The sequence below is a fragment of the Gopherus evgoodei genome, chromosome 17 (assembly GCF_007399415.2).
Source record: "Gopherus evgoodei ecotype Sinaloan lineage chromosome 17, rGopEvg1_v1.p, whole genome shotgun sequence".
NCBI lineage: Eukaryota > Metazoa > Chordata > Testudines > Testudinidae > Gopherus > Gopherus evgoodei.
In genome coordinates, this window is record NC_044338.1 from 22,865,042 (window position 1) to 23,141,784 (window position 276,743).

The 276,743-nt window shown below is 47.6% G+C and overlaps 3 protein-coding genes and 1 long non-coding RNA gene across 7 annotated transcripts; 1 reads left to right on the forward strand and 3 right to left on the reverse strand.

Moving 5' to 3' along the window:
* Positions 1–11,862: 11,862 nt before the first annotated feature.
* On the reverse strand, positions 11,863–20,054 carry SUPT4H1 (SPT4 homolog, DSIF elongation factor subunit). 2 transcript variants are annotated; one of them, XM_030536406.1, is made up of 5 exons: positions 19,897–20,033; positions 19,494–19,600; positions 14,607–14,662; positions 14,190–14,243; positions 11,863–12,381 (listed from the first exon to the last, which is right to left on the reverse strand). In XM_030536406.1, exons 1-5 carry the CDS (start codon positions 19,963–19,965, stop codon positions 12,314–12,316), a joined length of 354 nt encoding a protein of 117 aa, XP_030392266.1. In that variant the 5' UTR covers positions 19,966–20,033; the 3' UTR covers positions 11,863–12,313. The 2 variants fall into 2 exon arrangements, with proteins under 2 accessions (XP_030392266.1, XP_030392267.1); XM_030536407.1 differs by lacking the exons at positions 11,863–12,381; positions 14,190–14,243; positions 14,607–14,662 and adding an exon at positions 17,162–17,905 and having other exon boundaries at positions 19,897–20,054.
* A 230-nt stretch (positions 20,055–20,284) lies between these two features.
* On the forward strand, positions 20,285–37,025 carry LOC115636390. The gene is made up of 3 exons (XR_003996908.1): positions 20,285–21,475; positions 28,742–28,882; positions 36,812–37,025. It is a non-coding gene; the product is annotated as an uncharacterized LOC115636390 (long non-coding RNA).
* RNF43 (ring finger protein 43) lies at positions 25,944–156,974 on the reverse strand. 3 transcript variants are annotated; one of them, XM_030536405.1, is made up of 9 exons: positions 156,785–156,974; positions 88,271–88,393; positions 65,540–65,614; positions 63,498–63,629; positions 62,890–62,991; positions 57,879–58,034; positions 56,557–56,659; positions 53,947–55,437; positions 25,944–28,323 (listed from the first exon to the last, which is right to left on the reverse strand). In XM_030536405.1, the coding sequence occupies exons 1-9, from the start codon at positions 156,785–156,787 to the stop codon at positions 28,280–28,282; spliced, it is 2,229 nt and encodes a 742-aa protein (XP_030392265.1). In that variant the 5' UTR covers positions 156,788–156,974; the 3' UTR covers positions 25,944–28,279. The 3 variants fall into 3 exon arrangements, with proteins under 3 accessions (XP_030392265.1, XP_030392262.1, XP_030392264.1); XM_030536402.1 differs by lacking the exon at positions 156,785–156,974 and adding an exon at positions 152,023–154,148; XM_030536404.1 differs by lacking the exons at positions 65,540–65,614; positions 156,785–156,974 and adding an exon at positions 152,023–154,148.
* Positions 156,975–157,525: 551 nt separating this feature from the next.
* HSF5 (heat shock transcription factor 5) lies at positions 157,526–230,769 on the reverse strand. Its single transcript, XM_030536628.1, has 6 exons — positions 230,193–230,769; positions 225,460–225,825; positions 222,991–223,088; positions 209,414–209,941; positions 204,877–205,054; positions 157,526–157,593 (listed from the first exon to the last, which is right to left on the reverse strand). Exons 1-6 carry the CDS (start codon positions 230,767–230,769, stop codon positions 157,526–157,528), a joined length of 1,815 nt encoding a protein of 604 aa, XP_030392488.1.
* Between the last annotated feature and the right edge of the window lie 45,974 nt (positions 230,770–276,743).

A 276,743-nucleotide genomic window follows, 5' to 3' on the forward strand; every position in this document is an offset into this window, starting at 1 on the left:
TCCATTTCACCTGCTGTAAACAGGCTGAGCCGGGCATCTGGAGGGGAGACAGGGCAGAGGTGGCTTGAGAGGGCAGCAGAGAGGAGGCAGGGCCAGGGAGGGCTCTTTTCTCTGCAAGGGTAGTTCAAAACAGACCTTTCTCCTGTTAGCAGGGACTGGCTCCTACACAGTTAAGGGCCAATCCTGACTGCTTCCACAGCACCATCACCTGTGCCCACCATTCCATAGGCACAACTAGCTTTCCTAGGACTGCGCTGTTTCTCCCTTGGGCTGAGCTGAGCTGCGCTCCCCCTCCCCCCTGCAGTTCCCATGGCACCTCAATGCTGCCCTGGAGCCAGCATCTCTTCCTGGGGCAGTTGGTGCTGCAGGTTTCCCCCGTGCTGCTACAGGTGAGCTCATATTCTGGAACTGAGTTCCCATGTTGTCCTAGCCTGGGGCACAGCACCAATCTGATGAGGGAAGAGAAGAGCACATCCTACAGCTCTGCTGAGCCCTGGCTGGAGGAGGGTAGGACTCTGATCCCTGCTGCTCAGGAGAAGCCACAGGAAGGATCTCAGCCTTTCCACTGATCTCAGGGAAGAGTCAAGAGACAGTGTCCCAGACCGCGGTTGCTGAAAGCTGTAGGGTGTTGTGGAAACCTGGAGCACAGCTGGGGAACTACTGAAAGACTTGCCAGAAACAGACAGGACTAGAGGAACTTCATCACTGCCCTAAATGCCAGAGGTGCAATGGGAACATGATGATGATGATGATGAATATAAACAAATAACACAAGTATGTAGGGACAAAATTAGAAAGGCCAAGGCACAAAATGAGATCAAACTAGCTAGACATAAACGGCAACAAGAAAACATTCTACAAATACATCAGAAGTAAGAGGAAGACATAGGACAGGATAGGCCTGTTACTCAATGAGTAGGGGGTGGGGGAGGAGGGAAATAACAGAAAATGTGGAAATGGCAGAGGTGCTTTATGACTTCTTTGTTTCGGTTTTCACCAAGAAGGTTGGTGGTGATTGGACATCTAACATAGCGAATACCAGTGAAAACGAAGTAGGATCTGAGGCTAAAATAGGAAAAGAACAAGTCAAAAATTACTTAGACAAATTAGATGTCTTCAGGTCACCAGGCCTGATGAAATACGTCCTAGAATACTCAAGGAGCTGACTGAGGAGATATCTGACCCATTAGCAATTATCTTTGAAAAGTCATGGAAGACAGGAGAGATTCCAGAAGACTGGAAAAGGGCAAATAGCGTGCCCATCTATAAAAAGGGAATTAAGGACAACGTGGGGAATTACAGACCAGTCAGCTTAACTTCTGTACCCGGATAGATAATGGTGCAAATAATTAAGCAATCGGTTTGCAAACACCTAGAAGATAATAAGGTGATAAGTAACAGCCTGGATTTGTCAAGAACAAATCATGTCACACCAACCTGATATCTTTCTTTGACAGGGTAATAAGCCTTGTGGATGTGGGGAAGCGGTAGACGTGGTATATCTTGACTTTAGTAAAGCTTTTGATACTGTCTCTCATGACCTTCTCATACACAAACCAGGGAAATGCAACCTAGATGGAGCTACTATAAGGTGGGTGAAAAACTGGTTGGAAAATCGTTCCCAGAGAGTAGTTATCAGTGCTTCACAGTCATGCTGGAAGGGCATAACAAGTGGGGTTCCGCATGGGATCAGTTCTGGGTCCAGTTCTGTTCAATATCTTCATCAGTGATTTAGATAACGGCATGGAGGGTACACTTATAGAGTTGGTGGACGATACCAAGCTGGGAGGGGTTGCAAGGGCTTTGGAGGATAGGATTAAAATTTAAAATGATCTGGACAAACTGGAGAAATGGTCTGAAGTAACTAGGATGAAATTCAATAAGGACAAATGCAAAGTACTCCACTTAGGAAGGAACAATCAGTTGCACACATACAGAATGGGAAATGATTGCCTAGGAAGGGGCACTCTGGAAAGGGATCTGGGGGTCATAGTGGATCACAAACTAAATACGAATCAATAGTGTAAAACTGTTACAAAAAACAAGAAAAAAGAAAGAAAGAAAGTGAACATCATTTGGGGATGTATTAGCAGGAGTGTTGTAAGCAAGACTTGAGAAGCAAGTATTCTGCTCTACTCTGTGCTGATTAGGCCTCAACTGGAGTATTGTGTCCAGTTCTGGCTGGCACATTTCAGGAAAAATGTGGACAAATTGGAGAGAGTCTAGACAAGAGCAAAAAAAAAAAATGATTAAAAGGTCTAGAAAACATGACCTATGAGGGAAGATAGAAAAAACTGGGTTTCTTTAGTCTGGAGAAGAGACGACTGAGAGGGGACATAATAACAGTTTTCAAGTACATAAAAGATTGTTACAAGCAGGAGGGAAAAGAATTGTTCTTCTTAACCTCTGAGGATAAGAAGCAATGGGCTTAAATTGCAGCAAGGGAGGTTTAGGTTGGATATTAGGGAAAACTTCCTAATTGTCAGAGTGGTTAAGCACTGGAATAAACTGCCCAGGGAGGTTGTAGAATCTCCATCATTGGGGATTTTTTAGAGCAGGTTGGCCAAACACCTTTCAGGGATGTTCTAGATAATACTTAGTCCTGCCATGAGTGCTGGGGACTGGGCTAGATGACCTCTCAAGGTCCCTTCCAGTCATATGATTCTATAATGAGGAGAATTGTTACTGTAAGACAGAGGTTTTCAGCCTGGAGCACCGCAGAGTATGTCTAAGATTTCCAAAGGGGTCCACACCTCCATTTGAAAACTTTTAAGAGGTCCACAAATGAAAAAAAAAGGTTGAAAACCACTGCTCTAGTGCAGGGGTTCTCAAACTGTGGATCAGGACCCCATTTTAATGGGGTTGCCAGGGCTGGGATTAGACTTGCTGGGGTCTGGGGCTGGAACCCAATCTTTGGCTTTGGCCTCCCTGCTTGGGCCGGGGGGCTTGGGTGGGCTCAGGCTTCTCTATAACCTTCCTGGGGTCACGTAGTAATTTTTGTTGTTAGAAGAGGGTTGCAGTGTAATGAAGTTTGAGAACCCCTGCTCTAGTATATTTGTTTCAAGGAAGTGCACCCCATAGGGGCCCCTCGGAGAACTGCACCAGTTCATGGTCCATTCTCCATACAGTACTGCCCCTGTGGCATGCCAGCAGCTGTTGGATGTAGGTATCCACTATTGTAAAGTTTTCACAGAAGAACATGGACAGAGCCAACCCTAGGATTGGTAGGGACTTCTGCAAAAGAAGAGAGCAGGACCCCTTCTCTCCCCCTCTGCACATCTTAACCACCAAGGCACCCGAGCCCCCTTAGACTTCACTTCTGAACCATGCTAAGCATAAGCAGCTCTCTTGCACTGGCTGTGAAAAGTTGTGAGTACCCAGCATCCGGGAAAATCAGGCCCTTCTAAGGTGTCTCAGCTTCAGCACCCAGAAGCAAAGACACCGAGAATCAATGGCCTATGCTGGAAATTTTGACCTAGAAGTACAGCCAGGACGTACAAGGTGGAGGATGGAGCTGCCAACAGAGCAGAGGCATTTCAGCCTTGTGTATGATTTTACCTCTGAAAGGTGCGAGTCCCCTCGCCCTGGTTCTCCTCCAGCCTCTAACATCAGCATCTCGCCCCCTGGATCCTCCTCCACCACCACCCCCCTGTTAAGTGGGGGATGCATCATATGCTCACCCTGAAACCAATAGCTGGCTGATCTTACTTGAAAGTGTGGCTTCAGCCATCGTCACTGGTGACTCATGAAGACAGCTACTCCCAGGTTCTGGGGCCTGCAATGTGCAGGAGGTCAGACTAGACGATCGTGATGATCCCTTCTGGCCTTGGTGTCTAAACTGTTCAGTTTATTCACCAAAAAAATGCAGATTTGGTCAACCTGAAACTATTTGCAAATTTGAGCTGCTCATGTCAACCAAGGGAGTGTGTTTCAGAGCCAGCAGAGTGGGTTTGTCTATTTGTCCCCTTTATCACTCTTAGCTCAGTGGTTAGGCCACTTGCCTAGAAGGTGGGAGATCTAGGTTTGAATCCCCAGTCTGGGGAAAAGGACTTGGGGATGGGTCTCCCCCCACCCATGTGAACAGCCCAGGCTGTAAGCTGTTCTGCTGTCACTGCTCCGGTAAAGCTGTTCCACTTTGTATAAATATGTAACCATGTGTTGGGCCAGAGAGACCAAGGAGGACACTGGAGCTTGGTGATTAAGGCACACGCATGGGAGATATGGAGTCAAACCCCCCCTCTGATTCAGGCAGAGAGAAAACTGGAATCCACAGCTCTACCTCCCCCGCGAGTGCCTTAACCATCAGGCTACACAGTTGTCCTTGCGCTCTTTGGCCCCAAAAAGAGAGTTAAATGTTTATACTAAGCGGCAGAGTTTGAACAGAAGAGTGTGAGCCATCCACCCTAGAATAGCCTGCTGGTTAAGGTGCTCACAGAGGGGAGCTAAGTTTCAGTTCCTGAGCATCCCAGGCACATACCTAACACATGGGCAAACACAGACCCAAGCGGTTTGCTGCCTGAAATGGCCTTTCCCCAGGTGTCAGCAAATTCCAAACATTTTCAGAACCAAGCCGAACATTTTTCCTGAGTTTTTGGTTTGCTTACTGAACTAAAAAGTCATTGATTTGCCCAGCTCCACTCCCAGAGCCACCTCTTTACTCAGGACCTGCCCCCTTCCATCCAAATTGAATTCTCTCCTTCCCCCCGCACCATCATCTTACGCACCGCCAGCCAGCAAACAACATTATGTGCAAGTGGAGCTCCGAAAGTCCCCCACATGCACCCATCTCTGTTACATTGGTGAGTCCCTCCTGCCTCCCTGCAGCTCAGGACCATCACCTTTGGCTCAGCACATGCAGGCTCTGTCGAAATCTTGCAGCTTCTTCCTACACATTTCAAAGGCCCGACCTGTCTTGTCTGCCCCCCCTCAAAAAAACCCTTGTCCAGACATTTGTCATCTCATATCTTGACTACTGCAACTGTCTCCTCTTGGCCTCACAAAGGGCAAAATCCCTTCACTACCACGCCCACATGAACACTGCTGCTAAGATCAGCTTCTTTGCCTCTCCCCCCCAGTCCCTCTTCCCCACCACATTAAACATGCTACTTTCAGGCCATTTAGGACCTGTCACCTCTGACATGGCCAAGCCCGAGCCCCCTGCCCTCTGCCAGCAATGCCAGCCTTCATGGCCCATTCGGCCAATTCCCCAGCAAGCACCTTTGTGCTTTCTCCTATGCTGCACCTTCTGCCTGGGCAAAGCTTCCCGTTATGATCTAACACTTCTGCGTTGTCCTCCTTATACTCACCTTGCCCCAATGCCTATGCAGCACCCTTCCTTGGCTAGGCCGTGGCAGGCTGGGACAGCTGTTTGTAAAGCTGATCAATGCCCCAGGCCCCCAGCGGTTTTACCCACCTGTTGTCATCCACAAGACTGTAAATTCCTGCTGCTTTGGTACATGTGCATCCAGCACCCAGCACAATAGGGCCCTGATTCCTGGCTGGGGCACGAGGTGCTAGCGAATGCTAATAAGCTTGTGTCTTACTGCTCAGCACCTGGTCACTCGGCTGGGACAAGGGGGAACTTCTTACCCCTCAACAACCCACAGGTGACGAAGGGAGAAAGCCGCAGCACATGCGAGCTGGGTGGTGAGAGGAGAAGCAAACAAGGAAGATGAGAGCAAAGCAGGAGAAGAACGTGTGATGACTGGTTACATCGACTGGATGTGAGCACTTAGCCGTAGGATCCTCACAGCCAGGAAAACATTTGCAAGGGCTACATCTAGGAGGAAGATGTCAGAGTGTGGAGAGCACAAGGCCATGCTCAGCCCTGTTCTCCTGTTCAGTTCACTGAGTGCAGGCACTTCCACACATGGATCCTCCCCTCCTAAACCACAGCCAGAGGGGACTGTGAGAGCGCAGAGGACTCCCAATGGCCTGCAGACCAACCCAAGATATGAATCTCTCCTTACAGGACTCTGTGCGTGCAGCTACAGCCCTGATGCTGCACAGAGCTGGAACTTGTGAGGAGCAAAAGCACGTGGGCGGCCAAATAAGGCACAGGCTGTGTGAAAGTGGGCGAAAGGCGGCCCCTTGCTCTATAGCAAGTGCAGCTGGTGGCTGCTTGGCTGGGCGTTCCCCAGAGCCGCAGGCAGCTGCTTTTGGAAGAGACATTCTGCACTTTGTAGTTTTGGAAACTCACTTTTCATGACCTGAGGCAGAGCTGGGTATCAGTTCTTGAAACCTGCGCACCAAAATCAACTCACTCACACTTCCTGCCTCAGCACGTCCTAGCTGCAGCCAGCCCCCAGCCCAGTCCCTGGGTCAGCACTCTCACGCCACACAGGCTCAGGCTACCCAGAGAACAACCCGGCTGCTTAGAGCCAGTTCAGACAAGGCTGACACACACATACCCCCAGGCTTGGCTGAAATAATCCAGCAGCACACCACGCAAGAGCAGAGCAGGAGCTTCTGTCCGCTGACTGCAAGCTTTGGAGTCCCCCCAAAACAACTTGGATCCCTCTTTCCTGTCTCCTGGCCCTGGCTGGGATATGTTACAGGCTCTCCCCACTGCCTGTGGGATGGGAAACCTCCATCCACTGCCACCCTAATCCCCTCTGCAGACCAGCTCTGGGTATGTCTCTAACCCCCAAGCAGAAGACAATTCCCCTGCCCTTAGCTGTACAGGCAGAGCAGGTTTGGAGGGAGGCTGCTGGGAAGAGAGAGGATTAGTCTTGGCTTTGCAATCCGGTGGCCATTTGAATAGCTGTGCAGGGGCCCCCCACTTCCCTAGAACTACCCAGAGGCTAGCGAGTCAGTAGGCCGCCAGTGCTACCCCAGCACGGGCTAGGTTGCTGAGCTGAGCTGCAGGCAGTGGGGCGAGCACGTTGGGAGATGCCACACTCGGTCAGTATCACCTAATGCCCAGCATAGCAGTAGAGGGCACGCTACTGCTGGAAACCCCATGATCTGCACCAGACAGAAAAAGCCAGTGCCAGCCACTTTGAGATCCCCTTGGTACTCAAGACATTTGCCTGAGCCTCTTAGCCAAATGCCAACACTGGCTGTCAAACTTCACTTTCCTCCATTCCCCTTGCTGTCTCATCTAGATACAGGTTGCTTCTTCGTGTCCTGACACGCTGCATTGCTGTGCCATTAAACAGCTGCCAGATATCACTCCAGAGGTGGCTGCACTGCACTGGTGGGAGGAGGAGAGATTCCTGTGCTGGGTTTGCAAAGTTCCCCACTTCCATATACTGTATGCCCCATTGCTGGGCTACAGCCCACACAACCAACAATGGAGAAAAGGCTCTTCCTACCTCTCCTCCACTTGCCAGCCAGATCCTTCCCTTGCCCATTCCACCCTGAACACACCAGACTGCCCCTATGCCCAGCACTTGCCAGTCTACTCTATACACCGATTCACCAGGGCCCCAGCCAGCTTCACTCTGCTCCATGTTCCCAGCAGCAGGGCAGGACAGACAGACCTGAGGAGGGCGGCAAGCCCCCTGGCCTGGCCCTACTCCCGGGCAGCCAACGATCTTCCCTCTCATGGGACAACAGCCCGGGCCAGCCACCCCAGCCCCTTGGAAGGAGGGAGTCTCCCTGTCAGTAAGCAGCACCCAAAGGGCTCAGCTGTTGAGCACCTGGGGAGGGCTGGGTGTCAGGGGAGCCTCCAGCACAGAGCCAGAAAGCTGGGAAGGGTGAAGTGTAATTGGCAAGTAAGAGGGAAGCTGAGACCATGTAGTCTGCCTGCCCCCTCCCGCCCGCCAGGGCTCAGCAAGGCCCACAACAAGGCTGTGGCACCCCCATGTGGCAGCTAAAAAGGGTCAGCAGTGAGGCCCTCAGCCAGCAGGGCTAGGACCAAGGCAACATGGGAACAGCCCCCTAACCACAAGCACAGAGCCCACCTCCTCACCTGAAAACCAACTTGCCAGAATCCCCTCCCCCCACTCAGACAACTCAAGTCCTCTACAAACCACCTGCATGTACACTATAAACCTTGAACACTCTCCTCACACAAGCTTCCCCACAAGATGATACAAACGCTGGTAAGCCCCAAATCCTACCCCAGACACGACTGACTCTGGCTAGCCTGAACCCTCCCACACAAGTCCCCTCAGCTCAGACTAAACCACAACTGAGTGTAGAGGGTTACCTAACTTATTCTGCCCAACTGCCCAGAAACCATCACTAGCTCTCCCCAAGCTCCAAGGTTTAACCAGGACCAGGTGTCCCGGGATCAGCCTTTTTTACAAAGCAGCTCAGCCCAGCAGTCACTGATGCAAAATATTCTCCACAGATGCTTTTCACATCACAGTTGCAATTAAACTGAATTTCTCACAATTTCACTATTCACTGAGAGTTGTCCCTTGTGCAGGAATTGCCAGGCTGGATCAGACCTGAGGTCCAGCATCCCGACTCCAATGACGGCCAGAACCAGACGCTCCAGAGAACAATGCAAGAACCCCATAGTAGGTTGTTTTAGGGTAATTGGGCCCCAGGAAGGTTTTTCCTAATCACCATCAGTTAGTTAAGCATTTCCCAGCGTGTGGCCAGACTAGTCTTGGGCAGACGCAAACATTAAAATGAAGAGGCTTTTAACCTCACACATTAGGATTGAAGGGTGCTCAACACATTTCGTTTTCCTGTGGGGGATGCCTTAGGAGACATTTAATCCCCAAAGCACCAGGGTCATATCACAATTCAGAACCCAACTTTCATCCGAGTTTTGTGATGGGATGTGAAATCACCAGCAAAACCCCAGAAACAAATGGCACTGGGCATGACAGAAAGGAGCCTTTTTAAATCTCCTGGGCAGGAATATACACAGAACAATATGACAACCTCAGAACACACAAGGATTGATATTCACAGAGTTACAGTAGAGACTTAGAACTGAAATGTGAATGCAGCCGTCATTAGGCAGAGGTTGAGTTGAGATTGGAACCTTGGTCCTCTAAAAGCATATAGGCCCTGGCCTCAAATGAAAACATCCATCTGCCACACATCCAAGTTCTTTCTAAGCTGCAATCAGCCAGTAGAGGCCACATGCTCCCACACAGGTCGGTGTAAATCAGTTAAACTAAAGGTATAACAAGTGGGGTTCCGCAGGTTTGGGAAATCATAGGAGACGGGGGAGATTCCAGAAGACTGGAAGGGGGCAAATATAGTGCCCATCTATAAAAAGGGAAATAAAAACAACCCAGGAAACTACAGACCAGTTAGTTTAACTTCTGTGCCAGGGAAGATAATGGAGCAGGTAATCAAAGAAATCATCTGCAAACACTTGGAAGGTGGTAAGGTGATAGGGAATAGCCAGCATGGATTTGTAAAGAACAAATCGTGTCAAACTAATCTGATTGCATTCTTTGATAGGATAACGAGCCTTGTGGATAAGGGAGAAGCGGTGGATGTGATATACCTAGATTTTAGTAAGGCATTTGATACGGTCTCACATGATATTCTTATAGATAAGCTAGAAAAGTACAATTTAGATGGGGCTACTATAAGGTGGGTGCATAACTGGCTGGATAACCGTACTCAGAGAGTAGTTGTTAATGGCTCCCAATCCTGCTGGAAAGGTATAACAAGTGGGTTTCTGCAGAGGTCTGTTTTGGGACCGGTTCTGTTCAATATCTTCATCAACAATTCAGATGTTGGCATAGAAAGTACGCTTATTAAATTTGCGGACGATACCAAACTGGGAGGGATTGCAACTGCTTTGGAGGACAGGGTCAAAATTTAAAATGATCTGGACAAATTGGAGAAATGGTCTGAGGTAAACAGGATGAAGTTCAATAAAGATAAATGCAAAGTGCTCCACCTAGGAAGGAACAATCAGTTTCACACATACAGAATGGGAAGAGACAGTCTAGGAAGGAGTATGTCAGAAAGAGATCTAGGGGTCATAGTAGACCACAAGCTTAATATGAATCAACAGTGTGATACTGTTGCAAAAAAAGCAAACACGATTCTGGGATGCATTAACAGGTGTGTTGTAAACAAGACACGAGAAGTCATTCTTCCGCTTTACTCTGCGCTGGTTAGGCCTCAACTGGAGTATTGCGTCCAGTTCTGGGCACCGCATTTCAAGAAAGATGTGGAGAAATTGGAAAGGGTCCAGAGAAGAGCAACAAGAATGATTAAAGGTCTTGAGAACATGACCAATGAAGGAAGGCTGAAGGAATTGGGTTTGTTTAGTCTGGAAAAGAGAAGACTGAGAGGGGACATGATAGCAGTTTTCAGGTATCTAAAAGGGTGTCATCAGGAGGAGGGAGAAAACTTGTTCACCTTAGCCTCCAATGATAGAACAAGAAGCAATGGGCTTAAACTGCAGCAAGGGAGATTTAGGTTGGACATTAGGAAAAAGTTCCTGTCAGGGTAGTTAAACACTGGAATAGATTGCCTAGGGAAGTTGTGGAATTCTCCATCTCTGGAGATATTTAAGAGTAGGCTAGATAAATGTCTATTAGGGATGGTCTAGACAATATTTGGTCCTGTCATGAGGGCAGGGGACTGGACTTGATGACCTCTCGAGGTCCCTTCCAGTCCTAGAGTCTATGAGTCTATGAGTGTACATACACAGGCACACACTGCCCTACCCTGGAGCCAAAGAGAAAACACCTCCCATCCTGCCACCTTTGCTTCGTATAAGGCCCTCCCTATTCACAGATACTGTTAACAACTTTGCCTTGTGATAGCCTCTCTTCAAATGAAGTCAACATGTTCATTTTCAAGGAGTTTGAACTCACAAGAAGTCTGGAGGGAGACTAAGAAGCCATCACCGAACTGCCGAGACAAACACCAAGAGGCAAAGTTTCAAATCAGGGAAATGTGAAGGATCTCTCTGAGCAATGAGCTAAATGCCTTAATGACTCAGCACTAGAAATACCCCTGAAGTCACAAGGCCATGTACACCTAAATCACTCTGGAAAAACCTCACCCTCAGACATACATTTTTCTTCACACTTACAAAAATATTCTCCTCAGTTTAAATGCAGCAACTTTCGGGCAAAGCAAGTTTTCCATGTTCAACTGATAGGATGCAAAAATAGAGCATTACAACGGACATTGATTGCAAGGTTAGTTCCAGAGGTGAAGGAAAATATGATTCACATGGCTAATTTTTATGAGCTTTGTCAGCTTTAATGTTTATAAGTTAGAGACCAGCCCAACCCCAATGGTTGGTCAGCAGCTCTTGCTGGACAAGTATAGAAGAGGAGCAAATACAGAAGTAACATGAGCAGCATTTTCACAGGAGACGAATAGGGAAGGTCCATCTGCCTAGAGGGCAGGGCACCAGTGAGAGCACAGGGGACTCTGGAGTCCAAGCTGCATGGAGTGTGGGGTGTAAGGTGTCCACACCTCTCACCTCTTCCCCAAGCCAACGGGAGTCCCTGTACCCCTCCACACAGCCCCATCTACGGGCCTCTCTCTTGCTCGACATGCCACAGAATCCTCAGCTTCACCTCCTGCCTCCAGGTTGTGCTAGGTGCTACACAAGCACACAGAGAAAGCCTGCTTGGGACCCTTACTGAGCACTGGATAGTGCAAGCAGCTCTTAACATCCTCCTCCTCTCCGGCTCTCTCTTTCCTTCAGCACCTGGCACTGGAGCTTCAGCTGTCAGACTCTGCTCAGTAGTACAGAAACGAGGCCCCATCCCGGCGAGCGCAAGGATTCCCATCTGGCCCAAGGTGCAGAGAAAGGGGTGGCAGTTGCAGAGTCCAAGCCCAATTCCAGCATGCAAAGGGCAGCAACCAACCAGACCAACTCCCATAGTGAGTCCCTGCATGGGGCCCCAGCCCTCCTCAGACAGGCTGCTAGGAGGCTGGTGCAATCGGTGACTCGGAAAAGAAAACAGATGCCTGTGACCATATTTTTATTGGAAATAGTTACACAAAACAACCCTCCTCCCATGACCCATCCCCCCCACAATGTCTGGTTGACCTGCTGCTTCTGAGAAACTTGGGGTTGGGGAGTCTGTATAATGCTCTTAGAGAAACCCTTCATCATACACAGATGTGTTCCTGCCAGCCCACTGCTTCCCCCATCCTGGCCTCAAAGATTCTCCATTTGCTTGGTGAAAAGAGGCACCATAAGAATCCAGATAATGCTTGAGCAGCTGGGTCTGATCCAAGCTCCCCACTACCACCACCATCAAATTAGAAGTTCCTGCTCACCTTCCCACCCCTCCCCCCCCGGGCTGAAAAGCACCAGAGCTGCTTCCTAGAGCAGTCTCGGTACCCCAGCCACTCTGCAGAAAAGGAACACTGGCCACGTGCTGGAGACTCCTCCATGTGGTGCAATGACGGCTCAGGTTTTAATGGCTGTGTCTCGGGATTTGTAGGCCACACCTCGGCTCTTCAGCTCCCGCACAATCCCTGCAACAAGACAAACAAGAACTTCAGTGTCATTGGGAAAAGGGAGACTTGGGAAATCTGGTGGCTATGCCAGCATTATGGGAGGTGTAGGCCCTTGCCCAGGTGTAGGCCCTCACCCTGTCCCCGTTCCCATAATGCCCAAAGCCTCACTAATTACTCTGTTCACACTCCTTGTGAGGTGGGCAAGTCTCAGCCCCATTTTAGAGAAGGGCAGCTCAAAGGGCCCATTAGATCATCCAGTCTGACTGCCTGTATAACACAGACCATTACATGTCACCCAGTTATCCCTGGATTGGACCCAGTAACTTGTCTTTGACTAAAGCACCTTGCAGAAAGGCATCCAGTCTGGATTTGAGAACACTGAGATGAAGAATTCACCGATCCCTTTGGCAGGTTGTTTCAGTGGCTCAGTGCCATCACCGCTAAATATTTGTGTCTATTTCTACTTTGCATTTGTGTGGCTTTAACATCCAGCCGCTGGGTCCTGCTCAGCCATTCTGCACTAGGTTAGATTACAGAGCCCTTTGGCACCCAGTATTTTCTCCCCATGCAATTAATTCCCCTGAACCTTCTCCTTGACCAGTCAAACAGTTGAGCTCTTGAAGTCTCTCGCTGCAAGACATTTTCATCAGCCCTCACATCATTTCTCTGGATTTCTCTGCACCCTTTCCAACATCTTTTAAAAAGTGTTGATTCAACAACTGCACAGTCTTCCAGTATTGTCTCATCAATGCTGTATACGGAGGTGAACATAGCCTTTCTAGTCACTACTCCTGTTTCTGTACCACAGCTCACATTAGCTCTATCTGCCCCGGCATCACACTGGGAAGTCAGGATGATTTGCTTGTCCACTTTGACCCTTAAATCCTTTAAAGGCTCACTGCTCCCATTCGGTAGGTACAGCCTGCACCACTTCTTCCTAGATATGTAACACTGCATCGCATTGTCTCCTCCTTTTTTCCAAATGCCAACACTGGGTAGGGCCAAGGTTTGAGCAGATGCCAACCATGTCAGTTCTGTGCTGCCATCTGAGTCTGTTGGCGGGTTGCCTGGATGGCTTCACCTCCTATCTCCTTAACCATCCCCAGTTTCTCTCCATGCACTTTTCCATAGAGCAAAATTTTAGGCAGTCGGCAGGGGGTTACTCTAGCAGCACAGCCAAACACTGAAGCTTACAGAGCTGTGTGTAAGCTCAACAATTTGTCTCACTCACCCACAGAAGGTGGGCCAATAAAAAGATATTACCTCACCCATCCTGTCTCGCTAATAGCCTGGGACCCACATGGCTAAAACACTGTCTGCCCAGTCTTCGTCATTTACCAAGCTTCCTCTGTCTCACCCACAAAATTGATCAGCAATGATTTTATGTTTACATCCAGATCACTGATGGAAATGTTGCAGCATTGGGCCTATCACCTACCATTTTGGTGGAACCCCACCAGTTAACACCTGCATTTGATGATGATGCCCCATCAACAACTACTTTTTGAGATGGTCAATTAGCCAGTTTGTACTCAGCTTAACACATGCTCTGATATTGTACAGTTCTCTTTTTAAAACCAGAGAGATCAGAATGGTGTGTAGTGACTAAATCAAATGCCTTATAAGGTAAATTATAGCTCTGCACTTTTATTAAGCAAACATGTAATCTCAAAATGAAATCAGGCAGAGAGCACATGGCAGAGCTGAGAATAGAATTCTGATCCTTCCTCCACCATGTGCGCATTCAGGTGAGTCCCCCTACACGGGGAGACACCATCCCACTACGCTTTTAAAAATCAAGAGAAAAAAAAAATCAGCCAGATTACCTTGGGGCAGACGACCAGTTACAGACACTGCATACACACCAGGCTTGAAATTACCTGCAAGAGAGACAGACAGACAGCACACATACTGGGTTATTCTGCACATCACCATCCAGGCAAAAGAACTCAGCCCTTGGTAATCTGGTGTGTTGAATTCCCTCCACCTCCGCTCCCAATTCAATGGTAATAAGGGAGGAATACACTAGAAGGGAGTGAGAAAGCACTTTTCCCATGAAGAGTAAATCACCCTCTTTAAAGGACACCTGCTCAACAACAGAGCATCAGCCAGGACTCCACAGCCCCACCTGAAACTTATCCAACCTCCCTGACCCTGCGGGGGTGGTGAGGAAAGCTATTGCTGCCACCTGAACATTCATCAGAGGAAAATAAGCTAAAGTATAAGAGGAGAGAGACACTCACTGACTCGCTGCCACTTGGAGACCCAGCTGTCCTCAGGGCTCATCATAGCAATAATCCTGCAGAAGAGAAGCGGATTAGTGCACAAGGCATGTTTCTGACTGCAAGTCCCATCACCCAGACTAACCAGAGGTTGGATGGAGAGCAAGTTAAGACCCCCTCCTCCCACATTCCCCAGCACCTGGCAGCAGCAGGGTCATGGATACTAGCAGGAAAAATTAAGCCCTCTTCTATGGTGTCACCATGGCAGAGCCCCCTCTGGCAAAAGATAAAAGGGAGGAGGGGGAAGTGTGGAAACAGGAGACTCCCATTAACCCATTGGAAGGTACCAGCTCCTGCAAGTTGACAGAGACATGTCTGCCTTGACCAGTCAGATCAGACACTTGAGACTCCACTATCTATACACATGGTTGGCACTGCTGCCTACAAGTCAATGACGGGTTACCGTATACTCTAGAGGGCATTCTGCACCAAATATCAATAGTTCTGTGCACAGTATTTTAAATAAATAAATAAATAAAAAAATGCAGCGGCTCCAGCATGGCAATGGGCAGCATAGGCGCTGGCTGCATGAAGGTGGGAGATCACCCTGCAATCCCTCTCCCTGGGATACGGACTCAGCAGTGATGCTGCACCCAACCCTGACAGCACAAGGCCTGGGGGTCTGGGTGTGGAGGTTGCACCAGGGAGGTCTGGGTACTGGGGAAGTGAGGGCTCAGGGTGCGGCATCAGATGGGTGTTTGAGTGCAGGGAGCGCAGTGGAGGTGCATGAGTGGGGGTCTGGAGGCAGAGGACTGGGTGCAAGGTGGCTCCAGAAGCAGGGTCTGAGTTTCAATGGGGTGAGGTATATGGAGGGTTTTGGCCTTCCTGATTACACCCCTGCATGCTCAAGCAATATTTTTATACTCCTCCCTAGTCATCTGTCCACATTTCCACTTCTTGTAAGATTCCTTTTTGAGTTTAAGCTCACTGAAGATTTCTCTGTTAAGCCAAGCTGGTCACCTGCCATATTTGCTATTCTTTCTGCACATTGGGATGGTTTATTCCTGCGCCCTCAACAAGGCTTCTTTAAAATACAGCCAGCTCCCCTGGACTCCTTGTCCCCTCATATTAGCCTCCTAACAACAGTAAAGACCTCTTTCCCTTCAGCTACAAGAGCAAATGGAGGGGAGGATGGAGAGAAAGGGAGAGAAAAAACAAACACACACAGGACAGATGGAGAACGTTATTCTCTATATGGTCTGGCCCATAGAGGGACAACGCACTTTCCCAGTGGAGCAGCAGTGGAACACTGGAAAGCAGGATTCTGGATTTCTATCCCTGGCCCGGAGAGCAGAGTGTGGGCTAGTGTTACAGACAGCATGGCCTGACATAACAGCACCCGTGTCTGACCAGCAAGGGAACTGAACCGTGGACCTCTGGATGTAGTAGCAGCAGCAAGAGACTTCACCACATTGTGTAAGCAGGGGCTACACAAGCACATGGAGGTGTTAGTGCTACAGGGCACTGCTGTGCTGCAGAGTTGTTAATGCTGCTGTTCTTGGAGCTCTGGGGTTAGCGGCACTAGCAGAGAGGGCAGCTTGCCGAGTCAGCAGAAAATGCCGTTCATAAAGAAAGGCCACAGGCTCGGCTCTGTGGTGAAGGTGCTTGGCCAGGTTTATTGTCAGCAAAGCACAGTACAAGCGCCTGGCCAATGGGTCACAGGGACATTGACACACATATGACAAGGTAATGCCTCAGTCAGCATAAAAGGATGCTGTCCCCTCAGCCATTACAAAGTGGCCCCTTTTATAGTTTCTTCTTTTATACACTGATACAAACAAGTTACGTCTGACACTCCAGGTGTTGTTAGTTACTGCCCTTCTTCTTGTACCTTCTACTTCCAACAAAATACCCGCATCCATTATCCTGTCATCCCCTCCTGATCTTATGAGGGGTCGGTGAGATCCTGTACCACCTCTCGAAAATTTGTTTACAAAGTTATTTGAAACCTGTGTGTGTTCTTGTACCATCCTCTCCGGTCAGAAATGGGCTTACTTGGTTAGCCAATATCAGGTGTGTCACTGTACTGCCAAGGCTTACTCTGGTTCATACTGTTTGTTATGTCTTGGGTCCCAACAAGGCGTACACATGGTTCCGGTTGTTCCTACTGAAGGCTGTATGGCAAAATTTTACAGACTTGGCTCTACTATACTAGAGACATGGATTCTGTTACCAGTTTTGCCCGAAGTGAATCTGTGCAAGCGTTAGCTCATCTGTGACAGGCGCCTACGATAGTTACCTCTCCCAAGGTAACAGTCAGAGACTTTGGTTAAAGGAACAGAAATATTAGCAGCTGTCAGTGGAAGAGACTAGAACTCATGGCCCCTCACTCACCTCTCAATGCATCCTCCCCTAAACTACAATGCACAGTGTGGGGCTCTTCCCCCACCCGCCAGCCATATGAAGGCAAGAACTTGTTGCATTTTCACAAAAGTTCCTGCAGCAGGGGGATTGATGATAATTAATTACGTTGCTGATAAATTAATTTAAGAGAACCGACAACACTTAGAATTCTAGTACAACTAGCTGATATTAATTATTTCAACCAGTTTAACAGATGCAAAGAGCCTGTTTGCGATATTCCAGATCATTCCCAGTGTATTTTTTAACCACGAGTACATTTGCTATCCTCCAATACAGCATGAGAATCCAAGGGACTGCATATTAACACGGCATACACTAAACTGATTACCAACTGGCTAACTAATAGATCTCAAAATGTAACTGTAAACAGGGAATTGTCATCCTATTGGGCATGTTTCCAGCAGGGTCACACAGATTCTTGGCCCTATGCTAATTAACATTTTTCCAAGTGACCTGAAAGGAAATATGAAATCATCACTGATAAAGTTCACAGATGACAGAAAAATAAGGGAAGTGATAAATAATGAAACAGGTTACAGATTCAGAGTGATCTGGATCTCATGGTAAACTGAGCACAAACAAACAATGTGTGTTCTACTGCAGTTAAATGAAAATGCATACAACTAGGAACAAAGAACGTAGGCCATATTTACACAATGGGGGACTCCATCCTGGAAAGCAGTGACCCTGAAAAAGATTTGTGGGATGAGGTGGATAATCAGCTGAATACGAGCTGCCATGGGAAGCTGTAGCAAAAAGTGATAATGCGATCCTGGGATGCATAAACAGAAGATTCTTGAGTGGGGGGTAGAAAGGTTATTTTACATCTGTATTCGGCCCTGGTGCAACCACTGTTGAATACTGCGTCCAGTTCTGGTGCCCACAATTCAAGAAGGCTGTTGATAAATTGGAAAGGGTTCAGAGAAAAGCTATGAGAAGGATTCAAAGATTAGAAAGCCTGCCCTATAGTGATAGACTCAAAGAGCTAAATCTATTTAGCTAACCAAAGAGAAGGTTAAAGTGTGACTTGATTAGTCTAAGTATCTACAGGGGGAACCAATATTTAATAATGAGCTCTTCAATCTAGCAGAGAAAGCTATGACACAATCCAATGGCTGGAAGTAGATGCTAGACAAATTCAGATGGGAAATAAGGCGTAATTTCTGAACAATGAGCGTAATTAACCATTAGAACAATTTACCAAGGATTTTGGTGGATTCTCCATCACTAACAATTTTTAAATCAAGATTGCATGTTTTTCTGAAAGTTCTGCTTCAGAAATCACTTTAATGAAGTGTTCTGGCTTGTGTTCTATGGGTCAGACTACTACATGGTCACAATTCCTTCCGGCCTTAGAGTTCATGAATCTGTATTATACGGTGGGGTGGTCAAACTGTGGCTCGCAAGCCAGATGTGGCTCTTTTACAGTTAGAGTGCAGCCCTCCCATTCTCCACCCACCAGGCTGGACGGGGGGAGCTCAGGACTTCTGACCTGCACCAGGATGGCTGGGCTCGGGGCATCTGCCCAGAGGAGAGAGAGGTCGAGGAGCTTCAGCCCTGCGGGAGGTGTATGCTGGGGTTTGGTGGCTTCAGCCCCATTCTTGGTGAACCTTCAAGCCCCAGCAGGTGCCTCCTGCAGGGCTGGAGCCCATAGCCACTCCACCCTGCCGCAGGGCAGAAGCCACAAGCCCTGGCAGGTGCACCTGGCTCTCAAATTTCTGAAGACCATCACACATGGCTCACATGGTCAGTAAGTTTGACCATCTCTGTTATACAGTCTCCTGTCTTTGTCCATGCTCAGCCTTGGAAGCATCCTTAAGATGACCAGAGGCAACCCCATCCTCAGTTCTTTTCTCAGGTCCTTAAAGTTATCCTTGGTTTGTTTAACCTCCCTCACAGCTGTGATACTTGTCCATGTGGGGGCTCCCCAGCTGGAGGATGCTGTTCTCCTTCTGTAAGCAACAGAGGGATACGGTCATGCTCCTCATTACAGAGCCCCAATACAACATCTCTGGCTTCCACGCCCACTGGCAGGCACTGTAGCCTATGGCGAGACCACTAGGAAGCCTCAAGGTACATCCACACTGCGATAAAAAACTTGCATCACCAAGGCTCTTAGCCTGGGTCAGCTGACTCAGTCTGCGGGGCTAAAAACTGCAGGGTAGAGATTCAGGGTCAGGCTGGAGTCCAGGCTTCACCATCACAGGATCTCAGAACCTAGGCTCCAGCTCAAGCATCTACACTGCAATTTTACACCCTTGCAGCTTGAGCGCCACAAGGCCAAGTCAGCTGACCCAGGCCAGTCATGACTGTGCCTAGACCATACCCTCAGCCTCACATCAGTCTTGTGACATGCTAGGCCAAGCCCAAGGGGGAGCCCCTGGGGGAGCAGCCGGGCCAGGAAGTGCTAGAGCTGGTGTCTCGTAGCACCCAAGTTCCCAGAAAGTCACCGTGGCCCCCAAGCTGCCTCGCCCTGGGGCTCACCCATCAAAGGAGGAGCTGGTGCAGTCATAGACCATCTCACGGTTGCCCTTCATCTGCAGGTAGGCGTCGCAGTTATCGCACCCGTCATACTCGAACTGGTCGATCGTCTGTGTGGCAGGAGAAGAGGGATCAGAGCCTGGTATCCCCACGCGTGTCCACCCCGCCCCACGCGCTCGACCCCCGATGAGTGTCCACTCTCCTCTCACGCGCTCGACCCCCCCGCGTGTCCACTCTCGTCTCCCACGCGCTCGCCCCCCCCGCGTGTCCACTCTCCTCTCACGCGCTCGACCCCCGATGAGTGTCCACTCTCCTCTCACGCGCCCGACCCCCCCGCGTGTCCCCTCTCCGCCCACGCGCCTGTAACCGCGACCCGCGCGCGTCCCCCTCCCCCCCGTCCCGGCACCTTGACCAAGGAGCAGAGCAGACAGGCCCGCAGATGCCGCAGATCCTTGGGCACCGTCTCCAGCGCCATCGCTCGCCCCACCCCCACCGGAAGAAGAGAATCCCCCGCGGCCCATAGAGACACACCACCGAACGGCTCCGTCACTTCCTGTGCCGGACAGGCGGACTTCCGGTCCCGCGCCACTCCCGGCGCCAGGCGCAAGCGCAGAAGGCGTCGTTCCCGGGTGGGCGAGGCGGGAGCGGGGCTTGGCAACGGGCCTGACGTCACTTAGCAACCGGCTTAGCGCTGACTCCGCGGGGGCCCGGCCCGGCCCGGCTTCTCCTGCCGGCAGCGCCGCGGGGTGGGGGGGCCTGAGCCGTGGCGGCCCCGCTGGCCGCGTGACGCGGGGTCCAGCTGCTCCCAGGCGCTGCTCGGCCAGGCCCTGAACAGGCGGGTCCGGGACACGTGCCCCGCTGCGGGCTTCGCGGCGTTACATCCGGGTCCGGGCTGCGCGAGGGGTGTGCGGCCAGAGCCTTCCCGCGGGAGCGGCGCTGGGCCGAGCCCTGGAGCGCTGCGCTCCCCCTCCAGCGGGGCTGTTAGTCTGCACGGCCCCACGGGACTCGGCCCCACGGGACTCTGCCCCCGGATCTGTAGCTGCTTTGGGAAGCCTCTTGCCGGCTGAGCTGCAGGAGAGACCGCGGACACTAGTGCAGACCGGCCACTGGAGCAGGATTTGACCTGCATTTCCCCAGCCAGTTACCCGACTGTTCATTAGCCAATAGGAGATTATTGGGCCCAGATCCTCCATGGAAGTTAGGGCCCTAAATACCTTTGAGGATCTGGGCTTTAGTGACCAGGAGTTTTGGACTCTGTTACTGGCTCTGGAAACTGTGTGTGGCTTGAGAAGAGAAAACAGGTCTCCAGTTCATTCTTCTGGCAGCAAGACAGAAATACCCTTGCCTGAAGGAAGGGGAACAGTGCACAAGTGGCTGGTTTCCGCTGAAATGGGTCTGGCTTCTTTCCTCTGGCTCTTTTGGAGTATGCCTGCCCTGCAATTGGAGGTGTGACTGCAGCATGTGTAGACATACCTGAGCTAGTTTTAATCTAGCTAGTTCAGGTACCAATAGTAATTAAACTGTGGCAGCGCAGACTAGCTGCTCAAGCACAAACCCACTAGAGAGCCTGGGTATGAACCATGAGCCTCTTTGGCCTGTGCTATGTTAGCACATGGGTTGTAGCTGGTTCATAATCCTCTGTGTAGTCCAGCCACAGGAAGATACAGACCCACTCTGTGTTTGTGTGGGTTATGCACAATAAAAAGTAAATTGCCATACCGCTCAAAGCTGCAGTCCATCCAATGCTCTCCTTTTTCTATCTTCCTGCCTCTTTTCCTTTACTTTTCAGTTTTTGATTTGATTCACTTTCCTTTCCTTTTTCTCTGTTTAACTCTCCCATCCTCCCACACATTCATCTAATGCCCTATCTTCACCTCCTCACTTTAGAGTATCAGGAGGGGAGAGATGAGGAAGCCATTTTGTTGCCCCAGGAATATGACTTGTCCTGTCTTTTCTCCCAGGAAGGGGATGGGAAGCCACCAAAGGTACAGTAACGCCTCACTTAAAGTTGTCCCAGTTAACATTGTTTCATTGTTATGTTGCTGATCAATGAGGGAACATGCTCGTTTAAAGTTGTGCAACGCTCCCTTTTAACATCATTTGGCAGCCACCTGCTTGCAGGAAGAGCAGCCCGTTGCAGCTAGCTGGTGGGGGCTTGGAACCAGGGTGGACCGGAAGCCCCCCTATCAGCTCCCCACTCCCCTAAGTTCCCTGTGCAGCAGCTGCCCCTCCCCCCACTGCCATGTGCTGCTCCTGCCCTCCACCTTGGAGCTGCTCCCCAAGACTCCTGCTTTCTGTGAGGGGGAGAGGGAAGGAAAAGGGGGGCTAATGTCAGGGTTTCCCCCTTCTCCCCCCTTACCCCATCTTCCGTAGTGCAGGGGGGGCACACCAGAGCCCAGGACGGAGTGAGCTTGGAGCAGCTGCAGTCTCAGCAAGCTGATCTAACTAACAAGGTGGTGTACTTCAAGGGGAAATGTGCATCTCTCCCTCCATTCCTGCTGCCTTGTCAAGTGAGAGAGTTAACCCTTGAGGGCTCAGCCAGTTGCTAGTTCATCATTTAGCAGTAAGGCAAATATCCCACCCTCTGACTCCTCCACCTCAACCAAGCTTCACAATCATCATCACTGTGTACCAGTATTAAATTGTTTGTTTAAAACATGTACTGTGTGTGTGTGTGTGTGTGTGTGTGTGTGTGTGTGTGTGTGTGTGTGTGTGTGTGTAAAATATAGTCTTTTGTCTGCTGAAAAAAATTTTCCCTGGAACCTAATCCCTTCATTTACATTTATTCTTATGGGAAAATTGGATTTGCTTAACCACGTTCTGCTTAAAGTTGCATTTTTAAGGAACAGAACTACAACGTTAAGGGAGGAGTTACTGTACCTGAAGAGGGATGTCTCTGTTGTGTCTGATTCCAACTCCTACTCATTGCAAGGAATGAGGGGCTTGTGACGTTAATGTTTGTGCAGTGCTTTTCTCAGGCTACTGGAATTCCTGAAATCAGCAGATTGCACAGGCAGCTAACACAGAACTACAGCTTGGGCTTGTCAGGAGGCAGAAGCAGTCCTGTCTACTGTGCTATCTTCACAATGCTGGCTGCCCGAGGGGTGGGGAGAGGGTAAGTACAATAGTTACTCATGGACAGAGACAGCTGGGCCAGGCTCCCAATGACCATCCTCCAAACCTGGCACACAGCTCCAGTGGCCCATTCCCCCCTTGAGACACTACATATGGGAGTAGATCCCCACATCCTGGTTGTGGGGGAGAAGGGAGAGAAAGTGAGCCAGGGTGGTTTTCACCTCATCCACACCCATACCTTCACAGTCAGCAGTCCCTCTCCCCGATGGGCTAACTAAGTTCTTCTCTTACCAGATAAGGTGCTAGCAGGCAGTACTACAGGTTCAGTTCCTACTGCTGATGTGTGTTGGGTTGTTACATTTGTACACAATAGCATTTGTTTTTATTTTTTTTAAAACAACTAGATTACCTAGAAGAAAACTACATTGAAAGAACATTATTTAAGTTGAGCATCAGAGGGGTAGCTGAGTTAGTCTGGATCTGTAAAAAGCAACAAAGAATCCTGTGGCACCTTATAGACTAACAGACATATTGAAGCATAAGCTTCCATGGGTGACTAGTCACTTCGTCAGACGCATGTCATCTGATGAAGTGGGTATTCACCCACAAAAGCTCATGCTCCAATATGTCTGTTAGTCTATGAGGTGCCACAGGACTCTTTGTTGCTTATTTAAGTTGCAAAGTCTAGCACTTGAAAGTTAAGAAATGCCTACTTTAGGGTTGCCCATGCAACCTTAATTTTCCTTCTTTGTGCGTGTGTATTGCGATAGAGTTTTTAATTACTTGGTCACATATTATTTTTCCTATAAGTCCTCTGCCTCATTCAGTGCACAAGTTGGGTGCACAAGAGGGCAGAATTAAAGTTGCAGAGGCAACCAACTTTCAAGTACTTGACTGTACACACGCACTGGACTGCACCTCCTGCTCCCACCTACAGCTAGGAGCTTGGGAGTGTCCTTCTCATCAACATCAGAGGCTAACAGGAGATATTTGAAATAATTTATTTCTGTGGAATTGGAAGGAGGCACCTTCTTAGAACACAAGCCTCTGATGACTGTATACAGAACAAAAACACAAGAACAGACCTGATACGTGGATAAATATATTAGTAAATAAATATATTTCTGAGCACATCACCATATTCAAACATCTTTGTTTCCATCTCAGACATAAATATACAGATTTGCATATATAAAAAAACCTATTCTTCCTTTTTGGTTTGTAATTTACCCAAAACACCCAAGAGCCTTGCAGAACAGACTCAGCAAAAACTAAAAACCATGTTCACATTTCAAAAGGATCTGAGCTTTACAAGACGAAGGAACAGAGGGCTGTTTGCGTGAATGAAGGAGGCTATAGACACAGCTACGGGAGCTGTGCCTGCTTCGGGCTCCTCTCGTTGACGCGGGCTGTCCTAGGAAGAGGCTGTAACTCAGCTGCCGGGGGCTCCGGGGAAGTGCTGGTAATCCTCATTTGAGCAGCTCTGGCTTTCACTTCTATTCCCAGCGGGGGCCTCTGCTCTATAGGGCAAGGATGAGAGCTTAACCCTGAACCCCTGCCTTGGACAAACACTGCTGACATGCAGTGCCTGATCCTGAGTACTGCTGAGCTCCTGGGAGTCTCCTTGAAGTTACATGCCATTTGGAGGTGCAAGTGTTCAGCACGTCAGGATTATTTGTCATTGATTCTTACATCACCTCCCCTCTTAGATAGCTAAGGAGTCTATTCCTCCTTTTATTGAATAGTGCCTTGGATTAACTCTTCCAGACAGAGCTCTTCCCATCTGATAACCCATATGGACAGAACGGCAAACCCTCCCCCATCTAAACTACTTCCTAGATCTGCTCTCCATGCCCAGAGGGATCCTGAGGCCTTGATAGGTTGGTTTTGTGAAAGAAAAGTAGCAGCATAAGGCCAGGAAATAAAAACACTTTAAAGTGGGAGCTGCCCAATGCAGCCCACCTAATACTGCAGTACAGAGCAGCAGGGGTCCTTTACTATGGAGCACACATTCCACTGAGCTTGGGACCTATGCCAGCCAGAGTCCTCCTAAGGCAGGGCTTCTCAGATTGGGGGTTGGGAGCCCTCGGGGTCACAAGGTCCTTACGTGGGGGGCCACGAGCTGTCAGCCTCCACCCCAAACCCCGCTTTGCCTCCAGCATTTATAATGGTGTTAAATATGTAAAGAAGTGTTTTTAATGTATACGGGGGGGTCGCACTCAGAGGCTTGCTGTGTGAAAGGGGGCAGCCATACAAACATTTGAGAACCACTGTCCTAAGGGAAAGAGATGAATACTGTTAAACTGCGAATGAGAGGCCTAGTCTTTCAAGGTGCCGAGTGGGCCCATCAGTGGGGGTTTAGCTCGGGGGTGGAAGGCCGCACTGTGCAGGATCCTGCCCTTGGTCTGAAAGCAGCTTGGAGTTCAATTGTCTTAACAAAGACAATTGAACAGCATTTGGCTGGGGCATGTGATGACCTGCATAAGAAGAGCCATAGGCCAGCATGCACTGTCCGTAAGCAGAATCTGGGGAATCTAGGCCAGCTCCTGCTTTCACTTCTACTTTAAAGGTGACCTGCTTGGGGGAAAAGGGGGACTGGGCTTATGTCCTTTTCTTTCTTCTTTCTGATGGAGAAAGAAAGCCTGCAAAGTTTAAGATACAAATCTGTCTTTGACCTTAGAAATCCAGCCCCTCTCCATGCTGAAAGACTGCAGTTGGCTGGAGAACTAGTGAAATGGTGATATCACAGGAGCCAACAGAACGAGAGCAGACCAACTGGGAGAAGAGCTTTTGGTTAGACTATTTACAGCAGTGGTGTTGGTTAGCTGCTATTACACCTGGCTAATTTCAATGGCAGTGGACACTTGGGAGACAGAAAGCCATTGTTACTGATTAAGGGGTTCAGAATTCACAGTAAACTTCCCTGGGACCCCTCCCCCAAAGCTCCCATATCAAAGCCAGGACAGAACACAAGTGTTAGACCAAGATCCATCCATGCCAAGGCCCTGTCTCTGAGAGGGGCCAGCCCCAGGTGCCTCGGAGAAAGGTGCAAATGGGCCGCAAGCTTTATGGGTCCATGGGGCCTGTGCTCCAGGAATATTCAGGGCCCAGGGTCCCGACTCTCCCAACGTTCAGGGCCAGGTCTCTCCCCTGGCCCCGCCTGCCACCCCCTTGTGCCTCCCCCGGAGCATCTTCTGGCCCCGCCTGCTGCCCCCAGGTGATTTAAAAAAGGCAGCTTCCTGCCCACCTTCACTCTGTGCCACTCTTGGAAGCGACTGGCATGTCCCTGCAGCCCCGGGAGTCGGGGGGGGGGTCTCCCTGGGCTGCCCCGCCCTGAGCACTGACTCCACAGCTCCCATTGGTCGGGAACTGCAGCCAATGGGAGATGCAGGAGCAGTGCCTGTGGGCACTGGCACACGAAGACTCCCAGTCCCCCTGCCTCGGTGCCGCTGTCAGACGGGTGTGCAGGTTGCTTTGGGGAGCCGCTCGAGATACGCGCTGCACCTCTCACCCTCTCATGACTTGGACTCATTCTGGGCACCACCAGAAATTATACAAACCTATTGCCCCTGAGCGCAACCACCTCATTGTAGCAGCTGTGGGAAAATCTGTCTCCACATTAGGTCTCAGTCTGGTCTCTCCTACAGGCAGGGCGAGTGCAAGGATGTTTCGCACCCTAGGCGAAACTTCCACCCTTGCGCCTCCACCCCCCCGAGCCCTGTAGCAACCCTCTGCCCTAAGGCGCACCCCCCTCCCCATGGCAGCTCCCTTCTTGAGACCGTTCATTAGTCTGATCTGTCTCCTCTCTAAGGTAACAATCCCAATCTTTCCACATGAGTTTTTCCAGTCCCTGATCATTCTCATCACCCTCGCCCTCTGAAACCCTTCATGTCCACACTATCCTTCCTGAGAGGGCTGATTAGAGCTGCGCCATTCCAGGGGAGGCTGCACCACCAATTTCTATAATGGCATTATAATAGCTTCCCTATTATTCTCAGTGCCAGTCTGCATGCATCTTCTTTGCTTTTTTGACCACAGCTGCACACTGAACTGAGGTCAAATTTAATATGCATCTCTTTCTAACAGATCTGCTCTAGCTCAGTTCTAGAGCAGTGTGATTCTGGAACAGCCTTCCAAGGGGGGTAGTGGGGCCAAACAACATCACTGGTTTTAACATGCAGATTGATACAGTTATGAATGAGATTATCTGACAGGGTTGGCTGCGACAGCGGGGGACTGGAGTCAAAGGCCTAGGAGGTCCTTTCCAGTCCATATGTTCTTATGTTGCAATAAGAAATCATGGATGTGATGCAGGACTCACTGAGTGATGTTCTCTGGCTTGTGTTATTACAGGAGCTCAGATTAGATGATCATAATGCTCCCTTCTGGCCTTAACACTTGTGAATCCATGAATTCCTGGATTTCTAAAGTAAATACAAGCAACGACAAAAACCCCTCCCTAATTTTTCCAGCCTTCTGTCTCCATCAGAAAGAAGCTAAAAAAGGACACAGCTGATTTTGAAGAATTCTTTTGCAGGTCACTGAAAAGAGCTTAAGATTCCAGAAATGCTAGTTGGGATGGGGAGCTACTGAGCATTTACTGTCCCAGATGCTTTCCCAGGGACTTGAGTGTGCGTCTTACTGTGTCATGTGATGATGATGGCAATGATCACGATGAGGAAGGCAGAGAAGGAGGACCCATGCTGGCTCATGGATTAAGAGCGTAGTCTCTCATTTCTCCATGATTCCCAAGCTTTCCAGAAAAGAGAGGCTTTGAAACATGCACTGCAAGTGAGCTACTCAGCACTATTACAGACCTGGCCTTTATAACTACTTTGATAATTAAGCAAAGACTTATGTGATGAATGAGGAATCCAATAACACTTCCAGGTAATGTAATGGATTCTGAGAAGATTCTCAGCCCCAGCTCTTTCCTGGAAATGCTAGCAGAATCCTGAATGTCCTCACTGCTCCTCCAGCTGGATCCTAGTATGGGCAAAAAGACAAGTTGTCCCCACCCTGGCCTCAGCTGAAGGACAGTCAATTGCCAAGTGGCAGGGACCCTCAATTCCCACTGCAGTCAATGGAAGCATCTTGCGGACTCAGGACCTCAGAGAGCTCCTGCAGTGTAGAAGTGGAAGAGAGCATCTTGTGCTTAAGTTAGAGAAATAAGAGGATTCAGGGTTAGTGAAGTAGGCTGGCCTGACTTTGACCTAAGTGACAACATGAAAAAGGCAGGAGCTATTTGGCTTTATAATGTCATCTCTGCAGTTTTTAGTCTCACAGGTCTGCCCATTTCCAAAACATTTCCAAAAGCCTCCAAACTCCCCCAGGTTTGTGACCATGCCAAAATACCGGTTTATGACTACCCAGCAGGCTCTCCAGATAACGAACACTGGACACAGGGTTGGAATGAGTAAGTCCATGCCCCCAGAGTGTCTTCTGATCAGTGTGTGCTGTCCGTGCCTTAAAAAGAGAGAGGAGCGGTGGATTTGTGTGACCACAATACAGTAAAGTGGGCAGGGAGCAGGCAGAAGGGGGCATCATGGAGGTTACCAGCACATTTTGTTTCTCAGTGTGGGGCAGACTAGGACTGTTACTACACTACCTGCTCAGAGAAACAGGAAATAAGTCACTGATTCCAGTTCTTGTTCATTTCCTGAATGTTTTGTCCACTCTGGCTCTCTGTAGTATGCAGGTGAGTTCATCTTTCATTAAACAGAATGTTCGTACACATCTTGGATCGCCTCCTTGGATCCTGCATTCAAAAAAAAATATGGAAGTTACAGGTTTCCCAGCCCCCAAAGCCCAACTCCAACGGAGCCTTGATCCAGCAATAATATAGAGAACAACATGCCCCTAGCTTCCTGCCAGCATGTCCTGGGGGAACCTTCCTGTCCCCACATGCATAGTCAGTCTAACCTTCCCAGGTAAGGAACAGTCCAAGCTACAGCTAAGGATAAAACTAAACTGCTCTTGTAAGTACCTGGTTTGCTCAGAACTTTCTGAAACCACTTACCATGGATGTGACACTTTCCAGGCTTTGCGCCAGCACCCAAGGGGTTTCGGTTGTTGGTGTTTTAGGGAGGCTGAGTTTGTTTTAATTTGGAGTAAAATACATTGAGCCGTTTTTTAATTATTAATGATTGAAAATAACAATTATTTGTATACCCAAGGTGCCCCTGACCACACCCTCCATGCCTTGGGCCGTACAGCAGAGTAAACTCGACTGCAATACGAGGAGAACACAAGTTCTTTGGGTGTGGATGCACACGGGTGTTTTGTGTGTCAAGAATGTACTGGGGGAAAGCTACATGGTAAGTTGTGTAATTGTTTCTGAGTTGACAATGAAGTCAAGCCCCAGCAGAGGCAGAGTTTGAGCATGAACTCCAGGCTTGGGTGCTCTGCTGAGGTAGTGGTAGGGCCTGACAAGTGTCCATTTATCTCTGAATTATCCAGGTACTGCATGGTTTACATAGACATGTTTCAGCTTATGGTCTGCTCACAGACTATTTGCCAGGACTATTGCTTCAAATATTCACTTCTCTGCTGTGTGACTAGGCACATAAATCACATGGGACGTTTCTCCCCCGTCACTGAGTCACTCACAAATCATAGAATCATAGATTAGGGTTGGAAGAGACCTCAGGAAGTCATCTAGTCCAACCCCCTGCTCAAAGCAAGACCAACCCCAACTAAATCATTCCAGCCAGGGCTTTGTCAAGCCAGGCCAGGTCAACCTCTCAGGATGGAGATTCCACCACCTCCCTAGGGAACCCATTCCAGTGCTTCACCACCCTCCTAGTGAAAAAGTTTTTCCTATTATCCAGCCTAGACCATCCCACAAGGTGCTCTCACAATGGATACACAAGTGTGTCCAGAACAAGTGCACAACTGTCCGAGTCTTTACAACATTCTCCTTGCCCCACATTTATTGAGAATGAAAGGAAACACTTGCTTGTCTGAATGTTTGTGGAACATAAATACAAAAGGTTGTGAAACCTGTCACAGCAAATTCAGTGTCTGCAGATACTTCACTGCTTTGGAAATCGGACCAGACAGATTAGAAATACAGGCAGAAAATAAGCAAATAAATTTAGCTTGAAAAAAGCAGCGACTAGATTCGGGAAAATTAATCACAAACAGCTGCTATGCAAAAGAAGTGCTCTGTCTCTGCATATATGTACATAAATAGATAATAGATGAGGTGCCAGTAGGTAGTACTCAAGCATATGCAGCAGTGTTCCTGGGTTTTGCAGGACCAATAAAACCTGTTGCTAAACACTGCAGATTGTTTCTCATATGCAATATTTAAATGCAGTTCGTAACGTGGAGTCAGAGATTTTACTTATCAAATTCTACTTTGTGGCTGAGCAGAGGCCCTGAGTCACTTTGGCATTCCACACCCATCTGCAATGCCAGTGCATGGGTCTGTCTGTGAAGCAAGCATTCTACGGCCTCGTGGACAAACGCTGAAGCAGCTGCAAGGCTAACATTCTCCCGGGTTGCCCCAGGACAGTGAAATGTCCACACACAGTCCAGCTTCACAAACCAGACCAGGAAATAACTGAGACACTGTAAGTGCTTATGCTTTGGTCAGAATCAAGTGACAAGCTGTGGCTTTTGGAAGTGACGGACGATGTAATGATCTACAAGGTATCAGACAGTTCCAGCCTGTCACAAAGGAGCAAATAATCAATATGGGGATTTTTGTAAAGGTCTTGGATTCCTTCCTGGAGAACATCACTTGGAAATCAACCCTAAAATGGAACTGCTACATGCACCACACAGAGCAGCAGTTCCTATGAAGGAAGAACTTAAAAACCAGCATGACAACTTCATGGAGAGAGGAGTCTAGAAGAAAGTTAAAAGATTGACAGACTGGACAGCAGTCCAGTAGCTATTAAAACACTAGACGAACTCTGGTATTCACTCCATACACCTCAGTGAAGCTCCAGAGCACTCCCAGTGAACTTTCTGAGCCACTGGAGGGATTCTGCCCAGCTTCACAATGGAGCTGTTCTAGTCAGACACCACAGATGGCTTCTGGCAGGTGAAACGTGTGACAAACATCTGGACTCCTTTAGGCAAATCTAGATGGCTAGGAAGGCCATTTGGCATTTCTCTGTCTCCAGAAGAGCACCAGGAATGTCACCACGAAGTGCTAGAGGGACTCAGGGAGTTGATGTAATTGCAAATGGCGTATAAGGGCTTGTCTACACAGCCCCACAGTGTGGATATGGGGGTCTGAACTGCAATGCACACTAAAATGTTGTGCTGTAACTACCCCATGTAGACCCTGCTAGCATGAACTAAAACATACCTTGTTTGCATTACCGTCATCCTGTTTCAAGCAGGACTATTTTGGCTGTAGAGGATTGATTGTGGAGACACCCTTGCAGAGGCTAATGCTGAGCACAATGGTGTCCTGATTGCGCTATTCAGCAGAGAATTTCTAGTGAGCTTGAAACTGACTAATAAAAAGTGAGTCTGTGCCTGCCAGCTGTGCCACATCCAGACACCTTTGAACAGCAGAGAGCTAAAAACCAGACCGGAGACACCTCAGGCAGTTTGGGAAATGACCATCCAGACTGTCCGGATCAGAAGGAAGACGTGGTGCTGTTTAATATTTGGGAATATTGGAGATACATAGAAGAGAAGGTTACTCACCTTGCACTAACTGAAGTTCTTCAAGATGTGTGTCCCTGTGGGTGCTCCACTCTAGGTGTCGGTGTGTCCCGGCACTGTCGATCGGAGATTTTCGGTAGCAATGCCTGGTTGGGACGCAGGCGCTTAGATGGTATCTCCTGTCTCGTTGGAATCTTCCTGAGCACCTGTGTCCCGCACCCCCCTCAGTTCCTTCTCTACTGTGGAGCGATTTTACTAGTACTCCAAAGTAGAGGGGAGGAGGGCAGGGAGTGGAGCACCCACAGGGACACACATCCCGAAGAACTTCAGTTCCTGCAAGGTGAGTAACCTTCTTCAAGTGCTGTCCCTATGGGTGCTACACTCTAGGTGAATGTGTAACAGTACCCACTGTGGTTGGTGGGACTTTAGAGATGCGGCAGTGAGTACTGTAGATAGTACTGTATGGCCTACTATAGTGTCTACCGTGGTGTCTTGCGTGAGAGCATAGTGTTTTGCAAACGTGCTTTCAGATGACCATGTAGCCGCTTTGCAGATGTCAGGCATGGGAACATTGTGTAGGAAGGCAACGGATATTGACATAGCTCAAGTGGAATGAGTTCTAATGCCTTCGGGTGGTTGAAGATTTTGCATGTGGTAACAGGATCTGATGCAGTCAGAGATCCACCTGGACAGACGTTGTTTAGAGATAGCCATACCCTTTGATCTTTCGGTAATGGAAACAGAGTCGTGGGGACTTACGAAATGGTTTAGTCCTGTCTAAATAAAAGGCGATTGCTCGCCTGACGTCGAGAGTATGCAGGGTTGTCTCTTGCAGAGTCTTGTGAGGTTTGAGATAGAAAGTAGGTAAGTATATAGGTTGGTTGAGGTGGAAGGTAGATACCACCTTAGGAAGAAATTAGGGTGTGGTCTCAAAGTGACTTTGTCTTTGGAGAAGATTGTGTAGGAAGGGTCGGCCATCAGGGCACTCATTTCACCTACTCTCCTTGCCGATGTTATGGCAACTAAGAAAGCCACTTTCATGGACATATGGAGATGAGAGGAGGTAGACAAGGACTCGAATGGAGGTTTCATGAGAGCATGTAGAACGAGGTTAAGATTCCATTAAGCAGCCGTTGGGTAAATTTCAGGGTAGAGATTTTGCAGGCTCATGAGAAATTTTTTTATGGCGGGATGGGTAAAGAGTGAATAACCTTCTAAGAGGTCATGGAAAGTGGTAAGCACCACTAGGAGCACTTTGATGGAGCTGAGCGAAAGTCCGTCTTGTTTTAGTTTCAGGAGGTAGTCTGGAATGTTAGGGAGGGTCACCGTATTGGGCACTAAGTGATTACGTGAGCACCAGAGAGCAAAACGCTTCCACTTCTGCAGGTGGGTTTTACGAGTGGAGTCTTTCGTACTGTGCAGGAGGACATATCGGACTTGCTCGGAACAGGCTAGTTCATGGATTTGGAACGATGAAGGAACCACGCTGTGAGGTGGAGCTTTTGGAGCTGGGGGTGAAGAACCTATCTGTTGTTCTGGAAAAGGAGAGCTGGCCTGTTGGGGAGAGCCCGTGGGTGACGGGAGGACATGCAGCGTAGGTAGAGATACCACGTCTGTCTCAGCCAAGCCAGGACAATAGCATGACCCGGGCCTTGTCATCTACAATCTTCCGAGGAACCCTGTGTAGCAGAGTGATTGGTGGGAAGGCGTACAGGAAAGAGTTGTTCCATGGGATGAGGAATGCATCTCCTAGAGATGCAGTTCCAAGTCCTGCTCTGGAGCAAAACCGGGGACATTTTCGATTCTGGGTTGTGGCAAAGAGATCTATTGACGGGGTGCCCCAGAGGGAGAAGAGCTATTGAAGTATTGTGGGGTGCAGCTCCCATTCGTGTTCTGTCAAGAAGTGCATGCTGAGTGCGTCGTCAGTAGTGTTGTGGCAGCCTGGTAGGTAGGAAGCAGTGATTTGTATTTGATGTTGTATACACCAGTTCCATAGTTGGATGGCTTCCATGCAAAGGGAATGTGATCGGGCTCCCTTTTGTCTGTTGCTATGTTGTCTGTTAAGACCTGAATAGATTTGTTCCTTTTGAGGGGAAGAAAGTGAAGGCACGCTCATCTCACTGCTCTGAGCTCGAAGAGATTTATGTGTAGGTGTCTCTCTGATGTGGACCGCCGCCCTTGTGTCCTGTGTCCCCCTAGATGCACTCCCCAAGCGATTAGGGAAGCGTCCGTGGTTAGCATGAGCATTGGGGATCGTTGCTGGAAGGAAACCCCAGGGCAGAAGTTCTCTGGTCTTGTCCACCACTGTAGGGAAGCTAGAACGTTGAGAGGAGTAGTTAACAGCATCCCTACGCTGTGTCTGCTGGGTTTGAAATTGGAATTGAGCCAGTCCTGAAGACATCTCATGTGCAGCCTGGCGTACTGGACCATGAAGGTGGTGGCTGCCATATGACCAAGGAGCTGTAGGCAGAGTCTTGCCTGTGTCCTTGGACGAATAGAGAGCGTGCGTTTGAGCTGCGTGATAGCGAGGAATCTGTGACATGGGAGCGAGGCTCTGCTCTGGATTGAGTCGAGATGAGCTCCGATGAACTCGATCTGTTGTGTCGGTGTCAGGGTGGATTTGGAAGCCTAGACTGTGAAAGAGGGAGATGGCAAAATGGGTAATCGTCCAGGTACAGGAAAAGCGTGATCCCATGTTGGTGGACGTAAGTCACGACCACAGCTAGAGTTTTGGAAAAGACTCTCAGCACTGTGGAGAGGCCGAAAGGAAGAACTCTATATTGAAAATGGTCGTGACCAATTGTGAAGCGTAGAAAGAGTCTGTGAACTGGATGAATTGATATGTGAAAATAGGTGTCTTGTAGGTCAAGGGCTGTAAACCAGTCCCCTTGATCCAGTGCAGGAATTATTGTGCTCAGTGTGAACATTTTGAATTTTTGTATCCTCACAAATTTGTTCAGTCGGCGTAAGTCTAGTATAGACCTCCATCTCCCAGTCTTTTTCTGAGTCAGGAAGTAATGGGAGTAGAAACCTTTCCCTTGATGTTGCATCAGCACAGGCTCCCCTGCACCTAGCTATAGAAGATGAGTCACTTCTGCGCTAAATAGGTGCTCGTGAGAGGGGTCCCTGAAGAAGGACAGGGAAGGGTAGGATGATAGGATATGAATGGGATAGAGTAACCGGACTGAACTATTTCGAGGACCCAGCGATCCTGTGTAATTTGCTGCCAGGCATGTTGGAAACTCTGGAGGCGGTGGCCAAATGGGCAAGTAGGCTGTGGAATCAAGGGGTGGTCGCACATACCCTCGACCAACATTTCAAAATTGTTGTTTATTCCCAGATGGAGGGGAAGTGGTTGCTTGAGCTTGATTTTGTCTGTGCTTAGGGAGTCTAGCGCGATTCCTATTTATGTTGTATGGTTGAGGCCGATAATATTGTTGTGTACATGGCCTTTGGTAGGGTTGGTATTGTTGTCTCCTGGGAAGAGATGGGTGAATGCCCAGAGTGCGCAGTGTCGCTCTAGAATCTTTCATTGTGTGAAGTAGTTCATCAGTTTTTTTGGAAAACAGTTTCTCTTTATCAAAGGGGAGGTCCTCCACTTTGTTCTGCAGATCTTTAGGGATGCCAGATGCAGAAAGCCATGAAGATCTGTGCATAACCACAGCCATTGCAGTCGTACGGGCTGCTGTGTCCACCGTGTCTAAAGAGGCTTGTAGGGCCATTCTGGAAATCAATTGGCCCTTGCTCAGAATTGATTTAAAGTCTGCTCTCCTATCCTCTGGAATGTAAGAGGCAAATTCAAAAAGTTTATTGTAGTTATCAAAGTCATAGCTGGCAAGGAGTGCAGAGTAGTTTGCAATCCTGAACTGTAGAGTGGAGGATGTGTAAACCTTGTGATCCAAAACGTCAAGGCATTTAAGGTCCTTGTCTTGCAGGGTGGGCCGATATTGTGGCTGTTTCGTTCTTTGTGCGACTGCATTGATGATGAGTGAGTTCGGTTGTGGATGAGAAAATAGGAAGTCAGTATCCTTAGCAGGAACATAGTATTTACGTTCAGCCTTTCTGCAGGTTGGTAATAAAGAAGCTGGAGTTTGCCAGAGAGCATCAGCTGGTTCCAGGGGTGCCTCATTTATAGGGAGCGCGATCTCTGAGGGCGCAGAGGGTTGAAGGATTCTGAGGAGTTTATGTTGTGTCTCCTGAACCTGTTCTAGGGGGATGTCCTGACTGAGTACCACCCTCTTGAAAAGTTCTTGAAATTGTTTACAGTCGTCCACATTCTGCGGGGGCGGGGGAGAGAGGGCTCCGTCTGGAGCAGATGGAGAGTTAGGGTTCAGTGAGTGTGGATATGGTTCATAACTCACGTTCTCAGGAGGGGGTTCAAGAACTCTAGAAGTTCACAGAGCTGGAGATCCAGGCACAGAAGCAGGTAGTGGTTTCCTGGAAGAGGTCTGATGATGAGTGGTAGGAGGATGTGGCCAAGGGTACCACTGAGGCCAAGGCATAGGGTGAAGTAGGGAAACTGAGGCTGGTGGCTGCGGACCATAGCCTGAGGTGGAAAAGGCTCCAGTGGGGGAGGAGAGGGAGGTGCGGAGAACTCTGCTTGCTGTTGTAGATCAGGTTCGCTCTCAGTGAAAGTAGCCAGTTCAGGTGGTGAGAGCGGCTGTTTGAAGAGTAAGCCCTGTGTATCTAGGAGCGGTCGCTGTGAGTGAAGAAGTGCTGCTCCTGCTCCCTGGGCTGTGCTGAGCCTGGACTGTGCTCTCGTGTGTTAAGTGAAAGTGTGAGCGGTGCCATGGGTCGGTTGGAGGTGCCCTGTAGGGGGTCCGCTGCTGGTGCGGGGGCGGGAGGCAGGCTCAGTGCCGACGTTCTTCCTGGCACCGGAGCTGAGCGCGCGGTCGGCACCGTGGCTATTTTTAGCCCTGAGGCATGCGGTGCCAACGTCTTTGTCGGCACCGGGGCAGAGCGCGCAGCTGGCTTCGAGGTTATTTTTAGCATTGAGTCGCTCGGTGCCGCAGAATCTTTCTGTGTCCGGGAGGTTGAATTTCTGCCTCTACTGTCTGTGGGAGCCGTAGTTGAGGCGTGAGCTGGGCTGAGGTGCCTGCCTTTGGTGCTGTAAGGACAGAGGGTAGGGATCTCGCAGGAGCCCCTTACCCTTGTTAAAGTCTCTCCTATGAGACTGCTCTGCTCCAGAGAGGGTGAAGCAATGCTCCCCCCCGGTTCCGATCTGCTGCGGGTTTAACTTTCCCCGTCTCCAAAAGCGGCTGCAGGGATTTTTCCATAAGAAGCATTTTAAGCCGCAGGTCCCTGTCGCGCCGAGCCCTTGACTTGAGGCTTACACAGTGGAGGCACTTTGCGGGGATGTGGGCTTCCCTGAGGCACTTCACACAATGTGAGTGCCCATCCGACCTTGGCATAGAGTCCTGACAGGAAACACACCTTTTGAATCCTGAAGCCCCTGGCATTGAGAATTAGAAATGGCAGGGGAGAGTGTCTCAGCGAGAGACAAGCCTGAGGGATTTTTTTTTAAAAACTAAGTCACTGTGTAACTACACTAAAGGAAAGGAAACAACTGGGATGTAACTAATAACTATTTCTATATTCTTGTTACTTTGTTCCTACAGAGACCAGGGAAGAGGATCAGCACTGCCCCGAGTCCTGTCTTCAGCCGGGGACGGTTGAGAAGAAACTGAGGGGCGTGCGGGATGCAGGCACTCAGGAAGATTCCAACGAGATGGGAGATACCATCTGAGCACCTGCATCTCAGCCAGGCACTGCTACCGAAAATCTCCGATCAATGGCACCGGGACACACCGACACCTAGAGTGGAGCACCCACAGGGACAGCACTCGAAGAAGAAGAAAGAGAATCGACTTGCTGTGCAGTAACTGGAGTTCTTCGAGCTGTGTTGTTCACATATGTATTCCCCTCAAGATGTGTATGCATCCATGTGCTCGCGATTGGAGATTTTTGCTAGTTGTGTCCGTTGGTCCATGCAGGTGCCCTGAACACTCACATGCCCCATACCGAGAGCATAAGGGGTGGAGCTGGACCAACCGCCATTTCAGTCCCCTCTCTACTGCAGACCCACAAGGTGTAATAGGACGTTGAAGCGGAAGGAAAGGAGAGAGGGTCATGGAATAGACATATGAACAACACAACCCGAATAACTCCAGTTACTGTACAGGTAAGTAATTTCCCTTTCTTCTCAAGTGTTTGTCCCTATGTATATTCCACTCAAGGTGACTCCCAAGCAATGACCTAAATAAGAAGGTCAGAGATTGGAGTCTTAACCAAACAGAGACCTTTACTGAAAGAAGCATCCAGTCTAGATGCCTCTGTCACAGCACAATGTCTAGCAAACGTATGTGTGGATCCCTGGGTGGTAGCTTTACAGATGTCTGCAATGGGGACATTTTATAAGGAAACATCTAAAGCTACCAGAACTCTCATGGAATGGGCCCTATTATTTGGTCATTATAATTTGACTACCTTGTAGCAATTGATACATTACAAAGCTCATTTTATCAGCCTCTCTGTTGATATGGGAGTTTCCCTTCCTCCTTTCAGCACAGAAAACAAACAGTCTTGGAGAAGACCAAAAGGGTCTGGTTCTCTAAACATAAAATGATAAGGGCCTTTTAATATCTTAAGTGTGTAACTTGGCTTCACCATGGTTAGTATGGAGGTCTGAAAAAAGTATGGGCACATGGATGACCTGATTTGGATGCAACTTAGACACGGTTTTTGGAATGAACTTTGGATATGGTCTCTGTGATACCTGATCTGGACAAAAAATGCACACTGGAGGTCCGCCATCTGAGCACCTAGTTCACCTGCCTCATTGCAGATATTATTGCGATGAGGAAGGAAGTTTTCATGGATAAGTGCTGTAAATAGCATGTAGTCAAATGTTCAAGACAGGGACCCATAAGGCCTGATAAGACTACTTTTAAACCCCAGGGGTTCCTGCGTGGGGGAAATACTCACTTTGAAAAATCTGGTAGTGGTAGGATGGGAAAACAGAATGTATTCCTCTACAGCTGGTTGGGGGGACTAACAGCAGCTTGGTACTCCTTGCAAGAACTGATTGAGACACCTCTGTTCTTCAGAAACAGTATATACTCCAAGATCAAAGGAATTTTGGCATCTAAATGCATTAGGTGATGTTCACACCAAATGACAAATATTCTCCACTTTGAATTACTAAGTCTTTTTAGTGAAGACTTTCCTGCTATTGATTAGTATGTTGTGTAGTTCAGAAGAACATTCACTTTTTCTACTGACATCTATCCAAAGCCCATACAGTTTCGTGGAGGGTGTGTAGGTTGGGATGTTGGATTAGACTGTTGTTCTAAGATACTAGGTCTGGTTTTAATGGTAGAAGTATTGGTGGCAACTCGAATGCCATGCGTTGTGGGAAGTAATACTGTCTTGGCCATACTGGAACTGCTGCATCCTGCCTGACTTTCCGGAGCACCCTTGGACTCAAAGGAACTGGTGGGAATATATGTATCTGAGCATCTGAACATGAAATGAGCAATGCATCCCCTAGGGACCCCACACTGTATCTCCATATAGACTAGAAAGTTGGACATTTCTTGCCATTGTGCATTGCAAACAAGTCAATTGAAGATGAACTGAATCATTGAATACTTTCAAGTATCAGAGGGGTCGCCGTGTTAGTCTGGATCTGTAAAAGCAGCAAAGAATCCTGTGGCACCTTATAGACTAACAGACGTTTTGGAGCATGAGCTTTCGTGGGTGAATACCCACTTCGTCAGATGCACGTAGTGGAAATTTCCAGGGGCAGGTATATCTATATATATATAATCAGGGAGGATGAGGCCCTGTTCTAGCAGTTGAGGTGTGAAAACCAAGGGAGGAGAAACTGGTTTTGTAATTGGCAAGACTGTGAATGGCTTGCCAATTACAAAACCAGTTTCTCCTCCCTTGGTTTTCACACCTCAACTGCTAGAACAGGGCCTCATCCTCCCTGATTGAACTACCTCATTATCTCTAGCTTGCCTGCATATATATATATATATATATATATATACCTGCCCCTGGAAATTTCCACTATGTGCATCTGACGAAGTGGGTATTCACCCACGAAAGCTCATGCTCCAAAATGTCTGTTAGACTATAAGAGGCCACAGGATTCTTTGCTGCTTTTATTGAATACTTTATTTCCCGTTCATGGTCTGTCAAGGAATTCTTGCTCAGATCTCTCTGCCAGTGTGTTCTGTAATCCTGGTAAATGGATAGCTGCGACTGTAATGTGATGCTGAATGCAAAGGTTCCAGTGTTGCTCTGCTTGTCTGCATAGGGTTGACGACAAATCCCCTCCCTGCCTGTTTACACACAGGATGGAAGTTGTATTGCCTGTCATGATCTGAATGGAACCACCTATGACTGGCAGGAACTCCTTGAAGGTGTTCTGGATTGTTCTGAGCTCCACAGTATTCCTGTGGCATTGGGGAGGGGAGGGAGAGCTCAGTGCTTGAGCATTGGCCTGCTAAACAAGGGTTGTGAGCTCAGTCCTTGAGGGGGCAGAAACACAACAACAAACTGTCAGGGACAGTACTTGGTCCTGCTAGTGAAGGCAGGGGAATGGACTGGACTGGACTCAATGACCTTTCAAGGTCCCTTCCAGTTTTATGAGACAGGTATATCTCCATATAAGAAGATTCTTCAATCATTTGCCTGCACTAAATTATGTTCCAGGTGGGCTCCCTAACCCAAAGAGCAACATCTATAACTATCATCTCCAGTGAAAGGAGCAGGAAGCAAGGGACTCTTGTACCTAGGCTGAGGGGGGTCTTTCTGTCAACTGAGTCAGAGTAGAATCTTCTGTGGAATTGTTAGGAACATAGCCAATTTATGTTGGTTTGGAACGTAGATTGACTTCAACCAGTTTTGCATACACTTTAGGTGAAGTCTGGCATGCAATGCTACAAAAATGCTAGAAGCCATGTGTCCTAACAAAGTGAAACAAATGCTTGATGTTATCTGAGACACCTTCTGCAACTGTGCAATCAGACATGTCATCATCTGGAAACTGGGCTGAACTAAATAGTCCATCAGGGCTCTGCTAAATTCTGTCCATTGGGATGATACTAAGGGCAGCCTTTTCTGCATTTACCTTTAGGCTCAGAGTACTGAAGAGATTAAGAATAGTCTGGATGTAATTCTGCATATCCTGATGAGACTTCTTGATGAGCCTGTGATCCAAATAGGGGTGTACTGATATCCCCATCCTTCTCAGGCAAGCTACTACTACAGATAGCAACATTATGAAAAGTCTTGGAGTTGGGGATAGGCCTGTACTGGTTGTGGTTTCAACCTACCACAAACCTGTGGTACTTTCTGTATGCAAGATGGATGGCACCATGAAAGTAGGCCTTGTGAAGGATGAGAGGCACAAACCAGTCTTCTGGATCTAGCATTGGAATTATCACTGCTACGGTCACCATCCAACCCTTATGCACTGAATGAAGGTGTTGGATAGCCAGAGGTCTGGAATGGGTCTCCAAACTCTTTCCTTCTTAGGTGTGAGGAAATATTTTGAAGAGAAACCTTTCTCTCTGTAACATGCATAAACCTCTTCTATACTTCCAAGAGTGAGTAGAGTATTGACATCTTGGATGAGTAACCTCTTGTGAGAAGGGTCCCTGAGAATGGATGAGAAAGGTAGGTGGAGTGTAAAACTGGATCACATAACCAAACTTTAGGATTTCTCTGACCCATTCCTCTGATATTATGAGGTTCCCAGAATGAGGATATGTAAAGAGAAGGTTTCCAATGGGTGTTAGAGCAAAAGATTAATGGGTTCCTGTCACGGAGTCACCGGGCGATGCTCTGGAACTTCTCCCCACCAAGCCAGTCAGGACTTTGGGGAACCTCCTCTCCCTCGGAGCAGACTTGTTCAGGGCAAGAAGGTCACATGTCTTCACCTCCTGGGTCTCTCCTTGGAGCATTCAGCGTCCTCTGCCCCTCCGTGTGCTTCCCACAGCAAGCCCGCCCCAGCGGGGTCCTGGGGAAGCCACAGGGTCCTGCACCCCACTTTGCAGTCAGATGTGACTCTCAGCCAGCCAGTAAAACAGAGTTTTATTCGATGACAGGAACAGGGTCTAAAACAGAGTTTGTAGATACAGTGAACTGGACCCCTCGGTCGGGTCCATTCTGGGGGTCAGTGAGCCAGACCCCCATGTCTGCACTTCACTCCTTGTCCCCAGCCAGCTCCAGACTAACAACCCCCTCCAGCCCCTCCTTCTCTGCTCATTTCCTTTCCAGGGCCAGGAGGACACCTGATCTCTTTGTCTCCAACACCTTCAGCTGACACCTTTGCAGGGCAGGGGCCCAGGCCATCAGTTCCTAGGAAACAGAGTGCCAGGCATTTAGGTGCACTGGCCCCTTCCTCTGCAGCAATCACACACCCTTATTCCACCACCTAGATATTAAGAACTGCATAGGGGACACTGAGGCACCAACACAGTATTCAGAGCAAACATTAAGAACATTCTCAGTTTGTCACAGTTCCAAGGCCAGAAGGGACCATTGTGATCATCTAGTCTGACTTTCTGTATGGCACGGGCCAGAGAATTTACCCAAAATGATTCCTAGAGCAGATCTTTGAGAAAATCATCTAATCCTAATTTAAAAATGGTCAGTGATGGAGAATCTCCCAGGACACTTGGTAAATTGTTCCAGTGGTTACTTACCTTAACGGTAAAGAATTTATATCTTATGTCCAGTCTGAATTTGTTTAGCTTCAACTTCCAGCCATTGGATTATATTATACCTTTCTCTTCTAGATTGAAAGCCTGTTATTAAATATTTATTCCCCATGTAGATACTTATAGATTGTAATCAAGTCAACCCTTAACCTTCCTTTGTTAAGCTAAGTAGATTGAGCGTTTTGAGTTTATTGATATAGGGCATATTGTCAATTCCTTTAATCTTCTTGTGGCTCTTCTCTGAACCCTCTCGAATTTATCAACATCCTTCTTGAATTGTGGGCACCAGAAGGGGATACAGGATTCAAGCAGTGGTTGCACCAGTGCCAAATACAGATGTAAAATAACCTCTCTCCTCCTACTCGGGATTCCCATCTATGCATCCCAGAGTCACATTAGCTCTTTTAGCCACAGCATCCCACTGTAAACTCATGTTCAGCTGACTATCACAACCCCAAACTGTTTCCCAGGATAAAGCCCCCCCCCCATCATGTAAGTGGCCTACGTTCTTTGTTCCTAGATATCTACATTTATATTTAGTCATATTAAAACTCATATTGTTTGCTTGTGCCCAGGTTATCAAGCTTTCCAGATCACTCTGTATTAGTGACTTGTCCTCTGCATCATTTACAATGTCCCCAATTTTTGTGTTATTGGCAAACTTTATCAATAAGTCATCAGCAAACTTTATCAATTTTTGTTTTCTTCCAGGTCATTGATTAAAATGTTAAATAGTGTGGGGTCAAGAACCGATCCCTGCAGGACCCCTCCCTGAAGCACGCTGCTTGCTGGTGGTTCACTGTTCACTGTTATTTTGACTTTTCAGTTAGCCAGTTTTTAATCCATTTAATGTTTGCCAATTATCTGGACCTACTGATTTTAAAGAATCTAATTTTGGTAGCTTCTGTGTAACATCAGCTAGAGATACTGGTGGAATGGAGAGTGTTATCAGCATCATATGATGCGACTATATCATCTGCTTTTTCTCCAAATACAAAACAGAAATATTTATTAAACATTTCAGACTCTTCTGCATTATTATTGACAATCCTACCATTTCCCTCTAGTAATGGACCAATACCATTGTTAGAATTCTTTTTGTTCCTAATATATTTTAAAAACTCTTTTTTACTCTGTTGCTCATAGAGTGATTTCTTCTTTTACTTCCCTTAATTTTCTACACTTCCCAACTTCTGATTTATATTCATTACTATCAACATCCCCTTTCTTCCGTGTGTGTGCGTGTTTGTGTGTGCGTATGCGTGTGCGTTCCTCCCCCCCCACCACCACAAACCAAATTGGGTTTTATAACCAGCACAGCCTTCTTCCTCAGTTGTGGAATTGTGGCTTTGTGAGCATCTAAGAAGGTGTTCTTAAATAATTCCCAATTATCATTCACAGTTTTCTGATTAAATTCTTTCTCCCAGCTGAGTTGGCTCATAATTATTTTCAGCTTTGTGAAATTAGGCCTATTCAAGCACCAAGTATCTATACTTAATGGTCTGGACTTCATTTTGTTTGCACATTATAAATGTGATCAAGTCACGATCACGTGTACCTAAGCTACCATTAATTTTAAGTTCTGTGATCAGTTCCTCTTTATTTATTATGACAAGGTCTAATAAAGAATTCCCCCATGTTGTCTGCAACCCTTTTTGAGTAAAGAAATTGTCATCTGTAATGTTTAGAAATTCCAACAATTTTGCTATTACTTTTTGAGTCTTTGACTAACTGTTCTTCAAATTCGTTTTTGGCCTTTCTAATTATATTTTTACACTTCATTTGCCAGAGTTTATGCTCTTTTCCTCGCTGCGATTTAACTTCCACTTTTTAAAGGATGCCTTTTTGCCTCTCACTGCTTCTTTTACTTTGTTGTTTAGCCTTGGTGGCACTTTTTTTGGTTCTTTTACGATGTTTTTTTAATTTGGGGTACACATTTAAGTTGAGTTTCTGTTATTGTGTTTTTAAAAAGTTTCCATGCAGCTTGCAGGGATTTTACTTTTTGCGCTGTACCTTTTAATTTGTTAACTAAATTCTTCATTTTTGTGTAGTCCCCCTTTCTGAAATTAAATGCTACAGTGTTGGGCCACTGTGGTAGTTTCCCTGCCACAGGATTGTTAAATTTAATTATATTATGGTCACTATTCCCAAGCGATCCAGCTATATTCAGCTCTTGGACCAGATCCTGTGCTGCACTTAGGACTAAATCAAGAATTGCCTCTCCTCTTGTGGGTTCCAGGCCTAGCTCCAAGAAGCAGTCATTTAAGGTGTCAAGAAATCATGGTATCATGAAATTTAAGATATTGTGGATCTCAATGTGTCAGATGGGTATTTGCACAACTTACCGCAAAATGTGACTATACCACATCCTCCACATCACAGCATACATGGTAGAAGGACAAGGACGAATCAATGTCACTGTATGTCTACTGCATGCTGCTGGTAGATGCAGTGCTGCGGCACTGAACAGCAGCATCCTCTCCCCTCCCCTCCCTAGTGGCAGACGGTACAGTAGAAAATGACTGATAGCCGTCATCATCATCCTGTGAGTGCTCCTGGCCTCGGTGAGGTTGGCCGGGGGCACCTGGGTAAAAATAGGAATGACTCCCGGTCATTCCCAGCAGATGGTACAGAACGGCTGGTAACTGTCTTCATCACAGCAACTGGGGGCTGAGCTCCATCAGCCTCCCCCCCTTTCATGTCTAAAGAAAAGATTCTGTACTGCCTGGACTATCATAGCAGCAGAAGGCTGAGCTCCTCTCCCCCGCCACCGTTTAATGTCCTTCCTGGACTAGCATAGCAGCTGTAGGCGCCTCCCCCTCATTTTATCTCATTAAAAAGTCAGTGTTTCTTATTCCTGCATTCTTTATTACCTCATCACACAAATGGGGGGACACTGCAATGGTAGCCCAGGAGGGTTGGGGGAGGAGGGAAGCAATGGGTGAGGTTGTTGCAGGGGCACCCCCTAGAATGGCATGCAGCTCATCATTTCTGTGGGATCTGACATGGAGTGGCTGTGCTCTCTGGTTCTCTAGTACACTTGCCCCATATTCTAGGCAGGACTGACTCTATTTTTAGATAAAACAAAGGGAGGGAATGACCTGGGGAGTCATTCCTATTTTTGTCTTTGTGCCCCCAGCTGACCTCAGCAAAGGCCAGCTAGGAGCACCCATGACAACAGCAGGTGATACAGAACAACTGATATACCTATCTCATAGAACTGGAAGGGACCCTGAAAGGTCATTGAGTCCAGCCCCCTGCCTTCACCAGCAGGACCAAGTACTGATTTTTTTTGCCCTAGATCCCTAAGTGGACCTCTCAAGGATTGAACTCATAACCCTAGGTATAGCAGACCAGTGCTCAAACCACTGAGCTATCCCTCCCCCATCATCTCATTGCCAGTATACAATGGCATGGTAGACAGTACAATAGGGATGATAATCATCTCTGCTACCTTACAAAGGCAAATGAATGCTGCTATGTAGCACTGCAGTACCGCCTCTGTCAGCAGCATCCAGTACACATACGGTGACAGTGACAAAAGGCAAACGGGCTCCATGGTTGCCATGCTATGGCGTCTGCCAGGGCATTCCAGGGAAAAAGGGTGCAAAATGATTGTCTGCCGTTGCTTTCACGGAGGAAGGAATGAGTGACGACATTTACCCAGAATCACCCGCGACACTGTTTTTGCACCATCATGCACTGGGATCTCAACCCAGAATTCCAATGGGCGAGGGAGACTGCGGGAACTATGGGATAGCTACGGGATAGCTACCCACAGTGCAACGCTCCAGAAATCGACGCTAGCCTCGGAACATGGACGCACACCGCCGAATGATTGTGCTTTGTGTGGCTGCGTGCACTCGACTTTATACAATCTGTTTTACAAAACCGGTTTATGTAAAATCGGAATAATTTTGTAGTGTAGACGTACCCATAGCTATGCCAAGGTGAGGTTTCGGTGTAGACCAGCCCTAAGGGAGCAAGGCTCCAAACTCATTGACAGTTGGGCAACCTAACTCTTTTAGGCTCATTTGGAAATCCTAGTCTACGGCCTGATCTATACTACAAAGTTAGAGCGACCTGTGTCAACTTCTTTCACAATTGGATCTACATTTGTCTCCCCAAAATGTAAGCACCCTGTTTCCTTCACGCACTATCACCACCTCCTCAAACAATGCAGAGCCCACCAGTGCAAGCACCCCATTTCACTGATGTGATACCATCACCTCCCCAAAGGACGCAGAGCCAAAGTCTACCTACTTCCATTGACAACATGCTAGTGTAGACACTGCACTACCTGTGTTGCTCCTAACAGTGCTCCGGTAGCTGTCCCACAATGCTCCTGGCCCCACAAGATTGGTCACTATAGTCACAATTTTGCACTTGACTGCCCAGGGACCACAAATACCAGAGCCCCACCTTCCCCCTTTGAAAACCTCAGCACGTTTTGAAATGCCTTTTTCTGGTTGCCTGCCTTGGAAAGCACACCTACTAGCCCACGTTTGCAAGCATCTCACCATGCCAGCTCAGCACAGACAGAGCTATACATAGACATGCTCCTGCCTACAAGTCCTGGATCTCCTTGGCCTGTGGGGAGAAGAGGCTGGGTAAGCCATTTAAGGAATAGCCAAATGAATATAGATATCTGTATACACATTGCACAGGGGATGCCAGACTTGGCACAAAAGGAATGAGCAGCAGTGCCTGGTGAAACCCAAGAAACTTCAGCAGGCATATCAGAAAGCAAGGAAGGGCAACAACAAATCTGGGGCCACTCTGCAGACTTGCTGCTTCTACAATGAACAGTATGCCGTACTTGGCGAGGACCCTACCAGCACCCTGAATGTGATTATGGATGCATTGTTATAACTGGGCACAGAAAAACCTTCAATGCCCAGTGAGGAGGAGGTGGGGGGGGGCACAGAAGGGATGCAAACCATGCTGCAAGCAAGGAGCTATTCAAAACTCTGCTGAAATCAAGCCAATCCCACCATGTAAGAATGGGTGAGGAAGGGAAAGGGAACTCAGCTGAGTGTATGAAGTGCGCAACCCTGCATATCGATGGCAGTAGAAGGGACTCAGTCCAGGTGATGTTGTTTCATATCCAGGGTGCACTCATGCTGTTCCTCAAGGATGGGAAAGCATACCAACATCTTGGCACACCCATGGGCTTCTGTGTCCAGCTGACACCTGAGGATACAATTGTGGAGATCCTACAAGATGTGGCCAGGATCAACTCCTCCCTACTGCACCATGGCAGAAGATCAATGCCTTGAACACCTTCCTGATCCCTGTATCTTATTTGTCCAGAGGGATCAGCTGGGCTGAAGGTACCTCTGAACAATGCAGACAACACCATCAGGCAGCTAGTGAAGAAGTGGATGTTTCTTCCCCAGAGAGCCAGCAATAAACTGGTGTACATCTTGCACAGGCAGGGTGGTGCCAGTGTCCCTCAAATGGGTGATCTGTGTGATAGTGCAGTGATCACTTATGCCTTCTGATTTGCCCAGATATCATGGTGAGGTACATTGCAGAAAGTGCCATGCAGGATGTCATCAAGAAGCAAATTGCCAGGACCCCCTCATAGAATATCAGAGTTGGAAGGAATCTCAGGAGGTATCTAGTCGAACTCCCTGCTCAAAGCAGGACCAATCCCCACACAGATTTTTGCCCCAGATCCCTAAATGGCTCCCTTAAGGATTAGAACTCACAACCCTAGGTTTAGCAGGCCAATGCTTAAACCACTAAGCTATCCCTCTCCCCACCAACCAAGCTGTTGCCATCTACATTAGCAGCTCCCTGGAAGGCAAATTTGGAAGAGACAGGGAGATTTTGCTTTGCTCTAGACTTGTGCCCACAACGCTACACAACGACTGGAGAAGCATATCGGCTGCCACTGGACATGGTGTGAGGAATGCCAGGAGTTGGGAGTCCTGGTGCCACAGATGAAGAACACGGACCACACAATCATCACTCCCAGAGCCAGAGTCATGCCAGAGAGGACCCTGAAGGATGCCATCCGCTGCCAGTATGTGGAAAAACTGAAGTGGAATCCGGACCAGGGCAAGGTGTTCGAGATGATGTGCAAGTGGAACGCCAACAACCACTTCCTCCCTGGGGGCAGCTTCACCCGATTGGCTGACTAGGGGTTCATCCACAAGGCCTAGCTCAACTGCAGTCCACTGAACGGAGCCGTCCACCATGGGAATCAGGACAAGCGATGCAGGAAGTACGGCTACGCCATTGAGACACTACCCCACATCCTGTGTAGCTGCAAGCCCCATTCCAGAGCCTGGCAGCTGCAACACAATGCCATCCACAATCACCTGGCCAGAGCCATCTCGCCACCCATGGGGAAAGGTTGCTGTGAACTCCACCATTCCCAGAACAGTCAGCCAACTGCAACCAGATATTGTCATCACCAATGAGGACCGGAAGAAGATCATCATGGTGGATGTCACCATGCCCTTTGAGAACAGGACCCCGGCCTTCCATGATGCCCAAGCTTGAAAGGTGGAGAAATACGCCCTTCTGGCAGACACCTTGAGATCTAGGGGTTACCAGGTTCAGAGACACATGCTGATTGTCAGAGGCTTGGGCACATGGGACCCCAGTAATGAGCAAGTGTTGAAAGAATGCAAAATCAGTCAAAGCAATGCTTGGCTGATGCGGCAACTCATGGTGTCAGACAGCATCAGGTGGTCGAGGGACATCTACATAGAACACATCACCAGACATTGGCAATACCAGGAGGGATGAGCTGGAGTGCCAATGAGAAGCACAGGCAGGAAAGTAACTGAAATATTTCCTTGATCGATTGTATTTTCTAAATGGACAACCTACCCTAAATTCTCAATTACTGAGGGAAAATCTTCACTCATTGATATATTTTGCTTCCCACAACCACAACGCTGTACAACTTTTCATGAGTGATGGACTCGAATACTTGGATGCTAATATCTAAACTGTATTCTTAAATTTATTCACCTAAATCTGGGTTATTGCTGATTATGTACTATATGTATCTTATGACTTTTAAAAACAAACTTTGTTTTTGTGGATAATCTAAGCTTTATACCCAGATGTACAGACTCTCTTTTCTCAGCCTGTGTATTATATAATTTTAACATTAGTGTTAATAAAAATTTAAAATCTATTCCCTATTCATTGTCCAAAACCTCCCTCCCTTCTTCCCTGTTTTAAAGTGGTGCCCACCCCATCCACATGTTTAGAGAGCAAAGAGACACTTTGAATTCCTCACTTTACTTTTAAAACCAGCACTGGGAATCCAATTCAAGTTAATGCTTTGGAATCAATATCTAGTTCATAGAATCATCAACTTGCCACTTTAATCAACTACTGCATGTTAGGCAATAAATTCAAATGGATTCGTGCGGCAGATCAAATTCCACATTCCACACAGATCAGGGTCCTGTGCTCGGTTAGTGGTAGAAGAAAGGAAGAGGTGGTGTTCACTTTGACTGTCTGAGCTAGCAGGGGGACACAGTTCTCCTCAGCTCAGTACTTTGTCCCTTTAATCCACTTGAACAACCTCAGTGAAACTCTCATGGAGATACTCTGCAATCCTCTCTGGAAGGTTTCTAGGGATGGCACCCTTGGCCTTGGGATGCCAGTAGCCGCTGTGTTCTCTAGGACTTTGTCCTCCTCAGGAGCAAGAGATGTCAACTCCAACCACTTTGCACGTTCTGTATTCCAATATCCCAGGGACATGCAGCATCTAAACCTCCCAAGCAACAGTCTGTCCAAAGACCCGCTCCAACCCATGGAAACTCCATGGCATTGCTCTGTATATCCCCGAGCATAACGGGTGGCAGCACAGAGTGAATCCATACCCCCAGCACTCTATGCAAGGCAGAACTAGGAGATCCATGACTATACCGATGCTGACCTGTGACAACTGCAGGATCGGCCAACAAGAACAGTGCAGTACGTGTGTTTACCATGAATGAAACATTTTAAAATGTTCTAACATGTAAATATGTATTAATAAGCTTTTATAAATATGGGTCACCTTCTTACAGTACTGCTTCAATGTTTCTAACTTGTTTATTTGCACGTTAGCTTTGTTTTCTGTGTATTTGCATACAAAGTTTTATTCTCTGAAACTCAGAGTCCAGTTTACATCAAGCAGACGTGCCACATTACAGAATTCACAACGGGAGTCAAGATCCCACCCATATTTAAGGTCTATACACATGAAGACACAACATTTCCCAAAAGCATCACACAACATTTCTATGTCTGACTGTTATAAAGTTCTTTTAAGGCCTCCCTCAACCTTATGGCTCCATAGTTGGCTTTTCTACTAGCCCTTGTGTCTGGCTGTTCAAATTCAGCAGACAGCTGGTGCACCTCACGCCGCCCTGCCAGTAGCCTTTCCCCCTTTACCTCATGATAGTATTATATAATGCACAGCATGCTGCAACGATAATAGGAATGTTTGCCTTGCTGAGATCCAACCTAGGCATTAAACATCACCAGTGAGTTTGGAGTCTCCCAAATGCATATCCAGTGGTCATCCTGGACCTGCTCAGCCAGGAGTCGAATCTTTCCTTAGTTCTGTTGAGGTGGCAAGTGTATAGTTTCATGAGTCAGGGGAAGCAAGGGATATGCTTGGGCTTCCAGAATCACTATGGGTATTTCAACATTGCTAATGTGAATGAATCAGTTGAGGAAAAATGTCCCTGCTAGCAAGTTTCTCAACAGTCTTACGTTCTTCAAGTGTCAGGCACCTTCCCTGACTAGCCCACATGGACATCAATGAAGCATTCTCGGTGATCCACTAACACTTGTGTAATCATGCAAAAGTAGTCTTTTCTGTTTACATAGTCCCTGGCCAGGTGGGGTGGTACCTGAATATGGATCTGTGTGCTGCCTGTCATCCCACCACCGTTCAGAAACACCATTGCTGCAAATCCATCTGCTTCCTATTCCCTGCACATTGTCGAGAGTCACAGGTCTGCACAGCAGGAGACAGTTAATGACCTTGCACCTTTGGATGACAAAGCCTCCTATGGAGTTTCCAAATCGGATCTGATTGCCCTCTGCAGCATAGTAATCTGGCATTGTAAGCGTCCCGAGCAGCACCACCACTTATCAGTGAAGCTCTTATTGTGGAGTCCCAGTGCCAGAGAGCTGGCACAAGCTAAGCGCATAGACCCAGCAATGTGGCCTTTCATATCTCAAGGTCCTGCCACCACTGCTCATCATCCCAAACCTACGTGACAGTGCCACCCCACCAGTCAGGACTTGGTTCTCTGACCCAGAAGTGCCTATCTACTATGTAGAGTTGCTCCATGAACCGCAGCCACAACCTGACATTCTGATTTACTGTATCCGTCCTCCTGCCATTGGCCTCGAGCATCTCATTTTCCTCACAATGCCACCAGTTGTAGCAGTAACTGCTGAGATTCTGCAGATAGAGCAGAATGCGTCCTGTATTAGCAATGCTCGTGAAAATTGCACTGAGCTGTGCGCGTGCTTCTGCCAGAGAGATGTCAGAGACTAAAACGTGGTGTGCAGAACTGCAGGAATTTTTAAAATAGCATGAAAGTTATGGGATGGAATAAGCATTCTGTATTGGAGAGTGTGGGATTGTGGGAACTTGATCCTTAGTTCCCAGAAATCCCTGGAGGAATAGCTGGTATCCCACAAACCACTGTGAAAATGTCCCACAAGGCATTGCGTCGGATGGCAGCGTGGGGCATGCTGTGATACCTACCTAGTGATGCAACCACATCTGGTGAGGACATGCAGCACTGACGCAAGCAGCCAAGTGTGCACATGTCCGAGTGCAATACAAAAGTCGGTGGCTCTAAGCCAATATATTTTATATTGACCAAACTTTGTAGTGTAGACACAACCTAAGAGTGTATTTACAAATTCTCAAGTACATTCACAATTGACACACATCAATCAGGCTACATGTGAGCCTTTTATTAATAATCTGAATGTGTTGCCAGAGACACTCCACGAAGCAGCCTCTGCACAATCTAGGTAAGGAGCAATGTAATTTATAGACTCACAGAGTTTAAGGCCAGGACCATTACATCATCTGCATAACTCAGGCCAAAGAATTTCACACCATTACCCCTAGCTTGAGCCCAACAACTTGTGTTTGTCGGAAGCATCTCTTCCAGAAAGGCATCCAGTCCTGATTTGAAGACACACAAAAAGATAGAGAATCCACCAACAAGGCAGTTTTTTTCCAATGATTAATCACCCTCACTGTTAAATATTATGCCCTATTTCAATTTGACTTTGTCTACATTCAGCTTCTAAAAGCTCAGATGCTGTCAGCTGATTTATAAGACAGGCAAAGGATTTATTAATTATATATGCTATTAATTAGAGCTTTAATATTGTAATGCCATTGGCCATTATCTTTGAAAATTCGTGGCGATCAGGGGAGGTCTCAGATGATTGGAAAAAAGCAAATATGGTGCCCATCTTTAAAAAAGGGAAGAAGGAGAATCTGGGGAACTACAGACCTCACCCTAGTCCCTGGCAAAATCATGGAACATGTCCTCAAGGAATCCATTTTGAAGCACTTGGAGGAGAGGAAGGTGATCAGGAACAGTTAGCATGGATTCACCAAGGGCAAGTCATGCCTGACCAACCTGACTGCCTTCTATGATGAGATAACTGGCTCTGTGGATATGGGGAAAGCAGTGGATGTGATATACCTTGACTTCAGCAAAGCTTTTGGTATGGTCTCCTACAGTATTCTTGCCAGGAAGTTAAAGAAGTACGGATTGGATGAATGGACTATAAGGTGGATAGAAAGCTGGCTAGATTGTCGGGCTCAGCAGGTAGTGATCAACAGTTCGATGTCTAGCTGGCAGCCGATATCAAGCGGAGTGCCCCAAGGGTCAGTCCCGGGGCCGGTTTTGTTTAACATCTTCATTAATGATCCGGATGATGGGATGGATTGCACTCTCAGCAAGTTTGCGGATGACATTAAGTTGCGGTAGAGAGGTAGATACACTGGAGGGTAGGGATAGGGGCCCGAGTGACCTGGACAAATTAGGGAATTGGGCCAAAAGAAATCTGATGAGGTTTAACAAGAATAAGTGCAGAGTCCTTCATTTAGGATGGAAGAATCCCATGCACTGCTATAGGCTGGGGACCGACTGGCTAAGCAGCAGTTCTGCAGAAAAGGACCTGGGGATTACAGTGGACGAGAAGCTGGATATGAGTCAACAGTGTGCCCTAATTGCCAAGAAACCTAACGGCATATTGGGCTGCAATAGTAGGGGCATTACCAGCAGATTGAGGGAACAGATTATTCACCTCTAATCGGCACTGGTGAGGCCACATTTGGAGTATTGCGTCCAGTTTTGGTCCCCCAATACAGAGGGGATGTGGACAAATTGGAGAGAATCCAACGGGGACGACAAAATGATTAGGGTGCTGGGGCACATGACTTCTGAGGAGAGGCTGAGAGAACTGGGCTCATTTAGTCTGGAGAAGAGTGAGGAGGGATTTGATAGCAGCCTTCAACTACCTGAAGGGCGGTTCCACAGAGGATGGAGCTCGGCTGTTCTCCGTGATGGCAGATGACAGAACAAGGAGCAATGGTCTCAAGTTGCAGTGGGGAAGGTCTAGGTTGGATATTAGGAAACACTAGTTCACTAGGAGGGTGGTGAAGCACTGGGATGGGTTACCTAGGGAGGTGGTGGAATCTCCATCCTTAGAGATTTTTAAGGTCTGGCTTGACAAAGCCCTGACCGGGATGATTTAGTTGGGGTTGGTTCTGCTTTGAGCAGGGGGTTGGACTAGATGACCTCCTGAGGTCTCTTCCAACCCTAATCTTCTATTATTCTAATGTCTGAACTCTGAAAACATCCATTCTCAGTTGTTATCAGTAGCTTGGGGCAATGTGTGGTGTTTATATGCGCGCGCGCGCACACACACACACCTATATATATGAACCCTGAATTGTACAATCCACTGTTCAGAAGTTTGCTAAAAGCAGAGGTGACTAACAAACTTACCCTGATTGTGTTGCAGAGTTTGGCAGGGGAGGTAAAGACTTGTGTTGTCTTCTGCAGTGCCTGTCCCTGAGAATTCACCTGGATATGTGGCTTTCCCCTCCCGTTCTGATAGGTCCTTGTCCTGCTGCTGGGACTCCAAGTTGGAGGGCGGGACTTGGCACTTCCAAACCACCTGAGAGCCTGAGCAATAGGGCATAGGGGCCGTTGGCAACAGTGACTGAACTTCTGGGGAGCAGCAGTAGCCAGGGGAGTGGCCATAGTGAATGTGAACATTGCAGTCTTTGTGCACGTCTGAGTCCTCTGAAAGGTGAGCCAGGACAGGCTCCGGGCGGCACTTCCGTTTCCTTCTGTGGTGACGACTTTGTAAGCCATGTTTCTGTGACAGCGGGCAAGGCAATGGACCAGCTGCTCCAGCTTGCCTACTGAAGTCAGACCTGTCTGCAGAAGAGGAAAGGTGCTTTGAGAGGTCAGGTCCCTGATGCACACAGGAGGGCTGTCCTGACAGAGATGCATCCTGGGACCCTGGGCTGCTTTCGAGAGGCTGTTTGCAGTGATGAGTTTTCTCAGTCCTCTTTTGTGTCCGGGCACTGGGCACAGCCCCAGAAAACTGGGGCCTATGCTGGCTGGGTTCCTGGCCTGATCTCCCAGATGGACACTCTAGGTCTTTCCTGTAGTGATGATGCCTGTGGTGGTGATAATGGACATGACTCAGTATCCGACTCTTGGCTAATGCAGTGCTGCCAGTCTCCTTCAAGTCCAAAGACCTCGGCCTTGGCTCCCCGGGAGGCTGCAGCTGCTCCTGGCCATTGTCAGTGGAGCTACAGTACACCCAGGGGTCGTAGTCACTGCTCAGGGAGCTGCGGAAGGTGGAGCAGCTGCCATGGATGCCCTGGAGGCTGACGTCTGTGCAATTCAACATAGAATCACTGGAGGAGCCATGACAGGGTCCGGAGCTGGAGTCACTGCCTGGACTGTCAGCCAGGTACCCACTGTGCTCTGTGAGATAGCTCTCCCCTGAGCCACTGCTGATGTGCTGCCTTCCATGACTGGTTCCCCAATGAAGAGGGGCAGCATGGTGCTGTCTCGGTACTGCCGCAGTCCTGAATCCCAGGCAATGGGCCTGGTGCTGAAGTGGGCAGGTCCTGTGAGAAGATGGCATCTGTCCACATGCTGGAGATTTTTGGTGCTGCTCATTCCCTAGGCCTTGGGCTAGAGAGGGTTGATGGCTGCATGTGGCCATGGAGCCCACTGGCCTGTATGGCAAATAGTGCATGGTGCTGAAATCCAGTTGGGAGAGCTCTGGGGAATGGAAGAAGGGGTTGCCATGGGGGAGCTGCGAAGCAAAGTTCCTGAGCCGCCGCTGGGGGTGGGCCTCTGGGAGGTGATACAGGGCGTATCCTGGGTGTTGCCGGAAGAGGTGAAGCCGCTGCCCAGGTTCCAGATCCTGGGAATTCTGCCTCAGATGTGCAGGCTGGGCAAAGGCAGCCCCCTCTAGAGAGACAGAAAAGGCATATCCACTATGTGTCTGCATCCCATCCCACGGTAACCTGGCAACCTCTGCCCAGAACTCTGCCCACACACCCAATGCCTGGCAATTAATCTCCAGTGCCTGCCCCCACTCACCCCACGCCTGGGCAACCCCTCCCCAGTGCCCTGCCCTCCTCACTCAGTGCCTGGCTACTCCTCCCCAGTGCCCCTCCCCGCTCACCCAGTGCCTGGTGACCCCTCCCCAGTGCCCCCCCCCCATTCAGTCCCTGGCAACCCCTCCCCACTCGCCCACCTGTCCTGACCCATCTCTCTTCTGTGCCTGATACTCAAACATTCCTTGTCCCCACCAGCACATGGGGACCCTTTTACTGCTTCCCATACAGTCTGATGAGCCTTCCCCAAAACCAGTGCCTCTGGAGACCTTCAGAGAGCTGCACATGAAGGTGTGGGTGCAAGAAAGCTTCCTCAGTGTTGGTTCACAGCCACACAAGTTCCCTCGTATGCACACCACAACCCTCCTTCTCCCACACGCCACAAACACTCTCCCCCCCAGACACACAACACCACCCACCCCCACACTCCCAACATCCACCCCTACATCCACACCACACCTTCCTCCCAGACCACACACCCCCCACATAACACCACCCCAACACACCACAACCCCCTCTCCCCATGCATCACAACCCCCTCCACCATACCCAAACAGCCACTCACACACCACACCTCCCCCCACACTACACTCCCCCCTTACATAACACTACAACTCCCTTCACATAACACCACACACACACACTCCACAACCCCCCTCTCCCCATGCACCACAACCCCATCAGACACAGACACACCACACCTCCCCAACACATCACACTCCCCCCACAGAACACTACAACCTCCCCACATAACATCCACACACACACCACAAACCCCCTTCCCCCATGCACATAACATCCTACCCCTGAACGCACACCACATTCTCCCTCTCCCACCCCCACCCCCCTACAAATACCCACATACATACCACACCTTCCTCCCACACACCACAACTCCCCTCCCCCACCCACCCACATTCTTGCTGGGAGGTGCTTTTCGTGGGCGATTTGGTCCCTGCTGGAACCCTACCGATGATATTGAACATGCAGAGCGGGCAGGTGTGGTGCTGCTGCAGCCAGGGGTCGACACACTCTCTGTGGAACTCATGGGAACAGGAAATAATCCGCAGCTCCTAGACAGAGACAGAGAGGAGGTTTGGGTGGGCAAAGCAAGATCCCTGGATGGAGCTGGATATGGGTGAGGAGGCGTCTCCCTGCTCCACGGATTAGCCCTGATCCCGCACTCTGGGCGCTTCCCAACGTATAAAACAAGACCACCGAAGCATCTGGCTCCGAGCATACCAGCCCATGCCTTTGCAGTTCTGGGGTCTGAGTGGGGCACACATTGCAAAGCCCTCTGGAGGAATGTCCTGTCAGCAGCCAAAGTCCCCAGTGCTGAGTACATCTGGTGCAGCACCCCTTGGGGAGAGGCATTGCTCAGGGAACCAGGCCCCAACCCTTTAGAAGCTTTCCCCACACCCACAGCTTTCCCTGCAAATGTCCTGGCAGCCAGGCCAGGCCATGGAGCTCCGGAGTCACCTGGTCCTGGAGAGAGAGAACTGATCCATAGATTCCAAGGCCAGAAGGGACCACCGTGATCATCTAGGCTAATACCTCCACAAGACAGGCCAGAGAACTTCCTCGCAATAATTCCTAGAGCAGATCTTAGAGAAAAACCTCCCATCTTGATATAAAAATCATCAGTGATGGAGAATCCACCACAACTGGGTAAGTTGTTCCAATGGTTCATTGCTCTCGCTGTTAAAAACACACGCCTTATTTCCAATCTAGCTTCAGCACCCAGCCATTGGATGGTGTCACTTTTCTCTGTTAGTATGAAGAGCCCCAGATCAAATATTTGTTCCCTGTGATCGTCACCCCTTCGTCTTCGCTGTGTTAACTGATTGCCAGCAGGGGAGCCATGCTCTGGGCCAGCGTCATGTCTGAAGGCTCCCAGTGGCAGCGTGTTGCAGTAATCTGCTCTGGAAGTGACAAAGGCCAGGATACCTGGAGAGCAGCCAGGTTCACACACCCAGCAAGACGGTGCTCTTGGCATTAGGCATCACCTGGAGCAGCCTAGGACAGACCCGCAAAGGACGCAAGCCCATATTCTCAAAGAGATTTAGGCACCTAATTCCAGATTTCAATGGGAGCTGGGTTCCTAAATCTCTGTGAGGCTCTGGGTTTAAAGCCCTCCCAGGCCCCCTCTCCCATGCTGGTACATTTGCCATTTACACAGAGTCCGTCCAGCTGTGCAGCCCCCGTCCCAACGGCACCTCTGCCCAGAGAGTTCAGAGCCATGATTGGCCAGACTCACTATCTGGCTTCCACTCCAGCGTGAGCTCGTCCTACCTGGCCCTCGCTGAACTCCTCCAGACAGATAGCACAGATGGGGGCTGAGCTGCAGCTGCTGGCCGAATCCCTTGGGGCGGCCTGTCGGCACCGGGCCTGGAACTTCCGGATGGCCAGCCGGCTGATGGCCTGCATGGTCTGCTGCTGCAAGGAGTCCTGGGAAAGAAAGGAAAAGAGAACTAGACTGAAGAAGTGGCAGAGTGAAGAGAGGACTGGCCCCTCCTGCACAGCTAGGACGAAGATACACATGTTCCACCGAATTACCAGATGTGAAAAGCTAGGGCTCTCCTTTCACCAGCCACGCTACAACCTGCAGCACCAGGCTGGCAATAGAGGCAGCTGCGACAGACAGAGACCTGGCAGCTGGTCAAGGCAAACCGTGAGGCAGCATGACCTAGTTGTCAGAGCAGGTCACTAGCCTTCAGGAGACCTGGCTTCTATTCCTGATTCAGGTTGTAATCTGGGCCCAATCCTCCAAACATGCCCACTAATTCTGAGTGCCTGATGCCACTCACCCAGTCCTCTGATTTGTCTGTGTCCCTCTCTATCCTGTCCCTACCCTCCAGCGTATCTACCACTCCTCCCAGTTTAGTGTCATCTGAAAACTTGCTGAGGGTGCAGTCCATGCCATCCCAAGGATCGATCCTGGGGCCGGTTTTGTTCAGTATCTTCATTAATGATCTGGAAGATGGCGTGGACTGCACCCTCAGCAAGTTTTCAGATGACACTTAACTGGGAGGAGTGTTAGATACGCTGGAGGGTAGGGATAGGATACAGAGGGACCTAGACAAATTAGAGGCCTGGGCCAAAAGAAACCTGATGAGGTTCAACAATGACAAGTGCTGAGTCCTGCACTTAGGACGGAAGAATCCCATTCACTATTACAGACTAGGGACCGAATGGCAGCAGTTCTGCAGAAAAGGACCTAGGGGTTACAGTGGACGAGAAGCTGGATATGAGTCGACAGTGTGCCCTTGTTGCCAAGAAGGGTAACAGCATTTTGGGCTGTATAAGTAGGGGTTCTGCCAGCAGATTGAGGGACGTGATCATTCCCCTCTATTTGGCATTGGTGAGGCCTCATCTGGAGTACTGGGTCCAGTTTTGGGCCCCACACTACAAGAAGGATGTGGAAAAATTGGAAGGAGTCCAGCGGAGGGCAACAAAAATGATTAGGGGGCTGGAGCACATGACTTATGAGGAGAGGCTGAGGGAACTGGAATTGTTTAGTCTGCAGAAGAGAAGAATGAGGGGGGACTTGATAGCTGCTTTCAACTACCTGAAAGGGGGTTCCAAAGAGGATGGATCTAGACTGTTCTCAGTGATGACAGATGACAGAACAAGGAGTAATGGTCTCAAGTTGCAGTGGGGGAGGTTTAGGTTGGATATTAGGAAAAACTTTTTCACTCAAAGAGTGGTGAAGCACTGGAATGGGTTACCTAGGGAGGTGGTGGAATCTCCTTCCTTAGAGGTTTTTAAGGTCAGGCTTGACAAAGCTCTGGCTGGGATGATTCAGTTGGGGATTGGTCCTGCTTTGAGCAGGGGTTGGACTAGATGACCTCCTGAGGTCTCTGCCAACCCTGATATTCCATGATTCTGTGATCCTCCAGATCATTAATGAAGATACTGAACAAAACCGGCCCCAGGATCGACCCTTGGGGCAATCCGCTTTATACCAACTGCCAACTAGACATGGAGCCATTGATCACTACCCGTTGAGCCTGACGATCTATCCAGCTTTCTATCCAGCTTATAGTCCATTCATTCAATCCGTACTTCTTTAACTTGCTGGCAAGAATACTGTGGGAGACCGTATCAAAAGCTTTGCTGAAGTCAAGGAATCACATCCACTGCTTTCCCCTCATCCAGAGAGCCAGTTATCTCCTCATAGAAGGCAATTAGGTTAGTCAGGCATGACTTGCCCTTGGTGAATCCATGCTGACTGTTCCTGGTCACTTTCCTCTCCTCTAAGTGCTTCAGAATTGATTCCTTGAGGACCTGCTCCATGATTTTTCCAGGGACTGAGGTGAGGCTGACTGGCCTGTAGTTCCCTGGATCCTCCTCCTTGCCTTTTTTAAAGATGGGCACTACCTTATCCTTTTCCAGTCATCTGGGACCTCCCCCATTCGCCATGAGTTTTTAAAGATAATGGCCAATGGCTCTGCAATCACATCCACCAACTCCTTTAGCACCCTCAGATGCAGTGCATCCAGCCTCATGGACTTGTGCTCGTCCAGCTTTTCTAAATAGTCCTGAACCACTTCTTTCTCCACAGAGGGCTGCTCACCTCCTCCCCATACTGTGCTGCCCAGTGCAGCAGTCTGGGAGCTGACCTTGTTCGTGAAGACAGAGGCAAAAAAGGCATTGAGTACATTAGCTTTTTCCAGGTTCTCTGTCACTAGGTTACCTCCCTCATTCAGTAAGGGACCCCTACTTTTCTTGACCTTCTTGTTGCTAACATACCTGAAGAAACCCTTCTTGTTACTCTTAAAATCTCTTGCTAGCTGCAACTCCAAGTGTGATTTGGCCTTCCTGATTTCACTCCTGCATGCCTGAGCAGTATTTTTATACTCCTCCCTGGTCATTTGTCCAATCTTCCACTTCTTGTAAGCTTCTTTTTTGTGTTTAAGATCAGCAAGGATTTCACTGTTAAGTCAAGCTGGTCGCCTGCCATATTTACTATTCTTTCTACACATCGGGATGGTTTGTCCCTGCAACCTCAATAAGGATTGTTTAAAATACAGCCAGCTCTCCTGGACTCCTTTCCCCCTCATCTTATTCTCCCAGGGGATCCTGCCCATCAGTTCCCTGAGGGAGTCAAACTCTGCTTTTCTGAAGTGCAGGGTCGTATTCTGAAGAAAACTGTTGATGCCCGCGACCCAATGGAGCTGGGAATGAGGGGTTTGGGGTGTGGGAGGGGCTCAGGGCTGAGGCAGAGGGTTGGGGTGTGGGAATGGAGCCAGAAATGAGGGGTTCACGGTGTAGGAGGGGGCTATAGCTGGGGCAGGGGGTTGGGGTGCAGGAGGAGGTGAGGGCTCTGAGCTGAGGGTGCAGGTTCTGGGATGGGTCTGGGGATGAGGGGCTTGGGGTGCAGGAGGGAGCTCTGGGTGGCGGGGCTCAGGGTTGGGGCAGGGGATTGGGGCGCAGGGTTGGGGCACAGGCTTACATGGCTCCCAGTCAGTGGTGTAGTGGGGGTGCAGAGGGAGGCTTCCTGCCTGTCCTGGCACTGTGGACTGTGCTGCACCCCAGAAGCAGCCAGCAGCAGATCCTAGGCAGAAGGGTGCAAGCAGCTCTGCACAGCTCTCACCCACAGGCATCACACACCTCCCAGCTCCCACTGTCCAGGAACTGGCCAATGGGAGTGCGAAGCCGGTGCTCAGAGCAGGGGCAGTACACGGAGTCCCATGGCCCCCTGCCTAGGAGCCGAACCTGCTGCTGGCTGCTTCCAGGGCGCAGCGCGGTGTCAGAACAGACAGGGACTAGCTTGCCTTAGACAGGCAGCACCGCCGACGGGACTTATAACGGCCTGGTCGGCGGTGCTGACCAGAGCCACCATGACCCAGTGCCTGACATTCCGTGACCTGGTTCTGGGTCGCGACCCGCAGTTTGAAAACCACTGTCGTAGGGTAGGGGTACAGAAAGGCTATAAGTGCAAAGAATTAATGGCACTAGAATTAGTAATGCCAGTTGCTGGAAGAAAAGAGACTAGAACTCATAGGATCTTGGCTGCCTATATCTTCCCTATGCAAGAAGAAGGAGGAGAATCTGGTTTGCCCAAGCCCCACCTGGAGCACTAGCTTCGGCCCTGGCACGTGTTAGAGGAGGCTGAGTGGGGCACAGGCTCAGTGCTGGTAGAACATTCCGAATATGGATGCAAAAGTTTTGACACTGAGAAAAGCTCCTGGCTCTTTTATGGAAAACAACTGCCCTGTTTCCGTTCTAACGTTCAAAAATGTCCTACCTGAGGGAGAGCCCAGACATGAGGAATTTCTGCCTGAGGTGAGTGTTGTGCTACCTCAGCTCTAGGCGTTGCTGCTGCTCCACCTGCAATAATCATATAATACCCCAAATCTCAACTCCTCTGGGATTTACCTTCCTGGGTACTGAGCTTTCCATTCTTCTGTTTATGAAGACATGCCAGCTTATCTTTCTATTGAGTCTGAAAAAACTGGTTCTGTCAGAAATGGGGAAGTGCTGAATCTCAGGGCAAGGGCGGGCGGTGTTCTTTGTTCTTTCCATTTTCTAGTGGATTACACTAAAATGTAGATATTTTTATCTGAGTTGTGGTCCTGGCCAAGAAAGTGACTCAGGACTTTTGGTGCCCAATCTCAGATGCCTTAAACAGGCCTGGGGCACAGAGGTAGCTGCTTAGCCCACACTGAAATCCAGGCCCATTTCAGGTGTCTCTAGTCACATGTCACTTCCGGATCGCTTGGCCAACAAGGTATTCAGGAAATGGGCTGTCAGGAGTGACTGTGTTATCCTGTAGAAAAAGGAGGGTTTCCAAATTTGGAAATATTTCCGTATTTGGAAAGTCTTCTATGTAATGTATTGGGTTTCATCCCAAACACTAAAATATTTTAATCTCTCTAATGTTAGAACAGGCCAGTGACTTCCACTGGCACAGAGGACAGGGTTAGTTAGTGAGCTGGAGGACTTTGCCAACATTTGTGTGTAAATGGCACCTGCTCCGGAGAGCTGGCTGGGAAGGTGCTGCAATGCACAGGTACAGCAATGTCTGGGATGAGTGCAAACCACATATGATGTGACTGGTCCCCAAAACCCAGGACTGGAGTTTGGCTGCACTGAATCACTACAGGAACCCAAACTGCTCACATTGTTTGAGCTGCAACGGGACGCTCGGCTTCTGTAGACAGGTCTCCTCTTTCTCAAACACACAGACACTTTCCCCATCACGCCCTTCCTTAGACTAGCTGTGTGCAGAAGGAGCCCCCACTGCTCCCCTTTTGCTGGCAGAACAACCAGGTTCTGAGCTGTCTCCACACGGTCTTACCTGAGTCCTGTTCCAGTGACACTTGGTGCGAGCAACAAAAATCAGAACGATCACGATGACAGTGCTCAGCACTGTGAGAAGAATCCACACATCATAGTCTGGCTGTTGGAGAGAGACAGAGGATCCATTAGCCTGGTGTCTGTGCCTGATAGGAATGAGAGCAGGCCAGGCTCCTGATCTCTTCATGATCGTTACCCTTCAGACATATGAGGGGTGCCCGGCCAGACTCACCCTCCCCTATCTTCACAGGGAAAAGAAAACTGGTCTGAGGTCCTCTCTGCAAATCTCAGCCAGCCCCTCTTGGTGCATCAGCTCGCTAGGCTTTGCTCTGCAGAGCAAAGGGCTGGGCCTGGTACCAGATAAAGAGACAAGAAATTTCCTTAGATGACATGGGAAGTTTCAGAGTGAAATTGCCAATGAGCCGAAGGGGCTTTACAACCTTCACTAGCCGTGGGCAGCCTGAGCCACAGAGGGGGAAGAAGGGCCCCGTCTGGCTCTTGCAGAGGGCCAGGGTGTCACTCCCATGGAAGGGAGGCACAGCGTTGCTCCAGTGCTGGCAAGATTGACCTGGAGTGGAAAGGAGAAGGGGGGTACGACATGTTCCTTACCCACGCTGGCTGCTCTTTAACCTCAATCTTCACATGCGCTTCTCGATTCTTGTTCACGACGCCCATCAGAAGCTCAGCATCATGGCCCCAGATCAGAACCACAGGCTGACTCAGGCCCCTGGGTTTCCTCAGCTGCAAAGAAACAAGCTTGTTCATGAGCTGGCGCAGAGCACAGCCTGAGACATGGGTGTGATGGAGATTTATCAACACCCACGATCAAATGAGGTGTGGGGGAATGAGCACTGCTGCCCAGGACAAGTGCTACAGTCGCTGCCCAGAACCCATGACATGGTATATTTATTATTGACCTTCTGCTCCTCCGTCTGCACCAGGGGGAAGCGGCTCATCCCCCCACACCCTGGCTCCTGCCTACCTCTCTGCTCTTGCTTCTGCTGCTCCCCTGCCTGCCCCTTCCCTGTCCTTGTCCCTGCCTCCTCTACAGGCACCGCTTGACCACATCTCTTGCTTTCCTCTGTCAACCCCTTCCCCAAAGCCGACAGGCTTCGCCTCAGAGCGGGGGCGATGTTTTGTAACCCTGGCAAAAAAATAATAAACACTCTGGTGTGGTTCATTGCCTTTACCCCCGGCCCTGCCTCCTGTCTCCTGCACCGTACGTTGTCTGTCTCATTCGTAAGCTGTTGGTACGGGGCCCTTTTCTTTATACTGTTCCTGCTAGTAAAGGGCCTAGCACAATGCTGGGCCTAAGGAATGAGTGAACAAATCAACCATGAAAAGTGATGGGGCCAGTGCCAACGATCGGTGCCACATTCCTCCTTGGTACACTGATATTGCAGCACTGATCTGGGCACAGTCTCTCTAGCCCACATCTGAGCTTTCTTTGCTCACTCACCTACATTTGATTAGTACTATATTCTGGTCAGTCATTATTCGACATGACTAACGCTGCCTGCCTCATGCCCATTTCAGCAAAAGCCAGGTCTGCTTCCTCCCATGGAACTAGTTGAGGCTGGTCTTAGAACGCAATGTACTTGAATTTGTTATGCCCTGACAAGGGTCTAGTGTTCTTCTCACTAGAGTAAAATGTTCTTGTAGATAACAGCCACTTTATTTTATACTCACTTCCTGTGAATCTAGCACCACAGGAACTGGAGTCTATTTGTACCTATAGGCTGCAGGTCTCATTCCGCTTAGCCTGGTGACAAAACACTTGCAAGCAGCATTGACCACCCACTTACACAACAATAACAGCTACTCCACACTGGCCTGAGACTTGCTCCATTCCATTATTGTGTCACATGGGGTGGGAGGAAGCAGCCCCCTTTGTGTGAGACCAACACAGTTTATCACTGGCAGAGAAAAGAGCCAGCGAACCCTGAGCTCTTTGCACACAGCTGGAGTTCGGAAGTCTACTTGGATTACTTCTGAAGAGCAGCAATCTTTCCTGAGACTGGATTGTCCCACACTCTCCCACTCCCACCATACTTCACCACGAACTCTCTCCAGATCTCTCCCTACCAACCATACTTGCTCTCTAAACACCCAACGTATCTCCTTGTGCCCTGACTCTCTGTAGGGACCAAATGTCCCCCCTCATTTCTCCTTAGAGAACAGATGCTCCTCAGTGATCCTGTGTAACGTCAGTGTTGTAGATGTTTTACCAGTTGTGATAGTCTATATGGCTCCCTCATGGGTAAAGGTTCGGCTGCTAGCATTAGGACTCTGGAGGGACTGCACTTGGCAAACTCGATGCCTGAATAGTTTGGCTGCACAAAGCAGGGATTATGTGCATAAATGCCTGCTTGAACATCTAGTTGTTCGATGTAGCTAACCCATCAGGGAAAGGCTTTGGGCGAAGTGGGCTCTCCGTGTTCGGGATGAGCTGGGGAAAGGTCTCTGTTCTATGGTACTGAATGGAGGAGCCAACCTGCACCATCACCCCTGGCCTCAACCCCAGCTCTGTCCCTTCATTTCTGCAGGTCCTGGCTACTATGGAGAAGGGGGAGCCTGGACTGGAGCTATGTGTATTTCAGGACAGGATGGTACCACTGAAATTTTTCTGAAGGTATCAATAGCGTTTGTACCTGGTCAGCGGCGCTTTCATCATCTGTGATGTCGAAGAGGATGGCACGAGCCCCCCGCTCCCCTGCTAGCTTCGCCTGTCCAAAAAAACAGACCAAGAACTTGAGTGGATACTTCATGCTGCACTTCTGTGTTTTGCAAAGCTTGAAGTCTAGCAGCCAACGCACAACAAGATCCAGAGGTTAGAAGCTGAAGTCAGCGAAGTCCAACTAGAAACAAGACATGATATTTTAACCATGAAGCAATGACCCGTTGGAGTAGCCTCCCAGGCGTGGAGGATTTTCCACCCTTGGAGCCTTGATGTTGAGATTGGCTATCTTTAAAAGATCCACTCCAGCTGGCCCACAAGTGAGGGCCCAATGCAGGGCTTGCTGGGGGACGGTCTCTGGCCTGTGCCATGCAGGAGGTCTCAATGGACAATCAGTGGCCTTCACATCTATGATGGTTACTGCAGGAGACTTTGTACAGAGTGTGGCTACAGCACGATCTCTCAGCACGTTTGTCTACATTGCAGCTGGGCTGGGGCTTCTCAGCCCGGGGAGATGGACACATGCTAGCTTTGCTTGAGGTAATGCGCTAAAACAGCAGTGTAGCTGGGCTTGCATGGATGGTAGCTTGGTCTAGCTGGCCGGGGGGCCAGGCAGGTTTGTCCCCCGGCAGCTAGCCTGAGCTGTCACTTACGCCACCCTCGGCTACACTGATATTTCTAGCGTGCTGGTGCCAGCAGAGCTAGCATGTATCTGTCTACCTGCACTGGGAAGCACCCGCCCAGCTGCAGTGTAGACATACCCTGGGTTACATATACCCGTTAGTTCCTAGGTCTCCTTCGTGCCCAGTCCCACGTTTGCATCAACACAAAATGTGCCATTACACTACAGTACACAGTGTCCAATACACATGCAATTATACACACACAAAACATGCTCACTTAGGCATCATCACAGCATGTGTGCAAACACACGTGAAACACACATGTACATGTACCCAGACATTGACATGTTTACGTATCCATGCACACATTCATTCGTTAATACTTAGACCCGTGCTCACAGGACACCCACTCACTTAAACACACAGAGCCATGTCTGTGTCTGTACACATGTGCATGTACACACACATACTTACACATACACACACACATCTGCAGGCATGTACACACACAAAGACATGCCCATGTCTGTACACATGCACACACACATACATGTATATACCTACACTTACACACACATCTGCATGCACAGACACACGTTTCCTTGCACACTGAGGCTCATCACACACACACACACACACACACACTCTTTCAGTCCAGCACATCCCCACCCCCCTCAGTGCTGAGCTGGGTTTGCATCCTGCAGGCTTACATGGTGCAAATATAGCGATAGGATGTGAATTTACTTGCTTTCCCCTCTTCTATATAGAAAGCCTCATTTATCCCACAAAACAAAGGGGAACTGGATTAGGGTTATTGCAAACGAAAAGATCAATGGGGCGTTTCAGCTTCCAAAGAGCCGACAGATGGGAGACAGGATGGTGCAGTGGTTAGGACACTAGCCCAGGACCTGGGGTCAAGCTCTGACTCTTCCATAGAGGCCGTGTGTGACCTTGAGCAAGTCACTAGCTGCTCTGTGCCTTAGCGGCTAGCTGTGCAGCAGGTACTAGCCTTGCCCTGCTCCCAGGGGCTGGCTGGATACACTCACTAAAGCCGGTGAAGCGCTTGTGTACTGTGGTGATGGGGGCCATACCCTAGACAGGAGAAAGAGAAGAAAAGAGATTGTCAGACACCTCCATCTCCTGCCCGCTGTGCTTGAGAGGGGAACAGGTGAGCTGGAGGAATAGGGAACTAACTTACCCACAAGCGAGCAGGAAGGAAAGCACCAGCGGGGGCTCCATCTAGAAGCGCACGGGGAGAGTGTGGTAAGGAACACGAGGAAGGAGAGCAGCAAGACACCATCATAGAGCAGTGTCCATATAGCAGAATGAAGGCTGCTTTGGAGTAGCCAGCAGGATCTGGTACAGAGGCACAGGTCACTGAGAGCTCTTCAGGGTCCCCTCCCTGCATTTCCTGGCAGCTCCGAGGTGGCTGCGCTCTTTGAATGGGAATGTTACCTAACAACAGTACCTCAACATGCTCAGTCAGTCTGGCTGTTTGTAGCTGGGTCTAACGTCTCACTCAGCCTACACGGAGAGCTCGTTCCCATGCACACTCTCCAGCAAATCTCCAAGAGGCTGCAGGGCCAAGCTAGAGAGTGGGGAGATGGAGAAAGGCACTGAGGTTCAGTGACTCCCTCTTATGTATCCAGGCACTGCCAAACAGAAACCCCTGGAATGGAAGGACGACGCCCCTGCCTTGGGAGCCCAGTACATGCCTCACAGTCACAAAGCACCGAGTGTCATCTCCTGGGACACAGCTGGTGTGCGAGGGATAATGGGAAGGATTAAGCTGTGTAAATCAGTGCTGGATTGAGGGGGAAGGGGCAGGAGCAAAGTGCAGACAGTTGCTGGTTGTGGAGGATCATAGTGTGGGAGGCTGTTGGTTTGGGGGGATTCCAGTGCAGAGGTTTCTGATTGGAGGGACGGCAGTCAGGCAGTTGCTGTTTTGGGGGGATCACAGGGCAGGAGGATGCTGCTACCGGAAGAGATCGCAGTGCAGAGTTTGCTGATTGGGAGGGATCACAGTGCAAACGTTGCTGTTTGGGGGAGACTGGGAGGGGAATTGCAGTAAGAGGTTTCCAGAGGGGGGGTTGGGGTGGGGTAGGGGGAGGATTGCAATGCAGAAGTTGCTGGTTTGTGGAGGATTGTGGTGCAGGATATTGCTGTTTTGGGGGAGATAACAGAACAGGAAGTGCCTGGTTTGAGGTGGATCACAGTGCAGGAGGTGGGGGGGGGGGGTCGCAGTGCAGAGGTTGCTGGTTTGAGGGGGATTGCAAATGAAGTGATTGCTGGTTTCTGGGGGTTGCAGACCAGAGATTGCTGGTTCAGAGGGGGATTGTAGTGCAGAGGTTGGTGGCTTGGAGAAGGATCGCAGTGCAGTGGTTGCTGGTTCAGAGGGGGATCGCAGTGAAGTGGCTGCTGGTTTGGGGGGTATTGAAGTGCAGATGTTGCTGATTCAGACGGGGGTCATAGTGCAGCAGATACTGGTTTGGAGGGATTGCAGCACAGAGATTACTGTTCAGGGGAGATCACAGTGCAGAGGTTGCTGGTTCGGAAGGGGATTGTGTTGCAGAGGTTGATGATTTGGAGGGATTGCAGTGCAGAGATTATTGGTTCTGGGGGGATCGTAGTGCAGAGGTTGCTGGTTCAGGGGAGTGTCGCAGTGCAAAAGTTGCTGGTTTAGGGAGGATTGCAGTGCAGAGGTTGCTGGTTTAAGGAGTGTTGCAGCACAGAGGTTGCTGGTTCGGGGGAGTGTCGCAGTGCAAAAGTTGCTGGTTTAGGGGGGATTGCAGTGCAGAGGTTGCTGGTTCGGAGGAGTGTTGCAGCACAGAGGTTGCTGGTTCGGGGGAGTGTCGCAGTGCAAAAGTTGCTGGTTTAGGGGGGATTGCAGCACAGAGGTTGCTGGTTCGGGGGAGTGTTGCAGCACAGAGGTTGCTGATTTGGGGGATCGCAGTGCAGTTGCTGCTGGTTTAGGGGGATCACAGTGCAGTGGTTGCTGCTTCGGAGGAGTGTTGCAGCACAGAGGTTGGTGATTTGGGGGGATCACAGTGCAGAGGTTGGTAGTTGGGGGGGAATGCAGTGCAGAGGTTGCTGGTTCGGAGGAGTGTCGCAGTGCAGTGGTTGCTGGTTCGGAGGAGTGTCGCAGTGCAGAGGTTGCTGGTTCGGAGGAGTGTTGCAGCTCAGAGATTGGTGATTTGGGGGGATCGCAGTGCAGAGGTTGCTGGTTTGGAAGAGTGTCGCAGTGCAGAGGTTGCTGGTTCGGAGGAGTGTTGCAGCGCAGAGGCTGGTGATTTGGGGTGATCGCAGTGCAGAGGTTGCTGGTTGGGGGGGATGCAGTGCAGAGATTGCTGGTTTGGAGGAGTGTCACAGTGCAGAGGTTGCTGGTTTGGGGGGTTGCAGTGCAGAGGTTGCTGGTTCAGAGGAGTGTTGCAGTGCGCAGGTTGCTGGTTTCGAGACGGGGGAGATCGCAGAAGGGACTAGATATCGCCTCTGGTTTCTCACTGAGCTCCTTCCCCAACACTTGGCTCCAGACTCCTCCTCAGCAGCAGGCAGGAGGCATCTGTCTCAGTGCACACAGGCCTAAGGCAATGTGATAACTGGTCATTCCCTGCCCCTCAGAACTGCTCTCCCCTACATTCAGAGAAGCACCACTGACACTGGCCTGCGAAGGGCATTGTGGCCTTGACTCTGCCCAATGCAGTGTTACAGAGTCCCCCATAACTTACCCTCGCAGTGTGTGACACGATTGCCCACCCACACCCGTTGTCACAGAGGCACCGGACCAATGCTCTGGAACTGCTCTGAATGAAGCCAGTCAGGACTGTGGGGTAGCATGCCTCCTCTCTCTGAGCTGTCGCCAGGACAAGAAGTCTTGGGTCTTCCTGCGTCTGACCCTGGAGCATTCAGCTGCCCCCTTCTCACTGCGCGCTTCCCGCAGCGAGTCGGCCTGGACAGGACTATGGGGAAGCCAAAGGGGCCTGCACCTCAACTTCGCAGTCAGATGTGACTCTCAGCCAGTGTGTAAAACAGAAAGTTTATTAGTTGACAGGAAGACAGCACAGAACAGGGTTTGTTAGCACAGAAAGCAGGAGCATTCAGTGAAGTCCATGTTTGGGGGAGGGGAGCCCAGAGCCAGTGCTCGGGCCTTCCCCCTGGGCCTGAAGCCAGTCCAGAGCGACTTACTTCCGGCTGTCCAGCCCCCGACACACCCGTTGCCTCTCCTCCAGTCTTTTGTCTCACTTCCTGGGCAAAGTGTCACCTGGTTGCACCCCCCTCCTGGTTCTCAGGTTACGAAGGGCATCTGCCATCGCAGCTGCAGCCACCTCACCTGCCCCCCAAGGGTCTCAACAAAAGTCACACCCCTATTCCCACCACCTAAGCACTGGTGTAACCCACAGGGAAACTGAGGCACACACCATATCCATGCAAAACAGTAAGACTCTCATAAGCTCACATACAACATAATAAGGAGGAGAACCCCACTTTGTCATACCTCTCCCCCCTTTGAGACCAAACAGAGTGAGGTTACTTTAGCCAGTGACCTGGCACCTGAAAAAATACTATCCTGCTAATGATCCCCTCATACCTACTGGTAGGTCCAATCTCACTCTCTCCCGCCTCTTGTTCCACCACCTTGTGCTGTCGTCAGCCACCGCTCACTAACCTTTCTCCCACCCAGATAGCTGAGTGTCTCTGTGTCACGGAGTGTGGGGGAGCCCGGCCCTGCACCCCTCTTCCTGGGACCCACAGTGACTCTCAGCCAGCCAGTAAAACAGAAGGTTTATTGGACAACAGGAACACAGGTTACAGCTGGGCTTGCAGGCACAGTCAGGCCCCCTCCACCGAGTCCTTCTGGGCTTTCAGGGTGCTTGGATCCTAGCTAGGATACCCTGAATTCCGCCCACACAGCCCCAAGCCCAAACTCAAACTGCTTCCCTCCTGCCACTCCCTTCCTTTGTTCCCCTTCCCAGGCAAAGGTGTTGACCTTTCCCCTCCCTTACCTAGCTCAGGTTACAGCCCTGGCATCGTCCATCCCCTAAAGTCCTCCCCTGCTCTCCCACTCCCCACACAGACAGTCCCTACTGCATCACATCTCTCCCCCCTTCGAGACTGAACTGAGCAGGGTCACTCTGCCCAGTGACCTGGGGAAGTTCAGGGCCCCCTCTCCGGGACAACGCGTCCGCTGTCAGGTTGGCACTTCCCTTCACATGGACCACGTCCATGTCATAGTCCTGCAGGAGCAGGCTCCACCTCAGGAGCTTGGCACTGGCTCCTTTCATCTGGTGCAGCCAGGTCAGGGGAGAGTGGTCGGTGTACACGGTGAAGTGTCGCCCAAAGAGATATGGCTCTAGTTTCTTAAGGGCCCACACCATGGCCAGGCATTCCTTCTCGATGGCCGCGTAGCTTTGTTCCCGGGGTAGCAGCTTCTTACTCAGGTACACGATGGGGTGTCTCTCCCCCTTTTCATCCTCCTGCATTAACACTGCCCCCAGTCCCGTGTCTGAGGCATCAGTGAACACCATAAAGGGTTTGTCAAAATCTGGATTTGCCAGAACTGGGCCACTAACCAGAGCCTCCTTCAGCGCCCGGAAAGCCTCCTGGCACTGCTCAGTCCAGATCACCTTGTCTGGCTTCCCCTTCTTGCACAGTTCAGTGATGGGGCCGGCTATGGCACTAAAGTGGGGCACGAACCTTCGATAGTACCCCGCCATCCCAATAAAGGCCTGGACCTGCTTTTTGGTTTGGGGAGCAGGCCAGTCTCTGATCACCTCCACCTTGGCTGGTTCCGGCTTCAGGCAGCCGCTCCCCACCCGATGGCCCAGGTAAGATACTTCAGCCATCCCCACCTTGCACTTCTCAGCCTTTACTGTTAACCCAGCCTTTCGGAGTCGGTCTAGGACTTGTTTAACCTGGGACATGTGGTCCTCCCAGGTCTGGCTGAAGACGCAGATGTCATCAATATACGCCACGGCAAAACTCTCCATCCCCCTCAGTAGCTGATCCACCAGGCGCTGGAAGGTGGCCGGCGCTCCCTTGAGGCCGAAGGGCAGGGTCAGAAACTCATAGAGCCCCAGAGGGGTGATAAAGGCCGATTTCAGCCTGGCATCTGCGTCCAGCGGCACTTGCCAGTAGCCTTTGGTAAGATCCATAGTGGTAAGGTACCGAGCACCTCCCAGCTTGTCTAGGAGCTCGTCAGGCCTGGGCATAGGGTAGGCATCAGATACGGTGATGGCATTGAGCTTTCGATAGTCCACACAGAACCGGATTGACCCATCCTTCTTGGGGACTAGCACCACTGGTGAGGCCCAAGGGCTGGAAGACGGCTGGATCACCCCCAAAGCCAGCATGTCCCTGACCTCTCTTTCAAGATCCTGGGCAGTTTTCCCAGTGACCCGAAAAGGGGAGCATCTTATAGGGGGATGTGACCCGGTCTCCACCCGGTGGACAGTCAAATTAGTGCGTCCAGGCTGGTTGGAAAACAGCTGTCGGTACAGATGCAGCACCCCTCTGATCTCAGCGTGCTGGCCCAAGGTCAGTTGATCAGAGAGGGGAATCGCCTCCAGGGGGGAACCAGCTTTTGTCCCAGGGAATAGATCTACTAAGGGGTCATCTCCCTGCCCCTCCCAATGTCCACACACGGCCAACACCACATTCCCCCTGTCATAGTATGGTTTCATCATGTTCACATGGTACACCCGACGGTGATGTGCCCGGTTTGACAGCTCCACCACACAGTTTACCTCATTCAGTTGCTTGATCACCTTGAAGGGCCCTTCCCAGGCGGCCTGGAGTTTGTTTCTCCTCACGGGGATGAGAACCATCACCTGATCCCCGGTGGCGAAGGCACGGGCTCGTGCTGTGCGGTCATACCAGACCTTCTGCCTCCTCTGGGCTCGGGCCAGATTCTCCCTGGCCAGGCCCATGAGCTCGGCCAGTCTTTCCCGGAAGGTCAGGACATACTCCACCACTGACTCTCCCTCGGGAGCGGCCTTCCCCTCCCATTCGTCCCTCATCAGGTCTAGGGGCCCCCTCACCCGCCTTCCATACAACAGTTCGAAAGGTGAAAACCCGGTAGATTCCTGGGGTACCTCCCTGTACGCAAACAGCAGGTGAGGTAAGTACTTGTCCCAATCTTGCGGGTGCTGGTTCATAAATGTTTTTAGCATCATCTTCAGCGTCCCATTGAACCTTTCTACCAGCCCGTTGGACTGGTGGTGATACGCTGAGGCCCAGTTGTGCTGGACCCCACATTTCTGCCATAAGGACCGGAGCAGGGCCGACATGAAGTTGGACCCCTGGTCCGTTAAGACCTCCTTGGGGAACCCCACCCGGCTGAAAATTGTCAGCAGCGCATCTGCCACTGTGTCTGCTTCAATAGAGGACAAGGCCACCGCCTCGGGGTAGCGAGTGGCAAAATCCACCACCACCAGGATGTATTTCTTCCCTGACCGGGTCGTCTTGCTGAGGGGTCCCACTATGTCCATGGCCACCTTCTGGAAAGGTTCTTCTATGATGGGTAAAGGCCTCAAAGCTGCTTTCCCCTTGTCCCGGGCCTTCCCCACCCTCTGGCAGGGGTCACAGGATTGGCAGTACTGTCGGACATGGGTAAAGACCCCAGGCCAGTAAAAGTTCTGTAGCAGCCTCTGCCTGGTGCGCCGGATTCCCTGGTGCCCTGCGAGAGGGATGTCATGAGCCAGGTACAGCAGCTTGTGACGAAACTTCTGGGGAACCACCAGCTGCCTCCTGATCCCCCATGACTCTACTTCCCCTGGGGGAGCCCATTCTCGGTACAGGAACCCTTTCTCCCACAGGAACCTCTCCTTGCAACCTCTCCTCGTGGTCTGTACCGCACTAAGGTCAGCCCGGTCCCTGTGCTTCCGCAAGGAGGGATCTTTCTGCAACTCGGCCTGGAACTCAGCAGCTGGGACAGGGATGGGGACCGGCTCTCTCTTGCTGGCTGGGTCTGAGGCCGCAGCCTCTCTGCACCGTGCCCCTGGGCGTTCCCCGCTCCCTGGGTTAGGGTCCTGCACCTCGGGTCGAGTACCTTCCCCGTTGTTGGGGAGCAGTGCCCTTTGCCGACTCTGACTACGAGTCACGACCAGGGCACTCTGGGTGTTACTAGGCCAGTCCTCAAGGTCCCCTCCCATTAACACGTCAGTGGGCAAATATTGGTGTACCCCCACATCCTTGGGCCCTCCTTGGCCCCCCATTTCAGGTGTACCCTTGCCACGGGTACCTTGAATGGGGTCCCACCCACGCCCATCAGGGTCAGGTAGGTGTCGGGCACCATCCGATCTGAGGCCACCACCTCGGGCCAGGCCAGCGTCACCTCTGCGCCCGTGTCCCAGTACCCAGTGACCTTCCTCCCATCCACTTCCAGGGAAACAATGCACTCTTTCCGGAGGGGCAGCCCCGCGCCCACCCGGTAAACCAAAAACCCGGAACCTGGAGCATCCGCCGGTGGTATGTTGCCAACCCCCCTTTCCTGGGAATGTAGCCCCTCCTCCGATTGGGTTTTTACCCAGTCCACCCTCTGCGGGTTGGGTCTGCTTGGTCTGTCCCTGAGCTTGGGGCACTGGGCCCGTATGTGACCTCGTTGGCCACAGCGATAGCAGCCCATATCTCGTGGGTCCCCTTGAGTGGGTCGGAGGGACCTGCCACTGGATTTTCCCCTTTTGGGGGGGTTCTCTATAGGCCCCCTTTGGGAGGTCCCATGATGACTCTCTCTCTGCGTTGAGGCAGGCCTGCTCCTTCGAGACTTCTCCCTGCCATCCCCTGCCCGACTGTCCACAAATTGGTCGGCCAGCTGGCCTGCATGCTGCGGGTTCTCCGGCTTCTGGTCCATCAACCACAGCCTCAGGTCGGACGGGCACTGCTCGTACAGGTGCTCCAGTATGAATAGGTCAAGCAGGTCCTCTTTAGTTTGGGCCCCAGCCGTCCACTTGCGGGCATACCCCTGCGCCCGGTTGACCAGTTGTAGGTATGTGACCTCACGGGTTTTACGCTGGCTCCGGAACTTTTTCCGGTACATCTCAGGAGTCAGCCCAAACTCGCGGAGCAGGGCCTGTTTGAACAGTTCGTAGTCCCCTGCCTCCGCCCCTTTCAGCCGGCTGTACACCTCCACGGCTGTGGAGTCCAGTAAGGGGGTGAGAACTGCGATCCTGTCTGCAGGGTCAACCCTGTGCAGCTCGCAGGCATTCTCAAAGGCCGTCAGGAAGGTATCTATGTCCTCCCCCTCCTTACGCCGGGGGCAGCAAGTGCTTATCAAAGCTCTTTGTAGGCTTGGGTCCCCCCTCACTCACCGCAGCCGGGGCCTCACTGCTCCTCAGCTGGGCCAGGTCCAGCTCATGTTTACGCTGTTTCTCCTTCTCCTCCCGCTCATGTTCACGCTGTTTCACCTTCTCCTCCAGCTCTCGCCTCTTTAACTCAAGCTCCTCCCGTCTCAGCTCCCTTTCATATTCCAGCCGCCTCCGCTCCACGGATGCTGAGCGTCGCCGGGAGGATCCCCTACTGGGGGGTGAGCTTCGCCGTGAGGCTCCCCTGCTGGCCGGGGGTGTCACGGTGCCCTCGGTATACACTGGGCTCCCCCCCGCCCTTCCCCTATGCCTAGGAGCGGGGGGGTCTGCATCTGCTCGGCTGCTTCCCTCAGAGACAGGGCTCCGTTCATTCGTGCGGTCTCCCTGCTCCAGCTGGGCAATCAGCTGGTCCTTGGTGCGTCTCCCTGGGCGCAACCCCCTCTGCTTGCACAGCTCCAGCAGGTCACACTTGCGCCGCTTGGCATACATCTTCCTGCTGGCCACTCACAGGCCGGGGTGCTCACCGCTCCCCACGGTTTCCAGGGGGACCCCTAGTGCACCAGCCCTTCGTGAGGTCACCACCTCTCTGCCAGGGTCGAGCTGCCGACTCCTCCGCCCCTGGGACCGCTCGCTGCAATCCCCCGGGGGACCCTGTTACTGCAAAGTCCTTCTCACTGGGCACACACTCCCAGGGGTTAATCACCCCTTCGTTTTACTGCTCCCCAGTCACTTACTGCAGGAAGCGCCGTCCACGGGGTGCAGTATCTCCCGCCGCTGCCACCAGTTGTCACGGAGTGTGGGGGAGCCCGGCCCTGCACCCCTCTTCCTGGGACCCACAGTGACTCTCAGCCAGCCAGTAAAACAGAAGGTTTATTGGACAACAGGAACACAGGCTACAGCAGAGCTTGCAGGCACAGTCAGGACCCCTCCACCGAGTCCTTCTGGGCTTTCAGGGTGCTTGGATCCTAGCTAGGATCCCCTGAATTCCACCCACACAGCCCCAAGCCCAAACTCAAACTGCTTCCCTCCTGCCACTCCCTTCCTTTGTTCCCCTTCCCGGGCAAAGGTGTTGACCTTTCCCCTCCCTTACCTAGCTCAGGTTACAGGCCCTGCATCGTCCATCCCCTAAAGTCCTCCCCTGCTCTCCCACTCCCCACACAGACAGTCCCTACTGCATCACACTCTGGCTCCTGCATTACCCGACACTAGGCTTCTCCATGCTGTATTTCGAAGCACAGAATGAGATCTCCAGCCTCCTGGGAACTGAACCCTGGCTGAGTGCAACGTGGGTCTCTGGCTCTGAGCACCTGAGCAAACCAAGTGGGATCCCTGGCAAAAGGTGTTGTTGTTGGAGTCTCTGATATATGCCATCATGTGCCAGCAATGCCCCTCTGGCTTGTACATTGGCCAAACCGGACAGTCTCTACGCAAAAGAATAAATGGACACAAATCTGACATCAGGAATCATAACATTCAAAAACCTGGAGAACACTTCAGTCTCTCTGGTCACTCAATAACAGACTTAAAAGTGGCCATTCTTCAACAAAATAGCTTCAAAAACAGACTCCAAGGAGAAACTGCAGAACTGGAATTAATTTGCAAACTGGACAGCATCAAATTAGGCCTGAATAAAGACTGGGAGTGGATGGGTCACTACAAGAACTAATTTCCCCCTGCTGATACACCTTCTTGACAACTGTTTGAAATGAGCTACCTTGATTACATTGGCCTCATTAGCACTACAAAAGTGATTCCCCCCTTTGATATTCACCTCTTCTTGTCAACTGTTGAGAATAGCCCACTTCTGCCTTAATTGTATTGCCTCATTAGCACTGACCCCCCACTTGGTAAGGCAACTCCCATCTTTTCATGTGCTGTGTATTTATACCTGCCTCTGTATTTTCCACTCCATGCATCTGATGAAGTGGGTTTTAGCTCACAAAAGCTGATGCCCAAATAAATGTATGAATCTCTAAGCTGCCACAAGGACTCCTCGTTATATGAGAGTCAGTTTGTTTCAATGGTTCTTCCTGTGCAAATGTAAAATAATGAGGAATCCAAGATGTGTCCACACGCAGGGCAGACATGGTCATATGTTTTTGCCACAGCCTGCTTTCTTCACTGACGCTTCTCTTTGGCTCTTTCTGGTCTGCTGTTCTCGATGGCTTTAACCACAGACCAAGAGGTCTGCCGCCGCTCTGATCTGTCAGCAGCAGCAGCTTCCCATGTATTCGGGTCAACTTAACCAGCTTTAAGAGAGTCCATACATCATTTTTGTTGGCCTCCCAGCACGTGCTCCCTTTCACAACTGTCCATAAGATCTGGCTTTGGAGAGTTGTGTATAGTCCATACATATGAGGTGACCAGCCCAGCAAAGTTGTGTCTGTATGATTAGGGATTCAACGCTAGTGACACAGCACTGGTCCAGGACTTTGATGCATGGTATCCTGTCCAAACACTTCATGTTACAGATGAGATGCAAACAGTGCATATGAAAACTCTCTAGTTGTTCCTGCTTTAGAGTGTCCACATTTCACAGCCATAGAGAAGAGAGCTTAACACAACTGCACAATAGACACTCATCTTGATGTGAAGTTGAATGCCTCTCACATGCCACACGTGGAGACTAAGTCGACCATAGGCAGAATTGGCTTTAGAAATGTACTGCATCATTTCATCACTGATCATAGCAGTATCAGATAAAGTGCTGCCAAGATAGCAAAACTTTTCTACAGCATTAAGCAGTGTGTCATCCATTGTGATTTTGGGAGCAGAATACATTTTTGCTAGCACAAGCTGGTAAAACACTTCAGTTTTTTTGAGACTGATAGAGTCCAAATTGCTTTGCCAGTCTAGATTCCCGGAAAATACCCCAGCAATATGTCACTAGTCAGGGGCTAAAGGACACCCTCTGCTCCAGCCCTTACAAATGGAGCATGCACACGTGGGGGGATGCAACACACACAACTTGGAGGGGGCAGGGAGAATTCAGACAGGCGTGAAGGTGGGGGAAGGTCTCACACACACATACATTAACCCTGTTGGGTGGTCCTAGCACTGATTTCCGTAGGGTTCTATTGGCATGACACTGTGTCACCAAAGAGTAACAGAGACAGACTTTGCTAGGCTCTGCTGCAGTGGGTAGGCTCTGCCTAGACCAAGGCTTCACCCTGAACTTGAGATATGGTTCCCTGCCTCCACTGCCTGGAGCATGCATTGCTGACCAAATGGGACATTGCCTCATAATGTGATGTCATCTCTGCTGTCGCTTTACCCCCTAGGGTTAGCCTAGACCATCTAGCATATTTTCAAACCAGACCATCCTTATCCGTGCTAAGGGCAAAATCATATCTCACAACGTGCTGGCTCCACTGTGACCGTCTACATGGTTCTGACACTGCTTTGTGTCTCCCAGTTTCCATATCTAGTTTGTGGTCACCTGGTGAGAGTTGGCTTTAACTTCTCATATGTCACGCTGGTGAGGGCTCTATTATCACAATAGTTCTGTGCAGGGAGCCATACCAGATCAGCTTGTGGGGGGTTGGGATGTGGAATTCCCCAGGTATTGTAGGTTTATAGGTTTTGCTCTGATGTCTTGAACATTTCTGGGCTTTCGGTGGGTGGTTTGTCCACTGGCCAGGAGGGTGGAGTTGTAAAACTGGAAGGTGATGCTACAGGAGGGACAGGGCTCTCATTGGGATGCAAGTTTTGGCCCTCTGCTGCTTTGTGGTGAGTGCTTGCTACACAAACTGCACAGCGGGGCTTAAAGTGTGTGCGGGGGAAGGAGACACTGGGATTCCAGATCTGGCAAAAATATCATTTAAAACTCAAGTCAGGTCAGTAAGGGGCATGCTCTCGGCACGGTCTTACAAAGCAGCTGCTCCCAGAGTATGCTAGACCTGCCACCTGTCCCAAAACACTTTGAGCACTGCTGCACTAGCCTCTCTGCTCACTGCACGCAGGCTGCACTTCCCCCCAGGACTGACAGAGCCAGGCCACCAGGGTCAGGAATTAGAGGCCATTGTCCCAGGGACTTTGTTCCCTGCCAGCCTCGGAGTGGTCTTTGGCATAGAAATAGTTAATGGCTGCCTCTTCTGGAAGGAAGGAAGGAAGGAAGGAAGGAGGAAGGAAGGAAGGTGAACAAAGTGCAGAGCAGGGATGATCTTACTCACGCGGGGTGCTTTGATCTGAGCGTCCTTGGGAGAGCATGTGCAAGCATGTATCTGCCAGAATTGCCACAACAGGCTTCACAATTACAGTGTGTGCCTCTAGCTAAGGGGTCAGAGGTGAGAGCCAGAGCTTCCCAGCTGTAAGATCAAAGGCAGCACTCCTGCACCGTGGCTGCCCTGAGGTAAGAGGCATTCCCCAACCCAAAAGAGGATGTTACACAGAGAGTTCAGCTCCTTCTTCCTCCTGCCAGGCACACACGTCCCTCTTCCCTTCTCTCCTGCTTGGGCTGCAGGGGCTCTGGAGAGCAGGGCTAGGAGAAAGTTTGGGAACTAAGATGGCAAATCCAAGGCCAGGGGATTAGGATTGAGGGCTGAGGATCAGAGAAGGGATTGGGAGCTCTAGAGTTTGGTAGAACCAGATTGGGAAACTGGGTGGTGGAATAAGAGGCTCAGAGCAGGCTCTGGATCAGGGAGCGGAGTCATCAAAGGATGCTCAAAGTTTGCCAGGCCCTGAGGACAAACAGGACTTTCAAGTAGTGAATGCCACCCAGTGGGAACCAGTCAGCATGCGCTGGACAGCAATCGCTTTTAGAAGGATTTTCTCCGGTTAAAGACAGAGGAGACGGAAGAAGCAAGCAACAGGAGCTGGGCAAATGATTCTTGACAAATAGCTTCTCTGCAAAGGTGATTGTTGGGAATTCATTTGTTATTCAAAATCGTTTGACAAATCTTTGCTGCAAACTCTTAGGTCAATGGGCTCCTCACAAATCATTGGCTGCAGCTTGCTGTTGGAGTGCTGGCAGTTTGTTAGCCGGGCCATGTAACTGGTCCCTTCAGCCACATTCCATTGCTGGTTTCCATGACGGAATGGCCTGATTTCTAGTCACTTTGGATGCAAATCCATACTGGCAGGAATAGTCCTGAACTTCTGGCTTTCTGTAGCCATCCTTGGAACAAAAACTCACCCACCATCACAGAAAAGAAACACACAAGACTGGCTGCAAACACACGTGCATCAGAGGGGCAGGTGAATAATTCCTCACAGTATCTGCCCAACTCTTCAATTAACTCTCCCTGTGCATCTTAATCACCTGGCTATTGATTTTCAGGTTTGGATGCCTCATTACTGGAAGGAGTTCAGAGAAGAGCAGCGGGAGGGATCAGGTGGCTGGAAGGTGTGACTCACAGGGCAAGACTGAAAGGGCTGATTGTGTATTGCTTGGCTGGGTGACAGCGAGGGTGGAGGTTATGATAACATTTTACAAAGGCCTATTCTTATCATCATTTATATAGTGCTGCAATTATATCTGCAATGCGCCACCACAGGAAACAAAAGCGAGATCCCCTTCCTCAGACAGCAGGAGCTGGTACCCCAGCACCGACTCCATGCTTCCCGCTTCCCAGCACAGGGAGTCCCGCGGAGCGAGAGGAGGTGTGTTGAATACAGAGCAGGAGGCTGCTCCACCAGCGGCATGCAGGGAGTCTACATCTGGGATGAAGGGGAAGAGAGCGATGAAGACTGAAGCTTGGGAGGACTGTAGAGCAGGGAGATGTGTGGGCAGCGCTGTGGGGTGGAGTTGGGCAGAGCCTGCTGGCTGAGTGCTCGGCCCTGACGTGGAAGCCAGCGAAGGGCCTGAGGGAGCTGCGGAGGCACAGCCTGAGTGGTGCACAGAGACGTGACCTCTGCCAGCAGAGCGAAAGGAGTGAGGAACTAAAACCTCATTTACTGGACACATCTGCCCATACGACAGGGCTGAGCTACGCTTGTCGTCGGGCTTCTTTGGTTCAGGGCCCCACGTTGTGGGAGCCCTGGTCATTGACAAGTGCCAGGAGTGAGGTTTCAGACCTGCACAGGGAGAGTGGGATGACGTTTGTCACAGTCATGTTAACTGGTCAACAGACAAAGTCCAGCCCTAGTCAAACCCAGTTCTGAAAGCAAAATGTAGCCCCCAAATGGGGTGGTGCCCCACGAGAAGAGTCATTCCCAGCACGGCTGACGTCCCCTGGCAGCAGGCGGGAAGGGGAGGGGGCTATGACCCCCCCAGTCACCCTGGCAGCCCCCCCCAACCAGTGGGAGAAGGGGAGACCACAGCAATCCCCAGCAGACAATGAGGGGGCAGAAGCCAGCCAGGCAGACAGCTGCCGGGAAAGCCAAAGGAGGCGCAAATGGCTCAGTGTTACAGGGGGGTCTCCCAGCTGCGGGCCAGCACAGCGCTCCAGGCCCCGCACCTGGCCTGTCTGCAACGCCGGCTTGCAGACCGGCCTCAGGCGGGACAATCCACTTCTCCTGCCACAGCCTACCAGCCCCAGGACACAGCCCAGCTCTCCAGCCACCGCCTGCAGCCACAGCGGCTCGGGATTTGGATCCAGAGACCAGATCTGCCCTGCCCGCAACTGAGCCCGCGAGTTCCAAGTTTTACAGACTGTCAGCACCGTTCAGGGAGGGAGCGGGTGGCTAGTCCCTCTCCAGCAATCCCCGGGGAGGGCCTTCTGGCCTGCACCGCTCTCCTGACCGCTCAGCCAGAAAAGGCACCTGCGTAAGTCCCCTGGAGTACAGTTAGATGGGTCGTTAGGGCTTAATCTTGCACCCGGAAAGTACCTGGCATCTGCAATAGGTCAAGTCCTGCACTGCCAGGTCCCTGGATGATCAAGTGTGTTTGCAATGCAGGGTCGGTGCAAGGCAGTTTTGTACCCTGGGTGAAACTTTGCACAACCTCCCGCCTGAGCTAACCCCCTCCACCCCCTTGTAGCAGCTAACCCTGCCCACCTGCCCCACCCACCCAAGGAGTCCCCCAATCCCCTATGGCAGCTAACCCCCACCACCACCCAGGGAGCCCCCCTCCATGGCAGCTAACCCGGCCCGGGAGCCCGCCCCAGCTCTCCTCCGCTGAGCATGCCGGCGCCGCTCTAATTCTTCTCCCCTCCTAGGCTTGAGCAGACTTAGAACGGGGGCTGTGTGCTCAGCGGAGGAGGCAGAGTGGACGTGATCTGGGGCGGGGAGCGGTTCCCCTGTGCCCCTGCCCCGTTACTGCGGGTGGCCCTCCCCGCACTCTCCCCCCCAGCTCACCTCCACTTCACCTCCTTGCCTGAGCGGGCTTTTGGGTGCCCTCAATGGCTGCCTAGTTTGCCTAAGTGGTTGCACCAGCCCTGTTCTAATGGCATCTCCTCCCAGGCCTGCAGCGTGTCCCCATGTGCACCCCCAGATACCTGGGACATGGGAGTCAGACAGAGCAGAAGGGGAAACACTGGTGGGCAGGAACACTGGGGTGTGTGTGGTCACATGACCTGGTGCCCTTCAGTAATTAACAAGCATTATTGAGACAGCTCATCAGTTAAATCCATTAATATTGTACTGACTGTATATTTCTCTGTAGTCAGAGCCTGATATATCGTTCCTAGTTATTGTCTTTAACCCGTTTGCTTGTGTGAGTTTGAATTATTTGTGACTCAAGTGTGATAGTCACGGCCTTACTGTGGGTAGCCCCTCGTCTCACTGTAGACCCAGCTAAGTAGCTTTATTCTTAGCACCCCAGGAGGAGGAGTCTGGCACCTCCTAGCAGCACCATGAGATGAGCCCAAGCGACAGAAATGACTGGAGGCCCCTACTCCTGTTTTCCCATCTGACAGGTACTAAGCCAGCACCAGAAGGAGACTTACAAAAACAACCAATGCGAGTGACTATACGCTGGGCACTGCACTTACCCCGAGACCTAGTCATGGTAAAGAAAGCAGAGTTGCATTTGCTTCAGGAATGTTATCACCGTGACACAGACAGAAAGGATCAGGAACGGGACAGGAAGAATGAGCACGTTACTGGGCAGTGCCACATTGCTGAACTTGCCTGTGCAGTCATTCCCCACCTGATCGCTGTGCGCCACAACTAGTGTTCCCGTCCAAAGGCTCAGCAAAAGCCAGTGCTATGGCCACAGCCCTTACCTAGGGGAACTGATTTCAACTTCCAAAGGAAGTGTTGACTTGATGTGAGAGACTGTACTGCAGCTTTCATTCTCTGTGCCTTGCAAACATTGCCAAGTTCAGCCTCCCACCGCCGGGGAGGTAAGGCACTGCTGTGACCCCCTTACACAGCTGGGAACTAAGGCACAGAGAATTACGGCCAGAATGGTCAGAACTGCTCAGCACCCACACCAGGGACAGATATTCACAAAGGATCAGCACATCGTTCTCTTAAGGCAAAATTTTCACAGGTGTCACAATGGGAGCTGCTGGGTGTTGAACACTTTTAAAAATCCTTTTATTTAGGTGCCTAAATGGGAGCGGGGCACTTGACATTCCAGATCCAGCCGTGGGTGCTGACCACTTCAGTCTGGCTCTAAATGCATTTAAAATGCAGCCCCATGCAACTTCCCCAAAGTCCCACAGAAAGGCTATGCCAGAGCCAGCAACAGAACGCTGATCTGTTGCTAAGGCTGTCAAGCGATTGAAAAAATTAATCGCGATTAATCGCACTGTTAAACAATAATAGAATTCCATTTATTTAAATAGTTTTGGATGTTTTCTACATTTTCAAGTATATTGATTTCAGTTACAACACAGAATACAAAAGGTACAGTGCTCACTTTATTTTTTTTATTACAACTATTTGCACTGTAAAAAACAAAAGAAATAGTATTTTTCAATTCACCTAAGACAAGTACAGTCGTGCAATCTCTTTATCATGAAAGTTGAACTTACAAATGTAGAATTAAGTACAGAAAAAAACGCACTCAAAAATAAAACAATGTAAAAATGTAGAGCGTACAAGTCCACTCAGTTCTACTTCTTGTTCAGCCAATCGCTCAGACAAACAAGTTTGTTTACATTTACAGAGATAAAGCTGCCCACTTCTTGTTTACAAGGTCACCTGAAAGTGAGAACAGGTGTACTCATGGCACTGCTGTAGCCAGCATTGCCAGATATTTACATACCAGATGTGCTAAAGATTCGTGTCCTTTCATGCTTCAACCACCATTCTAGGGGACAGGTGTCCATGCCGATGACAGGTTCGGCTCAATAACAATCCAAAGCAGTGCAGACCAACACATGTTCATTTTCATCTTCTGAGTCTGATGCCACCAGAAAAAGGTTGTTTTTCTTTTTTGGTGGTTTGGGTTCTGTATTCCCGCATTGGACTGTTGCTCTTTTAAGACTTCTGAAAGCATGCTCCACACCTCGTCCCTCTCAGATTTTGGAAGGCACTTCAGATTCTTAATCCTTGGGTTGAGTGCTGTAGCTATCTTTAGAAATCTCACATTGGTACTTCCTTTGCGTTTTGTCAAATCTGCGGTGAAAGTTCTTAAAATGAACAACATGCTGAGTCATCATCTGACTGCTATAACATGAAATATATGGCAGAATGCAGGTAAAACAGAGCAGGGTACATACAATTTTCCCCCAAGGGGTTAAGTCACAAATTTAATTAACGTTTTTTGTTTTTTTTTTAAACAAGCATCACCAGCATGGAAGCATGTCTTCTGGAATGGTGTCCAAAGCATGAAGGGGCATACAAATGTTTAGCATATCTCGCACGTAAATACCTTGCAATGCTGGCTACAAAAGTGCCATGCGAACACCTGTTCTCACTTTCTGGTGACACTGTAAGTAAGAAGAGGGCAGCAGCACCTACTGTAAATGTAAACAAACTTGTTTGAGCAATTCGCTGAACAAGAAGTAGGACTGAGTGGACTTGTAGATTTTTTTGTTACATAACTGCACTCAAAAACAAAACAATTTAAAACTTCAGAGCCTACATTTGCAAGTTGCACTTTCACGATAAAGAGATTGCACTACAATACTTGTGTGAGGTGAATTAAAAATACTATTTCTTTTGTTTATCATTTGTACAGTGCAAATATGTATAATAAAAAATACACCGACTTCAGTTATGCCACAGAATACAATATACATGAAAATGTAGACAAACATCCAGCCCAGAGCCCCATGCCCTGAGAGGGCCTGAAGCCCGGAGTCCCATCCCCCCTGGGGGTCACAGTTTTTCTAGGCAGGGAGGTAACAATTTTTTTTTATGTCCAAAGTGCGTTGGCAGCACAAAAAGGTTGAGAAACCCTGATTTAAAGTATAAGTCACAAGCTAGAACAGAGGAAAGATGAGCCCAGTGCTCTAGAGCAGCGGTTCTCAAACTTTTCCAACCCAAGGACCCCCATTTTGATTTAAAAAAGTTTATGGGAACCCCCCCAAAACCTCCCCGCTCAGCCCCTGCCCCATCCCTTCTCCAAAGCCCTACCCCTGCTCACTCTATCCCCCCTCCCTCCATTGCTCGGTCTCCCCCAATCCTCACTCACTTTCACCAGGCTGGGGCAGGGGGTTGGGATGCAGGAGGGAGTGTGGGCTCCAGGAGGAAGTTTGGGGTGCAGGCTCTGGGAGGGAGCTTGGGCATGGGGTTCAGGCTCTGGTTTGGGGCAGAGGATTGGGGTGCAGGAGGGAGTGAGGGGTGCAGGCTCTGGCTAGGCGGTGCTTACCCTGGGCAGCTCCCGAAAGCAACTGATTTCTAGGTGGGGGGGTGAGGGGGGCTCCGTGTGCTGCCCCGGCCCACAGGCACCACCTCCATAGCTCCCATTGGCCGCAGTTCCTGGCCAATGGGAGCTGCAGAGTCAGCACTCGGGCTGAGGACAGCACGCGGAGACCCCCTGCTTTCCCCCCCAGGGGCCACAGGGAGGGATGTGCTGGCCACTTCTGGAAGTGGCGCAGGGCCAGGGCAGGCAGGGAGCTTGCTTTAGCCTCACTGGAGTTTTAGTGTGCAGGAGGTGTTGGGAGGGAGGGGAAGGAGATGGGGAGGACAGGGGAGGAGTTGATCAGCAGGGCCTGCGGACCCCACTTTGAGAAGCGCTGCTCTAGAGCCTTTCAGGCACATTGGTCACTAGCAGAAGAGGGATCCAGGATGATGGACATTTGCCCTGGGTAAACTGGGGGCAGAAAAAAATCTGTTACATTCTCCTCTGTTGCAAAGATCCATCACATTAGTTACAGTAACTGGACATAGGACGTGGCTGCCACAACTTGCATCACTTACCAGTGTGGGGCTTCCTTCTATCCTAGATAGCTTTGGTCGTGGAACCTCTGAGCCCTGCCTGGACAGACTCAGCAAGCAGGAAGCATTGGGCCTTACCCCTCCGAGCGCTGAGATGCCTGCTCAGTCTCACTGAAGCCAAGCGGTGTTCTCTGCACGGCTACAAGATACTCAGTGCCTAGTGGCAAAGGACCCACTGAAAGGTGCCAAGCAGGAAAGAAAAGGGGCAGCACCCAACTCCTCAGCTGAGCATGTGAGGAGCAGAAACGTGTAATTCCCTCTCTCACAGCGGAGATCATAACAGACACTAATCATTGAGGACAGTAAAAAAAAACAGGCTATAAACAGAGGCCCAGTGCTGCTGACAGTACCTTACTCCAGTGAAATCAGAGGGACGCCTCGGTGACTACGGTACAGCCTCATGGTGGGGGACAGGACTGGGCCCATAATGGCTGAGAAATAAGTTGCTAAGCAGAGCCCCTCCCAAAATGGAAACAGTCCATTCTGAGGTTGCAAAAAACACTTGTCAAAATAGGGTATCTCTACATTGCAAGCTTCTGTGCCAGCCCTTCCTTTCACTCCCCTTGGAAAGCTCGCCTGCGATGCCGCGCACAAGTGTGAAATTAGAATAAATTCCAGATAAAAAACGAAGTGAGGAGACTGTCAAGGTTCCAGGCAGAACCACTGACAACGCTGCCATAAAGCTCTGTGTTCTGCCTTAACGCTGCCCTCTCGTGCGCACGCTGGATTCAGAGTTTAAAGCCGGAGGGGACCACTAGTGCATGTGGTCTGACCTCCTGTCTAGCACAGGCCATCACATTTCACCTCCTTGCGCATGGATAGGGCCCAATCATTTGTGTTTGGCTGAAGCATTTTCCAGAAAGGCGCCCAGTTTGGATTTGAAGACACCAACAAACAGAATCCACCACTTCCTTCCCAAGCTGGTTCCACCAGTTAGTCCCCCTCGTTATTAAGTATTTGTGCCTTATTTCCAACTTGGATTTGTCTGGCTTTAACTTCCAGCCCGAGTCTTGCTCTGCCTTTCTCTGCTAAAGAATCCCAATACCAGCTTTCATTACAGGACCACAGATTATGTTTTCCGGGGGAAATTGCCTCATTCAGTGCACAGGATAAATGGTGCAAAATATAACCCTTGCGCTGCCAAGTGCGGTCCTAGTGGCTGTGGCTGACGTCTGTTGGGCACATAACTGACTGGAGCGGGCAGGAGAGCACACAGCATGTGTGGAAGGGCAGCAGTGGGTGGGGAGTGGGTAAGCTGTGGATAGGAGCAGGGTTTTCTTCTGATGCTGGCTAAGGGTCACCTGTCCCGAAGAACCAAGGCTCAGATTATAAAAACGTTACGCTGTTTACACGGCTGTTAGATTCCAAGTGCTATGAAGTTTGGATACCAGGGCCAGCCAGGCTCCCACGTGCAGGAACACACTGGCTCAGAGCCCCTCCAATGGGAGCAGAAACTAGGTCAGTCCTCCTGCCAAGGGAACAGAGACCCCTCCTGCATTCCTCTTTATTTCTGCCTGTCCCTTTAGTCCCCATGGCCCAGGCCATTTCCGTTCAGCGCGTTCATGCACATACCTTGTTGGCCAATGACAGACAGGGATGCAGATCTCGATCGGGCCGCTCGAGTTTGACAATCGTGACAAAGCCGGAGCCGGTGTGCTCGTCCTCACTGGTGTTACACAGAGACAGCGGGTGGAACTGCGGGCACAAAGGAGGAGGGAACTCAGATCTCATGGAGCACAATGGGTGTGTCAGTTTTTATTATAACCAGTGTCCATCCTGCTAGTGTCTAAGTACGTGCGGGATCCCTGAACCGACATGCAAGGAGCTGAGCAGGGTCAGCTATTGGTCCAGTGACCGGGTGGGATTTACACCACTGGCCAGCAGGCTCCGGCAGATCTGCCCCAAGAATGCCGTACCCACAACCAGTGTCTCAGCCATCGAGACACCTTATGGGGAGAGAATCTCCATCAGCCAGGAGCCAAGCCCAGGGCAGGTGCAGGTGCCTTAGAAACTCCATCACAAAGCAGCAAACTCTAGTGCATTTCCCAGTACAGCAGGAGCTGGGCTAATGAAGCCGGAGGCAGGGCAGGGGCCTGATGCTCTTTAAGCTTTGCACTCACTAACCAGCCTTTGCTGTTTGGCCGGAGTTGCAGGCAACGCTTCTTAAGGGGGGTGAGTGCCCAAGAGCACAGTGGGGGTGGGGGATTAGTAGAAAAGCACAGGTTACCATGCCCTGGTGAGTTAGCTCAAGGGGTCCCAGCAGGAACTGGAACATCCGGCTCAATCCCCTACAGGCAGCACATGCTCCGATCGGAACCGTTCATCCAAAGGTCCCAACATTCTTTGCCACTCTCAGTTCTTCCAGCCACCCAGGTCGCTATCATCACCCCCATGTTACTGAGGCAGGTAGGGGCTTGTCAAAAGTCAGAGTCACTGGCAGAGCCAAGGGTAGATCCCAGGAGTCCTGATGGCTGGTTCCCCCTGTTTTGACAACTAGACCACTCTGCCTCCATGCGATTTTAGTCACATGCGCCAGGATAGTTAAAAGCAGTTAGTCTAAGAGGAGATCTCCCTCCCTCCCCAGGTTTCTGGGCCCAAAGCCACACAGAGCACGTGTATAAAGCCAAACTGCCTTTGAGCTTGCAACCGTGTCAGACACTGAGGCAAAACCACTAGAGACCCACTAGGACCAACTGCATCCCTGATATGTAAACTGCAGCTACAGACAACTCCCCGGTGCAGCACTGGTGCCGCTGTGGCTTGTGGGCTCCCACCTGCATAGTGGCCACAGAAACCCAGTGTTTGTTATCCAGCCGAGGAGGAACAGGGACACAAAGGGGGTGTAAGGAACAGAAGGAACTTCTGGGGCAGGCACAGCTGCACGTGTTCTGGGGCCAATGCACAACAGCCTATTGTCCAAGATTCACATCCTGCCTCTTGCCTGGCCAGAGTTATACGCGACAGGGGCCTGTTTCCCACCTCAAAGTTGCTGTACCACCCTCTGTGCGTCTGGTATCCAGCCAGGCCACCCAGGGCTCTCATGTTTGTGTCTGGCCACCTGTGACTCAAGCCATTTTTTCCTCATAATGACATCCCAGGAGGGGTCTTCTCAGGTCACTGTGTTGCCGAGTGTAGAAAGGAAGGATGGTCTTGTGGTAAAGAAATTGGCTAAATTCAATCCTTGGCTTTACTGCAGCCTTCTCGTGACCGTGGGTGAGTAATCCTATCTCTCTGCACCTCAGCTCCCTGTCTGTGCATCCTGCCCCACCCCCGGATGTTGTGTGGGTAAATTATTGTGTGAGAGGTGCTTAGATGTTATGAAATAAGAAAAGTGTCTAAATACGTAGGACACTGGAGAATAAAAGCTTTTTTAGCACACTAAGGCATCGGAGTACGGGAAATAAGTGGGAGAGTTCATTGAATGAACCACAAAGAATGAGGATATTATGAATTTGGGCAAGATTCTCATACCTGAGGGAGGGTTGCCAACCCTCCAGGATTGTCCTGGAATGTCCAGGAATTAAAAAGATTCATCTTTAATTAAAGATTATGTCATGTGATAAAACCTCCAGGAATACATCCAACCAAAATTGGCAATCCTACCTGGAGTGTCAATATAGCTGCATGCAAAGGCGGCTTGTGTGATCCACAGCAAATTCTGCTGCAAGGGCCTTGCCTTCTGTGGCATTCAGTGCTGCAGATTCTGCAAACTTAAAAGGAGGAGGATGAATCCTGGCCCTGTACCCTGCTGCCACCAGCCAGCTGGGAGAGGGTGCCCAGCACAGACACTGCCTCTCCCCCATGCAAGATAGAAGCCCTCATGCAGGGGGCATATTGGGGGTGGAGCTAGAGGCAAAAGTGGGTGGTGGCATAGACAGTACATGCTCTACTCTGGCCAGAGAAGTTGCCATAACTTGCAACCTGCCTGATGGCCACTGATTTCTGAGCCTTTAGGTCAGTGGTTTTCAAACTTTTTTTCTGGGGACCCAGTTGAAGAAAGTTGTTGATGCCCATGACGCAATGTAGCTGGGGGTGAGGGGTTCAGAGTGTGGGAGGAGGCTCTGGCTAGGGGTTCAGGCTCTGGGGTCGGGCCAGGGATGAAGGGTTTGGGGTACAGGAAGGGGTTCTGGGTTGGAGGGCTCAAGGCTGGGGCAGGGGATTGGGGTGCAGATTTAACTCCAGTGGCTCCTGGACAGCGGCACAACCAGGGTACAGATGCAGGCTTCCTGCCTGTCCTGGCACCGCGGACTATGCTGCACCCCAGAAGTGGCTAGCAGCAGGTCCGGCTCCTAGGTGGAGTCATGCAAGCGGCTTTACACGACTCTCACCGACAGGCACAGCCCCCCACCCCAGTTCCCCAGAGCTGGTGCTCGATTCGGGGGCAGAGTGGGGATCCCTGTGGCCCCCCTGCCTAGAAGCTGGACCCGCTGCTGGCCACTTCCGGGGTACAGCGCGGTGTCGAAACAGGTAGGCACTAGCCTGCCTTAGCTGGGCAGCACCACCGACGGGACGTCTAACATCCTGGTCAGCGGTGCTGACCAGAGCAACCCAGTGCCTGACATACTGCACCTCAGTATGGGGTCACGACCTAAAGTTTGAAAAAACACTGCTTTAGGTTACACCCAGATCATTTTCAAGCTTTTCTCGGCAACCAGGAGGGCTGCTAGAAATGTACTTTTTAACCAAAGCTGAGATTCCCACATAATTAACCAGCTTTAGATCTTGGGCCTTTAAGAAGAATACCAAATACTGTGAAACTCACAAAACAAAAAAAAAGTCACCGGAGTTGGCAACACTGGGGACATAATAAAAAGGTGTAATAATTAGTGGTGTAGAGATGATAGATTAAGAGCACATAACGAGAACAAGGGGGACATTCGATAATATTGAAAGGCAGCAAATTCAAAACTGAGAAAAGGAAATACTTTTTCACACAATATATAGTTAAACTGTGGAACTCACTGCCACTGGAAGTTATTGAAGCCAAGAATTTAGCAAGATTCAAAGGACTAGACATGTATCTGTATTACAAGAGCATCCAGAGTCAAAATAGTTAATGCTAAAAGAAGCGTTTTGGAAGAAGGAGAACCCCAGGAGATAAACCCTTCTGGTTCAGGGCTGATGCCGATCTCTGACTTTGAGGGATCAGGATGATACATTCATGGGTACAGAGTATTCCACAGCTGATACTGTGGGGTTTCTGCGGCTTCCTCTGAAGCACAGTGCTGGCCATTCTCAGCCAAAGGCACTGGATTAGATGGACCTCAGTTGTGAGGCAGGCTTGGAATTCCTATGTTCCTACAAAATGGGAGAGAGACTTTGCCAGCGGAGAAAATTCCTAGAGTAAGGAAACAAGGGATGAAAGATAAGAGAAACTGTGAGCATCTACTGCAGCCCAGGAAACTGGCGGAGAAAGAACAAAGCCGACCTGCACCAGCTCGCCCAGTGCAGCAATCTCTGCTGTGCTAATGGATCACAACAGAATGAAACCAGCATCCCTGCCACTCCAAACTCTGGAAGGACATGATGGAAGCCAACCAGATAATGAAAAGGAAATAAACGACCCCTAACTTACACTTCTCCCAATGGAGATCTCTCAATCCCCTCCCTGCCCGCACCTCCCAGAGACCTCCTATCCCAACCAGGGCTTGTTCACTCCCCCAGGGCTTTGCCTTCCTCTCCCACCCATGCTAAGGATACAAACAAACCAAACAACTACATTTTTGATTGACAATTTAATTATTTGCTCCTAGGAAACTAGCCAATGCATTCGATTGGTTCCACGTGCTGCCACCTGACTCCTCATCCCTCCTCTCCAGGTCATCCTCCTCCTGGCATCCTCCACCACAGGGCTCTTTGGCCTCCACTCAACGCCCTGCAGAACACCGCCCCATTGACTTACTGGCATTGCTCTCTTTTCACCTGCCCTTCTGCCAGCCTGGAATGCCCACTTGTCATGTTTCCTTATGCCAGGCCCTGAGCTCGTCAGAGGGGCTGTGTCTGTACTGCACCCAGTATGACGGTCCCACTCTGACAGCTTCCCTTAGTCAATCATCATCATCATCTGGGCTGCCCAGAGAATTACCTAAAGCTGCACACAGCCAGTACCCCTGGGTGTGATGCTACAGCACTCAGACAGGTAAAGGGCTGGAATGTGGGGTGGCCCTCCGACAGGCTCAGGAGGAGGGGAGTTTCATAGGGCTCAGTATTGAGACAAGCCCATTGTACAATTTTTATTAATGATTTAAACAAGCTACCTTCATTTCTGGGTGACTTTGAGACTGGTGGGGGGTAGGGTGCCAAGGGCACTGTGGGTGATGGGGTACGTGAACCAGCTATGAAAGGTAAAATACCTGCAGCAGAGGTTTTCAAACTGTGGGGCATGTCCCCTTACGAGGCCGTGGAGGAACATTCAGGGGGGCGAGTGGCGATGCCAGGTCGCTCGTGCCAGGATCACACGGTGGAATTGAGGCCAGCTCCCATGGGGGGCAGGGAGGGGGTGACACCTCCACCCCCAACTCACCTCAGCATTCAGGACAGGGCCTTGGGCCTCCCAGATCCTAAACCTGCTGGGCTGCCAGGACTGATTCAGGAAGCCCAGAGGCCTGCCTGTTTGTGTCCCAACCTGCCTTGGCCTGGATGGGCCCAGCCCCAGGGGAGGAACAGCACAGGCTTAGTAAGAGCCAGGCCAAACTGTCTCTTGCCCTTGACAGAGGTGGCTGTGGGGGGGCTCCCTGAGCAGGAGCATTGCCAGGGGAGGTCTACAGTCCCTTTGCACTTGGCTACTGTGCAGTGAGGGTTTCCCCACTTGGTGTTGAGCTCTGTAAGCTCCACATGGCACTAATCACCCCCGCCCCAGACTAGATGGGGCTGGGCCTTTCCCCAGAACGCTGGCCCAGCAGCGCTGGCCCTCACTCTCTTTCTTGTGGGAGGTAGGGAGCACAAGCCCTTCAGGTCTCTGTGATACCCTTATTCAGGCCAGGAGGGGCCCAGCCCCACTGCTGCACTGGGCCTGGTGATGCTGGCAAGGGCCAGGAAACCAACTATGACCCTAGGAAATGCAGAGATTGTCCCCAGGGCTGGTGGGGCCTTGGGAACAGAATGCTGGGGGGAGAGGCCTGGAGTTCCTCTCTTCCCTGAGGGCAAGCAGCCATCCCCTTGACTAACTCAGCCTCTCAGGGACAGCAGTGATCTGGCTACCAGGGCAAGGGAGGGGTAGGGGGCTGCTGGAGCCCAGCACTCTGCTGTGTGGGTCAGCGACTGTCACTGCAGTGCTTATATGGCCCGTTGTTATGGGAGGCCCCTGGGGCCTTGCACCATGTAGCTTTGACTGGGGCAGGAGGGGATTGCGCTTTCACCCCCAGAGCCCTTCCAATAGTGTTCCCTGTCCCCACCAGGTCTGATCTGTTCTTCCAGCCCCTAGCTCCTGGGTGCTGTAGCATGCAGGTGTTTCCATAACCCACCTGGGCCAAGAGCCACATGGCTGCTTTGTTACCAGTGCAGCAAAAAACACTGGGCAGTTCCACCACAGGGTGGACCTATTAGCAGGATCCCAGCTATCCTGGACATGCTCAGATCTGATCACTGAAACCATTGCACTTATCTGGCCCATTCTCTGGAACCTAGTGGAACACGAGGGGCCCTGAAAATTGAGCCGTCATGTCCATCCCTGGGCCTGGGGGCTGACGCAGTTTATGTGCAAGCTAGAGAGAACTCCAGGGGAGGTTCACTTCCTGCACAAGTGCTTCTTTGCTCTGTGTGGCGTGCGTAAGTGTGTACAAGACTCTGGGATGAGAACAAGATGGAAGCGAGATCAGAAGGAATGCGGCAGCATCTGGCTCTGGGTTAAACGAGCCTATCCACTCCTGTATTATCGCTCCCTGCTCAGAGCTGCCACACTTGGAACGTAACACGGTAAGGTTCCCTGCTGAAGCTCAAAGACTCCCTTATCATTCCTCTAAACCTTTGAGAATAAGGGCAACATTCTGGTCTGTCATCCAAGTGTGAATCTAGTGCCCCCCACTGGGGTCACCAAAGTGGGAGCTTGTCCCTTTGATCATACTGTTATAGTCATAAATAAAACAGTGAATGAATTTCTATACACTAAGCTACGAGAGACTCTCCTTGAGAGTCAGTGTACTTTAGGTGAAGGAGTTGGGGGAGCTGAGAAAATTAACAAGTGGTTATTGTTCTTAGTCTAGCCTTGTTGGTAAGAATGATAAAATCTTTTCCCCTTTATTTTGGGATGCCAGCCCCCCAGTCTTGGAAGAGGCCTCCGGTGGCAATTTTTTACACCTTGCTTTGCTGTACCCATAAAGCCTGTTGCAATGAAAATTGCGATAGAAAACTTGTACTAATTTGTATGAATAAGAGTATGGCCAACCTCAAGAATTCAAAAATCATGAGTTAGGTCCCCCAAAAATCATGAGATTGCCTTAAATATCAAGAGGATAAGTGTGGGGTAATTTAAGTGTAGAGTAACTATATTAATTCATTCTCCATCATCCTTAGCACCCTGCAAATACATCATGTGAGTGCACAAACCATCACTGCTGTCCCTGGAGCCTGCCCTCATAGTGAGAGGTGCATTTTCTGATTGCACGTAACATTCCTGCAATCCAACAGTGCCTTAAGACTGCTCCTGGTGAATTGGTTCGCCTTGCATCTCGCACACATTGTGCAGTGCACAGCAGAGCACAATAATGCAGCTGGCATTCACAACACTGCCATCCAAATGGTTCTGAAGGCAGCAGCATCTTGATTCCTGCCTTCCAAATGCACATTCCACGACCATCATACAGCTACTGGGTACGTAACTGAACCTTCTTTGCCAGGCCTCTGAAGTCAGTAAATGGTTTCACAAACCATGTGTAACAATCCTCACTTGAGGGGTAGCCGATAGGGGAGCATCACCTAGTGGTCAGGGCTTAGACCCAGGACTTGCTGGGGGGGTTGTTGGTAGGGAGTGTGAGCTCTCCCGCTCCACCAGACTTTGACCTAGGGCCCTTTGAGGGCTGTCAGATCACAGGGTTGCTTGAGGCCACCCTCCCTGGACAATTTCCTATCACTCTCCCCATCCTGCAATTGTCCCAACAACACCATCAGGGTCTAGGCAGCATGAAGGGTGTCTGCTCACCACAAAGCACCTTCTGGATGCTGCCTGTACCAGGGTAGTGCTCTCTCTCTCCCACCCCCATGGCATGGCCCCCCTCTTGGGCCAGCTCAATCCTAGGGCTTTCCCCTGCTTCCCTCTCAGGCTGTCCCTGTAGCAGGCCCTCCCTTTCCTCAGGAAAGGAGCTTTGGGCAGTGTGACAATGCTCTGTCCTTGTCTCCATAGGGCCCATGTTTCCTGGCAGATTTTGCTAGCCTCAGAGGCTCACTGTGCCCCTCCACATAGCCCTTGTCTCTCTAGAGGCAGGGGTCAGAGCCTGAGCCACTTTCATCGTAAGCCAGCAAGGGAGGTGAGGAGAAGCTATCCTCCCTCACACAGTGTCTGTTGTCCCTCAGTCACAATGATTAATCAGGGGGATAAACAAAGGAGCCCAGGCCCACCCTCTACTCCAGGCACCAGCCCAGGGACCCTAATAGTATCAGCTATGGTACCTGATCTTTTAGAAACAGGACAAGTACAATTCCCTAGGCTACTTCCCCACAGCAGCCCCCACTTCCCCCTTACTTCAGGGCCTTCTTCCTTGTGCCTGATATGGTGTATACAGCTCAGTCTCTCCAACAGCTTCCTCCCACAACTCCTAACATGTGCACCCACCTGACTAACTGGGAGGCTTTTAACTAGTTTCAGCCAGCCCCGATTGGCTTCAGGTGTCCCAATCAACGTAGCTGTCTCCACTGCTTTCCGGAAGGCAATTAAGATATTGGCCCCAGGTGTCTTGATTAACCTGGAGCAACTGCCATTTGGTTACCATGGTACCAGGGATTTGTTTAACATGGGGCTAACATACCTGTTCCTCGCTACTTTACTATAGCCATCTGGCCTTGCTCCATCACAGCGGTTATCTAAGGGATGGATTCTGTTCTCCCTCAGCTCTGCCGGAGCTGCAGGTTGCAGGTCTGCTCTCTTCACTGGTCTGCCCCAAGTGAGCTGCTCCCCTGCCTTTTAACTCCTCTTCCGTTGGTGCATTTCCTACAGTGTGGCAGGTTGGGGCTGGCTGGGCCCAGAGCAGTTCCTTTATCCCTTGTTACCCAGTGTGGGGTTGTACACCCCATCACACCATGACAGAAGGTGATACATGAGGTCCCCTAGAACAGTGGTTCTCAACCAGGGATATGCGTAACCCAGGGGTACTCAGAGGTCTTCTAGCATCAACTCATCTAGATATTTGCCTAGTTTTACAACAGGCTACAGAAAAAGCACTCGTCAAGTCAGTACAAACTAAAATTCCATACAATGACATGTTTATGCTGCTCTATAAAATGTAAGTACAATATTTATATTCCAAGTGATTTATTTATTAATGATATGGTAAAAATGAGAAGTCAGCATTTTTTCAGGAACAGTGTGCTGTGACCCTTTTTGTATTTTTATGTCTGATTTTGTAAGTAAGTAGTTTTTAAATGAGGTGAAACTTGGGGGTACGCAAGACAAATCAGACTCCTGAAGCCGTACAATAGTCTGTAAAGGTTGAGAGTTACTGCCCTAGAATAACAGTGGAGACAGATTCTGTTTGTAACAATGTCATCAAGAGGGAGTAAGGTCCCTGCTTGTTCATGGAGGTGAAGTTCTGATCTTTGAAAAAACCCTGACATAAGAACATAAGAATGGTCCTACTGGGTCAGACCAAAGGTCCATCCATCCCAGTATCCTGTCTACCAACACTGGCCAAGGCCAGGTGCCCCAGAGGGAACGAACAGAACAGTGATCCATCCATCAAGTGATCCATCCTGTCACTCATTCCCAGCTCCTGACAAACAGAGGCTAGGGACACCATTCCTGCCCATCCTGGCTAATAGCTATTGATGGACCTATCCTCCATGAATTTCTAGTTCTTTTTTGAACCCTGTTATAGTCTTGGCCTTCACAGCATCTCAGGCAAGGAGTTCCACAGGTTGACTGTGCGCTGTGTGAAGAACTTCCTTTTATTTGTTTTAAACCTGCTGCCCATTAATTTCATTTGATGACCCCTAGTTCTTGTGTTATGAGAAGCAGTAAACAACACTTCCTTATCTACTTTAACTACACCAGTCATGATTTTATAGACCTCAATCGTATCTCATCCTTTTCCAAGCTGGAAAGTCCCAGTCTTATTAATCTCTCCTCATACGGAAGCCATTCCATACCCCTAATCATTTTTGTTGTCCTTTTCTGAACCTTTTCCAATTCCAATACATCTTTTTTTGAGATGGGGTGACCACATCTGCATGCAGTATTCAAGATGTGGGCATACCATGGATTCATATAGAGGCAACATGATATTTTCTGTTCATCATGCATCTTGCCAGTACATCCCACATTGGTGCCCCTGAACCTGCCTTTAAGGTTGACCAAAGCCTACATAATGATGGAGTATTACCCTTTAGAGTTTGTACTCATTTGCTCCTTTTGGAGAAAAAGTTATGGGAACATAAGGCCCATCAATAACCCCACTGAAAGGTCACTGCATGGTGCTCGCACAGGTCCAGGAACATCTGCTTCTTCATGCAAAAGTTCTGGAGCATCTGTTGGTCATCCCAGGTCCACAGAACAATGTGATCCCACCAGTCTGTGCTTGTGGTCCTGCTCCAGGAGCTGCGACCCATGGATAGTCTGCAGCACTGGCAGGACGCATCAGCTGCATCAACTGGGCTGCGGATGCCATGGCTGTACTCTCCTCTCAGAGCTGCCTTCAACAGGACAAATACTGCCACTGAAATCTCCACCAGCACCTTGCAGATGCTCTGCCTGAATCTGGAAATAGCAGGGAACCGGTGACCAGGAAAAGGCCGTCCACCAGTGCTGGAGCCACATTGCTGACTCCTGCTGCAGGGAATATGCAAAATGACTCAGCTGGAAGTGTTGGTGGGCTAAGGCACTTCAGGCAAGTGCCACGGAAGGAACAGACAAGTTCTCCCACAATACATCACAAATCAAGCTCTGGAGCTAGTAAGGGTGCTAAGAATCCTGGGATATGCTCCGAAGCTTCTGACACGTCCGCACGGTACAGTATGGACGTGCTGGCACAGGTATGAGGTGTGCATAGCAATACATTGTGGGTACTCACAAGTGAGCCTTACAAAGAACAGGTTTGCAAGTGTGGGTCACATGGACTCAGGTTTACTACACAGTGTAGACAGACCCTGGGGGCAAGGTTAGAGGGCTGGATCCACCTCAGGCTTTGCTGAATTCCTGAGAGGTGAGCACATCGCTGAGATTGCACAGGAGCTGTGACGTACTCTTATTGGGTATCAGCTGGTAGGGCTGCTTGGAAGCTCTTTGGGGCAGGGTCTGTCTCTTTGTTCTGTGTGTGTCTAATGTTCAGCACAATGGGGCCCTGAGCCTGTCTGGGCCTCCCTGGCTTACCACAATACCTGTAATAAATAACATGGATAATAATTGCAAGTTGCTTCACCAGCTCTCAAAGGGGCTGGGTGTGTAAGTGAAATGCTAGCAATGGAGTGAGAGGGGTGATGTAAGAATCTAGCCAGGAAGCCAAGAGGGCAGTTGTTGTGGGATTCATGGTTAGGATAATGCAGAGACCCTCATATTTATTCTCTATTGTGAGGGGCCAGTTGTGGGTCTGTTTGTCCCTGTGGTCTGGCTAAGCTCCATTGCCAAGCAAAGGCGCTTTGCACAGAAAATTTCTTCTGTTGGCCTGTCCCTGTCCTGCCGGGTGGCTGCTGGCACAGAGGGTGCGCCTTGCACACTAGCCAACTAGTTAACATGAGAGCACCAACAGCAGCAAAGCAGCAGGAGTATTGGTCAAGCTCAGAGCCCACTATTCCCACTGAAACCTAGTTATGTGAGTACTTACTCACTGATGTGTGTCAGAAAATCTACAGCTGACCCTAAATGGACTGATTGGCTCATGGGTGGAATTAGTGGAATGGAACTAGCCAAATCCCCAAATGAAATTAGCAGAAGCTAAACTTGCTGCCAGGTAGCCACTGGTGCAGAGTCCCAGAACGTGACTTGCACCTTTTCTGACCACCCCTCTGCTTCACTCTCTGAGCAAACAATGACCACTCTTCAGGACAGCAGGAGCAGAGATGTGGCTGACGGGCCCATCCCCCCTCTCAGGCAGAGCCTATGCTTTTCTTTTAGAAGCAGGTTTTTCCACAGAGCGCAGCATGTCTGGGTCGAGTGGATGTTGGGTCTCGGCCACTTCTGAAAACCTGGTCCCCTTATAATCACAAGTGAGACAAAAACTGGGCAGAGCCAGTTCTTGTCTAGTGAGCCCCAGAATCCACTCGCAGGGGAAAAGCTTGGCCCCATGCTCAGGACCCCGCACCATCTTAGTGAAAACTCAGCCAGGGAACTTTCTAGGCTAGACCTGGGTACGTCCCCTGGCTGTGGCCAGAGAAGGCATAGGGACACCGCCTTTGGAAAGGGAAATGTAATGGCATACAAGCAGTTTCTCCTCACTTATTCCAGCTTCAGACATGGCTAAGGCTCTTGTAATTCATTCTTGTGTGTGCCCTATCTGGAAACTATTTAAATATGAAATAGGGACTCAGGAAGCCGCCATACGGCCAGCCAGAACTCTTTCATCCGCACGCAGTGGGGAAAGCAGAGCTGGAGGCAGCACCGCCGGGAACAGCAGGAGATTTCCACAGAGCTTTGGAAGGGAGATTTGTATTTTATCAGAAGCAGAGGGTAGGCTCAGAGTGTGCAGCCAGGGACTATTTACATTGTCAGATACAGAGCTGTGGCAATCTCCTGTCACTGTCCCCAGTAACTCTGACTGCAGGCTCATGTCTCTCTGGTCTTCCTGCCGTGATGCCATAATACCTGGTGCTTTCTTTTTAGAGTGATCAAAGTGGCAGCACCCAAGGATTACGGAGCTGACCAGGTAATAGCACTGAAACTTTCAGGTATTTTAAACACAGCTTTATAATTCCCTTCTGTAACTTACATGTCTTTATAAAGCATTCATAGAATCATAGAACATCAGGGTTGGAAGGGACCTCAGGAGGTATCTAGTCCAACCCCCTGCTCAAAGTAGGACTAATCCCCAGACAGATTTTTGCCCCAGATCCCTAAATGGCCCCTTCAAGGATTGAACTCACAAGCCTGGGTTTAGCAGGCCAATGCTCAAACCACTGAGCTATCCCCCCATTGTTTGCACTCAGGTTCTGCACCAATTTAATTGTATAGTAGCAGCACCATGCCAGTGAAATAGGGACAAAACTTCTGTGCAGACAAGGCCTAAGCAAGTTCTTGGCAGCTGTCTAAGGCAGTAGTAATAATCATGGCCGTGTCCTCTTAAGGCAAAGCAAGTTGAGAAGGGCAGAATGGAGAGAGGACCCAGGACCTCCTCAAAAGCAAAGTCCAGTTTCAAGATAGGAAGGATGCTGGAGTCAAGGTGAATTTGGCAGAACTGGAAATAAGGAGGTGGAACCCTGTGGAAGCCCTCTCCCCTCTGCCTCCCAAGCCAAGCACCAGCCTTAGCTGAAGGAATTACAAACCCAATAATTGACGCGTGTCTCTCTTAGTTACTCTTCCGCTTACACCACCTGAAGAAACACTGCAGCAGGTCCATCTTGGGACCGGTGGTCTCCTTAGTACGTTTCACCCTGCTGTGTCCACGGGAACAGTTCTCTGAGCTGTGGCTACAATTGCAGTCTGGCCCAGGAGACACGTGCAAAGCACCTAGGTCAGGTGCCTAACTCTCACTAAGCCCTTATCTGCATCGTTAGGTGCCTAAATACCTTAAGGCGTCAACCGTGTGTCATTTAGGCCCTTTGTTGGGTTTTGCCTCAGCCTTCAGTAAGGATGATGACATAGCCCATGCGGGCAGAAGTAGGCTGGATGGTGGGAATGAGTGTATGGAAATGGAAATTACCACATCAAAAGTGGAAGCAAAGCTCAAAGAGATATATGCACTCAGGTCAGAGGCACTGGATAATCTCCATCCCAGAACTCTGAAAGAACTGGCACATGAGATTGTAAATCCTGTGACAAGGAATTTTAATCAATGTATCAAATTAGGAATGGTAATGTAATTTGGTAATGGTAAAATAGCAAAGGTAGTACAGGGAAAAAATGCGATCCAGGCAACTACAGTCTGATCTCAGTAGTATGCAAGGATTTAGAGCAAATTGCGGATGAAAGACTAATTAAAGGCATGGAGGTACATGGAAAATGGGAGAAAATGCAACATGGCTTTCTCAAAGGTAGATTGTGCCGGACTAACATGAGCTCCTGCTTTGATAAGATTACTGATTCTCTAGATAATGGAAGTGCAGTAGATCTAATACAGCTGGACTTCATTAAAACGGTCAACAAGGTACCAAATAGGAAATTATTAATTACACTGAAGAAAATGGGAATTGGGACAGGAACTGTAAGGAGAAGGCTGAAAAAGAGAGGGCGCTGAGTTGTGCTGAAAGGTAAATTACCAGGCCAGAAGGAGGTTGCCAGTGGAGTTCCTCAGGGGCTGGTCTTGGGATCGAGTTTACGTAATCTTTTCAGTAATGGCCTTGGCACAAAAGTAGGAATGTGCTCTGCAGCCTTGATGCTCTAGCTGGGGATTTCCTGTCTGAACACTCTGAACCCCATCCAGATTTGTCTCCAGGCAGGTGACCCCTCTGGCTCCCCAGCCAGGCAGTGCCTCAAGGAGTTCTTCCTTGGCACCCCCATACAGGGAGTATTGTGAGACTTAAGCAGTGTGGGTTGGCAGGGAGGTGGCTGATTGGTTCTGTGGATAGTGTGGGCAAAGCCATGCTCCAGCCCAGTCCCTCGCAGCCTTCCTGCCAGCATTTCCCTTCCCACATTGTCACGCTGCTCCGTGCAGAGACGCACAGGTGGGCCCAGATTCTCCAAAGGGCTCCAAGGCATCCAGAGTCTTTGGACAATACCTGACACCTGCCAGTCCAAAAACTAAGCCTGTTCATCAAGGTGAAACACATCCTCCACCCCCGCCAAAGCCAGGCCCCCTGCATTTCAGAAGACCAAACCAGCTGTGTCCTGCCAATTTCGTATAACTTAGCCCCCCCCAATCTCTCCCTCCCACTAATCCCCCCCCCCATTTTAACACATCTCGTCAAACTAACCCAGTCATCCAGTGGGCCTTGGAGTTTAACTGCCAGAAGGCTGTACCTACAGAGACTGATGTGAACCAGGAGGCCCCAGTGTCCAGGCCAATGCCCAAGAGAAAGGCCAACCTCAGCTGAAGAGGAGGGTGCTGGGATTCCTGCAAGGGTGCTGTGCCTCAGCCCTGCTTGGGGGTTCCATTTATCATGCCAGTCTCCACCTGGTCGATATGAAGTGTCTGATAAATGTGTCCCGTGCCCCATCATCCCACTCCCTTTCTGGCTCCTGGGAGGGAGAAGGAGCATTTCCTCTCTGCTCCAGCTCTCGCCCCACAGCCTCCTGGCCTCTGAGGCTGGGTGGAGGGTCTCTGCTAAGGACGCCTCCCTCAGTATCAGATTTTGAGCTTGGCTCCTCAGAGACTAGCTCCACTTCCTCCACTGCTGCTCAGAGCCCTCCACACCAGCACTTGAGTCCTGTCTGCTTCAGGGAAGCCCACGGGGCTCTGAACAGCAGCAGTGAAACCAGACATGACTCTGGTTTATGTCCAGTCTGCTGCAGTGTGGAAAGCTGAGTCACCGAGGAGGCACTAGGTGAGCTGTTGGAAGGCTCAGGCAGACGTCACTGTGCCACTCACACTCAGGTGCCAGTTGCTGGCTTTCTTCACAGCACAAAGGGCTACAAAGGAAAGATGGTAGCAAAGAATGTAACAAAGCTGAGTGCCTCCAGATGTGGACACCATTCAGATAGAAGAACTTCCTTCCCCCCACGTAGCCCCAAGGGCAGCGGACGCTGTATGCTCCATGCTCTCCCTTCGTCAGTTTAGCTGAAGCTGCTGCAGAATTTCCACCAGAGGTCACAGAAATGAGGGATCTCGTCCTAGAGTCTGAGTGCCAGTTCACTGACCAGGGCTTCCCCCACGATCCCTTCCTCATGGACATGCCAGCACTCAGCCATCCCTCCCCTTTATTCCAGCCCATGTCCAAGGCATTGCAGCAATTCTGCACACCCAGGTGGACTGCCCTTGGGAGCCTCTCCTGTGCCAGCAGTTACAGCCGCTTAGTGTGAATGGCATTGTCTGCTGCCCTGCCAAGGCGCTGGCTGATAGGGGATCTGCTTGTGTCTCAGTGGCAGCAGGGGACAGCAATTGAAAATGCCAGGCTGGGGCAAGAGGAGTCGCTGGGGCAGGGGAACTTTGGGACAACAAACACAGAAAGCATCCTGCCAGCGCCAGAGGGCCCTAAGCAGAAAGTCCAGGCAGCTTGCCAGAGGTGCACTGAGCAGCTAAGCTTCGGGGCTGAGACACCGCTGTGTCAGGCACTTTAGAAATGCCTCAGCCCCACCTGACTCATTTATTTCCACCACCTGTTGTGTCTTGTCACTAACCCAGATTATGAGATCCCTGGAGCCGACTGAGAATGTCCCTGCTTATGTGCATGCAGCACACAGGTCGGTGAGGCCTGAGCCCTGGCAGAGGGCTCTCACTTGGCTGCGCTGTAAATATGACTATTACTCAGATTTCCAAAGGGCAGGTGAATGCTCCTCAGGCTCCCTTTCAGCAGGGAGCTCACACTAGCCATCTCAAGCCCACCACAAGTCCATGGCAGGAAACGTACAGCAGAACTACATGGCCACAGAGCCATGCTGCTGGTCTACGAGACAACTGGGTGCCTAACTGGCGACACAACTGCAGTGTGCACCTGCACGTGATGTGCCAGACCAGTACAGCTATTGTGAATACTGACTCGGGGCCTGGGCCTGGGGAGAGGGGGCTGGACATCCCTCCAGTCTGTGGGACCTCTCGGGTAAGTCTACAGCCCCGCGGCCGGCCCGGCTGAGTTGACTCAGGTTTGTGGGGTGTGGGCACTGAGGCTCTGGCTAATGGGCAGTTTAATTGTGCTGGAGACATTTAGGCTTGGATTAAAGCCCAGGCTCTAGGACCCTTCGAGGGGGGAGGGTCCCAGACCTACACGGAAATTTCTAGCGCCATAGTAGGAGCCTGAGGCAGCTGACCCAGGCTAGTTGCAGTTGTGCTGTGACTTTTATAGCCAAGTAGACGAACCCTGAGTGGCATAAGTGGCAAAACTCCAGCCTTTTTCTTTTTGCTGTGTTGGGGTGTTTGATTTAGTGCAAGTGTAGAGGTGTGTGTGTGTGTTTCAGGGCAGGGTTGCCATGTATCCTGGTTTTTGACTGGAACACCTGATTGAAAAGGGACCCCGGTGGTTCCAGTCGGCACCATCGACCGGGCTGCTAAAAGTCTGGTTGACAGCACAGCAGGACTAAGGCAGGCTCCCTGCCTTCCCTGGCTCCGCATGGCTCCCAGAAGTGGCGGCGTGCCCCATCTCCGACTGATAGGCTCAAGGGCAGCCAGCGAGCTCCACGCGCTGCCCCCACCTTTAGCGCAGGCTCCCCAGCTCCCATTGGCTGGGAACTGCAGACGCTTCCACCTAGGAGCCGGAGCGGGGACATGCCACCGCTTCCAGAAGCCACCTGAGGTAAGTGCTCCTTGGAACCCATGCCCCACATCCTCTCCCACAGCCCACCCCCTGCCCCAGCCGTGAGCTCCCTCCTGCACCCAAACTCCCTCCCAGAGTTTGTGCCCTGTACCCCAAACTCCTGAGCCCCTTCCTGCACTCCAAACCCCTCGGCCCCAGCCCAGAGCCCCCTCCTGCACTCCAAACTCCTGATCACTGGCCCCGCCCCAGAGCCTGCACTCACAGCTGGAGTCCTCATCCCCTCCCGCACCCCAACCCTCTGCTCCAGCCTGAAGCTCCCACACTCCAAAGCCCTGATTTCTGGTCCCACCCTAGAGCCCACATCTCCAGCCAGAGCCCTCACCCCCTCCCACACTCTAACCTCCTGCCCCAGCCCAGAGCCAGGGCCACCCGGGGGGGCAAGTTTGGCAATTTGCCCCAGGTCCCATAGGGGCCCCCATGAGAGTTTTTTGGGGCCCCTGGAGCGGGGTCCTTCACTCGCTCCAGGGGCCCCGGAAAACTCTCATGGGGCCCGGGCCCCAGAGCTTCTTCCGCTCCGGGTCTTCAGTGGCAATTCGGGATGGGGGGGGTCCTTCCGCTCCAGGACTCACTGCCAAAGTGCCCTGAGGATCCGCAGCAGGAGGTCCTTCCACTCCAGGACCCACCGCTGAAGTGCTGGGTCTTGGGGAGCCCCCACCGCCGAAGACCCCAGGCCCCTTGAATCTTCTGGGCGGCCCTGCCCACAGCCCCCTTCCACACTGCAAACCCCTCAGTCCCAGCCTATAGCCCCATCCTACACCCCAAACCTCTCATCCCCGGCCCCACCCCAGAGCCTGCACCCCTAGCCCTCACCCCCACTGGCACCCCAACCCCCTGCCCCAGCCAGGTGAAAATGAGCAAGTGAGCAAGGGTGGGCGATAGCAAGCAATGGAGGGAGGGGGATGGAGTGAGCAGGGGTGGGCCGTCGGGGAAGGAGCGGGATGGGGGCAGAGTAAGGGTGTCTGAGCAATCAAAAAGTTAGTAACCTTAGGCAGTGGTTGTCCACTGCCCAGTCTCCACCTCAGGTGTTTGTACAGCTTTTGCTCCCATGTAGCTGAGTGTCCCACAGTATTTCTGGGGTTAGGCCTCACCCCACCTGCAGGGCAGGGCCAGGCTGTTAGCCGTACTTTACAGGCCCAGAAAGCCATAAGCCTTGTCTCTAGGGACCATCTGCTCAGTAATAATAATTATACAGGCCTGGCTAGCCCAGAGACACCCCCCGCATGCGGGCAGGCTAAGTCTGATGTCAGAGTGTCTGCTTTCACTGTGGGTACCCCCTGCCCAACTGAAAAAAGGCCTCTTATACCAGCGTAAACATGACCACACAGGAGCTATAACAGCATGGCCTTATTGGCCTAAAGTCACCGTGTAGAAAAACCTCTCGCCCCAGCCAGGATCTGAGTGACTGGTGGCGTCAGGGTCAGGGCAGGGAAAGAAACCCAAGGGAGGCTGCATCCTGACCAATGGGCCATTTTTCCTTCTCTGCCCACTGTCAGTAACTGTCATGTGTCACTCTGCCCTGAAGGACAGCTAGAGAAGAAGGGGGCAGGGGTGAGGGACTATTCCAGAAGAGGGGGGCAGAAGAGAGCCCAGGGGGAGAGGTGTGGGACATGCTGCCAGGAAACAGGCTCGTGGCAGTGTTGCTATGAGCTGCTGTGGGATGGTGGCCAAAGCACTGGGGCCAGGGAAGCTAGGGCAGGGACAGATGAGCAGGAACAAAGTGAGCCAGGGGTCAGCACTAACTGTAAAACAGAAGGAAAAGGCATGAATTGGGAAGAGGTTTGAGCTGCCTGTCAGTTTTAGGAAGAACGGGAGTTGACATGGCAGAGTTTTCGTCTGAAACGCAAGACAAATTGCTGCTTCCTGCTACTGTTGGGCACGGAGCTCAGCTCACAGGGCATGGGGGTTTGTAAGTTACATGCATCAGGTTTCAAGGCTTGATGTAATAACAAACACACCTTACCCACATCTGAGTCACTGACAAACATGCACTCAGATAGCAGGATATTATTCTTAGAGAGAAACGCTGGAGTTCTACCTCCCAGGGCAAGTGCGAGAGAAAGACTGAAACATCTGCCTTCAGGCATCCCCTGTACCTGGGGGTGACTTGGGGTGTGAAAACGTTCCACTCTGCTGCTGTGACAGCCCAGGGACATACACACACACACACACTTTGGTGCTTTCAAGGGGGCAGGAGTTGCAGAGGGTTTCATTTGACAATCAACCCCCAAGCTGATAAATGCTGCTCCTTTTCTCTTTGCTGGCAAAGGCCTGTGAACAATAGGGAGGAGAAGGTTTTAGCACAGAGGTGGGCAAACTACAGCCCACGGGCCGTATCTGGCCCATGGGACCATCCTGCCCAGCCCTTGAGCTCCCAGCCAGGGAGGCTAGCCCCCAGCCCCTCCCCTGCTGTCTCCCCTCTGCTGCAGCCACGCTGCTTTGCGGGCAGTGTGGCTTGTGCCCACCCATCTCCCAGGCTTTCCAATAAGCCAGTCTTGCCACTCTGAGTGTCATGGTAAGGGAGGGGGGCGGGGGGGAGTTGGATAAGGGGCGGGAGTCCCTGGAGGCAGTCAGGGGACTGGGGGCAGTTGGATGGGGCAGAAGTTTGGGGGGGAAGTCAGGGGATGGGGAGTAGGGGGCGGTTTGATAAGCATGGGAGTCCCAGGGGGGCATGTCAGGGGACAGGGAGCAGGGGGCAGTTGGATGGGGTGGAGGTTGGGAGGGGGCGGTTGGGATGGGGAACAGTTGGATAGGGGGTGGGGTCCCAGGGCTGGTGGTTAGGAGTAGGGGGTCCCAGGAGGGGGCAGTCAGGGGACAGGGAGCAGGGGGAGTTGGATAGGGGGCGGGGGGTCCCAGGAGGGGGTGGCTAGGGGACAAGGAGCAGGGGGGGTGGAGGCGTTGGGGGTTCTGAGCGGGGAAGTCAGGGGGCGGGAAGTGGGAGGGGGCCAGGCTGTTTGGGGAGGCACAGCCTTCCCTACCCAGCCCTCCATATAGTTTTGCAACCCCAATGTGGCCCTTGGGCCAAAAAGTGCCCGCCCCCATCTTAGAACAAATCAGGACACTTGTACCATAATGGCACCTGGGGGGGGGGGTTGAGTGCGCAGAGGAGCAATGGTGTTTATTTGTTTGTGTGCTTCACTGTCCCAACCACAGTCTTAGAGGAAAACTTCCCCTGGAGCAGGTTATCCCAACTCCCCACCTGTGGGGGTCCCATGCATCTGCCTCTAATGCACCTGGTGGTGCCAACGATTGGAGACAGGATGCCGGGCTACGTGAGCCCCTGGTTTAATGGGTCTGGGAATTCCTCCGCGCCTGGGTTCCCAAGGTGAACTCTCCTTGCATCAGTGCTAGCTGCCTCTGCAGTCACCCCCAGCCAGCGCCGGGCCCCGGTCTAGCCACCCGGAGGACCCAGCAAGGCTGTGAGGGGAGGGAGTCGTTTCACGCAGCATGTGGAAAAATACAGGGAATGGCACAGGGGAGCCTCCAGGGGTCACCAGAGAAACATGGGTGGCTGGGAGGGGCCGGCACGTTGGCTTGCTGCAGGCGGGAGTCTGGGCCAGGGGTAACTTCTGCTGAAGCTGCCAGGTGGTGGCTGTGAAGGGGGAGGGGGAACGCATTGTCTGACTCCAGCATCACATCCACCCCCACCACCCAGGCCTGCTTTCCTCGGCCTACGCCAGGTGCAGAACAAAAGGAAACGGATGATTTAGTTATTGCTCCTGCACAGAAGGTTTGAAGGTCAGTTGTTCAGAGCAGGCTCCATTGTACGGCCAAGCACTGCAGCAGAGCTGGAGCTGCAATCTGCACAGCGGGGGCCATTACAGTCCGGCTGCCTTCGAGCGGAGAGATGAAAGGCTTTTTCTAATGTAATAACTGACGGCCTCTTCAGTGCCGTTTGAACTGTTTACAGACCGAGTTAACGATTACAGGCAATGTGTATCTTGGCTGGCTGCCCAAAATTCCTACCCGCCCGTCAGATACTATCAAAGAGCCCTTCATTGCCTGCTTGGAGCCCTTCCAAAGCACCGCACAGAGATGCCGACACAAAAGGAGGAGTGTTCAATGGGCACTCGGAGGCCCAAGCGAAAAAGTTACAGTGTCAGCTCTGGCCGGGGGTCTGAGCCTGGCTGCCTGAATCACTGGCTCAGGACAGATGGAAATACCAGTGAAGTCAGCCAGCAGGGACTCGTCCGACAGGCCCTTACCACGAGCTGCCCACCCTGGGCTCCACTTACTGCAGGAGAAGCTCTCAGTGAGAGGATTTCCCACGCATTCAGCCTAAGCTTCCCCTTTCTCAGTGTTAACTCATTACTCCCACTCCTACCCTCTGTTACCAGCCTCAGGAATTCCTCTCCCCTCTGCAGCTCCCTTTTAGGTCAGGACCCCCAATTTGAGAAACTCTGGTCTCCCGCAGGAAGGTGGTATAGTATAGGGTAAAAGCACACAAAAGACCAGATTTCACGGGGGGAGACCAGATTTCACAGCCTGTGACGTGTTTTTCATGGCTGTGAATTTGGTAGGGCTCTACCTCTCCATCATTACTTGCATCTACAAACTCGTTTAGTCTGGGTTAAAAACCAGGCCCTCAGTCTCTGGGGCAAACTCTGGAAATATTCTGCTGAATTGCAGGGGTAGAAGCAAGGACCTGACGCAGCTGAATAACACAGAGCCACTTTTAGGCAATACCGAGGCCACACAGTGAACAGGGCAGGAAACACAAAGCTAAGATTGAATGTTCAACCATAGGGCCCATTCCTTCACCCACTGAAAGCTGTGGGAGTTTTGCCACTTACTCTGATAAGAGGTATCAGCTCCTTCTGCTTAGGCATTACTGCACACAGCCAGGAGCACTGATAATTACTCATATACTAATGTTGGATACAATGCTTCTCCAACTTAGATACAAACATGGAGCATCTTGTAATGCATTTGTGTCACTCCCTGTACTCCAGCTAAACTCATAGAAGACACAATGCAAACCCCTAGGGTCCTCGTGCCACCTCAGTGCAAACCTCTAGAGTCTTTGTGCCACCCTGGTGCAAACAAGTCCTCATGCTGCCCCAGTGGAAACCCCTAAAGTCTTTGTGCCACCCCAGTACAAACCCTTAGAGTCTTTGTGCAAACCCCTAGAGTCCTCGTGCCTCCCCGATGCAATAAAGTCCTTGTGCCTCCCCAGTGCAAACCCTGAGAGTCTTCGTGCCACCCTGGTGCAAATGAGCCCTTGTGCTGACTCAGTGCAAACCCCTACAGTCAGTTGTGCCACTCTGGTGCAAACCCCTAGAGTGCTCATGCTGCTCCAGTGGGTATGTCTACACTACGGGATTATTCCGATTTTTAAAGAAACCGATTTTTGGAAACAGATTGTATACAGTCGAGTGCTTGCGGCCACACTAAACATATTAATTCGGCGGTGTGTGTCCATGTACCAAGGCGAGCGTAGACTTTCGGAGCGTTGCACTGTGGGTAGCTATCCCATAACTATCCCATAGTTCCCGCAGTCTCTCCCGCCCATTGGAATTCTGGGTTGAGATCCCAATGCCTGATGGGGCCAAAAATTTGTCGCAGATGATTATGGGTAAACGTCATCAGTCAATCCTCCCTCTGTGAAAGCAACAGTAGACAATCTTTTCGTGCCCTTTTCCCTGGATTGCCCAGGCAGACGCCATAGCACGGCAACCATGGAGCCCGTTCAGCCTTTTTTCACTGTCACCGTATGTCTACTGGGTGCTGCTGACAGACGCAGTGCTGCAGCACTACACAGCAGCATCCCATTGCCTTTGCAAGTTAGCAAAGATGGTTACCAGTCATACTGTACCGTCTGCTGCTGTCATGGGTGCTCCTGGCCGGCCTCGGTGAGGTCGGTTGGGGGCGCCTGGACAAAAATGGGAATGACTTCCCAGGTCATTCTCTTCTTTAAGTTTTGTCTAATGGAGAGTCAGTCCTGCCTAGAATATCAGGTAAGCCTACTAAAGAACCAGAGAGGCAAACGGCCGCTCTGGGTCAGCGCCCCAGACATCTCGCAGAAATGATGAGCTGCATGCCATTTTAGGGAGTGCCCCTGCAACAATGCCACCCGTTGCTTCCCTCCTCCCCCACCCCTCCTGGGCTTCCGTGGCAGTTATCCCCCCATCTCTGTGATGAAGTAATAAAGAATGCATAAATAAGAAACAACACTGACTTTATTGCCTCTGCAAGCAGAGATCAAAGGAGGGAGGGGAGGGCGGCTGGCTTACAGCGAAGTAGAGTGAACCACCATTCTGCACTTGCTCGGCCTATAGCTGAAAATGGGAATCTGTGATAAGCACTAGGATAGAAGTACAGGCAGGACTGAATCTCCATTTGTGTGTTGGTCTTTGGTTGACACCGGTAAAATACAAAATGTCCCAGGATGTGTATGTTGGGGGACAGTTCTAAATGGCAGCTTAATTTTTTTATTTGCAGCAAAATGTAGAGGTCTAAGTATCTGATTGTGAGCCCTAGTAGCAAAGGGTAGGCTGGGGTAGGCATGATCGTGCGGTGCTGCTGACTGGGAGAGCAGCCTGAGGCAGAAGTCTCCAGCTGCCATGATATTCCAGGCAGGACTGAATCTCTATTAGACAAAACTTAAAGAAGAGAATCACATGGAGTCATTCCCATTTTTGCCCAGCCGCCCCCAGCTGACCTCACCAAGGCCAGCCAGGAGCACCCACGGGACGATGATGATGGATACCAGTCCTACTGTACCATCTGTCATCCGCAAGGCAAGGCAAGGCACAGGGATGCTGCTGTGTAGCGCTGCAGCACAGTGTCTGCCAGCAGCATCCAGTAAACATACAGTGACACTGAAAAAAGGCAAGAAATTTTTTTTTCCCTTTGCATATACCCTGAACCACCCGCAACAATGTTTTTGACCCTTCAGGCTTTGGGAGTTCAGCCCAGAATTCAAATGGTTTTCGGAGAGTGCAGGAACTGTGGGATAGCTACAGTTGTCAGTCGCCCCTCCCTCCGTGAGCACCCATTTGATTCTTTGGCTTTCTGGTACACTTGTCTCAGCTCCTTAAGTTTCACGCAGCACTGTGTTGAGTCCCTGTTGTGGCCTCTGTCCAACACAGCCTTGGAGATTTTTTCAAATGTTTTGGCATTTCGTTTTTTGGAATGGAGTTCTGATAGAACAGATTCATCTCCCCATACAGAGATCCGATTCAGTATCTCCTGTACAGTCCATGCTTGAGCTCTTTTGCGATTCTGGGACTGCACGGTCACCTGTGCTGACCAGTGCTCCACGCTGGGCAAACAGGAAATAAAATTCAAAAGTTCGCAGGGCTTTTCCTGTCTACCTGGCCAGTGCATCCGAGTTCAGATTGCTGTCCAGAGCAGTCACAATGGTGCACTGTGGGATAGCTCCCGGAGGCCAATACCATCGAATTGCGGCCATACTAACCCTACTTTGAAATGGCAATACCGATTTCAGCGCTACTCCCCTCGTCGGAGTGGAGTACCGATATCGATATTAAGAGCCCTTTATATTGAAATAAAGAGCTTCGTTGTGTGGATGGGTGCAGGGTTAGTTTGGCTTAACACTGCTAAATTCGAACTAAATTCGTAGTGTAGACCAGGCCAGGCCTTAGTGTCCTCATGCTACTCCAGTATAAACGCCTAGAGTTGGCCGTGCTCCCCTCGTGCAAACCTCTAGTGTAAACACATGGCTCCAGTGTAAATGGCGCTTGCAATGGTGTGGTTTATTCTGGTCAATTATTTATGTAATTTGTACAGTGCATGGTCTCCAGTGGGGTCTACACCAGTGGAACTACATCAGTGCAGCTACACTGGCGGGAATTCCTCTGATCTAGACAAGCCCTCACTCCAGTGCACTTGACTCTGGCATGAAACCTGGGCAAGCCGCAGAGTACAAGTTAGAGTTTATGCCGGGGCAGCATGTCTCCACTAGGGATTTGTACCAGTGCAGCTATGTCTCTACCTAAAACTCCCATGCAGCCAAGCCTTTAGGGATGCAGGTATCCAGATCTGAACCCACAGTTCATCTCTAGGAACAGAAATGTGGGTATATATTGCACAAACTGAGTGTGACAGATATGTCAATTTCCTGCAATATCAATGAAAAACCTTATCGAATTAGGTTTAATTATCCTTGGAATCCATTGCATTAAATGCAAAAGTTATGTATTATCGTGGGCTGGGATTGGATCTTGCCTCTCTAGAGGGGAGATGTGATATAAATCCTGGGACATGTTATAAACCTCAAATGACTACACTGAACAATGTGCCAGACACAATGGACTTTTGGGATAAACAGTGTCAAGTGGTTTGCCCCTAGGGTGAAGTGAATGCAAAATCTCCACATCTGATTATGCAAAAACCCAGCCGTTTGAAGTTACATCATGAGGGGAGGACCACAGTCTGCTGATCACCTGTTTTGGATTTACTCATAGACTTATAGACTTTAGGGTCAGAAGGGACCAATGTGATCATCTAGTCTGACCTCCTGCACAAAGCAGGCCACACAACCCTACCCATCCACTTCTATAACAAACCCCTAACCTATGTCCGAGTTATTGAAGTCTTCAAATTGTGGTTTGAAGACCTCAAGCTGCAGAGAATCCACCAGCAAGTGACCCATGCCCCATGCTGCAGAGGAAGGTGAAAAACCTCCAGGGCCTCTGCCAATCTGCCCTGGAGGAAAATTCCTTCCCGACCCCAAATATGGCGATCAGCTAAACTCTGAGCATGTGGGCAAGACTCACCAGCCAGCACTCAGGAAAGAATTCTCTGCAGTAACTCAGATCCCATCCCATCCCACATCCCATCACCGACCACTGGGCGTACTTATCTGCTGGTAATTAAAGTTCAAGTGCCAAAATTAAGCTATCCCATCATACCATCCCTTCCATAAACTTATCAAGCTTAGTCTTAAAGCCAGATATGTCTTTTGCCCCCACTACTCCCCTTGGAAGGCTGTTCCAGAACTTCACTCCTCTAATGGTTAGAAACCTTCGTCTAATTTCAAGTCTAAACTTCCTAGTGTCCAGTTTATACCCATTCGTTCTTGTGTCTACATTGGTACTAAGCTTAAATAATTCCTCTCCCTCCCTAATATTAATCCCTCTGATATATTTATAAAGAACAAGCATATCCCCCCTCAGCCTTCTTTTGGCTAGGCTAAACAAGCCAAGCTCTTTGAGAATCCTTTCATATGACAAGTTTTCCATTCCTCGGATCATCCTAGTAACCCGTCTCTGATCCTGTTCCAGTTTGAATTCATCCTTCTTAAACATGGGAGACCAGAACTGCACACAGTATTCCAGGTGAGATCTCACCAGCGCCTTATATAACGGTACTAACGCCTCCTTATCTTTGCTGGAAATACCTCGCCTGATGCATCCTAAAACCGCATTAGCTTTTTTAACGGCCATATCACATTGGCGGCTCATAGTCATCCTGTGATCAACCAATACTCCAAGGTCCTTCTTCTCCTCTGTTGCTTCCAACTGATGTGTCCCCAATGTATATCTAAAATTCTTGTTATTAATCCCTAAATGCATGACCTTGCATTTTTCACTATTAAATTTCATCCTATTACTATTACTCCAGTTTACAAGGTCATCCAGATCTTCCTGTATGATATCCCGGTCCTTCTCTGTGTTAGCAATACCCCCCAGCTTTGTGTCATCCGCAGACTTTATTAGCACATTCCCGCTTTTTGTGCCAAGATCAGTAATAAAAAGGTTAAATAAGATTGGTCCCAAAACCGATCCTTGAGGAACTCCACTAGTAACCTCCTTCCAGCCTGACAGTTCACCCTTCAGTATGACCTGTTGTAGTCTCCCCTTTAACCAGTTCATTATCCACCTTTCAATTTTCATATTGATCCCCATCTTTTCCAATTTGACTAATAATTCCCCATGTGGAACTGTGTCAAATGCCTTACTGAAATCAAGGTAAATTAGGTCTACCTCATTTCCTTTGTCTAAAAAATCTGTCACCTTCTCAAAGAAGGAGATCAGGTTAGTTTGGCACGATCTACTTTTAGTAAAACCATGTTGTAATTTGTCCCAATTACCATTGACCTCAATGTCCTTAACTACTTTCTCCTTCAAAATTTTTTCCAAAACCTTACATACTACAGATGTTAAACTAACAGGCCTATAGTTACTCGGATCACTCTTTTTCCCTTTCTTAAAGAAAGGAACTATGTTAGCAATTCTCCAGTCGTACGATACAACCCCTGAGTTTACCGATTCATTAAAAATTCTCGCTAACAGGCTTGCAATTTCATGCGCCAGTTCCTTTAATATTCTCGGATGAAGATTGTCTGGGCCCTCCGATTTTGTCCCATTAAGCTGTTCAAGTTTGGCTTCTACCTCAGATGTGGTAATATCCACCTCCATATCCTCATTCCTGTTTGTCATCCTTCCATTACCCCTAAGCTCCTCATTAGCCTTATTAAAGACTGAGGCAAAGTACTTATTTAGATATTGGGCCATGCCTAGGTTATCCTTAACCTCCTTTCCATCCTCAGTGTTTAGCGGTCCCACTTCTTCTTTCTTCATTTTCTTCTTATTTATATGGCTATAAAACCTTTTACTATTGGTTTTAATACCCTTTGCAAGGTCCAACTCTACTTGGCTTTTAGCCTTTCTCACTTTATCCCTACATGTTCTGACCTCTCTAAGGTAGCTGTTCAGGGAGTCTCAACACTAAAGGCTTGAGCAATATCAAGGAAAGACTAACCTATGCACGGGATGTTCTAAGCAAAGGATGTTATGAATGTGCAACCACAGAACTAACCGCTAGGTAGGGGGTTAGGAAGGAGTGGATGTCTTGCTGGATATAGGGAGATAGAAATGTGGATGCAAAGGGCATTTCACTGTGATTTGACTCAATAAAACTATTTGAAATATAAAATCAGTTCCTCCTATACTAACCTGCCAAGACCTGAGTTCAGGCCCTCGGGTTCTGCGTTTCCCTCACTGCTGTTGATGACATCATTGACACCTAAGAAGCTGAAGAAATGAAGGGAATGCAGCTCCTGGCTCCCGTAGGTGTTGAGCTCATCAGCTACAGCAGGAGACACACACAACCAGGGGCCTGGGCTCCAGTCCTGGCTCAGCAGCCGCCTTTCACTCCCTTCACTGCTTTGAAGGCCATGTCCCCAAACAAAGTCACACCAATTTAAATACAAGTGTTTTTGTTACGGGCTGCAGACTCCTGTGACTGTGGACAGGGTGGGTAAGAGAGTATCTTTCTGTTAGTGAAAGAGATGAGCTTTCAAGCTACACAGAGCTCTTCTTTGGGTCTGGAAAAGGTCCTCTGAGTGTCACAGCTAAATACAAGAGGGAACAGATTGTTCAGCATAAGTAATTAACAAATATTCTAAGCGACCATTCAAGATGAATATCCTGTTAACATCGCTCCAGTCATAGGACTAAAAAGGGGGTTTAGTGGGTTACAGATTGTGGTAATAAAACAAAATCTACTGTCTTTATTCTGACCATGATTTTTAGTGTTTGGCCAAATGATGAATTTAAGCTCATCTTTTGAAGGTGTTATGCAGGTTTCCTTTGAGAATGAGGACTGAGAGGTCAGATATGGAGTGGTCATTTGTGGAAAAGTGTTTGCCCATGGGTGATAGGGTGTTTTTGTCTTTTATCATTTTTCTGATAGTTCATTCAAGAGTGTAGTGATTGTCTGGTTTCATCCACGTAATTGTTTTTGGAGCATTTAGTGCACTGGATGTTTAGTGCACATGCTGTGATGTGTAGGACCCATTGATCTTGAAAGATGTCTCGTATTGGGTATTGATCCTCGCAGCAGTGGAGATATGTCTGTGGGTTTTGCACCTGTTGCCACTTTAAGTGGTGGGTCAAGGTCTGTGGGGAGCTTGCTTCTAATGAGTTGGGTGAGGTTGGGGGGGCATTTGAAGGCCAGGAGAGGTGCAGTTGGGAAAATTTCTTTCAGGAAGTGATCCCCAATGAGTATGGGTTGTAATTGTTAAATGACACCTCGTTTGGGTCCCAGGGCGGGGTGGTAGGTCACAAATAGGAGCATGCAGTTGGAGTTTTTTTCCTGTATTGAAGCAATTCTCTCAGAGTATTTGGGTGGCCTGTTCCATGATGCAGTTTACTTCTCTGGTGGAGTATCCTTATTCGTTTAATGAGATTTCAAGTGTGTAAAGGTGTATATACCAGACTCTTTCCTCAGCATATTCTATGGGATCTGAGTGCCTGGCTGTGGATAACAGATGTCTTGGTGTGATTGAGGTGGTTACTGGATCTGTGAAGGTAAGTGGGATGATCTGTGGGTTTCTTGTATATAGTTGTCTGTAGGGTTCCATTGTTGAAGCTGATTGTGGTGTCCATGAAGTTGATGCTGGTATAGGAGTTTTCTAGAATGAGTTTGATGGATTCAGGGCCGGCTCCAGGCACCAGCCGAGCAAGCTCGTGATTGGGGCGGCAGATTCCAAGGGGCGGCATTCCGGCCGCCCTGGTTTTTTTCTTTTTCTTTTTGGTTTGCCGCTCCGGCCACCCTGCAACAAACTCAGCAGGGCCCTGCAGCAAACTTGGCAGGGCAGCCTGCATCCTTTCCTCCCAGCCGACCAGAGTGGTGCAGAGCCCTCCCAGCAGGCAGCGCGGTGGGAGGGGCCACATGCCAAGAGCTCCGCTGAAGCCCTGGATGCCCCCCTTCTCTCTCTCCCCCTCCCCGCACTAGATGCGCACTCCGCTGCACGTCTGCAGCACAGGGAGTCCCCCTGCACCCTGGCTCCGACCACCCTGCAGGGTTTTTTTTTTTCCTGCTTTGCCGCTCCGGCCACCTCACGGGGGGCGGGGGGTTGTTTGTTTTTTGCTTGGGGCAGCAAAAAATCCAGATCCAGCCCTGGATGGATGAGTGGTGATTGTTGAAGTTGCAGTGGAAATCTAGAAGGGAGTTATGGTTGTCTGTCCAGAAGATGAAAATATCATCAGTCTCTCTCAGGTATATCATTGGTTTACTGGTGCATTTGCCCAGAAATTCTTCTTCAAGGTGGCCCATGAAGAGGATGGAGTAGTGGGAAGCATTCTATTATCTATGGCTGTTCTTATGGCTTGGATAAAGTGTTTATTATTAAATGTAAATTTTTGTGGGTTAGGAGGAAATGGATGAATTTGGTGATATGTTTGGGGTGGATATCTGAGTGTTGTCCATTGTCTTGTGGATATTTCAGGCAGGCAGCAATTCCATCACTGTGAGGGATACTGGAATATAGGGAAGTGACATCCATGATAGCAAGGATGGTGTTCTGAGAAAGGTTGTTTTTGCAGCAGAGTTACTGGAAGAAGCCGATTGTGTGGTGGCAGAAGCTGGCGCTTTGTGTGGTTAGTGATTTGAAAATGGTTTCTCTGAGTTCCGATATTTCTTCAGTAAGAGCGCTATGACTAGATATGCTGGGTGTGCCTGGGTTCCCTTGTTTGTATATCTCAGGAAGCATGCAGATCCCTGGGGAGTGTTCATGGGGGATGAGGATGTAGATTTTCTCTTGCAGTCATTTGGGGAAGTATTTGACAATATCCTTAAACTCCTGGGTGAATTGTGGTGTGAGGTGTTCTTTGAGTTCTTTATAGTAGGTGACGTTGGATAGTTGTCAGTTGCCTCATTGACATAGTTGTCACAGTTGAGAACTACGATGGCATCCCTTGTCTGCTGTTTTGATCACTATCTGGTGGTTGGATTTCAGAGACTGTATAGCTGTCCTCTCGGCGGTGGAGAGATTGTGCTGGATGTGATGTTTGTTAAGGATTTAGAACATAAGAACATCAGAATGGCCATACTGGGTCAGACCAAAGATCTATCCAGCCCAGTATCTTGTCTATCGACAGTGGCCAATGCCAGGTGCCCCAGAGGGAGTGAATTTAACGGGTAATGATCAAGGGATCTATGTCCTGCCATCCATCTCCACCCTCTGACAAACAGAGGCTAGAGACACTGTTCCTTACCCATCCTGGCTAATTGCTATTAATGGACTTAACCTCCATGAATTTATCCAGTTCCCTTTTAAACGCTGTTATAGTCCTAGCCTTCACAACCCCCTCAGGCAAGGAGTTCCACAGGTTGACTGTGTGCTGTGTTAAGAACAACTTCCTTTTATTTGTTTTAAACCTGATGCCCATTAATTTCATTTGGTGGCCCCTAGTTCTTACATTATGGGAACAAGTAAATAACTTCTCCTTATTCACTTTCTCCACACCACTCATGATTTTATTTACCTCTGTCATATCCCCCCTTAGTCTCCTCTTTTCCAGGCTGAAAAATCCTAGCCTCTTTAATCCCTCCTCATACGGGACCCATTCCAAACCCCTAATCATTTTAGTTGCCCTTCTCTGAACTTTTTCTAATGCCAGTATATCTTTTTTGAGATGAGAAGACCACTTCTGAATGCAGTATTCAAGATGTGGGTGTACCATGGATTTATATAAGGGCAATAAGATATTCTCCGTCTTATTCTCTATCCCTTTTTTAATGAGTCCTAACATCCTGTTGGTTTTTTCAACTTCTGCTGCACACTGCATGGTCGTCTTCAGAGAACTATCCACGATGACTCCAAGATCTCTTTCCTGATTAGTTGTAACTAAATTAGCCCCCATCATATTGTATGTATTGTTGGGGTTATTTTTTCCAATGTGCATTACTTTACATTTATCCACATTAAATTTCATTTGCCATTTTGTTGCCCACTCACTTAGTTTTGTGAGATCTTTTTGAAGTTCTTCACAATCTGCTTTGGTCTTAACTATCTTGAGCAGTTTAGTATCATCTGCAAACTTTGCCACCTCACTGTTTACGCCTTTCTCCAGATCATTTATGAATAAATTGAATAGGATTGGTCCTAGGACTGACCCTTGGGGAACACCACTAGTTACCCCTCTCCATTCTGAGAATTTACCATTAATTCCTACCCTTTGTTCCCTGTCTTTTAACCAGTTCTCACTCCATGAAAGGACCTTCCCTTTTATCCCATGACAGCTTAATTTACGTAAGAGCCTTTGGTGAGGGACCTTGTCAAAGGCTTTCTGGAAATCTAAGTACACTATGTCCACTGGATCCCCCTTGTCCACATGTTTGTTGACCCCTTCAAAGAACTCTAATACATTAGTAAGACACGATTTCCCTTTACAGAAACCATGTTGACTATTGCTCAAGAGTTTGTTTTTCTATGTGTCTGACAATTTTATTCTTAACTGTTTCGACTAATTTGCCTGGTACCGACGTTAGACTTACCGGTCTGTAATTGCCGGGATCACCTCTAGAACCCTTTTTAAATATTGGCATTACATTAGCTGACTTCCAGTCATTGGGTACCGAAGCCAATGTAAAGGACAGGTTACAAACCATAGTTAATAATTCCGCAACTTCACATTTGAGTTCTTTCAGAACTCTTGGGTAAATGCCATCTGGTCCCGGTGACTTGTTAATGTTGAGTTTATCAATTAATTCCAAAACCTCCTCTAGTGACGCTTCAATCTGTGACAGTTCCTCAGACTGGTCACTTACAAAGGATGGCTCAGGTTGGGGAATCTCCCTAACATCCTCAGCCATGAAGACTGAAGCAAAGAATTCATTTAGTTTCTCTGCAATGACTTTATTATCTTTAAGTGCTCCTTTTGTATCTCGATCGTCCAGGGGCCCCACTGGTTGTTTAGTCTATCACTATAAGGCAGGTTTTCTAATCCTTTCATCATTCTCATGGATCTCCTCTGAACCCTTTTCAGTTTATCAGACTTCATGAATTATGGACACCAGAATTGGACACCATATTCCAGAAGCAGTCACGTCAGTGCCAAATACAGAGGTAAAATAACCTCTCTACTACTGCTCGACATTCCTCTATGCATCCAAGGGTCACATTAGCCCTTTTGGCCACAGTGTTGCACAGGAGCTCATGTTCAGCTTATTATCCACCTTGATCTCCAAATATTTTTCAGTCACTGCTTCCTCCATCCTATAAATATGTCTGACATTCTTTGTTTCAGGATGTATACATTTATATTTAGCCATATTAAAATGCACATTCTTTGCCTGCACCCAGCTTACCAAGCGATCCAGATTGCTTTGAATCAATTACCTGTCCTCTTCATTACTTATCACTCTCCCAGTGTTTGTCATCTGCAAACCCTACTAGTGATGATTTTGTTTTCTTCCAGGTGATTAATAAAAATGTTAAAAAGCACAGGGCCAAGAACCAATCTCTGTGGGACCCCATTCAAAACATACTGGTTCAATGATGATTCTCAATTTATAATTACATTTTTAGACCTATCAGCACAACATCTGCACAATCCACTGTGAGCAGCATCCCATTTTGGCTTCTCCAGTGGGTGAAGCTTGGTTTGTAGGTGGTGCTTGGAAGAGCATCATCACCACTTTTTCTTGTTCCATTTGAGCCCTGTCTAGAGTACATGGCTGAGTTTCCCCAGGGAAAGGATACTGCAGCTGTAAGAGGCCCCACTGCTGGTAGCTATCTTCATCTGAAATTCTTTCTTGTGGCCCAGTTCAGCTCCACAGAGGGTCTCCTGCTGAACAGGGAACATTGCTGAGCTTGTTCGTGTTGTACCTGGGCCCCTCCAACATTATCAGAGTCTATGGTTGTGCCTGGGAGCCTGTGCTGGTTAGAGATCCCCTCCCCCCAAATCCTATGGAAAGGTGCACAGCTCAGTTCACATGCAAGCGACATCTGCGATGTCTGACTTTCCAGCCATTTCCTGGAAAATGGTATCAAGAGCAACATCCAGTCAATGAAATACCTACGGAAAAGTTTATTGTCACCTGTTTGAAACTGTTATCCACAAACATTAGGAAGGGAACGTTTTCATCCCAATTCAGCTGGCTTAGCCTATCAATCATTCTCCAAAAGGAGCCTCATCTAATGTGCATTTACAGTGCTCAGCACACTCTGCTCTGGATTTACCCCATGCAGTCAAGACCAGCTTAGCTGTGTAGCTAAGACCTGGTGCCTCAAAGCACTGCTGCCAGTTTCCATTCTGTTGTCAGAAATTGGTTCAGCACTTGGGAACGCAGGGATAAATCATTAACAACCACTTATTGTTCCCAGGTATATCTGGCAATAGACCATTGAGGTCAACTTGGACAAACTGTTACGGTTTAGTGGGGGTGGCTTTTTCCCCAGAGGAGCATTCAGATTCTTGTCTGGTCCCTTAAAAATAACAGTCTGGAAGTATGCTGCCCTACCCAGTCCAATATATGTGAACTGGTGTCACAGCCAGTTCTCCCCTCCCCAGGCTCTGTCTACTTTCTTCCTCAGACTGTGATCTCTCTGGGGAAAAGACTATTTTCTTATAGGTCTGTAAAGTGCCCAGCAAACTTTGGGCACCAACTACACATTAAACAATCATAATAAAGTGCACCCCCAGCAGTGGAAATAAAGTGAAAGCACAAATATCTTCCTCCCTGTCTACCCAGAAAAACATTAATTTACCAACTGCATCATTACATGGATCACTTAAATCACAGACAGCACTAGCGGTACTGTCCAGAAGTGGTTGTTTTTCAGGATGTGGGCCCCTGCAGAGTCACCAGCCCTCATTTGTTCCATCCATTCATCCCAAACACATCTCTCATTTCCTAGTGGTACAGCTGCAATGCAACGCAAGGTGCCTGCATCTGTGTGCACTGTGCTGGATTTATGAATTCATATTCTGATAGTTTAAGCAGCCATCTCTACAGGCACCCAGTTGGTGACTCTCTGAGAGCCAGAGCAATGCTTGATGCTCTCTGTATACCAATTAATAGCATTGATGGTGTTTTAAGAGTTTCTGCACTGCCAGACATTCTAGTGCTGTGGCTGAGTATTTATTATTGTTGGCATTTAATTTCCTGCTTCTACATTCAATTGTCCACCTACCTCTGATGCTGTCTCATTGTTATAAATCGAACACCAAGTGGCACTTCCAGAACATCACATGTGGCGACCCCTTGGATTTATGAATGGGGTCATTTTACAACTACACGAGTACACAATTCTGATTTGACACCTCAAAGGTGTATTCTGCTCATTGTACAGAAAATCCCTAAGTAGAGGGACAAACCCTGAGGCCGGTCTTTCTGCAAAATCTAAATGCTTACAAATCATCCACGTGTCTCAGATGGCAGCATTATCAGCCAGCTCACCAATTTCCTCCGTTTGGGATTCTGGGTCCAGCTTTCTGCTAGGAAAAATGTCATTTACTGCTGCCTGGCTTTTGAAGCCAGCTTTCCTGAGATGAGTAAGGTCCTTTTCAGACTTGCCTACTGCTTGGGACACTTACAGAAGCCAACAAAATCAGCCAGGTAAGTCCAACTCTTAAATAAAAGAACCCACTCATCTCACACAAGTGCTGGCTGCATCATCAGAGATCTAATGGAAGCCAGTTGTAGCCCAAACGCAAGTGAAAGCTGCCTTGCAACAGTCCGACTGTGGGATCCGGAGTTGTCATGGCAGCACAAACCGATGATGATAGGAGGCACTACAGACTAGATCCAGCCAGCACAGAAGTCAATGGAGAGACTCCACTGGATCAGGCCCACAGTGTTCCAGCTCTGCTGGGGAAGAAGGAAAGTCTCTTAGTAGTGATTTAATTTAGTCAACGCCTGGGTGCCATCACTTAGCACTATAACTGGGGGGGCGGGGGGGCTTTCATATTGTCCTCCATCACCTCGAGCACTTTCTGTATCAGGCCTTGTGGGAGTGGCTTTGGCTTCATGCTAAGGCAATGTTGGACTCTAGTTGACTTATGGCCAAAAAGTTCTGAACTTGAGGAGCAAAGTCTTGCGTTGCCACCTACCATTCCCTCAGCTGCACCAGGAGAAACATACCTTCCAGAGGCAGCGAGACCATTTGGGTGAGCACCACTTACAGCCACAATCACAGCTCCAATCTGTGGCAACAACTGCACACTCTGTCAGAGTCCCAAATTCTCCTCTGGGACCTGGCATATTGTTGTTTAAAGGGCCCCGGGATGCTGGAAGATATATTTAACTGCCTCCTAGAAATGCAAACTAGTGGATGGCAGCTGCCTGCCTTAAGGGAGGGGGCTGAGGCCTTGGCTAATAATAATGGCTGTAAAGTGAATGAAAATAGTAATAGCTGGAATTAGAACTCACAGTCTCCTAGCCTGAGGCTATGATGTGTAGAACGAGGCTGTTCTCCACACACACACACACATCCCCAATCTGACTGAGCTGCTAAACAGGTGACTGTCCCGCAAGATGCATAGCCCTGGTCTCCATTTCTGACTCAGGAGGAGCCCACTGTACAGACCAGAGCATGTCCCACCCCAGTGAGAGGCTGGACAGGGCTTACATCCATGGCTGCCAGGCCACAAAAGGCAAACCCTGCCTTAAAACTCTGCCAGACTTCCTTAGTCATGGCTGCGAGTGGAAGATTGCTGTAATGTCTCCATTTACGAGGCAGCCAGGAGTCCTGTGATCACTCACATCCACGTACTGCAGCGATGCACGTACTGCCTGCGTTGCACAGCAAGGCCCACAGCAGTTTCTCCAGAGCGTGTTCTTCCAGCCCTCTGATCTCAGGCAGCTATGCTCCTTCCTGCAGATCGGAGTTCATGTGCTCCTCAGGATATGCTGCTTCTGCACCTTTGTCTGTGGGTAGCAGCCAATCCTCTGTGGCAAGCTCCCTCCATTGGATTTAGCTTGTTAAGCTTTTGCCCCCGGAGCACTAACCCATGCTGTTCTAATGAGGATCTGTGTGCTCGACATCGCCCCAGTGACACTGGGGGCTAGTCCAAGGACATTCCATACTAATAAAACTGTCAGCCTGCAGCAGGATTACCAGCATCACCATGCAATGGGATGGCCCATACAAAGGAATGTCCAGCAGAGACATCCCCAAGGCTGATGAAAACAGAAGGAACAAGGGGTATATACCCAGTCCAGCAAGGTGAGGGCTCCTGCCTCCTGTCTCCATAGGGAATTTCCCTTTCTTGCCTCCTTGTTTGGTTGTTGCTATTTTCTGTGTTGATGGTGATAGGTTTGCAGGGCTTTGAGGGCCCTAGTGAGGGAGCCCGGCACAGAGTGTTAGTGCTTTGCCTTTCATGCCTTCTCCACAATCCATTCTAGGACCCACATATTTCTCCAGTCCCTTTAAACTCCGTTTATACTCCAGGACTGGGGATGAACAGCAGTTGGTTAGAAAACAATTTCTTTTATTAATAAAAAATTCTTTGCAGGGCGTGAACAGCAGGAGAAAGAAAGGACTTTTCTGAGCGGCAAGCTAGTTGGAAACCCCCTGGGGGAAAGAATCTGATCCCTTGTCTTTGAAAGGAGTAGGCCTGTCCGTACAGGCTGCTGGAGCAGCAGGCCTGGGAGAGCTGTTTGTGTGCATGGCTGACGGCAACAGCACATCAGCCTCTTGTCTTTTCCTTGCCAATGGAGACATCTCAGGATGTACAGGATTTATTAACAATATGCCGCTTCTAATAAGAGCACATCAAATGGCCCCATTTCCATAACCCACAGAGAACTATCCCCACACCCAAGCTCTCAGGCATGCTCCTGACAAACCCCTCCCCCCACTGCACACACCTGTCCCACACAGCTTTTCATGCCTGCCCCCAAGAGCACCCCAGCCCTGAGCATGTCCCCAAGAAGAAATCTGCCTCCTGCAGCACCACACTTGTCCAGCCAATATCTGCCCTACATCCTCCCATAGCTGCCTGGTGTACCTGCTCCTCAGCCTGTTGGGTTCAACTTTGCACAACTGTGCTGACCAGGGAACCCCTCAGACCAGCTAAAGAGAAGGAAGCAGGATACCACATAGCATGGCCACTCTGGGAGACCTCACAAGCTACACAGTGATGGGCAAAGTCAACACTTTTATAGCCGTTCGAGCAACCTACAGGCAGCGATGCTGGTGATCCACTAGTTAACACATTTCCCTTTGAACCAGGCTTGAACCTAGGGCCCAGAAACATGACAGGGGCACTGTGCTGTACGTGCTATCACCAGAAACATTCCAACTCCCCAGACCTACCTATTCCCCACCGAGATCTTCCGTCTCCCTCATAGACTCCTAAAATTGAGGATTGAAAAAAAAATCAAACGGTTGATAGACTTTATTTGCAACTTTATCACTTGCAACCTTCTTCCCATGGAAGATCCTTCCAAACGAATGCCAAACCACATTGAATAAGAACATTAGAATGATGTTTCTGCTCAGATAATCAGCAATGAAAAAAAAGTTTTCATTAGGCATCAGAATTAACACACTGAGAAGAACGGTGCCGTTCACACACCCTTCAGAGCTCGTTTCAGTTTGCAGATTCAGACAGCCCTAATTCAGCTCACATTCAGAAGGTTTTCATCACAACCAGAAAGGCTAGAAACAAGTGTTTTAAATGAAAGCATACATCACAGAAAACATTAGACTAAAAAAAAAAAAAAAAACAATAGCAAAACAAATCTTTTGAGTGCATGGAAATTCTGCATGTGAGGATTGAGTGTCCTGAGTTATGGGTAACTGTAGCATGACACGAATCCCAGGCCCTGAATTCCCCCTTCAGTCTTATGCACTAAATAGAAGTCCCCAAAATGGGCTCCCTTTAAATCAGCCCCCCCCAATAGATAAGTTCTGCGATCTCCTGCCTCACTGTGCCATAATAGTACATACTCCCTGGGCCCAACCTTCCCCCATTGTTCTGCTAGTCTCAGTTCCTACCTGCCAGTAAGAAGCAAATGCAGATCCAGCGGGCTGCTTTCTTAGGTTAGATGCTACTTCTGGATCATAGCAGTGGGTGCAAGCATGTGCTATGCCTCTTGAAGGTGCAGCCCAGGGGCTTTAAGCCATCTTTGTTCCCCCTGATTCTGGGTTATTCCAGGAGTTGATGTGGCTCTCAATGAAAATTGGGGAGCTCTGCAGGGCTTTCTAAGTTACAGAAGATGATCCCTGGCTGCCTATTGTTACAGCACTGCCTAAAATCTCCATACTGCCATGTGCTGTGTCCCCACCCACCCCTATACAGCTCTCCCTACGCCAAAGCATGTTATGCAGTTCTCCCCCACCAACTAAGGGGATTTTATGGTCCCTTTATGGTGCCACTGCACAGCATACAGGGCCAGGCCAGGGGGAGAGAACCCCTTCCCTTGCCATCTGTGTACCTGAGCAACCTCTTTGGTGAGGCATGCTTGGCTGCATTCATCAGCCCACAGTTCTCCAAGTAATTACTGAACTCTCCCTATAGCCCAGTTTCAAGCATGCTGAGACCTGGCCCAGGAGTTCTTTGCTTTTGCCCACAGCCCAGGGGGTTGAAGCCGATTGCACTGGAACATCTTTGTTTTCCACCCCTAACATCCTAACCCAGAGTGCCACCCCCAGACTCTTTGTTTTAACAGTATCTCACTGGCACCGCAGATATGGCCGGCACACAGCACAAGCCCTGCGCCTCTCCATCACTTTTTCTATCCATGCTGAATAGCTCATCCTCATCTGCACTGACAATCCACTTCTGAGAATCCTCTTGCCATGTGTCTGTCTACTCCACAAGTCCATAATTTTTGTCACTCATCATGACTTCATCACGGGCCCACTTCTCTCTGGCAGCACAAAACCACCATAGAGGCACCATATACAGTTTTATCAGGTGACACAGATGCTTCTATGCCAACCCTCTCCTGGCCAAGGAAAAATCAGGGTATCATAGTGCCCCTGCACTCACGTGATCAATACCACAACAGCCCCTTTCACCTTCGGTCGCTGGTGCATACAGCAAATCAGGGCAGCTTCAAGCTCCTCTACTTCCAGGAACCAGCACAGCAGCCAGATGGCCCGGGATTGGGGCAGGATGCAAAGGACACCTTTCTGCTCCTCCTCCCAAACTATACTGAATGCTTTGCAGTTGCAGCTAAGGAGCAGTCCCTAGTTCTTGCTTGTTCCCATCACTCCTGGAATTTAGGGACAGACTCTTCAGTATAATAATAGTCTTCATCCTCTTTTTCAGAACTCCAGATGCTGCCTTGCTTTGTAGGTTGGACCTACACAACAGCCTATTTGTGTCTGTGTGTGTAGATTGGAGGCAGGTGGGTTCAACTGAAGCAGTTCAGGACTTTGAGGGAGCGAAGCAGGATATGTAAGGGATTGGTTCAGCACTGTTAAGGACTGGAGAGAGGAAGGGGACATGCAAAGAGAGGACAGAAAAGGCCTGATTAGAGCATGACAGAAACGGAATAAAGTGCAGGGCCTGGAGAAGCATGGAGGAGAAACGGTGTTTTGGGTAGCAGGCGCAAGACTACAGGGAGTTTCCCTGGGGAAGGATTGATTAAGAGTCAGAGCTCATGATATCTAGGGCTCAGGAACGTGGTTGCTGGTGTGAAAGGACAGCAAGGGAAACTGGGTAGATGGCATGCTGTTTTCATGTGAAATTCAACCATAACAAAAACAAGAGGAAACATGTTGCCTGTTTAATACTTTTATTAACATTTGTAGAGATTAGGAGCTAGAGACATCTGATCAGTGTCTTATTCTATACCAGCATACCTGATTCTAACCCTGCCTCTATGCCTGTCCCTGGGCTAGTCACTGACGTCAACATTTTTCAATCCACATTAGATAGTCAAAGGCAATGCAGAACACCCACAGCTCCCACTGCTTGCTCAGCACTTCTGAAAATCAAACCACTCTTTTAGATTTCAAATGTAGATCTAAGTGCTTGACTTTACTCTCTGATGGTTGAAATTTGGCTGTAATTTTTTTGTACTTCAAATTCTGCACCTGTAAAATGGGCATAATACCTACAAGCCTATCACACAGACCTGCTGTGAAAATTAATCAGAGAGCTTGCTCACTTGACTTGCCAATGTTGGGCAGGATTAGGGCTGGGGGCAGGGCTGGGGGTGGTAGGACCACACCAGAGGAGCTGCCAGTGTGGGGCCGCCTGGTGGCCCACTTTCTGCTCCTTTCCCCGCTGCAGTTCCCAGGAGAGTCCTGCAGTTCAGGGCTGTCCCAGGAACCGCAGCAGGAAAAGGAGCAGAATGCTGTCAGGTCCTCAAGCGGCTGTACCACCCCCAGCCACACCCCCTCAGCAACTAGCAGGGTAAATGACTCAAACTCGACCTTTCAAGAGCGCTCTGCCATTGACTTAGCTTGTCTTCACCAGTCCTGCTAAATCAACACTGCTGCATCGATCACAGCAGTGCTGATTTAGCAAGAAAATAGACAAACCCGAAGCCTCCAGTCCTTAGGATTGCCATTAAAACACTGCACATGTGCAATGAATGTAACAAATACAGTGATATCTGCTGCAGTCTTTAGACAGCCTGAAATAGCTCTGAGACCTATGAAGTGTCCCTATTCATTTCAAGGGATGATAAGCTAAAGTCTAATTATGATAATTCAGAAGAGCAGTACTGTTCCATTCCTGGTCAAAGCAAGAAAGAAAGGACAGGGAAGATGATATGATGAGGCTCTCTCAGGAGCTGAATCTCACTCTGACATTTCAAGTAGGAGTTTGTTTTATGGGCAGTGTTCTAGGGAAGTCTACTTCTTTTCTCCCAGTTTGAACACAGCAAAAATGGACAGGTTTCTCTAGAGCTGGGTGAACCAGAATGACCATAGTGGGTCAGACCAAAGGTCCATCTAGCCCAATATCCAATGTCTTCCAACAGTGGCCAATGCCAGGTGCCCCAGAGGGAATGAACAGAACAAGTAAGCCTCAGTGATCCATCCCCTGTCACCCATTTGCAGCTTCTGGCAAACAGAGACGATGGACACCATCCCTGCCCAGCCTGGCTAATAGCTATTGATGGATTTATCCTCCATGAATTTATCTAGTTCTTTTTTGAACTCTGTTATAATCTTGGCCTTCACAACATCTTCTCGCACAGAGTTCCACAGGTTGACTGTGCGTTGTGTGGAGAAATACTTCCTTTTGTTTGCCTTAAACCTGCTGCCCATTAATTTCATTTGGTGACCCCTAGTTCTTGTGTTATGAGAAGGAGTAAATAACACTTCCTTATTTACTTTCTCCACACCAGTCATGATTTCAGAAACCTCTATCATATCCCGCCCTTAGTCGTCTCTTTTCCAAGCTGAAAAGTCCCAGTCTTATTAATCTCTCCTCAGATGGCAGTCTTTCCATACTCCTAATCATTTTTGTTGCCCTTTTCTGAACCTTGTCCAGTTCCAATGTATCTTTTTTTAAGATGAACCAACCACATCTGCATGCAGTATTCAAGATGTGGGTGTACCATAGATTTATATAGAGGCAATATGATATTTTACGTCTTATTATCTACCCCTTTCTTAATTATTCCCAAGATTCTGTTCATCTTTTTGACTGCCGTTGCACATTGAGTGGATGTTTTCAAAGAACTATCCACAATGACTCTGAGATCTCTTTCTTGAGCGGTAACAGCTAATTTAGACCCCATCATTTTATATGTATAGTTGGGATTATTTTTTCCAATGTGCATTACTTTGCATTTATCAACACTGAAGTTCATCTGCCATTTTGTTGCCCAGTTACCTACTTTTGAGAGATCCTTTTGTAGCACTTCGCAGTCTGCCTGGGACTTAACTATCTTGAGTAGTTTTGCATCATCTGCAAATTTTTGCCACCTCACTGTTCCTTTTTCCAGATCATTCATGAATATGTTAAATAGGACTGAGCCCAGTACAGACCCTTGGTGAACACTATTTACCTCTCTCCATTCTGAAAACTGACCCTTTATTCCTACCCTTTGTTTCCTATCTTTTAAGCAGTTACCAATCCATGAGAGGACCTTCCCTCTTAACCCATGGCATCTTACTTTGTTAAAGAGCCTTTAGTGAGGGAACTTGTCAAAGGCTTTCTGAAAATCTAAGTACATTGTATCCACTGGATCCCCCTTCTCCACATGCTTGTTGACCCCCTCAAAGAATTCTAGTAGATTGGTGATGAATTATTTCCCATTACAAAAAACATAGAATCATAGAATATCAGGGTTGGAAGGGACCTCAAGAGGTCATCTAGTCCAACCCCCTGCTCAAACCAGGACCAATTCTCAACTAAATCATCCCAGCCAGGGCTTTGTCAAGCCTGACCGTAAAAACCTCTAAGGAAGGAGATTCCAGCACCTCCATAGGTAACCCATTCCAGTGCTTCGCCATTCTCCTAGTGAAAAAGTTTTTCCTAATATCCAACCTAAACCTCCCCCACTGCAACTTGAGACCATTACTCTTTGTTCTGTTGACTCTTCCCCAACAAATTACGTTCATCTATGTGTTTCACAATTTTGTTCTTTACTATAGTTTCAACCAGTTTGCCAGGTACTTAAATCAGGTTTACCGGCCTATAATTGCCAGGATCATCTCTGGAGCTTTTTTTCAAAATTGGCATTACATTAGCTATCCTCCAGTTATTTGGTACATAAAGTGATTTAAATGATTGGTTACAAACTAGAATTGGTAGTTCTGCAATTTCACATTTGGGTTCCTTCAGAACTCTTGGGTGAATGCCATCTGGTCTTTGTGACTTATTACTGTTTAGTTTATCCATTTGTTCCAAAACTTCCTCTAATGACACCTCAGTCTGGTACAGTTCCTCAGATTTATCATCGTTGAGTGCTCCTTTAGTATCTTGATTGTCCAGAGGCCCCATTGATTGTTTACTTCCTGCTTCTGATGTACTTAAAAAAATTTTGCTATTACTTTTTGAGACTTTGGCTAGCTGTTCTGCAAATTCTTTTTTGGCCTTCCTAATTATATGTTATAATTATATGTTTACATTTCATTTCCTAGAGTTGATGCACCAGGCTTAAACTTCCACTTTTTAAAGGAGCCTTTTTGCCTTTCACTGCTTCTTTTACTTTGCTGTTTAGTCATGGTGGCACTTCACTGGTTCTCTTACTATGTTTTTAAATTTGGGGCATACATTTAAGTTGAGCTTCTATTATGGTGTCTTTAAAAAATTTCCATGCAGCTTTCAGGGATTTCACTTTTTGCACTGTACCTTTTAATTTCTGTTAACTAAATTCCTCATTTTTGTGTAGTCCCACTTTCTGAAATTAAATGCTACAGTGTTGGGCTGCTGTGGTGTTTTTGCCACCACACGGATGTTAAATTTAATTATATTATGGTCACTATTACCAAGCGGTCCAGCTATATTCACTTCTTGGACAAGATCCTGTGCTGCACTTAGGACTATATCAAGAATTGCCTCTCTTCTTGTGGGTTCCAGGCCTAGCTGCTCCAAGAAGCAGTCATTTAAAGTGTCAAGAAATCATGGTATCATGATGTTTAAGATATCATGGATCTCAATGTGTCAGATGGGTATTTGCACAACTTACTGCAAAATGTGACTATACCACATCTTCCACATCACAGCATACATGGTAGAAAGACAAGGACGATTCTGTTGACACAGCCATTGCTTCCTACAAGCAACTAGGGAGAAGTTGCCCTCAAGGGATGGCCCAGGTGCTTCAGGCACAACAAGATGAACAGCTGTTCAGAATCTGATTGTGAATACTCACAGAGAGGTAATGTAGTATTCACCCAGCTCTGGTCTTCTCAGCAGAATATAATCATAAAAATGGAAAACTGAGATGCTGTAGACTACAATTACCAAACTAAATGTAGAAGTCAATGAAATGGGGATGTTTAGATTGCTTCTGTAGATCTACCACTACAAGATAAAAACTTCCTCAAAAGTTCAATATAACCATTATTATCAGTTCTCAAAGAAAGTAAATCACTGCTGATACAGTCAGCAGGTGACAGGGATGGGTGAAGTGATAAAAGTTGAAGACAGGGCACAGATCCTGAGTAATCTCTGGTAAACTGGATGAGACGGGTTGGATCACAGAAACCCCCTGGGAGCTGCTACCCAATGTACCCAGACTACTTCTACCCCTGCTTTCCCTGCCAGCTCAGGACCCCAGCACCCTGTCTTGCTGAGCCAACAAAGACCCAGGGTCTGCTCCAACAAAGACCCAGGGTCTGAATTACTTGCCCCAAAGCTGCAGGTTTACCTGAAAGCAGCTCACAGAAGTGTTCCTGTCTAACACTCAGATGCCCAACTCCCAATAGGGTCTAAACCAAAATAAATCCGTTTTACCCTGTATAAAGCTTATACAGGGTAAACTCAAATTGTTCGCCCTCTATAACACTGATAGAGAGATATGCACAGTTGTTTGCTCCCCCAGGTATTAATCACTTACTCTGGGTTAATTAATAAGTAAAAAGTGATTTTATTAAATACAGAAAGTAGGATTTAAGTGGTTCCAAGTAGTAACAGACAGAACAAAGTAAGTCACCAAGCAAAATAAAATAAAATGCACAAATCTATGTCTAATCAAACTGAATGCAGATAATCTCACCCTCAGAGATGCTTCAGTAAGTTTTTTCCTCAGACTGGACACATTCCAAGCCTGGGCACAATTCTTTCCCCTGGTACAGCTCTTGTTCCAGCTCAGGTGGTAGCTAGGGGATTCTTTATGATGGCTCCTCCACTCTGTTTTGTTCCACCCATTTATATATCTTTTGCATAAGGAGGGAATCCTTTGTCCCTCTGGGTTTCCACTCCCCTCTCCACTGGAAAAGCACCAGGTAAAAGATGGATTCCAGTTCATGTGACATGATCACATGTCACTATAAGACCCCGGGCCTTCATTCCTCCCAGCCTGACTCACAGGAAGTCTTGCCTGCAAACAGAACCATCCAGTCAATTGTCCTGGTTGATGGGAGCCATTAAGATTCCAAACCACCATTAATGGCCCACACTTTGCATAATTACAATAAGCCCTCAGAGTTATATTTCATATTTCTAGTTTCAGATACAAGAGTGATACCTTTATACAATAGGATGACCACCACTCAGACAATAAGCTTTGTAATGATACCTTACACGAGAACTTTTGCATGAAGCATAGTCCAGTTACGTTATATTCATTCATCATCAATTTTTTATAAACTCATATAGACTGCACCATCACACTGGACACAAACAAACATGCATTTTAGTACGGCCAAATGCAAAGTCCTATATATAGGAACGAAGACTGTAGACCACACATTTGTATAACTGTAGTGCATAGTAGGACCTCTAGTCATGGACCACGACCTCACTGTGCTAGGCACTATACAAACATGGAACAAAACCAGTATCTGCCCCAAAGAACTTCCAATCCAATATAAAGCAAGAGATAACAGAGGAATACAGACAGAGCAAGCGGGGAGTACAAGGAAACAGTGAGACTGGATTGGTCAGCATGACAGGTCAGTGCTTTCTCTACACTGGGGTGACAGGGAATTTTTTTCTTGGAAAGAAGGGACTATGAAAAGGATTTGGAGTCATGGTGGATAAACAACTGAATATGCACTCCCAGTGTGATGCCATGGCCAAAAGGACCAATGTAACCGTTTGATGTAACAATGGGAGACTATCAAGTAGGATGAGAATATAGGCCATATAAGCTCTACATGGCATCATTATTAGAATATTGTGTTCAGTGCTTGTGTCCATGCTTCAGAAAGGATGTGGAAAAGCTGAGAGAGAATTCAGAGAAAAGCCAGAAAAACTGAGGACTGGAATGTATTAATTGTAAATCAGGAATGTCAGAACAATCTGTTGGGCTACAGCAGACTCTAAATCTTTACCAAATGATTGGAGGAGAATGAAACTTTTTTCATTTAAACAAGTAAGTCTGTAGCCATTTCTCTTGTGAAAAGTCTTCAAAATGGAAAATGATTGCTAGTATGATTAGTCATGCCATTTTTCCTTTAAAAAAATCTTTCCAGGAGCTGACATTTGCCAAGGTGACGACTGACTTTATGGTCCACAGATGATCAGAGAATTTTTTAAAACTTGCCTTAAGGTCTGGTAGACTTTTATAACAGGACAGAATGGGGCAAGGATTGGACCTTCCCACCACGATACACACACACAACCACCAAATTAATGCATAATCCCCCTTGATTTCCTCTCAAATCTTGGTTAATGCACTCATGTCTGCAGAACTCTAAAACCACACAAGGACTCTTGTGGCAGTTATATGTTCCACATTGGCTCTACTAGACTTTCTAAGCCCTGCATAGACTTTGTAATCTCTCTGTCCCCAATTCACAAAAACTCCATTACCAAACATACATACACAACTTCACTGCTCACACAACTGCATGTCCCATCCACCCAAAGCCTGGTAATACACTTATTCCTGCACAGTTTATAAATTTGGAAATGCACAATTCAAATTCCCCAAAGTGTAACTCCGCTTCTGACAGACATGAATCTGCCTTCGCTTGTGGCTGCATTGGGTGGCATGGTCACATATACAGAGTAAGAATTGCTTCAGGGACTTTCCCACATTTTCTAGCCTTGGATTTCTTTTCGTGTAACTGAATATTCCGAGTTGCCGATGTTTGTTTCTTTAGAACGCCACTTTACTTTGATATTTTGTTCATATATACAAAGATTTTAAGACCCAAAGAGCCATGATGATAATCTATTCTAAACTCCTGTGTAACACAGAGAATTTTACTATTTGATTCTTGCATTAAGCCTACAATGTCTGGTTGAAGTACAGCACATCTTTCAGGAAGACAGCCAAATTTGATTTAAAGATTTCAGATGATGGAGAATCCACCACATCCAGAACTAAATTGTTCTGATGGTTAATCATCCTTGCTGTTTAAAACATGCACCTTATTTCTAATTGGAATTTGTCTAGTTTCAGCTTCCTGCCATTATTCAGCCTTCGTTTGCTAGATTAAAGAGCCCTCTATTATCAGAAATCTTTTCCTTGTGTAAATTCTTGCAGATCAAGTCACTTAACCATCTCTTTCTTAAACTAACTTAGATTATGCTTCTTTAGTCTCACAGTAACAGATTTTCCAGACTTTGGAAATGGTTCAGAAAAGAGCTACAATGATTCAGTTTATCAACATTCCTTTTAAAGTGTTGATATCAGAACTGGACACAGTATACAGTAATGGCCTCATTAATGCCATTCATAGTGGTAATAACACCTCCCTACTTTTTGCCTGATATTCCCGTGCTTATACATGCAAAGATCATGATAGTTCTTTGAGTTACCATACTGCACTAGGAATTCACAATCACTTGATTATCCACCAGGATGCCTAAATGTTTTTGTCACTGCTTTCCAAAATACATATCTATCATGTGTTTCCTGCATGTTATTGACATAAATTTATAATTTTAATTACCTTAAACACAATTCTGTCTGGAAATTAAAGTCACTCATTTGTGCATGGACATGAAATGCAGCTCTTCTGTGGTCTCCTAAACTCTACATAGTTCTCAAACAGCAAATTATACATTTTTTATGCGGAATTGGTTTTGGTTGGCTGATAAAAGTGAGACCACAGAATACAGCCACAGATGAAGAATTTAAACATAATACTGGGCTAATCTGGGTACAGAAAATGCCAAGTAGAATTTTAAATTAATGAGAAAATTCTGGACACTTACACAATATGGAATATTTGGTGTTTTTTCTGAAAAGGCTGACAAATAATTCAAGGTTGACCTTCCAGAGCATTCAGAAAGTTACATTCTGTCTTCCGTCACTCTCCCCCCATTTCCTGTTTCCCTAAGATTTGTGACTCATGTCAAGTTCTACAGGGGCAGGGAAAGTCCAAGTTCACTCTATTCCGATAAGATTGCGGGGTTCAGCAGTACGGTGTAGATCAGTGGTTCTCAACCTATTTACCATCATGGCCCACATATGCAGCTCTCTATGTGTTATGTGGGCCACATCCACATAACATATATACTACTTGCACATCTACAAAAAAAATAAGGTTTAGTATTTGTTATATGACAGCATGTGATTCAAATCGACATAGTACCTTTCATTTCAACATTGGCAAATGTCTACCAAGAGCATTTTAAATTAGCAAAATAAGTAAATCATTAACTGTAAAAATGAATTAATTTACAGTAAGGGTGGCATGGCATGATGTATTGCCACCTTCACTTCTATGCTGCTGGTGGCACAGCTGGGCTGAGCACCCAGAGAGCACAGCTATGGAGCCTGCCTGCAAAGATGGGGCACACCCATCCCCAGCCAGGCCCTGTTCCTCATGTACTTAGGCCCTCCCACCCAGGGACTGACACCCAGCCAGAGAATACCCCCCCTCACCCAACCCCCCCCCAGGACAGTCCCCCAGCATCCAGACAACCCCCCAACATCAGGCTGGCACACAGGATGCCCTGCACAGGCAGGATGACAGAACAAGAAGCGGTGGTTCAAGTTGCAGTGGGGGAGGTTAGATTGGAATTAGGAAAAAACTATTTCACTAGGAGGGTGGTGAAGCACTGGAATGGGTTCCTAGGGAGGTGGTGGAATATCCTTTCTTAGAGGTTTTTAAGGCCCAGCCTGACAAAGCCCTGGCTGGGATGATTTAGTTGGGGTTGGTCCTGCTTTGAGCAGGGGGTTGGACTAGATACCTCCTGAGGTCTCTTCCATCCCTGATATTCTATGATTCTATGATGTCCTGTACAGGGCAGAAAACCCTCCCCCAGGACTGCCCTCTCCTGCACTCAACAGGGTGGTGGTGATTCAGTACCCTGGATTCCTGCCAATGCCACTGGGCCTGATCCAGCAGGGGTGGTGGTGCTGGGGCTGGGTCCAGTCCTGCACCACCCCCTTCATTGCACCTCCCCGCCAACTCTGCGTCCAGGGCAGGAGTGTCCCTCCCACCCCACCCTAGTTATGGCCCTGAGGATCTCACATGAGCCACAGCTTTGTGTTGATTAGGCCACAGCTGGCCCGTGGGCTGAGAACCAATGGTGTAGATATTATCAACAATGTTTAGTATTATTATTTCCACAGAATTACTATCATTTGCTGAGCATGGTGTGTTCAGTGCTGCACTGTACCACAGAGAGAACATGGTCCCCTACTCTCTGAAGCTACAATCTATTTTAAAACTCCAAAATATATACCATGATGCACACACAAATGCAGGTGACTAGACAATGGATTTACAGGTGTGCACTTTAAGGAGGAGTTTAAAAGAGGAGAGCATAGAAGCTTGCAGCACTGTAAGGGGTTCCATTCTTTAACTGTTCAGTAGGCATCTGACCAGTTTCCAGGTCTGATCATCAGCAGTGTGAAAGCTTACTTTCTCTTGAAATATGCATATAAGCAAGTTTCAGGGTATTTTTTGCTGTCTTGTAAGCTGAATGATAAGTGAGATGTGAGATCACTTAATAAAGATTATTTAATATTGGCTTGACATTTGATGAGGTATTAGTTTATTTCCTTTCTCCTTCTTCTCCAGACTTAGACAAATAGGCAGACTGAAGCAGTAAGCCTGTATACGTACACTTCATCATTTCCATCTTCAGCAAATGACTGATAAAACTTAGTTATCTCATATTTCTTTGGGTGATTTCCCTAAGAGATCTTATGATTAATTTTTAGCCATGAATTTCTGGATTCAGGTTTTAGTCCCAGAATTATAGGGATCACTATACTGCACCTTAAATGTGGATTATTTGGTTTTCTTCCAGATCCTTAAGATATCTGATAAGAATTGGGCTGGCCTGTTGGAATCAACATCTGTCCCTATTCCTAATTCAAAACCCATAAAGCATGTAAGTGAGCTACTGATGGTGTGGCACAACATCACACTAAGTAAAGGATCGATATAAAGCAGCAAAGAATCCTGTGGCACCTTATGACTAACGGACATTTTGAAGCATGAGCTTTCGTGGGTGAATACCCACTTCGTCAGATGCATGTCTATCTACTCACATACTATTAGATTCCTTCTCTATCCTTACCATATAACAGTCTTCCAAAATCTTATTCAGCCCCAGTGCTCATCATCCCTACATTGCTCCATATTTGGTTATTTTGCTCTTTATAGGAAAAGATGAAGCACAAACTGTAGCAGTAACACAGTCCTAAGAACAATTGCAACTTGTGCACAAATAGCCAAAGTTCTTTCTACAAGTGTCAGCACTATCCTGCCTCTTGCCCCAGTGACCGAGGGCTGTAAATTCAGATCTCTAGATCTAAGGGGATATGTTTACTCATACATCTGATCTCTTACTTGCCTATCATTGTTCTTCTTCTCTCCTTCACAGAAAGGATAGGTTGAGAAAGGCCAGATCCAGATGAGAAAGGTCCCTACCACTACCTTTGATGACTCACTGGATTTCAATTGGGACAAGAGAATTCTAAAACTTGGAATTTTAACGTTTACGTATAGCTCCCAATTTCTTGGGAAGAATTGTTATGCTCAACAGACAAATAAATTCTTTGGGTCAAAGATTTTATGTGAACAACAATTATTTAATGGGTTTCTGCCATGCTTATGTCTATCCTTCCAAATCAAAATACAAGACTGGTGTGATTTGCACAGATCCTTAGTCTATTTTTCCACACATGGATTTGATTGAATAGTGGAGGATTGAGGTAAATAGAAGGAGGGGACCGAACACTTGGAATGAAGGAATTCACTGTCATATCTGGGGAACAGAAACCTCAAAATTGCCTTCTCCATCACTGATTACTTCACATACTTCTCTTATCCAAATTAAATAATCCTACAGTTACTCGAAGTCTGTCTCTGTCTAAATATTTAAGTTGTTCCCTTCAGTGTACAATTTTGTACACTTTTCAACACTGCTTGAGCTGTCTTTGTACTGGCTTCGTAACCAACCTACCTAGGTCCTCTTAGATTTTCTGATGTTTTAGCTCTCTCTCCCCTTCTTTCACTCCCACAGTAATGCCCAGCCATGAAGGAGCTAGTTTATATGAGTGACTGAAGAGCTCATGAGACAGCCGTTATCAAACTATTTCAGAAGCAGAGCATCTCTGCTACATAGTGGTTTCATGTTATTTTGAAGCAGGAAGTAACGTATTTTGTGAGACCTACAGAAAACTTAAAACCCAAACATTTATTTTAGATCTAGTGATGAAAAGTGCTTTGTGAGTTCAATGATTAATGAGAATAGCAGGACAAACTCTACTCTCACTAATATTGGTGCTACTTCATGGAAGGCAACGTGAATTACATAGGTGATCCAAAGAGGAGAAAATGGCTCAGCATAAGCAGTTACAGTACATTGGGGTGATAATTAAAAGAGCTATGAATTGTTATGCTTCAGAGCAAAAGCAGATCAATCCTCAGATCACCTAGGTGAAATGAGTATGAAATTTCCCATCCTAATATTCATTACACTGGCAATACATTAGCAAGTGCATTATGTTTATTCAAGATCAATGTTTTTCTAAATATATGCTCTAGGAATTATTTTGGGAAAGTTCTATGGCCTGTTATACAGGAGGCCAGGTTCTCTGGCTGGTGTTATACATGAGATAATATGAGATGATCACAGTGGTCCCTTCTGGCCTTGGAATTGATTAATCTTACCATGGTTTTTGCCTTTACTTGAAGCCTACTGCTGGAGCCAGAAATACTAGACTGGAGGGACTATTGGTCCATTGTGGTATCGTGATTACTTTTACTAATTAGACTGTAAGCAATGATGTGTTCAGTGCTTAGAGCACAATATGGCCCCAATCCTGACTGAGTCCTACAGGTACTACCATAATACAAATGATACGTTTCTTCCCCCTTCTCATCTCACAGATCCAGCTCCTTCCTATCCTCTCTTTGCAGCTTCATAGTCACACTTAGCTCCTTCCCTTCAACACTCATCACTTTTGTTCAGCCCTGTTCAGTTATTTACCTGCAACACTTTCTTGTTCCTTTGAATGTTGTTCATGAAGCATCAATATTGCTATTTGCACACAAGCCCCTCACACTGAAAACATCCTCCCACTTCAATCCTCTTGTTCGGAGATAATCCTGACTTCCATGAACTAAGTTTGGAGTCTGAGAGTAAAAGTATTTTTTTGTATCCAAGTCCATAATGACATGAATGGGCTCATTCCTTTCCAACAGCTTTAGGACAGGAATTTCCCACTGCCATCCCAGCTGCATATTTTCTGATTGCTCACTTCCTTATCACCTTTCCAGGACTAGAACAGGCTTTAGTTCATATACAAATCATCAAAGATACTTGGAGCACTAAGGATTTTGTAATGAATTTAGCCATTACAAAATCCTCACTACTCATCCCTGTGTGGCGCCCTTCTGAGCCCAATAGGAAAGTGATGTTTGGGGCATGACCTCGAAGAAGAGTTTAAGATGAAATAAACATGTTGGCTTGGTAAAAAAAAAACCTCATTAAAATACGTACTTTGGTACTCAATTCTTGTCTCAGACCAATGCACAAAGGAAAGTGTGGGATCCTTAACATCGCCTCTGGAGACAAACTTGCATTTTTACTGCATGATTTGTTTCTCATGTAACTGGAGATAGTGTGTGGGCTACACCCTTAGTGTATCTTCATTCAGATACTTACATTCTGGGCTGCAGATGCAAAAATATCAGATGATTCCTGACTTGTACTTAATTTGTGACTCATAAATGCATTAGATTCTACCTGAAGTTGACCTCCATTCTGCTGCTGATACACACACGTTGGGACTTTTTGCATCAATCTCTGCTGGAAATAATTTCACACCCCTCTCTAGGGATTAGGACTTTGTTACAGATCACCTACCAGAAAAAGTAGTCTAAACTCTTACAGTCTGGGAGATTCCTTAAAATGCAATGCTAGTCTGTCTACTGTTTTGCTTTTTAAAAAAAACCAATTGATTCTATGCTATTGTATAGTTATACCAAGCTTCATGGTAGTGAAAACTACAGTTAAGGCTGCAACATAATTAATTATACAGCTCTACTTTTATTTACACATCACTTTCTCCTATTTAGGTTGATTTTTTTTTTGTTTCAACCCAAAGGAAAGGAATTTTTCAGGAAAGTTTGAATAAAATCTTATAGACACTTTTTGAGTCATAAAAGTGGGTAAACTAAATGTATATTATTTATTTATAAACAGCAGTTACAAATAATTTTGTATAGAAGTATACTCAGCTGACTTTACAACTTCAAACTTTGCAGGTGGCTAGATCTAAAATAGTTTCTTTGCTACTTTGGAAAACTTGAATAACTAAAAATGATAATGGATAAATTATACTTGATTCAAAATTGGATTCGGTACATACTGTTTATGAAATTTCTACCAAATTTTCAGTAACAGTCATCAGCACATGGGAACTGCCACAATGGATCCATGGTCCATCTAGTCCAATATCCTGTCTCTGACAGTGGCCAGCCTCAGATGTTTCCCAGGAAGGTGAAAGAAACCCCACAAGATGCAGATGAAGAATAATCTGTCCCCTTGCAGGACTCATCCCAATTCCTAGTAGAGATCAGCTGAAACCCTGAAGCAGGAGGTTTTTTACCATTATCATAACAACTCTGGAAATAGTTGTTATTCAGATAAATATCCCAACCCTTTTTGAAGCTTGTTAAACTATTGACTTCAGTGACATCATGTGGCAAAGAGTTCCACAGCTTAATTACATGTTGTGAGAAAAAGTATTTCCTTTAATCAGTTTTGAATTTATAACCTTTCCATTTCATTGAATGTCTCCTTGTTCATGTGATATAGGACAGAGAGAACAAAGACTCCTGATTTATCTTGGTGATACATATGGCAATCTCTTGTCATATCCTTGGGAGACGTTACTGAATTAAGTTTTAGTATCTTTGGGGTCCATTGTATTAAATAAATATATTATTGTGGACACACAATAAGGGATCTGCACAGTCTGACAATCTCTGGTTAGGAAAGAGAGAGATGTGGGTCTTTGCCCAAGAGAGTTGATGGCTGAGGAGCTGGGAGCCTGGAGTGGATGCCCTGAGGGACCATGATAGGAGAAATACAAGTGCAGTTCCTCTGAACTATAACAATCTTCTCTAAACTATTATTTTACATACTTTTATCACGTCCCCCTTTCTCTCCTTTCTAAAGATAATCCAATCATATCACAATTTTTAAAAGCCTCTATTGCCTTTTCCTGACCCTCCTATAATTCTGCAATATCCTTTCTGAGAGTGCTGCATATAGTATTTTAGGTGTGACAACATCATTATTTATATAATGGTATTATGCCGTCTTTTGTATTTTCCATGCCATTCCTTTGTTTGCTTTTTTGACAATAATAGCATATTGAGTAAAAATTTTCATTGAGCTGGTCACAGAGATGAGATGATAACTAATTTAGAACCCTGTAAGGTGTAGGAATAGTTCAAATTCCCCCCCTGCAATGTGCATCACTTTGCCTTTATCAAAATAGAATTTCTGGGTGCTTAAAATTTTGCACTGGCATCGCTGTTATGCTTCAGTGTAGAGAATACCTCTGCCAACAGGAGGTGTTCTCACACTGGCATAGGTAATGCACCTCCCCAAGAGGCAATAGCTAGGCTGACCTAGCACTGTCTACACTGGGACTTAGGTCAGTTTAACAATGCCACTCCGGGGTGTGGATTTTTCACACTCCTGACCAACATGGTAAAACTGACCTAATTTTCTAATGTAGACCAGGACTAATCTACCATTATTTTGCCCATTCACCTACCTTGGTTAGGGTTAGGTCTACACTTCAAAGTTGTACTGGCATAGCTACGTCAACCAGGGATGTGAAAAAGCACACCCTTGACTGACACAACTATGGTGAAAAAACCCCCAGTGTAGACACAGCTATTGATGAAAGTGCCTCTGTTGATGTAGCTAATGTCATTCAGGGAGATGTTGTCCCTAAACTGACAGAAAAACATGTGTTGGTGTAGGCTGACTCTACACTAGGGGGCCATGCTGGTGTAGATTCCACAATGTAGACATAGCCTAGGTCTCTCTAAAGTGCCTCACAGTTCTTTCTAGTTTTGACTAACCTAAATAACCTTATGTCATCAAACACCCGATCTAATACAGAACCTGGAAGCACACCACTTTAGCCATGATGAAAATGAACTATATAATTCCACTCTTTGCTTTTTATCCCTGAAATAGACCCAGGCCAGTTGGGAACAGCAGGGTAGTAGAAAAGAGATATACTGGCCACTGGATAAGCAGTTTTGTGTTCCCTGAATGACCAGAGCAGGGGCTGCTCCAGGCTAATGAGAATACCTGACTCTAATTAACCAGCAAAGAGTCAGGGTGAAGCTGTAAGCACCTGACTCTAATTAAGGCCCCTCTGATACTATAAAAGGGCTCACTCCAGTCAGGCCAAGGGAAGCCAGGGAGCTAGAGGAGAGGAAGTGTGTGAGAGGAACTGGGAACAAGAGGTGTGCAAGAAGCTGAGAGTGAGTAGGCACACTGCTGGAGCACTGAGAAGTACAAGCATTATCAGACATCAGGAGGAAGGTCCGGTGATGAGGACAAAGAAGGTGTTGGGAGGAGGCCATGGGGAAGTAGCCCAGGGAGTTGTAGCTGTTGCGCAACTGTACCAGGAGGCACTCTAGACAGCTGCAGTCCACAGGGCCCTGGGCTGGAACCTGGAGTAGAGGGCGAGCCCGGGGTTCCCCCCCAAACCTCCCAACTCCTGATCAAACACAGGAGGAATTTACCTGGACTGTGGCTTCTACAGAGGGGAAGGTCTCTGGGTTGTTTCCTCACCCACAGGGTCAATCTGTGAGGCGAGCAAATCTGCCAATAAGCGCAGGACTCACCAAGGTAGAGAAGGAACTTTGTCACAATCCCATTGCCATTTTTTGTATCTACCCCATGACTACTTAGTTTCTTTAGTAGCCTCTTGTTAAGAACTTTTGACAAACGACTTTGGAAGTCTAAATAAATGTCAGCCAGTTCTCCTCCTTCCACACATTCAATTAATTCTAATAGATTAGTGGGATATCATTTTCCTTTGCAGAAATCATAATGATTAGTCCCTATCATACCATAATCTTCCAGGTGTTTCATTATTAATTATTATTCTATTTTTAATTATCATTTCAACCAATTTACCATGTGCAGATGTAATGCTTATTGGTCAGTAATTCCCCCAATCAGCCCTAAAGTCTTCTTAAAATACAGGTAAAGCATTTTTCATCCCGCAATAGTCCAGTACAATAGCTGTTTTTAACAAGTTCTTATTTTTGCTAAAAGCTCAGCCACTTCATACCAGAGCTCTTTCATAACTCTTGGTTCCTGTTAGACATTTTGAAAAATCTCTTTGGCTCAGGTAACCTCTTGAACCTTGCCAACAGAAGGTAAGACTACATAGGAAAAAAAGCCCCACAGCAGTGAGTCTCAGAGCCCAGGTCAATGGACTCAGGCTCAGGGCTGATGCTTCAGGGCTGAAAATAGCAGTGTAGATGTTCAGGCTCAAGATGGAGCCTGGGTTCTAAAACTCGAACATCTATACTGCTATTTTAGGCCCCACAGCATAAGACCCATGAGCTAAGACCCAGGCTCTAAGAAGACTCACTGCTGTGGATTTTTTTTTTCTGTGTAGATGTACCCACAGTAATATTTACTTTCTCATTCTCTTTTCTGTTCAGCTTTCTGTGATTCTCCTTTAATTCAAGTAGCATCCATGTCACATCCAAGGACTTTTTTCTTTACCTTTTTCCTTTAAGGTCTTTTTGACTAGACTTTATTGAAGTCTCTTTCTAAAGTTTAGTGTCACCGTGTCCTTTTTTGATACTTGGCTTAGGATGTTGAACCTATACCATGGTCACTATTAGTGGCTCAACTACTGTTAATTCTTGAATTAGATCTTGTATGTTACTTACTTTAGACTACGGCCATGTCTACAATAGCAAGTTTACAGAGGTACAACTGTACCAATGCAGCTGTGCCACTGTAAGATCACTCATAGCCATTCTATGCCGACGGAAGAGAGCTCTCCTGTCGACATAATTAAACCACCTACATCGAGCGGCATTGGCAGGAGAAGGTCTCCTGTAAACATAGCGCAGTCCACACTGGTGCATCTGCTGGTGTAACTTATGTTGCTCAGAGGGGTGGGTTTTTTTCATATCCCTGAAAGACATAAATTACACCGACAAAAGTGCTCGTGTAGACATAGCCTAAGTTCCTCTTATGTGCTCTAGATAGACCTAGTTGTTCCAAGAAGCAATCAACATTTAAGTGTCAAACTGTTTCTTTGAACTTCATTCCATTGTACCATACGACCTGTTTATATGTGGGTAGTGGAAGTCATCCATTATCATAATTTTGTTAGACTTTGCTGCCTCTGATTTCTCTCAACAATGTGCAGTCTATCCTTTTGTTGATCCAGAGATCAACCATTGTGACAGACCCAAACCAGTGGGGTACAGGAGTCTGGTAGAGGGCAAATATGCTGGTCACTGGGTGAGTAGTTTTCTGTTCCCTGAGTGACCAGAGCAGGGTCTGCACTAGAATAGTCAGGAACTTGCTAGAAGCAATTAAGGCAGACAGGCTGATTAGAACACCTGCAGCCAATCAAGGCAGGCTAATCAGGGCACCTGGGTTTTAAAAGCTCTCTCCAGTCAGATGGGGAGGAGCCAGAGGAGAAGGAGCCTGTGTGAGGAGCTGGGAGCAAGAGAGCAAGGAGCTGAGAGTGTAATGCTGGAGGATTGAGGAGGACAAGCATTATCAGACACCAGGAGGAAGGTCCTGTGGTGAGGATAAAGAACGTGTTTGGAGGAGGCCTTGGGGAAGTAGCCCAGGGAGGTGTAGCTGTCACACAGCTGTTACAAGAGGCACTATAGACAGCTGCAAATCCATAGGGCCCTGGGCTGGAACTTGGAGTAGAGGGTGGGCCCGGGTTCCCCTCAAACCTCCCAACTCCTGATCAGACACAGGAGGAGTTGATTCAGACTTTGGGGAAATTGCTGAGGTGAGCAAATCTGCCAATAAGCACAGGACCCACCAAGGTAGAGGAGGAACTTTGTCACACCATATAGTCCTACTAATATATTTACATTTTTAAAGTTTGGGATTTGTATCCGTATACATTTAACTGAGTTCACTCAGAACTATCATCTCCCAACTGCACTATCAACTCCAATACTGGGAACCCTCTCCATTTCTAAACTTTGTAATCTGGGGCTAATGTTGGATTCTGTTCATCTGTGGATAACTTGCTACACTGATTAATTAATCTCACTGTTAAATTCGACCTTACTTGTAATCTGAATTGATCTAGTTTCAGCTTCCAGCCATTAGATCTTATTTAGTATTGCTAATCCTAGGTGTTCAAAAATCATGAGTCAGATCCCAAATCATGTCATTGATTTAAAAAAAAATTTTAATAAAAAGTTTTGGATTTTTTCTTTGCCTTCTGAGCCTTTAGGATGTTTTGCTTTATGTTTTCAGGTTTTTCTCTGCAACCATCAGAACCAGAAGCATATTTTACTTTTTTTTACTTTTTTCTTTTTTTTAAAGAACTGAGTTTCTCATGCTATCTCCTGATCCTAGCAACTGTCTTTTTAAGAAAAACACCAAATATTGTGAGACTTGTAGTCAAATCACAAGAGATGCTAACACTGACATCTTTGTCTGCTAAATTACAAGAGCTCGCAACTATCAAATCTTCCCATGTTGGTTTCTACAGACTATGATCAATTACCCTTAACTGTTTCTTGGATAAAATTATAGCTATAATTTGAGTTTCTTAAAGGTCTCTATCTGGCAGGTTTTTCAGACCTTGGATCTCTCTCTTTTTTGTTTTTTAAACCTTTCTAATCTATCAACATTCTTTTTAAAATGTGGACACCAGAACTGGATCCAGAATTCTTAATACCGATCTCATTAATATCATATACAAAGACAATACCATGTTTCTACTTTTACATGAGTTTGAACAGTTATACATCCCAAAAATAAATAATTAATGTTTAATTTTTAATTCTGAACCCCATGCACATATGCTTTTCGATACAGTCTTTAGTTATGTGATCACATATTTCCTCAAATAAGTTTCATTATCCCTAATCTCTAATGGAAGAAGGCAGAGTCAATCTGAAGTATGGCTCTATCCCTTTTTTTCTGGGAAATCTGATATTTCTATTTTTTCCAACCCTACAAGTGAAACTAAATGATTTACCCAACATCTAATGGAGTCTGAGGCATGGATAAAAAAGCAAACTGGCTGAGACTCAAGTCAGCACAGAGACAGAATAGAGAATAGGAGAAGTAGTGATAGAAATGTTATTAGTAACCACAATTGAGGGAGTTCATCTGCCAAACATTTATAAGGTTTGACATTGGGGGCCATTTTGGATCTCAGATGCTTCTGGATCTCCAATTAGCAGCAAAGGTCAAAAGTGCTTTTTATAATGTGCTTATCTAGAAGGTTGTGTCCTTTCCTTTTTAATGTAGGGATGCTTCCTGCAATTATCCAGACTTTTTCATGTCAAAGATAGATTACAGCAAGGTGCTTTACATGGGGCTGCACCTTGACACTGTTTGAACATTGCAGCTAGTGTAGAATGCTGCTGCCCACTTACTAAGCAATGGTTCATGCTGAGAGCATATTATTTCCATTTGAAGTATAAAGTGTTGGTTTTGACCTATATAATGTCTTAAGTGGTCCTGTGTATTTGAGAGATTATTCTCTCTTTGTGACATATTACCTCTGGAGTGCCAGAGCTAACTGTCCCCTGGTTTAGACTGGAGGGGGCTGATGGCAGGGACTTCTCAGTGAGAGATCCTTTGCTTTGGAATTATCTCAATCCCCTATACCCTCCCTAGTCACAGGAGCCTGGATTTGGTGACCTTTGGAACATGCTGCAAAATTCAGTGTTTTCCCAGGCTTTTCTGGTATAAACAGAAAGGATGTTTGGGAGGGAGCAGGGTGAATAGGACTGAATTTGGTCTGGGTTTGGGAGGGTTTTATTTATGAAGTCATATTTATAAAGTCTGATACATGAGGCTATGTAATAGTAATTATTTTGGTCAATCTAAGAATACCCTAGTCAGAGAATTTTCTTTTAACGTATGAGGCCTAATTTTGCAGCCCTTGGCCCCTTATACATGAGGAATCCTACAGAAGTGAAAGGCAATACCAATGGAAGAAAGGGCTGTAGGATATGCCCATAAGTGATTAACATTTTACTACACTAATTCTGAAGCTGATTCTTGTATCATTGTATTAACAATTTATATTTTCCAATTGTTTTGTTTTCAGCATGTAGCTCTCTAGTTAACTTCATTTATCTATAAAAGGCTGTTATATAGCCTTTAGCTTTATTAGTAGAACTAAAAATCTTCACAAAGGACTGTTCAGACATTTCTCTTCAGTGGTAACACTGATAGTTTATGTACAGTTGTGTTTAGGACGACTGACTGGTTGTACATTACTGATTTTGAAATGTAACCATGTCATCACAACTTTAGATCTAAACTTGGAGGGTATTTAAAAAAAAAAAGCTTTTCTCATTAGCTGATGGAAATATAATGTTGTGTTTAGTATCTAAATCATATATAAGGACTTGAATCTGTAGATACTTGCACACATGCTTCACTTTATTCACGAGTAGTCCCACTGATGCCAAAGACAAGCATGTGCAGGACAGGGATGTTATTAATACAAGGACAGTAAGATATTCCAATATACTATAAGATGTATTTCCCTCTTTAAATGTAAACCCATATATAGGCCATCCTATTAGTTTCTTATATTTGAGTTACTTAAACCCTTTTCATTGTGTACTTTGAGGAAATAAAGTGAAATTGCTCTTATTCTTACAACAAGCTACAATTGTGTATCTAGATTTCAACTCTTTCAAGGGGACCCATGTGCACACACAGGCCTTACCATGTGGATCCTACAGCAGGATCTGACCAACTTGTTTTTAAATGGCACTGTATTGTATTACCTGAGTATCAGTATGTTATAACAGAATTAAAGAGGATATTATACATACACACAAGAGGTCAGAGCTAAAATTGACTATGCTTTTCTGGCCATTGTGCCTGGCATGGTATAAACATCCTGAAAATGAAGATAGTCTCTGATCCCACAAATTGAATCTTAGGCCCTAATCCGGAAACCAGCTGCACGTGTGCATGAACCTCTGCAAACGAGTGAAATACCATTGACTTCAGTGGGACTCTGAGATTGAGAAATGTCCACCTGTACAAAGCTAGTTACAGAATCAGGGCCTAAAATCAGACACACAATACAGTTCAGTATATGTTTACATACATTAAATAAGATTAGTGAGAGTTTCTCCAATCTTTTCATTTTATGGACATTTTTATTCTCCCATAGATTTAACACTCCAATCTACTAATGTTTAGTTCTCGAAATAGTTCATTCTATGGTGTCTTAGAATGGGTTCAGCTTCCTTCTAATAGTAAAAGGATAACAATTTGAAAAACTGCATTAGGTTAAAATGTTCAAACTTCCATGCAACATGGGCTATCCTCTTTTTTTTTTTTTAAACCTGTCAGTATTCTATATTTTGTGGGTGAACATCTGAAGACTTGTATGCTCAAATGCAGCATTTACACACTGCAGAACTGTAGATTTTGGTATGGCATAAATATTGACTTCATGGGTGTTGCTTGAGGACAGAACTGGTCCTCAGGTATATTTGTCGAGGATAATGGGAATATAGTTTAATATAATAATACTTTGAACTTGGAAAGAAAGTGCTAGAGCAGAGCAAATTGCTTTACAAACCTGAATTAAGCTTCAAAATGCCTCAGTGCCTCTATTTTGTATTGCTGTCCATTTCCAATTTGTTAGCAGAGGACCATATATTGCAAGACTGGCTCAAAGATCTTTCTGTTCTCCCACTATTATATACAATTTAATGTTTTAGTTACAGAAAAGAGTCAGCGTCACATTTGGAAAGTCACCACAGGGAACCGCTTTTCAGAATTATATACAACTTCAGAATTGAAATTAATCAAAACTGTCTCCATGAGCTTTGCAGTATCTGGTTCTTGAACAGGGAGCTCACAAGGCAAGTCACTGACAGACAAGATGGCACATGAAGGTACTCCAGTAGCACACTATGCGCTGCTACAATGAACCAAACTCTACAGATACATTATGTGAGCAATCAGCCTGCTCACTGACCAGCACAACTGTGCTTCTGTCACAGCCTCTGCTGCTATAATCTGTTCAGAGGCTCTCCTCTCTCTTTGGATGAAGATGTTAGAAACAGATATTGATTACACTTATAACAGGTAAGGTACTGACGCTGTGGGAACCTGCAAATTGAGGATAATTTGCCTCCTTAGCTGAGCCAACACTCAGATCCTGGATCAATAATTATGGAGGGCAGAATGCACCTGTATCCCTCAGCTCCATTAGAAATATAGAAGTAAGGGGAGAGGTAGGAGAATCTCTCAGGATTTCAGCAGAAAGCCCATCCTCTGAGTGATGTTTGCCCAATATGGAAAGTAGCTCACCAGACTTTGCATTGTATCACCAACTATGACAGAAAGTAATAAACCCCATAGGAGCAACTGAACATGTCCATACATTCAGCATTAGGACACTAGCAGCATTAGTATACAACTGCAGTTGACGACAGGATGAAAAACAGCTAGAAAAGAAATTATCTTAAGAGCCACAGTGTGAAAGGTTAAAGAGCAGTAGGATACTATACTACAAAGCAAACAGGTAGGCATAGTTCCTCTGGTTACAAATGTACAGTTGGGAAATAAAAACAATTCCACTGCACTAGGGGCAGTAAGGGGGTGGGGTGAGGGGAGGATACGGCACTAGGAGCATAAGGCCAATGAAATGGGACAGAATAAAGTTTCTCTTACCTGCAGCAATTTTCCTTCTGCTGGAGTAACCTCAGCAACATTAGCAAACACTCCTTCCAATGTGATTGGCTCCACTTTTAAGGGGATCACCCTAATAAGAGCCTTCTGTGCTGCTGACCTCTCTGACTCCACTGCCAGTGTCAGCCCAGTATGGCCAAGTCCAACCTGCAGTGTAGCCATTAGCAGCCAAGGCCAGAGGACAGCCAGCTGCAGCTGGGGGCCAGCACTCATGCTACCAGCTGCAGCAGCGCACTTCGGCCACACATATCGCTCAGGAATGCATCCTCACCCCACCAGCAGGTTCCAACAGTTGACAGAGCTGGTTAAGTATAGAGCTTTTGTGTGTTTCCAGTCAGTGGGGCAGATGGGAAGGAGGGGAGAGGGGCTCAATACCCTACAGCCCCTTCCTCCTGGCACTCCTTATAGGGTTCCTCTTCTGTTTCTCATCATAAAGGTTTCTCTTGTTTGGTGCCACGTGCCTGAAGGCCTGTGGAGCCTTAACAAAATTAAAAACAAAACACCAACAATCTAAATCAAGCGTTTCTCCTTCTCCTCCAATGGATAAATCCAGAAAGATCAATATAAACTGAACAAATGAGCATTAAAAAAACCAAGCCAGGACATACAACAATACTATGTAGCATTTCAGTCCTGCCTGAGCTAATCACAAAGCGAGTCTCTGCCATGCAAGATGTGTCTCTACAGCTCCTGCCCTTTCAGGATTACATTTCAGGATGACCAGCAGGTCGAACACATCAATCTTAGATGCACTTGGCCTTTTCTCCAGCTAATTATCTTCTCCACATATCTCATTCCCAAAAGCACAAGCTCTTTCGATTTAATGTTAATTACAAGTATCAGTGTCCTCCATCAACTCCACATATTAAAGACTAATGTTGGAGGAGAGCGGATATTCCCCTTCGATAATTACAGCAGTATTTTTAAAGTTCAGTATAAATAATAAGTGTTTGCTATTGGGCTATCCTCCAAATGTATTTGATCCCTGACATGCCTGTTCTGTTAGAAATGCCTCTCACTTGGGCTCAGGGATCAAGATTTATTCTCCTGGTTCAGCATAAGGATGGGAAGTCACTAGTAATCTGTGTTTGGAATCTGTTTTAAAGCACATATCTTCTGATCTTCAGTTCCCAAAATTCATTAGATGAACAAGAGGCTTCTCAACCTATCTTCAAATTCCCAGGAGGTAAAAAAACATTTTAAAAGTTTAGGCACAGGCTTTGAGAAAAAAGTTACCAACATGTCCTTGTTTTATGCTATTCCTGTGCACGCTCAGGAACTGCTGTAATTGCTTTCAAGCACATGCTAATACAATCGTAAATAAAAGCACCAAAAAAAAATCCATACGGGCTACCCAAAGGTCACACAAAAAGTACTGAAGAGTCTTCATAATTGTAGACACGATAGAGAAATTCAGCAATTAAAATGACTTTGGACACTGATCATTCTCCTGAGAAGGGAGATATGGATTTTTAGGAGAGATCTGCAAACCTGCTGAGTAGTCTGCCTGCAGGAATCTCCAGGGGCTGAAACAGATGGAAATGTTTCTATAAATCCTGGACAAAACCAACTTTTAACAGCTTAGCAAAAACTGTCTCTTACTTTACCAACCTGTTACTTAGAAAAATATAATTCTCTCTCTCACACACACACACGCGCGCACAAAATGCAGGTAGATAGGAATGGAATTCCACAGCCCGAAAGACAATCCAATAAGATCAAAGGTAGAAATTTACTCCAGGCTGAAAGTTCCTGGGCCAGGCATGGCTGAAAGTTAAGTGTCCAAACGCAATCAAAAGAGCTTAGAATGAATTCAAAAGCATTTCTGAATACTCCGTTCAAATAAAAAAGTCTCTCTCTTCTTGTTACAGCACATACAATGATCAGCTTGAAATGTGGGGAGCGAGAAAGAAAAAGTTTGGAAATATCAGCAACAATCCAGCAGCAAACCTAGGCAGACTGCTATCAGTATAAAGTAGGCAACAAATCCCAGAAGCAAGGACTCTGAATCCTGAGGTGGACTTGGAAAGTTATGTAGATGTCGGGGAAGAGCTTTCCTTCCAGAAAAGCACTTCTGGATCGACTCTCTGGAGGAGGAAGCCTGTGGTTTGCAGTTTGTGTTCCTCAGCTCTCTGCCTCCCTCCCCTGGGACTGCAAGCTTTCTCTCTACCTGCTGACACAAAGTGAGGGTGGAGCAGTCATAGGCAACAACCCCACCCCCTTGATATCTGGTTCTCAATGCTCCTGGACTCCCTCTCCTGATCCACAGCTAAATTGCATTCAACACATCCCGTACTAACTTACTAACGATTAAGCTATCACATATAAATCAGGGTCATTGAGTGGTCCTTCAAACTGACATTAAAGCAAAGTCTGTGACCAACACAGCAAAGATAAAAATAAATAATAAAATAAATTAAAATGCAAAGTCAGATCAATAAACAAATGAAGTAGGGAATTTATCAGTGGGATGGCAGGCTCTTTCCCAGCCTTCCTGTGACACTCTGAATGGCATCAAGCCAGTATCTGAAGCAACTCCCCTCTGTAGAATGTTCTGATTTATTGCAGCCTTATGTCTTCGACCCTGGGAAGGACTCTGTCCATTTCACGCACAGCTTTTCTTCAGCTCTTGCTAATTTAGATTCAGTAGCCCTTTTCTAGTTGCTACTGCAAGAACGTTTCAGGTCAGGCTGATGTCAGAGGTCTGGAATTCAACTGTTATTCTCCTCTGACATCACTGGGAGGTGAATAATACTATAGGTCAGACCTATAACCTCAAAGTTAGGTTGCAAGTGGAAGTTTGTAACTAGGCATGTGATGGATCTGTGTTGAGGCGGAATCTCAGAAAGACATACAAAACCCTCCCAAGTATGTACCATACAGAAAATATGCTATCCTATCCAGCCAGCCTCTCATTAAGCTAGTTAGGAAAGAATCTCTGTAGAACGTGGTACTTATGAAAAAGGAATTGCACTCAAAAACATGACCAATTAATGACCCTTCGCGTACACACGGAGCCAAATTCATCCCTGGTGAACTCCACAGAAGTCAATGGAGTTACACAAGGGGGAAATCTGGTAGACTATACTTTTAAGAAGCCTATCAGTGCAGCAATGATATTTTTTAATTTATAAAGGTGATATCAGGAACTATTGGTTAAAATATTTATTTTTAAATATCTACATTTTAAAATTTAACACACACATTGAGAATATAAATGCAACATCTATTTCACTTTAACAGCTTTGGTTGCAGATTACTGCAACCATGATCTGTATGTGCTGCTGTCATTTTACATCGCAGTGTAACCAAACTTCACACCGTTCCCATTAACAAGAAAATAGTAAAACAATGTGCCTGGTTGGAGCAGTCACACTTTATTATTTACTGACTGAAATACATCCATGCTAAAAGTGCCGAAATATTGAGATGTCCAGTCTGCCAGGTTTCCCGAGACTTGTTTGTTTTGTGCAATACTAAACGGATTTCTTTACACAGTGAATGTCCTTTCTCTTCTGCCCTCTCACAATGTGCCTGGGAGTTAATGAAGGATAAGGAAAGCTACAGCTGATAGTACTGTGCATGTAAAGTATGGCAGGAGATCCAGCTCCATGGCCTTTTTTAATTCAGAAAGGTAATAAACACTAGGATTTCATAATTAATCATTAAAACAACAGAACCTTTAACCATGCCAAGACTCCTTGACTCACCTCTCCAAAAGAACATCACATGTTTTGGTGTAGACAGGACTGAGAAAGTTAAGACAGGAAGCTTCCTTACTTTATATGTAACAGCCCCACTCTGGCAATGCAGAATTCCAGTGATCCCTATGACTTCATATTCACTTCTTAGTCAGGGCAGCTGAACTAGACAGGACTCTCCTCAAAACCTGCCATCACTCCCTTAATGGCAGAAACTGCTAAAGGGTAATGAGGCTCTCCCCTATTCCAACAGCATCATCTGCAGTAGTCCCAAGCCCTGCCAGCCTGGGGTGCAACAAACCAAACTCAGATTTCAGTGTTCCTGCTGTATTGCTGAACTCCTTTTCCCTTTAACTGTTTGAATGCATAAAGTCCATCTTTTACTATTGGGTTTCCACATATTCTAATTTGACTGCAGGGCCTGAGAAGATGCAACCCCCTAAAACATTCAAGGCCTCTGAAAACTTACTGTATGCATACAACAAAAGATATAAAATGTCAGCTCTGAGGAAGGTCAGTACAGCAGTGCTCCTGCTAGTGTGCCATGACCAAGAGCATCCCCCAGCTTCTAACTTTCTAGTCTGGAGCCTTGGAAGGGGTTTAAAAGATCTGATCTTGGTTCATCCTACCATCCAGAGTTTTTCTGTGAGGTCCTGAACATAGCTGTAAGCTGTAGAAAGATTTAGAGGCCATAACTCGGTGTCTGACAAATTAAGGCCTATTCGCTCTGTTTCTTCCTTGTGCATTTTCCCAATTATATTGGACTGAGTCTCACTGACTATAAAGATACATGAACAGGCAGGAAACAATTAGAGTTACATTTTTCAGTGCTGCCTCATTCACATATATTATCCTAACACAACAAATATTGCACATGCATCCTTTATCCCTCTGTCAGTATTTCAACATTAATAAATATTAATACAAATACATAGCTGTTAAAAACCTTAACTCTACTCTCAATATAAATACAATTATATTAAACAATGTCTTGTGAAGACCTACTTAAAATAAGCAATACAGTAAACAAAGAGATGACTTACCATTACAGATATCGCTAGAATCAAATGAAATTATTAAAACAGAAGAATGTTTCATTTATGTAAAAGATCCAGCGGCTGTGGTGTGTGGTGGATGCTCATCAGTTGGACACACTTGCTGATGAAACAGAGCACTGTGCTTGGAAGGAAGAGCATTTCCTGAGTAATCACTTAGAAAATGAGCTCACTTTTCTCTGCTGGAATCCCTGACTCACTCAGACATGGAATCTTTTGACCTCCCAATGTTTTTGTTTCTCATACAATTCTCTTTAAAGGGCTGCCGTAACTCCAAGGAGATGCACTGTTAGCACAAAACTGGGGCTGTGCTGACTATACTCCCCAGCAAAGTGAAGTAGAGAGATTCCAAATACAACACGAGAAACAGCTTGCTCCCCAGTAAGAAAGTCTTGCAGAGGCTTTTAAGATTTCCTGTTTACAGAGAGTCCAAGCTTTTTGTTTCTAAGCAATTTTAGGCACGTAAACAATTACTATATATTAAACACTCTGGCCGCTAGATGTTTTACAACCTGTCAAAGTAGAAAATGTAACAAAAGAGATTCAGTAAACAATGAAGTGACTAGTTCCCCATAAAACTCACAACAAAAGCAAAAGGAAAGAGATTTTTTTTAAAACAGTTGAAAAGTTCCAAAGTGCATATTGTGTGCAAAGCACTGCCTCTGGGGTCTGATATGGAGAACCCAGTTGGCAGTTACTGCACATTTTCACATGCTTGTCACCCGCTTCTCACTCTCTTAATTCTTCTTTTGGAAAGTGCTCCTGTTTGCAAGCTACATCCACCAGTAGATGGAGATCTAGGAGGAAAAAAAGGAGCAGTTATACAGTACACATGAGTGCATCTCACCTAACTACATCTAGGGCAGGGTTCTCAAGTATCTTATCATCTACTTTCTGGGAGCTGGTATAAAATGTAGCCACAGCCAGCATAAACCTCAGGATTTTGCTGGTCATTGTCTAGGAATACCAAGTGCTCAGACTTTGGGCACCCTCACCTTTCTAAACAATTTTTATCTGACATACACCTATCTAGACTGAGGTGAAACATTTCACAGCTGATTGTTAGTTTATTTGTGCTGCCGCTTGCCAGAATTTTAGCCCTTAGGCATCTACTGTTTCCTGCTCTCTCCTACAATAGAAATGAAGTGTCCACAACCATCCCGTACACAGAGGTCAGTTAGAAAAAGCATAAGCAGAGTTCAAAATCAAACATATACTGTCCTCAAATGAAGATAAATTCGGAAAAACATGGACCAATGTTCCTCTCTGAAACTTACATTTCTTAAGCAGAGTGAAGATATTCTGGATGTATCCACAGGGCTAGATTAAGGCATAGGCTCTGTAGATGCCTAGAGCCCCAGCTCCTGGAGTCATGTGATTACATCAGAAATTCATCTTTAAAAAACGAAAGCGTTTCCTAGCCCTCAAAGTAGGAAAGAAAAACTTTAAAATATGATTCAAATGTATTGATGCAGTGAAGTCAACAGACAAGACTTACCTGTACTGTAATTGTTGTTCTTTAAGATGACGGTGCAGAAATGTATTCCACTCAGGTGTGCGTGTGAAAGGGCATTAAAGTCAAAGAACTTCCTTAGCAGTATCTGTAGGAGTGGCATGAATGTTCTGGTCCTGAGCTACTCCCCAGGATATTTAAGGGTGGCACCACGCTGACCCCCCCTCGGTTCCTCCACACCAAACATCAAGAATTTAGACTCCAATGCTGAGGAGTTGGAGAGTGGGTCGTGGAATACCCATTTGCCATGGATCCACAGGATCCGTGCTATGCCCTCAACTTTGGCACAGTCATTTGGAGGAACCCCTTTGATGTGCCCAACTCACAGGGGGTTCCAAGCTTCCTTCAGGGTAGGCCACGCAGCCTCACCACTTCCCGAGACAGAACCTCTGAGCTTTAGCACTCCTGCTTCACATGGTGTGCTCTGCTCAGCAAGTCCAACACAGATAGATTCCTGGTAGAAACTTGTACTCTCTTCAGGAATTAATGCACCTCACCAAGCATTACAGTGACACTTAAGCAGTATTTTCCAAACAGTAGGGCTTATTAAGTCAACTGGAATACAGCACAGAAAACCCTTAGGTCAACACAGAGAATAAAGGTTAAAGCATTCTGGTTAGCCCCAAGTCCTAGCCAGGCTGTATTAAAACTCAATTTTCAGGTTCTGTCTCTCTCAGGAAATTTCTATATGTACAGCGCATCTGGTGAAGACACTCTCCAGCACAGAACGTCTTCACCAGATGCATTTCAGCTGTATCGGTACAGCTGCGCCCGCTCGAGAGCTGTACATAGCACTGTGCACACAAACACTTATGTAAGTGTAAGTATGTTGCTCAGGAGAGTGGTTTATTCACAACCCTGAGCAACATAAATTATGCTAACACAGGCTGTAGATATAGCCTCAGTCTGACCTCCTTAACCAGTTCCCAGATGAGAGAGTCCCTCAGCTTCCTCCAGAAGCCAGCACTTTATCCTCCACTTCCAGTTCTTTGTCCTTGAGCTGGGGTCTTTCCTCAGCATCCCTGTTTAGAGGCAGGGAAATCCATCTTTCTCTGGGTCATTGGTTGTTATGGGTCAATGGCCTGGTGATTGCGTTTTCCACTGTCTCCTCAGCCAGTCCTTTTTAATAGCCCATTCAGGGTCAGAAAGCTAGATCACACCCACACCCACCCACACACCCAGTATGTCTCTTAGTCTGCCCTCAGAGCAAACATGGTCCTTTTTTCCCCACCGGGTCATGCAAAATATAAGGGAAACTGAGGCACCCAGAGATTCATAAAACTATTACAGAAAATTCCCACTCTATCACACACAACTGCTCCCACATCTCGAAGAACAATTGTTACAATACAGGTAAGTAACCGTTTTTTCTTTTTCAAGTGGTTGCAGATGTATTCCACTGAGGTGGCTCACAAACAGTAACAGAAGGAGATGGGCTCGGATTTTATTTAAGAAGTGCCTGCAACACTGTCTTCCCAAAATTCACATCTGATCTGGATGCAGTCATAACAGCATAATTGTTTGTTAAAAGTATGTATGGAAGACCAAGTAGCAGCCCTGCATATGTCCAATATTGTAATATCGCTGAGAAATGTGATTGAAGCTGTTTCGGACCTCTTCAAATGAATTCTTAACCTGTGCAGAGGTGAAATCCAAGCCACCACATAAGCCGTTGTAATACAGAATGTTATCTGCCAGGAAATCGTCTGCACCGAGACCACTTGACCCATCATACAATCCACAAAAGAAACAAAAAGATGAATGGAATGGCTTACTTCTTTCCAAGTAAAATACTAAATATTGTCTCACATCCAAGGAATTAAGACATTGTTCGTCAGCACTTGAATGAGGTTTGGGAAAAAATACAGGTAAGTGACTAGTCTGGTTAAGATGAAATTGTGATGCTACCTTACACAAAAACTTAGGATGAAGTCTCAAAGCAATCTTGTCCAGGAAAAACTACATATATGGAGGGTTTGTCATTAGGGCCTGCAGCTCACTAACTTTTCTCACAAAAGTTATGACCACAAAAAATGCTTTATTTTGGCATAGTAGAGACATAGAACAAGTTGCCAAGGTCTCCAATGGAGGTACCATGAGTAGGGTCCTTCCATATGAACAATTGTGAAAAACATATCACAGACTGTGAAATCTGGTCTTTGGTGTACTTTTACCCTATATTATACAGATTTCACAAGGGAGACCAGTGTTTCTTAAACTGGGGGTCCCAACCCAAAAGAGGGTTGTGGGGAGGGGTCAAGGTTACTGAAGGGGGATTGCGACCTTTATTTCTGTGGTGCCTTCAGAGCTGGGCGGCTGGAGAGCACCAGTTGCTGGCCAGCTGCCCAGCTCTGAAGGTAGCGATGCAGCCTGCAGCAGCACAGAAGTAAAGGCGGCAATATCCTGCCATGACACCCTTATTTCTATACTGCTGCTGGCAGTTGCGCTGCCTTCAGAACTGGGCTCCCAGCCAGCAGCCACAGAGCTTCCTGCAGCTGGGGGAGGTTCCTGGAGGTGAGTCTGACCCAGCCCTGGGAACGGGACCTGCAGGAGAAGAGGAAGTCCAGTCACTCACCAGCCTGGATAGGACCAGCAGCTGGAGCCCGGCGTACAGTAGGAGCTTTCAGCCAGGGTGCCCTGAGTCCCGCCCCTCCCTGAGCCCAATGCCCCAGCGCTCAGGGGTTAAGGAGGCCTTGTGCTAGCTGTGTGGGTGGGGGAGGTAACCATAGGACCCCCCCACAACATCGCTCACCTGTAAGGCCAGCCCTGTCCCCCCCACAAAGTGAAGCCCCCTCCATACTATGCCACCCTCACTTCTGTGCTGCTGCTGGGGGCGGCGAGAGAGCAATGGCTGTTGGCCAGGCGCCCAGCTCTGAAGGCAGCTCTGCCACCAGCAACAGCGCAAAAGGGTGGCAATATCGCAAACTCCCCTCCACATTGCATTCTTTTGGGTTGGAACCCCCATGATTACACCACTATAAAATTTCAGATTTAAGTCTCTGAAATCATGAAATTTATGATTTTTAAAATCCTATGACTGTGAACTTGACCAAAATCAACCATGAATTTGGTAGAGCCCTGGCCAAAACAGTGTTACGGTACCACTGAGAATCACTTCCTTCACTGGTGGAAAGAGACAAGTGAGCCCTTTCAGAAATCTGACTACCAAAGAGTTCAAGAAGATAGATTTTCCCTTGAACTGGAGGATGTAAGACCAAAACTGAGTGACAAATCAGATGACTAGAGGTATAACAAGTATTCTACAATGTTCTGAACACACGACTGCATTGTTGAGCTCCCCAGATGAGGAAACGATTCCATTTTGCCACATAGGAAGTCCTAATAGAGGGCTTTCTACTGTTCAGTAGAACTTGTCAGAAACAGCTTCAGAACAGGGCTTCTCTTGTCTAGCCACACAGTATCCATGCTGGGAAGTGTAGACTGTTCAGCGCAGGATGTGAAATCAATAGATTGGGACAAGGAAGAGGAATGGATGGAAGAACAGAAAGACTGAGGAGATTGTAAAACCAACACTGTCACAGCCAAACTGATGCAATGAGAATCAGTCTGGCATGATCCATCCTTAGCCTGAGGATTACCTAAAGAATGAGCAGGACTGGGAGCAAAGTATACATCTGAGCTGATTCCCAACTCAGATGAAATGTGTCTGTCATGGAATCCAGACTGAGATCCATTTGAGAGCAAAATTGATGGCACTTTTTGTGGTCTTTCATTGTAAACAGGTTAACAGCAGGAATACACCATTCTCTGAATATGTACCTCAGCACACTGCTCTTCAGAGATCGTTCATGATTCTGAGAGAAATTCCTGCTGAGATGATCAGCCACGTGATTCTGGGCACTTGGTAAATGAACGGCTGTGAGAATGAAGTTCTCTTCAGTGCAGAATTGGCAGAAATTTACTGCCTCTTGACAAAGCTGATAGGAGTGGTCTCCCCTGTTTGTTCATGTAATACATTGCTGTGGTGTTGTCGGTGAGTATGTGAACCACTATGCCCCTGATCTGTGCTCAACATTCCTTGTGTGCATTGTAGGCAACAAGTAGTTCTGGAGAAAATAATATATAAAACTGAATTGCTTGCAAAATTACAAAGTGACACACTTTATACACCCTCTTGTATAATAAACCCCTAGTCTCTGGATGAGTTACTAAGGTCCTCAAATCATGATTTAAAGACTTCAAGTTACAGAGAAGCCACCATTTACACTAGTTCAAACCTGCAAGTGACCCATACCCTATGCTGCAGAGGAAGGTCAAAACCCCAGGGTCTTTGCCAATCTGATCTGGAGGAAAAAACATCCAAGACAGATGGCTCTCCAGCATCTTTTGGAAAACTTCCAGTGAAGGAGCTTCTACAAGTTTGTTCCATCATCCTACTGTTCTTGCAGTTAGGAAGTTATTCCTGAGATTTAATCTAAATCTGCTCTGCTGTAGTTAGAATCCATTGCCTCTTGTCCTGCCCTCTGTGGCGAGAGAGAATTTTTCTCCATCTTTTTTGTGGCAGCCTTTCAAGTATTTGAAGATCGCTATCACATTCACCCACTCCTTTAATCTCCTCTTTTCCAAACTAAACATAGCCAGTTCCTTTAGCCTTTGTTTATATGGCTTGCATTCCATTCCTTTGATTATCTTCGTTTCTCGCCTCTGGATCCTTTCCAGTTTCTCTACATCCTTTCTATACGTTGATGAATAAAACTGGACACAGTACTCCAGCTGAGGCCTAACCAGCGCAGAGTAGAGCGGTACTGTTACCTCCTGTGACTTGCATGCTATGACTCCCTAAAAGTCTCAGTCAATGGCACATTATTGAGGGAGGTGATGAAAACTATGTGGGTTCAAGTCAAGTGTTCAGGAGGATCTCTGTTAGCACATAGCAGGTATGTATACAGTCCAAAACCCACTTGGCCACTGTGAAGGCATTGGTTGTCCTGTTATCTATTTCGCTAATAGCCTCTTGGTGAGGCTCTAAGTGATGTAGTTTACAGGGCTGGCTCTGGCTTTTTTGCCACCCCAAGCAAAAAACAAAAAAAAAGCAGCAAACCTGTGGGGTGGCTGGAGCAGCAGAGCCAAAAAAAACGTGCAGAGCAGCCGGAGCGTGAGTGCAGGGGAACTCCCAGCGCTGCAGACATGCCCCGGGCAGCAGGGAGGAGGGGGAAGGAGTGGGCGGGGAGAGAGAGGGGGGCAGCCATAGCTTCCGCCGTGCCGCCTGCTGGGAGGGTGCTGCGCCGCTGCAGTCAGTGGGGAGGGAAGGTTGCGGGCTGCCCTGCCGGGCTTGCTACTGACCTGGCAACAGCTGGGGCAGACGGAGGGTACAGCCTGCTTCCAGCAGGGCACTCCCCTCCTCGGTGCCGCTGCCCCCTACAGGGCAGTCGGAGCAGCGAACCAAAAAGAAAAAAGAAAAAAAAACCTGCGGGGCGGCCAAAGCGGCCAAGCCAAAAAAAAAAACCAAACAAATCAGGATTTGAGGGAATGCCGCCCCTTAGAATCTGCCGCCCCAAGCGCGAGCTTGCTCAGCTGGTGCCTGGAGCCGGCCCTGGTAGTCCAGTACATGTAAACGGACACTGCCCTGAGCACACCTAGTGTTTAGAGTTTTACTTTGGCTATGGAAGAAAGGGGCTTGGGGAAAATAAAACAGGATAATGAATAGACTGGCTAATGTGAAACTCTAAGACAACCCTGAGAAGGAACTCTATGTGGGTATGTCTACCCTGCAATTATTAAACCTTCTTTTGCCAGGGCCTCTGAAATCAGGGTATGGTTTCATAAGCCAAGGCAAAAGGGAATACTCAGGGTCTCTCAGAATAATGGTGGAGAAAGTAACTCCATTTATGTCAATGTCATTTAGTGGGAATAGTGTCCCAGCCTGTCCATGAATGTAGACTCCTGAGAAGCAAAAAACTCTGGCATTATGAACTTTTCCAGTACAGCCCAAGCTGATGCTCGTAAATTGGCCTCTGTGGTCTAAGAGGGTCCACATAACAATGAAGTAGTATCCTTTGTGGTTTATGTACCATGTTCTCCTTGAGGAGGGCAACTTATGGGTTCATGAGTCCCATCAATTGCCCTGGAGCAGTAAGGAAACCATATTCTCTCAGCCAGCAATTACCTCTGGAATATCTTTACTGCCCACTACACATAGGTAAACCACACACCTGATTGCCTCAGATACCTCCACCACCACTTTACCCATAGTTGACTTTCCAACTCTAAACTGGTTGACAATGGATCTGTAGCAGTTCAACATAGCCAGCTTCCAGATGGTTACGGCAACACACTTCTGAACCAGCAACGGTGACCTCAGTTGTGTCTCTACACTAGAGGGTGGGAGCAAGCTGTTCACAAAGCTCCAGAAATGTAGCTTTCTTCATGTGAAAGTTCTGGACCCACTGCTGGTCAACCCAGATCTACAGGAAAATGTGACCCACCAGTCTGTGCTCTACATAGGGGGGCATCAGCGACTATGCCAATTGTACTGAGTAGCATCTGCCAGTGCGAGTCTGCCATGCCAGGGTGGTAGTACTCCTTCTCCATCAGGAAATCCATCAGGTATCTTGGGTGGGACAGAAAACACTACTGAAATGTCCACCAGCACCTCACAAATGCTCTGCCAGTTTCCTGACACAGGAGTGAAAGCACAAGCAAGAGAAGTTCTTCAAAAGGTGCCTCCATGTTGCTAGCTGCAGTAGCTGGGAGCGCACCGACCAAAATGACTGCTCAACGGACTGAATTGGCAGGCTGTTCAAACTTCCTGTAGTCTGCAGGGTAGGCAGTATAGTTTTCTCACAGTGCATCACGATCATGGGGCTAGAGTGGCCACATTTTGGGAAGGAGCTAAGGACTTTGGGATATGTTTGATTTGTCTCAGGTCTGCACGCTGCAGTGTGGATGCCAGAGCCCCCAAGTTTGAGCACGAGTTAGAAAATTCTTAAAGTAGGATTAAAAAACAGTGTAGGCGCTCAAGCCCAAGGTTCCCTAACATGAGTCAGCTGACTCAGGTCCCACTAACCCTCGGTTTACACTGCAACACAACAGAGAGCTGGTGGCCATGGGCTCAGAGGGAGGGCCCATCAATCAGTTAACACTACATTGAGATCCAAAGAGGAGGCGTTCTTTGATTGGAAGAAAGGCATGGGCAAGTTCTTTGAGAAATATTGTCACAGTAGGGTGAGAAAATATGTGGGCCTGTACCAGAGGCTATTCACTGCTTGAAAGAGAATGAGTGATCCAAAATACTGTGGATTGTCGCTTGCAGAGGAGCATAATTTTGTCATGCAATAACAAAGAATATTTTCCATTTGGCTCAATAAGTTCATCTCACTGTGGGCTTTCTACTTTGGTACAGAATATCTAGGACTGCCACAGAGCGGTCCTTTTCAGTAGTGGTCAGCCAGATAACATCCAGGCTATCAGCTGTAGACACTCTGGCTCTAGCTGAAGAACTGGGCTGTTGCTCTGAGACAGTAGCAGTGAGTGAAGCCAGTAGGGTTATTGGCTTCCAAATGTAGTCTCACTAGTTCAGGCATGTCGCTAAAAGGCACATAGCATAGACAAAGCCTTAGTTTGTGACAAGTTGGAGTGTGAATCTAGCCTGACAGCACTAGCCTGCCATGGACTAACTGTCCGTGTGCACTCTGCTGGTGCGCCTATTAACAGTTTGTTAACACACTTTGATCTAATTCTCTTTGAAATGGGACTTGATCAAAGTGCATTAAAAAACTGTGTGTGTGTCAGCAAGGTCCACACCGACAGATAGTTCCCAGCAAGCTAGTGCTGGCAAAGTAGATTCACACCCCAGCTTGCTTCTAAGATAAATGTTCATGTAGGCAAGCCCTGTTCATGCTGCTACAAAATCTGACTACTGCTTGCAATTTTAAGCCAGCGAGTCTTTCCTTACTTTTTCTTCTGTCACATGGTTTCTAAAGCCCTCAAACGAATTCCTTCTTTGACTATTAATCATCCCATGTAAGTGAAACATAGCCCTAAAGTCCAGACTGAGTGGGGAGCCTCTGGGTGGGGACTGTGGATCCCCATGAACTGTCTGCAATTGAAACAAACAGCCTAGCAGACTTTCAGAAAGTTTTGGTTCTATTCAGATAAAAGGCTAATGCCCATCTGACAACTAACATATGGACTGCCACGTCTGATGCAGTTTTGAGGGGAAAAATTGGGATATGGATGGTCTTGTTTATATGAAATTGAGAAGACACCTTGGGTCAGAACTTGGTATGTAGTCACAATAATACTTTGTCCTTTAAAACACTGTAAAAGGCGGCGGCGGTGGGGGGGCAGAGGTTTCTGCTACTAAAGCCTCCAATTCTCCAACCCTCCAAGCAAAAGCTATGGCTACCAAGAAAACTGTTTCAATAGCTAGGAGAAGCAGCAAACATGTAGCCAATGGTTCAAAGGGGTATTTCATAAGGCAATTAAGAGCGAGGTTCAATTCCATAGTGGATCAGGTTCTCCAATCTGTAGAAAGAGATTCATCAGTCCTTTCAGAAACCTTACGGTCCCGGGGGTAAGAAAAAACTGAAAAACCTTCTACCAGTGAAGGGTATAGCGCCACCAAGAGGACCCTAAGAAAACTCTTAAGGAGACCGGATCTTTTCAATTCCAACAGGTAAACTAAAACTGTGGGAAGAGGAGAGTGAACAAGAGAATCTTGATGATGGGAATACCAGTGGTGAAGACTCTTCCATTTCTGAAGTATTTCATGTAAATGTCTTTCTACTATGTAACAATATTTGTTGCACCTCTGTTGAACAGGAAGTCTCTATCCCCAAGAAGCATCAAGGAGTCACACCTGAAGTTGCAGAATTTCTAATCCGGGATAAAGCAACAAACCAGTCTCCTGAGACAACAGGTAATGTCTCAGCAGTGGACAAGAAGTGAGTCAAATCAGGTCAGGATACCAAACTTATTTTGATTGCACTGACGTGGCCAAGACGACTATGGCTTTGTGCTTCTTTATCTTGTTCAAAACTTGGAAGAACAACGGTGTTGGTGGATACTTGTAAAGTAGGCTCTTTTCCCAGGAAATAAGGAAAATATTTCCTAAAGCCCCTCTGGAAATCGCCAAGGTAAAAATATGGTGCTGAGGACTCATAAGTCCCCATCTGTAATTATAGGAGAACTACCTGCTGAGGTCATCGCTGTGGTATTCTGTATAGCAGGGAGGTAAGAAACTGAGATCACTGTTTGGTTGGCTGTGCACCAATTCCAGCAGTTTACTGCTCCAGCACAAGTGAGAGGGAACACACCCTGCCTGACAATTGATGTAAAACATGCAGGCCACATGGCCTGTCATGATCTTGAAGGATTTGACTTTGATCAAAGAAGGTGAATACAAGCACTTCTCACTACTCTCAACTCTAGAAGGTTGATATGAACAGGGCAGGCGCTTCCATTTAGGTGACCTAGGTGGTCGCCTAGGGTGCCAGGATTTGGAAGGGCGGCAGACTGCTCCGGTGGACCTCCCACAGGCGGAGGTCCACCGGAGCTGCTGGACCGGCGAGCCGGCCCTGCGCCTACGGCGCCAAAAACCCTGGCGCCGCTCCTGGATATGAAGAAGCATCTCTTGTGATGACTATTTGTCCTGGATTGTGTCTGACCTCAGATGCACCCCCTATCCGAAGAAGGATGGGTCTGATGGTATGACAATAGTAGGAGGATCTTAAATTGCAGGAGTCCTGAAAAGATCTGCTGTATTGGTGTCAAAGTGGATTTCTCAAGATTGAGTTGGAGGTCTAAACTGTGGAATAGTGACCTTGTCATTTGTACTGCTGATAATACCTCTTGATAAGAGGGACTTCTGAGCAACCAATCATTGAGATAAGGGATAACGATTATCCCCATAAGACATAGGTAGGCAGCTACAATTACCATGATCTTTAAGAATACCCCTGGGGCAAAGGTGAGGCCAAAGGGGACAGTGCAATACTGATAGTGGTCGCAGTTGACTACAAAGTGAAGAAATCTCGTGTGAGAGGGATGAATGGTGACATGAAAATAAACATCTTGAAAGCTGACAGTCAGAAACTAATCCCCAGAATCAATGGAGGAAATTAAAGCTGCAAGAGTCCCCATCCTGAATTTCAGCTGTTTCACATATTTGTTAAGACATCTGAGATTTAATATTGGCCTCCATCCCCTGTTCTTTTTGGAAACCAGAATGTAGTTGGACTAAATCTCTGTTTCCCCTGAGCTATACTGGAATGGGTTCTGTAGCTCCTAAGTGTAGAAGAGAGGCAACCTCTTGTCTAAGCAATTGATCATGAGATGGGTCCCCGAAAAGGGATGGAGAAGCAGTGGTAGGACGAAGGGATGGAAGTGAAGGGGATGGAGCAACTGGACCTTATGATATCCAAAACTCACTTGTTGGATGCTATGGCCTGACATGCAGGTTGAAATTGGGAGAGATGGTATCCAAATGGGGGGTGAGAGAAAATGGAATAGTGCAGTCATCCTTGTGGAGTGGGTGGGTCAGACTCTCATCCAAATCATCAAAATTGGATGGCTGGGATGAAGTAGCTGTGGCAGTAGCTGGCTTCTTGGAATATTTTGGTCTCTTAGTTGGAGGTTCAGGAGGTCTACAGAAAGTAGAAAAGTGAGCTGGGAGAGATCTCTGGGCTGTATGACACCTGCTAAACTTTCTTTTATTCACAGGTGTATAGAGCCCAAGAGATCAGTGTTGCCCTCAGATCCTTCAAACTGTGATGGGAATTGTCAGTAGAGTTCAAAAATAAAAAACTTGTGACTGTTAAAAGGAAAGTCCACTACAATATATTGTACCTCCTAAGGTATCTAGACAGCTGGAGGCAAGATGGTCATCACATCATGATTGCAGTAGAAATGGACTGGGATGCAGTCTTAGCTGAGTCTAAGGAGGCCTGTAAATGTGTCTTGGCCAAGAGCTGACCTTCATTTATGATGGCCTTCACAGTGCTCCTTTTGTGCACAATGTACCTTTTGTGACCAAAAAAAATCAAGATGCTTCTGGTCCTTGGTATAGAGTGTCTTTGGTGTTGTACTGCCTCCCATGTTTATTAACTGCAGAAACAAGGAATTCTATTTAAGATGTGAGAATAAAAATTCTGACTCCTTGACCAGGACATAGTATTTCTATTGGCACACTTGTATGTAGGGAGTGCTGTTGCAGGAGTTCGCCAGATCATCTTGGCTGGCTCTAAAAGTGCCTCATTAATTGGAAGTGCCATGTGTCTTGAAGCTGAAGCATGTAAAATCTCCAGGAGTTTATGATGGGAGTCCTGGATTTCCTCAAGAGGAATATGAGGTGTATCCAGGACTCACTTCATCAGCTCATGGATCAAAAGTCATCCACCATGGAAGGTGGTGGAGGCATTACAGCCTCATTTGGTGATGATGACAAAATATTTGTGTGAAGTTTTACTTTCCTTGTCAGTTCTTGCCTTCTGCTCTTTAAAGGTCTACTATAGCGGTTCTGATTAGTGAAGAGGGAGCGGGGCACAGGAGAATGAGACTGCCTATGTCCCTATGAGAGGGACTCAGGGCCCTTAAAAATTGTTGGTGGTATAGGGCCCATGGATTGCAGTAAGACCATTGAGGAAGAACATAGGGAATAGGAGGAGATAGCTACCATTGGTCATCTCAGCTGTTTGAAGGTGGAGGTCACCTAGCCTCCCTTCCCTCTGTGCGCAGAGTAATGTGTCTTTGAATAAATAAAACTCTTGAACAGAAAGCTATGAGTCCAAATCAGACTCCTCTTCCACATAGATGGAAGGTGGGGGGAGAGGGATAGCTCAGTGGTTTGAGCAGTGGCCTGCTAAACCCAGGGTTGTGAGTTAAATCCTTGAGGGGGCCAGTTAGGGATCTGGGGGAAAAATCTGTCTGGGGAGTGGTCCTGCTTTGAGCAGGGGGTTGGACTAGATGACCTCCTGAGGTCCCTTCCAACTCTGATATTCTATGATTCTATGATAGATGGTACCTATTCTCCCTGGATGACGGAAGTCAGAAAAGTAGAGGGTCTCAATGAAAAATGAGTAATTGTTGACCCAGAAGACCCTGGTACTGAGAAGGGCACAGTATGAGTAGGCAGTAGAGACTCTGGTTCATTGGAGACAAAGAAGTCCGTTGAGTATCTGAATTCTTGTGGTATTGGGGGTATGCTGGAGGTCAGTATTGGTACTGATATAGGTACCTGTCTAGTCTGAATTGAAGGATGAACATGCCCAGGCACAGACTCAGATGTAATAGTCCCAAGAGTACCAAAGATTCTGATGGCACTGATCTCCAAACAGGAGACATGACCAATGGAAGCAGGATGACGACTTTGGTGTCAGGTCCTCCTTGGTAGAAGCAAGACTCTTAGAAGCAGCCTTAGACATATTCACAGTACCAGAAACACTCAGAGCCTCAATAGCACTCCTCTTGGGGTCTCTGGTGACCAAGGCTTCTTTGAAGGAGATCTAACACTCCTGTTCCCCTTGGTTGGTTATCCACCAATTTATAAAGTGAGGCTCTTGGTACTTTTAGCATGGATGAAGATGTCTCAGCCCCTAGGGCTTTCAGTGACTGGCATATTGAGGTGGCCAGAATAGCAGCTGTCTTCTCCCTTGCAGGTCTCAGTGACTGAGATCCTAAGGTAGAAGGGATAGCAGAAAACTTCTTGAAGCTCTCAGTGACCAGGATCCTGAGGTAGACAGGGCATTCAGGGGTGTCCTCAGAGCATTGGTCTGAAGCCAGTTTTAAGGATTTCTCTACTCTTCCTGTTCTTATGAGATCTGATTTTAAATGAAGTACATATCTTCCACTTTGAGAGAATACAGGTATCCCCCAAACACTTCAGACTCTGAGAGCATCTGCCACTACCTGGGATCACCTCCCATCAGGAAAGACAATATTTAAAGACTGGAGATCTTGGCATAACCCAGAAAATAAAAGTCCAAAATGATTCTGTAAACACAAGTACAAGAAAACAGACAAACATCCAAATAAACTATCTACAACTATAAACTAACTAATCTAACATTTTATAGGTAGGCCTTGCCTGAGTCATTAGACACACAAGAGAGGCCTCATTCTTTGGAAGATAGTATAGGGAGGTAGATGAATCTTCAGGCTGAAAACAGGACATTTGTGCTAAATAAAGTAAGTAAATAGGTCTATAGGCTAAACAGACAGAATATCTGACCCATCTAAAATAAGAGGCAGAACACCAAGGCAATCATTTACTACCAACAAGATAACAATGGACAAGATTGGTTAGAAATCTAGAGATGAGGTAAAGAGTACATTGAGCGTGGACAATGCATGGACAGAGCATGTTGCACAGGGATTGGTTCTTGAAAAATAACCAATCCAATCAAAAAATGTGTGATTCAATTCTTAGTAAATGCAAAGAGCTGTGTCATGTATATAAAGGGAGAGGGTTTCTGTGTAACTTTAGAGCTGTGATGTATCATAGAATCATAGACTATCAGGGTTGGAAGGGACCTCAGGAGGTCCTCTAGTCTAACCCCCTGCTCAAAGCAGGACCAATCCCCAACTAAATCATCCCAGCCAGGGCTTTGTCAAGCCTGACCATAAAAACCTCCAAGGAAGGAGATTCCACCACCTCCCTAGGTAACTCATTCCAGTGCTTCACCACCCTCCTAGTGAAAAAGTTTTTGCTAATATCCAACCTAAACCTCCCCCACTGCAACTTGAGACTATTACTCCTTGTTCTATCATATGGTACCACTGAGAACAGTCTAGATCCATCCTCTTTGGAATCCCCTTTCAGGTAGATGAAAGCAGCCATCAAATCCCCCTTCATTCTTCTCTTCTGCAGACTAAATAATCCCAGTTGCCTCAGCCTCTCCTCATAAGTCATGTGCTCTAGCCCCCTAATCAATTTTGTTGCCCTCTGCTGGACTCTTTCCAATTTTCCCACATCCCTCTTGTAGTGTGGGGCCCAAAACTGGACACACTACTCCAGATGAGGCTTCACCAATGCCAAATAGAGGGGAATGATCATGTCTCTCGATCTGCTGGCAATGCTCCTACTGATACAGCCCAAAATGCTGTTAGCCTTCCTCACAACAAGCGCACACTGTTGACTCATATCCAGTTTCTTGTCCATCATAACCCCTAGGTCCTTTTCTGCAGAACTGCTGCCTAGTCACTCGGTCCCTAGTCTTTAGCAGTGCATGAGATTCTTCCTTCCTAAATGCAGGAATCTGCACTTGTCCTTGTTGAACCTCATCAGATTTCTTTTGGCCCAGTCGTCTAATTTGTCTAGGTCCCTCTGTATCCTATCCCTACCCTCCAGCGTATCTACCACTCCTCCCAGTTTAGTGTCATCTGCATCCACGCCTCCTACATTTGAGTCCAATCAACTAAGCGCAGCATTGCTGTATGCCAAATAAAGATATGTGAGTGTCAAAGTCTGGAGCTCAACTGATTTCTTGGGAAGCAGAGTGGAAGGAAGTCTCAGGGGGAATCCCAACACACTAAAACCACTCTGTAAAAGCAGGCACGTTTGATGCTCTGTCTCAGGCCGAAGAGGAGGAACTGAGAGCTGTTCACCTCTGCAGTCCTATACATCCTTGCTATTGGGCACAAGTGGTGCACATTTATGGGCCGAATGGGCGCTATTACCAAAAAATTTCTGATCACAGGCCCAAAACAGTGGGACAGGGTGCATGCACACCTGAAGAGGAGCACCCATAGGGAAGAAGAATCAGAAATTACAGGCAAATGTTTGAGTCCCAATTGCAAGGACATTTGATCTTCTCAGACCATCTTTGGACCGTGGGTTCATCAAACTAGTGCAAAAGCTGATTAATGTGGATGATACCTACAGCTGAGTATCAGCCAGTAGTGTGTTACCACTCCCAAGTACAGTTTCAAGGAGATGCCATGATCTAGCTGAATAGGAAAGAACAAATTTATCAGATGACATACCGAAAGATGTGATTGTGTGGGTATGACAACTGATATGTGAGAGGTAAGTGGGTGAGATAATATCTGTTATTGGATCAACTTTTGTTGGTGGCAGAGGCAAGCTTTCGAGCTTCACAGAGCTCTTCTTCAGGTCTGGAAAAAGTAACCATAGTATCATAGCTAATCTGTGGGACAGACTGTTAAGAATACAGCATTAACACATGTTGCAAGAAACCATTTAAAATGAAGTGGCCAATTAACACCTCTGCAGTCATAACACAAATGAGGGTTAGTGGGTTACTAATTGTAATGAGCCATAAAAACACTGCCTTTGTTGAAAAAAATGGTTACATACCTTTTCATAACTGTTGTTCTTCGAGATGTGTTGTTCATGTCCATTCCATCCTAGGTATTTGCACACTCATGTGCACAGTCAGAGATTTTTGCCTTTGCAGTATCCATAGGATTAGCTGTAGCGCCCCCTGGAGTGCCACGCTCATGTGTTGGTATATTAGATGCTGCTGACCCTACGCCCTCTCAGTTCCTTCTGGTTGGCAGCTCTGACAGAGGGGTCGGAGGGCAGAACACGAGCAACACATCTTGAAGAAAAGACGGTTATTCACCTCTGTAACTGTTGTTCTTCGAGATGTGTTGCTCATATCCATTCCAATTAGGTGCACGCACGCCGCATGCACGTTCATCAGATGATTTTTATCCTAGTAACACTCGGTGGGTCTGCTGAGGTGCCCCCTGGAGTGGTGCCGCTATGGCACTGGATATATACCCCTGCCAACCCATCGCCCGCTCAGTTCCTTCTTACCGACTACTCTGACAGAGGGGAAGGGGGGCGGGTTTGGAATGGATATGACCAACACATCTCGAAGAACAACAGTTACAAAAGGTGAGTAATGGTCTTTTTCTTCTTCAAGTGCTTGCTCATATCGATTCCAATTAGGTGACTCCCAAACCTTACCTAGGCGGTGGGGTCAGAGTGAGATGTCGCGGAATGAAGTACTGCTGAACCAAATGCTGCATCATCTCTGGACTGCTGTACTAGTGCATAGTGGGAAGCGAAGGTATGCACAGATGACCAGGTCGCTGACCTACAGATCTCCTGGATGGGTACGTGAGCCAGGAAGGCGGCAGATGAAGCTTGAGCCCGAGTGGAGTGGGCGGTGAGGTGGCTAGTCAAAACGTGAGCCAAGTCATAGCAGACACGGATGCATGATGTCACCCAAGATGAAATTCGCTGCGAGGAGACCAGCAGGCCCTTCAACCAGTCTGCCACCGCTACAGACAGCTGAGGTGTCTTTCGAAAAGGCTTTGTTCGCTCACTGTAAAAAGCGAGAGCCCTACGAACATCCAGAGAGTGCAGCTGTTGCTCTCGACGTGAGGAGTGCGGTTTCGGAAAGAAGACCAGGAGGAAGATGACCTGGTTGACGTGGAAGGCAGACACCACCTTAGGGAGGAAGGTGGGGTGTGGACGCAGCTGTACCTTATCCCTGTGGAACATCGTATACGGGGGATCTGCTGTGAGGGCCCGAAGTTTCGACACTCGCCTTGCCAATGTGATAGCAACGAGAAAGGCCGTCTTCCAGGAAAGGTACAGCAGGAAGCAGGTGGCCATCGGCTCAAAGGGAGCGCACGTGAGCCTAGATAAAACTAGACTGAGATCCCACGTAGGGGCCAGACTATGGACCTGCAGGTACAAACGCTCTAGGCCCTTGAGGAACCTGGTGACCATAGGGTTAGAAAAGACTGAGCGTCCGTTCTCTCCTGGATGGAAGGCTGAAATGGCTGCCAGGTGTACCTTGATGGATGAGACCACTAGACTGTGCTGCTTCAGGGATCAGAGATACTCCAGAATGGTGGGAACTGGTACCTGCATGGGGACAGCATCGTTCTGGGCACACCAGCAGGAAAAACGCTTCCACTTGGCCAGGTATGGGGACCTAGGAGAGGGCTTCCTGCTGCTCAGGAGCACCTGTTGTACAGAGATGGAGCAACACAGCTCGGAGTGAGTTAACCATGCAGCATCCATGCAGTGAGATGGAGGTCTAGGTGGTGTAGTCTGCCGCGCTCCTGAGTTATGAGGTCCGGCCACAGCAGTAGGGGAAGTGGTTCGGTCACCGACAGGTTGAGGAGCGTGGTTGACCAATCCTGCCTCGGCCATGCTGGAGCGATCAGGATTAAGCAGGCCTTGTCTCTGCGTAGCTTGAGGAGGACCTTGTGGACCAGTGGGAATGGAGGAAAGGCATAAAACAGATGGTCTTTCCAAGTTATCAGGAATGCGTCTGACAGGGAACCCGGGGAGCGCCACTGGAGGGAGCAGAACACATGGCACTTCCGATTCTTGCGAGAGGCGAAGAGGTCTATGTGGGGAAACCCCCACTTCTGGAAAACAGAATGGATAATGTCCGGACGAATCGACCACTCATGAGCTAGGAAGGATCTGCTGAGGTGATCTGCCAAGGTGTTCTGGGCTCCTGGGAGAAAGGACGCCACCAGATCGATTGAATGGGCTATACAAAACTCCCAGAGGTGTATGGCTTCCTGACAAAGAAGGAAGGACCGTGCTCCGCCTTGTTTGTTGATGTAAAACATGGCCGTTGTGTTATCTGTGAAGACTGTAACACAATGGCCCTGGAGATGTTCGTGGAACACCTGACATACTGCCCTCAGTTCCCTCACGTTGATGTGCAGGGTTACTTCCTATGCGGACCAAAGGCCTTGCGTATGGAGCCCCGCAAGGTGGGCACCTCAGCCTAGAGAAGACGCGTCTGTGGTCAGGGCTAGTGAAGCTGTGGGGCATGGAATGGCATCCCTGCACAGACCAGGGAGGGGTTCAGCCACCAAGTCTGCGAGGTTAAAACATCCTTTGGCCAGTACACTGAGGAAAGCCAGGTCTGAAGTGGACGGAGGTGTAGTCTGGCATGTTTGGTCACGTAAGTGCAGGAGGCCGTGTGGCCTAGGAGACCGAGACACATGCAAACTGTCGAGGTCGGGAAGCTGTGGAGGCCGTCAATTATGGCTACTATTGCCTGAAAGCGGGGCTGCAGTAAACGCCCTGGCGAGATTTGAGTCTAGGATCGCTCCAATGAAGTCTACTCTCTGTGTGGGCACCAGAGAGGACTTTTCGGTGTTGAGCATAAGGCCGAGTTGCTCGAACAGTTCTCTGATGAGATGCAGGTGATGCTGCACTTGCGTCTCGGATGGACCTCGAATAAGCCAATCGTTGAGGTATAGGAAGACTTGTATGCGATGTCAACGGAGTGAGCCCACGACGACAGCCATACACTTCGTGAAGACTCTTGGCACCGTGGAGAGGCCGAATGGAAGAACTGCAAATTGGAAATGCTGCTGATTGACCACAAAGCGAAGGTATCGCCTGTGCGGCAGGTAAATCGCTATGTGGAAGTATGCGTCCTTCATATCGAGGGCGGCGTACCAGTCTCCAGGATCAAGGGAAGGGATAATGGTTCTCAGGGATACCATGCGGAACTTTAACTTTACCATGAATTTGTTGAGTCCGTGCAGGTCCAGGATGGGCCGCAGACCCCCCTTTGCCTTGGGAATTAGGAAGTAGCAGGAGTAAAACCCCTTTCCCCTCAGGTCCTTCGGGACCTCTTCTACTGCTCTGATGTCTAGGAGCATCTGCACCTCGTATAAGAGGATTTGCTCGTGAGAGGGGTCCCTGAAGAGGGACGGGGAGGGGGGTGGGCGAAACAAACTGAAGATGGTATCCAAATTCCACTGTGCGCAGGACCAGGCAGGGAGGAAACAGGAGAGACGGTTGAGGAAGGGTGAGAAAGGATCCGGGAAGGAGACTGGTGCTCCGTCCTCAAGCGCACCTTCAAAAGTTTTGCTTGGGCCCCGCCGGTGGCTTTGGGGGGACCTGATTCTGGCCTGCTTGGGAACCAGATTGTCTCCTATGGTTACCCCGGCCGCGCCTTCTAGTGAAATCCTGCCGCAGCCAAGCGTTAGGGTAGGTGCGTTGAGGCTGAGGGAGGAAAGGTTTGCGCTGAGTTACCGGGATATGCATCCCCAGTGAGCACATTATGACTCGGTTGTCCTTGAGGCTCTGAAGCCTGGGATCTGTTATAACCGAGAACAAGCCTTGTCCCTCGAAGGGCAAGTCCTGAATTGTCTGTTTAAGTTCTGGCGGAAGACCGGACACCTGTAGCCAGGAGATGCGTCGCATGGCCACTCCCGAGGCTAGAGTTCTGGCCGCAGAGTCCGCTGCATGTAAGGACGCCTGAAGGGATGTCCTTGCCACTTTTTCGCCTTCTTCTAGTAAGGCAGCAAACTCTTGTCTGGACTCTTGGGGAACAAGTTCTTTAAACTTCCCCATGGAGGTCCATGTGTTACAGTTATAGCGGCTCAGGAGAGCTTGCTGATTAGCTACCCTAAGCTGTAGGCCTCCAGCTGAGTAGACCTTGCGTCCAAATAAGTCCAGGCACCTAGCCTCCTTGTGCTGGCCATGCCGCTCCCTCTCGTTCACCGACTGTACCATCAGAGAACAAGGGTGAGGGTGCACATAGAGATTCTCATAGCCCTTGGATGGTAACATATATTTCCTCTCCTCCCTCTGGCAGTGGGAGGAATAGATGCTGGGGACTGGCCTGTATGGTCCTAATGAAAGGCAGGGCGACCCTTGTAGGTGCATCTGCTGACAAAATGTCAACCACAGGGTCCTCTACTTCCGGTACCCCCTGCACCTGTAGGTTCATATTCTGTGCCACCCTGCACAGGAGCTATTGGTGAGCTCAGAGATCTATTGGCTGGGGACCAGAAGAGGATGTGCCTGCCACTGCCTCGTCTGGGGAGGAGGAGGAAAGCCCAGGTACCAGTGGATCCTGAGGAAGTTCTGGCTGTGGAGGATCCTGGTGATCGAGATCCGATACAGCCGGGGCCTAAGTGTGGACTGGCAGGACAGCAGCCTCATCTGTGTCCAGCGGGGGAGGACGGCTCACAGTGGCCTCAGGTATCCGATGGTCGGAATGGGCTGACAGAGAGGCACCTAAGGGAGCACCTTCGGCTTGATGGTATGCCCAAGGTGTCCAGAAGGACCATTGTGGTGGTCCCTGATCCGGATCTTGACTCTCATATTGGGCTTGACTAGCGTCCTCTACATCCTGGCCCTGGATATAGTAGCCGCTGCCCACCTGAGACGATGATGAGTTGTGTCTCGAAGGCCCAGGGGGGGCCCCAAGCGCCCATGAGCATCTGCCCCGTCCAGCGCTGTCAGGTCACAGGGACCAACGGCTATAACGGTACCAGGAGGCCGACCTAGATCTCGATGAGAATCTGCGGCGTCGGGATCGGCTGCGAGGCGACCAGTGCTGGAATTGGTGCCAGGACCCGGATCAGTACCGACCATACTGGGAGAGCATGCGTGAGGTAGAACGGTGCCGCGAGTACGACTGGCGCCGCGATGGACTGCGAGCGGTGCCGGAACCGTCGGTGGGACTGAGATCGGTGTCTATCTGTCATTCCCAAGGAGGCAGGCCTCATCAAGGCAGGCTTGCCTATCGACTGAACAGCCTGCACCGGTGGTGCTGGGGACTGAGGTGGTCCAGGCTCCGTCAACGCAATCAGGTCGTGGGTGGTGGAGAAGGTCTCCGGAGTGGACGGGAGGCCAAGCTCTACCACAGTGCGCACTGGGGAGCTGTGAGCACCGGACTCGACGGCCCTTATGGAGCCAGAATCGATAGTGCCGAAGTCTGTGGTGCTGGAGCTGACATCCTGGCAGGACGATCTGGTCTGGGCTGGTGGCGGCACAGGCGGTGCCGAAGCAGCAGGTGGTTTATGCTGCTTCTTAGGCTGTGGAGACAGCAAACAGTGCTGTGATTGTATCAGTGCCGGAGAAGGCCGATGCCGGGGTTCTTTAGCGGTGTCGGATCGCTCCGATGCTGGAGGGGCGCTTCGGACCAAAGTTATCTGTTCCGTGCGAGGTACCGAAGGCGCCGGGGTAAGTGTCGCTTCCGTTAGGAGCTGTTTTAAATGAAAGTCCCGCTCCTTCTTCATTTTGGGCTTAAAAGCCTTGCAAATGCGGCACTATCAGGCAGATGGGATTCCCCGAGGCACTTCAGACAGGAGTCATGGGGATCTCCCGTTGGCATCGGCTTGAGGCACGCCGAGCAAGGTTTGAAGACTGGTGACCTGGGCATGGGCCCCGGTACCGGGGTGGAGGGAAGGGGATGATCCCCAATCCCCCCAAATGCTATATACACTATATATACACACAAAACACTAATAACTAAGTATAACTACAAAACTACTGAACTATTCACAACTATCTATAGAAAAACGAGCAAAGTTAGGGAGGTTGAGATCAGCTATGCTGCGCTTCACAGTTCCAAACGACCCTCACGGGCGGTAAGAAGGAACTGAGGGGGCGATGGGTCGGCAGGGGTATATATCCAGCGCCATAGCGACGCCACTCGAGAGGGCGCCTCAGCCGACCCACCGAGTGTTGCTAGGGTAAAAATCTTCCAACGAACGTGCACACGGCGCGCGCACACCTAATTGGAATCAATATGAGCAAGCACTCGCAGAAGAAGAACAGTTACAAAAAGTTAGCTCATGACGATTCCATTTTAGGTGACTCACAAGCAGTATCCTTGCAGGTGGGCTAGGAGTTCACAGCCTAGCGGCTTGTAGTACTGCTGTACCAAAGCCAGCATCATCCTGGTCTGCTGGGTAAGTGCGTACTGGGAAGTGAATGTGTGGACTCACAACCAGGTGACCACCCTACAGATGTCCTGGATAGGCAAATGGGCTAGGAAAGCTGTCGAAGAGGCTTGTGCCCTGGTTGAATAGGTGGTTACAGTTGCTGGAGATGGCACCTTTGCCTGAGTGTAGCAGGGTGTAGCCCGAAGACATTATATCGAGCACCCAATGCTCTGGGGTCAACCACAATCAGGCCAATCGGAGGGGAGCAGGCGGTTGAGTAAAGAGTGGGAGGTGGGGATCCTGGGAAGTGACTAGGGTGCCGTCCTCACGAGCATCCTCAAAATGCCTGCTTCTGGAAGAACCAGGTTGTGCAGAGGAACAGGAAGATGAAGGATGACGCCATTTAAATCCTTTATCTCTGTCCTTCTTCCTGTAGGAGCTGGATGGGGGGACACCCCAGGACCTCGACAGAGGGGAGACATACATACCTGAGTCTGCCGACTGATCCTCATCGGTGACTGGTGAGGAGACAGCAAGGACCAGTGCCTGCCCAAAGAGCAGTAATGGGGTGCCAGAGACCGGTGCTATGACTGGGAACGATCCTGTACCAGAGGGATCAACTCCTGGGAGCCCGCTTAGACGATGGAGATCTGCACCGTGGGGGCGAACTCTGGCAGAAGGCCCGACGGTACCATGGGTACAGGGATCTGCACTGGGACTCAGGCATCAGGGACCTGTGTCTTCTAACTGGGGACTGAGGAAGCAGTGCCATGGTCTGAGATCATAGTGACGGGGACAGCCACCTGTGGTCCAAGGACTGGGAATGCTCCACTGCTTTAGGGGGTGGTCTGATAACCAGCTTGCCCAGAGTTGCTGGGGCCTTGGCAGGATCCATTGCCTGACTTGGGGTGTGCGGTGCCAGTTGGCCTACTTGCTCTTTGGCCGTTGGGCCCACTTCGGACACAGATGACACTATGAGGGGCTGGGACCCCCTGCCACTCCCAGGATTAGGAGATGGGTCCCTGGCTGGGCTAGGGGGTCCGACTGCAGCGATACCCCTAAGCAGTTCTGGCTTGGGCATGTGGCCTGACACAGGTCCTTTGCCCGAAGCCCCCTTCTTCTGTGATGCTGGCGGGCCTGTCAACTTTCACTGCTTCTTAGGCACCGGTGAAGGGGAACGGTGCCGGGTGTATTCCGATGCTGGTGGTGCACTGCGTGCTGATGCTGAGGTGCCAGGTGTGAAGTGCAATTGAGAAAGCTCCGAGGTAGGATAAAGTACGGCGTTCATGAGGACGGCCCTCAAGTGGATATCACACTCCTTCTAAGTTCGAGGGTGAAAGTTTTTGCAGATCTTGCACTTATCATTTCTGTGGGACTCCCTCAAACACTTTAAACACCTCTTGTGGAGGTCATTAATGGGCATCGGCTGGCTGCATGATTAATGTGGCTAAAGCCTAGTGAACTGGGCATGCCCCCTCTGTGGAGAAGCCCCAGCTGGGACTCTAACTCTTAAACTACTATTCTAACACTTAACTTAAAGGTCTAAGTACCTATCAATTAACAACAAAGAAGACAGAACAATGGACTGTAAGAACGCTTTTGCGATGCAAAACAAGGCTCTTCAACCAACCATCACTGGAGGTAAGCAGGAACTGAGAGAGCGTAGGGTCAGCAGCACCTAATATACCAATGCATGATGAGCATGGCACTCCAGAGAGCGGTACAGCTGACATAACGGATAACACTAAGGCAAAAATCTCCGACAACTGTGCACATGGGCGTGCACACACCTAGAATGGAATCAACATGAGCAAGCACTCATGAAGAACCACCATGATTTTTGGTGTCCAGAGAGTTTTGAATTTAAGTTTCCAAGTTCATCTTTTGATGGTGTTGTGCAGGTTTCCTTTGAGGATGAGGACTGATAGGTCAGATATGGCATGATTGCTTCATGAAAAACTGTTTGTCCATGGGTAATAGGATGTTTTTGCCTTTTCTCATTTTTCTGGGAGTTCAAGAGCATAGTGGTTGTCTGGTTTCCCACACACAGCTGTTACCTGGGCATCTGATACACTAGAAGAGGTAAACCACATGTTGTGATAGGCATTATAGGACCCATGTATCTTGAAAGGTGTGTTGAGTGGGGTATTGATCATTGTAGCAGTTGAGATACGCCTGCAGACAGACAACTACTGTAAAATATATTATATTACAGTAACTTGCCATTATGCCATACCAGACTTTACACTTAAAGCCAGAATTCAGCTACTGCTATGTTTCCTTTAGAACAAAGGTTCCCAATCTGAGTGATGTGCCCTTGTAGGAGAGGAATGTTTGGGGGGGGAGGGGACACGGTTGGGGCCTGGGCCAGCCCCCACAGGGGGCAGGGAGGGAATGCCACCAAACTCCACTCCTAGCTCCAGCCCCAGCTGCTGGCCCTGCACCTGGATTCCCAGTTGCTGGCCCCACTCCTGGGGCTCCGCTTCCGGCCACAGCTGCCAGTCCTTGTCCAGGATCTGGCTGCCGGCCTCAGTTTCTGGTGGAGGCTATGCTCCCACCCCCACATCTAGCTATGGCACCAGCCTCAGCTCCCTTCCCCATCCATGTCCCCCCTCCAGAGTCGTGGCCCCGCTCCTTTACTAGGGAGCCGGGGGCAAGGTAAAAAGTTTGGGGACCCCTGCTTTAGAAGAAAAAAAAAGTGAAAACATTAGGTGTGAACTTTTAAAGCAGATGGTGAAAACACGTGGATTTGATCCAGCTAATTTATATACAGTAATGTGAATGACAGATCAGAGAGCTAATATAGTGCTTTCTCTAAGACCACACAAATATCTAAATTGTCAAGACCATGTGATGCTCCCAACATCGTACAGACTGTACATAATACAATGTCTTTGGTGAAATAATCTGGCATCACAGCACCGTTGTCTAAACTGTGATTAAAACGGCAGAAAGAAGTTTCAGCATGGTGTATCTGACACTAAATTCAATTCAGGAGATTTACCATGAGCTGCAAGAGAATCTAAAAGAGTGAAGGGAAAGCTACAGGTTGGAAAACAGCCCCCAAGGGGAAGTAGTGTCATTCCTCTAACCATTTTATGAAGCTCAGAGGGAACTGGAAGGAGACAAGATTCTACACTGAACTTAGTAATGCTATAGTTTGAGAAACTTAAATGACACTGTCAGCCTCTTTTCTTAGGATACGTCAGGCAACATCATCACAAGTTGCTTGTAAAAATAAATGGAAATACCGGACCTACACAAGACACAAGTATTTCCCTGGCCTAATTTTAATCAGCACCAAATGCTGCCTGACCATGAACAGGAAAAAGTTAATTCCAAGTGTGCAGGCTAATTAAAAACTTGAAAGGAGATGGATCAGACCCTGTAAAGCAATGGAACATTACTGATAATCTACCAACAGCTGCAGAAAAAGCACTGTCTGACTTTGGAGAATGGGAGAATTTACATGATGATGGATGATGAAGTGAAGCAGTATATAACATAAAAGGCCATAATGGAAAATGAACAGGTTGTGTTGAACTGGCGGAAGGAACACAGTGTGGTGTATGCAAAATTAATCATGTTGGCTAGAAATATGCTACATATTCCAGCCAGCAGTAGCAGCAGGGAGAGGAACTTCACTGTAGATAGAAATATGACTGATCAGCAGAGGACTATCCTCAAGCCATCAGCCGTTGACTATTTTCTTAAATGACATTTTATAAACCAGCTTTTTCCATTAATTATTTTGCTTTGTTTTCTGTTCGGAGGAATTTAATAACTTTACCTCTCCAATCTACCTTGCCCAAGGCTAAGATTATATTTATCATACATCAGTAAAGACCTTTTGGATTACTTAATTACTGAAAGTAGATGGACACAGCATAACTCCTAGTTTTTGGCAAAAAATGGTATTTAAAAGCTACAGATGTGGTATGTTTTTTTAATTGAATATTAACTTTGTTCTTTGAATGTTACATGAATCTCAAAATTTTAATAACTACCAAGACTCTTCAGTGACAAGGTAAAACCTTTTCCTGGACCAAGTTCTGTTGGTGAAAGAGACATGCTTTCGAGCTACACAGAATTCTTCCTCAGCTCTGTGTAGCTTGAAAGCTTGTCTCTCTCACCATCAGAAGCTGGTCCAATAAGAAATATTACCTCACCCTCCTTGTCTCTCCAATATCCATGGATTGACATAACAACAACACTGTATACAAGACACTTCAGTGTCTTTTTTTTTTTTTTTAACTTCAGTAAATATAAAGATGAAGAAACATCTTACTGAGATGATTATGATCAGGATATATTTGTGTTTTCTTCTGGCTTTGCTTTTATCTGTATTGCTCCCCCCACCCCCCAAAAAAAAAGGCTGTTCCTAAAGGCTAAGCATTTTGCTAATTAGTGCTAAGACATGTCTTAGAGAAGGACTTTCTTTTTGGAGTTGGAAACCAAGAGGACAATATCACCAGATGGTAGGTAACCCCTTAATGACAGAACAGCTAACAAGGGTGCCATCCTGTAATTATAAGCTCATTCTAGCTATAAGTGTGTTGCACTTCTCAGTTAGTGTCAACACAGCGTGTACCTTAGTGCTGTCTACAAGAATGTTAGTTTGCTGCAAGCTGACGTGTGAATCTACCTCACACTAGCCTGCCATGGAATAACTGTTCACCTGAGCACCACTGATGTGCATTAAGTTAGTTAATATGCTTTGAACTAGTCTTCTTTGAAATGAAATGGACCTATATAAAAAAGCGTTAAACTGTAAATGTGGCTTCTGCAGGATGCACACAGCCAGTTAGTCTGCAGCAGGCTAGTTTCACACCACAAGCTTGCTGCAAACTGACTATGTAGATATCCCTTTAGTTTGAAGCATGTATTTTGGGATTATTATATTTGAGAAGGTTTTTGGGTTGGGAGTGAAACAACTCCAGGCACTTGGGCTCAGGTTGAGTTTGGGATTACATAAGAACATAAGAACAGCCATACTCGGTCAGACCAAAGGTCCATCAAGCCCAGTATCCTGGCCTTTGACAGTGGCCAATGGCAGATGCCTCAAAGGGAACAACAGACAGGTTATCATCAAGTGATCCATGCTCTGTCACCCAATCCCAGCTTCTGGATTAGCTGTGGTCTAGTCAGATTCAGGTCCAGCTGTTAGATTAGGCTCGAGCAGACCTCCACCCTGATGAGCTTGGGTATCAGCAGAAAAGCTTACATCAGACCTACCTAAATTTAAGGCATAAGGAAGAAGTATGTGAGGGAACCCAGTCGCCTGCCTCCTCTGAAACAGAATCTCTTAAACTTCAAAGAAACTTGTAGCATGTTGCAAATAGATCTGTCATCAGATATCCCCCATCTGAAGAAGATTCTGTGGAGGACCAAGGACTTAAGAGACAAAGGCCATGTCTACATCTAAAATTTTGCAGCGCTGGTTGTTACAGCTGTATTAGTACAGCTGTATAGGGCCAGCGCTGCAGAGTGGCCACACTTACAGCAACCAGCGCTGCAAGTGGTGTTAGATGTGGCCACATTGCAGCGCTGTTGGGCGGCTTCAAGGGGGGTTCCGGGAACGCGAGAGCAAACCGGGGAAGGAGACCAGCTTCGCCGCGGTTTGCTCTCGCGTTCCCGGAGCCACCCTGCAAACCGCAGGGAAGGAGACCTGCTTGCTCGGGGTTCCGGGAACTAGAGAGCAAGCCGGGGAAGGAGACCAGCTTCGCCGCGGTTTGCTCTCGCGTTCCCGGAGCCACCCTGCAAACCGCAGGGAAGGAGACCTGCTTGCTCGGGGTTCCGGGAACGAGAGAGCAAGCCGGGGAAGGAGACCAGCTTCGCCGCGGCTTGCTCTCGCGTTCCCGGAGCCACCCTGCAAACCGCAGGGAAGGAGACCTGCTTGCTCGGGGTTCCGGGAACGAGAGAGCAAGCCGGGGAAGGAGACCAGCTTCGCCGCGGTTTGCTCTCTCGTTCCCGGAACCCCGAGCAAGCAGGTCTCCTTCCCTGCGGTTTGCAGGGTGGCTCCGGGAACGCGAGAGCAAACCGCGGCGAAGCTGGTCTCCTTTCCCGGTTTGCTCTCTCGTTCCCCGAACCGCCGAGCAAGCGGTTCTCCTTCCCTGCGGTTTGCAGGGTGGCTCCGGGAACGAGAGAGCAAACCGGGAAAGGAGACCAGCTTCGCCGCGGCTTGCTCTCGCGTTCCCGGAGCCACCCTGCAAACCGCAGGGAAGGAGACCTGCTTGCTCGGGGTTCCGGGAACGAGAGAGCAAACCGGGAAAGGAGACCAGCTTGATTACCAGAGGCTTCCTCGTTCCACGGAGGTCAAGAAAAGCGCTGGTAAGTGTCTACATTGGATTACCAGCGCTGGATCACCAGCGCTGGATCCTCTACACCCCAGACAAAACGGGAGTACGGCCAGCGCTGCAAACAGGGAGTTGCAGCGCTGGTGATGCCCTGCAGATGTGTACACCTTCAAAGTTGCAGCGCTGTAACTCCCTCACCAGCGCTGCAACTTTCTGATGTAGACAAGCCCTATGTGCGGTCCCCTGAAAGATCCCTGCTGACTTGATCTGCATAAGTGTTTTCAAAGCCCAGGAGATGAAGAGCTATAGGATGACAAGATGTTGAATAATCCAAATCCAACAGACACATGACCTCCTGGCACAAGGGAGATCATTGTGCTCCTCTATTGCCTGTTAATGCAATGCATCACCAAGGTGTTGTCTGTAAGATCCTGCACAGTGACACCTCAAAGGGCAGGAACACCTTGCATGCCAGCCAAATTGATCAAGTTCTAGCACATTAATATGAAGGGAGGTTTTGGGGGCCAACATTTCCCTCAGATTTGTAAATGGTTCAGGAGTATTCCCCATCATTGGGTGGAGCTGTCTGTAATTAGCCTTTGATAGAAAGGATGTGGAAAACTGGACTTCGTTGCATACCACATCCGGTTACATCTATCAGTCTAGTGATGACAGGATCTCTCCAGGAAGGTAGAGTGTCTTGACTATGTTGTTTCTGTTGGGTAGAAAGCTGATTTCAACCTCCTCGGCAGCGGTTAGAAGTGAAGTCTGACACACTATGTGACATACTTGCACACCAACATGTGACACAGAAGCTGCAGACAGGTTCTTTTAAGCTGTTGTATGATGTCTGTTATAGAGCAGAACCTCTGATGAAGTAGGCATGCTCTCATCAGTTCTGAATCTAACACTGCCTCTTTGAATTTGATGCATTGTGTGGGATACCATGGATTTGTCCTTGTGACCCTTACAGCCAAGAGAGGCAAAAAGGTCTGGAGTTTTGTGACCTATTGAGGGGCTGAGCCCTGTATAAACCAGTTATCCCGAGAAGTGTATACTTGGATTCCTGGTTGATGGGCAGTGTGGTATCGCATGAGGGGCAGATCTTAAACCCTCGACAGTTGCTTTCAGGTATTTTAGGCTGCAAACACGAGGCATAGCGGGAGCAAAGAAACATATCAATGCTCTGGATCTTATTAAAACTACAATAAAGAACTCAAATTTTTAATCTATTGGTTTAAAAAAACCCTAACTACTGGAATAACAATAGGCCTACTAACCTAAGTGGAGATGGATACTGTAGGGTTGTCTCACAACCACTGGCGGAAAGAAGAAACAGAGACACACCAGAAGGTGCCTGGCTCCACCTCCTATACCTTCAGCTACAAAGATTGCAAGGGCTCCCAGGAAACATGCACAGCCCAACAGGCACTGCTATTTCAAAAGTATACAATCTTGTGCACAAGATTAGAGCAGGCACACAAAAAGAGGAATCTGCATGGGCAATCACTCAAAGAGCAACATTTACAAGGAAAATTTCCATTTCTGCACAATAAGATATGCAAATCTCAGCAGCGTAAATTGATGTAAAAGGCCCTAGAGACAGTGGACAGAATTATACTCTAACAACTATGTGACCTTGGTGCCCTCATACAACATCAACAGAAGCAAAAGTCTAAAATCTTTCAAAGTAGCAGCCAATAATTTTGAGGGTCCAAACTGAAACCAGATTTTCCAAAGTGCTGAATTCCCATGCCTCCAACTGAAGTCAAATGGCACTGCAGGTCCAAGGTTTCTCATGCTGGACATCTAAAAAGTGTCAGCTTTAGTAACCAATGTGAACAATGGCAGGCATAACTAAGATGCTGCCAGACAAAGTTCCAAAACCTGCCCCCAAAAGAGGCCATGCCTTTGAGGGAGTGAGGTTAAATGACATAATGGTAAAAAAGAGTATGGTTGTGGAAGCACTATCTACACCAGGGTCCCCCCTCTAGTAAATCACTCATAGTGCAGGTGAGAAATTTTTTTGGTAAAACTCCCTATTGTAAATCTGCTTTTTGAGACTCAGGGCAGGGAGTGGTGCTCTGAATACAATGCTGACACTTTACTACTATCAAAATTAAATAAAAGCTCCAGGGTTGTTTCTAATAGAAGAAAAATACCTCACCTCAACAGGCAATGAAAGATGAAAAATAGGATAAAAGCACCTTGAAAATTTAAGAACATGTACAAATGAAATATTATAGCTAGGACATGTAGGAACAGCTACAATTTATGTGTTTAAGCATTTCCATTCTAAAATGCCATTTTTAGTGGCTTTAAACTGTCAAAAATCTCACTTTTGGAGCTGAAATTTTCCAGGTTTCTGCTCTGCCTGGGAGCGCATATCTGGAAAATTTGAACAAGAACAGTTCAGCCATTTAAAAATATACACAGAGTGAAAAGAGTAGTTTTGTCATTTGTCACGAATCCACACGAATCCTAGCTTTTGAACAGTTTCTTGGAAGAACTGCATCAGAGGCAGATCCCCAATAAGTCCCACTCTTCCTTCAGGGTAAGCTGCAGGCTTACTGCCTGCTAGTCTGAGGCCAGGTCTACACTATAAAGCTTATATTGATATAAATACGTTGTGCAGGGGTGTGAAAAATCCAGACTCCTGAGCAACGTAGTTATACCAACAGTGAGGGAGCAGAGAAACTGCCAACTGGCACAGCAAGAGTTAAAGAAACCCTGTGGGTTCAGCTAGCCTTGCCCCACTGTACCTGCAGGCAATGCCAAGCCTGGATGGGGGAAAAAAGAAGGGAGCCTTCCTCAGTTGGGGGCTGACTTGTAAGGAGGCAGGAGCTGTCTGTTTGCCTGACCAAAGAGACTGATGAGCAACCTGCCAGCCAGCACAACCACTGGAGGCAAGTAAGCCTTCCCTTGCCAAGGGAGCCTGCAGATAAGCCCCAATTGCAGGGCCACTGGAGTAGGGGGCCATGTCCCAAACTAAAGAGACTTTAGTAGACCAGGGAAACTGATCTTGACCTGACCCTCCCCACTAGGAGGGAGACTCATATCTCCTGTTTACGGGTTGAACTACACAAGGCCCTGGGCTGGGACACAGTGGAGAGGGAGAGTCTTGGTCCCTCACATCTGACCAATGATCTAGTCACTAGGCCACTTGATCACCAAAGGCCCTATCACACCAACCTAACCTCCACATAGACAGCACTATGTTGGCGGGAGGACTTCTCCTGTTAACATAGCTACCATCTCTCATGGAGGTGAAATGCTACAGCAACACAGCTGCACCAATGCAGCTATGCCACTCCAGCACTCCTGTTTCACATCATGAACTCTGCCTAGTGAGTCCAATTGAACTAGACTCCTGGTAAATACTTGGCCACTCTTCAGGGACTAACAACAGAAAAAAAACCCTTGGTGAAGTTTGAAGAGTTATTCCTCTCAGAGCTCCTGCTGGGATTGTAGGGGGGTGATCTCTGGTAAGCTTATTAGCATGCATGTAGGATCTTTTATTCTTTTATTGCTTTTAACATTTTCTCTGTAACGCTTTCACTTTAAGAATAAATGTGCTTGTTTAGAAACAGCTGTGTGCTAACTTATAACTGCTGGCTATCATGCTGTTCATAGCCTTTGAAGGGAAAGCTAAGAGCAGATAGTTGCCTGTTAAGGCAGTTTGGTTTACTGGGGAAATCACAGTGTAGGCAAGGAAGTGTGTAGCTAGAAAAGAACCAGACAGGAGGGAGAGCAATGCAGGTCTCTACCCAAGAGAGGCGACTGCTGAGAAGGCAGGAGCCTAGAGCTGATGCCTGTTGTATACTATGAGGGGAATATAGAGGTGCAGTTGCAGGGAATAAGAACAACCCGGAGAATTACAGACCGGTCAGTTTAATTTCAGTACCTGGAAAGATAATGGAGCAAATAATTAAGCAATCAATTTGCAGACACATAGGGCTTGTCTGCACTGGCACTTTGCAGCGCTGCAACTTTCTCGCTCAGGGGGTGAAAACACACCCCTCTGAGCGCTGCATGTTTCAGTGCTGTAAAGTGCCAGTGTTGACAGTGCACCAGCGTTGGGAGCAGCAATCCCAGGGCTGGTAGCTATTCCCTTCTTGGAGGTGGGTTTCTTATAGCAGTGGGAGCGCTCTCGTCCAACGCTATGCCGCAACTACACAAGCCATGTTAAAACGCTGCCGCAGCTGTGCTTTAACATTGCTAGTGAAGACATGCCCTTAGACGATAATAAGGTGATAAGTAACAGCATGGATTTGTCAAGAAGAAATCATGTAAAATCAACTGAATAGCTTTCTTTGACAGGGTAACAAGCTTTGTGGAGGGAGAGGGAAGCGGTAGATGTGGTATATTTTGACTTTAGTAAGGCTTTTGATACTGTCAAGCATGATCAAACTAGAGAAATACAACCTAGATGGAGCTAATATAAGATGGGTGCATACGTAGTTGGAAAACTGTACCCAGAGAGTAGTTATCAATGGTTCACAATCAAGCTGGAAGGGCATATCGAGCAGGGTTGAGCAGGGATCAGTTTTGGGTCCGTTCTGTTCACTATCTTCATCAAAGGTTTAGGTCAGGGGTCAGCAACCTTTCAGAAGTGGTGTGCCAAGTCTTCATTTATTCACTCTAATTTGAGGTTTCGTGTCTCAGTGATACATGTTAATGTTTTTTAGAAGGTCTCTCTCTATAAGTCTATATATTATATAACTAAACTAGTGTTGTATTGTAAAATAATCAAGGTTTTCAAAATGTTTAACAAGCTTCATTTAAAATTAAATTAAAATGTTGATCTTACGCCGCTGGCCCGCTCAGCCCACTGCTGGTCTGGGGTTCTGTTCACCTAGGCCGGCAGTAGGCTGAGCGGGGTCTGTGGCCAGGACTCTGGCTGGCAAGGGTCCAGCAGCCAGAATCCCAAACTGGCAGCAGGTTGTGTGGGGCCGGTGACTGGCAGTGGGTTGAGCAGCTCAGTCCACTGCCGCTCAGGGGTTCCATCTGCCAGCTCCTGCCAGCCGAGATCCTGGCTGCCGGACCCGCTCAGCCCACTTCCAGTCTGGGGTCCCGGCCCTGCCCACATACAGTGGGTATCTACCTTCTCCCTGGTTCTGGCCCACTCTCTTCCTCTCTCTGTACTGAGCATAGGCTGGGGGTGAAGGGTCTGGCCAGGAGCTAGAATGAAGGAGGGGGCTCAGGGTTAGGGCAGGAGGTTTGGGTGTGGGGCACTTACCTGGGCAGCTCCCATTTGATGTGAGGGGTGCATGTGGGAATGGGGGGGAAGATGCAGGAGCTTCTGTCTGGTGCTCAGGGTGGGGGTGGGGATATGGGGGGTGCAAGAGTCAGGGCAGAGGGCTGGGGGCATGTGAGGGGGTGCAGGTGTCAGGGAAGGGGGGGGCTGGGTATGTGTGGGGATGCCAGAGTCAGGGCTGGGGTCATGGGGAGGTGGGGTGAAGAAGTCAAGCAGAGGGCTGGGTGTGGATGAGGGAGGTACAGAGCCCAGGGCAGGGGGCTGGACAGGGGTGTAGGGCTCAGGGCAGAGGGCTGGGTGTGTGTATGTGAATGTGGGGGGGTCAGGGCTCAGGACTGGGTGACTGTCCCCTCAATCCTCAGTCCCCCCGCGCCTTGTCCCCTGACTACCCCCTCCTGGGAACCCAGCCCCTAACGACCCCATCCCCTATCTAAGCCTCCCAGCTCCTTGTACCCTGACTGCCCCCCTAGGACCCTAGGCCCTACCTGTCCCCTGACTGTTCTGACCCTTATCCACCCCCGCATCTCCAGACAGACCCCTGGGACTCCCATGCCTATCCAACCACTCCATGCCCGCTGACAGGACCCCCAGAACTCCTGATCTATACACCCCTCCCCCTGCTCCCTGCCTGCCCCAACCCCTCTCCACACCACTGCCTCCTGACAGGCCCCCCCAGAACTCCTGACTCATCCAACCACTCCAGCTCCTTGTTCCCTGACCACTCCCTCCAGAGACCCCCCCAACTGTCCCCCCAGGACCCTCCTTGCTCCCTGTCCTGACTGCCCTGACCCCTATCCACCCCCTGCCTCCTGACAGACCCTGGGACTCTCATGCCCCATCCACCTGCCCTGCTCCCTGACTGCCCCCTCCAGAGACCTCCTACCCCTAACCACCCCGCCGGGGATCCCACCTCCATCCAACTACCCTGCCCTCTGTCCCTTGACTGCCCCCCCCTTATCCAATCCCCACAGCCCCGGGTCCTTTACCATAAGGCTCCAAGCAGAGCCATATATGCTGCCCCACAGGAGAGCGCAGCCCCGCCCCCTAGAGAGCTGCGTGCGCGGTGGCAGGGCTCCGGTTGAGCAGGGCGCGTGTCTGCCTCCCCGCGGAGCCAAACATAGCCCCATGGAAGCACACAGCCCCGGCCCCCAGAGCACTGCGTGCACGGCAGCAGGACTCCAGGGGAGGGGGGAAGGCAGGAGAGGGGCTAGCAGCTTACTGCGCTCACTTGGGTGCACCGGCCCAGGAGTGCGGACCCTGCAGCTTGCCGCACCGGGCAGGATTTTTAATGGCATGCTGAAGTTCCAGCGGGCAACAGCGTGCCATTAAAAATCAGCTTGCATGCCAACTTTCGCATGCGTGCCATAGGTTGCCGACCCCTGATTTAGATAATGGCACAGAGACTTAAAGTTTGCGGACGATACTAAGCTGGGAGGGGTTGCAAGTGCTTTGGAGGACAGGATTAAAATTCAAAATAATCTGGACAAACTGGAGAAACGGTCTGAAGTAAATAGGATGAAATTCAATAAGGACAAATGCAAAGTACTGCACTGAGGAAGGAACAATCAATCAGTCGCACACATACAAAATGGGAAATGACAGTCTAGGAAGGAGTAACACAGAAAGATCTGGGGGTCATAGTGGATCACAAGCTAAATATGAGTCAACAGTGTAACGCTGTTGCCAGAAAAAGCAAACATCATTCTGGGATGTACTAGCAGAAGTATTGTAAGCAAGACATGAGAAGTAATTCTTCTGCTCTACTCCACGCTGATATGGCCTCAACTGCAATACTGTGTCCAGTTCTGGGCACCACATTTCAGGAAAGATGTGGACAAGGAGAAAATCCTGCGAAAAGCAACAAAAATAATTAAAGTGCTAGAAAACATGACCTATGAGGGAAGATGGAAAAAATTGGGTTTGTTTAGTCTGGAGAAGAGAAGACTGAAGGGGGACATGATAACAGTTTTAAAGTACACAAAAGGTTATTACGAGGAAGACGGAGAAAAATTGTTCTCTTTAACTTCTGAAGATAGGACAAGAAGCAATGGGCTTAAACTGCACCAAGGACAGTTTAGGTTGGACCCTAGGAAAAATCTCCTAACTCTCTGGGTACTTAAACACTGGAATAAATTATTTAGAGATGTTGTCAAAACTTTGTCAGTGGAGATTTTTAAGAGCAGGGTAGACAAACATCTTTCAGGGATGGTCTAGATCAGGGGTTCCCAAACCTGATTTGCAGCTTGTTCAGGGTAAGCCCCTGGCGGGCCGCAAGACATTTTGTTTATCTGTTTACGCTTTGTTCCCGGACAATGGGAGCTGCAAGAAGCAGTGGCCAGGGGCTTACGCTGAACAAGCTGTGAACCAAGCTTGGGAACCCCGTTCTAGATAATTCATAGTCCTGCCTTGAGTGCAGGGGACTGGACTAGGTCTCTCAAGGTCCATTTCAGTCCTACACTTCTATGGTTCTATGACAGAAAACAAGAAAATTCCATTTTTGTTATAAAGGCTGTTTAAAAAATAACCCAATTTAGTGAATTTAAAGTTGCAAGCACAGAGGGCCAGATTTTCAAGGATGTGTCTAAAAATACAGATACGTGCCCAGTGGGATTTTCCAAGGTGCCTAAGCAGGTGCCTATCTCCCACTGAAATACCTCTAAAAATCTGGTCCACAGTGTTCGAAATGTAGACTGCCTTTCAAAAATTTTAGAATTAAAAAACCAAACATTTCAAACCTAGGAAATTCAGAGTTAATGTTGCACTTTCCCAACAAGCTACACTCAGATAACAACCACTTTCTTAATTCTATCCCAATACAAAAAATAGAAGTGAAGTCTCATACTTGCACAAATTAATACCAGCATTCTTTTCCACAATGGTCACCAGCAAGCATCTTTTAGTGGTTCTAATGCTACAGTAAAAATTAAACTATTTTTTTTAAAACTTACCACACAGAACATCTATTGCAAATTCAGTTCCAGTCACAATTCTAAAATAGTAAGGGTAATATTTTCAAAAGTGCCTTGATGACTTAGGAACCTAAGTCATAAGAATGGCCACACCAGGTCAGACTAATGGTCCATCTAGACCAGTGGTTCCCAAACTGGGGTTCATGAACCTCTGGGGGTTCACGAAATGTTACAGGGGGTTCTTGGGGAAAAAATCCCTAATGGCAGACACAGCTGTCCCTAGGGATCCGAGGCAGCACAAGGCCAGCAGCCCTGAGCCCCTGGACTTCCAAGAGCTAAGCAGATCAAAGCAAACATCTCTATCCCACTGAGGAGATTTAAACTTCAAGCCTCCTTATAAGAAATGGAAAGGGAGGTGGATATTTTTTGCTGTTTTTAAAATGAAGTAGGCAGCTAGTATTGTTTTTAAAATTATCATGAAGAACAAGCTTAAACTTTGTTGTAACGTGTGCTGTTTGCCCGGACTGCTCAAGACTTGAATGCTTGTGTAGGAGGAACTCTTTGAGTTGGCTTCTTAAATCTCTTCCTGCTGTTTCACATCTGATATTCCTTGATGAAACATAGGAGCCTTGTCTTATAACAGGCTTCTTCAAAGTGATACAAGCGACAAACGTGAGATCTTGGAAGAGTGTTGTTGTTTTCATAATGTAATCAAAATATTGTAAAGATAAATAATAATTAATAATAAATAATGTGTAATAAATAGTGTGTCATAAAAACAAATGTTATAGTCCCAAGATCACTGCTTTTATAATTTATACTCAGATAAAGGAGAAAATCCCTGGAAATATTCATTTTTATGAAGGGGTTCGAGAACTTGATATTTTAGTGAAAGGGGTTCACAGGTTGTTAAAGTTTGGGAACCACTGATCTAGACTGGTATCCTGTCTTCTGACAGTATCAAGAGCCAGATGCTTCAGAGGGAATGAACCGAACAGGCCAATTTATCAAGGGATATCCAGTCCCAGCTTCTGGTAGTCAGAGCTTTAAGAATATGAGAATGGCCATACTGGGTTAGATCTGTGATCTGTCTAGCCCAGTATCCTGTCTTCTGACAGTGGCAAATGATGGGTGCTTCAGAAGGAAGGAACAGAATGAACAGAATAGGCAATCATTGAGTGATCCATCCCGTTGTCCACTCCCAGCTTCTGGAGGTCAGAACCTGGGGACACCCAGAGCATGGGGTTGCATCCCTGACCATCTTGGCTAACAAAATCCCCTGGCAATGAGTTCCATGGGCTGACTCTCCATTATCTGAAGTACTTCCTTTTGTTTGTTTCAAACCTGCTGTCTATTAATTTCATGGGGTAATCCCTGGTTCTTGTTATATGAAGCAGTAAATAACACTTCCTTATTCATGTTCTTCACACTATTCATGATTTTATAGAACTCCATCATATCGCCCCTTAGTCATCTCTTTTCTAAGATGAACAGTTCCAGTCTTTTTGATCTCTCCTCATATGGAAGCTGTTCCATACCCTTAATCGTTTTTGTTTTCCTTCTCTGTACCTTTTCCAATTATATCTCTTTTGAGATGGGGCGACCAGAACTGTATGCAGTATTCAAGCTGTGGGTGTATCATGGATTTATATAGTGGCATTACAGTATTTACTGTCTTGTTATCTATCCCTTGCTAATGGTTCATAACATTCCATTTTTTTGACTGCTGGTGCAGCAAATGTTGTCAAAGAACTATCCACAATGACTCCAAGACCTCTTTTGTGAATAGTTACAGCTAATTTAGACCCCGTCATTTTGTATGTGTAGTTGGGATTATGTTTTCCATGTGCATTACTTTTGCATTTATCAATATTCAAATTCATCTGCCATTTTGTTGCCCAGTACTCTGTCCAGTTCTGGGTGCCACACTTTAGGAAAGATGTGGATACATTAGAGAGAATAGAGGACGGCTACAAAAATGATAAAAGTTTTAGAATACCTGACCAATGAGGGAAGGTTAAAAAATAACTGGGCATGTTTAATCTTGAGAAAAAGAAAGGGGGAAGGGGGACCTGATCAGAGTCTTCAAATATATTAAGGGCTCTTATAAAGAAGATAGTGATCAATTGTTCTTCGTATCCACTGATGGTAGGACAAGTAGTAATGGGCTTAATCTGTAACAAGGGAGATTTAGATTAGATGTTAGGTTAGGTTAGGTTAGATATCTAACTGTAGGGATAGTTAAGTACTAGGATAGCTTACCAATGGAGGTTGTGGAATCTCTGTCATTGGAAATTTTTAAGAACAGATTAGACAAACACCTTTCAGGGATGGTCAGTCTAGGTATACTTAATACTGCCTCAAGGGTGGTGGTGGGGGGGGGAAATGCTAGATGATCTCTCAAGGTCCATTCTAGCCTTACATTTCTACGATTGCTGGTGCCGATGATGGAAGTAGGGTAGCTGATATCAGTACCGCAGGAGATGCTCATCTCTGAACTATTGATAGTGATGGTACTGAAGTGACTACTTCACAGTGTCAGTAAGTGGAGACTCAGGGATGGTCTACACTAGGGGAGGGGATCGATCTAAGATATGCAACTTCAGCTACGTGAATAACGTAGCTGAAGTCGAAGTATCTTAGATCAAATTACCTACCGTCCTCACGGCGTGGGATCGACGTCAGCGGCTCCCCCTGTCGACTCCGCTACCGCTGCTCACTCCAGTGGAGTTCCAGAGTCGACAGGAGCGTGTTCGGGGATCGATATATAGCGTCTAGATGAGATGTGATATATCGATCCCCGAGAAATCGATTGCTACCCGCCGATATGGCGGGTAGTGAAGACGTGGCCTCAGTTTTGACAGACACAGAAGATCCTTTGCAGCTGCATATGCCTCTGGTGTACTCCACTCAGTAGTGGTCCTGAATCCACCACAGTCTCAGTGGATGCAGCTGGTCTCAACAGCTCCACAGAGGGTATTGGAGTCAATGGTTCCAGATGGTGAGTGCCACTATGGGACTGTACTGCGGAGTGGCGGAGCTGATGCCTGCACTCTAATCTCAGTGTTGTGCTGGCTGACATCAAGTCCCGCACTGCAGACAGAAGAAGTACTCTTCTTAGGCTTTGGAGCCCCAGAGTGCTCCAGATGCTTGCATTTCTTACTCAGAAAGCCCACAGAAGGGGATTTCTGTTTCTTTCATAGTCAGAACAATAAGATACAAGGCACTACCAATAGAACTCTCCTGCAACGACCTAGTGAGCTTCAGTGCTAGTTGAAGTGCAGTGTCCATTAGGTCAATGATTCTTGACCCGCAGGGGTCCATCAGTATAATCAAGGGGGTCTGTGAACAGATTGGTCCCTCCCAAAGATGATGCATAAGGGGCATGCAGGGTCACGTGCCCCTCCCCCCGATTTCTGCCTTCCAAAGAGATGCAGCAGAGAGGAGGCAGCAGCCATGCTCATCATGTGTCCGTGCAGGGAAAGAGGAAGCAGCAGGGAGGCTGACTTTGGGCTGAGCCCCTTCTCTCCCTACTACATGGGGCTGCTTCTCCTTCCCCTCTGCTGGAGTCCCAGCACTTCTTGATACCTGCTTTGTAGACTGCCCGCTGAGGTAAGCCAGGGGTGGAGACGGCACTCCCTCCCTGAGCCTGGCTGCACAGAGCTCACCCAGCCTGAGCCCCCCAAATGTTCCTCTGCAGTGCCCTCTGGTCCCTCCTCAAGCACCTACTTGGGTACCCCTCCCAGTACGTACACACACACACACACACACACACACACACACACACACACACACACACACACACACACACACACACACAATCCAGCACCTGCCCAAATATCACCTAGCAATGCTATAATATATTAGTATCAGGTAAGCTGTCAATATTTTAATAAGCTATGTTTTTTGTTGATCTGTTCAAATAATTTCTCTACAGTAATATGTGTAATAACTATTAAAGTAACATGAAAAACAAATTATGAGCAACAAAATAATGAGGAGGAAGTTGGGGATCCATAGATTTATCTATTTAAAATTAGGTTGAGAAAAAAAAAAGGTTGAGAACCACTGCATTAGGTAATCCCGAGGCGCATGTCCCTCAACTTCTGAGTCCTTTTCTTAAAACCTCTGGAAATAGAACACCTGTCTCTAATGTGACATGCTCCTAAACAACAAGAATGAGGGTCACTAATGGACATCAACACCCAACACTCTAAGCAGTATTTAAATCCAGGAGACTTTGGCATAAGCACTCCCAGTACCAAGCAGAGCCCAACAAATAAGAAATAAATCAACTACATAAAAAGTAAGAAAATAAAGAGAAAAAAAAGTGTCCTTCTGAACTAAAAATTAAAGAGCATCAATAACTCTATACTAGGGCTGTTGAGTAATTGCAGTTAACTCACACGATTAACTAAAAAAAATCGTGATCAATCACAGTTTTAATCATACTGTTAAACAATACCAAATGAAATTTATATTTTTTTTATTTTTTTCCTACATTTTCAAATATATTGATTTCAATTACAACACAGAATACAAAGTGTACAGTGCTCACTTGATATTTTTATTACATATATTTGCATTGTAAAAATTATAAACAAAAGAAACAGAATTTTTCAATTCACCTCATACAAGTATTGTAGTATAATTTCTTTATTGTGAAAGTGCAACTTATAAATGTAGATTTTTTTTCTTACATAACTGCACTCAAAAACAAAATAATGCAAAAAACTTTAGAGCCTACAAATCCACTCGGTCCTACTTCTCGTTCAGCCAATCGCTAAGACAAACAAGTTTGTTTACATTTACGGGAGATAATGCTGCCCTCTTCTTATTTACAATGTCACCAGAAAATGAGAACAGGCGTTTGCATGGGACTTTTGCAAAGTATTTACGTGCCAGATATAACAAACATATAATATAATAAATATTCATATGCCCCCTCACGCTTCGGCCATTCCAAAGGACATGCTTCCATGCTGATGATGCTCGTTAAAAATATGTGTTAATTAAATTTGTGACTGAACTCCTTGGAGGAGAACTGTATGTCTCTGGCTCAATTTTACCTACATTCTGCCATACATTTCATGTTATAGTAGTCTTGACTGATGACTCAGCAAGTTGTTCATTTTAAGAACACTTTCACCGCAGATTTGACAAAACGCAAAGAAAGCACCAATGTGAGATTTCTAAAGATAGCTGCAGCACTCAACCCAAGGTTTAAGAATCTGAAGTGCCTTCCAAAATCTGAGAGGGATGAGGTGTGGAGCATGCTTTCAGAAGTCTTAAAGAGCAACACTCCTATGTGGAAACTACAGAACCCAAACTACCAAAAAAGAAAATCAACCTTCTGCTGATGGTAACTGACTCAGATGATGAAAATGAATATGCGTCGGTCCACATCACTTTGGATTGTTATCAAGCAGAACCTGTCATCAGCATGGATGCATGTCCTCTGGAATGGTGGTTGAAGCATGAAGGGACATATGAATCTTTAGCACATCTGGCATATAAATGTCAGCTTGCAATGCCAGCTACAACAGTGCCATGAGAACACCTGTTCTCACTTTCAGGTGACATTGTAAACAAGAAGCAGGCAGCATTAGCTTCTGCAAATGTAAACAAACTTGTTTGTTTGAGCAACTGGCTGAACAAGGACAGTTACCTGTTCTGTAACTGGCATTCTGTGAGATGTGTTGCTCATGTCTATTCCACAATAGGTGTGCATGCTCGCCACATGCACCGGTGTCGGAACGCTTTCCCTTAGCAGTATCCGTACGGGGGGAGCACCGCGGCGACACCTGGAGTGGTGCCTATATATCGCGCTATAAGGGGAGCTGTGGGCTCTCCCCATCCTTGGTTCCTTCCTGCCAGACAACTCCAAAAGAGGTGAAGGAGAGCGGGTATGGAATAGAAATGAGCAACACATCTCGAAGAATGCTAGTTACGGAACAGATAACTGTCCCTTCTTCTTAGAGTGACTGCTCATGTGTTTTCCACAGTAGGTGATTCCAAGCTATCTGTTGGAGGTGAGTAGGAGTTCATGACAGTTTGGGATGAAGTTCCGCCCTGCTGAACCCGACATCATCCCCAGACTGGGAGACGATCGCGTAATGTGAAGTAAAGGTGTGAACTGAGGCCCAAGTGGCCGCCTTACAAATGTCTTGAATAGGGATATGGGCTACATAGGCTGCTGATGAGGCCTGAGCCCTCATAGAGTGTGCCCTAATGATCGGTAGCGGGACATCCCTGCCTGATCACAGCATGTGCATATGCACAAAGTGATCCAGTTGGAAAGCCCCTGGGTGGAGATAGGCTGCCCCTTCACCCGCTCAGCTGAGGGAATAAAGAGTTGGGAGGATTTCCAGAACAGCTTGGTCTGATCCAGATAAAAAGCCAGCGCTCTACGCACATCGAATGTGTGGAGGCAGCATTCCTCATTAGAGGAATGGGGCTTAGGACAGAGCACAGGAAAAAAGATGCTCTGTTCCATATGGAAGGCGGAGACCACCTTCGGGAGGAATGCCGGGTGCGGGCAGAGCTGGACTTTATCCCTGTGGAAGCCCGTACAGGGGGATTCCGAGGTTAGAGCCCTAAGTTCCAAGACATGTTGGAAAACGTGATCGCTATGAGGAAGGCTACCTTCCATGAGAGGTGAGACCAGGAACACTCAAAGGAAGGTCCCGTGAGTTGGGACAAGAACAGGTTTAGGTCCCATTGTGGCATGCGGGGGGTCTAGCATACGGGAACGAATGTCAAGGCCCTTCAAGAAATGGGAGGTCATTGAGTGGGAGAAAACCGAATGTCCTTGCACCGGTGGGTGGAAGGCCAACATGGCTGCCAGTCCCTGGGCCCTAAGGGATAGGAGATAGTCCAAGATAAGCTGGAGAGGCGCAGTGGGGGGGAGACTCCCTGCTCACTCGCCCACCTGGCGAACCTGAACCACTTCGCCACGTACGTCTGATGTGTGGATGGCTTCCTGCTTTCCAGGAGGACTCACCTTACCTGCTGTGAACACCTGTTCTCCTTGTTTAGCCATGGAGAAGCCACGCTGTTAGGTGGAGAGCGGCCAGATTGGGATGGAGGAAGTGGCCCTCGTCCTGGGAGAGGAAGTCCAGGTGGGGTGGCAGAGCCCTTGAAGGGGGCCGCCACGAGGCATAGGAGGGGCCAGTACCAGTGTTGACAGGCCCACGCCGGGGCTATGAGAATGACTCTCACCTTGTCCGCTTTCACCTTCTGAAGGACCTTGGTGGTGAGGGAGAATGGGGGGAAGGCGTAGAGGAGCTGGCCCAACCACTGTAGGAGGAACGCATCGGACATTGCGCCCTTCCCTACACCTCCCCTGGAGCAGAACCAGGGGCAACACCAGTTCTGGCGGGTTGCGAACAGGTCGATATGGGGAACTCCTCCCTCTCGGAAGAGCCAGTGAGTGACCTCTGAGTGGAGTGACCACCCATACTGGAGGAAGACAACCCTGCTGAGACGGTCTGCTTGCGTATTGCTGACACCCGGGAGGTGGGCCTCCCTCAGGGGGCCAAGGAACGAGTACCACCTTGCCTATTGATGTAGTACATGGCGGCAGCATTGTCCATGAGGACCCTGACCACCCTGCAGCAGAGGTGCGTGTGGAAAGCCACACACACCAACTGCACTGCCCTGAGCTCTGACATTTATGTGAAGGGACAAGTCTGGGGTCGACTACATTCCCTGGGTCTGCATGTTCCCTTTGTGGGCTCCCCAGCTGAGGTCCGAAGTGTCGGACACCAGGTCTATGGATGGGCTGGTATCCTGAAAGGGAACTCCTTGCAGGATATCGCTCGGGCAAGACCACCATTGAAGGGAAGCCAGTATCGGGGATGGAACCATGAGCACCTTTTCTAGGCCATCCTGACCTTGAGAGAATTGGGAGGCTAGCCAGATCTGGAGGGGCCTCATTCAGTGTCTGGCATGGCGGACCATGTACATACACATCGCCATGTGCCCCACAATTCGAAGGCACGTCCTCACCATGGTCACCGGGAAAACCGTGATTGAGGCGATGAGATTCCTTAGGGTCCCGAACCTGTCCAAGGGGAGAGAGGCTGGGGCCCATGAGGAGTCCAGCAGGGCCCCAATGAACTCTATGTGCTGAACAGGAACTAATGTTGATTTGGTCTCGTTCACCACTAAGCTGAGACCAATGCATGTCGATAGGAGCAGCACCACATGGGTCTTCACCTCAGAACGGGACTCTCCCTTGAGGAGCCAGTCACCCAGGGAAGGAAAGATCTATACCCTCTCCCACCTGAGATAGGCCGCTACCACTGCCATACATTTCGTAAAGACCCTGGGTGCCATGGATAGGCTAAACGGGAGGACCGCAAACTGGTAGTGGTCCATCCCCACCAGAAAGTGGAGGAAGCGCCTGTGCCTCTCGAAAATATGGCTGCGTGCTTGGGACTGGCAGGCTCATAATGTCCTTTGCAGCCTTCATAGCCTCCGGTGTTGACGGTGGGGATACACGAGCCGATGGAGCCAGGCTGCTCCATACTGGAGGCCTTGAGCTCGGGGGAGACCGAGGGCTGCCCAACGCCGGACCAGCCTCCCTCTTTTCCTTGTCACGGTGCTGCTGTGAGGCAGGGTCCTTCCCTTGCTTTTTGCAGGGAGAGCAGTGCCGACTGGTCGAAGGGGCCTCGCTACGCACCAATGACGCGGCAGCCGGTGCCGAGTCCAGTCAGAGTGCCGGTGCTGGGGCCAGTGCCGACTCCATCAGGAGAGCTCATAGTCTAATGTCTCTCTCATTCTTAGTCCTTAGTTTGAACAACGGGCAGATCTTACAATAGTCCCAGGCAGCGGAGACACTCAGCATGCGGGTCCACTCCTAGGCATTGAACGGCAACAGGAGTCGCAAGACTTGAAGCCTGGGGCTCGGGCATGCCCCAAGCCCACTCTAACAACTGAAGAAACGATCCACAAATGGTACCAGTAAGGTTGAGAAGAAAAGGCTACAGCCGAGCTGGAGCACAAAGTTCTGACTACCTTCACTGGTGGCAAGAAGGAACTGAGGGTGAGGGGAGCACGATATACAGGCGCCACCCCAGGGGTCGCCGCGGTGCTCCCCCAGTACGGATACTGCTAAGGGGAAAACTTCCGGAACCAGTGCATGTGGAGAGCATGCACACCTACTGTGGAATACACATGAGCAATCACTCAAACAAGAATAGGACTGAGTGGACTTGTAGGTGCTAACGTTTTATACTGTTTTACTTTTGAATGCATTTTTATTTTTTGTACATAATTCTACATTTGTACATTCAACTTTCATGATAAAGAGATTGCACTACAGTACTTGTCTTAGGTGAACTGAAAAATGCTATTTCTTGTTTTTTTTACAGTGCAAATATTTGTAACAAAAATAAATATAAAGTGAGCACTGTACACTATGTATTCTGTTTTGTAATTGAAATCAATATTTGAAAATGCAGAAAACATCCAAAAATATTTAAATAAATGGTATTCTGTTACTGTTTAAAGCAACAAAGAGTCCTGTGGCACCTTACAGACTAACAGATGTATTGGAGCATAAGCTTTCATGTGTGAACGCCCACTTCGTCAGACGCATGTATTGAAAACTTATGTTATTGTTTAACAGTGTGATTAAAAAAATTAGTTGTGCGATTAATCACTTGACAGACCCACTCTATACACTAGCAAAAATCTAAAAGGGTAAACTGTATGCAAAGGCACAGTGAATGCGCCATTCTGATTACCAGCCACTGACAGTAAGAAGAAACTGAGGGAGGGGCAGCGCAGCTACATTCTTTATATCACAGCTCAAGCAGGAGGAAACGCAGGGCTGATAACACCAGGGAAAACTCTCCAGCACCAATGCACTGGTTGCACAAATACCTGGAATGGAATACATGTATGCCAGCACTTGAACTCTAAATTTTTGGGGTTTACATTAAATAAAAAAAACCAAACCAACTCTGAATAGCCTGGAAAGGCATTAATATTACTGATAATGTCACTTTTAAAAAGTTTGTGTGATAATTTGCATGAAATTAAGATTGAGCTAATTATTCCATCTCAACAAGAAATATTCTAAAAAAAAGTCACTTGAAAGTACACATTGAAACTATTTAGGGCTTGTTTACAGATAAAAATTGTTCTAAATTAAACGAATCAGCGTAGTTTGACTATACCATATTGCTGAAGAAGTATAACCCACCTAGCATGAACAATTTATACCAGTATAAAGTGCTTCTGGTTTATTTCTGTATGGAAAGAAAAATAAGCTATACTGGTATAAGGCACCTTCATACTGTGGCAACTTCAGTGGTTGTACTGGTATAATTATTTCAGTAAAAAAAAATAGTATACAACTAACCAAAATAGGTATACTGGTATAACTTTCAAGTGTAGACCAAGCCTTAGACTGTTCATCATTCTCCCGGTCTTGACTACATGGCACCTTAGTCACCAGGCACAGTAAAGGCTGGAAAAGCTATGGGCCCAATTCTTACCAGGAGACTTGCCCTTTTGTGAACTGCTTCTTCTCTCTCTGCACCTGGTTTGTACGGATGAAGCTGTGTCTTTGACAGATCTGCTCACAGGTTCCACATCTGAAATAAGGAATCCTACCTGCTCCGAAGACACAACTGTCTCCGTTGGACTGGTCTGACATTTAATACTGGGATCCACCTTTTAAAAAAAAATCAAAACCCATTCAATACATTCTGTAATCACTTTAGGGGATTTAATGCAGATAAATATCTCTTTCTCTTATGAAATGTCCACTTCAAGGGACATTCCACAAACAAAAAACACTACTTGGAGCTTAGATGCCATAAAAGAAAACTGGTTTGAATTTTCGTAAGCTATAAACTGTGTAACATAAATGTAAAAATAAAAGCTCTCTTTTTTAAAAATAGGCATTTCTGAGCATCTTGCTGATTTGTAATATCACTTATGACTTCAGCAATTTGACCCCCATCCTAATATAATATTTAACAAAAAAAAAATCTTCTGGGTGATATTTTTAAACTAGTGCTAAAAAGGTGTAACTGCATACTCCAATGACTAGTAAGGCATCTAAGTAGCCACTTGCATGCACAACTGCCACAATTCTATGTGCATTCCTAAAAATGTCTCTAAATCTAATATTTAATCAGTGATATTTCACCCAGTAACATTCTGTTTAAGTAAATATTATGAAATACAAACTAGTTTTCAGATTTTTTTCATTGCATCAGCATATACTCATATATCAAATGATGTTACCATTTAGCAAGATAGTTGTCAGCTGCAGTCTCAAAGTCCCAGAACTTGTCCAATCTATTAACACATTAAAATAAACTGGGATGAAAGCATATGCAATAAGGGGACAGGATGTTTGGCCAAAACTCTGTGTTGATATTCAGGTATACCTTTGTGTTGAGAACACTCATGAAAAATTTCAGCTTGAAAACAAGTTTTTCTGAAGGTTAATAATTACCAAAACTAGAGGGGTTGTTTCCTTAACAACAATTATAACACTTAATGTAATGCTATAATGGTCTTGAACCTATAGGGTCCAGAGTGACCTAGACAAATTGGAGGATTGGGCCAAAAGAAATCTGATGAGGTCAAGTGCAGAGTCCTATATGTAGGATAAAAGAATCCCATGCACCACTACAGGCTGGGGACTGACTGGCTAAGCAGCAGTTCTGCAGAAAAGGACCTGGGGATTACAGTGGATGAGAAGCTGGATAAAGTCAGCAGTGTGACCTTGTTGTCAAGAAGGCTGATGGCATTTTGGGCTGCATTAGTAGGAGCATTGCCAGCAGATTAAGGGAAGTGATTATTCCCTTCTATTTGGCACTGGTGAGGACACATCTGGAGTACTGCATCCAGTTTAGGGCCCCTCACTATAGAAAGGATGTGGACTAATTGGAGAGTCCAGCTGAGGGCAATGAAAATAATCAGGGGCCTGGGGCACATGACTTACGAGGACAGGCTGAGGGAACTGAGCTTGTTTAGCCTGCGGAAGAGTGAGGGGGAATTTGATAGCAGCCTTCAACTACCTGAAAGGGGGTTCCAAAGAGGATGGATCTAGACTGTTCTCAGCGGTGGCAGATGATAGAACAAGGAGCAGTGGTCTCAAGTAGCAGTGGGGGAAGTTTAGGTTGGATATTAGGAAAAACTATTTCACTAGGAGGATGGTGAAGCACTGGAATGAGTTACCTGGGGGAGGGTGGAATCTCCTTCCTTAGAGGTTTTTAAGGCCCGGCTTGCCAAAGCCCTGGCTGGGATGATTTAGTTGCGGTTGGTCCTGCTTCGAGCAGGGGGTTGGACTAGATGACCTCCTGAGGTCTCTTCCAACACTGATATTCTGTGAGTCTATAAATGCTGCAAAGATGTGAATAGATGTTGCTCTGCAGTGCAAGCATAAATAGAAGCAGATGCATGGTCCAAGTAATCAAATGTAGAACTAGTCAGATATAGGCTTTTCCCCCTGCTTAAAATTTTGCATAAACTTTTAAAGACAATTGTTTGAGCAAACTTTTCCATGGAAGTAAGATTCCGGGGAAAATCTGAAATCCAAAATATTTTGATTTGGAAGTGCTGCTGTGCTCCCATTCTCCTCCAAGGGCTGGACTCCCTGGTCAGACATCCCACATAACACACCTCTCCTCTCCTGGTGAAAGGAGATACCTGCACCAGGGGAGTCTAGTCATGGTGCATCATGGGAGATGTAGCTGATGTTGGGAAGCTCAGCCCATAGAGGAGAATGGGGACTTCCATGAGATAGCACAGTAAGATACCTGTATCAAAATGTTTCAGTTTTTTTGTGAAATAATCTAAGTTTTCCATGGAAAGTAAACAGATTTATTTATTTATTTTTTTACACACACACACACACACACACACAAAATCCATTTAATCAAAAACCCAATTTCTCATCAAAAACAGTTTAGATTAAAGCTTTTGACCAGCCATGGTTAAATGCTAGGTATGAATCTTTGCTTTGACTGTTAGCTCCCTAAGCACTCATCCCTTTCTCTCCAGTGTAATGTGTAAAAGATGGAAGTAGACAGAGTGGGCATGTCTGGGAAGACCTGGATTTAGTCACAATGCCATGATAAACTGGTGTTTAACCCTATATCTCACATTTGGGGCCTCACTTCTATGCAGAAATAACTTGGTAGCCATACACCCGCGCTCTCATTCATACAGGATACATGTCCCCTGCACATCCTGTACTGCTCATCCTTTTTTACTTTGTATGTCTAGAAAGAACAATCAAATCAAGTATGGGATATTACAATACAGAATGTTCAGAGAAATCTTTCCTCAATAAAACAAAAAAATTGAATTAAATAGTGTGCAAAAATTAAGAATACTAACCATCTCTCCAATTAATTGCTCAGTGTTTTGCAGTAACACTAAGACTTTGTGCAGGGCTGGATTAACCTTTTGTGGGCCCCCATGGAGGCAATGGAGCATGGTGCGGGGAGGTCAGTCCCCAGAGCGAGGGGCCAGTCAGAGGCAATGGGGCATGACGGGGCGGCCCTGCTCTGCCCAATGCGAGAGCACTATTTACAAACCAGCAATTGCCAGACACACAGTGGCCTGCCCGGCCCTGTGCTGCCAGCTTGCCCCTTCCCCTCGGGGTTGGGCTTATGCCGTCTCACAGAGCCCCCCTGCCCAACACCCTCAGACTCCATATGGCCAATAGCCCCACTATGCCCAGCACCCCGAGCTCCACCCACAAATGCACAGTGCCCTGCACAACACCACCCCTGTCCACAGCCCCACCACAATTGCCCAACCCTTCCCCCAGAACCCACACTCTCTAGTGGCCCAACACACACACCTTCCCCACCCCCTCCCACAATCCTCCAAGAGACCCACTCCCCTACACCCTGCCTCCCAGCCACACTCACCAGCCTGCTGGGAGGCAACTGTGTCTGCCAGCCTGAGCTGGCAGTGTAGCCAGAGCCAGTCCCAGGGCCAGGAATCGCTCTGGCCCCTTGGAAGCAGCGCGATCTGCCTGGCCAGGACCTGTCCCGGCGGGGGTCCCTCAAGACACACTTTCCTGGAGGGGCCCAGCCAAGCCCTCCACACTGTCTCCCCCTCCACCTGGTTGAGACTGGCCAGGCTTCTGCACCAGTCCCAGACGGCTCAGCTCCGGGGAGTTAGGCAGAGCCACTCAGGTGGTGGGAAGCAGAAAGTGCCTGGAACCGGAAATGCACTGGGGTCCAGCCAGGGGGCTGAGAGGAGCAAGGGGGTGGAGTCAGGGGCGGAGAGGAGCCTTCGACCAGGTGGGGGCAGGCTGAGAGAAGCAAGTGGCGGCATAGTGCAAGCAGAGCAGACCGGGACCCTTCTGAGCATGGGCCCGGCTCCATGGAGCCACTGTAAACCCAGCACTGGGTTTGTGTACAGGACCTTCCTTTTAGTGACACGGCTGTGCTGCCACAGCCATGCTGCTAAAAGGCATGCAGTATAGCTGCTGTTTGTCGGCAGGAGAAAGCTCTCCTGACGACAAAAAACATCCACCACCACCCCCCACCACGAGCAGCAGCGGCTTTGTTGGCAGGAGTACTCCTGCTGACAAAGTGCTGTTCACATTGGTGCTTTTCATCAATAAAACTTTTGTCGTTCGGGGAGTGCGGTGGGGAGTCGATGGGAGAGTTTCTCCAGTCAACCCAGCATCATGTAGATAATACAATAAGTCGACCTAAGGTACGGTGACTCCAGCTACGCTATTCATGTAGCTGGAGTTGCATAACTTAGGTCGATTTAACCCTGTAGTGTAGACCTAAGTGACATAAGACATAGTAAATATTACGGGTCAGATCACACTGGAGTGATGCGGATTTACATTAGCTGGGAATCTGGCCCGAGAAGTCCAATACAGCCAACCCTTTAGTTTCTTACAGTTTTATGTAAGTTACTTCAATGGGACTACTCACACAAGAAGTTTGTAGGACCAGGTCCCCACTGTGGTATAGTGTAGTTATCACAGCAGAATATCCTGTAGTACAGGAACACATATTGCAATGTTCCTTTACTCCATACCTGTTGTGGATTGAATGGCAGTCCCTCCTGAAGAAACACCACTGAAGACTGAGCTGAAGCATGGCTCATCTGTTCTTTCAGTTTTGCATGTTCTTCCTGTGTGGCTGAAGGTTCCTGCACCATTTGTGCAGCAGTATTCTCTACAGGCTCGGTGGTGTGGATAGTATAAATAAATTCAGAAGACTGTGGCAGAGAACAGGCTATTGCTTGATCTGTTCCCACCATAAATGTAATATCAGAACCTACAGGTGTAAGAGGCTCCAGCTGGCTGGCATGACTCGAGGAAGGTGCATCATTATTCCCAGGATTAACTATCAATTGCTGGCCTGCATTAGGCTGTGGGGTTGGACACTGGTTCTCCACAGGTTCCACCTTCACCATCTCTAGCTTGGGGGATGAATGCATCTCATCTACAATCTGAAAGACAGCCTCTAGGTTTACTTCTGTCTTCTTGTTTTCATCAGATGTATTGCATGGCCAGTTAGATGGCAAAAATTCAACTGGGTATGATGATTGCATTGGAGGATTCTGGGAAAACAAAATGCAGTGGACTGCAATCAGAAAAATATTACTACAATATTCGATATATTTAAAGTTTCTTAGATTCATCAGTTCCAAGGTCAGAAGGGACAATAGAGCTTCCCCAAAATAATTCCTAAAGCACATCTTTAGAATAACATCCAATCTTTGATTTAAAAATTGTCAGTGATGGAGAAACCACCATGACCCTTGGTAAGTTGTTCCAATGCTTAATTACTTTTGCTGTTAAAAATTTACACTTAATATCCAGTCTGAATAGGTTTAGCTTCAAGACATTAGATCATGTTATATCTTTTTTTGCTAGAGTGAAGAGCCCATTATCAAATATTTGCTTCCCATGTAGGTACTTATAAACTAATCAAGTCATCCTTTCACCCTCTCCTTGTTAAGCTAAATAGGTTGAGCTCCTTGACTCTTTCACTATAATAAGCCATGTTTTCTAATCCTTTAACCATTCTCTGGCTCTTATCTGAACCAATCACCAATCAATCAACATTCTTCTTGAATTGTGGACAACAAAACTGGACACAGTTCTCTACCAGAAGTCTCACCAGTGTCAAATTCAGAGGTAAAATAACTCTCGACTCCTACCTGAGATTTCCCTGTTTACACATTCAAGGAAAGCATTAGCCCTTTTGGCTGCAGCACCAAACTTGGAGCTCCTGTTCAGCTGACTATCCACTTCAACCCCCAAATCTTTTTCAGTCACTGCTTCCCAGAGTCCCTCATTGTGTAAGTACATCTACATTCTTTATTCCTAGATGTATAAATGTACACTTAACCATATAAAAATGTACAGTGTTTGCTTGGTAAATTGGGTTCAAGCAATCTAGAGAGCTATGAATCAGTGATCTTTCCTCTTCATTGTTTACTACTCCCCTAATTTGTGTCATCTGCAAACTTTGTAACTGTTGATTTTTTGTTTTCTTCCAGATCATTAATAAAATGTTAAATTGCATAGGGCCAAGAATTGATCCCTACAGGATCGCACTAGAGACACATCTGTTCAAATATGATTCCCAATTTAAAATTACATTTTGAGACCTATTAGTTAGCCAGTTTTTAATCCATTTAATGCGTGTCATATTAATTTTGCATCTCTCTTCTCCTGCAGTACCAAGCAAAATGCCTTACTCTTAGTCTATTACATAAACACTATAATCTTTATCAGCCAAACCTGAGATCTCATCAAGTTCTTAGTAGTGTCTCAGGTCTACCAGTTACTTCTCCTTAAACACCTGCCTTTCACTTTGCAGGTCCACTTTTGCCCCACTTGTATCTCTGCCTGGAGAGAAGTCTGGACAGCATCACATTTTGGTTAGTGAAGGGGGAGGGCTGGCATGCTCGCTCTCTCTCTCTAAGTAAGGGAAAAGAAATTTAAGCAAGATAATTTGAGAAGAAAATTATTGTCACTAAAGGGGAGAGAAAACTTCATAACATCATAGAATGAAGACCATAATTGTAACAAGGAGTCCTGTGGCACCTTAAAAACTAACAGATTTTTAGGTGCCACTGAACTCCTTGTTGTTTTTGTGGATTCAGACTAACATGGCTACCCCTGATACTTGAGGCCATAATTGTGATGTCCAATATTCCCTCCACCTCCCAATATCTGGGGCTGCTAATCCTCTGTCCAGTACTGGCCTATAGTATATCATAGAATATTAGGGTGGGAAGAGACCTCAGGAGGTCATCTACTCCAACCCCCTGCTCGAAGCAGGACCAACCCCAACTAAATCATCCCAGCCAGGGCTTTGGCAAGCCGGGCCTAAAAAACTTTAAGGAAGGAGATTCCACCACCTCCCTAGGTAACCCATTCGAATGCTTCACAACCCTCCTAGTGAAAGTTTTTCCTAATATCTAATCTAGACCTCCCCCACTGCAACTTGAGACCATTGCTCGTTCTGTCATCTGCCACCATAGAGAACAGCATAGCTCCATCCTCTTTGGAACCCCCTTTCAGGTAGTTGAAGGCTGCTATCAAATCCCCCCTCACTCTTCTCTTTGGCAGACTAAATAACCCCAGTTCCCTCAGTCTCTTCTTGTAAGTCATGTGCCCCAGCCCCCTGATCATTTTCTTTGCTCTGTTGGACTCTCCAATTTCTCCCTTCTTCAATGGGGGGACCAAAACGGGATGCAATACTCCAGGGATGGCCTTGCCAGTGCCAAATAGAGGAGAATAATCACTTCCCTCAATCTGCTGGCAATGCTCCTACTAATGCAGCCCAAAATGCCATTAGCCTTCTTGACAACAAGGACGCATTGCTGACATATCCAGCTTCTTGTCCACTGTAATCCCCAGGTCCTTGTCTGCAGAACTGCTGCTTAGCCAGTCGGTCTCCAGCCTGTAGTGGGATTCTTCCTTCCTAAGTCCAGGACTGTCATAACTCTCCTACTCAGATCTGAACCTTAGAGTTCAGAACATGAGAAGCTAGCATGAGACCTCCAAAGCTTAATTACCAGCTTCGATCTGATATCGCTGCCACCAGCCAGAAGATTCCAGTGTCTGGCTCACTCTGGTCTCCCCAAAACCTTCCCTGGGGAACCCCAAGACTCAGATTCCTTGAGTCTCACAACAAAGGGGAATAAACCATTTCCCTTCCCCCTCCTCCCCTCCAGGTGTTCCCTCCCTGGGTTCCTGGAGAGATATACAGATTCAAGCTCTGTGAATCTAAACAAAGGGATTCCACCCTCTTTATCTCCTCCCAGATTTCCCCACCCTGGGGACCCTAGGATACTCCCTGCTTCAAGTCCTTGAAACACAAGTACCAAGAGATCTAATCTCTCTCCCCCCTCACCCAAAGGGTATGCAAAGTCAGCCTTACTAAATTTAACACAAAGAGATTTTCCCCCTCCCTTCGTTTCTTAGCCTTAACCAGTGAAAAACACTCAAACAGGTCTTAAAAAGAAAGCTTTATATAAAAAGAATGAAAAAGGACATAAAAGGGTCTCTGTATCAAGGTGACAATATACAGGGTCAATTGCTTAAAAGAAAAAATGAATAAACAGCCTTATCCAAAAAGAATACACTCCAGCAACTACACACATGTAAATACAAAAAAACCCAACAATATAAACCTATTGTCTTGCTATCCTTGTACTTACAACTTGGAAACAGAAGATTAGAAAGCCTGGAGATTCCTGTGGTCACTCTCCGAGCCGAGAAAGAGAACAGACCAAGAACAAAGGACTCACACCCAAAACTTCCCTCCACCCAGATTTGAAAAAGTCTTGTTTCCTGATTGGTCCTCTGGTCAGGTGTTGTTCCCTGTGTTAACCCTTTACAGGTAAAAGAACATTAACCCTTAGCAATCTGTTTATGACAAGGACTCTGAACTTGTCCTTGTTGAACCTCAGCAGATTTCTTTTGGCCCAATCCTCTAATTTGTCTAAGTCACTCTGGACCCTATCCCTACCCTCCAGCGATCTACCTCTCCCGCCAGCTTCGTGTAATCTGTGAACTTGCTGATGGTGCAATCCATCCCATCATCCAAATCATTAATAAAGATGTTGAACAAAACTGGCCACAGGACCAATCCCTCGGGCACTCCACTTGATAACGGCTGCCAACTAGACATCGAGCCATTGATCACTATCCATTGAGCCTGACAATCTAGCCAGCTTTCTATCCACCTTATAGTCCATTCATCCAATCCATACTACTTTAACTTGCTGGAAAGAATACTGTGGGAGACCATATCAAAAGCTTTGCTGAAGTCAAAATATACCACATCCACCGCTTTCCCCATATCCATGGAGCCAGTTATCGCATCAGAGAAGGCAATCAGGTTGGTCAGGCATGACTTGCGCTTGGTGAAACCATGCTGACTGTTCCTGATCACTGTCCGCTCCTCCAAGTGCTTCAAAATGGATTCCTTGAGGACTTGCTCCATGATTTTGTCGAGGACTGAAGTGAGGCTGTAGTTTCCCAGGTTCTCTTTCTTCCTTTTTTAAAATATGGGCACTATATTTGCCTTTTTACAATCATCTGGGACCTCCCCTGATGGCCATGATTTTTCAGAGATAATGGCCTATGGCTTTGCAATCACATCAGCCAATTCCCTCAGCACCCTTGGATACATTAGATCTGGACCCCTGGACTTGTGCACATCCAGCTTTTCTAAATAGTCCTTAACCTGTTCTGTCACCACTGAAGGCTGTTCACCTCCTCCCCATACTGTGTTGCCCAGTACAGCAGTCTGGGAGTTGACCTTGTCTGTGAAGATCGAGGCAAAAAAAAAATTGAGTACTTCAGCTTTTTCCACATCATCTATCACTAGGTTGCCTCCCCCATTCAGTAAGGGCCCCACACTTTCCCTGACCACCTTCTTGTTGCTAACATACCTGTAGAAACCCTTCTTGTTACCCTTCACATCTCTTGCTAGCTGCAACTCCAATTGTGTGTTGGCCTTCCTGATTACAACCCTGCATGCTCGAGCAATATTTTGATACTCCTCCCTAGTCATCTGTCCACATTTCCACTTCTTGTAAGATTCCTTTTTGAGTTTAAGATCACTGAAGATTTCTCTGTTAAGCCAAACTGGTCACCTGCCATATTTGCTATTCTCTCTGCACTTTGGGATATTTGGTCCTGCACCCTTAGTAAGGCTTCTTTAAAATACATCAGCTCTCCTGGACGCCTTTCCCCCTCATATTAGCCTCCTAGTGTGTCCTGTCCATCAGTTCCCTAAGGGAGTCAAAGTCTGCTTTTCTGAAATCCAGGGTCCATATTTCGCTACTCTCCATTCTTCCTTTTGTCTGGATCCTGAACTCAACCATCTCATGGTCACTGCTGCCTAGGTTGCCACCCACTTCTACTTCCCCTGCCAATTCTTCCCTGTTTGTAAGCAGCAGGTCAAGGGGAGCACAGCCCCTAGCTGGTTCCTCCAGAACCTGTACCAGGAAGTTGTCCCCAGCACTCTCCAAAAACTTCCTGGATTGTCTGTGCACTGCTGTATTGCTCTCCCAGCCTATGTCAGGGTGATTGAAGTCCCTCATTAGAACCAGGGCCTGTGATCTGGAAACTTCACTTTGTTGTCCAAAGAAAGCCTCGTCTACCTCATCATTCTGATCCAGTGGTCTATACCACACGACCACCACCACATCACCCTTGTTGTTTTCTCCTCTGAACTTAACCCAAAGATTCTCAACAGGCTTTTCTCCAGTTTCATATTGGAGCTCTGAGCAATCATACCGCTCTCTTATATACAGTGCAACTCTTCCACCTTTCCTCCCATACCTGTCCTTCCTGAACAGTTTATATCTATCCACGACAGTGCTCCAGTCATGTGAACTGCTCGATAAAGTTTCTGTTATTCCAATCACATCATAGTTTCTTGATTGTGCCAAGACTCCAGTCCTTCCTGCTTGTTTCCCAGGCTTCTTGCATTTGTGTACATGCACCTAAGATAACTAGCCAATTGCCCTATTTCCTCAGTATCAATCAGGAGGCTTCCCATCTTGTACCCTCGTCTTTGTGTTTCCTCCCGGTATCTCACTTTCTGCTTGGCTTAGGTCACCATACCCTGGCGAAACTAGTTTAAAGCCCTCCTCACTAGGTTAGCCAGCTTGCCCGCTAAGATGCTCTTCCCTCTCTTCGTTAGGTGACTCACATCTCTTCCTAGCAATCCTCCTTCCCGGAACAACATCCCATGGTCAAAGAATCCAAAGCCATATCTTTTATTACATTAAACCTAGGAATTTTGTTTGCCCCCAAATAAATTGTAAGATCATAAATAGTAATTAGATAAGGATTTATTTTAGAAGTGTTTGCAGTAAAAATGTAATCCTAGGAAAAAGTATCACAATGGTGAAAATGATCCTAGCAGTCAAGGATATCATCATCCTGACCCATGTTATTATATTTTTTTTAAAGTATTTACAATAGAGTTATGTTATTTTCATTTTGTACATTTTTCTAATAGGGGTCCACATTGCCTTCAAAGGATTTTTGAGATTTCCCCCCCTAACAAAATTTAATATTTGTAAAGCTATTTTAGAGTATCTTGGTTTAGTTCAAGTACTAGATGCCATCCTCACTAATATAAAAATTGACAACTGACCATATGTAACCTGGACCTACAGACTTCCTACTTATTCTTATCACCCTTTTCCCCTCCGGAACTGTAAAGGTCCACTCTGAAAAGCTGTAAAACCAAGATCTCAGATCTTTGAATCCTTGTGGTCAGTGAACTCCAAGGTCTTGCTCTGGAAAGAATGCACCATACTTACAACTTGGGCTTGACCAACAATGGGTAAGCTAAGGTTCTCTTACTCTCTATCTGCCCTAAAGCCAAAGTGATCATATGGGATGAAATAGCTTCTCTCTTTTAAATTTTAGAATGGCCCAAAGATTCAGTAACCATAGGTCTAGCTGGAGGTGTCAGATGTATTTTTCAAGCACCAGTCATTGTTCTTGGTCTTTTGAAGACTTTTACAACACTTGTTCAGCATCAGTGGAAAAATACAAAGGAGAGCATAGGTTCTTATATTATTGAAAAAGAAAGACTTCTAACACACAAAATGAGAGAAACTTGATCCAGCATTCCAGGCATAATATAACCTCAGAAAAAAAAAGTATTGTCTTGCACAAGTGATATGCAGGACAGGAAATGTTGGACGAACAATGTCAAACCTTGAGGATTGAAGCTGTCCTCATCACATTCTGTGAGTTTTTGGAAACAGGGGTACTTGAGCACAGATAGGAGATACAAAATTCCACATAGCATCATTATACACAAAATGTGAACAGAATATTAGGATATCATTATTAAAAAGATCCTTATTATTATTTTTAAAAAACTTAACTGTGTGTGTCTGTGTCAAACAGGTCCTTCTATTCAGCCAAATCAGAGATTTTCCACTAGACCACTGAAAGGCATATATCCAATCTATGGACTACCACTGTACCAAATTTCAAGTTTCTACTTTCTCTACCATCTCATAGAAGTTTTTTGTTTGTTTGTTTTTTAAGGAAAAAAAATTATACAACCAACAATTTTTGTCATTCACTTCCTTCTAGAGAAGGAAATAAAAACCAAGAACCATTAAAACTGTTTTTGCTTAAATGCCACAGGAATATTCTCCTCCAGGTAGAGAAAAACTTTTCAGGCTGAAATTTTCTAAGTAAGTCAGACAAAGTTGTAAGAAATTGAAAACAGGCCTTTTGGAATGGAGATGTGCAGGCAATCAGAATTCTATCTGTCACTAGGCACTAAAAGCCAGATTTCAAAGTATTTAGGCACCTAAAGATGCAGATAGGTGCCTAGTGGGATTTTTAAAAACACCTAAACGGGTGAAGTGCATAACCTGCTTAATCACTTTTCAAAAATCCCAGTAGGCACCTGAATACCTTTGGAAAACCTGGCCCCCACAGCTATACTACCACCATGTGTACATAAACATTAGCAGTAGCTGGTAGTAACTCCTATATTCAGGGTGCATAACAGTATCCATTATAAAGAATCCTTGTAATCTTTTCAGGGTGGATTTGATTTAAATTAAATTGATTTAATCATGATTTAAATCACTAGTCAGGAAGACTTGATTTAATCACGGATTTCTACATAAAAGTATATTCTTGTTGGTGGTTATAACCTTAATACATATTCTTCCCAACTCAGAGATAGATGTAGGTTTCATTTTTAGAAGCTACACACACTATACGTTTTTAAAGTGATTTATTTTGAAAACTTTTCAAATTAGTTTTATAGCTATATCAGAAAATGAATGAATGATTGGTTATTTCATTTACCAAAGGTAACTGAAGCAGATATTTATGAAGTCATTGGGAGGTGAATTATCTCCAATTCAACAGGTTAATCATTAATATTTGGAGGATTTTCTTGCCATGCTGTATTAGGAGGAGAACATCAGACAGGCACACATTTAAAATGTTTTATTTAACTAAAACAACAAAGTTATGTATTCTGGATTTTTTTCTTCAAAAGGAAACAATATTTTAACAAAACAAGCATATGAATTTTTTAAATTTAAAAACATTCAAGTTTTTTTTAAATCATGTTTGTTTTTGTTAAAATTGTTTTAAACTAAAATAGTTAAATGAAATATTCTTTTTAAAAAAACAAAAATTAAATTGATTATGTCAGCCAGGTCAACATAAGAAACTTAAAATATTGGCTTCTGCAGCTAAATCAGTTGTCTTCACCTACATTTTCCTGTTTGTTCATAACCTGGAAAAGAAAAACAAGCTTTCCTGCTTTTTCAGGTCCCAAATGATTTCTCAATTTCTTAATAAATTAGTCCAAAGGAAGAAAATACACTGGCAGAAGCAGCTACTGCTGTTAAAAGTGAGATTATCACTTCAACAGTTTCTGAATCCAAGAGTTTGCTTTAAAACTTCAGTAGCAAACATATTTCTTGAAAGGTTCACCCTCAGCTCTGAAGTTTGTTATGATTGGCATTATGGAGGGATGATTGCTGGATGTCCATGTCATAGCCAACTCTTCTTCAGCAATTAAGGTTTGATCTTGGTACTGAATATTGAAAATATTTGCAAGAAAATCACCTGGAGACAGTGCTTGTCCCATTCATTTTTTTTAATGGTTGTAATTTTACTCTGTCATTGCATACATCTCTTTTTAAGATCTCACTCAGTTCCTTCCAAATTTCAACAGCATCAGCAATAAAACAGCTATTTCCCTGCATTTTGTTCAAGGTTATAGAAATAGGCTTTAGGGTACTCAGCATGTGTTCAACATTTCTCTTAAGCCCAATGTTGAGAACTTTGGCTGTGACAGGGCCATCTATTTTTTCACAATTTTGTTCACAAACTCTCATTAGATTAGGCCAGTTCTTGATATAGTGTTCAATGAGTTCCATTGCACATCTTGTGGGAGAGTTAGCTTGGTTCCTCCCACTTTTTTCAGAGCAGTTGCTGCAAAGTGGTTGCTACGGAAGTATTTTGCAATTTCAACAACATTGGCCTTTATTTCTGGAACACTGAAGTCTTTGGCTAGGAGGTGCCTCAAATGAGTATTGCAACTATATGTTATTAGCTTGGGACTCTTCTAAATTTGCAGCATTGTATATGACCAAGCTGCATATTATACATTTGAATTTTTTTTCAGCTTGTTACAGCTTTTACTGCTACTTCTTGTAAGTATTCTGTTGTGTGTGCATTTCCTGATGCATCAGTTGTTTCTGTAAGGAAGACATTCCCTTCTTCTATTGTCACACAAGCACATACAACAGGATCACCGTGGACATTGCTCCACCCATCAAGACTCAGGTTAACAATTTCACCCTCTAGACCTTTTGCACACTGCTCAATTTCTCTTTCATACACTTTATCCAGCAATTTGCCTGTGACATCTGCTCTGTTCGGTGGACTGTATCCTGGTCTTAATGACTGAACTATGTCAATGAAGTGTGGGTTCTCAATCATACAGAAAGGAGTTTGTTGCATAAACAAACTGGGCAATTTTTTTCATCAGTTATCTCTTTTTTAATCTGCTGGTTCTTAGCACAAACTTATCTATGGTTGTTTCTGGATGATGGAGATTTGTTTTTCTTTTTGCTACAGGTGATATACTGTGGCTATGTGACATACATGATGTGACAAACACTATCATTGGCAGATCACTCTGAAACTATAGAAAATGATGGTGATCTTGAAGGTGGATAGTCTTCAGAATCTTGTATGTTGAGGATGGATTCTCCTGAACAAAATAAATCAATGCAGTTATTTAATTATTATTACCATATTGCTCATTTAGTATTACTCATTGCATTCATTGACACTCAGTACTACTTTAAAGGTGAAACTGTAAAAGGAAGATCAGCCTATTTCAGATATTAATTTTCACAACTGCATCTAAAATGATAGTGCCATAGAGTAACAACTATATTCTTGAATTCTCATGTTTGAACAAAAAATAGTCCAGAAGGAAGACAGGCAGTCTTAAGAAAGTATGAAATAAAAAACAAAAAAGTTTACCAACCTGAAGATTCTGCATGTTCAGACATGTTCCTCTCATCATCTTCAACGCAGCTTCCTCCTGAGAAGGAACACTTCTCATGATGTTTCATTCAGGCTACCAGACCTTGCATTTCTTTGTTGCACTGTTTGCATTTTGCATGCATGCCTGTCTTACTCACAGTTAGAGGAACTTCATTATAATATTCCCAAACTGGGTCTCTTTTACGGCCTGCTGCCATTATAGGTTTCCCCCCCCCCTCCATTCGACCACAGCTGGCACAGGAAATAAAGTCCCTGTTGTTCTGAATCCATTCATTCATTCATTTAAAAAAAGTTGAGATCACTGGCAAGACTGACTAGTAAAAGGAAGCCCGAGAGTACAAAGAGTTTCATAACGGGGTGGGGTTGGGGAGGAGGGAAGGACAGGGCCACATTGCTTATTGCAGCCACACGACAAATCAAAGCTGTTTGAATGACAGCTTTCTGTTGCTTGGGCCAACCCCTGGAGTTGAGTGGCAGGATGCCCGGAGGCCCCCCCCCGCCCACGTTCTTGGGCGTCTGAGTGAGGAGGATATGGAATTTGGTGAGGAGAGCAGGTGGTTATACAATGGCTGCAGCGGGGGTCTGTAGTCTAGTTGCCTTTCCTGCAGCTCCTCCAGATGCCACATCATGTCCGTTTGCTCCCCCATTTGCCTCAGCATCTCCTCCTGTGTGTTACAATCACGCTCACTTTTTGCTTTCCTGGCCTCTGCCACCGAATGCCTCCATGAATTCAGCTGTGCCCTATCAGTGCGGGAGGATTGCATGAGCTCTGAAAACATGTCATCGCGAGTGCAGTTTTTTTGACTTCAGAGAGTACAGAAACATTTGCAGCTGCAGGGGAAAAAAAGGGAGAGTAGACTTCACAGAAGATATATTTCTGAGAACAAAAGAGAGACTTTTCCTGTTCTGCTGAGTTCGCCACGCTGTCCAAACAGGAAATGAAATTCAAAAGTTTCCGGTGCTTTTCCTATGGATCTGGCTAGTGCATCAGAGTTGAAAGTGCTGTCCAGAGCTGTCATATTGGAGCACTCTGGGATAGCTCCCAGAGGCCAATACCATCAAATTGCACAGCGCTGCGTCTTCACTACCCCAAATTCAACCCAGGAAGGTCAATTTTAGCACTATTTCCGTTGTCAGGGAGGAGTACAGCAGTTGACTTTAAGAGATCTTTAGGTCGGCAGAACGGGGTTGGTTAGCTAACGCAGCTAAATTTGACCTAACCTCATAGTATAGACCAGGCCTACTTCTACATTGCTACCCATGATGTGATTAACCAGTGCTTCTTAATACTCCTCCACCACTACATTAATCAGACCACAATTTGGCCTTAAATTTACATAAATTTCTGTAAGACTATCATGGGTGGTGGGTATTATAGGCTGGGGGAGGCTGTGCCTCCCCAAACAGCCAAGTGTAACCCCGCCCATGCTCCACCTCTAGCCACCCCCCGCACACTTCTGTTCGGCGCGGCTTCGCCACCCTTCCGGTGCTCCACCTGCTCTCCTGGTGCTCCGAGGCTGTGGCCGCGCTGCTCACCCAGCGCTTGGGGGGTGGGGGAGGGGTGCTCCAGTGCTAGGAGCACTAGCCTGGGGCGGGGGCCAGCAGGTGCACTGGGGGGCTTCGGTGGGGGGCGCAGAAGGGGCAGGGCTGGGGCTAGCCTCCCCAAGCCAGCGGTTCATATGCCACCCATGAAGACCATATAAAGGCCCTTGACTAGAGGATTAGAATTGATATATATGGGGCATTGTGTATATGGCAAAAAAGACAACCAGATAATCAGATCTGGAGAAGCCAACCCCTTTTCAGAACACAGAGGCATATACTTTCTCAGTACAACTCACTTCACTAGTCTCATACGAAAAAGTACAAGGTCTCCTTCCATTTTAGACCTTTCCAGTAAGCACAGGCCCTCCAAGTCAGACACTTCCCTCTTCGTTAGAATCAGATGGTGCATTTTCAGTAAATATAGTATTTTAGGTAATATTGACATTTTAATTTGGTTACTCAGAGAGAAGAAGCCAACTTGATAAGTCATCTTTGATTTTGCTAAGCATGAGATAAAGTTGCAGAAATGCAAATCAGAAACTTACTTGGTATGCAGACTAGAGAGATTTCACAGTGTTATGAAAAACTCCTTGTCCAACCTAGGAAATCCCTGGAGGACTGCTAATACTCCAGATTTATCAACATTAATATTGAAATCTGAAATACTGAGGTTCATTAACAAAGACAAATAGAAACTTTATAAAAGAAAACATAGCTGACTTCTTCATTGTGGTTGCCTCAGAGCAGGTAGCTCCACAGAGTGGAACCCCTGACATGGTGTTTACCCGAGGACTACTCAGAGAGTTACAAAAACCACACATTTATATACAGCTATCCTTGCAGGTATTTTTACAGTCAAGTTAATCTTATGTATTCTCAAAGTCATCCTCTTTCAATTCTACATCCCTTTCCCCAAGAGTTCATAGTAGTGTACTCCATGGTCACATGCAGTGTTCCCTATAATTTTTGTATGTCCATGTGCGGAATGAATTTTGTTACGTGCACCAATATGGAGGTGATGTGCAGTGGCAGTGGGGGCCAAGGGGTTCAGAGTGTGGGAGGGAGCTCAGAGCAGAGGTGCAGGGGGATGAGGGCTCTGGTTGGGAGTGCAGAGGGGGATGATGGGGCCAGGATGTGGGAGGGGGCTCAGGGCTAGGACAGAGGGTAGGGGTATAGAGGAGGTGAGGGCTCTGGGTGGGGCTGGAGTTGAGGGGTTCAGGGTGCAGGACGGGGCTCCGGGCTTGGGGGCAAGGGCTCTGGCTGGGGGTGCCCTCTCAGAGGTGCCCCAGCCCTCTGTCACAGCAGCTTGGGGCCAGGGGAGGAGCACCCCTCAGCAGCTCCATCTGGGCTGGGCCGGGCCAAGCTGAGGGAGAGGCGCCTCTCCACAGCCACGGCAGCTCCAGCCAGACTGGGGAAGGGGCACAGCCCTTGATAGCCTGCTGCACAGCTGCATGCCTTAGAGAGAAGTTAGGTCACATGGCTTCCTCTTGTTTCAACTTAGTGCACTCACCTGGAAATAGCTGCAGTGTGGATAGGCTGAGGCTGTAGGACTGCCACAGCCACTAAGAGGATCTAGGTGAGCCGCAGGTGGGCAGCACTGTAACACAGCTGGAAAGAATCCAAACAGAAAAGTTATCAAATTTCTAGAACCTCTGTTCATTGTAAAGAGTTCTACATCCTACCCTGACAAAAACATTTCAATAGTGGCACTGCCAGCTCACTTCCCGAAATCTAGTATTACCTCCTTCAGGGATTTAAAATATACAAGATTCACTTCTATTATCTTAATAATAATGCTTATTCTATGTATTTAGCCTATCCAGAATCTATTGCTTTGGGTCTATGTCTGAGGTGTCTTTCCTGAGAAGTCAATCACATATGGGCAATGGACTTTAGGAAAAGTTAAGATGCTTAAGAAATCAGAAATGAATAATCATTATAGCTTTTAAGCAATTAGGAGTACACAAAGTAAAGGACTGTCTTAAAACAGGCTTAGAAATACACTTGAGGCATTTAACAGAAGGCCTGAATAGTCAGCATGAGTGGCTGACACAAAGATCATGAGATTTAGCAATATGTATCATGTTATAAACACATAAGACACAATAACAATTGTCTGGGCTTAAAATAGCATATTTTATGTACTTTCCGGGTACACCTGAAATTACATTGACATGTTGAAACCATTGTTAAATGCACTGATGCACATTGGCCATACAAGAGGCAAGAACCCTAAAATTGGTCCCTGGAATACAAAACACGGGCAGAGGGCTGACACTTAATAAATTATGGTCCCAGACACATGTGGGTGTAAGGGAAAGGTGTATTCCCAACTTAGTTGGCACAGTTGGACTTTGGGAAGCTTAATACTAACCCCAGAGAAGATGGGCTCCTTTTTCCTTTCCTCGTCGCGGACAACAGAGCCCCTTTCCCTCCCTCCCCGCTACTCATCACAAAGCTGATCGGTAGGAGAGTGTCACTCCAGAACAAGGACGCAGAATTAACTGGCTCAGACCATCCCAGAAGGTCCAAATGAACAGATGGGACGGGACAGGAAACAAGCCCAGGAAGATGTAGAGAGAGAACAAAGAAAGAGCTGAGAAGTAGCAGCACTGAGCTAGGCAGAGAGACACCAGGGTGCAGTGTCTGAATGAGGAGCTGCTTGAGAGCCAGCTGCTGCACTGGTGCTTGCAACTCTTCTAGATGCACAGCCTGGAGCTGACAATTCGGCTGGGACTATACAGCAAGTCTGTATATACCAGTCTGAGCTGAACAATGTATACAAGCACGAGAGTGCACAGACAGGTTGGAGTGACCCGAGTGGGGAGGAGAAAGAGAGAGTTGCATTGGCATGGAGCAGAGAGTCTCTGTGCGTCTAGCCAAGTGTGGGGGTGCGGGTTATTTGCTACATGTTGTATCAGGGCAAGGAAGTCTCCATAAATCCTGCTAGAAATCCAGACCTCAGTCTACTTCTGGCTTTGCCTGGGTTAGATAAAAGTATTTTTCTATTGTTACTGTGGTGCTTGATCCAGGGATTAACTCTGTCCTCCCCTAAGAGGAAGGTTTGGTGTTTGTTTAGAGGTGCGTGTCTGGAACCTGGGATCACTTCCCAACCCTGGGAATCCCCTACTTGACACAGGTGTTCCAGATTAGTTTTGTCAGCATGCATAATGCGGATCGTTCTTTTATACTTTTGATGCCTTAACTGTGTTGTGATTATACTTAGAAAGATTTTTATTAAAGCCCAGATCGGTATTTCTCTGAGTGCCTCACCAATTTCAAATATCTGAAACAATTCCTTAAGCAGCCACTTAAGAAACTGAACCAGGGATCAGTAGCTTGGGCATTTTGCACCCCAATCAACTAAAAGGCTATGAAAGCACGAGAAACTGGAACTCTTAAAACCTAGAAGTCTGAGTTACTTACGCTCCAAAATGGAATACCTCTATTTGTAACATTTACAAAAATGAAATTTTCTCTTTTCCTATAATTCAGACAAGGGTCTTAGAAAGCAGCAAAGAATCCTGTGGCATCTAAGGGTCTTAGACAATTTGCTTCAAATTGTCTGGACAAAACATCTGCTTTGGTCTGAAGATACATATAGAATTTTTGAGGCAATACTTTTTTTGGGGGGAGGTGGGGGAGAAGAAAGAAGTCAAAAATAAAATAGACTGGAATGCATGCAACCTTAACTATGGTACTACAAGAATGATGGAGAGATAGATGTCACTTTCCATATGGAGGTAAACAGAGATTACAATATGAATGGCTCATCAGGAAAGAATTTGAGAAAATGCAAAAATGGTGGCACAGATTTTCAAGCAGGGTGAAATATCCTATCAGGGATTGTTAGGAGATCCTTTAGGTTTGATACTCTAAGTCTTGTTTAATATAGATACACATTAAAGTGCATTGCAGAAAAATAATTTGTTGATTTAAAATATCTTGATGAAAAGCAAATGCCAGACGCTCATCATACCTGTTGGGTAGTAGGTTTGGGAGTATTGCGCTGAAGGTGTGTAGCTGCTATATTTCTGGGAAGATGTGGCCATTGCCTGAGGTATGTGCATAGACGTGGCACTGGGTTGAAGAGTGTACGTGACCTCTGTTGGAAATCTCTGGAGTACAGGAAATGGAACCCCTTTGTCTGAAAATGTTGGGGAAGTCTCCATCTGCCCTGGAAGCATCCCAAGGGAGTTCTGCCATGTTCTGGGAGGGATTGGAGTCCGATCTGAACCTTTCGATGATAAAGTGCTGTGGTTGTGGGATGAAGCAGATACATAGGAGTAAGGAGATAAACTGTCTCGCCGAAAAGACCGATGAAACTGTCCTATTGTCAGTGCTCCTGTATTAAAAAGAAAATGTTTACTAGGATTACATGGTTATGAAATAAATAAAAGGATCATAAAATATACCACTCAATTCACACACACATTGTATTTCACCATATGAAGACAAAGTAATATCTGGCTCTTAATGTTGCCAATGCAGCATTTCAATCCCTTGTTAAAAAAAAAAAAAAATCATTCAGTAGGCAGTTCTCAGCCCCACAACTTGGAAAGTAGTTTTTTGCAGAGTAAGACAGCAAACCAAACTGAAGTTACTTAGAATCTGAATTTTGGTAAGCCATATGGTATAGCAGACAAGCGTGAAGTAATATGTCAGACAAGAGGGAGTACAAGATTCCTAGGATGAGATTTTCAAAGCCACCTAAAAGAGGCCATTGGAAACTGAGTGTCCAAATCCTCTAGGCGGCTTTGACAATCTTACCTTAATTGCTTTATCACAAACTTTCTGATGGAAAGAACAGAGAAAAATCCAAAGATGGAAGAGTTAATAATAAACTCTAAACACTGGGCTTTAGATAATACAACACTCTGCTTCCATGTCTGACATCCCAGGACTCTTGGTACCAGCCTTTTGCTCTCTGGAAGTAAGGTTTGGAAGCACAATCAGCACTGTAGAAAGGGAGAGGTGCAAATCGCTCAACCTCTACTAACCAATCTAAGGAATAGACTGTAGATAGGAGGTGGTGATAGTGATACAGGGAATAGATGTTAAACATGACCTGCAAAAGAGGAGATGCTTGTTTTATAACAGGCAGAGCTGGCAGCAATAAGACTACAGCTACTGTTGTCCAACTCTTTCCACTACAAAATCTTGTTTTCATTTTTTTAAAACTTTGCTAAATTTAACCATTTAGGGGGAAATTTTCAATGGTGGGAGTCTGCCCCAGGCTGAATTTTTTGTAGAAAGTTTCCACAAAAACAGTTACATAAGAACATAAGAACAGCCATACAGGGCAGACCAAAGGTCTATTCTGTCTTCTGACAGTGGCCAATGCCAAGTGCACCAGAGGGAATGAACAGAACAGGTAATCATCAAGTGATCCATCCCATCACCCATTCCAAGCTTCTGGCGAACAGAGGCTAGGAACACCATCCCTGTCCATCCCAGTTAATATTAATTAATGGACCTATCTTCCATGAACTTATCAGTCCTTCTTTGAATCCTGTTATGGTATTGGCCTTCACAACATCTTCTCGCACAGAGTTCCACAGGTTGACTGTGTGTTGTGTGAAAAAAAAAAATTCTTCTGTTTGTTACCGCTGCCGATTAATTTCATTTGGTGACCCCTAGTTCGTGTGTTACCAGGAGTAAATAACACTTCCTTATTTACTTTCTCCACACCAGTCATGATTTTAGAAAACTCTGTCATATCCCCCTAGTTGTCTCTTTTCCATGCTGAAAAGTCCCAGTCTTATTAACCTCTCCTCATATGGCAGTCATTCCGTACCCTTAATCATTTTTTTGCCTTTTCTGAATCTTTTCCAATTCCAATATATCTTTTTTGAAATGGGGCGATCACATCTGCATGCAGTATTCAAGATGTGGGCGTACCATGGATTTATATAGAGGCAATATATTTTCTGTCTTATTATCTATCCCCTTTTAATGATTCCCAACATTCTGTTAGCTTTTTTGACTGCCGCTGCACAGTGAGTGGATGTTTTCAGAGAATTACTCATAATGACTCCAAGATCTCTTTCTTGAGTGGTAACAGCTAATTCAGATCCCATCATTTTATATGTATAGTTGGGATTATGTCTTCCAACGTGCATTACTTTGCAGCATTGAATTTCATCTGCCATTTTGTTGCCCAGTCACCCAGTTTTGAGAGATCCTTTTGTAGCTCTTCGCAGTCTGCCTGGGACTTAACTATTTTAAGTAGTGTTGTATCATCTGGAAATTTTATCACCTCACTGTTTACCCCTTTTTTCAGATCATTTATGAACATGCTGAATAGGACTGGGCCCAGTCCAGACCCCTGGGGGACACCACTATTTCTCTCTCTCCATTCTGAGAACTGACCATTTATTCCTACCTTTTGTTTCCTAACTTTTAACCAGTTACCAATCCATAAGAGGATCTTTCCTGTTATCCCAGGACATCTTCCCTCACCAAAGGCTCTTAAGTAAGGTACCTTGTCAAAGGGTTTCTGAAAATCTAAACACACTATATCCACTGAATCTCCCTCGTCCACATGCTTGTTGACCCCTTCAAAGAATTCTAGTAGATTGGTGAAGCATGATTTCCCTTTACAAAAACCATGTTGACTCTTCCCTAACAAATTAGGTTCAGCTATGTGTCTGACAATTTTGTTCTTTACTATAGTTTCAACCAGTTTGCCTGGTACTGAAGTCAGGCTTACCAGCCTATAATTATTCGGATCACCTCTGGAGCCCTTTTTAAAAACTCGTGTCCCATTAGCTATCCTCCAGTCATTTGGTACAGAAACCGATTTAAATGCTAGGTTACAAACTACAGCTAGTAGTTCTGCAGTTCTGGGTTCCTTCACAACTCTTGGGTGAATACCATCTGGTTCTGGTGACTTATTTCTATTTAGTTTATCAGTTTGTTCCAAAACCTCCTCTCAGTCATTTACAAAAATGAGGACAGGAGGAAATGTACTAAGAATCTTAATTCAAGCAACACAATTTTTTTTGTTTAGAGCTTCTAGCATGCCCAGGCTTTAATTTAGGAACTTTAAATTTGTCCAGGTGGGGGAACACCTTGAGGTAAGAAAGTTGTTTTTTTCTGTTGCCCCTATGAAAATCCACCCAGACATGCCGAATTATAAGACTCGGAAAAAACAGCTTGGAAAAAATATTCTCGCAGTAGGGATAGAAAAGAATGGGAGGATTTTAGCGATTGTCTGTGCCCTTTTATTATTTCTTTATGAAGCACAAAGAAAACCCAAGTAGTATTTATCCTGCTTATTTATTACCTTAGGAGGGGAAAAAAATCAAGACTATCCAGCTTTGTCTTCCCCGTTTTTTCTGGAGGTACTCTTGGAGAACCAGAGATCTGTAGTGGGAGCTCTCTCAGTCCTTAGTTGAAAGGACAAGAGCACTCAACCCAGAAGTCATGGGCTTGGTACAGGAATTATGATGTGAAATTCTATGATGTATTATAGAGGATGTCAGATTAGATGATTACAATGGTTCCTTCTATCTTTTAAATCTTTAACAAAGATCTTTTATGTTAAAACAAAAATTAAACAAGAAGTTTGATTTAGGAGTTCCTTCCCTTCTCAAGTTCTACTTCCTAGGTATCTAAGGTGTTGTAATCTTAATAGTTTTCCAGTTGTCCATTGAGTCTTCCAGAAAACACAGGATGAACAAGTTTTCAATTTATATTGTTAACCAACCAAACAAACAACAAAAAACTTCAACCAAAAGAAGTTCAAGCCTTCTTTACACATCAAAACCACCCATTTTTTTCACCTTTGCCTGTCATCTTTGGGGGGTGGAAAATGCAAGAGTTGCGGAGCTCTTCAAAACTTCACTTCGACAGTGAATAACTCCCTTGAGAAGATCGGAGGAAAATAAGATTTCTGATTCATATTTGCAGACTGATTTCAAATCATACATACTCCATTTAACCTCCACCTAACTCATTCATTCTTCTCAAGAAAATTATTTAGCTTTTAATTCTCCTTCTTAAGAGATTTTGCAGAATTATTACTTAAGCATCTGTGTTCCTTAGCACAAAATGGCCACCACACTCCTAGTTACTATTCAGACCACTCATGGAAGACAAGTGGTTGTACATGTGTACCTGGAACATAGCAAGCAATACACACAAGCAGCATAAGAAAGAACAGAATCCAGATCCATCTGTGAAAGCTCTGCAGGGATAACAGTATAAAAACTTATTTTACTCCCTGATCCTGTAGATCTTTATACATAGGAGTAACTTTATGTACATGAGAAACCATCCTGAACCCAACCTCACGTGCATAAAGCTACTCATGCTCACGGATATGATGGGGGTTTTAGTCTGTAGAGAGGTGTTTGAATACACAGAAATACCAATTGATAAAGTATAATTTTTACTGTCAGCACAGAAACAGAAACACACTGGAGAACTCTAAATCCGTTCAGACTGCCCAGTTCACTATTCCCTCAGAGCCATCACCTCTGTTTGCACAAGTTCTCCCAACTTCCTGCATGTGACTAACTAGCGGGCTAAACAACCCTTGCGATGAGGGAGGCCAAACCTACGTCGCTACCACCGGGCCCTGCACTGCCCCAGTGTAAATATCTTGACCCAGCTGGCCCTCCCCACGCTCCCGTTGCTGAGCTGACATTCCCCACGCACCCCCCGCAGCGGCCACGTGCCCCTGGTGCTGCCCACCCCCAGCCTCACCGGCCTTCTCGGCCTTGCCGGGCCCCGGCGGCGACACGAGCGGGTCCCCGTGCAGCGAGGTGCTGAGCAGCCGCTGGAAGCGGTTGGGCGGGCGGCTGGTCACCTCCAGGCCGGCCGCCAGCTTGGCCTTGTTGGCGCTGGTGAGTCTCTTGAGGTGGACAAGCAGGTCGGGGCGGTCGCGGCGGAAGTGCGGGCTGTGGAAGTGGTGCAGGGGCCCGGAGGAGGAGCCGCCGCCGCCGCCCGCGGGCCCGGGAGCGGCCGCGGCCGCGGCGCCGCCCGGCGGGCCCAGCACCACCTTGCGGAAGCCGTAGAGGTTGAGCTGCCGGATGAAGCTGGTGAAGTTGGTGGTCTTGAAGAGCTCGGCCGAGGCGGCCGCGCCCCCGTCGCCCCCCGGCCCCGCCCCGAGGCCCGGCCCGGCGCCCAGCAGCTCGGCCTCGAAGAGCGGCTGGTCGATGAGCAGCCCCTCGCCGCGGGTGTCCCAGCGGATGGAGCGGAACCGCGGGCTGTTGACCAGGCGCCACAGCTTGGCCGGGAAGTTGTTGGGGTTGATGGGGGCGACCAGCAGAGGCTCCTCCATGGCGGGCAGGGGCCGAGGGCCGCGTCACACCCAACCGCCGCCGGCGCGCGAGCTCAGCGGCCAACCGTGGCGGCCGCCAATCAGCGCCGGCCGCGAGGCCCAGCAGCCCTCGGCACGCGCCGGCCTCGCGCCTCGGCTGCCGCCGCCGCCGGCCCTCAGCGCGCCACGCCCTGTGCCGGCCGCAGCTAGCGGCGCCGGGCCGCGGGGAGCCGGCTCTGCGCCCAGAGCCCCGCCACGCTCACCGGGAACAGGTGAGGGGGAAGCGGGAGCGGCGGTGGGGTTGCTGGCGAGGCAGAGCTGACGGGACCCGGTAGTTGGAGAGCTGGGGGGTGGCTGTGGGGCTTGGGGGGCTGCTGGGGCATCCCCTGCCCGGGCAGTGGGGTTGTGTGCTGGGTTGGAGCGTGGCTGGGAGCTGCAGGGACTCAGGGCCCCCGAGTTTTCAGTCCCCCACAACTTTGGGGCCCAAATTGCTGCAGTATCAGCACCCTGTTCTGGCCAGGGCACAGCCTGGGTTGCACCTAGCAGGTGACATAAAAGGCAATAAGAAGAGGTGGTAAAATAGGTTAGGAGCAAGAGAAGGCTGAAGGAAGGTGTAGGCCCACTACCTGGCGGGCAGAGAGCTAACACCACCACCCAGATGGCTAAACTGTTTAATGCTGATTTGCTGAAAGAGTTAATTGTGATGAGACGCTTAACATAATTACTAACAAGGGGGAGAGAACAGGTTAAAGACTATTTAGATAGTTAGATGCATTGTATGCAACATGCCGTGACAAAATCCATCCTGAGATATTTAAGGAACAGCTGAATCAGTCTTGGAGGTATTAGTGATTATCTTCAAGAAGTAATAGAGGATGGGGGAGGTCCCAGAGGTACAAACATAGTACCTGCTTTTAAAAAGGGGAATAAAGAGGACCCAGAGATTTATAAACCGTTCAGCCTAACTTTGAGACCTTGAAAAGTACTGGAACAAATTATTAAGCAAAAATAAATAAATAAAAGGTAAGTACTTAGCGAATAATAGTGATAAACAGTAGATAACGTGAATTCGTCAAGAACAAATCATGCCAATTCAAAAATTTCTTTTTTTACAGGGTTACTGTCCTAGTGCAGTGGTTTTCAAACTGTTTTTCGGGGAAGAAAATTGTTGATGCCCGCAACCCAGTATAGGTGGGGATGGGGAGTTTAGGGGGTGGGGGTCAGGGTTGGGGGGTGGGGTGGGGCTGGGAATGAGGGGCTCAGGGTGTGGGAGACGACTCTGGGCTGGTGCAGGGGGATGGGGTATGGGAGCGGGTCAGGACTCTGGGCTGGGGGTGCAGGCTCTGGGGTGGGAATGAGGATGAGGGGTTTGGGGTGCAAGAGGGGCTCTGGGTTTGGGGGGCTGGGGCAAGGGTTTGGGATGTGATGGGGTCAGGGTTCTGGGGTGGGGCTGGGGATGAGGGGTTTTGAGGGGAGGGCTTGGCTGGAGCAGAGGGTTGGGGTGCGGGAAGAGGTCAGGGCTGGGGGTCCAGGCTATAGGGTGGGGCCATGGGGTGGGGCTGGGGATGAGGGGTTTGAGGTGCAGGGAGGGGTTTTTTGGGGGGTTCAGGGCTGGAGCAGGAGGTTGGAGTGTGGGAGGGGGCAGAGCTCTGGCTGGAGGCACAGGCTCTGGTGTTGGGATGGGGATAAGGGATTTGGGGTACGGGAAGGAGTTCCTGATTGGGGGGGCTCAGGTCTCTGGATTGGGGTGCATGCTCTGGGATGAGGCTGGAGATAAGGGGTTTGGGGTATAGGAAGAGGTTCCAGGTTGGGGGGGCTCAGGTCTCTGGATTGGGGTGCATGCTCTGGGATGAGACTGGAGATAAGGGGTTTGGGGTACAGGAAGAGGTTCCAGGTTGGGGGGGGCTCAGGGCTGAGGCAGGGGATTGGGGCACAAACTTACTTCCGGTGGCTCCCGGTCAGTGGTGCAGCCGGGGTGCAGAGGCAGGCTTCCTGCCTGTCCTGGCACTGCGGACTGCACTGCACTCTGGAAGTGGCCAGCAGCAGGTCCAGCTCCTAGGCAGAGGCATATGACTCTAGCCCACAGGTACACCTCCTCCACCCCCGTTCCCACTGGCCAATGGAAGTGCTGAGCCAGTGCTCAGGGTGGGGGGCAGCACGCGGAGTCCCTTGGACCCACTACTGGCTGCTTCTGGGGCACAGCGTGGTATTGAAACAGGTAGGCACTAGCCTGCCTAAGCTGGGCAGCACCACCAGCGGGACTTCTAACATCCCGGTCAGCAGTGCTGACCAGAGCAACCCAGTGCCTGACATGCCACCGCAACCCGAAGTTTGAAAAACGCTGGCCTAGTGGATGGAGGGGAGCAGTAGACATTGTATATCTTGATTTTAGTAAAGCTCTTGACACAGTCCCAGACAACATTCTGTTAAGCAAATTAGAGTAATGTGGACTAGATAAAAATATTGTTAAGTGGAGGCACAACTGGTTGAAAAACCATACTCAAAGAGTAGTTATCAATTGTTTGCTGTCAAACTGGGAGGATGTATCTAGTAGAGGTTGTTCTGACTCCACTACAATTTAGTATTTTCATTAATGATTTGGATGATGGTGTGGACAGTATGCTTATAAAATACATGGATGACATGAAACAGGGAGGAGTTGCATGCAGTTTGGAAGACATCACTGATAAAGTTTTCAGATGACAACAACTGGGGGAATTATTTGCCAGAAAATTAAAAATTCTGTGAACAATATTTTATTTTTTTGCACAATAACACAATATAATTACTAGTTTGTTGTTTTGGTAATTTATTTCAAAATACTGTCAGCAAATATGTCTGTATGAATACAGACAAGAAAAAAGATTCCCCCAGGAGTAGAGAGTTAAAGAAACCGCTATGACCACCCAGTTCCTGTTTCTGTTATGCTGTTGTTAGGCGCCTCCATCTGGGTGTGTCACACATGCTAGCTGGGCACATCTTGAGGGAAAAAATCTGCACCTCTGGTCTCTTAGTTGATTCTCGATTTTTGCCCTGCCCCCTTAGGGTTACTATACAGAAGTTCCTAATAGGGGACACCGCTGGGGAGAGGGAACTGGAGGGGAGGGATGCAGTTGAAGAGGTGCTGGTGGGGCGTGTACGTACTGGGCGAGGGTATTTGGGGGGTACTGGAGGGGGTTGTTTGGAGCTGCCCAGCCCAGACACTCCCACCCCCTTGCCTTCAGACCCCAGCCGTGGGGCATCCCCTGGCCCAGACACCCTGCACCCCTGCTCTCCCAGAGCCCAGCTGCGGTGCCAGACACCCCCACCCCTCAGAGCCCAGTCACAGTGCCAGACCCCCATCCACCCCCGCCTGCCCTCCCTCCCAGGGATCCAGAGGGAGAAACAGCCTGATACTGGTCAGACTGGGCTTGTATGGAGTTTCCTGAATGCCACCTCCTTACTTCAGGATGTGCTGAGAACTGCAGCTGCTGGGAACCCTCCAGCTCTCCCTCCCCTTCCCCCTGGCAGTGTCCTCTATTTGTGAGTTGGGGAGGTAGGTGCTGCTGGGTCCAGCGGCCCCTACTGGAGGCCAGTAGCTCTATAGCACCAATTCTCCAGGGAAAAATGTTCTTCAATGGAATTAATGTTCTGCACAAATTCTGTGTTGCGTACTGTCACAGAATTCCCCCTGGAGTAAGAGGACAGAAAAAATGGGGGGAGTTGTAAAGAATGAAGAGGACAGGTCAGAGGTCTGGGTTACTTGGTAAATGGTGCACAAGCAAACAATATGCATTTTAATATGACTAAATGTAAATGTATACTATGAGACTGCACCCCATATTCTTCATAGTTGTATGATTATGATATTATGACATAATTATACATTTTATACAAGATGGGTCATGTAAGGTATCATTGGAAAAGTTATGATTTGCTGAATATGCTCATATTGTATGCATGTATCATATTTGTATCTGAAGTTATAAATATTGACTATGCATCTGTATTTCACATGCATGTCAAGTATCAAAGGGGTAGCCATGTTAGTCTGTATCCACAAAAACAACAAGAAGTCCAATGGCACCTTAAAGATGAACAGATTTATTTGGGCGTAAGCTTTCATGGGTAAAAAACTCACTTCTTCAGATGCATGGAGTGAAAATTACAGATGCAGGTGTAAATATACTGAAGTGAAGAGAAGGGAGTTACCTTACAAGTGGAGAACCAGTGTTAACAGGGCCAATTCAATCAGGGTGGATGTGGTTCACTCCCAATAATTGATGAGGGAGTGTCAATACCAAGAGAGGGAAAATTGCTTTTGTAGTGAGCCAGTCCCTGTTCAAGCCCTCTCTATGTAAAAGAATAAATGGACACAAATCAGACGTCAGGATTGGTAACTGTCCAGAGCGAAAAGTAGCCGACTTCAACAAAAAAACTTCAAAAACAAAGTTCAAAGAGAAATTGCAGAGCTACAATTCATTTGCAGATTTAACACCATTAATTTGGGCTTAGCTAAGGGGTACTGGCAAGTACCACTAAATGACCCGGCCGACCTTTCCTTGGTGGGGTCATGTAGCAGAACTTGCCAGTACCTCTTAGTTAAGTCTAGGGTGGAGATGAATTGGGCATGTCTCAGTTTCTCCAATAGTGCATCTGTGCATGGCATTGGATAGTTTTTCTGGGCTAGTTAATGACATTTAGTTTATGGTAGTCCACCCAGAAGCAGATTTCCCCATCTGGTTTGGGAACCAGAACCTCTGGAGAGGCCCATGCACTCTCAGAGGGGTGGATTACACCCATCTGTAACATGTCCTTGATTTCCCTTTTTATTGCGGTTTTGGCTTGAGGAGCCATCCGGTAGGGTTGGGCTCTAATTGGGCGAGCATCATTTGTGTCGATGGAGTGGTACGCCTGTTCTGTCCATCCTGGGGTGGCTGAAAACATTGGCACAAAGCTGGTACGGCGCTCCTGGATTTGCTGTCACTGCTTGTGCGTAGGGGTCATAGAAAGGCTCACCTCTTCCATGCCACTGTTGCTTTTTGCGTCATAGTAGACTCCTTCAGGCCACTCAGCATGGTCTCTCTCCTGGGCTATAAACTGGGGAACCTTGATTTCTCAGGAATAAAAGGACTTTAGAGAATTACCATGGTATACTGTAGGTTTAGGGTAGGGTCTGGGAACGCTATGAGGTAACTAACAGCTCCCAGGCACTCTCGGACCGTAAATAGCCCCTTCCACGACACTTCCATCTTATTGGCCTGAAGCACTTTCAAGACCATGACTTGGTCACCTACTCTGAAGGAAAGCTCTCTGGCATGTTTATCATACCAGACCTTTTGCTCCTTTTGAGCATCCTGTAGGTTTTCTTGAGCAAGGGCTAGAGAGTCTTTGAGGGTGTTTTGCAAGTTGGCTACAAAGTCCAAAATGTTAGTTCCTGGAGAAGCTGTGACCCCCTCCCATTGCTGCTTCACCAACGGTAATGGCCCCTTAGCTTTGTGGCCATAAACAAGTTCAAAGGTGAAAACCCCAAACGGATGTGGTTCAGCTCTGTAGGTAAAGAGCAACTGCTGCAACACTAGGTTCCAGTCGTTGGAGTGAATCATTCACAAATGTACGTATCATGGCCCCCAAAGTCCCATTAAACTTCTCCACTAGTCCATTTGTTTGGTGGTGGTAAGTGGTGGCAACCAAGTGATTCAACCCATGAGCTTCCCAAAGACGTTTCATGGTCCCTGCCAGGAAGTTAGTCTCTGAATCCATAAGGATGTTGGAGGGCCAACCTACCCTGGCAGAAATGTCTGCCAATGCCTGGCTCACGCTTTTAGCCCTGGTGTTGTTTAGAGCTACTGCTTCTGGCCATTGGGTGGCAAAATCCATGAAAGTCAGTATGTACAGCTTTCCTCCTGGTGTCTTAGGGACAGGACCCAGAATATCCACAGCTACATGCTAAAATGGAACCTCAGTGATGGGGAGTGGCTGGAGAGGGGCCATGACATGGTCTTTGGGCTTTCCCACTCTCTGGCACACCTCACAAAACTGGACATAGGTAGAAATGTCCTTGCCCATCCCCTCCCACTGGAATGACCTCCCCAAACAGTCCTTGATCCTGTTCACCTCAGCATGGCCACTAGGGTGATCATGGGCTAAGCTCAAGAGCTTTTCCCTATACTTAGTTGGAACTACCAACTGTCTCTGAGGGTGCCAGTCTTCCTTGTGCCCACCAGAAAGGGTCTTCTTTTATATGAATCCTCCTTTTGTAACACACCTGGACCTATTAGAAGAGCTGAGAGGTGAGGGGTTGCTCCATGCTGCTGTCCAAGCTCCTTTGAGTCTCTCATCTGCTTCCTGCTCTGCCTGAAACTGTTCCCTTGATGCTGGAGACATTAGTTCCTTGCTGGGTTGTGGACTTGGGCTTGGTTCTACTGGAAGCGATGTAGGTGATGGAGTTCTTTCCGTTGACACTGAACCACTCTCCGCTGTTGCACTCGGTGGTATTTCAGGCTCCGGTTGAGCTGCAGGTGCAGGCTCTGTGGCGCCCGTTAGTGCTGACTCCCCTGACTCCGGTAGGGTTGCAAGCACAGTCTTTGGTGCTGACCGCTCCACCAGTTCCGATTCTTGGGCTGATTCTGGCTGGGTTTCAGGAACTGAATTTACAACTTCTGCCATAGACTCTGGTCTGGGGTCTGGTTTCAGCACCTCTGGCTGGGTCCCCAGAATTGTGTTATCAGGGGGGACAGACTGGGTCCTTTTAGGAGGCTCAGGAATGGAGTGAGGTGTGGAGTCCTGTTTAGCCTGGCTGTGCGTTACCATCCCCACCCATTTTGTTAGCCTCACAAGGTTGGCTAAGTCTTCCCCCAGCAGCATGGGAATCGGATAATCGTCATAGACTGCAAAAGTCCATAGTCCTGACCAACCCTTGTATTGGACAGGCAACTTGGCTGTAGGCAAGTTAAGAGTTGGCCTTAAAGGGTTGCACCATCACTTGTGCCTCTGGGTCGATGAATTTTGGGTCCACCAGGGATTGGTGGATAGCTGACACCTGTGCACCAGTGTGTCTCCATGCAGTAATCTTCCTCCCGCCCACACTTAGTTTCCCTTCTCTCTGGGGGTATTTGCGAGACATCTGGCCTTGAGGGCTCTTGGTAATTAGTTGTAGTCGGCTGGTGCTTTTGGGACAGTTGGCCTTCACATGCCCCAGCTCATTACATTTGAAACATCGCCCAGCTGATTGTGGACTGGGGGGAGGCTGGTGATTGGAGAGTGGAATGGTGGGACAAGAGGGCATCTGGGCATCGTGGAGGTGAATGCCTGGCTGCGAAGATGGTGTCGCCAGGAGGGCTTTGGCTTCCTCGACCATGGGATGCTATTCGAGGAAGGATGGCTAGGCACAGATGGCGTTCACCTTTCGAGGAGGGGAAAGGCCTTATTTGCGCACAGACTGGCTAACCTAGTAAGGAGGGCTTTAAACTAGGTTCAACGGAGACAGGTGAGCAAACCCCACAGGTAGGTGGGGAACAAGACCTGGGAGATGGGTTGGAAACAGGAGGGAGCATGGGCTATAATGGCAGCGAGAAAGGAGGGTCAGGGCAAAGCTGGGAGGCAAGATCAAACCAGTATCTTAGATGCCTATATACAAATGCAAGTAGTATGGGTAATAAGCAGGAAGAACTGGAAGTGCTAATAAATAAATACAACTATGACATTGTTGGCATTACTGAAACTTGGTGGGATAATACACACGACTGGAATGTTGGTGTGGATGGGTATAGTTTGCTCAGGAAGGATAGACAGGGGAAAAAGGGAGGAGGTGTTGCCTTATATATTAAAAATGTACACACTTGGACTGAGGTGGCGATGGACATAGGAGATGGAAGTGTTGAGAGTCTCAGGGTTAGGCTAAAAGGGGTAAAAAACACAGGTGATGTCGTGCTGGGAGTCTACTACAGGCCACCTAATCAGGTGGAAGAGGTGGATGAGGCTTTTTTCAAACAACTAACAAAATCATCCAAAGCCCAAGATTTGGTGGTGATGGGGGACTTCAACTATCCAGATATATGTTGGGAAAATAACACTGTGGGGCACAGACTATCCAATAAGTTCCTGGACTGCATTGCAGACAACTTTTTATTTCAGAAAGTTGAAAAAACTACTGGGGGGAAGCTGTTCTAGACTTGATTTTAACAAATAGGGAGGAACTTGTTGAGAATTTGAAAGTAGAAGGAAGCTTGGGTGAAAGTGATCATGAAATCATAGAGTTTGCAATTCTAAGGAAGGGTAGAAGGGAGTACAGCAAAACAGAGACAATGGATTTCAGGAAGGTGGATTTTGGTAAGCTCAGAGAGCTGATAGGTAAGGTCCCATGGGAATCAAGACTGAGGGGAAAAACAACTGAGGAGAGTTGGCAGTTTTTCAAAGGGACGCTATTAAGGGCCCAAAAGCACGCTATTCCGATGGTTAGGAAAGATAGAAAATGTGGCAAAAGACCACCTTGGCTTAACCACGAGATCTTGCGTGACCTATAAAATAAAAAGGCATCATATAAAAAATTGAAACTAGGTCAGATTACAAAGGATGAATATAGGCAAATAACACAGGAATGCAGAGGCAAGATTAGAAAGGCAAAGGCACAAAATGAGCTCAAACTAGCTATGGGAATAAAGGGAAACAAGATGACTTTTTATCAATACATTAGAAGCAAGAGAAGACCAAGGACAGGGTAGGCCCACTGCTCAGTAAGGAGGGGGAAACAGTAACGGGAGACTTGGAAATGGCAGAGATGCTTAATGACTTCTTTGTTTCGGTCTTCACTGAGAAGTCTGAAGGAATGTCTAATATAGTGAATGCTTACGGGAAGAGGGTAGGTTTAGAAGATAAAATAAAAAAAGAGCAAGTAAAAAATCACTTAGAAAAGTTAGATGCCTGCAAGTCACCAGGGCCTGATGAAATGCATCCTAGAATACTCAAGGAGTTAATAGAGGAGGTATCTGAGCCTCTAGCTATTATCTTTGGGAAATCATGGGAGACGGGGGAGATTCCAGAAGACTGGAAGGGGGCAAATATAGTGCCAATCTATAAAAAGGGAAATAAAAACAACCCAGGAAACTACAGACCAGTTAGTTGAACTTCTGTGCCAGGGAAGATAATGGAGCAGGTAATTAAAGAAATCATCTGCAAACACTTGGAAGGTGGTAAAGTGATAGGGAATAGCCAGCATTGATTTGTAAAGAACAAATCATGTCAAACTAATCTGATAGCATTCTTTGATAGGATAACGAGCCTTGTGGATAAGGGAGAAGCGGTGGATGTGATATACCTAGACTTTAGTAAGGCATTTGATACGGTCTCGCATGATATTCTTATAGATAAACTAGGAAAGTACAATTTAGATGGGGCTACTATAAGGTGGGTGCATAACTGGCTGGATAACCGTACTCAGAGAGTAGTTATTAATGGCTCCCAATCCTGCTGGAAAGGTGTAACAAGTGGGGTTCCGCAGGGGTCTGTTTTGGGACCGGCTCTGTTCAATATCTTCATCAACGATTTAGATGTTGGCATAGAAAGTACGCTTATTAACTTTGCGGACAATACCAAACTGGGAGGGATTGCAACTGCTTTGGAGGACAGGGTCAAAATTCAAAATGATCTGGACAAATTGGAGAAATGGTCTGAGGTAAATGGGATGAAGTTCAATAAAGATAAATGCAAAGTGCTCCACTTAGGAAGGAACAATCAGTTTCACACATACAGAATGGGAAGAGACTGTCTAAGAAGGAGTATGGCAGAAAGAGATCTAGGGGTCATAGTAGACCACAAGCTTAATATGAGTCAATAGTGTGATACTGTTGCAAAAAAAGCAAACGTGATTCTGGGATGCATTAACAGGTGTGTTGTAAACAAGACATGAGAAGTCATTCTTCCGCTTTACTCTGCGCTGGTTAGGCCTCAACTGGAGTATTGTGTCCAGTTCTGGGCACCGCATTTCAAGAAAGATGTGGAGAAATTGGAGAGGGTCCAGAGAAGAGCAACAAGAATGATTAAAGGTCTTGAGAACATGACCTATGAAGGAAGGCTGAAGGAATTGGGTTTGTTTAGTTTGGAAAAGAGAAGACTGAGAGGGGACCTGATAGCAGTTTTCAGGTATCTAAAAGGGTGTCATCAGGAGGAGGGAGAAAACTTGTTCACCTTAGCCTCCAATGATAGAACAAGAAGCAATGGGCTTAAACTGCAGCAAGGGAGAGTTAGGTTGGACATTAGGAAAAAGTTCCTGACTGTCAGGGTAGTTAAACACTGGAATAGATTGCCTAGGGAAGTTGTGGAATCTCCATCTCTGGAGATATTTAAGAATAGGTTAGATAAATGTCTGTTAGGGATCGTCTAGACAGTATTTGGTCCTGCCATGAGGGCAGGGGACTGGACTCTATGACCCCTCGAGGTCCCTTCCAGTCCTAGAGTCTATGAGTTTGAGTCTCCCTGGCTGTGTGGACGGCTCCTCCTTGCGAGGTGGGGCTTTGGGCTGACCCCAATGGTGGGGTGTCATCGTGGATTGCCCCTTCTGGTATCCCCTCCAACTGCTACTAGCTTTCTTCTTCCACGCCACCTCCACCCATTTGGTTTTAGTCTCCCCCATCTCAATTACAGTTTCGGGCTTCCCATCTAGGATATACGTTTCTATTTCCTCAGGAACAACCTCTAAGAACTGCTCCATTTGCATTAGGAGAGACAGATCTTCCAGAGATGTAACACTTGCTCCTGATATCCAGGCATCCCAATTTTTTACAATGTGGTAGGCATGTCGGGGAAATGCCACGTCTGGTTTCCACCTTAGGCTCTGAACCGCTGACGGGCATGTTCAGGCGTTAGCCCCATTCTAATTCTGGCCTTTTGTTTAAAAAGTTTGTACTCGTTTATGTGTTCTTTAGGCATTTCAGCTGCCACCTCTGTTAAGGGTCCACTGAGCTATGGCCTCAGCTCCACCATATATTGATCTGTAGGGGTGTTGTACCCAAGGCAGGCCCTTTTGAAATTTTCTAAGAAGGCCTCTGTATCATTGCCTACCTTGTATATGGGGAATTACTTGGAATGAGGAGCGATACCTGGAGGAGGACTTTTATGGCTACCTGGCTGACCCAGCTTAGCCCTTTCCAGCTCTAGGTGCTTCAGCTCTGGCTCCACTTCTAAGCTCTTCGCCTCCATTTCTGCCTCCAAGTGCTTTGCCTCTCTCCTCTACTCTGCCTCCAAGTGCTTCATCTGTAGGAAGAAATTCCTGACTTCTGCCATTAGAACTTGGTCTGGGTTAAGGGCATCATCCCTCCATCTTGGCACCTGGATCTTGGGTTGGGGAGGGCTGACCATTCCCTTTGAGGAAATCTCTGGTCCCTAATCCCCTCCCTGCATTTCTGTCATGGAGCTGGATATCTGGGCTTGATCTGGGTCTGTCTTCTCCGTGGTGTGCCGCTTTGGGAAGATTGGTTTCTCTAGGGTTTCAGTGCCCAACTGAAACCTCATGCACAGGGCTGCCCTACTGTAGCCTAACTATTTTGTTGCCACAAAGCTAGAAAAGAAAAAACAAAATAAACTGCTTGTTGATTCCCTGGCTTTGCAGGCTAATCCTTTGGCGTGCCTGTTCCCCATCAGGCAGCAAAGAAAAGAAAGGAAAAAAAACCTCCCTGACTTTCAAGCAGCCAAAAGGAAAAATGTGTCCTTTTAAAATCCTGAGGTCTGTGCTTTTGGTTTAAAATGATCCCACTGCTCTGCTGCCATGTCAAGGCTGATTCCCCACTTTGGCACTAAGAGTGCAGAAAGTAGGTACCTGCAAGGATTCTAACAATTAGTACTTGCCACTCCGGGCTACTCCCAAGGTTACAGCTTTTCTCTGACCTTGGCTTGGTAAACGCTACCACCACTCAAGTGCAGAACCCCTTTGAGATCCCAGGAAGGTGCACTTGGGAATTCCTGCCTGGGGGGTACCCTCAAGCCTTTCAACTGCCCCCCCCCCCAGAGCTGAGAAAGGGAGGGGGAAGGAAATCAGCTGTTGCCACCAGCTAATTAAACAATGTCCACAAATCTTTTAAGACACACAAATCCAATTCTGTTCTTAAAAAAGGTAAATTTTATTAATAGAAAGAAAATACATCTGGAAAGTCAGGCTATTGCTAGATTTTAAAAGAGCAACTACAAGGATTAAGCACCAAAAATAGCTTTCTTGAGGTCCAGCTTAAAGGCTATAAGCAAAACAAAGGCACCTGAGGTTAGCACAGAGGAATCCACAAGCCATAACGCAATGAAAGGGATAAACCTAATTGTGTTTTCCTAGACATTTCCCGATCTACTTACATATCTGGGGTTTTAAATGAGTAGTTTGTAGGTATGATACTGATGATTTTTTCATACTTGGCCCAAGTTTCTTACAGCATAGCTGTTGCCTGTCTGCCTCTCTCCAGGAGAACCACAGACAAAGGGGAGTCTTTTTTCACTTTTAAAAAGTTCTAGCCTTCCCATTGGCTCTTTTGGCCAGGGGCCCACTCACTTCCTTTTACCTATGCCTAGCAGTGAGATGTTTTAACCCTTTACAGGTAGAGCAATTAGACAACAGCTACTTAGAGGGATTTTAGAGTGGCTGGCTGTCCATAAAAAGGAGCAATATGCCCCTTTCCCCCCCCCCATCATTTATCACAAACGGGAAGAAAGAACAGTAACTGAACACATGGTATGGTTTGGGGAGGAGCTGAAAAACACAATGAACAGATTTAAAATGTTTATTAAAGTGAACGCTAAAAAAATTATATAATAGGTTGGGAAAAGTGTCTGTACATAGACTCATAGACTTTAAGGTCAGAAGGGACCATTATGATCATCTAGTCGGACCTCTTGCACAATGCAGGCCACAGAATCTCACCCATCCACTTCTGTAACAAACCCGTAATCTATGTCTGAGTTATTGAAGTCATCAAATTGTGGTTTGAAGACCTCAAGCTGCAGAGAATCCTCCAGCAAGTGACCCGCCCCCCATGCTGCAGAGGAAGGCGAAAAACCACCAGGGCCTCTGTACTCTGTCCTGGAGGAAAATTCCTTCCCAACCCCAAATATGGCGATCAGCTAAACCCTGAGCGTGTGGGCAAGACTCACCAGCTAGCACAGCAGGAAAGATGTCTCACTGGGAAAGTACCAGAGCTGGTTGAAGTTATCTCGATTTTGAGTTTGATGTTTGTGGTTTTTTAACCAACCAGCTCTGAGAAGCAATGTAGGAACTGTCACAACAAGGAAATGGGGGGTGGGGGGTTGCTTTGTTTTTAGAACTACAAATTAAAGATATGGGTATAGTACTTAGAAATCAGGGGTGGCCAATCTGTGGCTCTTCAGAAGTTAATATGCAGCTCCTTGTATAGGAACTGACTCCAGGGCTGGAGCTACAGGTGCTAGCTTTCCAATGTGCCGGGGGGTGCTCACTGCTCCACCCCTTCCTGCTCCCTTCCCCTGAGCCTGCCATGCTGATGCTCCTTCCCCCTCCCAGAGCTTCCTGCACAGCATGAAACAGCTGATTGGGAGGGAGCAGGAGATGCTGGTTGTCAGGGCTGCTGGTGGGTGGGAGGTTCTAGGAGCTGTGGGAGGAGGAGCTGATGTGGGACTGCTGATGTATTACTGTGGCTCTTTGGCAATGTACATTGGTAAATACTGGCTCCTTTTCAGGCTCAGGTTGCCTCCCCCCCCATTGGCTTAGATTAAAAACCAACTTCATATTTGTAGATAAAGTGATATGATACATAGAGTACATAATCGGCAGTAATCCAAATTTAGGTGAATAGATTTAACAATACAGTTTAAATATTAGAATCCAAATACTCAGGTCCATCACTCATCAAAAGTTGTGCAGAGATTTGGTTGTGGAAAGCAAAATATATCAGTGAGTGGAGATTGTCCCTCAGTAATTGAGAATTAGGTTGGTTGTCCATTTAGAAAATACACTCCATGAGGAAAGTATTTGTTACTTTCCTGACTGTGCTTCTCATCAGCACTCCAGCTTATCCCTCCTGGTATTACAGATGTCCAGTGATGTGTTCTATGTGGTTGTCCCTCGACCATCTAATGGCATCTGACACCATGAGTTGCCACATCAGCCGAGCATAGCATTGACTGATTCTGCATTCTCTCAGTACTCGCTCGTAACTGGGGTCCCACGCACCTAAGGCTCCGACATATTAAACAAACCAGACTGTCTAAACCAAAGGCGTGGTATGATAAAGATACTTGGAAACACCTACCTCTGATTAAAAAAAAATTGGTGTAATTTTTACATCTCATGATACAGAGTTTGTTGCTCATGGTGACGTTATGACAAAGAATTGGATACTGATGGTAAATCCTATACAAAGGTGTAACATGCATAATTTTTTGAAAAAGCTTTTGGACATGCTAGGAATGGTATCAAGGAAGTCCTATAAGGAAACTGCTTCTTAGCTAATATCTATAAACTGGCTTAGAGCTTGGTACAGCAGGGAAACCATAACAAACCTAGCTTGCTGAGGGGGAAACTGAGGCACATCACCTCCTGGCATTGTTGGCTAAATGCCAAGATACCTGTACTCTAAAAGATATTGATATCTGCATTATGTTAATAATGCTACACAAAAGAATGTTTTCAGGCAACCTGGGAAAAGAAACACAGGACTTCACAGGAACACCTGTGAGTGACATTACAATGTTTGGTAACACTTGAGAGTTGTATAACTATTTGCTATTACTTATAATCACTTTAAATCTATCTTTATAAACTTTTATGTTTTAATCTAAGCCAATAAGTTTGGAGTGAAGTGCTTGGGAATCATAGCTCAAGGGGCAGGGGCTGTTGCATTTCCTCTCCATATTGAGGGAGGGTCAAACTCTGAGTTTATGCTGTACAGTTCCCTGTGCGGCGCAAGATGGAATAATTTTGGGCTTAAACTCCAGTGAGGGGGGGTGCCTGAGAAGCTGAGGGTTATCTTAGCTGAAGCCTCTCTATTGTTGGTTCATGCAGTGGCTGGTAAGAGAGCCTGCATTACAGAGAAGTGTTTTTTGTTTTTTTTAAAAGTTCCTACGTGCATGCTAAAAGCTTACCAGAGGTCAGCCACCAGTCTTGTGAGGCCTCAGTAGGCCAAAGTCCTTCCAACTCTTCCCAGGAGTGCTTGTGGCCCTCGTTGGACAAAAGATCTTGTCCATTTGCTGGATCAGAAAGAAGGCACTGAATCAGTTTAAAATCTAGAGGAACAGGCCGATCATATACCTTTTGTTGTTGTTCCTTTTGACAAACCTCACATCCCTGGAATTCCATAAAAACATGTTTTACACAGTTATTTTCAACTGATATTTTGTTTTACAACATGGCCTGTTTTGTTCCCAAAACACACTGTAACTGTTAGTGTTTTTTCTGAGCAAGATTTTGTAATTTGCTGAATGAAGATGATATTCAACATTTTGCATTAAACATTTATCTGTCAGTTTGACGATTTCACCTAAACGCTATTGGGGTTCTCGGCCTCTGTCACTTTGCCCCTAGAGCTAAATGTTCCTAGGTTAAACAGAGGCACTGCAGTGCGTGTCCCGGCATGATGATGATATTTAACACAATCCCCATACACAAACTACAGCTAATTTCTTTAATTTTACAATTCACATCATCTAAAGACCAGTACATGCAGGCATGATGCTTCTGACCGGGGGCATTTATGGTGCACCCAGGACAATCCTCATTTTGTTTTTCTCTCAGGTAGTGCTTGATGATTCCGTGCACAGCCGTTCGCACAATTGCACGCATCACTGTTTTATGGTCATGAACTAGTACCGGCTTAATACTGAATTTCTCCCTTAACTTTAGATAGTACAGACCTACAGAACAAGTGTCCCCCGCTGTTTCGGCATTCTGTGAAGCATCTGGTTTTGTGTCTGGGCAAAAACAGATCGGGCCCAAACCACTCGGTCATTCAGAGCTGTCGGTGTTCAAAACTTCCAAGTCCTCTGAAGAACCATCGCTCAGCTGCTGAAAAATTGACAGGAATTGACAGTAAAATGCGTGTAAGGCATCTTTGTACTTTTTCATAACATGATTTTAAAACCTTTTACACTGTGTATCGAGATCCCGTCCGCAGGCAGCTTTTAAAAACAACAAACAACAACAACTGAAATATGTCTCTGAGCAGGTTTGATCCAAAAGGCTCTAGCCAACTGAGCATCGGTTCCTGCCAAACCCTCCTTTGAACATTCTTACATACAACGTACCTGTGGCTTGTCTCTGTACAGACCTTTGTTTGATTCGTTTGGGTTCTCCTGGCCAGGGGCCGGAGTCTCAAACAAATCAGGGCCCAGTGGTCTGGCCTCGTGTTTCTCCACCATGTTGCTTCTGCGGGTACAGGCATCATTAGCTATCCCTGTCTCTCCGCTCCCATGACCCGTCTCAAACACCGTTTGCCACAACGACGTGTTTGTTTCTTCAGGGCCCATAGCTGCAACCGTATAACGTCTCTTCATAAGAAGCTTGACAGCTGGGCCCAACCACCTCACCCAGCCCTGGTGTTTGTGCATGAGGGTTATAGGCTCCCTATGAACCATTGCAAAGTAGCCGCAGAACCCCTCTTAAATCATACCATCTTCCGCTTCGGCTGTACCTTTTCATTTTCCACCCCAGGGTCCTCTGCATTAGGACTTAATCATAGCCCCTCTAATTTCAACAACGTCTCAGGTCTCTCGTCTACTGTTTCATATTATTTAATGCTGTACATCATCTAGGGTTACAGTTCGCATAAAAGTGTTTTATAAAAACAAAAAAGACGGTTACTCACCTTTGTAACTGTTGTTCTTTGAGATGTGTTGCTCACATCCATTCCAGTTAGGTGTGCGCGCCGTGCATGCACGTTCGTCGGAAACTTTTTACCCTAGCAACTCCAGTGGGCCGGCAGGTCGCCCCCTAGAGTGGCGCCGCCATGGCACCTGATATATACCCCTGCCGGCCCACCCGCTCCTCAGTTCCTTCTTGCCGGCTACTCCGACAGTGGGGAAGGAGGGCGGGTGTGGAATGGATGTGAGCAACTCATCTCGAAGAACAACAGTTACAAAGGTGAGTAACCGTCTTTTCTTCGAGTGATTGCTCACATCCATTCCAGTTAGTTGAATCCCAAGCCATACCTAGACGGTGGGGTCGGAGTGAGAAGTAGCAGCATGGAGCACTGCAGATCCAAAGGCTGCGTCCCCTCTGGACTGCTGGACCAGGGCGTAGTGGGAAGAAAAGGTGTGGACCGATGACCAGGTCGCTGCCCGACAGATTTCCTGGATGGGCACACGGGCGAGGAAAGCCTGCGACGACGCCTGCGCCCTGGTAGAGTGCGCAGTCACATGGCCCGTAGGAACGTGAGCCAAGTCATAGTAGGTCCTGATACAGGACGTTACCCACGAGGATAACCTCTGCGAGGAAATGGGAAGCCCCTTAATGCGGTCCGCTCCTGCCATGAAAAGCTGGGGGGATTTGCGGAACGGTTTGGTCCTCTCCACATAAAACGCGAGAGCCCGACGGACATCAAGCGAGTGGAGTTGTTGCTCCCTGCGTGAAGAATGAGGTTTCAGGAAAAAAACTGGGAGGAAGATCTCCTGGTTGACGTGGAAGGCTGAGACCACCTTGGGGAGAAAGGCAGGGTGTGGTCTCAGCTGCACCTTATCTTTATGGAAGACTGTATACGGGGGATCTACCGTGAGAGCCCGGAGTTCCGACACCCGTCTAGCTGAGGTAATAGCTACTAAAAAGGCAATCTTCAAGAAAGATAGAGCAGGGAGCAAGTAGCTAACGGCTCAAAGGGGGGCCCCATGAGCCAAGACAACACTAGGTTAAGATCCCAGGTAGGGGCAGGGGGTCGGACGTTAGGGTATGGATGTTCCAGCCCCTTAAGGAATCTAGTCACCGTCGGGTGAGAGAAAACGGAGCAGCCATCCCCACCCGGGTGAAAGGTGGAGATAGCCGCCAGGTGGACCCGCAGGGACGATATCGCCAGGCGCTGTTGCTTAAGGGACCAAATATAGTCCAAAATATTGGCCACCGAAACTTCCATCGGGAGGAGACCCTTCTCCACGCACCAACAGGAGAAATGCTTCCACTTGGCCGAGTACGTCGCTCTAGTGGAAGGCTTCCTGCTGCCCAAGAGTACCTCACGTACCGGGGTGGAGCAGCGCAACTCAGAACTGGTCAGCCATGCAGGAGCCACGCTGCTAGGTGCAGCAACTGGAGGTCCGGGTGACAGAGAGTTCCGTGGTCCTGGGTGATCAGGTCCGGGTGAAGGGGCAGGGGAACTGGGTCGGCTATGGCCAGGTCCAACAACATGGGGTACCAATGTTGCCTGGGCCACGCCAGGGCTACCATGATCACGCGGGCCCTGTCCCTGCGCACCTTCAGAAGGACCCTGTGGACCAGCGGGAACGGGGGGAACGCGTAGAACAAGTGGGTCGTCCACGGAATAAGGAAGGCGTCCGCTATAGATCCGGGTTCCCGGCCCTGAAAGGAGCAGAACGCCTGGCATTTCCTGTTCCCCCTGGATGCGAAGAGGTCAACGCGGGGACAACCCCACCTCTGGAAAATCGAGAGGGCGACGTCCAGGCGGAGGGACCATTCGTGCGCGAGGAAGGATCTGCTCAGGCGGTCCGCCAGCGTGTTCTGTACTCCGGGGAGGAAGGAAGCCATGAGGTGAATGGAGTGGGCTATACAAAAGTCCCAGAGTCGCATCACCTTGTGACATAGGGGAGAGGATCTGGTGCCACCCTGCTTGTTGATATAGTACATGGTCGTCGTGTTGTTGGTAAATACCGCGACACAACGACCCTGAAGCTGGTGACAGAACGTTTGACAAGCAAGGCAGACCGCTCTCAACTCCCGCATGTTGATGTGTAGCTCCACCTCCTGTGGGGACCACAGGCCCTGTGTCCTCAGGGTTCCCAGGTGGGCCCCCCAGCCGAGATCTGAGGCATCCGTCGTTAGGGACACCGAGGGCTGGGGTGGGTGGAATGGGAGCCCCGCACACACGACGGGCTGGTCTAGCCACCAACTGAGAGAATCCAACACCCCCTGGGGGATTGTGATCAGCATGTCTAGCGACTGCCTTGCTGGCCGGTAATGTGCGATGAGCCAAGACTGGAGGAGCCTCATGCGGAGCCGTGCATACCCGGTCACAAACGTGCAGGCTGCCATATGGCCTAACAGGGTTAGGCATGTCCGTATCGATGTCAGGGGGGCTGCCAGCAAGCGCTGAACGATCGCCGACAACGACTGGAACCGCGGCAACGGCAGAAGGGCCCTGGCCATGGTGGAGTCCAGGACGGCCCCAATGAACTCCACCCTCTTCGAGGGGAGCAGGGTGGACTTGTCCACGTTGATCATGAGGCCCAAGGTAGCAAACAGGCCGGTGATGCTGCGGACCTGCAGCTCCGACGTGCCCCGAATTAACCAATCGTCGAGGTAAGGGAACACGTGAATGCGACTGCGCCGAAGATGTGCCACAACGACAGCCATGCGTTTTGTGAATACCCTCGGAGCCGTAGAAAGGCCAAATGGGAGGACCGCAAATTGGTAGTGATGGCGGTTGACCACGAACCGAAGGAAACGTCTGTGGTGTGGCCATATGGCAATATGAAAATAAGCGTCCTGCATGTCGAGGGCGGCATACCAATCTCCAGGATCCAGGGATGGGATAATGGTCCCCAGGGATACCATGCGGAACTTCAACTTCACTAGATATTTGTTGAGCTCTCGCAGGTCGAGGATAGGCCTGAGGCCTCCCTTGGCCTTGGGGATCAGAAAGTAGCGGGAATAAAACCCCTTGCCCTTCTCGTTCTCCGGAACCGCCTCTATAGCTCCTTTGTTGAGGAGCGTCTGTACCTCCTGGCGGAGGAATTGCTCGTGAGAGGGGTCCCTGAAGAGGGATGAGGGTGGGGGGCGGGAGGGAGGAAATGATACAAACTCCAGACGGTATCCCGTCTGCACCGTGCGTAAGACCCAGCGGTCGGATGTTATCCGGGACCACGCCTGGAGGAAAAACGAAAGGCGGTTGGAAAACGGGGGAGGGGGGAGGATCCATGGGGGATACTGGTATTATGCCCTCGGGCGCACCTTCAAAACGAAGGTTTGGGTCCAGGTGGGGCTTTAGAGGAGCTTTGGTTTTGCCCCCCTTGATTGCCCGACGGCCTGCGCCTGCCATTTCTGCCGCGGCGCCTATTAAGGTCCTGCCGCTGGCGGAACTGGGGGTACGGCCGACGCTGCTGCTGTTGCTGTGGCCGGAAGGGTCTGCGTTGCGTCCCAGGCGTGTGCATACCAAGGGAGCGCATAATGACCCGATTGTCCTTAAGACTTTTCAGTCTGGGGTCTGTCTTCTCCGAGAACAGACCCTGGCCTTCGAACGGGAGGTCCTGGATTGTGTATTGGAGCTCCGGTGGAAGGCCAGAAACCTGAAGCCAGGAGATGCAGCGCATCGTCACCCCCGAGGCGGGGGTACGGGCAGCCGAGTCTGCAGCGTCCAAGGAGGCCTGCAACGAGGTTCGTGCAACCTTCTTGCCCTCGTCAAGAATCGCCGCAAATTCTTGACGCGCCTCTTGTGGCAGCAGCTCTTTGAACTTATCCGCTGCCACCCAAGAGTTAAATGCGTAGCGGCTAAGAAGGGCTTGCTGATTGGAAACCCTGAGCTGAAGGGCCCCAGCCGAATAAATCTTGCGGCCGAGGAGGTCCATACGCCTGGCCTCCTTGGATTTGGGGGCTGGAGCTTCCTGTCCATGATGCTCCCTCTCGTTCACCTACTGTACCACCAGGGAGCATGGTGTTGGATGAATATGGAGGTACTCATAGCCCTTGGAGGGGGCCATGTACTTCCTTTCGACGCCCCGTGCAGTAGGGGGGATGGAGGCCAGCGATTGCCAGATCGTATTGGCGTTGGCCTGGATCGTCCGAATGAAGGGCAGGGCGACCCTGGTGGGAGCATCGGAGGAGAGGATGCTGACGACGGGGTCCTCGATCTCAGAGACCTCCTCAGCTTGCAGGCTCAGATTCTGTGCTACGCGCCTGAGGAGGTCCTGATGTGCCCTGAGATCTAGCGGAGGAGGGCTATTAGAGGAAGAGCTAGTCACTGCCTCATCGGGAGAAGACGATGAGGAGATCCCCGGCAAGAGAGTGTCCAGCGGGGGGTCCGCCTCAGCCCTCGCCTCTAGCTCAGGAGGGAAATCAGGGTCCTGTTGCTTTGACCCGTCCTCCCCATCCGGGGAGGGAGGGGGGCGAGACAACGACGCCTCCGGCGCCCTGTGCTCTGCCGTTGCAGGCCTAGGAGGAAGCTGTTGGGGGCCCTGGGCTTCTTGGTACGCCCAAGGTGTCCAGAACCCCCACTGCTGCGGACCCTGGTCCTGTTGCAGAGGGTCTTGAAAAAGGGCCGCTTGTCTGTCAGTGCCCAGCGCATATACACTGTCTGCCTGCGATGACACCGACTGCTGTCTGGAAGGCCATGGGAGGGGCCGACCGTGGCTGGTAAGAGTCTCCGCGTCCTGGCGCCGAAGATGTTCTCGGTGCCGGGGACCGGGACCGGGAGTCATACCGGTGCCAGGATCGGGACCGGGACCGGCTGCTGACTCGGTGCCGGGATCGGGACCGGGACCGGCCGCTGACTCGGTGCCGGGATCGGGACCGGGACCGGCCGCTGACTCGGTGCCGGGAGGTCGACCGGTGCGCTGATCGGCGGCGGGACTGGCTCCTAGAGTCCCGGTGCCGGTAACGGTGGCTGGAACCAGACCGTGACCGTCTGGAGGCCGATCGGTGCCGCGAGTACGACCGGTACCGCCGAGGGGAGCGGTGCTTGGACTGCGAGCGGCGGCGGGATCTTGAGCGACCATGGTGTCGGGACCTCGACAGCGAGCATGAGTCCCGAGACGTCACTGTCATCATAGGTTTGCCCCTGGACGCTACCCGCACCGGAGGAACCGGGGGTGGAGGCTGAGTTGACTCAGTCAGGGCAATGAGGTCCCATGCCGAGGCGAAGGTCTCTGGCGTCGATGGGACCAACAGCTTGGTGGGATAATACACACGACTGGAATGTTGGTGTGGATGGGTATAGTTTGCTCAGGAAGGATAGACAGGGGAAAAAGGGAGGAGGTATTGCCTTATATATTAAAAATGTACACACTTGGACTGAGGTGGAGATGGACATAGGAGACGGAAGGGTGGAGAGTCTCTGGGTTAGGCTAAAAGGGGTAAAAAACACAGGTGATGTCGTGCTGGGAGTCTACTACAGGCCACCTAATCAGGCGGAAGAGGTGGATGAGGCTTTTTTCAAACAACTAACAAAATCATCCAAAGCCCAAGATTTGGTGGTGATGGGGGACTTCAACTATCCAGATATATGTTGGGAAAATAACACCGCGGGGCACAGACTATCCAATAAGTTCCTGGACTGCATTGCAGACAACTTTTTATTTCAGAAAGTTGAAAAAGCTACTAGGGGGGAAGCTGTTCTAGACTTGATTTTAACCAATAGGGAGGAACTTGTTGAGAATTTAAAAGTAGAAGGAAGCTTGGGTGAAAGTGATCATGAAATCATAGAATTTGCAATTCTAAGGAAGGGTAGAAAGGAGTACAGCAGAATAGAGACAATGGATTTCAGGAAGGTGGATTTTGGTAAGCTCAGAGAGCTGATAAGCAAGGTCCCATGGGAATTAAGACTGAGGGGAAAAACAACTGAGGAGAGTTGGCAGTTTTTCAAAGGGACGCTATTAAGGGCCCAAAAGCAAGTTATTCCGATGGTTAGGAAAGATAGAAAATGTGGCAAAAGACCACCTTGGCTTACCCTTGAGATCTTGCGTGACCTACAAAATAAAAAGGCGTCATATAAAAAATGGAAACTAGGTCAGATCACGAAGGATGAATATAGGCAAATAACACAGGAATGCAGAGGCAAGATTAGAAAAGCAAAGGCACAAAATGAACTCAAACTAGCTATGGGAATAAAGGGAAACAAGAAGACTTTTCATCAATACATTAGAAGCAAGAGGAAGACTAAGGACAGGGTAGGCCCACTGCTCAATGAGGAAGGGGTAACAGTAACGGGAGACTTGGAAATGGCAGAGATGCTTAATGACTTCTTTGTTTCGGTCTTCACTGAGAAGTCTGAAGGAATGTCTAGTATAGTGAATGCTTACGGGAAGAGGGTAGGTTTAGAAGATAAAATAAAAAAAGAGCAAGTAAAAAATCACTTAGAAAAGTTAGATGCCTGCAAGTCACCAGGGCCTGATGAAATGCATCCTAGAATACTCAAGGAGTTAATAGAGGAGGTATCTGAGCCTCTAGCTATTATCTTTGGGAAATCATGGGAGACGGGGGAGATTCCAGAAGACTGGAAGGGGGCAAATATAGTGCCCATCTATAAAAAGGGAAATAAAAACAACCCAGGAAACTACAGACCAGTTAGTTGAACTTCTGTGCCAGGGAAGATAATGGAGCAGGTAATCAAAGAAATCATCTGCAAACACTTGGAAGGTGGTAAGGTGATAGGGAATAGCCAGCATGGATTTGTAAAGAACAAATCATGTCAAACTAATCTGATAGCGTTCTTTGATAGGATAACGAGCCTTGTGGATAAGGGAGAAGCGGTGGATGTGATATGCCTAGACTTTAGTAAGGCATTTGATACAGTTTCGCATGATATTCTTATAGATAAGCTAGGAAAGTACAATTTAGATGGGGCTACTATAAGGTGGGTGCATAACTGGCTGGATAACCGTACTCAGAGAGTAGTTGTTAATGGCTCCCAATCCTGCTGGAAAGGTATAACAAGTGGGGTTCCGCAGGGGTCTGTTTTGGGACCAGCTCTGTTCAATATCTTCATCAACGATTTAGATGTTGGCATAGAAAGTACGCTTATTAAGTTTGCGGACGATACCAAACTGGGAGGGATTGCAACTGCTCTGGAGGACAGGGTCAAAATTCAAAATGATCTGGACAAATTGGAGAAATGGTCTGAGGTAAACAGGATGAAGTTCAATAAAGATAAATGCAAAGTGCTCCACTTAGGAAGGAACAATCAGTTTCACACATACAGAATGGGAAGAGACTGTCTAGGAAGGAGTATGGCAGAAAGAGATCTAGGGGTCATAGTGGACCACAAGCTTAATATGAGTGAACAGTGTGATACTGTTGCAAAAAAAGCAAACATGATTCTGGGGTGCATTAACAGGTGTGTTGTAAACAAGACACGAGAAGTCATTCTTCCGCTTTACTCTGCGCTGGTTAGGCCTCAACTGGAGTATTGTGTCCAGTTCTGGGCACCGCATTTCAAGAAAGATGTGGAGAAATTGGAGAGGGTCCAGAGAAGAGCAACAAGAATGATTAAAGGTCTTGAGAACATGACCTATGAAGGAAGGCTGAAGGAATTGGGTTTGTTTAGTTTGGAAAAGAGAAGACTGAGAGGGGACCTGATAGCAGTTTTCAGGTATCTAAAAGGGTGTCATCAGGAGGAGGGAGAAAACTTGTTCACCTTAGCCTCCAATGATAGAACAAGAAGCAATGGGCTTAAACTGCAGCAAGGGAGATTTAGGTTGGACATTAGGAAAAAGTTCCTAACTGTCAGGGTAGTTAAACACTGGAATAGATTGCCTAGGGAAGTTGTGGAATCTCCATCGCTGGAGATATTTAAGAGTAGGTTAGATAAATGTCTATCAGGGATGGTCTAGACAGTATTTGGTCCTGCCATGAGGGCAGGGGACTGGACTCGATGACCTCTCGAGGTCCCTTCCAGTCCTAGAGTCTATGAGTCTATGAGCTCAATCCCAGATCTTATGGGGGAGCTCGGCGGGACCGGACTCGACGGACCCTCCGGGCCCGGAGTCGACGGTGCCGGTAGCGCCACGGTAGATGTCAGTGCCGGGCGCTCCACTCGAGTCTGCTTGGATGGAGTTGCAGACTTCGAGGGTCTTGCTTCTGCACCCGGTGCCGGGGAGTCTTTCTGGTGCCGGCGCGATCCGGTGCCGGTGTTGAGATGACGGCCTGCGAAGCTGCCGGGTCGAGTGCCGCTTCCATGAGGAGAGTCCTAAGTCTCTGGTCTCTCTCCTTCTTTGTTCTAGGCTCAAAAGCCTTGCAAATGCGGCACTTGTCCGATCTGTGCAATTCCGCCAGGCACTTTAGACACGCGTCGTGAGGGTCGCTGGTCGGCATCGGCTTCTTACAGGCCGCACATTGCTTGAAGCCCGGCAAACCAGGCATGAGCCCAGTGCCGGGAAGGGCTACGGCCCAAACCGGCTAACAAATATCTACAATATTATTTACACTATTAACTATATAACTAACTAGACTTAACTACTAACTACAACTATCAACCGTAGAACAAGGAGAGCTAGGGACGTGGAGGACAGCTATGCCGCGCTCCACAGTTCCAACGACCGACATGGCGGTAAGAAGGAACTGAGGAGCGGGTGGGCCGGCAGGGGTATATATCAGGTGCCATGGCGGCGCCACTCTAGGGGGCGACCTGCTGGCCCACTGGAGTTGCTAGGGTAAAAAGTTTCCGATGAATGTGCACGCGCAGCGCGCAAACCTAACTGGAATGGATGTGAGCAATCACTCGAAGAACAAAATATATTCTCTAGGGCCTTAGACAAGGTAATAATCAACAATATTGTAACTATTGCTTTGGAGTCCTTGCTACAACGTATCTTTTATCTTGTTTTTGTTAATATTTATGATAGGCCATAAGATGGGGGGAGATAATACCTCATAAAGTGGAAAACTGCTTTCAGACAATAAATGCTTGCCCATGCTAAAGCATAACAACTTACACAGACAGGCTGCCTACAAAACCGTTTCACTAAAAGAGTTATCAACATGCCCCCTAAAACTCAGAACAGCTTTCTTACCCCCATGGCCTGATCTCTGTGGCTCTGGCTTTTAAAAAAAAAAAAAAGTTTGTCCTTGGTTTAGATTTTAAAAAAACAGTCAAAAAAAGAAGGAAAAAAGGGGGCAGGGGGGTTGGGAGGAGAGTGTGTGTGTGTGTGTAAGGCTCCATATCTCTGGTAAAAAAGAACAGCTAACTTTTTTTACATGTGTTTTTGTGTATATCCAAACTTTAAAAAGCGATTTTGGGTTGTTGTTTTTTTATTAAAACACATATGTAATGTGGAAGTAGAGAAATAACTGGCAGGGATTTGTAGGGGATCTTAATGCAAGACAGTCTCTGTTAGCAAGAGTCAGGCTATCTGTAACCCTAATAATGCGAGATTTGTAGAAGCGAGGATTGTGTGAGGCGAGTAGAAAAGAACTGTGGGAGAAGTTGTTGCGACCTTGTGTAGAGAATGTGTAAATAATATGAAATGTAGACTGGCATCTCTTTAGAAGTGAGAAAAACAAGATAGCAGAATGACCTGTGTATAAACAAAATACAGCTGTTGCTTATTATTGTCTGTAACAAAAGATAAATGCTGCTCTAATTGTTTACCTGTTGAGAGACCTGTCCGGGACTGGGGGTGATCCTGTGTCCTAGGGCACTCCCTCCCTCAATTGCAATTGCTTGAGAAATATTAAAGTATCTGACTCTGCTGCACCCAAACAAAAAGTGAGAACTGAGTTTTTCTCTGACAGTAAACTCCCCTCAATTGCCAGTTTTCATATTCTTACCCAGTTGTTGTTTTGGTACTTTAAAAACACTATTTTTAAAAGAACAGGTTAGTATCTTAAGCCTTTTTAGTTCACTAAACTTCTACAAAATATCCCTAAGAGGGGCATTGTTTTGTTACAGCTCAGGCAATACTGCTTTTTCATAATAAACTTTACAAAAACATAGTGCTTCAAATATATGGAGAGGAAAATAAACTTCTCCCTAATCTACTGGATTACAAAATAAGGGGGATATAAACTAGCTGTTGCTAAGGTTCTGTGGTTTTCAATCTGGTGTGTTTTCTGCATGCTCTCTTTTTTTAATTAAAACACACATGTAAAAATGTTAAATAAAGGGCTCTGTCTTCATATAGGCTTGTCTTTTAAAGTGTTTATTCCTCCACAAAACTTAATATAACTTTCACTTGTATGCAGGGCTGTCCTTAGGCATAGGCAGAATAGGCAACGGCGTAGGGCCTCACACTGCCTGGGGGCACCACTCTGCAGGCAGCCCAGACAGTGTAGAAGCAGGGCTGCTGGGTCCTAGAGAGAGCCGAATGCAGCACAGTCTGAGGGACGGGATTGGCTGCTGGGGTCTCTGGGAAGGGGAGGGCGTGGGGGTTGGGAAAGGAGCTCACCTGTGAGTGTGACTCTTTCCCCCCGGCTGAGGTCAGGTGAGGCTGTGGCTCTGGAACCAGTATCCTTTGTTGTCTCCCATAACATCCATTCTTCTCCCCCCTGCCCCACGGAGCACCCCCTCCTTTCTCCCTCCTCCCTAGGAGCACCCCTCTCTCTCTCCTCCCTCCCCTCCGTCAGGGCTGGGTTGGGTGAGGTGCTCGGGATAGGTGGGGGGAGGGGAGGCTGGCTGCTTGCTGAGGAATGAAAGTGAAAGTAACTCACTTCCTGGGCAGGCAGCCAGAATTGGAATGTCACACAGGGTTTGGATGGGGTTAGCCAGATGTGTGAAAAATCGGGATTGGGGTAGGGTGAGCAGATATCCCTATTTTATAGGGACAGTCCCAATTTTGGGGTCTTTTTCTTATATAGGCTCCTTTTACCTCCCCACCCATCCCTGTCCTGATTTTACACACTTTCTGTCTGGTCACTCTAGGTGGGGGTAATTGGTGCCTATATAAGACAAAGCCCCAAATATTGGGACTGGCCCTATAAAATCAGGACATCTGGATCTGGCCACCCTAGCTGGGGAGCGCCTCTCCCCTGGGCTGGCAGCTGCCAACTATCCATCTCATCCGGGGGGAGCTGCATAGGGCAGGATGAGCTGCTGTGGCTCCATGGGTGCCCTGTCCCTGAGATCAGATGCTGTGCTAACTTCACCATGGTCCATAAGGCTGGTGGTGGCGCCCATTGGCGTGTGATTGGACCTGAGGGTTTGCTGCTGCTGTTGCCACTCTGCACCCCAAGCGGTAGATTTTGGGGTCCTGCAGTTTTCCACCTATCTCCTCCTCTACTGCAGCTGTTGGACCAGCGGGCTGGGGGGTGAGCCAAGCATGAAAGCAGTACTGTGTTGCCATTTAGATTGTCATTTAACAACTTTGTTTGCCCAAAATTCTTGCTAACAATCCTGAATCCAATTTCAATTTTATTTAAAAAAAATCAATATCTTAGCCAAAAACAGAAAATTAAGTTGTTGACAATTATAAGTGACAGGTTTGGTTTGAGGCAGGGAGTGGGCCAGTTTTCATCAGAGAAACAAAAAATGTTGACTGACTTTCCTATAGCCTGTTACTCCTGATAAGAGCCCTCCAACAACTGTAATATGCTCATCTCCTTACTAGTGTATAAAGCAGGGGTCGGCAACCTATGGCACACGTGTCAAAGGTGGCAGGTGAGCTGATTTTTGATGGTATGCAGCAGCAGGCTGAGCGGCTCAGCCCATCACTGCTCTGGGGTTCCGGCTGCTGTCCTATTGCCAGCTGGGATACCAGCCATAGGCCCCACTCAGCACCTGCTGCTGGCCTGGGGACCCCCAAGGAACCCCAGGCTGGCAGTGGGCTGAGCAGGCCAGCTGAACCACTCAACCTGCTGTCAGCCTGGGGTTCCATTCACTCAGCTGGCAGCGGGCTGAGTGGGCTGGTGGCGGGCTGAGCAGGGCCGATGGGGGGTTGAGTGGCTCAGTCTGCTGCCAGTCTGGGGTGCCAGCAGCACTCAGCCTACTGCTACTCCAGGGTTCCGGCTGCCGGCCCCTTGCCAGTCAGGAGCTCAGCCGCCAGCCCCACTCTGCCTCCTGCCAGCCTGGGTGAGCAGAATCCCAGGCTGGTAGCAGGCTGAGGGGGGATTGGCGGCTGGGATCCTGGCTGGCAGGAGTTGGTGGTCAGAACCCCAGACCAGCAGCGGGCTGAGCAGGGCCTGGGATCCTTGTCTAGGGTTCCAGCCACCAGTCCGCTGCCGGTTTTGGGTTTCATTTACTCAGCTGGCAGTGGCCTGAGCAGGACCGGTGGCCAAGACCTCAGATAATAACAATAGTTTATTTATATAATATAGACATAGAGAGAAACCTTCTACAAACATTAAAATGTATTACTGGCACAAGAAACCTTAAATTACAGTGAACTTGGCACACCACTTCTGAAAGGTTGCCGACCCGACCCCTGGTATAGAGTGACCATATGTTGTACTAAGATTCTCCTGCTTTTTTTTTTCCCTGTGAGTCAGTATAACTTTTGCCAGCCCAGAAGTTGGGCAGCCAATATTTTACGTTTTCACAATGTTTTCTCCAACTTTCATAAAGTAAATACATAGTTAATATGAGTTAAAAAGGCCAGGGACACTTCTTTGTGAAGAATCTGTACAGCAGATCATGCCCATAGACGATCCAGAAAAGAAATTTGAGGTTGAATTTTTTAATGTTGTGATGGATAAAGCAGTATCTGCTGTTGATGAAAGGTTTAATACCTTGCAAGTACACCATGAACAGTTTGGATTTTTGTATGACATAACTAAATTCAACGAAATAGGAAAACAAGAGCAACTAATGACAAAGTGCAAGAACCTAGAGAGCTTCCTGAAGCACGGTGATAGTTTTGATTTAAATGGACTTGAACTGTACGAAGAATTGAGTACACTGTCATCAATGTTGCCACATGCAAAATCGGTGATGGACATTGTACAGTTTATTCATACCCGCAAACTTGTTAACATATATCCTAATGTGTACATTGCCACTCGTATTCTACTGACAATTCCTTTAACAGTAGCATCAGGAGAACGGAGTTTCTCAAAACTAAAGCTCATTAAAAACTATCTCCGCTCTACAATGAATCAGGAACGCTTAACTGGTCTTGCTATTCTTGCAATCGAACAAGACACGACTTTGTCTTTGTCATACGATGACATTATTACTGATTTTGCAGCCAAAAAAGCCAGAAAGATTGCTTTTAATTAAAAACAAATCTTTGGTTCAATACCTCTTCATATAAATTTCCAATAAAATTTTGATAAATTAAAAAAAAATTTGCATCATTCTGTCATCAGAATTTTTTCTATAGTGCTGCTTCTTTAGTGCTAGTCCATCAGCATTACAGTGTGCTTAATTAAGTTAAACTGGTTTTAATAACGTGAATGTGGCAAGTTTTCCAATACTGTAAGCTTATGTTTGTGTTGCTAGAGCAGATCAGGCACAGGGGCACCAGTTTAATAATCTCGCCTAGGGCACCATAAATCCTAAGGCCGGCCCTGCTTGTATGTGTTAAAAAGCAGGCAAAGAAGCAGCCTTCTTATCTCTGACCTACTGGTTTACAGAGGCTGTTTTTGTTGACAGCTGCTTTGCTGCAAAAGCCTGCTGTCCTTACTAAAAAATGACCAGTGCTAGCCTAAACCTAGGGAAAAACTTTTATAAACAGGCTTTTTGTGTTTTTAAGCCTGGGTTGTTTCTGCAGACTTACATGTTATTGAAACCTATGCCTAAGGGGCTAAATGAAGGTTATGGGTCTTCAGGTAGGCTTGTCTTTTCAAGTGTTTATTCCTTTACAAGCCTTTCACCTCTCTTTGTTAAAAAGTGGGGAAAGAAACAAACTTCTTCTCTCTGATCCACCGGCTTACAAAATAAGGGGTGTATAAACTGTTACTAAAAACCTGGAGTTTTAAGCCTAGGGTGCTTCTGCCTGCTTTTTTTATTACAACACATACAAAAGGGATGTGTTTTAGGTTTGTCTTTTCAAGTCATTATCCCGTTGCAAAACTTAATGTAATTTTAACTTGAGTTTGTTAAAAAGTTTGGGAAAGAAGCAGCCTTCTTGTCTCTGATCCACTGACTCAGAGGGTGCTTTGCTAACAGGTGCTTTGCTGCAGCTTCACATATTTTTTACTAAAAAAAATAACCCACCTTAGTCTAAAACTTTTTTGTCACTATACATTACTTTTATAACCCGGGGTTGTTTCTGCATGCTCTTTTTTTATTAAAACACCTCTACCAAAGCACTGTGTCTTTAGATAGATCTGTCTCTTCAAGTGTTTATTCCTTTACAAGCCTTTCACCCCTCTTTGTTAAAAAGCGGGTAAAGAAGCAATCTTCTCTCTAATCCACTGGTTTACAAAATAAGGGGTATATAAACTGTCTTTTACTAAAAACCTGGAGTTTTAAACCTAAGGTGTTTCTGCCTGTTCTTTTTCATTGAAACACTTATGCTAAGGGGGTTAAATAAAAAAATGTGTCTTCATTTAGGCATGTCTTTTCAAGTGTTTATATCTCTACAAGACTTTCATCTCTCTTTGTTAAAAAGTGGGGAAAGAAGCAATCTTCTTCTTCTCTCTAATTCAGTGGTTTAGGAAATAAGTGGTTTATAAACTGACTGTCACTAAAAACATGGGGTTTTAAACCTAGGGTGCTTCTGCCTGCTCTTTTTTTTTATTACAACACATACAAAAGGGATGTGTTTTAGGTTTATCTTTTTAAGTCATTATCCCTTTGCAAAACTTAATGTAATTTTAGCCTGTGTTTGTTAAAAAGCAGATAAAGAAGCAAACTCCTTCTCTGTGATCCACTCACTCACAGAGGCTGCTTTGCTAACAGGAGCTTTGCTTCTCTGTGATCCGCTGACTCACACAGGCTGCTTTGCTAACAGGAGCTTTGCTGCAGCTTCACATTGTGCTAACTAAAAAAAATAACACCTGTTAGTTTAAAACCTAGGGGAAAAACTTCAAAAATGGAGTGTTACTAAAAGCTTATGGATTTAACTTTTATAAAAACCCTTCTGTAAAAGGGCTACATGGCGGGAAAATGCTGGGGTTCTGTTTCAAGACTAAAAACAGTTAAAAGGGAGGGGGGAAAGGAGGGAGTTGGCTCTTGTTTAAAATCTTGGGACTCTAGGATTGGTTCAGGAAAATGAATTCTATGATGCTGCTGTAAAACAACCTCTGATTGGGCCAATCCAAGGGCAGTGATAACAAGAAGGTCTGAACCAGGGACAAAGACTTAAAAGGTGAGAATTCTCTTTCTCTCTCTCTCTCATTCTGATTCCACCGTGTGCTGTCTATCTTTGCCCTTTGCAAAGGGGGCTCTCTTTTCTTGCCCTGTTCTTTCTTTTAACCTCTCTTTTTTTCTTAACCTACCCTGATTCTGGATGCTTTTCTATTCACTTTTTTACCTTGTGCTTACTAAACAGGCTCTGCCTGCTTTTCTCTCTCGTTCTGATTCCACCATGTGCGCTCTCTCTTTGCAAAGAGGGCTCTCTTTTCTTTTCTCTTGTCCTGTTCTTTCTTTTAACCTCTCTCTTTTTTTTTCTTAACCTACACTGGTATTGAATAGTTTAAATGCTTTTTTTATTCACTTTTTTATCCTGTGCTTACCAAACAGGCGCTGCCTTAGTAAATTCCCTTTTAAAACCTAGTTTTTAATGTTTTTTAATGCTTTTTTCTTAACCTACATTGGTATTGAATAGTTTAAATGCATTTTTATTCACTTTTTTACCATGGGCTTAAACAGGTTTTGCCTTTCCCTTTTAAAACCTAGTTTTCAATATTAAACTTTTTTTCTTAAACTAACCCTTTAAAAACAAATATTTCCTTTTTTTCTTGAACTTCTATCTTTCTATTCTTGAATAACCTGCCTTTATCAGGCTCTCTCCTTACTCAATCACATCCAATAACCTTTCTTTCCTTTTTTCTCTAAACCTTACACTTTTTTTCATCTTTACACTCTCACTCTCTTCTTTCAACCTTTTTCTCTCCATGTAACCAAGCACAAGCATACACAACACATCCCCTATTTAAACACACACAACATTTTTTTCAAAATGACCGACAAAATCAAACTTTGGTGCCAACATCATTTTCTCTCTCTCTCTCTTTGATTCCACCATGTGCTGTCCATCTTTGCCCTTTGCAAAGGGGCTATTTTTTTTTTTAACTTACACTCGTATTGAATAGTTTCAATGCATTTGTATTTTTTACCCTGTGCTTACCAAACAGGCTCTGCCTTAGTAAATTCCCTTTATAAACCTAGTTTTTAATGTTTTAAAAAGCTTTTCTCTTACCATACACTGGTATTTAATAGTTTAATTGTATTTTTCTTAGCCACTCTTAGTTTTTACCAGGGGCTTACTAAACAGGTTTTGCCTTAGTAAATTCCCTTTTTAAACCTAGTTCTCAATATTATTTGTTTTGTCTTAACCCATCCTGATATTTAAATACACCTTTTACATTTATCTCAAAATTTTCTATTCTTTAATAGCCTACCAAACTAAGCCTTTACCATCATCTCTCCTTACTCAAACTCACTAAAAATCTCTTCTTTCAAACTAACCCATTAAAAACAAAAATCTTTCTATTCTTTCATAACCTGCCTTTACCAGCCTCTTTTCTTCAATAACTTAGCTCTCTTCTTTCAGATTCCCTTTTTTCTCCTCTAAACCTTACTCAAACTTTCTTTTTTCATCTTTACACTCTCTCACACTCTTCTTAACCTGTTTCTCTCCATGTACCCAAGCACTAACATACACAACATGTCCCCTAGTCAAACACATACATACACACACTTTTTCAAAATGACCGTCGGCACCACACTTCGGCGCCAACGGAAATGGGGTGGGAAGGCGGGACATAAGCCCTAAAAGGGGTGTGGAAACCTGTCAAAATTGCATGGTGATGAATACTATCAAGTTAATTACTACTTTCATCTAATCCAGTGTGTTTAAATGGATGTATCTGGATAATTCTGTTTCTGATAACAGAGTAGTTATCCCTTATCCCGTTAAAGGAATACGGACTTAATATGTTTAGACTGTCCAGGAAAGGACTGGGCAATACAAAATATACAATTCTAGGGGAAAGTCCATGACTGGGAGTGTGTTGGGGGCACCTGCAGTATAACTGAGGCTGGTGACAGCAATGTTGTGACTTACATGCTTATGGCTGATTGTGAGCAGTCTGGGCTGAAGGCTACAACCACAAGGCATCCCTGGTTACAGGGCAGGGGTGACACTGCCCCTCCCCCCAAGTCTAGATAGTACCACAGTATCTCACATTCTTGCTCATCTTAGTTACCGGAGGATCTGTGGTCACCCTCCCCCAGCCAGTTACATACAGTCACTATTGCACAATGGTATATAAACAATACGGTAAGATCTGCCAAAGAGATTGTGACAGATATGGCAATTTTCTGCAAACAGGACTGACGTGTAACACAGAGGAGGTAATTTATCTACTCTTCTCAGTGCTGCTGAGGCCTCAGATTGACTACTGCGGCCAGTTTTGGGCTCTCATTTTGAGAAAAATATGGACAAACTGGAGGGAGTCCAGAGGTGCACAAGAAAAATGGAAAGATTTGGAAAACATGACCTTTGAGGAAAGATTAAGAAAATGGGTATGTACAGTCTTGAGAAAAGACAACTAAGGAAGGATCTGATCACTGTCATCAAATATCATAGAATATCAAGGTTGGAAAAGACTTCAGGAGGTCATCTAGTCCAACCCCCCTACTCAAAGCAGGACCAATCCCCAGACAGACTTTTTCCCCAGATCCCTAACTGGCCCCCTCAAGGATTGAACTCGCCACCCTGGGTTTAGCAGGCCAATACTCAAATCACTGAGCTATCCCTGCAGTTCAGACACGTGTCGTGCCGAGGTGATAGCCACCAGAAAAGGAGGTCCCATGAAGTGGGAGAGGACTAGGTTTAGGTCCCAGGCCAGAACAGGGGGCTTCATTGGGGGATGTATCTTTTCCAAACCTTTTAGGAAACATCCCATGGTGGGGTGCGTGAACACTGAGTGCCTGGAAACACCTGGCTGAAACGCTGAAATGGCCTCAAGGTAGACCTTGAGAGAACTGAATGCCAGATGCTGGTCCTTCAGGTACAGAAGATAATCCAGGATACAAGGAATGGAAGCCTGGAATGGGAGCACCTGCATTTGGGCACACCAGATTGAGAACCTTTTCCATTTCGCTCTCTATGTGGCCCTACTAGATGGCTTGTGGCTCTCCAGAAGCACCCGCCTCATGGGTCTGAACAGGCGAACTCTGCCTGGTTAAGCCACGGATCCTCAAGGCCATGAGGGGGAGCGATGGAAGGTCTGGGTGAAGGAGACGACCATGATTCTGCAAGATGAGGTCAGGCGTGAGAGGTAGACATACCAGTGACTGAACCAATAGGTCCAAGAGGGTGGGGTACTAGCACTGGTGAGGCCAAGCTGGGGCCATCAGTATGAGGTTCGCTTTGTCCCTGAGGATCTTGAGGCGCACCTTGTAGATGAGTGGAAATGGCAGGAAGGCGTATAGCAGTTGACTGGACCATTGAATCATGAATGCATCTGCGATCGAGCCTGGATTGTAGCCCCTGAAGGAGCAGAAGGTTAGCCACTTCCTGTTGGCCCACATGGTGAACAGATCGATTTGGGGAAACTCCCAGCTGCAGAAGATGGAGTGGATGATGTCTGAACGAATTGACCACTCGTGCGTGATGCTCAAGCTGTCCAGCAGCACATTCTGAATACCCAGCAGGTCTGAAGCCTGGAGAAGGATGGAGTGGGCTAGACAAAATTCCCACAGCAGGAGGACTTCCTGACAGAGAGGAGACGATCGGGCTCTGCCTTACCTGTATATATAAAACATGGCCATGGTATTGTCCATCAGTACCGCTATGCAGTGGCCATGCAAGTGGGACAGAAACGCTTGGCAGGTGAGGCAGACCACCCTGAGTTCTTTAATATGCAAAGCCAGTTTCTCTACCTGCCACAAGCCCTGAGTCGTCAAGCTCCCGAGATGCGCTCCCCTGCCCAGCGTGGATGCATCCATTCCAGAGTCAAAGTGGGCTGGGGAGAATGGCAAAGAACCCCGGCACCTACCATGTGGGGATCCAGCCTCCACTGTAGGGAATCAAGGATGTGCCTCGGAATGGTCAGCACCATGTTCAGACTGTCATGGCTTGGGCAGTACATGCTTGCCGAGGCCTGAGTCGTAGGCTGGCATGCTGAACCATGTAAGTGCAGGATGCCATATGGCCCAGCAGCCTGAGACACTGCCTCACTGTGGTGGTGGGAAAGCTGCAAAGACCGCTGATTATCTGTGAGAGGGCCAGGCACCGCGTCTCTGGGAGGAACCTCTCGCTTGATTCGCATCCAGGACTGCCCCGATGAACTCTTCTTTGAGTTGGAGTGAGGACAGATTTGCTGACATTAAGAATGATACCTAAGCGTTCAAACGTGTCTCTGACCATTTGCACCTGCTACTCCACCTGCTGGAGAGAGTGACCTCGAAGGAGCCAGTCATCTAGGTAAGGGTAGACATGCACGTGGTGGTGGCGACCACCATACATTTGGTGAAGATGCGTGGAGCTGTGCACAGCCAGAATGGGAGGGCCATGAACTGATAATGCACCTTGTTCACCACAAAGTGGAGGGAGGAACCGTCTGTGAGACGGGGTGATAGATATGTGGAAATAGGCGTCCTTCATATTGAGGGCAGCATACCAGTCTCCCGGATCCAGGGAAGGGATGATTGTGCTCAGGGACACCATGTCGAACTTCAAGCTGACGATGAATTTGTTGAGTTCCTTCAGGTCAAGAATGGGTCTTAGCTGCCCCCACCTTCGCTTTTGCTTTGGGGACGAGGAAGTAACGGGAGTAGAAACCTTTGCCTTTGAGCTCCTGGGGAAACTCCTCCACCTCTCCTAGAGTGAGGAGGGTCTGAACCTCCTGGATGAGAAGTTGCTCATGAGAGGGAGCAGAAATGGATAGAATATCCCACCTCTACTGTGCGGAATACTCACTGGCCCCACGTAATAAGGGACCATGCATGGTAGAAGCAAGATAGATGGTTCAGGAAGGGAGAATAATTGGCCAGGTTGTGGACTGGTAATACATCCTCATGTGCACCTTCAAATACAGGTTGTGGACTGGTAATACATCCTCATGTACTTAGGGCCCGGAGGGGCTTGGACTGTCCCTGGCCCTGCCCATGAGGAGGGCGTGATGGCCTATGCTGACTATATCTGTTTCTCCTACGGGGGAAGTCCTGTCTGGGCCTAGAGGGGAAAGACTTATGTTGGGTGGTCTGTGGTTTGAAGGACTTCCTTTGGGTTGCTGGAGTATGCATGCCAAGGGTCTTAATCTTGTTCCATGAGTCCTTCAGGCTATGCAGTCTGGAGTTTGTATGCTCAGCAAACAGGCCTTGGCCATCAAACGAAAGGTCTTGAATTGTTTGCTGAACCTCCGGGGTGAGACCCAAGGATTGGAGCCAGGCTTTGCACCTCATTATGATTCCAGACGCTAGAGTACGTGCTTCCAAGTCTGGGGTATCTAAAGAGCCCTGGAGGGAAGGCCGGGCTACGACTCTGCCCTCTTCGGCAGTGGCCTCCAATTCTGCTCGTAACTCCAATGGAAACAGCTCTTTGAATTTTTGAATAGCAGACCAGGAGTCGTAACTATATCTGTTCAGGATCACGAGTTGATTAGCGATCCTGAGAGAGAGGCCCCCCTGTAGAATAAACTTTTCTTCCAAACAAATCAAGGCATTTAGCGTCTCTTGATTTGGGTGCAGGGCCCTGTTGACCCTGCCTCTCTCTCTCTCATTCACTGCCTCCACTACAAAGGAAAACGGGTAAGGGTGGGTGAAGAGATACTCTTCCCTTTAGTGAGGATAAAGTATTTTCGTTCAGACCCTTTGGCTGTAGGGGGAATGGAGGCAGGCATTTGCCAAATAGACTTAGCATTAGAGTGGATGGTTTTTAGCATGGGTAAGGCCACCCGAGAGGGCCCCTCTGGTGCAAGGATGTTCACCATGGGGTCCTTCTCCTCAACCACCTCCTCCACCTGGAGGTTCATATTCAGGGCCACCTGTTGGAGGAGTTCCTGCAGGGCCCTGTAGTCCATGAGTTGTGGTCCGGATGCAGAGGTACCTGCCACTGCCTCATCAGGGGATGACGAGGATGAAGCCACCGGCAGGAACGGTTCTGTGACAGTCTGTTGATCCTCCAGGACCGGTTCCTCCCGAACACCGGGTGTAGCCTCCACTGGGGGTGGGTTTGGATCCAGGTTTTGTGATGGGTCCTGAGGTGGGTGACTGAGGGTTGCCTCAGGGAGGCGAGACCCTGAACGGGACAGTGGTAGTACACCGAAAGGGGGAGGAGCACCTTGGGCCTGATGGTAAGTTCAAAGGGTCCAAAATTGCCACCGGGGCTGCCAATGGGGTGCTGAAGCATCCTTCCTAAGACTCCATGGCCCTAATCTGGCCCTCCTGATACCTTGCCTGATCTGAGGGAGGGTGATCTTGAGTGCGATGGCCAGGGGGGAGTGGTGCGAGACTGCACCAGGGAGGCCTCCTCCTCCTCCAATGGACGGGATGGATGCCGAGAAGGGTAGTGAGGTTTGGACAGTGAGCGGTGGCACGATGCAGGGTGGTGCTGCTGCGGGGAGCGACGGCGAGATGTGGAGCGGTGCTGGAAGTCGAGCGGCGCTGCAACGTGGAGCTTCACCTTGTTTGGGAGTGGTGCCACGATAGAGGCCGGTTTCAAAGCAAGGACCAGTGCCTGGAGCGGGATTGGCAGCTGTGCCGCAAGCAGGAGTGGTGCCGCAAGCAGGAGCAGTGCCACACCGGGGTCTGGTGCCGCGACGTAGAGTGATACCAATTCATAGAGTGGTGCAGGTCTGTTGAGCGACGATGGGAAAGTGCAGGCTGAGGTCGATGCTGCAAGTGGTGCTGTGAGGTGACAAAGCGGGACCTGGACGCCAAGCGGGACCACAACCTATCCATCGATGACCACCTTGAGCAGGAATGGCTCCAAGGGTCAGGGCTGCGAGGCCAGTGCCACGAGTCAGACCGGTGCCGTGAGTTAGACCAGCGTGGGGCATAGGTGCAATGCAGGGACTCAGAGCAGTGCTGGGACTCTGAGTGGTGCAGAGATCCTGGTTGGGGGGCAGACTGTCTGTACATGGCCAGACCTCAAAGTAGTGGAGGTCTCAAGACTGGAGACTTGGGCACCATCATCTCAATGAGCCCCCTAGCAGTCTTGAAAGTGTCTGGCATGGAAGGCAACGTGACCTCTCCCACCTGCAGCCGCTGTCAGCCCAGGAGCATGACCTTCCTGGGGAGACAGGGACTCCCGAGGGTTGAGTTCGTCCCGAGCATCTGTCGGCTGTAGGCCTTTATTCCGCACCGTCCCCTGCTGGGGGTGCAGTGTCCATGACAGGACATAGGGGAGACTTGCCCTTAGCCTGCTTCTTGTGGGCAGCTGATGAGTGGGTGCGGTGCCGAGGGGAATGCTTCTGGGGCCCAGGAGACTGCCAGCCCCTGGGTAGGTGTGCCAAGTCCTTTTCCGTTACCGCGGACAGCACCGCTGGAGGAGCGCTCCGCTCAGGGCCGGGTCCTGCTGCGGATGGAGGGCAGGCTCCATGAGGAGTTGTTTTAATTGAATGTCCCTCTCTTTTCTGGTGCAAGGCTTGAAGGCCTTGCAGATCATGCACTTGTCCGACTGATGGGCTTCTCCTAGACACCAGAGGCAGGAGTTATGGGGGTCGCCTATGGGCATAGGCTTGGCACAGGAGCTACAGGGTTTGAAGCCCTGGGATGGCATGCCCCATGGGGGCACTCGGAGGGGAAATCTTCCCAACCACTAAAGACTACAATTAACACTAAGAGAGAACGATTAGCTAACAATGGGTAACTATAAACAAAGATAAGCAGAAGAGCTAGGGATTAGTGGGACACCTGCGAGCAAGAGATGACTGTTCCAACAACCGTCACTGGTGGTAAGAAGGAACTGAAGCGGGGTCAGGCCAGCAGGGTTGTATATAGAGTGCCATGCCAGCGCCACTCCAGGGGGCTCCACAGCCGGCCCGACGGGTAGCTGCTAGGGAAACATTTCCAATAGCTGTGTATGTGCCGCATGCACACTCCTAACCAGAACTGATATGAGCAAGCACTTGAAGAAGAACTCACCATAATCACATCAAGCAAGAGCCAGAAAGCCACATAAGTGCATAACTGACTTTGGGTGCTGACATTTAGGTACTACTGAGAGTCTCAAAACTTCTGCACCACTGTTGCCTAACTCTGTAGGCACCTAAGTCCTATCACCCCTGAACTGCTCAGTGCCCTCACTCACATCTAAGCCCTGGTGGAATTGTCCAACTAAGCATTCCCCCACTGATCTTGCCGGATCTGATAGACATGCTCTGATCATGCCTCCCAGATTGGGTGTCACACATGAGATTGGGAGAGTGTGCGTCCTAGAATAGCCTATAACCCAATGATTTGACGCACTCGGCTAGAATGTGAGTGACCCTTTTTCAAATCCTCACGCTGACTGATATGGAGCAGGAACTTTAAACCCAGGTTGCCCACATCCCAGTTGAGCCCTAACCCCTGGGACATATGGAGGTGGGTATATCTCTCTGCCACCTGTGAAAGCTCTTCTGCTTTGTCTAAATCACTAAATATTCAGAGTGCTAGTGAGACATGGACTCTGTACTCCCAGGGCTAGGGCATACACCTGGCAGGTAGCAGACTCAAGTCCCTGCTCCAGAGTAGGGATTTAAAATCAGTTCTCCCAGCTGAATGCTCTAACCCAAGGGTGGGCAATAATTTTCACAGGGGGGCTACTCCATGAATTTTGGTAAGTCATCACGGGTTGCACATTTCTACTATATTAATGGAGGGGGTGCGAGGTCTCGGAGGGAGTTTGGTGCAGGAGGGGGCTCCGAGCTGATGCAGTGCGTTGGGGTGCAGGAGAGGGTGAGGGGTCTGGGAAGATGTTTGGTGCAGGAGGGGGTGCAGGGTCTGGGAGGGAGTTTGGGTGCAGGAGGGTGTTCCGGTGCAGGAAGAGGTACAAAGTGCAGGCTCTGGCTGGGAGACGTTCATCACAGGTGGCTGCTGGCCAGCGGTGCAGCAGGGCTCAAGCAGGCTGCCTGCATGCTATGGCCCCAAGCTGCTTCCAGAAGTGGCTGGCATGTTTCTGCATGCCCCTTTGGGGAAGGAGGACAGCAGGTGTCAGTGCACTGCCCATGCCCGCAAGCGTGAGGATGGTGCTGAGGGCAGGGGCAGCACATACAGCCGCCTCCCCCCCACCAGGGGTGCGCAGAGATGTGCCAGCAGCAGCCAGCCACTTCTGGGAGCAGCATGAAGCCACAGCAGGCAGGCAGCCTGCCTGAGTGCCCTGCTGTGCTGCGGGACTTTTAGCAGCCTAGAGTCGAAGATTGTGAGGGGATAGAGGAGGCTGGCCAGAAATGTTAGATGGGCCAGATGTGGGTGTGTCGGCCCCTGTGAGAAAGGGCTGACCTGACTTAGGCACCTAAACCCAGGAGAGGGTTGTCCTCTCATCAGCATTTCCTACTAGCTACCTTAGGCTACTTCCTGCTCATCATATTGACTTGTGATAATCCAGTTCTTAGGTACCTAACTCTCCACATGCACTGTATAGGGAGCCAGGGCTGTGAATTCCATTGGGCAGCAGGGCCCTTAAGTCACATTTTGCAAAGCCTAAGATCCACCAATGGACTTCGGCATTGTGATGCTCAGTGTCAACACTTAACCCCTGGAATCCACAAAGCCTAAATTAGGTACCTAGGCTCCCTACACAGTGCATGGGGGAGACGGGCATCTGAGGAAGGGATCCACAAAAGCCAGCCTACCAGATGGGATGCCATCTAAGCTCACCAATGGGAGATGCTGCCAAGAGGGGTGTGTCCTAAGCCCTGCTCTTCTCACAGTTCAGTTCTTCACATCAGGCTGCCAAGAAGCACTAATCTCTGACTGAGCCCGGCATCCAGGATCCCCTCTCCTGGAGTCAGGCAGATGAGGTGTCTCTTCTTCAGAGAATAGCTTAGGCCTGCACCCAATGGCTGAGGAAGGGGAGATGAGCCCTTGAGCTGGTGGTTAGGTACCCCACTTCCATTGCCTCCTCTGCCTGATGAGAGAGGATTTTCCCACCTCTCAGATGAGTGCTCTAACCCCCAGACTATAGAGTCAGGCTACGTCTTCACTACCCGCCATATCGATGGGTAGCAATCGATTTCTCGGGGATTGATATATCGCATCTGATCTGGACGCGATATATCGATCCCCAAACGAGCTCCTGTCGACTCCGCAACTCCACCAACGCGAACGGCGGTAGCGGAGTCGACAGGGGGAGCTGCAGATGTTGATCCCGCGCTGCGAGGACGGTAGGTAATTCGATCTAAGATACTTCGACTTCAGCTACGCTATTCACGTAGCTGAAGTTGCGTATCTTAGATCGATCCCCTCCCCTAGTGTAGACCAGCCCTGAGTCTCATTCTCTCTCTGTCCCAATACAATACAAAGTAGAACAGCTTCAACAAAAACAATGGAGACACCCCCACATCACTGTCCCATAGTCCAGTGGCTCGGAGTTCCCAACTCAGAGTGATGTCTAATGCTGTTTGCAATGTCATGAGAGGCTAGCCTGGAGAGCATGAAACCACTCTTTTGTTACAGAGATGCCAGAAGCTCCTGCTGGCCAGGCTCCTTTGTATGTTAAAAAGTAAGGAAATAGACACCAAAAAATTTTGTTATAATAGTGCTAAATTGCTGCTGCCTTACAGGGCCTCTGCTCCCTGTACCCTCCAGAAATATGATATATGAGGTTGTTAGAAAGCATGATAAACAAGGTCTAATATTGTGCTAGTTAAAACACAAGTTTTCCCTCAGTACAGAGGTCTGTTATATTTGAAAACATTACAGTTAATCATGTCACGCTAATATATTTCAAACATGAGTGTCCTTGTCAGCACTAAGGGCACAATCCTCTTTAACATAGTGCTACTTTATAGACTGTAAGGCCACGAGTGACCATTTTGATTCTCGGAGTCTAGTCTCACCTCCTGCATAACGAAGGCCATAATTTTTCTTTCAGTGAGTCCTGTATCCATCCCATAACACCAGTTTAACCAGAAATTATCTGTAAGAGAGCCATCCGGTCAAAATTTTAAAGACTTCAAGTGATGGAGAATCCACCACATCTCTAGCTCAGTTGTTCCAATGATTCATTTACAAATTGTATCTTATTTTTAGATTGAATTTCTCTATCTTCAGCTTCTAGCCCTTGGACCTTGTTCTGTCTTTGTCTGCTAGATTAAAAAGAGTTCTCCTCACTATCCACATCTTCTTGTGTAGTTACTTACCAACCATGATCAAGTCACTTAACTCTCTCTTTCATAAACTAAATAGATTGTGCTTCTTTAGTCTCTCACATAACACAGATTTTCCAGACTTCAAATCCTTGTAGCTCAGTTCTTGCCACAGTATCCATAGAATTGGCAGAATTTGATTTTTTGTTGAAATTTCAATATAGATTTTATTTTTTTAATTTTTACAGTTGTGGGAAATTAAGAGTGGGTAACGTTGGGCTTAGGACAGCACTGACAGCAGGGCTCCCTGTGTGGCCATGTGGTCCAAACACCTGAACACAAGGTACAGGGGAGGCTGTGGTCCTGGCCCAGCAGAGCAGACACCCCCGGTCGACGCTGCAAGGATGATCCTCTAGCCGTGGGAAAAGCCACCCCAGAGCCAAGCAGTTTCTTCTCAGGGATACCCCCTGCACTCTGGCTGGTGAATGAGTGAGCTAGGCCTTGACAGCAGGGACAGTGGGGACACAGGGCTATTGACACCACATCCTGACAGACACAAGGTGCAAGCAAGGCTGCAGTTCTGAGAGGGCACAGCTGAGACCCCTGGCCAGAATGAGAATGAGTCCCTGGCTCTGGAGGCCACCTGGCTATTAAAGGGCTCCAGCCCTGCACAGCCAGGGGCTCAACATTGCAGTCCTGGTCTGTGTGTGCGCGCATGCGCATGTGTGTCTCTGCTCTGTCCCACGAGGACCACACCCTTCCATGCACCTTCCACCTACAGGCATGTAGTGTCACTGGCCTTGTGGCCATGCCAGGGAGCCCTCTGCAGCTCCACTGTCTCAGCTAGTTCATTCACTCTCCTGACAGCCAGCTCTCTGCACTGCTGCAGGGCTGGTGACACACAAGCCCTGCACATGCAAGGTGTGAGGGGATGCTGCACTCCTGCTGTTCCCACTGGATGATTTGTGTGTGCGGATTTCAGTGTGTCAGGTGAAATTGACATTTATGACATCTGCAATTTAAATCAAATCCTGTCAAGTCTAAGGTCCAGTAATCCTGTATAAAGAGGTAATACCACCTCCCGGCTTCCATTTACACATTCAAGGATTGAATTTTCTCTGTCAGCCATATCACACTGAAAGCTGATGGTCAGTTGGTTTCCACCATCATCCTTAAGTTCCTTTCACAGTCTCTGCTTTCCAAAATGCAGTCCCCTCGCATGTGATTCCATTCTTGAGTCCTAAATGCATGACACTCTATTTAGCTGCATTAAAATGTTTGTTCTTCAAGGGAGTCCAGCATACCAAACAATCCAGACTGCGCTTTGTAACAGCCCTATCCTTAAAGTTGTTTACCACTTCACCAATGTTTGTGTCTGCTGCAAACTTTACCAATAACGATTTTTTCCTTCATATCGATAAAGATATTGCATAGCATTTGGCCAAGAATAGATCCCTACATGACCCCACTAGAAAGACCCCACCTGAGTAATGATTCCCCATGTACAATTAGTTTTTGAGATCATCTAGCTAGTTTTTAATCCATTTCATATCTGCTACATTGATTTTGTGTACTGCCCATTTTTAGTCAGTCTATTGAGCAGTACTAAGTCAAATGCCTTAGAGAAGTTTAAGTGCATTGTGTCAACACTGTTACCTTGTGAATCAAATCTGCAATCTCAAAAAAAAAAATCAGGTTTGTTTGGCACAATCTGTTTCTCATAAAAGCACATTGATTGGCATTATTTATGCTGTCATCCTTTAATTCTTTACTGATTGTCCCATTTCAGCCTTTCCATGATTTTGCCTGGTATCAGTGTCTGGCTTCCTGTTCTATAGTTACCCAGGTCATCCTATCAGCACCAGCTGAGCTTTGTTCTAGATCTCTGGAGATTCCCCCATTTCCAAGATTTGTTAAATATCAGCCTCATTGGTACAGAGAGCTCCTCAGCCAATTTTCTTAAAACTCTTGGGAGTGAGCTATTTAGCCCTACGCTTATAAAATGCTTAACAGCCTCCCTAATTATTATTGGAATAGAAAGTATCACTGTACACTATGAATATGTCAACCAGTCTCTTTCCAAATATGTTAGTTAACAAGTTTTCTAACACAATGCATTTTCTGTTGTAGTTAAAGCCAAACATGAGAAAAAAAAACAAAAGAACTGCTCAGTTAAGATCTTTCTCCATGATGCCAAAAAGAATATTAGTGTGATAAGAAAAAACAAATCACAAGCTTATGAAAACCAGGAAATGCACAGGCAAGGTGCTGTTTCACAGACCTTAACTCTGCCCTTTTAGGGATGGCAAAAAGAACTGGAAACATCACAATATCTTACTCCCCCAACATTTCTCTGGCCCTCTCTCTAGTCGCACTTCTATTCATGAAGTCCAACAGCCTTTGGATCGCAATGTGACCTGTGTAGCGGCACTGACAGAGATTACACTGGGTAATCATGCTGCCTCTCCTTATTTCCAACCTATTACAACACTGCATGAGGGGATTTCCTGCAGTTTAGGAAACTATTCCCCACTCTCAAAAGAACAATAAGGGGTACTGCCATCACTGTGGGGGCTGAGTTAAGGATGGGGTGTTATAGTGTGTGAGAAGTAGAACTCTAACTGCACTTCTTAGTTTTCAAAAGTTTGTGGTGTATTTTTTTTCTTGTAACAAACAATTTTTGGGGATATGTAAAGAGACCTTAACTGAGTGTTTCCTGTTTTTTTAATGCTGGGGGTTTGAAGTCTCACATTTGGGAAAGATATGAGTAGTAAAGAGCTCTATTTTATGGCTGCAGCTTAACTCCCTTTTAAAGTTTTCTGGATCATATTAGCTGGACACGTCACTGGCTGAAGATGTT

Coding starts and splice junctions, on each gene's coding strand:
- SUPT4H1 (XM_030536406.1), bottom strand. CDS start 19,965: ATGGCGCTGGAGACGGTGCCCAAGGATCTGCGGCATCTGCGGGCCTGT. Junction 19,601..19,896: donor TGCTCTGCTCCTTGGTCAAG/GTGCCGGGACGG, acceptor CCTGCCACACAG/ACGATCGACCAGTTCGAGTA. Junction 14,244..14,606: donor CTCCAAGTGGCAGCGAGTCA/GTGAGTGTCTCT, acceptor TCTCTCTTGCAG/GTAATTTCAAGCCTGGTGTG.
- RNF43 (XM_030536402.1), bottom strand. CDS start 152,253: ATGAGTGCTGGCCCCCAGCTGCAGCTGGCTGTCCTCTGGCCTTGGCTG. Junction 65,615..88,270: donor GTCTGTCATTGGCCAACAAG/GTATGTGCATGA, acceptor TTTTTTGGACAG/GCGAAGCTAGCAGGGGAGCG. Junction 56,660..57,878: donor AGGAGTTCAGCGAGGGCCAG/GTAGGACGAGCT, acceptor GTCTCTGTCTAG/GAGCTGCGGATTATTTCCTG.
- HSF5 (XM_030536628.1), bottom strand. CDS start 230,769: ATGGAGGAGCCTCTGCTGGTCGCCCCCATCAACCCCAACAACTTCCCG. Junction 223,089..225,459: donor CCAAACCTACTACCCAACAG/GTATGATGAGCG, acceptor GATTCTTTCCAG/CTGTGTTACAGTGCTGCCCA. Junction 205,055..209,413: donor TGCCATTCAATCCACAACAG/GTATGGAGTAAA, acceptor TTTTTTTAAAAG/GTGGATCCCAGTATTAAATG.